We start from the raw sequence: 288,358 nt of genomic DNA on the forward strand, positions 1-288,358 counted from the left end.
AATATTTTTTTTCTCGTACCGTTTTTTGTACCTAACATTGCAAGTAATGCATTACAGACGCGCCATACACAGCACTGCTTACGACATTAGGAACAATGTAAAAATGATTTTCGTTAGTCGTTAGCGAAAGATCGTTAGCAAAAGATTCTCTCAGTGAAAAAGTGGCGGGAGCTCATACAGTCCTCTTATTGAACGAAAGATTTTGTCTCATTTTTGATTCATTAGTTGAACAGATGTGATTTCGGTCAAGTGTCAGGTTGAAAATTTTATTTGACAGCGGCTCGAGTTCTAGCCAAATTTAAATTTGTTTTTGCTGACAAATTTGTGTTAAAATTCATATAATATATATAATTATTATATAGGACATTTGAAGCTGTGACAGAAAAATGAAAGTTTTCGTGATAAATAAGACAACGACATCGGAACTATACCAAAGAGAGTGTTTCCAAAAACAAATTTTGCCGTTCATTCGATCCCACGGCCATCCCGTGATGTTATCATTACAGCAAAGTCGTTAAAGGACGGTTTGATGTGAAAGACTTCAACCCGAGCAATTGTCCCCAGTTCCGTTTTATCATTGAGAAATATAGGGTAATCATGAAGAGGGGACTCAAGGCAAAGTAAAAAGTTGTCAGAGACATCAATCCGCGATGAAGACCTGGTGGAATACGAGACCTGGCCTACCACCAAAGATCAAAATAATGGTCGCAGTGGTCTGAATCTTAAAAAAAGAGACCTAGCTAAAACGATGGACGAAGAAGGTGTACGCTGTCTAATGAGGCGTATTACAGGAAAAATTCGTGATTTATTATTTTTTTATTAATCATTTATTTCACATGACGTAAGACAATGTCTTTTTCAGTGCCATTATAGATTTTTACAATGCAGGTACATAAATTCTAGCAAACAATGCTCATTCTAAACGTTAATATCCTATTCTCTATTGAAGTAATCTAGTGCAGCCTTTTTGTACAATGTTTCCGACTGTATTACAGGAAAAGTTTTTGATTTCCTTTTAAACCGTGACGAATGATTTTATCCGTATTTTTTTCTTAAAAGAATAAAGAAAATGCTACATTTGTGTAAGAAAAGATCTTGAATTCAATAATAAATAACTGAAATATATCCAATTGTTTTTGTTCCAATACTATCAATACTAAGCTTTATCTGGGGAGCTCCGTAGCCGCAAGGTTTCAGAGTTCGCTTAAAGGAAGGGTATGTGGCGGAGAGTGCACTTCTCCGCCACATACCCTTCCTTTAAGCTGAATTCTGTAGTACCCACGTTGACTTTCACCCTAACAAAAATAACTCCCTCTTATAATAAAATTGGTCTGAGTAACGTATAATAGTGCTCTACAGGGAATTTTAATTGTGGCGCGATCTTGGCTGGAGGAACGAGGTTTCAATGAGATTTCTTACTCGTGACAAAATATAAGTCCTACTTATAATAAAACTGACCAGATGTGAAGCATTGTGACGCGGTGTTGGTAAGAGGAAGAGGTTCCGATAAGACTTCTTCCTCTTGGCATAATAAGTCCTTCTTAGAATAAACCTGGCCAAAAAGGAACGATAGGTGAGGTCTCTTTCCAGGGGATTGTAATTTGTATATTGGTAGGATTGAAAGAGGTTTGGCATAGTATAGTGGTAAGCTTGAAGCGGTAGGGTGAAAACTCCCTCACAAGCACGAATATAAATGCGCGATTTCTTGCCATAATGCGCCTATGAATTTCTCTGCTGGTCAAGTTGTCGGTAGTTACTAGCGAGCCCAGGTCACGACCTTGTCGACCACTTCGATTGAAAATTAATTTTCGCTTGCAGCTCGAATCACTCCTCGTCCGCCCCTGGATGTACGTATCCGCTATTTTCACGAAGGTCCGAGACACAAGGTTGATATCATCGGCGAAACCAAACACTGAGCCGTCATTTTAAATATCTGTTTATTCCCGCTTTTCTTATGACACCTTCAAGGGCAAAATTGAACAGTAGGTACTAGAAACCATCATCATTCCTTAAACTTACTTACTTCAGCAGCCTTGAGCCGTAGCGGTTCGTGCCGTAACAAGAATTTTTCTTCATTCTACTCGGTCCTGGGCTACTCGTCGCCAATTTCCTAGACGTCTCGATACTCACAGATCCGCTTCAACCTGGTCAATTCATCTAGCACGTTGGGCCCCTCTATTCCTGGTGCCGGTAGGGTTCTTGAAGAGACCGATTTTAACGAACTGTCGTCCGGCATCCTCGCGACATTCCCAGCCAATCGCAGCCTTCCGACATTCGTCAGGTGCACAATAGGAATCTCCCTAAGTAGTGCCTGCAGCTACGCCGTTCTCCGCTTTCGGTTTGTTCTCCACCAAATATTGTCGGCAACACTTTCCGTTCAAATACGGCTAGTGCGCGTATATTCTCCGTGAGCAGCGTCATGGTTTCGAGTCCATAGCGAACTACGGGTCCAAGGGTTAGGGTTTTTTACATCGTCAGTTTCGTGCGGCGGCGTATGCTCCTGCATCTCAGCGTCCTGCGAAGGGCAAATTAGATTCGATTTCCAACTTGAATACTTCGTTAGACATCCTTACTAATGTTAATGTCGGCGGTTACCAGTGATCCCAAGTATACGAACTCCTCTACCACTCCGAGTTCGTCGCCGTTCATGTTCACCGTCCGTGGAAGGCGAATGTTGGTTTCTTTCGAGCCTCTTCTTTTCATATACTTGGTTTTCGACGTATTCATTTGTCTTTCAACTCTTCTAGCTTCCACTTTTAGTCTGGCGTAGATTGCTTCCGTTGTCGCTGAGTTTTTCGTAATAATGTCTAGGTCTTCTGCGAAGCCTATGAGTTGACTCCCTTTACTGAAAATCGTGCCTCTGGTTTCGATGACCGCTCGTCGGATTACACCCACAAGGGCAATGTTGAACAACGAGTGTCCCTGACACGCACACGTAAAACATCACTCGGTCTAAGGTAGCTTTGATAAGTCGTGTCAGTTTATCCGGAAAACCGTAGTTATTTGTCATAGCTGGTTTTGATCGACTGTATCCTACGCTACCTTGAAGTCTACGAAAACAGGATGTGTGGGCACGTTGTACTCCCGGCATTTCTGAAGAATCTGCCGGAGAGTGAAAATTTGATCCGTAGTAGCACGTGCTTGTGTGAAGCCCGCTCGGTACTGCCTTTACGGGATTGGTTCACCTACTCAAAAAATTTGCTCGTATCGTTAGCCCGAAACAGATGCTCCAGCTCTTCACGATCTCTGTCCTCCTGCTGGCGCTTCTTCCTCCTCAGAAACATGGTTAACTCATTTCGAGCTCGTCGGTATTCCCGTCAAACCATGCCTTAAACCACGCCTCAAACCTGGAGTTTCGAAGAGGCTCGAGATTGCCCCCGTTACTCGAACCACACAATTCACTCGATTCATCGTCGCGGCTTTTTTGCATAACCTACCAAAATGTGAATATCTGATCCGTATTGGCGCGGGCACCCATGCATCCCGCCTGGTGAAACTCCACGAATTGCGCCGCAATTGGTGATAGTCTATGGTAGAGTAATTCCTCCCAGCTGGTCTCGAGTACGATACTGGACTAACAAGCCAGTCGTCGAAGGTTTGAGTCTCGACTCGGGAGAGACTGTTAGTGTCAGTAGGATCATAGCGCTAGCCCCGCAATTGTCCGGTACACTTAACAGTTGGCTGCGAAGTCTGTGTATAATAAACAGAAGGTCGAGTTCTGAATCGGAGCGTAGTACCAAGGCTTTGCCGTGGTAGAGTATTTGGGAATGCCGCTCTGCTGCCTGGTTCTAGTGGCGTGTTTATTGCAGATACCCTGCAAGTTACGAGGGCGTTGTGAATGCTATCAGTAATTTGAATTAGCAATTTAAAACTGCCATGAAGCTTTAAAATAATTGACATCTATTCTTAAAAGTTCCCCAGCAGCTGGAAAGAATGCCACATGTTCCCGATTTTCAAGAAGGACGATAAACACAACGTGGAGGATCATCCTGGAATTTCATCCTTGTGCGCTTGCTCGAAAGTTATGGAGGCTGTATCTACCATCTACCTTGGAAGATCCGTAACGACTGACCTCCTGGCATTCACATTATTTTGCTTACAAGGTAGGGATTTTCAAGTTTATGCGGTCTTGAAAGCCGCGTTCGATCGTGTCGATCACGGCATATCATGGGCTAAATGCGATGAACCAGGTGCGTAGCATGGATTCAATCATATCTTCGTGATTGAAAAACTGCCGTTAAGTTAGGTATGTCCTAATCTAGCTGGTTCCGTAGCAACTCCGATGTACCCCAGGGCAGTACTTTGGGACATCTACTATTTTCTTTGCAAGGAATTAGAATTTGCAAGGAATTTGAGGATGGTACCTTAAGAACCTTTTATTGTTCACTGGTACGTACCATACTGGAGTCTGCCTGTGCCGTGTGAGACCCATATTACAAGTTTCAGACCCAATGTATCGAACGTATGTAAAAGCTTTTTGTCCGAAACACTGAACTGTGTTGCCCGGGTGCGATTTTTGCATACAAAAGCGACACGACGTGTTTTGCAACTACCACTCAGTGTTATTGTTAGACAAACAGCACAAAGGGCCACGCTTGAAACACCGCACAGTGGAGCACTTAGAACATCAAACCTGATCAAAATTGTTTTGAAGGATTTTTGGACTGACAACGGATCATGGATCGAAAATATAGTATAATAAATAGTTGTGACTGGAAATTTGGAAAACCCACCTTTGAGTGATTTGTTACTTTTCTGATGATGTAGTTCGGATTCAAAAGTAGTTTCTATCTACAATAAATAGCTGAGCCTTTATGAATGAAACATAACTATTTTTTACATCAGTAAGGTTCGGGGTCAACACTGTTTCGTTTATTAATCAATCTGAGCACTCAATAGAATCTGAAGAGTCACTTGTATTATCATCATTGTCCGTGTACAAAAATTTCACTCGCAGCATTTGCATTGCTTCGGACGAAAAAGTTTGACCTTTTTTTTTGGATTTCTACCTAGAGCTCATAATCAAAGCATCCGAATTCAATAGCAACCTGTTGAGAATGTCTCAGAATACTCATCCATTACATGACAGAGGTAATGTAATCTAAGGAACTAAGGAAACGGCATTGCCGGAAGCTGAAAAGTTGAAATTTTTCGATGATTTTCACAATGATGTAACTCATGAGTTCGGATTGGTTCGGATGATCTAATACCACCTGTTTGACCAAAAATATATAAGCTTTCATTTGCAATGGACTGTTTACATTGAAACTCATTGATACTTATCTTACTTCATATAATACGACGCATAAAAAATCTCATTTGTAACATTTTTGTGTTTTTTAAAAATGTTCTCTAGCAATATCCAGACCAATTATAGGTCTTCCAAGTTTACAGATTGATTAAGCTAACCTTCTTTGACAATTTCCATAGTTGGTTTGATGATAAATCACTAGTTGCACTTTATTGTTTTGAAAAACAGTGAACAGTATGGGAGTATCGAATGCAACAACAAAAAGCTAAAATTTTATCGATTTCAACCAGCTGTAACAAAAGTAAACAATATTTCTGGATGCTCATGAGCTGTCAAAAGATTCAGTAGATATCACGCTTCGGAATAAGATTTTGTAGAATATGGTTAATAAACTTTTGCTTTTTTCACATTTGATCAGGTTTCTACCTAATTTACTCCTATGTGCACCGGACCAATTGTTGTATTTTCGGCCGCGGCTTTAGCTTCGAGGATACACTGGTTTCACATAAGAAATAATATCAACAATTGCCACTCCCCTTCTTTCTCGTTGAATTCTACAAAACCTCGATAAATACCTCTTTGGAAAAATTAGTCCCTCTTACAATAAAACTATACTTTAGGCTTCAAATGATGGGTGTCAATTTGGAAGGAGCATCAAACGTTCCTATCTCACGCCTCCACGAGTTATATGATACAATAGACTACCAGTGTAAACAAGGACACAACTGGTTGGCGTTATCTGGGCCTTGTTGTCTGTTCACCAAGATAGTGCGGATCACAACAGCGTCTAATCTCCATGTTAGGAGCGGCTGAACAACGTACTGGTGTCAGCGTGGAACTCTAAACAGGGGGTTGGGGAAGACCAGTCGCCCCGCAAAACACCAAACGTCGCAAATATCGAAAAAGTAAATACGGATCTAATAAAACCGGACATACCTAGGAGATGAAAAAGGACTACGATTGGAAACTCCGTAAATGGAAATTGGTGTACGCGCAGATGACGACAGACTTCCAGCCTCTGACCTCCACGAGGTTAGAAAGGAGATCGGCCGGTTGAAAAACAACAAAGCCGCTGAAGCTGATCAACTCCCCAGCGGGCTGTTGAATCACGGTGGTGAATCACTGGCTAAGGCGCTACACTGGGTTATTGCCTCGGAGGAGATAGTACCGGAGGAGTGGATGGAGGGTGCAGTGTGCCTCATCTACAAAAAAGGCGACAATTTGGATTGCTGCAACTACCGTGCAATCACGCTGCTAAACACCGCTTACAAGGTACTCTCTCGAATTCTGTGCCGCCGACTATGACTGTTTTCGAGGAATGTCTTGGAGCAATAACAAGCGGGACTTAGGGTGCCCACGCCACCACAGGTCGATATCAGATGCACGATTACGGTTTCCCGGATAAACTGACACGGTTGATCGAGTCGGCGATGGATCGGGTGATGTACGTAGTTCGAGTTTCAGGGACACTCTCGAGCCCCTTCGAATCTCGAAGAGGGTTACGGCAAGGTGATAGATTGCCGTGCTTGCTGTTCAATATCACTTTGGAAGGTGTGATACGTAGGGTTGGTATCGACACGAGTGGCTCGGTATTTAGGAGATCTGTTCAGCTCTTTGGCTTCGTCGATGATATTGATATTGTAGCACGAACCCTTGAGAAGCCGGACGAATTGGACTGGCCATAAATAGACAGTATCAACCTTTCACCATGCATTTATATTAGCGGTTATGAATCGGAGTGGTAGACGAGTGTGTGTAACCTGGGCTCATTGGTGGCTGCTGACAACGACACCAGCAGAGAAATTCGTCGAAGCCTTATGGCAGGAAATCGTTCCTGTTTTTGACTCCAGAAGACACTACGCTCGAATTAAATCCGCCGCCACACGAAGTTGACCATCTACAAAACACTTATCATACCACTGTCCTCTACGAATCAATTAACGGGAATGCGGAGTGAAGACAACCTCCGCGTCTTGCTATAAAATTAAAAGCACCCGTATCGAAATGGAGTTATATATCACCATCAAAATTCGTTTCAGTCACGTCATATAAATTAAGGAATGGTCGCAAACCTGACGATAATCATCTCTAAGCTTTTGGCGCCAACACCTAGGTATACACTACCCGTCATAAGTTTGGAATCGCTGTACTGAGTATTACAACACCCAGTTTGAATATTGCAACACCCCGAAAAGTTTAGCATCACTTAAAATGGGCAGATTTATGTAACTCTATCTTTCGATTCTGGAAACCTAGCTAGCTGTGGTCTTCAGCAAAGTTGCTCAGGAGGTCAAGGGCTTGTAACTGGCCCCAGTATAGTGCGGAATTAAGCCGCAACGCCGCGCTAATGTGCATGTAGTTTCGAGTGTTTTGAACGTTATTTAGCTCAATAATCCCGTTATTTAGAGAGTTGCGATATTCAGCAAAGTTACTCAGGAGGGCAAGAGTTTCTGGTTGGCTAAAAGATTAGTTCGGAATTTTTCTTCAATGTGCTGCTAGTGTGCATGAAGTTTTTAGTGTTTTCAACTAACTCTATCTTAAACTCTTTTTAGATAGTTGCAATATTCAGTAAGACAGTAACACTTTTTATTCACGCGATTCTATAAGCACTGAGATTGTTTACACATGACGAAGTTCAACCAATTTGAGTGTTGACAGTTTGATCACTTCGCACAATACGTAAGCTTGTGTGTGTTTATTATAAAGAAATGCTTTCATTTGAGGAGGTTACAACATGTAGCATGCGACTGTGTTGGTATGTTGACAGTTTGATCACCAACATTCACAACCCGTTTTACATTTGGGAAAATTGACGATATCGCGACTAAATTGATTTGGTAATCAAATTAGGGGTAAATTTGGTAATCGGCTGCAAACAGTTGCAGTAGACATGCCTTTTATCCGATGTTGAAGGATTTGAACACCACAGAGGGCATCTCGTACTACACCGAATTGTAATGAAAATAGAATGGATGGAATAGTTGGGAATAGGGATGTAACGGATATCCGCATCCGCATCCGCAAATGCGGAACATCCGCATCCGCAAATGCGGAACATCCGCATGAAAATTGATATCCGCATCAACATCTGCACCCGTAATCACATATCCGCATCCGCATCCGCATCTGCAGATGTCTAAAAAGTCACATCCGTAACATCCCTGGTTTGGAACACACATGCGGCGTTATACTGTATTTCGACATGCTTGACCAGAACTGGTGGCACAAGCCGAACACCACAACTTTGTGGGTAGTAATGATCACGCGATAAGTTGAAGTCTAAATACGAAAAACTGCATGCACCCTAGCGCTGCATAGCGGGATAATTCAGTATTAAATTGTCTACCATGTAGAAGCCTTAAGGGGGGACCCTACTCTAGAAGGTCGAAAAATCGTGAATTTTCATTTTTTTTTGGCTGTCTAGAGTAAAGTGAAGTGTTTGGCTATTTTGGCTATTGATTAAGGTATATTTGAAGATGTATTTTCCATGTCGTGAATGTAAATATAGTGTGTATTACACTGTTGGCAGCTGGGAACGTGGATGCTCTCTCTAAATCAGTACCTAACTGGTAGTAAGTTTTTCTCAGCTTCTAGTAGACTGATCGGGCTGAAATTTTTTTTCAGTCTATAGAAACATATTATCTATCTTGTTACGTAGCCGTTTTTGAAAATTCAAAAAATTGCCAAAATGGTGGCCATTTTAGTAAAAAAATGTTTTTTTTTCATGAAAAATCACTATTTAAAAAATCATAAAACATTGAAAAACTCAGATATCAAAAAACGGCTACGTAACAAGTTAGATAATCCATTTTTACATGTTAAAAAAAATTCAGCAAAATCGGTTCAGTATATGCTGAGAAAAATTTACCACCAGTTGAAAAAACATGGTTTCTAGAAAAACGCGTTTAAAGTTTTAAACAACGATGATACTGTAATCAATGAAGTAAATTGTTTAGAAATGTGTTACTTACTATTTCCTTGGACGCAGAAGATGTATCCGGTACAATATTAAAAAAAAAAAAAATGGCGGATGAAATATGGTGGAACAAAAATTTAAAAAAGGTATTTGAGTAAAAAAATAATGTATTTGTATATTTGGCTCAATCAAGTATGTAGACAAATCAATATAACGTATGGGTCGTACCCCAAATTTCACCATCATTGAAGTTTTGATTATAAGCTATATTTAGTATAAAAATCTTATGTTAACGTAAACTAAATCGATAGGGGTGAAATGGTCACCTTTAGGTGGGGAGAAATGAGCACACCTTGTCACTTAAACTTACCTGAAATTCATCTCAGTAGACTTGTGAGTTTGTCTGTTTCCATAGTCAGTGTTTGTTTACAGTGATGGTGCGAACATATATTAGAAAATCCTTGAGACCGAATCGGTCAGAAAAAGGGACTGCAGGCAGAATTTGGCGCCATAAGGCGAGACGGGACATTCACGAAACAAGCCGCCAAATATCACGGCATCCCGCGACAAACGGTGGCCCATTAGTTGTACTTCTACACAGTTTCAAGATATGTTCTACAGGAGTGCTCAGCTCATTGTGCCCCACACATCGACTGATTGCTTGTTTTGATGCATGAATCTAATTTGTGTTTTTCACCATTATACGATAAACTTTTCAATTTGTGAATAGTGTACCTTTAATTATAGATAGTTAATGCAAGTTTTGCACTGTAGACATTTTAAAAGTTTTGTCGTTTTCCATGCTTAAATCAGCAACCAAGTTAGGGTGCTCATTATGCCCCTATTCCCCCTATGCACAGGAGGAACAATGGGTTAGTGTCTTTCACCATTCGATAAAACTACTGATTAATCCTCTTCAATTTATCACACTTTGTGTGTGTGTGTGTGTGTGTGTGTGTGTGTGTGTGTGTGTGTGTGTGTGTGTGTGTGTGTGTGGCCAATCAACAGACTACAAGAAAATTCGTACAATTACGCACTTTATGTGTATGTATGTGTGTGTGTGTGTGTGTGTGTGTATGTGTGTGTGTGTGTGTGTGTACATGTATGTATGTGTGAGTTCCAATATGTCGGTGTAAATATATTTGTGAGTTTAGGTCCGACTAAACGTTACTTGTTGTATATATTTGGTCAGAAAATGCGCGTGCATTGTTCGAACAGAGCAACATAAAACGTCTCCGCTAATTCTCTCTAGGTGATCCCATACTTTTAGCTGTAACTTTTAAACGCGATTAGATATCAAAAAAATTCTTTTGGCACAACATTTCTGAATGTGTAAGTATTCCAAAAAAGCAAAAAAAAAAATTCGATTTCTTCGACTTTCTAGAGTAGGGTCCCCCCTAAAGCCTCAAGTTTGCTGAACACCGCATCTTTCTAGCAGGTCGGAATCGTGAAATTAGTTAAGTTCAAAATACGACACATTGTGTGCCCACTAGTGCCACATAGCGGTAAAATTTCACACTGAATTGGCTACCATACAGTAGCCTTTGACCTCCTGAACAAGTTTACTGAAAACCGCAACTTTCTAGGTTGTCAAAAACACGAGATATCCGCCTATTCCAGGTGATGCTAAGCTTTTCGGGAGGTGTTGCAATATTCAAACTGGGTGTTGCAATACTCAGTAAAGCGATTCCAAACTTATGGCGGGTAGTGTATATCCCGAAGTAACAGCGGAAGAAACTCAGCTCTACATCTCAGAAGCTGGCTTTCGTGGGATATTCCCAGGACCACTGGGCGTTTCATTTCTTGAACAAAACCACTCGAAAAATCTACATCAGCAGAGATACCACGTTGAATTCCATTACAACCTGAGGCCAACAATAGTAGAGACACTCGATGATGATAACGACGATGAAGGAGAGGAAAGTTACAATAATGGCGATGGAAGCGATAATACCTTTGTTGGAGGCGATTCGGTGCCAAGAAAACGAATCACAAACCATTGTGAACATCGAACCACCAAATGGGCCACGACGTTTGAATAGTTCCGCCAAGGGAATCCAGCCACAACGTTGCGGAAAGAGCACCGGTGTCACTAGCAACAACACCGAAGAGCCAAAAAATTGTTCCGATGCAAACCGGTCATTGAACATTGGTAAGTTTTGCCTGAGCTGCCGTTTCATTTACCTTATATCACCATACGAGCGCTGTGCAAGTTATACGTGGCCGAGCAATGGTAATGTAAGACCAGAGCACTATCTGTGGTTTCAGCCCCAGGTCTTGCCGTACAGTGTTCTACAAGCCCAGACCGCTAAAGTCTAGATAGCGTAGTCTAGTTGAGCAGACCATTTCAGATTCTAATCCAGAATATTCCAAGATGTTTCAGTTATACCCCATTCAATAGCGAAGGAGTGATTGAATGCATTCTTGGCTGGAGGTTTAGTGGGGTTAATACTGGGGAGGTACTAGTTGTTTGCAAACGTTTAAAACGTTTAAAACGTTCAAACGTTGCATCCCATTTTCCCCGAAGGACTACGTCATCGGTATAACCAATGACATCATAGCCTAGCTGCGTTAGCTTTGTTGGGAGAATGTCTACCACCAGTTAACACGACAGTGGAGAAAGACCTTCCCCCTGAGGATACCCTTTCACTGCTTCTACTGTGACAGTTAAATCCCCCAATACAGCTGTCATCTTTCTGCTCGAAAGCATTGCTTGGATCCAGCTCATTGTAGTATTTTCGACTCCTTCATTTTGTAGAGCCGTGTGAATTGATGCAAAGGACATGTTATCAAAAGCTCCTTCAATATCAAGAAAATCGAAAACCGCTGTCTCTTTACATTTTAGTGACTTCTCGATCTTCGTCACTAGGCAATGTGAAGCAGTTTTAGTTGGTTTACCCTGTTAATAAGCATATTGATTTTTGTGCAAGGGTAAGCCCCTTAGTAAACTCACTGCGGTTGTGGTTATCCGTAGTTTTTTTCATCAACCTGGGAAGAGTTGACGCTAGACTTATAGATCTAAAAGATTTGAGCAATGTTTTGTTATTTTTGTCCAACTTTGGTTAAAACATTATTTCGACGTTTCGCCAGCTGATTTAGAGTAAAGCTGGCATGGTGAAATGCCATCCGGTCCTGGTGACTTCATAGGCTCTGTAGCTCTTCAATGTTCGATCCGGAGGTCACTGTTGAGCCAGGAAAGTGAATTTTTATACGCTTTTCTTTGATAGTGACAGTCATACTTCCATCTCCCGTTTACCATTGCCTATGACCATTCGTATGATCTTTGATCATCGCTTTTTGCAGTTGCGTTACCTTAGACAGAGTCTGAACGTCTTCACAGAATCGAGCTCCTTTTGGCTTTGCGTAGCTCATCGTTCTTTCTAGTGAGGGGTGCTCTATATGTATCCCAGTTAGACATGATTTTAGGCCTGTTGAACTAGCTTCCCGACGAAGTTTGCTAAGAGTTTCGTTCCACCCCGACACATAACGGTAGACTGTTTTTTTTAACAGACAGTTTGAAGTGAAAGCTTCCGTGATCCTGTGCTGTAGGTCACTTGTTGCGATGACCAGTTCAACTAAAGTTCGAATATTTATATAGTAGCATGTCCTTGAGTGAACCGAATGTTTCTGAAAAGAGTTCCATTTGTTTGTTTTAGAATTCCTGAATAGTTCTTCTCTAAGTGGAGTTGTCTCAATGTCAAATCTGATATGTTTATGGGCGGATAAATTGGGTTTATCAGAGACATGCCAGTTTTTAACCCTCTCCGCTATCATGGTTGCAATGCGCTACATTGAGTGAGATCAAAGACTTCTTGTCTAATAAAGTTAGTTGGTTCGTTTTGTACATTGCATGCATTACAGTTGTCAGAAGTATGGTATTCAAGCAGGTACTCACCTCGTATCAGACTATGTAGTGCGCGTCGGCTTCGCAGCCGACGATGAGTTGCTTTGTTGATGCTTTGGCAGTACCGCACTCGGTCGGATTATTGTTACAGACATCCAGTGTTTATGCTGAGTTGAAGGCATCAGCTTTTTCCAAAGGCTCTATTGTCTATTGAAGCTTTAATGCCTTGATAAATATTTGATCGATTTGAGTATTTCAGTTTAGTGTCTGGACAAGGATGATTTCCAAATATTTGGCTACAGTGGCTTTATTTCATTTCCTTCCAACCGCAGTGCAGGAATAATATTTTTCCTTTTTCAAGTGAAAAAAGCAATTATAATTGTTTGTGAGAGATTCACACTAAAACACACTGGCCTGCACAATCGAGATGTAAAATTCAGGGCAGTTTACATTCTGTTTTTCCTCAATCAAACCCACTACGGCGTTTAAAATACCAATAACTTTGAAGCATCTTTCACTCAGGCTTTGAAGAAGATCATCTACAACTAATGATCACAACAAGGATGATAAAATCCAGCCTTGAGAGCATCCTTTAGTGGGTTCCTCTTGTTAGAGATGTGTCATAGAGTTGAGCAGTTGTTTCCCGATCTACCAGCATGGATCAACTTTAATGTTTTCCTGTGGCTATCCATGGATTTTTACATTGTGTTGTAAGATGCATTATCCAATGCTCCCTCAATATCAAGAAAAGCTATCAGGGGGATTTTTTGGGTTAAAGAGATTTTTCGTTTTATCCTACTAACATGTGTAAAACGCCTGTGGTTGATTTCTTATTTTATGAGTATTTTGAAATTTACCTGATGAATTGGCTCTCATATAATTTTATTTTATATAATGTTCAATTAGTTTTCCAAAAAAATTAGAACGATGGACATGAACTAATTGACCTGAAGGTTTCTGGAAATGTCTCATCCCGATCTCTGGCTTTTGGTATAAAGATAACTTTAGTTTGTCTTTAAATAGTAGGTATATACTTTAGTATTTGACTCACCTTACAAATCCCCGTAATGATTACGGAGCATAACGGGTTGTGTTCCACCCACTCGTGAGATTTGTACGGTTGAATGTTTTTTGAAGTAGAATACTTCTCTCAGGAAGTTCGGCTACATAGGGATGTGAAATGAAAATCTAAACCCGAAAAAAGTGAAAAATATGTCCAATTTCAAATGCTTATAAATCGGTTAGTATTCGATGGATTTCCTTCGTTCTTGCAGCAATAGATTGGAAAATCTTCTAAGATTCTTCCCAAAATAAGATAATTGTAATTTTATTATTCACACTATTGAACTATTGAAAATAGTCAAGCCTTGTCAAAACGAAAAATTCGACCTCTGATTGGTCGTTATATGCTTGCTTCCCAAGCACGGTCGACAGGATCATATACCTTGCAATTGAAAACATGCTATTTGGCCTATATAAGAGCCTGTTTCAGCCGGAGCCGCTCATAATAGTTCTAGACAGCGACAACAGCAGTCGTCCTTCCTTAGCAGCAGCACTAGCCCTGTGGTTGGTCACCACGTCTCAGGAGCAGCGCGGTTTTTCTCAGCGTGTGTCGCCAGACTGCCATTATTCCCCCCGTGTTGGGGCAGCATGAAGATTGCCATCAGGAAATCCAATTTTGAACATCAAAATGCTTTTTTGAAGGCAAATAAACAAGTCATTGAAAGTTAATAATTTTTGTCAACGCAAGGAAGCATTCTGTGTTGCATCCTAGCAATTTAAATTTGTCGCACCCGTCTAATTTACTGAATGTGAAATAGCTTCCACAGTGCATGTTGTCCGTGTATCTTAATTCCCCCAATGTTAGGGCATCTCAAAGGCTGTTATTAGCAACCGATTTTGAACCGCAAAATGCTTTTTTCAAGGCAAATAAAAATATAATTGAAAGTTAATAATTTTCTGGCATCAACCCAAGCAGACATTCTGTGCGGGATGCAATCAAATTCTGTTGTAGTTGTCTAATTTTCACTTTATTTAGTGAACCCCCCACTGTAGGGGTAGCGCAAAGGCTGCGATCAGCATAACCGACTTTGAATAATAAACTGCCCTGTTAGAACGCATTCACAAAAACAGTTAGTTCGACTATGCAGAGCTAATCTGAAGTCGATTCAAACAATCAGCAGTAACAGAATTTCGTCGTCTCCCAGCTGCCAAGTTGCAACATGATTCAACACGCAACAACGAGCAAACGAAATCGCTTGATGTTACAAACCGCAATAAGATACGGGTTAAAACCGTTGCGTGTGTGAGAGCACCATCGGTGTTTATTCGCTGGATACAAAAATCAAATGCGAATTGTGGAATAATTCGTCTAAAGAACATAAGGAAATGGTAAACCTGAACTGAAAGGCGTGGCTTATTACGTAGCACCCTTCGGCTATAAAAGAGTGTTTTTGGTAAAATCAGCTACCTTAATTAGTCGGAAGGTAAGCTGGCTGGACCGTCCACAACGTTGATAGCAGTAGCAGCAGATATCAGCACTCAGCAGTAACAGACAATAGCAGCGGGTTGCGCCTGTGGCTGCCTTCAAATTAAACAAATCACTTGCCCTGTGGTTGGTCACCACGTCTCAGGCCTCTGCCAGGCTGAACGCCAACGCGAGCATTCGGGCGAGATTTTTGCCGTACATCAACCGGCACTTCCTCTAATGGAAAAGTTGGATCATTTTGTTCAGAAGAATATTACTGTCGGTAATGTTACAGGGATGCGATTGCATTACATCCGATATGGAATTGAACAATTGTTCTTTTGAGGACAAATAAAACACTTAATTTGAAGAGGTATTAGCTTTGGGTACCAGTAGCAGTATGGTAACAGCCTCAGCGGTAGGTGCAGCCGGTACTTCCCTAAGGTTGATGTTATAAGGAAGTAAATGGAAGCGGCACGGCGAAACAGTTCAGGTGTGCTTAGACGCGCGTCATTTTTCGTTGTTGATATTCCCCACATGAAACGACGTGCTTTCGGTAGATGTATTTGCCAACACTCACTCCAGTAAAGCTGTGTCTAATTTTCAATGTGAAAACACCATTCTATTGTGTTGGCCGTGCGCATTAGATCTCTGCCAGGCTAAACGCGAAAAGCGGCGCGAATCGATTCGCCCGACCGTAGGTTAATGTACAGCCGTAAGTAGAGCTGTGTAAAAGTATTCTACCTCAACCTTGCGGTCGTGCCTTTGCACACAACCCTCCTGTGATTTTTTCGCTCATTCCACCGTCTGAATCACTTTCGAATCTGGACAATGTATCCACCAATAATTTCTCTTCTTCTTCTTTCAGTTTTCGTACTGAAGCCTTTGCTGTCAGTTCGATTGTAGCAGGGCCAGTTGCAGCGACTATATGCCCTATGCACTAATAATTTCTCAAAAAGTGACATTGCTTAAAGAAAAAAAAAATCACAGGAGGGTTGTGTGCAAAGGCACGACCGCAAGGTTGAGGTAGAATACTTTTACACAGCTCTACTTACGGCTGTACATTAACCTACGGTCGGGCGAATCGATTCGCGCCGCTTTTCACGTTTAGCCTGGCAGAGATCTAATGCGCACGGCCAACACAATAGAATGGTGTTTTCACATTGAAAATTAGACACAGCTTTACTGGAGTGAGTGTTGGCAAATACATCTACCGAAAGCACGTCGTTTCATGTGGGGAATATCAACAACGAAAAATGACGCGCGTCTAAGCACACCTGAACTGTTTCGCCGTGCCGCTTCCATTTACTTCCTTATAACATCAACCTTAGGGAAGTACCGGCTGCACCTACCGCTGAGGCTGTTACCATACTGCTACTGGTACCCAAAGCTAATACCTCTTCAAATTAAGTGTTTTATTTGTCCTCAAAAGAACAATTGTTCAATTCCATATCGGATGTAATGCAATCGCATCCCTGTAACATTACCGACAGTAATATTCTTCTGAACAAAATGATCCAACTTTTCCATTAGAGGAAGTGCCGGTTGATGTACGGCAAAAATCTCGCCCGAATGCTCGCGTTGGCGTTCAGCCTGGCAGAGGCCTGAGACGTGGTGACCAACCACAGGGCAAGTGATTTGTTTAATTTGAAGGCAGCCACAGGCGCAACCCGCTGCTATTGTCTGTTACTGCTGAGTGCTGATATCTGCTGCTACTGCTATCAACGTTGTGGACGGTCCAGCCAGCTTACCTTCCGACTAATTAAGGTAGCTGATTTTACCAAAAACACTCTTTTATAGCCGAAGGGTGCTACGTAATAAGCCACGCCTTTCAGTTCAGGTTTACCATTTCCTTATGTTCTTTAGACGAATTATTCCACAATTCGCATTTGATTTTTGTATCCAGCGAATAAACACCGATGGTGCTCTCACACACGCAACGGTTTTAACCCGTATCTTATTGCGGTTTGTAACATCAAGCGATTTCGTTTGCTCGTTGTTGCGTGTTGCATCATGTTGCAACTTGGCAGCTGGGAGACGACGAAATTCTGTTACTGCTGATTGTTTGAATCGACTTCAGATTAGCTCTGCATAGTCGAACTAACTGTTTTTGTGAATGCGTTCTAACAGGGCAGTTTATTATTCAAAGTCGGTTATGCTGATCGCAGCCTTTGCGCTACCCCTACAGTGGGGGGTTCACTAAATAAAGTGAAAATTAGACAACTACAACAGAATTTGATTGCATCCCGCACAGAATGTCTGCTTGGGTTGATGCCAGAAAATTATTAACTTTCAATTATATTTTTATTTGCCTTGAAAAAAGCATTTTGCGGTTCAAAATCGGTTGCTAATAACAGCCTTTGAGATGCCCTAACATTGGGGGAATTAAGATACACGGACAACATGCACTGTGGAAGCTATTTCACATTCAGTAAATTAGACGGGTGCGACAAATTTAAATTGCTAGGATGCAACACAGAATGCTTCCTTGCGTTGACAAAAATTATTAACTTTCAATGACTTGTTTATTTGCCTTCAAAAAAGCATTTTGATGTTCAAAATTGGATTTCCTGATGGCAATCTTCATGCTGCCCCAACACGGGGGGAATAATGGCAGTCTGGCGACACACGCTGAGAAAAACCGCGCTGCTCCTGAGACGTGGTGACCAACCACAGGGCTAGTGCTGCTGCTAAGGAAGGACGACTGCTGTTGTCGCTGTCTAGAACTATTATGAGCGGCTCCGGCTGAAACAGGCTCTTATATAGGCCAAATAGCATGTTTTCAATTGCAAGGTATATGATCCTGTCGACCGTGCTTGGGAAGCAAGCATATAACGACCAATCAGAGGTCGAATTTTTCGTTTTGACAAGGCTTGACTATTTTCAATAGTTCAATAGTGTGAATAATAAAATTACAATTATCTTATTTTGGGAAGAATCTTAGAAGATTTTCCAATCTATTGCTGCAAGAACGAAGGAAATCCATCGAATACTAACCGATTTATAAGCATTTGAAATTGGACATATTTTTCACTTTTTTCGGGTTTAGATTTTCATTTCACATCCCTATGTAGCCGAACTTCCTGAGAGAAGTATTCTACTTCAAAAATGGCAAAAGGCACGAAACATTCGAACAATGCCACAATAATCAAAATTAGTGGTCGCAGTGGGGTCCATACAAAGAAGAGTGAAGGAATTGATTGTGGTACCGGTTATAGGCTTCATCTGGAGCTTTATTTTAACAATTAATAGTTTTCCTTTAGTTTTTTGTGTCAGTCGTTTGTTAATAGTTTTCTCTTTTTTATCATTACATTAATATAAAACATTTCTAACTGTTGGACCTGCTAAAGTTTCCATATATATATTTCTCTCACTTGCTTCATTTTTTTTAAACAGCTTTCCACAGCCATTATGACTTAAACTGCTTAGTAATTATCCAAAATATGATTTTTTTCTCTTGAAGCGTTTTAGACAGCCAGGCTTCATTTGCACGGCTATGCGTCGTGTCAAATGCTTCATCAATCACAAATAAAAATTTTGTTTGAACCGTAATGCAATATCCCCTGGTTTGCATCAATAAAAGATCCGTCGTTCCAACATTTTCTCCACTCCCTGTACTGCTGTATACAAAACATCTGCTATCACTTTTAATACAATTCGCATCTGCATTTCATTCATGAAAAACACACCAACGGAGTGAGACGCCCACAACAACAGACACCGTTCCTCTCTTTCACTCACCCACATCGCCAATGGGTGGAAGTGCACCCACTGCGAAGCGAACATGAGGAAACTTTACATACAGGTGAGCAATGCTGACGATCTCACTTCGAGCGGGCATCTCACCATTTCTCTTTCCGCTCTCACAACCACAGGTTTTGTCAGAGAATGAGTTCCCGCGGTGAGCACTTATGCTATGCTGGCCGTGCTACAGCCGGCGCTGCTGCAGACTCCGCGTTTCGACCGATTCGTCGTCGAGGACCTATGCTGAGATTGTTTCCTTTCTCGCGGCTCAGTTCCGACGGTGCATCGATAGTGGGAAGTGCTCTCTCCCCGGGAAAAAAGTTTCGTCAAGCGTTTCGGTTTCGAGTACGGGTTTTTTTTTGTCTTTCTGCTATACGGTTGTTGTGTACGGACCAGAGTGGCCAGGCCAGGGGTGCATTGTGTGTTGCTCCTAGCTCTGAGCAGGTTTTGCACTCAGGACCTTATTGATGGGTCGCAATGAAGTTGTCGAATCGAAACGAAACAAGCGGAAAACAGAAGGATAACTTGGCTGACGTTTAGCGTGCTATTTTTTTATTACGACGAATAAGTTCAAAGTACCGGAGACTTGCTTGTCATACTCTGCAGAAGAGTTTTGTAAAATTGTTTTTCCTTCATAAAGTAAAATTGCTTGCCACTGGAGGGAGGTAACGAAGTGATTACCGAGTGCCAAGTGATTTTATGCTTTCAGGTTTTTTTCTTCGATTGCCAAATGAACCTAATTTGATTTGCAGTGTATAAGGATACCTTCCCCCTCCCAGCAGTTCACGACTCTCACTTTCGGTCGTCTGTGGCGTAACAACGATAAAGATCTGGGCGAAGGGAGATTTGTATCGGAGTAATCGCAGTGCAGTAGCAGAGCGAAGCAAAAAGTTGTGTGAAGTGAAACGACGATATATATTTATAGCGTAATTCTCGTTTGTTTTGCTTTCCTGTGACCGATCTGGCCAAATTGCTGTTTAGATTTGTTCTTTTTTTTTCTCTTGCCAACGAGAAGGAGCGGCGTGCCCCTGGTGTATGATTTCATTAAGTGTTGTTTTTCTCATTCGTCTCGTTCTGGTTTTATAATTAGAAGTCGCTGAGGACTTCTTTCCTCGCATTTTTATTTATTTTTAATTACCCTCAGTTTTATTGTGTAAACAAAGTTGTATTTTCGGGTGTTTGACAAACCTCCAGAGAAAAGCCAGCATATTTTGTTGGTTGTAGGGGAAAAGGCGGAAGACGCGGTGTGATAGAGTGCAGTGCTATAAAATCCAGAGGAAAAAAGTGAAGAAAGTTACCTCGGCCGGGGAAGTAAGAGTTCAACAAACAACGGAACACGCGCGCGATAAAAAAAAAGTTTGACGAGAATGTGAAGAGTTCGAGTTCCAAGAAGAAACCGTTAAGTAGAAGAACAATGATGCAGCTTAAAATTCGCTCCTTCTTCCTCTTTTTCTGTCTGTACCTGGTTGGTACTGCCACCAGCCATCGATCGTATCTGCGAAGTTTTCAAACGCAAAACGTTATCGATCCATGCTACGATGAGGATCGCCCAAGACGCTGCATGCCGGACTTTGTGAATGCCGCCTTCGGTGTTCCGATCGATGCGTCTTCCATTTGTGGCAAAGAAAAACCTACTCGGTACTGTGACTATAAAGATCAACAGGCACGAAACGAGTCGGTGTGCGATATTTGCGATGAAACAGATCCTACCAAACGGTTTTCGCCGCTTTCTCTGACCGATGTACACAATTCTAACAATGTAACATGCTGGCGTTCTGAGCCCCGCGTAGGTTCGGTGGATCCTGGCTCACAACCGGACAATGTTACGCTAACTCTCTCGCTGGGTAAAAAGTTCGAACTTACCTATGTCAGTCTAATGTTCTGCCCTTACGCCATTCGACCCGATTCGATGGCCATCTTCAAAAGTGCGGACTATGGCAAAACATGGCAACCGTTTCAGTTCTACAGCTCTCAATGCCGCAAACTCTATGGACGTCCCATTCGGGCTACAATTTCTAAGACCAACGAGCAAGAAGCTCGCTGCGTTGACCACAACCGATATAACGCCGACGGCATACAAGGATCGCGGATTGCGTTTAGCACCTTGGAAGGCCGTCCGTCAGCGCAAGACTTCGACTCCTCACCAGTGCTTCAGGATTGGGTTACCGCAACCGACATTCGTGTGGTATTCCACAGACTTCAGCCGCCAACCACCACGACAATCCTAAAAACTCAATCATCCGAGCAGATCAAGTACAAGAAGAGCGAATACATTTCGAAGGAGATTTTCACGCCACCATCGGCCGGCGTTTCCACCTACGCCCTGTCGGACTTCGCCGTCGGTGGACGTTGCAAGTGCAACGGGCACGCCTCCAAGTGTATCAAGGGAGTGGACGGCAAGCTGGAATGCGACTGCAAGCATAACACGGCCGGACGTGACTGCGAGCGCTGCAAGCCGTTCTACTTTGATCGGCCATGGGGACGCGGAACGGTGCGGGATGCGAACGAGTGCAAAGGTGAGTACGGGAATGTCGAAATCCGTCATCGGGTCGCGGTTAACGCTTTGCGTGGATCCGCCGCCGGTTCTGGAGTATGGAATTATGCTAATATTTACCTCGAAACTGACGATTATGTTCTTGCGGATGATATTTGTGCTCTTGAAGGGGGGGGATTATGGACATATATAAATTAGTACCATTGCCAACATTTCAACACAAGCGGACACGAAAGTGTTCATTCGATATTTTCATATTTAAAAATTGATAAGGGTCTCAGCAGTACTCATGAACGACCAAACAATTCGTCTTCTGGTGGATTTTACGTCAGATATTCATCCAAAGTCCATTATTTCATCTAAAAGTTTCAGAAAAACGTGGTCCTTCTTTGGAAGTAGTTGGCAACACTGAATGCAAAGTAGATACTGTGAGTTTTTCTGTCACTGAAGAGCCTAAGTGTGTTGACCATATCAGCCATATCATGATGGGGGAAATGACGTCCATCGTAGATTACGTAGTGCATATAATAGGAAGTGATCAGTAAATGTGATTTTTGAGTCAAGTATCACTAGGCCTTACTCGTTTGAATTTCTCTACTATCTGATCTTCTTAAGAAATAATAATGTTATGTTTCTTTTTCTGCTAAGATGCCTTTTTTACACCCAATATCAAAACTTTTTATCTCGTTACGGAAAATGTTTACATCTTTATCATTTTTAATTTCAATGAAAAGTTTAATATCATCGGTATAGAAAGGAGTTTTTACATGTTTAAGAATAGAGGAAATGCCATTTACAAAGAATATAAACAGTAGAAAGCTCAAGTGAGAGCTTTGAGGAACTCCGGAGGTTACCTGAATAGGTTCCGAAAGTCTAACTTTGAATTCGACTATTTGTTGCCGATCTGTCGAATACAATTCAATCCATTTCATTAATTGTGGATGAATTCCAATTTTTCGTTAGAAGCAGGGGTATATCATCATATTTTCCTTCATCCATTGCATTTAAAATGAAGCTAATAAATTTGAGTAAGTTAGTTATTATTGAGCACCCTTTGAAAAACAGTGTTGCGTGAAAGTTATTCTATTTTTCATCTGCTGGAAAACTTTTTTTTAATTAGTGCGTCAAAAAGGTATTCAAGAAAGAATGGCTATGCTTGGATAGATGCCGACCTGAATGTCGGAACTTTTACCTGAGTTGAACACAGGCACTAAAAGTGACTTTTAGAGAATTTCGGACTCCAGTGACATAATAATAAATCAAGAACAGTGGGAAAATAAGCTCTTTGGCTATATGTTTAATAAATGCTGTCGGAACTCCACCTGGTCCCGGCCTTTCAGACGCATCCAAAGCTTCTAGAGTATCTTCAATTTCAACTGAACTGACATGTTCAATCTTGAAAAAGTTGGAAAACTCAGGAAAGTTGGTGAAGAATGTATAGTCATGATCTGATTCCAAGAAGTTGTATAATTTTGTTCAGAATAATCTGCAAATAGAGAGTGTCTGTTGGGTTCTCCATTACTTTTTCATGCAGTTGCATTTTTGAAGGAAAATTTTCAGATTTCAACTTTGATTTAACATATTTGAAAAAAAAAAAAATTAACAAGATTTAAACTCTTCGAACATGTAACTTATGACATCGTTCATTTCGCCGTGTTCAGATAAGTTGATGAAGTATCACATTTTCTTGAGTTTAGTATTTTTATGAACTTTTTGTTTGCGATTTTTTAAGAGTGTCGACAACCGTCTGACGATAACGACGCTGTTAGCCTTTTTTTTCAATTAAAAATCATTTGTTTTCTTTTCTGGCACTTCAATTGTCAAGTTTAATGTAATATCATTCGAGTAGCGACTGACATAAAAACTGCTCGAATGCTTTTGCATCGATTTTGACAGCTGAGATGCTCGAAAGGAAACGAGCGTCACTATTGTCTGTCAATCTCCAATTGAAAATGATTTTGTCGAACTCTGTTTGAGATGTATTTACTATTTATGAAAGCTTACGAGCTTCAATTGAGTTTCGGTGGGTTTTCTGTACTATATAAACCAAATTTGTTGACATTTCGGTCTACTTGTTGCGAGTAAGAAAACCCGCCAAAGAAATTACAGTAGGAAAATTATTTTCTGAAGATGATCTATACAAGGGATAATAGATCGAAACATCAACAAATTTGGTTTAATTAATAAAATAAACCCACTGAAATCCAATTAAAACTTGACAAACTAAACCATACGGTGATCAGATCCAAAAAATTCATAATTGGTGAAAATTGTAATACGAGAGATCAAAGCAGACTAACTGCTGAAGAAATTTAAAAATTGATATACTTCAATTGGTTCAAAACTTATTGCAAGAGGGCTGCCATAGTTTTTCGCCCGACAAATTAAACATATAGAAGTTAGTTTCACAATAACCACCATAAGTTTGCATCACCCAGTTAAAAAACGATTAACATCACCTGAAATAGGTCGATATCGCGTATTTCCGACGATCTAGAAAGTATCCGGTCTTCCGCAAACTTATTCAGAATGTAAAAGGCTTCTGGATGGTGGATAGTTCAGTCCTTAAATTCACCGCTACGTGGCGGTAGTAAGCATGATTGATCTTAACTTATTTCATGATTCAAACTGCTAGAAAATCGCTAGAATGCTGAGTTCTTCATTAAAGTTGCGCAGAAAGTCAAGGGCTTCTAGCTGGTTGATAGCTCAGTGCAGAATTCCACCCTGAACTATTTGGATTCTTGAAATAAATTTAGTTCACAACACTCAAATTTAAACTCACGTTAGCGCCACGTAGTGGTCCAATTTCCAACCTGAAACCAAAGATTACCAAAAGTTTATGACCTTCTGAACGAGTTTCTCAAACATCGCAGTGTTTTAAGTGGTTGCATTCACGAAATAAATTTAGTTCAAAATACTCAAAACACTAGCGCCACGTAGCTAGTAACTGCATGGAGACTATTTCACCTAAAGTTAAATAAATAAAATTAAATTATTAAGTTTATAAATTTGAACCATGCCATCCGCCGACCACAAGTCCTCGACCACAAACAAATATGCTAAAGACCACAACTCTCCACGTCGTCGGAATCACGAGATAGAGTCACATAAATCCGCAGTAAATATTACGTGATGCTAAACTTTACGTGGGGCTGCAATATTCAAACCGGATGTTACAATACTCAGTGAAGCGATTCCAATAAGTATATATTAATTCCTCAACATCGGCTCCTTTAAGCTCGATACACCTTTTTTCAAACTGTTATAGTAAAATGCGCCGATTTTTTGATTCATGACAAACATTTAATTATCGAGCCCTTTCATAAATTTAGTTCGAGTAATTTATTGGTTCCAACTGACACGCGCTTTTGCATTAAATATGGTCGTTTTTTCGTTACGCACAAGTCAATTTACACTACACTGAGCCGCATGGAAGTGGTTCAGAAAAAAACTTGGAATATTTCCCAAAAGTGTGCTCTTTTATTGTAGCTCCGACTTTCGGATGCGTTATTCGCTGACCATCTGGAATCATTTTTTAGTTTTGAAAAAAAAAAACATTTACCTAAGGTTGACCACCCGGAAACGGTTTAGAAATAAAAAAAAGGTATCTTTTGAGTTGGTCCAGTATACGAATCGATCTTTAAATAGATAATATCTCTCTTGTTACAAAATACTCACATATTGTTACGAGAAAATTCCTCGACAAGCAGATCATCATCAACAACTTGAACAACTTTGTTGAAGATATGAACATTCTATGTCCTAAGATAATCGCCTTGCTCAGACTGGACATGTAGGTACAATTTTTGCTCTCAACGGAATGGCTCATGTACCACCACTTTTGCTCTCAACGGCTTAAATTTTGTTGGAAGATTTTCTTTTTGCTACAGTCATATCATACATTATGCTTGCTTGATATGGATTCTTCAGAGGAAGGTCAATTGACACTATTCCTTCATCGCTTTTCATCAAAGGAATAGAGGAAGATGTAAATTTAATATACAACAATCTACACTGATCTTGAGGCCGCCTTCAATCGTTGCTAGCTAAAACTGGTCGTTTACGTGCATCTCTACAATTTTTTGGACGACTGAGTTTCTATTTAGTCAGCTGTAAACGGAATATTAATTTCCGGAGAGCCGCAGGGAAGCAACTTGGGATCTTTACTGCACTCGCTTTTCCCTAGCGATATCTGTTTACTTAAGAGAGTGGTCCCACAAATACTGATCTCACAGAAGAAAAACCTAGTTTTTGCAAAAGTGGCAATTCATTTCTCTACATCGTCTCCTTTTAACTCGTTACACTTGCGATGTTCCAACTTCTTTAGGCCATCTAAGAAATACGTTTTCTGGAGGTCTGCAAATTGGCGATGATAAGCCTGTCATTCGAGTGATTTTTTAAAGTTATGAAACAAAATAAAGTCACACGGGGTTTGATACGGAGAATACAGTGGATTGGCCAGTAGCTCCTAGTACAATTCGACAAATTTGGCTATGGCGACGGCTAAACTGGTGCGTTATCATGGTGAAAAATCACTTTTCTTCTGCAAATGGGGTTGCTTTTTTCGGAAGTTCAGCATTGAATTGACCTAATAATTCGGTATATTAGAGCCTTGTAATCGTTTCGGCCTTCTTCAGGTAGATCACACCGTGTGAAAACGGTGATGGGCACTTCTCCGTCCGATGGGACAGTCTTGTTTTTTTTTTTTTTTTTTCGGAACAAGTTCGTAAAGTTCACTGTTTCCTTGGTCTCTTGTGTGTACCAAAGAATCCATGTATCGGATTGCGTTTGAACAGCTGTTCTGTAGTGGTCTAACGGTTGCGCTTGTTATCCAAAATGGGCAAACGCGTCTTTCTCATGTCCAAAATTTCATGCAGGAAATGACCCAAGCGGAAGTACCTAATGTTTCCAGTGCATCTTTAATCGACGGTCCACCAATACAAGATCGTAGATTTTTGTCACGTTATTCTCTGTGGTATCCGTGCCTCTTGAAATACCGACTGCGTTGAAACTCGTTAAATTATCCTTTGAAGGTCGCCATCGAAGGATAAGATTCACATTATCCAAGTGTTTTTTGTTTATTCCACTGCGTAATTTCTCTTCCTGAAAAGAGAATCGAATCACCGATCGATATTGTTCTTTTCCAATTTTTAAAAAATCCACGGATATGCTCGCTTTGATATAAGCTTAAAATTTGACTGCAGCCGTCTACGAAAATGTGATACACTGGATTCTCTTTTTACACGATTGATGTTTTCGCGCAAAAAAAGGATTGCGTAAAAAAAACGCGTAATTTTGAATAAATCGTGTAAAAAAAGATCACGTCGTTTTGATAAAATATCCATCACGTGTAAAAAATCGTTTATAATAAAATCACGTAAGACACAATCGCGTAAAAAAAGAATCCAGTGTACACGATAGTAAATCTCTCTCGCGATAGTGGCGCCTTTGGGCTATGAGGCTAAGTACTTACCGGAACGCCCTCGTATGCCTCGTGGAAACTTGCGTATGCTAATGATCTTGAAAACTTCGTCTTAAGAACAGTAGAAGACTGTGTTAAATTACAAGATTGCACAAAATGTTCGAGCAATAATGTGCATATAATCAACCAATCATTAACATGCAGAAATACTGTGTCATATTCGTTACAAGAAAGAAATTTTACATTGAGTGGATTTACGATATCAGTGCATACTTGCACAGTGGTCATCAAGGCAAAAAGATGAACTTTATTCCATAGCACCTTTCACACTCATCCTGGCTTAACCCATTCCCCGCGGGTGACATATAAACTTGAATAACAGTTTAACAACTATACTTGAAATTTCTAACGATGAAAATATTTTAAGCAGTTAGAGAGCAGATTGATCTTCAGCATGCAATATAGTTTGTGCCAATTTTGCATGCAGTTGCTGATTAATAGGAGTTTGAATGTCATTTTTCGAAGCAAAAACTGATTTCTCTCCACGGGGATAGGGTTAAGAGTGGCTTCAGAACAATTGTTTGTATGAATGGCCCGCATAATCGCACATTATCAGAAATTATGAAAGTTTACTATATACTATAAAATTTGAAACTATGAAACTTTGTTGAACAAATGAAAATCCTATCTTTATTACGTACAAAGTTTTAAAGTATAAAGTATGGAACTTACTTTAAATTTAGTTTTTTGTACTTAACTTTTGTTAGTTGCGTTTGACATAAAAGTGTTGTTTGGAGAACTTTTTAGGGCACACAAAATAAACAATTTCGCCAAAAACCATACATCTCCAGTAATTTTCGTTTGAAAGTTATATAATATTTTGGCTTATATTCTCGATAACTTTAAGAACGTATAGGTTGAAAAGGGGCAACTGGAACCATGATGTCAGTAAGCTTAAGCTAAAATAATATAAACTGTTGTAAGTTCCATTTGTTCCAATTCACCCCCCTTTGGTTCACACTGCACAGTGGATTCACAACTCTCATTTATAGCTCACTACTCATATGGCATTACCAAAGTCAACAGAAAACTAAGATGGATTGAGACGAGATCCTCGAATAGCACTAGAGCGTCTAATATTATAAAATTGAACTTCTGAATTTACCGTAAAACATTCAAAATTTTATCAAACTGCTATCTTTTACACCACTATTTCGTTCCCAAAAATTAAATGCAGAAAGTTTTGCAGCGGCAACTGTCGAAATCTTTTTATCTGTGGCATTCGGCAATCTTCTGAAGCCTCTTCTAACACATAATTGTAATCTCAACATGTGCCGTTTAGTATTGAAAATTACAAGATACTTGTTTTAAAACTGGTAACTGCAGTGATTTATTTATTTATTTATTTTTGGCAAATTCGTGAATATTTTCTATGTTTTTCACAGACATGGACTGTATGGAGTTGTATAAGCAACTTTTATCCTTGTACTAGAAGGCAAATTCAGCGAGGCAGAAATTAATTTTATAGAGCGCAGACATCGTACGAAATGCTGTCACAAACGTATGATTGGTAAATAAATTTAATTTGACACGGCGATTTTTTTTCAAATTTTTATTTTTTATAAATAGGGGAATCGCTCCATTATTCATTTAAAAAAACCGATATTCACGAAGAATGCACGGATTTAACAACAAATTTTCACGAAATATAATAAACAAAATACGCTTACATGCTCTTTGGGAATCGTCCAGCATTGGAACTTTAGTAAACTTAGCTTGATTTTTCACAACGCTTCCATACTCATCTCAAAATTTAAATCACTGCTCAATTATTCATGTCACGACGCCCCCATATTCATCACACTGTTAATCATGAATGAATAATACTTTCATGAATGAGCGTAGCCGCAATTCATCACACTGTTAATCATGAATGAATAATACTTTCATGAATGAGCGTAGCCGCAAACCTAGGTATCCTAGGTTACCTAGGTATCCGCTGTAGTTGTTTACGTGCAAAATTGGTAACCTAGGTAACCACTGCAGTGCTTTAGATTTATGTCAATTATGTCGGAATAATTCAATATTTTCAGTATATTTTTTCGTATTTGCGGAAACTGATTTGGTAACTTTTGATTATCTTCAACGAAGTGAAAACAAATGGAATTACATACAGTTGTTATTAAAGATTTGTAAAAATTGATCTTGTATATTTCTGCTTATTAAAGCTTGTTTTTGGAAATTTGAGGTGATCAGGTGAATAAATGAGTTTTCGAGTGCAGATGCCTGACTTTAATATCAAATTTAGAGCTTTCAAGTGAGTTTTTGAGGATTCTTATGAACAATCTGAAGTGGACTAAAAAAAATCCATTCCATGGATTAATAGATTGGTTAAGTTAAAAAACTTACGTTTTTTTCTAGTTCTCAATTGTGTTCTCATGTTGAGATGAATATATGGGCTGAGATGAATAATGGAGCGGTACTTCTATTACAGCTTGTTTTTTGCACGTTTTTCTTTGAAGGGGGGAGGGAGAGACTATCTAATTCTACGTTTTTTTTCAGGGGATGTTGAGATTTTGTGACTAAATGGTACGAGGGGGAGGGGTGTAAAAATCATTTAAAAAAATTTACGTCAAACACCACGTTAGTGATGGGGTAAAACTTGCCAAAAAAGTGTAACGCGTCTCGAAATAACGGTTTTTGTTTTTTTTTTTTCAATTTCTCCCCCAACTACGTGTATCAAATTTACGCCAGTTTTGTCAGCATGCGCTAGTATTCAAAGAGGCTGGTTTGAAATTAGATATCACATTAGATGCCAAGTAGATGAGTTTCAATTGAGAAGTGATATCGATTGATACTAGTTAAACTGTAAAGATTTAGTTTTGTCAACGATTCCGCTGAATATGAAGGCCAAACGTTTTCATGATCCCTATTGCAAGCGTTGGAAACCGCTTTGATTATTCGGAGCCTCTACTTGAACCTTTAGATCCCTAAGATTGGGGCTAATGGAGCAAAATGGTTGAAGTGTAGTTTATACTCAGATTTCATAGATAGAGATAAATTGATAGTTTTTTCGACCCACCAGCTAGATTGAACTGTAATTAAAGTACCTACTAAACATAGTTATAGCTTCAGTTTTCTTCATAGAATAAATGTCTTGGAAACAATCGTATAAACACAAACCATGATATAATTAATCACCTGCTAATTTCTACGGACCCTAATATTAAATTAATGTTTTATGATAGGAAATAGCAATTCCTTCTGAGGAAATTGTTTCTTTATTGTAACCGAACACGAAGTAAACTGATAATAATTCTGATGAAAAAGGCTATCAAGATAAAGAAGAATGAGAAATGTTAGTTTGAAGAAAACAAGTCATCAGTTTGTAACACAACCGTTGTTAGAATTGAACTTTTTTTTAAGTTGAATAACACTGATAAACACAGCTTTCACAGAGCTCAAAATGAATATAAAATTAAGAATTGTAACTTTTTAACCATTCCTGTGAAATTTTCAGAGACTTAAATGAGTTTCCTCGTGAGCAAACGTAGTACAGGTCGGACTCGATTATCCGGAGACTCGATTATCCGGAATTTTAGACCCGATTATCCGTTTTTTTTGTGTTCGTTTTTAATGTTTACTCCAAAAGTTTACCCTTACCATCCCTTCTTGCATATTTGGTACCATTTATGTCACTTCATGCCCGTTTGAAACATGTTCAAATTAAGTGAAAATAATCAATGTCCATTTTTTTTGCTTTTTTTTTCCTTCATTTCAAGACATTTTCACGCTTAGCCAGCATTTGAGTGTAGCCGCCCCACAGTTATGCATCGCCTTATTATAAATATTATTAAAATAATAATTATTATAGTTGCATTCTATTGGGCTGCTTAAAGCATTGTCCATTATTAGCTTCCAGTTTTCCTTAAATATGATTATACCTGAACAAATGTCTAACAATACGTGAATCACACAAATTTGTCGTAAAAATTGATTACTGCTGCGTCAGGTAGGTCGTCAGTAATCGACTGCAATACGAGATAACGAACCGCTACTAGCGGTGAAGAGCAATGTCTAGTGAATTCAGCGTGGGGTTTTGAACGGATAAATCCCTGAGAACTTGTTATTTAAAATGTCAGGATCGCTTGGCCAAACAATGTGTAATTTGAATTACAGTTTCACCACGTTACAGTTCACCCCTCGGTATTGTCAAAAATTCAACAACGCTCGTTAAATAACATTTCATGATAACCAAGCTCAAGTAAAAAACTAAAAAGCTAATAGTTTCTTGTGTACTTTCTGAAAGGTTACCAACCTGTATCATTTGAATATGAATAAGCTAGCGCTCACACATAGACACACAGGTTTGTTACAAGCAATAACAACAACTCTTTCTAACTGGTATCTAATTGCTCCTGACCTCCCGAGATATCGTATTACGTTTCCCGTCGAGTCTGAGTGTGCCCTTCGAATGCAGAACAATGCCGGATCCGATTTCAAAAAGCCCCCTCCGCCAAATGTGCTGACAAAACAGAATCAACACTCACTAACACCAGCCGCCGCGACTGGCAATCAAAAATTGTTCCCATTTTACTCTGTACGTAGAGCTCGGAGGGAATCAATTACTGACCAACTCCCGCGTGTGTATTTCTATGCGTGGTCCCACGAACGCACCTCTTTACCTCCGACTCGTCGGTCTGTTCAATTCTAGTACGGGAAGGAAGCGATTCGTGAGCAAATTATTTACCATCGACGGCAAAGCTAATTAAATCGATTGTCTATTTAACGGACCAGTATGGCTGAACTTCCAGCGATTTTCATGTCGCGTCACCGAATTTAGACCAAATGCATTACGCATCGAACCATGACTAACAACATTCGTCCGTCCCCCGCACCCGCCCGTCCGCTGGATGTTTGCTCAGTTTTGGTGTTTAATGTTTCAGGGTATATATTCATCATGTTTCGCTTATCGATGTTAGCATATCGCGCGCTGCCAGCAAACGGTGCAATCACTCTTCATCGACTATCGAACGCCGCGGGATACGAGCCAGCGACGCGACGGACGGCTTGACGGTCATTAATCTTGGTATTATTGACACGAATGAACATACACACAGCCGCTCAACACAGGTGGTGGTGGCGTTCGATTTGATTTGGTTTCATTCATTCATTCAATCAGCTAAGCTCAAATAGAATGTGAAATGCCTGAGTGATAGCTATCGGATTTAGGCCGGTTGATAACATTTCGTCGATGGTGGCGCTCTATTTTTATACGCCCGTGCGGGTGCGTGTGCTGCTGTTAGTCAATGCGGTTGCGAGAATCTATGTTGTTGCGCTGATTTGAGCAATTTTCTTCCAATCGTTTGGTTTATCAATCATAATAGTCGTGTTTTGTGAAACGTTTGTTTAACGTTCGGTTGGTAATTGTACTGGAAAACCAGATAAAATAATTGTATACTGTCTTTCTTTAATCGCTAAAGTGTTTTATTTTACTTTACAGAATAAGTGACCCTTGTTAACACTCTCCAGAAAAGTCCGGTTGTGCCAGTAATAGTTTATGTTGCCAACTGATTAAGTGGATACATCCGAAATCATTAACATGACGAAACTCTAAACTTGATTTTCTCGAGTCTCTTAGAAAAATACTTGTGTGGTTTGCACGATTATTCAAAAACCATTTTAACGAAAGATCTGAAAATTTGTGGTATAGCATTTTGTTTGTTCCATCACACTCGACTGTTGATTTTCGTTTCACTAAATATGGGGTGCATCTAGAAATGCCTGACGTTTTGAAGACTGTCTGCAACTGCTCGAATCTGCTCGAAAAGTTGCACTCGCACTGGAAAAAGTTGCAAAAATCTGCAAACACATTTTCAGAAATCTGTGCACGTATCTCAGAAACTCGGAAAAACTGCAAATATCTGAAAAAAAAAATTGTTTTGATGACAAATCTGCACATCTGGTATCCCTGCTGTCAATAAAAACACCGCTCGAATCACGCGCAGGTGACAGACGAATCATCCAGTCATTTCTATTTTCGGTTCGGATTTCCCCACTTTTCTCTGCAAGAAAAAAAAAAAAAACTACAGTAACAATTGTGCTGCGATAATTATTTTCGCACAATCTGCAGTTACGTAACCTCCTTTATCTAACCATTCAATACGAAGTTTATGGGCGGTCCTAGTCGAGGGCTCCCTTTTGTACTGAGCCATTTAATCTGTGCCAAGACAATAGAGACATGAACTCGACGTTCGGCCCAACCCATCGCCGGCTCCGTTTACCCCATAATTTACCCGGGTGTAGAAAAAGCTATTCACCCCGACACCGGCCCGACGACGTTGGTGGAGGTGTTACAGTCATTCCGACAAAAATACTACTTATCACTTTCGAGCTAGACGATGAATATAAATTTGATATGATCTTCTTGTGGCGGGGGATTGGAACAAAAGGTGTTCCGCTGAATGAGTTTGTTCATTTCTTCCGCCGAGCACCGTCTACTAGACCGGCCGTTCCGATCTGACCCGATCAATCTGCATCTAATAAACCCGCGGATGGACCGTTTTCCTGTCACATTTGGACGTCATAAATTGCGGAACATGGAACTTGAAAACATCAACCTTGTGCTTATAAACGCAGCAGGTTTTTTCGAATGTGACTGCCTGCATCATCGGTCCCCGTTCGGACCTGGGAACCGGTCGAAATGGGCGCAAGAAGGGACTATTTAGATTGTAATCTTAGTTGCCGCTCGGCTGTCGGTTTCAGTTCAAAATTGTTCATTTGGAAAGAAAAAAAAAATGTTGAACGTCTCACTGTGCACTGTGCTATCGCATTAACTAATAAGAGGAAAAAAAAAAACAAAAATTGATCTTGATAAAGTCACTCGCTTTATTTTTGCATCACTTGTCTTGCTCTGACTGTCAAATTAGAAGGGACAGATTGGATCTTGTTTATGTGATGCGAATGTGTGTCGAAGCAACGGCGAAATGTGGAGCTTCCCGCATATCAATCAAGCCGTGCCGGTTTCGACCGGCCACAGATTTCGACCGAGCCCAAAAGGCACCAGACAAAAACGAGCCGAATTTCAATTAAGATGCGCTTGCGTCTGCTGCTGCACTGCTGCTGTCTGTCGCCTCGGGGGAATTCTCGCCCCGTTTGGGTTTGGTGGGGCCGATAAACCTATTATTTGCGATTCGTTGTAGGTATTTCTGTGTACCAGAAGTTGTGCTTCGCCAAGGCAGTGTTCACAATCTTAATTAATAAGCTAACTTTATTGAAAAATAATTTCCTATTTTATCGTATTGAAACCATTCCATTGCTTTGGTCTTGATCACCTTAGTCTAACCTATGTGCACTCGAGCGCATGACAGTGGTGTCTGATCGAGCAAGACACAACCTGTGAGAGAAGTCCGAATTCATTCGGCATGAGGCAATAAACTGAGCATCATCCGACACAGGGTTGCCTTGCAACCTACATGCACACATTAAATTCGATCCGAATTCCACTCCTCGAAGCTGCACGTTTTTCGGTACGGCGGATGCACCTTTAATGCAGCCGCTGCCGCCGGTGTGTTGGGTGCAATATTCTTTTATCTTTATTTTTACACCTTGCTGGCCGCTACAGAAAGAACAGTTTTACGGTTCGCTGATTTCGCTGAATTCGGCTTTCCGCTTTTGCACATCTCGCTTTTTGTCTCCGCCACACTGTCATTCAATCGCGCGCAACCGTACGTAAGCAGTGCAACGGCAGTGCAGTGCAGTCCGTAGTTGCGATTTCTGTTCTGTTCTGCTCCCATCGGAGCCGGCTCGGGAAGGTTCGAGACGACCGAAGAGTGGATGGACGAAACGAGACGGTGACGATAATGCCCAAGTTTACCTGTGCCGTAAGGTGGCCGATCCGAAGAGGAAACATGATGCATGTGACTTTAAGCGAATTTGAATTTCAGCAAATACTGCTGTAGCTAGCAGGCATATCAATACTTTTCACCATTTTTTTTTTTCTTCAGTCGTTTTCATGTTATGAAACTTGTCGTAACAGGTTTTAAAGCGTATTGCAAGTACAAAATAAGTTTTAAGAGAGTCTCCAAGAGCATAATGAAACATAAATTGTTACTTGGGTAACTTTTTTACAGAAGCTCAGTTGGACCAGCTCAGATAAGTGTCAAGTGCAGTCTGAAAGTGGTTTGACATTGTTGTGTCACATTTTCCGCGAAATCAATTAGGACTATATCATCGGCATAGCCAATGATCTTAAAACCGAGTTGCGTTAGCATGTTAAAACCACCAGTGATCAAAGAAAAAGAAAGAGAACCCCTCCGTCACCTGTGGACAGTTTTTTGTCACTGAGACCGTGATCGTAGCATCTAGCATTGAAGCTAATATACGGTTGCTCTGCTTGAGAGCATGCTCTCTATCCTGCTCATTATGGTGTTGTGAAAAATTCGATTTGAAAGTCCTGGTTCTGATAGTATAAGTATAGGATGTTTTATCTAAAGTGCCTTCCATATCTTTAAATGCGCCTAGCGTCGTTTCTTGATATATCAGCAACTTTTTGATGAGAGTCACTATACCATGAAGAGCAGTTTCAGTCTATTTTATAAGGTTAGTAAGTGTGCTGATCTGTATGTAGTGGTGAGTTCTTGTGGAACTCATTGCGGATATAGCTATCTGAAATTTTTTCCGTTAAATTCAATAGTGTAGATGTAAGGCATGTAGGTCTACAGGTCTTTTTTACTACCTTTGGTATGCAAATTACCTTAACTTTTCACCAATTATATTGGATATTGGATGATAAAGATGTATCAGTTCGGATACTTTAGCACCATTTTTGTAAAAAGATGAGTAGAATGCTATTTGTTTCTGAAGACTTCATAGGTTTCAAGGAACTCAATGTCAAATTGATTAATGAGTGAATAATCTTCTATAGTGCAGAATCGAGCCATTGAGCGACGCGGCCTCGGTATGAAAGTAAGACTGCCGTCTTCGCTTTGCAACTGCCCTAGACCGTCGGTGAGATCTATGTGCCCATAGCTTTCTGGACTCGTGTGGCTTCGGGTATCATTTAAATGTCCTCGCAGAACTTGATTCTACGAATTCTTTGAGCCTTGCGTAGCTCAGCGTTGTAACTAGTGAGCGATGCTCTGTATTCAAGCCAGTTGGATGAGCTTTTTGCCCTGTTGAAAAGCGCCTGGCTTGACGGTAATCAGACAAGCTACATTCGTCAGGGACATGCATTTTTTAGACTTTCTCGGCAATGTGTGCACTGCAGAATGTGAGGTCGAGAACGTCGTCTTTTGTGGCACTAATAAAGGTAGTGCTGTTATCTAAGTATAGTATTTTGACCTAATTTTTAATTTCAAAGATATTCAAGCAGGTACCCACTTGCATCGCATCCGATTATTAAAAGCTTATTCACTTTGCAGTTCCGCATGATAACGCAGTCACTGGGAGGCGGAATATTTTCATAGTCACCGGAGTAAGCGGATACCTTGACCATGATCTGTTTTCCGTTTGACGCTGGGACTTCTGGTATTATGACAAAGACGTCACTTTGAATAAACTCAGTAAATGGAGTGTCCCAAATTCAGGCACTTCAATAGATTAACCTACCTTTGAGTTCGCGAACTTTTGTGTTGTTGAGCCTTGGTACCTGGACCAGAGCAACAGATAGTTGATCTTTGATGAATCTTTTTCTAAGAACGCTGGAGGCTCCTCTAGCATGATGAAGATTTACCTGGATGTAGCAAAAGCTAGGCAGTGAGGCAGTGAACTTCTTTGATTTGTCTACGGGATCTTCTTCTCACTTAAGGCATCAGGTTATTGCTAGCCGTTTGCTAAACCTTATCTTGCATTGCATTGCACAGTGGGGAATCGCTGGCCATCAGCCAAAAATTTTTTCGTTAGCTGTTTCATAATATTTTTCCTTTATTGCTATAACATTCAAGTGTCTAAATCCAAAATTTGGGCGCAATATCATGAAATCTGAATTTTTTATGACTTTTCAAAGCTTGGCGAACTGACGTTTTTTATCATTTTTTTGAAGAAAAGTACATTACTGTGAAACGTTCTGTAGCTTCAATGATAGCTTGGATTTTTTTTTGACGTCAAAGAAAAAGTTGTTGTTAATATTGTGCAAAACAAACCATCTTCATTAGATATTGTAAAATTTGGTCATAATAGGCCTGACACTAGAAAAATTTTTTAAAAAAACGTGATTTTTTGTGGAAAAGTAGCTTGAAAGTTTAGTTGCCGCAGTTTGCCACGGTTGTGACTACATTTAAAATTTAGGTAAAAACGTAAGCTTATAAATGCATACTGTCCGCTACTGTGCAAAACTGCGCAAATTGTCCTTTTAGTAAAAAAAAACGATAGAAGTTTTTTTTTCATTTTTTTTGAGGGTGAAATTTCATCCAGGATTAATGATATCGAACTCAATTCGTAAGAATAAAATAAATATTTGGGCAAAATCACAAAATTTATCAATTAAAAGTTACAAAATAAGTTTTAAATAAGAAAATAGTAAACAAATCTTTAGGAAACTTTCAATTATGTCAAACTTTATCACTTTCTGCAAATTTAAAACAATATTAAAAACATTCAGCCCTTTTCAATTTATGATCAAGAAATCCGCTAAACTGATTGAAGTGTTAAATACTAGCAACAAATTCATACCATCAAACTCTGGCTAACAATAGCCCGTTTGAAGATTGCTTTTGCTTCGCACTCGTTGGCATACAAAAGTAGAGCACACATTTTGCTTTATGAGAAAAAAACAAAAAACAGTCGTTGCCCTCCGCATCTTTTCGTATTCATTTAGAACGTTGTGTCATTCCAGTGTCTTGGTTTTCAAATTCATGAATTCGTTGAATTTTATTATGGAGCCTTCAACTTCAGCGGCACCACCTAATTCAATGTCTAGTAAGTTGTCAATTCATGGTGTTATACATGTATTTAAATGTCCTCTTGCAACCATAGAAACCGGATTAGGAAGATAACATATATATGAAACAATGAAACATCGAAAATTACTAGAAGAAATTAAAATTGCAGCGAAAGACATTTTTCCTGCTGCTAAGTATAATGAACTTCAAATTTTCTGGAAACAATTCAACACGAGATTTAAGCGATCACAGCGGAAGATGATGATGCTGATGATGATTTTTTCAATTTGTAGTTAGTTTTTTCAATGGGGAGGCCGCCTGGTGGCACTACTTGTGGTCAAAGATCATATAATTCTATAAAAAAGGAAAAAAAAGTGCCAAAAAATATTAAAAATTGGATTTCGTGCTTTATGGACGGCCCCAAACAAAAAATGGATGCCAAATTCGTGTTCAGCGCCCCAAAAATTATGTAAATACCAAGTTTTTGTCGCATTTATCGACACTTTTTTTGCTTGGCCAGCCTTTGTATGGAGTCGCCCCACTGTGCATTGAGCAGGTGGTGATGATGGAGCTGGACGCTCGGTACTGGTATTTTGTGACGAAACGTCATCCGATTGTTGCCGATAAACAGCATCTCAACCTTGTAGGTCTCGTGTGAAAAATTTATTTTCTACAGGTAATCATTTCTGCTAAATACGCGAGAATCACGCAAGCAAAGTTATTTCCACCTGCTAATCGAGAGGAATATTTAAAAAAAAAAAACAAACAATTTCTGCCAATCTGAAAAGCGATTAGGTAGAATCAATAACTAACTCTTCGACCCATGACAACACGATCGTTTCGCCTAATTATTCTTTCATTTGAACTTACGAATGTGAACTTACGATGTGTGGTATACTGGGTCGGCCGGCTGACGCTGGATCTGGTTGTTCTGGGATACTCCGTCGTAATTTCGCTGGGTGAGTTTTCCCTGTGTCTCGGTGAGCTTCGTTCGTTTCGGATTTACGTCGTAGTACTGCAGGGAGTGAATGGGCAAATTACCCCGGAGCTTCGCAGTGCAAATTCCGAATAATGGGTCCTTATTCGTAAATATCAGCCTTCTTCGAACTTATAATTTTTATTACTCGTATGTGGTATATGGGGTAAAATGCATAAACAGTAATTGTTTCCGCAAGTCTTACGTCGATAACGGCAGATTGCAGCTCGATGCCCGGAATTGATAGGTATTTTAGAGATGAGACATTTGTTCAGGAGTTAAGAAGGGCGCATCCAGCAATTCTGCGTCTATGAAACATGTGCGCTCGTCTTGTAACTAGTTGTAGGTCCAGAACCTTTCAGTGGCGTCGCATTAAGGGCTTTAAGAACGGAGCTTGATGAGTGGGGATGATCATAAGAGAAAATTGGAATGCTGTAGTTGGCTTACGGCAATTAAAAAACAATCAAAAAAAGAACTGTCTGATCATGTACAATCTTAAAAGGTTAGGCAAACTCGATAATGAGAGGTGCCGCTTCTGTAGACTTGAGAACGAAACCTTGGAACATCTACTTTGCGATTATCGAGTATTAATACAACACAGACTGCGTATCCTCTGTAAAGGATTCCTAAGTCCTCTCGGTGTATGGAACGAAAGACCTTCTCAGATACAGTACTGGTCATAAAAAAGTACGCACCTGTGATATGTTCAAACTTTCTTGATGTAGGTAGAATCTAAGGCAGATGGATAATCTAAACATAAAAAGAGCTTATATTTGAAAATTGTCATTTTTCTTGTGGACAAAATAAAGTACGCATTATAGTGATTCATCGTTCAAACTGATTTTTCTTTATTTTAGTATATAGTTTGGCCACCTTTAGCTTAAATCACGGCTTGCAGGCGTCGAGGCATACTTTCAACGAGGTTTTTAATATGTTGGGAGTCGATATTTGTCCAAGCTTTTTCCAAAGCTTCAAACAGTTTGTCGCGGTTGGTGACATCTCCCTTGTCGACATTTTGATCCAAAATCGACCACAAATTTTCTATCGGATTTAAGTCCGGGCTTTGTGATGGCCATTCCAATAACTTGATACGTGAGGCACGGAAATACGCAGGATCATTGTCTTGTTGAAAATTGAACTTCTTCTCTAAGCCAACCTTTCGCGCCCACTCTGTAAGATTTCTCTTTAAAATGCTGATGTAATAGTCTGCCGTCATTATGCCATCAATTTTCTCAATATTACCAACACCCGACCAAGCAAAGCACCCCCACCCCGCCACCTCCGTGCTTGACCGTCTTCTGAATATTTTTATCGGCAAGTTTCTCACCAGGTTTCGTCCAAACTCGTGCTCGTTGTTTGTGGCCAAAGAGTTCAAATTTACCTTAATCGCTCCAGATAACCTGTTTCCAGTACTCTATCGGCTTGTCGATGTATTTTTGAGCGAATTTGAGGCGTTTGATCCTGCAGAAATAAACCTCAGCCAAAAATGTATGCTGAATACGAAGTAAACAAACCTGTTAACCTTTCGAATCAAAAGTCGTCGTTGGGCAAATCTACTCTTATAACCCATTTCCTGTAGTCTTCTGCGCACAGTTCGTTCAGAGATATTAAAATCAGCATTTTCACGAATCACTCGGCTGGTAGCGAAAGGATTTTTTGCCACTTCTCGAGAAATTCGGCGATCATCGTTAGTTGTAGTTTTCCGCTTCCTTCCTGTACCGGTCCGATCGGCTACGCTTCCCAGTTCTCCATTTTTTTGCATATTTTTCGTGCTCCTGCTTTACTTAAATCGTATTTTCGAGCAATTTCTCTATAAGAAAGACCTTCCTGACGGTTGTTAACTATAAGTTTACGAATATCTACGGAAATTTGCTTTTTCCCCATCTTATCCGATTGTACCGCGCACTAATAATGATAAACAAATAATCAAACACATTGTTTCGACGTTTCTCTGCAGCAAGAGGAATCTTGTTGGACTTACGAGGAGTAGGACACAATAAAAAATAAATTATCTGAGCTGAGAAATAGTAAACTGATGATGATATAAAGAATGCTTACTTTATTTTGACCAAGCGAAAATAGAGCTTAATTAAAATTATGCTGAAGTGTGAATTTAATATGCAGTTCTTTGAAAAAATTATTATACCAATCGTTAGTATATTAGAAATACTACAACTTATCCGAATTCATCGAGTTCATATACCTAAATTAAAAAAGATACAGGGAGTTCAACATTAGGATAGTGGGTGCGTACTTCTTTTTGTCCAGTACTATATTATACTTCATTCGAAGTGTGGTGCCTGACTAGAATATATGTTCAAATCAAGTTGGACATAAACTTAATAAAAGTTATGTGTCAAATTGAATACTCCGAGAGTAAGACGGAGCATACCACAATTGATCTTCTATCAATGATCACAGTAGTTTAGTCTCCTACAGAAAAAAAACTGTAGTAGTTTCACATGTTTTTGACGCCAATGATGTATAGTGACTAGTTAGAAGATACTTTCAACGATTTGGTGCAGATCGCGATCTTTATGCTGGCATACTCTGATGGAATGATTCTTAACAGAGTGTTTATTTCTATTTTCGGGTATCCAACCATTTCATTCGGGTGTTTGTGAGTTTGTCCTCTTGGCTCTCCTGTACGTTTCCGATATTGATGTTATCCACGCCTTCCAGAAAACGTGGGACATTCTTGTACGGTGCAATGGGAATTTACTGGTTTGCACAGCGGAGTATGTGCGGGTAATTGGACGCTAGTAGCGATGCAGGTTACGTCGAAGCTGGTTCTCGATGTTCTGAGGACTCCAAATCTGCCGTGTGGACCATCATAGGGAGCCAGCTTTAAGTCTCAGCTGGTTACAGGTGTCTATTCCTCGCGAGTTGTGATGTGTCCAATCGATTTCTACCACGCAACGTGAGATGAATTCGACGCAATACCAAATGCTTTGCTCAATCTAATACAATTTTAGGAATAAAATCCCGGGTCCTATCCAGGCAAACACGTGGGAAACATGTAAGATTGAGAGCTACTGGGACTTTTTGTGTTTATTCTAGGTGCGTTGTCGTACCTGATTCGATGTTCGAAGCAATTTAGAATTGATATTAACTTCTACTGTAAGCAAAGCGAAGCCTTGGTGCTACATTCCGATTCGGAACTCGACCTTCTGATAATTATACACAGACTTCGCAGCCATCTGTAAGTGTACAGGACAATTGCGGGGCTAGTGCTACGATCCTACTGACACTAACAGACCCCCCCGAGTCGAGACTCGAACCTACGACGACTGGTTTGTTAGGCCACCATTGTACCTCGAGACCAGCTGGGAGCTTCTACTGTAGATGTCCTAATTTAACCGGCAACGGTAACTTTAAACTTTTATTCGTAGACCATAAGTTGTTTGGCATTTTTGATTTTTTCTAGATGCTAGCATAAATGTGAAAGACCTCTTTTATCGGGTTAACCCAATAGCTTGCCTAAGTATCCCTTTTCCATAAGCTAAATTTTGTGTTGTAATCTAAACGGTTCTACGATAGTGAATCTTTAATATTGTTGACTAATTTCTGTAAAAAAGGAGAAAGTTCCACCTATTGTGGTAACTATTGCTTCTGAATTTAATATTTTTAAAAGAGAACTTTCTACGTTTTTCTCCGACGTCAAAGTTACTTATCAAATTGGCCGAAGAGGCGAATGCCGTTTACTGGCCCAAACATTCAAAGATTGGAATCGTCTTATTCAGTATTTAACTGAAAAGATGTATAAATTTTTTACAAATGATACGAAGAGCGCCAAGCCGTTCAAGGTCGTATTGAAAGGTCTTACCAACGATCAAACCGATGATGAGATCAAAATTACTTTGACAGAATTACTTGGTATAGCCCCTACCCAAGTAATTCTGATGAAACAAAAATCACGAGGCGAAAACAGTCAGCGAACTGGAATTTCCCTTGTATATTATTTAATTCATTTTAACCGCAGTGAGGTTAATAACTTAAAATTTTTCGAAAAAGCACATGCTTTATATAACGTGCGTGTAAAATGGGAATCATATCGAAAGTTTGGCGGAGGTGAGAAGCATATCACCCAATGCCGTGTTTGCCAACGTTATGGCCATGGTTCAAAGTTTTGTAACATGGACCAAAAATGCCTCATTTGTGGAGACTCTTCTCACAAAAAGGACACATGTCCTGTGAAAGAGAGTTTTTTCGCTGTGCGAATTGTAACGGCAACCATATGTCGAATTTTTATCAATGCCCAGCCCGTTTAGCAATTGTTAAGGCAAGGCAAGGTAAACAAAATTCAAAACAAACTTCAAAACAAAATTCTCCAAGCGTACCAGTGACGCATAGTTTACCTACTCCTTTGCATACCCGTTTAACTTATGCACAGGTTACAGGTAGTTCGAACATTATACCGCCTAGTGTTGGTAGTTCGGAAATGAATAATATGGGTAAGCAAAACAAGCTAGAAAATAATTGTACACCTATTACTCCAGCTAATATTGCTGCCGAAAATATTTTTTCTAATGTTAACTGCCTGTGGCCTATTACGGCAGGTAAACTTTCTTTTTTTCAACAGGCAATGTTCGATCTTATGAACGCCATGTTGCAGGCAAAATCAATGTTTGAAGCCATTCAAATAGGCACAAATTTTACTATTAAAATTGTTTCTAATTTAAAATTTAGCAATGATTTTAAATAAAACAATTAAAATATTAAATTGGAATGCTTGCTCATTGAAGGCCAATGAGAATGAGCTTTTTATTTTTTAACAGTAAATAATGTGCATATTGCAATTATTACTGAAACATTTTTGAAACCTAACATAAAATTAAAATATGATCCCAATTACGTGGTCATAAATATGATAGGATTCAGGGTTCCGGCGGTGGAGTTACAATTGTTATTCATCGCCGTATAAAACATCGTGCTCTTCCCCATCTTGAGACGAAAGTTATTGAAACTTTGGGAACTGAAGTTCAAACTGAACTTGGGATTTTATTTATTGCCGCAGCATATTTACCATTTCAATGCACAAGCGAGCACAAAAATTATTTTAAAGGTGATTTACAAAAACTCATCATAAATCGTTCGAAATTTTTTATAATCGGCGATTTTAACGCTAAACATCGTTCATGGAATAATTCTCAAAGTAATTCCAATGACAAAATTTTATTCAATGGTTGTTCTTCAGGATACTATTCTATTTTGTCTCCGAATAGTCCTACATGCTTTTCTTCTGTAAGAAACTCATCAACTATTGATTTGGTGCTTACAGATCAAAGTCATGTATGTAGTGATTTGATCACACATGCTGACTTTGATTCTGACCATCTTCCAATAAACTTTTCTTTATCACATGGATCAGTTTTAAACCCTATGAGCTCTGTTTTTAATTATAACAAGGCTAATTGGGAAGGTTCAAAACTCATATTGAGAGAAATTTCAATAATGAGCTTGATTTGCAAAACGAAGTGAATATTGATTCCGCTTTGGAAGCATTAAAATGTGCAATTGTTGATGCCAGGAATTATTCTGTTCCAAAGGCTCAAATGAAATTTGATTCACCAATAATTGACGAAAATCTTCAACTTCTAATTCGTTTGAAAAATGTCCGCAGACGTCAATGTCAACGTTCTCGTGACCCTGTTTTTAAAACTATTTATAAAGATTTACAGAAAGAGATTAAACATAGATTTACTCTTCTGAGAAATCAAAATTTTGAGACTAAAGTTGAAAAATTGAAACCATATTCAAAACCTTTTTGGAAGCTGTCGAAGATTCTTAAGAAACCTTCAAAGCCTATTCCAGTTTTAAAAGATGGTGAACGTTTTCTTGTATCCAATGAACAAAAGGCTCGAAGACTTGCTCAGCAGTTTGAGAGTGTTCATAACTCGAATTTGAATTTTGTGAGTCCAATTGAAAATGGAGTCACACGTCAATTTGATTTAATTTCTTCCCAGAATTCATTACCTGCAGAAATAATTGAAACTAACTTGAATGAGATAAAATCAATTATTAAAAATTTCAAAAATATGAAAGCACCTGGTGACGATGGAATCTTTAATATACTAATCAAACATCTCCCTGAGAGCACAATGGAATTTTTAGTGAAAATTTTCAATTGCTGCTTCAATTGCATATTTTCCCAAATTATGGAAAAATGCAAAAATTACTCCAATTTTAAAACCGGATAAGAACCCAGCTGAAGTTTCAAGTTATCGACCAATCAGTTTGCTTTCTTCAATAAGTAAACTGTTTGAGAGAATTATTCTTAACAGAATGATGTCACACATCAACGAAAATTCAATTATTGCAAATGAACAGTTTGGATTTCGCCATGGGCATTCCACAACTCAGAGTTACTAATATGATACGAGCTAACAAATCTGAAGGTTATTCCACTGGAGCTGCTTTTTTAGATATAGAAAGCATTCGATAGTGTTTGGCATAAAGGTTTGATTGCGAAATTGCAAACTTTTAATTTTCCAATTTTCCTAATCTAAATTTTAAAAAATTATCTTACTGATCGAACACTACAGGTTGTCTATCAGAATTCAAAATCTGATAGATTTCCTGTCAGAGCAGGTGTACCTCAAGGTTCAGTCTTGGGTCCAGTCCTGTACAACATATTCACTTCAGATCTTCCTGATTTGCCTCCAGGATGCACAAAGTCATTGTGCTCCGATGACACAAGCATTTCCGTAAAAGGAAAAAGTCTTCTTGTCATATGCAGTCAATTGCAGAAAAGTTTAGATATTTTTTCTTCCTACTTGCAAAAGTGGAAAATCTCTCCCAATGCTTCTAAAACTCAAATGATAATTTTTCCGCATAAGCCTAGGGCTTCTTTCCTCAAGCCAAACAATAATCACGTTGTCAAGATGAATGGGGTTATTTTAAGTTGGTCCGACAAGGTTAAGTACTTGGGACTAATTTATGATAAAAAACTTATTTTCAAAGAGCACATTGAGAGTATACAAGCCAAGTGCATCAAATATATGAGATGTTTATATCCTCTCATTAACAGGAATTCTAAACTTTGTTTAAATAACAAACTTTTGATTTTCAAACAAATTTTTAAACCAGCAATGCTTCATGCTGTACCGATCTGGTCAAGTTGCTGTTCAACAAGGAAGAAAACGCTCCAAAGGATTCAGAATAAAATTCTGAAAATGATTTTGAAGGAGGTTTGGTACACTCGAATTACATACTGGTGTTGAACCATTAGAAGCTATGTCAAATAAAATTATTAACAATTTTCAACAAAAATCGTTGCAATCCTCAATTGCTACGATAAGCTCTCTTTATAGCCAATAAGTTAGGAATTAAGTTAGTTATAAATTTACTTCCCCTTTTCTGACAAGTAGGTTTAAATCCCTACGAATGATAAGTCCTAATTGCGACAGCAAACAAATCCTAACAATTAAAATTACAAATTTCTAACAGTGTTGAGAAGTCACCATTTGTGATTGGACACACATACTCATTATTTACTAATATTTATCATAAATACTTAAGCTACTAACATATCCCCATTTAAAAAAAAAATTAAAAAAAAATAATATTGTTGACTGATTCTGCTCTTAGTTTGCACTTTGTGACGCTGGCACTTGTCCTTTCCTTACATATCGGACAATGCTTCCCGGACTCACTGTGAGCGGTTAGCTTCGTTTGTTGCGCTCGTGTTTTCTGCTGTTGAACACAACCATAAGCTGAAGTCGAGGAAGTTTGGGTTTGGGTTTATCACTGTAATGCTTAGTCCAACTAGTTTTAACGCCGAACGCAGCCGTTCTATCTGTTTGTATCGGTGCGAAGTATTGCAAACGAAATCATGCATTTCACATACTGGAATTGTTGTGACCAGACTTTTCTCAGTGGGGGCATAGTTCACCTCAGTTTCTAGCCTATTATGGTTTGGAAATGATGGAGCCCAAACCTTTGTTACGATTGCCTGCACGTCAATTATACAACATTTCGAATATGCATATAACACCCGGTGTAGCCTTTGTCCAGCTTCCAACGGTCTTCTTTCAAGAGTTTCTGCATTCCAAATAAAGTTGTTAAACACCGAGAAGTAGAATGGCCGGCTTTCGGAATTTCCACTGAAGTCCGAAAAATCCTTGTAATCTGCTGGGCGTGCGGTAAGCTGATTTCTGTTCAGTATACGGGAATCTTTATCTCATTTGTATAGAATTCTTAAGTTAAACGTTTCGAGAAATTGCATCTTCGAAAAGCTCGAAATTGTATTATAGTTTAGGTGTTTTATTTATTCATTTAAGGTCGTTATGATGAGTACAACTTAGTCATTACCTACATAAAACACTAATCCTGTTATTGAGCAATATGGCCATAATATAGCCAATTATTGCCAATTATAATCCTCCAGCTGATCACGAGGTATGATGCTGGCCTACAAAGTCAGTAGTCACGTGTCCAAGTCCCGGTTCGGGAAAGACTGTTAGTGTCAGTAGGATCGTAGCGCTGTGTATAGTAAAACAGAAGGTCGAGTTCCGATACGGAATTTAGCACCAAGGCTTTGATTTGCTTTCGAAGGAATTTGTGCGGCGTTTTGCCGAACCCAACCATCTCCTTTACTGGAGCGAAAGCTCGAACAGATGCAGTGGTCGATTCATTATATCGTAGCAGATCGAAGTTCGAACCATGAAAGTTCAGTGTAAAGAGTAATCGACTTCATTATTCAATACCTTAGTCACAAACACTTTACTTACTTACTTACTTACTTACTTACTTACTTACTTACTTACTTACTTACTTACTTACTTACTTACTTACTTACTTACTTACTTAGGCCGTAGGTCCTAAGACATGGCCTGCACAACATAATTCCGCCAACTTGATCGGCTCATGGGTGCCCGTCTCCAATCTCGCGGGCACTCCGTACTTGCCAGATCATGCTCCACCTGGTCTAACCATCTTGCTCTTTGTGCTCCTCTTCGTTTCGGACACGCAAAAGTTCAAGCTTTAATCATCCAATGTGTCCTTTCAATTCGCACAGAATTTGCTCTGGCTTCACACAACCAATGCGTGATACGCATAACGCAAAAGTTGTACAAGGAATACATTGACAGAGATCAAAATCAGAATATGTATCATATACACAAAAATCGTAATGTCTCGGTAAACTTCGGCTTCGGGCGAACGATCATTTTCGAGGTGCTCAAAAAACCGTTCTTTACTTTCGCGAGCCGGTGCGTATCAACGGCTCGTGCATCCCTAAAAATCGTCAGCAACCGAAACAGCCAATAGTGAGCCTTGTTGCCGCGGAAGTTATTGACGCTGGTGCCAGTAACGCAGAAACAAATGCATGTGAATAAAACCAGAGTCATAATTAAATGCAAAATGTTTTGGACTAATCTTATGTTTTTGTTTATTGTTAATGATTGAATGATGTTTTCAATTGACCTGATTCATGAAAGTGAATCGATTAGACAATAATTTCTTCAATTTAGTCAGTGCCCAACTTATCAGTATTGATTGCTGGTTGCACTGTTTTAACGATGCCAACCTTCTGAACATTGGTTGATGCTTTATAAGTGTAGTGGTTTGGAGCTGCGCAATACATTCAAAACACGCTAGAGCATCAAATGCGTTATGTCCAACGCACATGCGTTGTACTGGTTCCAATTTATCTAGTTTTTAATTACGGTACGTAATTAATGGATGTTTCCTTCATTCCAATATGACGTAACGCAACATTTTTGACCCAAAACGTTGATTTCTGAGCCATAATGTTTCAAGTAAAGTAAAGCTGATTTAAAACAGAAACATCGCGAGGGAACGTTTACAAATTATGCAACGCTCAAGAAACGGGAAAGAGTGTTGAGTTGGCAAAGTGTTGCAACCCATACAGAAAATTTAAACAAAAAGCATGGCAAAAGGGTGATTTTACGAAGCTAAATCCCTCAGCTTGTGTGTAGGCCGAAGCTTCATGCAAGGGGTAGGGAATTAGCATTGCACACGCGCACCAGTGAATTTGCTTACACATCACGCAGTGCAAGTTGCAACACACGCCGTGTAGTGTTTCTATGCAAAAGTGGCACCCGTGCAGCACGGTGTAGTGTTCTTGCCATGACTGACTGCAATAACATAAAGAATAACTACGAAATCTATACATACATATATTTTTGTAAGAAAAGTTTTTTGCGACTTTTGGGGTTAGTCAAAAAAATTCTACTTAATTTTTTAAAAACAACAAAAGATGATGCAAAATAAACATAATTTTTTTTTTCTGATTCGATTATATATAGGATTTGATTATATATAGTGAAAATTTTTCGGAGACTGTATATAATCGAGTCCGACCTGTATCACTTTGTAGGCGGCGTTCAGGATAGTGATCGCTGAAAAATAGATTTTTAGATTTACCAGAGTTGTCGCCATGCAAAAGTTCTTTAGTTACACCACAACCAATCATTTCGGATTGTGACTCAGACTATCTAACAAAACGTTATTTTGGGACACCCTAATGAATATCGTTTACCATATTGCGATGTGTGGTTTGGTAAATCATTTTATTGTTTATTAGGCATTTTGAAATAGATTTTTTATTAGAGATGTCCATTTTCGAGGGTCAAAACATCAAAACTTTCAACACTTTGAGGCACCCCTAAATTATGTCCGATTAAGCTGAAATTTCACACCTAGAATTCTTTTAGGTCAATAAACGGTCGGTGACATGACCATTTTTGCTGCCACCCTAATATTCGATGACCGAATAGTGGAATGATCAAAGGGCTCTTAATGATATGCAGAGAGGCTTCGGTGAATATTAGTCTAAGTAGTTAAAGTCTGTTCAGACGCTGTACACAAACATTATTTCTGACAACATTGATATTCGTTCGAGGGGTTTGTGGATGCATTTTTAACGTAGAAAGAGGAATTTATTTAAATATTAATTGCAGCTGAGTATAAATCTATACAAACATTATTTTATATCAATTGTTTGAAAAATAATATAAATTTTCTCGCGTAATAATGCAACGTAGAGTTATACCTATTTTTTAAAGTATTTGTGAGCACGTTATTGTTGAGCACTTTTTTGGTTTGAGATGTGTGCTATGTGGCTCAAGACAAGCAAATTTTGAATTTGGCCCTATGCTGCACTTTCCGCATACCTTTGTAGATTTTGACCTCTTGTATGGCATCAAACGAATTTATGTTAAGATGGAAAACAATGTAGAAAATCCAGAAAAAGTAGGAGAGAAATTAGTACAAGCAGTATCATTCTTAAAGAATGAGTTTGAACTTTTGCGGTTTGTCAATCAACTAAAACGATTTTATAATACTTTTCTGCGTTTCTAGTAGTAACCCTAACATCAAGAAACAATCGGTGTGCTCCTTGATCGTTTTGCAACTTTGACGGCTCAGTCCAACGACTGAAAATTTTTCACTAGACTGGCTACGGGTTTAGTGCAACGAGCGAAATTCGGCTCTATATGGGTCCTACTTTGAGGAACATTACCCCGGAATGATATTTTTAACCAGATATTTGTTATATCTTCAATATTCGATATTCACCTCCATTGACAAGTAATGGAAGATACACAGTTCATGGTTGTGTGTTTACTTTAGAACTTTAGAAGGAAGTCTCTTCCTTCAAGTCAGTAGAATTTAAAAAAATGGTTGACATTCGTCATTTCTCCTCCCAATACCCATATGCAAAACGATTAAATATAGCGACAGACAGACGCGAATGCATATTTATAATTATACACAGTGACTTTGGCAACTGCGCCGATGAATTCCGAAGAGGTTTCCTCTGTCTGGTGATATTTTTTTCTCGCTTGCTAAGCGCTACCTAGCGGTAACTGTAAATCAGCAGTCAATGATATTCCGTTCGTGCTTTCGGCAACCGAAGGCGATCGAATTCCGATGGCTTGTTAAACAACGACATCAAACGAACTTTGACACTATTCAATGGCAGGCGAAGTTTCTCCTCAAGTGAATGAGTTATTAAATTTAAAACTGTTATCTAATCATGTTGAACCGTCTGTCGACTATGGCAGACCAGTTTGTTAAGTTAATGACATGCAGTCTAAATCCTAGCTTTCATTCGACAAACAAGCGTACCATTTGTATTACATGTCGACTTAGCGCCCCGGTTTAGGCGAAGAAGAAACATGTTTCTGTTTTCTGCGTTATAATAGCCTTAACAGCAACCAATAACAAAATTTCGCTACGGATGACAATGCGACGCGGCTTATTAGAGACAAAACGGTTTGTTCGATATGGAAATAAAATCCTCCAACGCTTGTTGGACTTTTTTTGTTTTCAAAAATAAAAATCACAGGAAGGTTGTATGCAAAGCCACGACCGCAAGGTTGAAGTAGAATACTTTTACAAGAAAGATAACCCGGCTGCTTGCGTGTCAGTCATTTTTTCTAGTAAATAAACGTTGACCGTTCATTGGCAGTATTGTAATATCTTTTTGTTTAATATTTTGAATGAAGTTCATTGAATATTTTTAAATTTTGTGCAAATGAGAAGTTGAAGTGCTGCCGAATTGTATTATGCACATTTAATACGACATCGTTAAACGGGAACGGAACAAAGGCTACGGTTATGCAGAACGCAAATGCCGGCGCGATGCGATTCGCCTTACCGTGGTGAAATGTACAGCTCTTTTTAAGGCGAAGTAGAGCTATACATTTCAACACATTTTGTCTCGCCGAATCGCATCGCGCCGTTATTTGCGTTCTGCATGACCGTAGCCAAACACTAAGCGACGCAAACACATAATAATAGTCAGAGTATGCATGTAGATGAAGATAACTAACGTTGGATTATAGCGTAAAACGAGAGAATATTAACTCTTCAAATATTCATTTGTGTTCTTCAAATTTCAGTTGTTCAATTTAATATCCGATGAAATGTCTATTTATTATCTGATGAAGCTCTTATATAGGCCAAATGATGCATTCCCAATTTACTAGGTCTGTAACTCTGCCGACCGTGCTTGGGAAAGCGCGGTATAACGACCAATCAGAGGTCGAATTTTGTGTTTTGACAAGGCTTAAGAATTTTCAATAGTACAATAGTTCGAATGATAAAATTGCAATTTCATGCATTTGGTAGGAATCTTAGAAGATTTTCCAATCGATTGCTGCAAAAACGAAGGAAATCCAGCGAAAACTAACCGATTTATTAGCATTTGAAATTGGACATATTTCTCACTTTTTTCAGTTTTAGATTTTCATTTCACATCCCTATGTAGCCGAACTTCCTGAGAGAAGTATTCTACTTCAAAAAAACTAACCAACATTTTGAAAGGCCAAAGCGGAGGGGTCGTCTAGGTGCCGTGATTTAAATTAGATGCTGTCAGTTTTAATTTGTTCCGTTCAGTCGTTTCCACCAGTGAGCGGGTGGGAGGTGGAGCGGCAGGCGCAATGAAGTATCGAATTGCTACCAGGCCTTGCCTAGGGTCGGTGGAGTGCCTGCTTGATGTGATCTGCAATAGGCCAGAACAAATGACGGTTGTTCTTTCCAACCAACGGCTGGCAAGGTTAACCGGAGCGCAAGTTCAAATAGCTGGACTTCGATTGGTAGTTTTAGTCTGCGGAAAGCATAATATCGCTTCTGACAGCACAATTGGAATGCGAAATATTTGTATATAGTTCAAGTATGTGTATGGGGAAACCTAGATTTCTCAGTAATTGAATACATGCAACTCAATTCATTGTAGCATTGTTTATTCTTGAACTTACTCAATTGAAATCGTACGCAGTATGTGGCACGATGAATTGCTACGTACCGATCTTCATTCTTGTTATTAATTATTTTTGTCATGAGCGAACAATCGAACGGCTTAGTCGATGATGATGATGATGATAATGATGGGCATGTAGCTTTGTAATCGGGATGCACGGCATGAAAAGTGCTTCGATAAGTGCCAGTATTATTTATAGTGCAGCGCTATTGTATGCTACGAGTAGTCTGCACACAATGTGCGTTAGGGTAGAAGCTGCGTTTCTTCGCTCACTTAAACGAAAGCGGTATGAGAAAACAGAAGAAAAAAGTTTCCAACACCCTCCATTGCCGCTGAAACAACTTTGACAGCCGACCTCCAGCAATCGTCAAGCGTAAACATTTTATTGAATAGATTGATTTCATCTAGCTGTATCAATTGTCAATCAGTCTCAATCAGCAGCGACAGACGTATGCTGGCCGGTTCATCTACGCAGGTTATTTTGGGTGTTAAATAATCCGGCTAATTTGAATGCTATGATAGGAAAATATATTGCCCTAAGGGCTACAAATATGAGGTTAAATGTTTCGCGGAATCAGCTATACTGCAATTATTAAATAAGTGTAATTTTACCGCAATTTAATTCTCCCTGTAAAAAAATAAGCCTGGAAGTCATAAAAATGGAACACTGAAACAACAAAACTCAAAACGCTCGGAAAGCATTTTCATCACCACATGCGATGGTGATCATCGACGCTGTCCCATCCAATCGGATGTGGAATTTCGCTTCGAGATCGACCGCGTCCTGCCGTATACAACAGCGTCGATCACGGTGTGAAATACTTTCGGAGGTAATTTTGTGAGCTCAAGCATTTTTCACGCCTCGCGGATTGCGTGGAATGAATACGCGTTGTTTCGCTTGGTGACGGCTGTCGCCATTCGATTTTCCCCAGACTTTGACCGAAAGCAGTGTGGACGGGCGGCAGGCGGATTCGGGAAGTGATAGCGAGCATGAATTTTCCTGAATGTGTGAATCGACGGGTCGTGTTCGACGGTTTGTCCCGTTTGTGACGACATTCACCTGACGGAAAGACGGAAGGGTGCGCAACGAAGCTTTGTTCCGATTGAACGAGTTCGCTGATTGATGAGGAGGTTTCTTCTACTGTGGCATTAACGTGTGTCGCTGTTTTCACTTAATAAAAGGTGCTTGTAATCGCATTTGTGTTGCACAAATCACGACGTTTTTTTTTTATCTTCGTGTACAGTTTGTATCCCAAGTAACAAAACTGGTTTTATCAAAGTTTTATAGCGCTGCTTTGGCAGTATTGCGCGCAATAATGCTGTGATAAAACCAATATTGTTACTAGGGTATGTCTGTAACCCTAATTGAATTCTTTTATGTGCGGATGTGAAGAATCTGTGTTATTTAACTTCTTATTCTTACTTAACCAAATGTGTACCCTTAAAGTACAACAACAGTCAATAGAAAGTTTTGACGCAGCGTAACTCTTTTGATTGAAAAACCTCCACCGAGAGTTTTGTCGAAGGTGTAGAAAACTTATTCATCAATTGCAATTAGTTATATGATATCAACCACTTTATTATTTTAATCGAATGTTATCTTCTCTTGTTCCAACAGGTAAACTATTCCGGAAAAAATTATCGTGGATTGAGTATATACACAGGATGTGATATGTAGGTAGAACATTGATGTTTATTTTATTCGCTATTTATATAATGCAGTGAAACTAACTACCAAACTTGTGCACAACCTCAAAAACACGTGATACATGTAAGGCAGATTCTATTTTGTTTCTTCGCCAAACGACAAATCAATCGGCGGCGAAAGTTTGACGTGGTGCGAACCCCTCTCTCTCTCTGCTTTCTTTCAACCATATTTTACCGTCATGCCTCAGATGGAGTTGCAACAGAGCATAACTAGAACGTCGCACAGATGTCACGCGTCACCGATGAACCAATTCCATTTGCTGAAAATACCAGCGAAGCGACCGGTTCGAACCTTTCCTGCACGGGTCGTGAAATTTTTGCAGCGTGCAGTGTTTTGAATCAATAAATATTCAATTTATTGCCGGGATTGAAATAATTTATCTTGACAGTAACAACCTAATCGAGTCTGTGACATTCGTACGAATGGTTGCAAAAACATCGTTTCTGCCCGAGCGTCAATCAAAGCGAAGCTATGTCACATGATTTATGATGTATTGGTTCATCATTGTATTTATGATAGCGATTGAATCGATAGTAATTAGTCAAATGAAAAAATAGAGGAACCTGTAAATCTTAATGAACTTTCAAGACTCCTGGGTCGTGTCTGCTGAGATGGTCTAACGTCAAAATTTACGACTAGAAAGTATCGTTTCATTTGTTGTAGCGCCCACTATTGGAAAACGCTGCTGCGCGGTGCTACCTGCAGGGGTTTTCATGACAACAGACGGTGCATCGATCGGCCGCCACCAGCATGGCAAAGAAACGTGAAATGTCTCAGCAAAATGTGTACACAACTCGGCTTACAAATATCCGATAGATACGTGAACGGCCGACTAGCTGGTGGTCTATTTTATGTTGATTATCCGAGGAAATAAACTCGTGTGATGTGTTCATCGCAGGTTGAGTATTCATTAAAAAACGGACAATTCATTCCGGGTTATAACATGTATCGCAACGCACTTTTTGCTTAGAACGACAAACGCACTCCACCATAGGCGTGCGCTTGGGAGTGGTTTTCGGGGTTCAAACGAATGAGATAATGCATATGGTCACAGCTCCATAACCATTCCTGCGAATTTTGGTGCCCCTAGTTAACCCTCTCCCGCTCACAAGGTTTATCATTAAAATTTATAGCTTCACGAGAAAATTCAAGCTGAACACTTTGTAGACTAAATAAAATTACTGTCCACTGTAGTATTTTGAAGAAAATGCCCAGTGAAGCTCTTAGGCAGCATATAAGAGTTTATAGAACAATCGTAAGCACAACAAACTATTTTATGTCAAGATATGATGATTATAATTCTTGGTGCTTTAGAGTCACCATGAGCGGCAAAGGGTTAAGAAAACTTTTTTAGAGACCGCAATGAGTTTTCCTATAAACCAACCTAGAAGCGACGAACCCGGTGAGCAATTACTCTGCGGTCTTGAGACGCACCTCTGCATAACTAGGGGCATCAAAATTACAGGAATGGTTATAAAGAAATACATTCATAGCAGGGCCGGCGCTTGATGTGGGTAGTATGGATAGTAGTACCCATTCGGAAAATATCCCTGTGGGTACATGCCCACACGGAATTATCGGACAAAACCAAAACAATGTAATGGATTCTATGTTCGAAACTTAAAATTGCCGCGCACATGTGCGAGCGACTGCTTTGTAATGGATATCATTGAGCGAGAGTTTATAAAGCTACAGATTTAATGCATTTCTAAGCCACTTGCTATCAAATTTCTATTCATTTCGATTTCGAAAACTTCAAGAGCTACTCTTGTGCCTATAGACTTTCACTACTGTAAAAGATGCCTTACCAAAAGTCCGCTTAAGTTCAAATTTTGGATAGAGACTCTTTTCGAAGAGAGAAAACTGTTGAGCCTTGAGTTCGCATTAAAAATGCACAAAAATTGTCTAATTTTCCTGGGTTTACACGCACTAACGAAACAACCCATGCAGCATCAATCATAGTAACCCATGAGTCAGCAGAAAAAAAATAATTCGAACTCTAACCGTGATGGCGAAAACAGTGAAACTACTTCATTCAGAAGTGTGCGCGTTCAAAAACGAATATCGTACGCCACTTTGTGGACGCCGGATACACCCGTTTCAGCATCTAAAATATCTTGGCACTATTGGACAAGAATCAAAGCTTCGAAAAAAATTCGGTTTTAAACGGCCGATGAAGCTTTAAATGCTGTAGAGGTAAACTGAGGGAAAAGCGGCTACATCGCTGCGTGCGCTTGGTCGGGAGGTTGGTGTCACAGGCAAAACTGTAAAATTACCTGGCGAACATGGATGGCAACGACTGGCAGGGCACTTCATATTTTATTTCCTCCACACACCAAGTTCCCCAAGAAGGTGCTGCTGTAGCTAACAATCAGTGAGAAGGGGATGACAAAGCCACTCTTCTTTCGCTCCGAACTGGCCGTGAACGGGGAAATCTATAGTGGGAAGTGCCTACTGAAAGTTGCGTCGTTTATCAAGAAATACCATAAGGGCGAAAACGCGGTGTACTGGCTGGATCTGCCGTTGACCCACTACTCGAAGCAATCGTTGGAGGAGATGGAGCGTCCCCTAACTGACTCCATCGAGAGTTTCTGAGCAAAACTGAAGCGTAAGATCTACTCCAATAATTTTCGCCCGCCATGGTGATTGTTCCAGTTAGGTAACTGCTGGCACTGAGCCACTTTTGAACCTTCCCTATTCCTTACTACCCACTCGGGACCTGATTCATAGTAATACACGTAAGGCTTCGAGGAGTATCAATAGGATTTGCATTTTCTTTTCCAATTTTTTTTTTGAAGTAGAATACTTCTCTCAGCAAGTTCGGCTACATAGGGATGTGAAATGAAAATCTAAAACCGAAAAAAGTGAAAAATATGTCCAATTTCAAATGCTAATAAATCGGTTAGTATTCGATGGATTTCCTTCGTTCTTGCAGCAATAGATTGGAAAATCTTCTAAAATTCTTCCCAAATGCAGAAAATTGTAATTTCATTTTTCAAACTATTGTACTATTGAAAATGATCAAGCCTTGTCAAAACGAAAACTTCGGCCTCTGATTGGTCGTTATATGATTGCTTCCCAAGCACGGTCGACAGAATCATAGACCTTGCCATTTGAAATGTGCTATTTGGTCTATATAAGAGCCTGTTTCACCCAAAGCCGCTGATTATAATTCTAGTCTGCAACAACAGCAGTCCTCCCTTAGCAGCAGCAGTGGATACAGCAGCAGTAGCAGTGCAGCGGACAACGGCCACAGCTGTGGTATGGCAAAGGATAGCAGAGCGCGTCTCAGCATCGGTAGCAGGACCAGGTGATGCAGGGCAGCGGATACCAATGGCAACGGAAGCGTCCACTACTGTGGCAACGGGGATAGCGCAGCGGTTGACGTTGGTCTCAGCATCAATATAAGCAGGGCCAGCTGCAAATGCATCCAATGAAAAGAACGATCTGGAAAGCTTTTCAGTGTTTATTTTCCTCCAAGGAATACTTTATTTGCACTGCCAGTAATAACGCAAAGATGTGATCGGCATCTTATCAAACATTGAATTAAACAACAAATTGTCCTTTTCAGGATGAAATAAAAACCTAATTGAAGAGTTAATATTTTCTCTTAAATCAATTTACACTTTCAAGAAATTTAGAACAGATATATATTTGGTTTCATCTCCGTGTCTCATAACGAACTGAACTATCTTTTCCTTCAGTCATGAGCACAACATCCGAAAAGCTTTCATTATCAGCATAAAAAATTTTTTTTTTCGCATAATTAAAATTCAAAATTTATCAAGTCCAAATCATCACAAGCAACTATATTATTGAGAATGGTCAATCCTTGTTGAAGCGCGAAATTTGACTGATCTGATTAGTCGTTAATATGATTGCTTCCCAAGCACGGTCGACAGAATCATTCTAGCCACAAAAGACAAACATTCCTGCCGCAGTGGCGCTTTCTACCCAATGCCCTTCAGGCATAAAAAAAAAAATCATAGACCTTGCCATTTTAAATTTGTTATTTGTCTGTAGAAGAGTAAGGAATTATCGACTGAAATGGCTATCGATAGTTATCGATGATTTCTTACTACTATCGATTGGTTTTTCATCCCTATATAAGAGCCTGTTTCAGTCGAAGCCGCTTATAATAGTTCTAGACAGCGACAACAGCACGAGTTGCAGCAGATCTCAGCATCGATAGCAGCTGGGCCAACTGAAGCAGGGACAGCGGATACCAATAGCAGCGTATAGCGGCCAAAATATTAGCATGGCTACAGATAGCGTAGCAGTTGTAGCGGGTTTAGCATCGATAGCAGCTGATGCTATGCTCTGTGCGATAGCGGGCACTAGTAAATGCATTCAATGAAAAGTTGACTCATTTGGTAACACATGAGCCGTCTAGTTTTGAGTGTTAAATCAGCATTTCACTGTTTATTTTATCACAAGGAATACTTTATTCGCACTGTCAGTGATAAAGCCAAGATGTGATCGGTATCTTATCCGGTATTGAATTGAACAACAAATTAAAAAATGACCTACACGCAAGCAGCCGGGTTTTCTTGTAAAAGTATTCTACTTCATCCTTGCGGTTGTGGCTTTGCACACAACCCTCCTGTGATTTTTTTCGAACATTTCATTCTTTACAACAAACATAAAAAATGTATGACAATTACGCAGCTCAACAAAAATTTACTTTTTCTTTAGCCTTGGTTTCTACGCATGATTTTTTGAAGTATTTCGATCCAAAAAAACATTTACCCGAGTTTGGGCACATTTAAACTTAAAAGGCAACAAGGGCGCCATTTTGAAGTTTTGAGAAATCAGAAATATATGATATTTTTTCGACGCCATTTTGTTTAAAGGTTAAATATAAAAATTCTAAGAGTTCGTTCATATAATAACTTTTTTTTTACCCATTTTTAGACAATGCTCTGCCCGTAGCGGTTGAGGTAGCAGCTGCAGTTTGGCGCCAACGGAGTGTCATGCTCTGCCAGCTTTGGTTAGGCTTTTTCAGCACTGCTGTCAACTGAGAGGGGTAGCTCTCAGGTAGAATATTACAATGTAAATTAGTTTAGCGTGCATCTCACAGCCACAGCATATAAAAGCTCTCATAGCGTAAAACCATGAAAATGATATAAAGGAATCATGGAAGAAAGCTTGGATTCGATCGCGTGAAAGTATAGTTAATACACTGATTGTTGCAAAGTTACATAAAACGCTCACCCAAAACCATGCGAAATATCAAAATAGAGTTTTCGGTAAATTTAATTATGAAAATTTATTTTCCATACTCAACTGTATTTGATGGATCAGAAAATGTTCGTGTTGAAACCAACTCCAGAGCGATTCGATTATTGTGTCATAGAGTAGATGTCTCATCACCAGACATATCTGATAAAACCATCACAACAGCAAGGGTGGGAAATGTTCTAGGATCTTTTCAGTTCATTAAGTCGGCAAGTGTCAAAAAATAGAGACCATTCATCTCTATTCTTCCTTAAAATTTCCGGAGCCCTTGCCAGCATGGGCTGGAGTATCTTGATGCTACTTTCTACGGACTTTTAGTTGTTGTGCTGTAGTGGCTTCACAACCATTTTCGTATACCGATTGGTACAGTATGGCCCAACATAATTCGATTGGGGTACGTTTAGAGGATTGTGAAGAACACGCATTGTTTTACATATTGTCTTTTTTGGATGGTGCAGTTTTCAGCACTTCACCGAGATCTCCTGCAGTTGTTTTTCGTGTACTTCGATTTGAATGCTCGCCTGTAACGTTTATGGTCCTCTGCTTCTGGAATTCTTACCACCGTGCTCTGCGACGTGTCGAACTTCTTGGGTAGCTTCCTGATGCTGGCGCCAATCTTGTTCCTGGTGGCAGCTTTCAATTTATGCGTTAGGGGGCGCCTATTCCGCTCCGTCGTATCAGTTTTTTGTGTTGGTAATTGGTTTTCAGCATAGAATCGAGCAATCATGCTATAAATCCTGCATTTCTTGTTCTCCGTTGAAAAGTGCCTCGCCACTCCCGATTTCGGAAGCTGCCCAAGCAACCAAAAGACGCGCTCTCGGAGATAACTCTGTTTCGTGACCTTCACCGTAAACAACCGAAAACACATAAGGCACGAACAACACTCACACATAGAAAAACAAAACTACACTCAGCTGTACATTCATTTAGTCACGCTCCCTATGACTCATCCTTTATGACGGCAAATCGTTAAAGACCCTCTGTGGAATTCAAAATTCATCTCCACATCACTCGATCCTGGGTTAGTCTTTTACAATCGCCCCTAACACCCGCCGATCGGGAACAGTCTACCGTATTTTATCAACTTAATGATATCCGCGTGTCCATGCACCTGCGTCACAAATCATTCTTCAGTTTTTTGGCCACAGGATCCTAAACTCGAAGACTCCAAGCGCCCGTCCGTCGGTCTCTTTCATTGACCAACACTCACAACCGTACTCGGGAGCTTCAGCGTCATTTGGCTATGCTTGCTGCGGGAACTTAGCTGGCTATGTAAATCGTAGAGGTCTCTTAATTTCACGGCCAATGTCGTTGTCACCAGTTCTTTTTAGAGTGATCACAAAATTTCGTTCTTTCAATGAACTAACACTTCTGATCAGCTCGCGAGCGGATTACCTATATAAATTCAGAAGATCAGTAGACTAGATCAATCAAAGAAATAGTTATCGGTTTCCGTTATACTCTACTAAATTTTTTGGAAATAAATATTGAAATTCAGTCCGCAAATATATATTTCGACTGTGACATACAGTCTTCCTCAGTGCTTATGGAGACCAGTCCACATAAGCACTGAGGAAGACTGTATGTCACAGTCAAAATATATATTTGCGGACTGAATTCTAATATTTATTTCCAAAAAATTTAGTAGAGTATAACGGAAACCGATAACTATTTCTTTGATTGATCTCAATCACTCTGCTAAGACGCTCGTTATAGATTTTCTAAATCAGTAGACTAGTTTTTTCGATCTTTTCGTTCCATTTTTGCTGTTCATTCGTCTACCTTTGTGTTTGTGGGTGAGCTGTGGCAAGTTAATTTTCAACTGCTTTCGCGGCAGGCGAATGGTTATTCATAGCAAACAGCCGGTGGCAGCTGGTTGCTGGGAGTTCTCTGACAATTGGGCGCAGATTTCGACAATCTCAGCTGTCAGCTTTTTTCCTTAAGTAGGAGGTGAGTAACCGTTTTTTTTTTCTAAAAGAGCGATAATTTACTCACTCAAACAGTTCTTTAAATCAGTTCGCGAGCGGATTGCCCATTTCTATTCTAGACAGTTTAAAACCAAACAGAACAAATACTCTATTGAATAGTCTTTGGAGGCCTACTATAGTGCTAAATAATGCTGTAAGTTTTTCGTTAAGCAGGCGGTTGTTTGCATCTAATTGTTTTGCAAGACTCAAGGTTGCACGTTTTAATTCACTTGCTTCAAGGAAACGGGGCAGTCTATGCGGCCTTGCAAATGTCTGTGGTAAACAATGTCCTGGCCGTGTTTCTACGGACGGACAGTGGCTCCAAGCGTATTAATGAACAGCGACTTTCATAGCTTAGTAGACGGAAGCGGTCCGTCCATGGCAGTTAGCGAAGAATAAATGTCAAAAAGCACCGTTGAACTGACTTTATTCTTCCAACACCATTGTTGCAATGAGGGGTCCAAACAACCGAGCAGTACTCTCATATAGAGTGAGTTATTGCGCAATACAACGATTTGAGGCAGTAAATATAAATTCTTTAGCAGCTCTGAAGATGAATCCCAGAACTCTAGCGGCTTTATCGACGACAAACGAAATGTGAGGCTTGAAAGTTAGCTGGGAATCCAAAAATACTCCCAAGTCTAACTTACTTGGTTTACTTGCTCTTTTCGGTTCCTAACAAAGCGTATTTGAAATGTATAGTCTGCCTTTTAAACAACAATAAAATAATTGTGTATTCATATGGATTCATATCGATACAGTTCCGATGACAGCAATCGGCAGGAATCTTCAGTTGTATAAATTTAGAGATAAAGTTTGAAGTCATCCGCAGACCTGAGTATCCTCTGTAAATCATATTCATATCGGAGAAAGCATCGTTTTGCTACAATTTTGTATTATCGCATAGTGACGTTCTATGGTTAGTGATTTTTTCTTAATCAGCTCTCTTTTATTTTATTTTATTTATTTTATTCATTTATTTATTTATTAATTTCGTCATCCGACTATACGTCTAAATGATAATTGGTGTTTGGACTGGGAAAAGCCGCCTTGAGTGAACTTTAGTCTTCATTCAAAGCGGCATAAAACCCAGTATCTTTTGTACAAAACAATCACAAAATGAAACTATAACATTATAACAGTACATAACACTTCACAAGCAAACAAATACAGTTAAAAAGTTAAACTATTATCACGTCGGTTATACTCTAGCGCTATCTGTCGAATTGGCTCATGCAGTCCGTAGTTGGTGCGATGTGACCTAACCCGCAGCAGATGATTGTTCCGTTGTGGTCGAAGTGGACAGTGTAATTGAAGGAGCGACAATACAGCAGGGCAGTCATAAACACCCAATAATATTTTATGGGCGGTGTTCGCTGAGATATCCTTGCGACGTTGTTCGAGTGGCGCTAAACCTATCAGTAGACACAGTTCTTCATAGGGCGGTCGAGCATCAGGATTCCTCCATGGTAGCATACGGCAAATTTTGCGAACAAAACATTTCTGTATTCGCTCCAAACGGTTAATCCAGAACTCATAGTGTGGATTCCAAACTACACAGCTGGTTTCAAGAATGGAACGTACTAAAGAGCAGTAAAGAGTACGCAGAGTACCAGGATCAACGAATTCTCGTCCAATTCTGAAAATTAATCCCAGCTGTCGATTCGCCTTGTTGATAATCGTTAAATAATGTTGTCTGAACGTCAAATGGGTATCCAACACCACGCCAAGATCAGTTACATTGTCGCTGCGTCTTAAATACGTATCTTCAATGCAGTAATCATAATCTAGAGGCTGTTTTTTGCGACTGAAGCTGATAACATTGCATTTTGAAATGCTGATTGACATACGATTAGAGTCACACCATTGAGGAAACAAACCAACATAGCCTTGAAGTCTCGCGCAGTCGTCGATTGATTCTATTAGCAAGTAGATTTTTACATCATCAGCGCAACATAATCTGGATCCACGAGACAGCAACCGAGTGACATCATTAATGAATAATGAGAAAAGTAGCGGGCCTAAAATGCTACCTCGTGGTACACCAGAGCGAATATGACACCAACAAGATTGAGATGAACCCAACTTGACGTTGAATTTGCGAGAGCGTAGATAGGAGCTTAGCCACAAAAGCAAGCAAGATGACACACCTAGCTTGTTAAGTTTAGCGAGCAATAATTCATGGTCTACCCGATCGAAAGCCGCTTTGAGATCAGTGTAGATGGCATCAATTTGATTGCCCTGCTCCATGGTTCGCAAACACAACGAAGTAAACTCCAGTAAGTTTGTTGTAACTGATCGACCTGGATAAAATCCATGTTGTGAAGTGGATATATAATTTTTTACACGGAACATAAAATGTTTATAGACGATATTCTCAAATATTTTGGAACATGTGCACAATAAGGTGATTCCACGATAATGCTCCACATTCTGCTTATCACCTTTTTTAAATATGGGAAACATGTACGATGACTTCCAACTTTTAGGAAACGTATAGCTTCGTAAAGAGAGATTCAGCAAAACAGCGATTGGAAATATCAACGCCTCACAACACGCCTTCAAAAGAGCTGAAGGAATACCGTCAGGTCCAGGACAATACGACTGTTTTAGCTTGTGAATGGCTAATTTCACGTCATCGGTAGCAACGGTGAATGATCCGGCTTTGAATACATCGCTGGGGACAGGCGACAAAGCGTCTGCTACAATATCGGGTGAAGCAGATTCAGTACTGAACACACTCAAAAAATGTTTAGCAAATAAATCGCATTTACTACTATTGTTTAAAGCAACTTCGTCCTTCAGGAACATAGTAGAAGGCAGACCGTCCTCTTTGCGCTTAGAGTTAACAAATCTCCAAAAGCTTTTTGGATTGGATTGCAAGTTTCGTTCAGTGTTGCGAGCATAGTTCAAATAGAGCCTCTTGTTGAGATTTTTATATTTACAGCTAGCTAATTAAAACCGATACCGATTAGATGCATTTCTCGTCTTATGATAGGCACGGAGGCAGGCATTCTTCTGCCGTTTAAGTCGGCATAATTCCCTGTTACCCCACACTGGTCTTCGGCGTGAGCGCACTCGGGGAACATGCAGTGAAATTAAATCCAGAATCCTAGTGGTAAAACACGTAACAGCTTCATCGGGGTCAGTACAGAAAGTTAGGAAGGTCCAGTCAATATTTCCAAGTGCTGTATAAATAGCGTCAAAATTACCACGTCGAAAATCATATGCATTCGCATCAAATTCCTCAACAAACATAGCACTAACTGGTCTGTCGGATCTAACCATCACGGGGGGATGATGAAAATCAATATTACTAATTACCTCGATAGCAGTGGTAACAGAGCAAGCTGGCAAAGCGCGTTGATTAGCGAAAATTAAATCCAGGAGCCTTCCATTCGGGTTGAGCACCGAATTAATCTAGGTCTGGATTTTGGCAGACCTCATGGGATCAAAGAGAATCCCCAAAATATCTACCAAACCTTGGTTTCGGGGGTTGAATGTAGGAAGAGACTTCTTTCGCGTTATGTCTCGGATTATGTCCAACCACTACGGGTTAGACGCACATCTTCTGCGTATTGGGCTCACGGACAGTAATCATTGCGTTTGTGGATTGGGGTATCATTACAGTGAACACTTAGTTTGGGTATGTGGTGAATTCCGTGACTTTTTGGGGCTGAGGAATACGTCCCAGTTCGTGACATCCTGGCTCAGCGAAACATAATACTTATACTGATACTGATTTGTGGCTACTTGAAAAGCATCAGAGTGCAACAAACCGAGCTATTGATTAAAAAAAACTATGCTTGTTTTAGTTTAAGCTCGTAGTCGGCAGCGAGGGTAGAAAATTTGCCTTTAGCTTTTAAGTTATCCTAGAAATAAGAGTTATCTGGCTCCGTTAAACATTTAAGCTGTGTCAAATAAGCGTTACGTAGAGAAGGCAGTTCTCTCCTCGGATTTAAACTGCCAAAGTTCTTTCGTTCACCACGGCTGCCGGGGCGCAAGACGTTGACTCCTTTTTGGAACGTATCGGTCGATAGCATAAGCTAATACGTTGGAAGGTGTTTGAGTGGTGTCTTCGGTGTTCATGGAGTCTTAAAAAAGTTCCAATTGACCTCAGAGAAAAACTCGGCGATACTGTTGTGGTCGACATTGAGAGAATCGTATGATAAGTTAGCGGGTGCAACGTCGAGATTACGTAATAATTCTGCGTTTTCGGTAACTAATAAAGAAGCAGGGCCCTCGCACAAAACCAGGGCCGTGTCCTGGGTGCTCACATAACATATAGAACTGCGATATAGTAGTGCCGCTTCTTTGCACGCTAGCTCTCTGTATTGCACCCTCCAAAGCAATGTTAACAGGTTCGAGGGTCCGTTACCTTGCTTTGAATCATCCAACGTCACGAACGGGTTTGAAATCTTCCATAATTCGTTGCGCTAAACTGAATCATATGCCGCATTGAAATCTGTGAACTTCTCCGACCTTGTCAAGGATTTGACGAAGGTGATCATTTGGTCCGTTGTAGATCACCCTGTATGGAAACCGCGCTAGTAGTTTTTTTGTTTTTCACACAACCTTTTTGACACGGCACAATACAAATTAATGTTTTACGGAGCCGATTATATATCCGTATTAAAGCTTTCCTACCAAAGTTTCCTGTAACGGTCTAAGTTTATAAAACGGGATGTGGAACGGAATGTGTTGATGACTCTTTGATAGACTGGGCAAACAATTTCGTCCAAGCAGTCCGCTGGTAGTTTGTCTTCAGCCCTTACTTCTAAGATGAGCCCATGAATTGTATACAACAGCTAGTAGCAGAAAAAAGCCTTAATGTCCTAAAAGTAATGAACCCTGAGGATAACTATGATATTTCCTACACGATTTGTGAAACATCGCGTTCCGATTGGGAGTTTTTATGACTCGTCATACAGGTTCAATAACATTCTGCACAGATGATTCAAAAATTGGTTCGAAAACTGATACGGGATTTTTTCGTACTGGAATACATCGAATGTATAATCATTTGCCTCAAGAGGATATGAAGACACGTGAATAAGGAGTAGAAGACGTTATTTTTCGGCCTCCTCTACTCTACGTTGGGATCCTCCTTATATAACCGTTGGAAGATTCTGAAACCTTGTTCCGATTAGGTTTTCTCTAGCACAGGTCACAAGGACCTTTCGTCCTCTGTTTCTCTGGCTCTAGACTTGTCAGAAAGTATTGTTTTATCATTGTATATTGTATTTTGTATATGATTCATCCGACATTGTGTTTTTCTTGATGAATAAAACTTCGACTAGTTTACATAAAATACATTCTGAATCATTTATATTATCCTTAATCGATTTTTAAATTGGTTTGACGACTCTTCAAACTCGAACATAGACTCCACCGCAGAGAATTCACGAATCATCGCTGTCATCGGTTTTTTGTACCCATACAGGCTTCGATGTAAGTCAGGCTATAACAGGGATGACTATCACAACGTCCTGCGTGGAATACGGAAGTTAATTTGACTGAGGAACAGTCCCACTTCACCGCTTAGAAGCTTCGCTACGAATACCTGCCGATGTAGTCTCCTTCTGTCTTTCAACGTGTTCAATGTCAATAGCTGTGATTTCAGTTCACGCCACGGTAGGCTACGCATAGCTATTCTGGCAAATCTCTTTCGGACACACTCGTTCCGATGTTTCCAAATAAGATTATATGGCGACCAGACGATAGAAGCATGTTGTAGGATAGGTCAAGGTAATACAACGCTTTTAGACATTGCAGGTCGTAGAAATCTCGAGATATTTTGGAAATAAATCCCAATTGTCGGTTTGCTTAGTATCTATCGAAGAGTAGTGAAGATTGAAGTCCTGTTTTGAGTCAAGTAAATAAAACACCAAGATCAGTCGGACGATCTATTCTGTGATGCGTAATATTTTCAACCTAGAGCAATTGTACAGAGTTGGTTTTATAGAGCGGTGGAAAGAAATCACCGCATACTTTGGAACACCAAAAATGAGTTTATTACGAAGACAATAGTTAACGAAAGTATTCATCAAAGCCTGAAGACGATGGCTATCCTTGATCGAGTAAACTATAACATACAGTTTTAGCTGCCACAACGTTGTAGTATAACGTGAACAGAAGTGAGTCCAGGTTGCTTCCTTGTGGTACCCCGGAAGTTTTTTGTTCCCGACTGCTTATAATATGACTTTTTGCTTGCTTGTATCGCCACAAAATATATATTTCCTACGTCTTCTGGTGAAATAGAACGATGAGAAGTGAAGATTTTATTTTTAATTTGGGCCTAAGTTACTTCCTTGAGGGACATCAGGTTTAGAAGGAAATATATCAGATTTTCGATATTTGACTTGAAGAGTGCGATCAATCAAGCAACTTTGTATCGTTTTTGTGATGTCTCTAAGTAACATTATATTAGAAAGCATTCATCCAAATACATTTTCAATCGATAAAGTAAAATAATTTGTCGATAATTTGATGCTTTGGCTAGACTCTATTCGTGTTTTAAAGTTTGAAAGGGCATGTTTTCTCCTTGTTTGAAAAATCCATAAAAACTTTCATCAAGAAATTGAAAGAGTTTCTAGAAAATTTTTCGATAAGAATAAAGAAAATCCTATCGTATCCTGGTGTTTAAATATTTTAATAATTTTATCGCGTTCTGAAGAAGCAGCAATACTAACGGGCAGCATCGTTGCAGTCGACATCTGAAAATACTCAACTTAGTCTGTTCGTTCAAAATTATTCCGACATGGCCGTATCTTGAATCTTACCTCGGGCTCCGAACTAAATGTGCCTGCATGGGAAAAATTAGCAAACAAGGAGCTGTTGGCAGAAAAGAGCAGTTCTCATAGTCGAGCAGGACTCATCCGATGCAGGCTGTCTGGCATTTGGATGATGCAAAATTGCACATTGCAAGATGCGCAGTGTTTGACTCACGGCTTGGTGCTCCGACGAGACGATTCCTCGACCGTAAGCACCGAGAAGCATGTCAAAACAAATACAGGAATTCACGAAATAATAATTATGCGTCAGCTCCACTCGTACACGCTGTCAGATTCACACCAGCTGACAGAGACTGCCACCAGTGCGCAGTGCTGGCTCGTGAAAATAAGATATTTCGTTCCATCGTAGTTCTTCACCGAGCGCTTGAGCTGCGGAACGATACGACACAGGAAGTAAACGAGAAGCTTATTTTACTGTGTCAGCAGAATTTCCATGCTGCTTCATTGCTGGTTGAAGTGCTGAAAATTTCACAGATGCACAAAATGAGCATCGCAACGAGGAAGACAAAAACATCTAGACAGATCCTTTGGGATTCATGCTATTTGGATGACAGAACAGTGTTGTGAAGTCTTTGCACATGAAGAGAGCATTATTAGTGTTATCACTATTAATGAAAATTTTGCATTCAAATGTGAAGCGAAATTGACTTTACCTCCCGTTTCGCCTTCCGAGGCGACCCAAATAGAATTGTTAATAACTAGAATAGCTTTCACATGCTTTAAGAGTGACTGTATTTCAACTTTTTTTTTTCAAGACGGCCGTCTTTGGGGAGAAGAGTGAAAGGTCGAGAAGCCTTTGAAGCTACGCGACCCTATTCTTCTTCCGGTAAATGTCGCAGGCAGCCGCCAGTCACTCAAAGTTAAATCAAAGCCAACGGGCAAAGCACTTTCACGTCATGCATAGAGCGAAAGGTAAAGTGCTCTCGTCAACTCCCGGTGGCTGATCCTTCCCCCTTCCGTTTCCTGCCAAAAGTTGTACAACGTGACCAAAAAAAAAAAAAAGAGTAGAAGAAGAGGCACGAAATAAAAATCCTGCCACGATGGGCTCAAAAGATTTTCACTCAAGCGGCAAATACTATGCGCTTCCGTTATCCGGAAGAGCGGAGCCATAATTTAAAGAGTGGGGCAAAATTCTTGGGAAAATTTAATTAAAAAGTCTAATTAGTCTCGCAGCGTTGGCTGTTGCAATTCGCTAGAAGTTGAGCGTCACTGGCAGAGGGCCCCGCCGACCGACGACGACTTGTTGAAGCGGGAAAACTTTTCTTTCCACTCGAGAAGAAACGGATTGGGCCGAAACCCGGTTCCAATATATCGGTGGAATTCTAGAGTGGGTTTCGTTCTTTATTCATAATTTGCTTCAATTTTTTTTTTATCGGAGCGAGCAGAAGCAATCATGTTTTAGACTTGTTTAAATATTTGAACTTTAAGGTATTTAAACTCTTCTACTACGATTTGCTAACAATTCTCACATGTCCCACTTATACGCCTGATTTTGTTTGCCTAAAGGTAAAGTTTGAGTGCGGTATTTACTGTCAGTTTCGTAAATTTCAGGAGCTTTGTGATTTTTTCGTTTGACTTCGTCTGATTCTCAACGTGAATCACTTGCACTCGAAACTTTAAGTTGAATAGTTTGGATTGAATGGATGCGTTTAAAAGTTATAAAAAATCAATACGATAGCACGTCAAGTTTAATGCTTTCACACGGGACTGAAAAAATGACGAGCTCTAATCGTTTCGTAAACGATGAAGCTGTAAAGTCCGAATAGATGTCGTGATTCAAAACTAAGCCGTGGTTGTGGCAGCACGTTTAACTACACCTCTGATTTAACATTCCATTCAGTTTTCGTTTGTCACATTCAATCCCAAAATCAGAGAAATCAACTTTAACAATCACTCCGTGGGCCCCATCATCGCGCACGGCAGCCTCCGATACAGCAGGCCCCCAAACATAACTAAGCAAATTTGTAAATTCCACAAGCACAACGCAGCAGCGGCAGCCAAGATTACCTCACGAAAATTGTCGATCGTGTTTTCTGGGATCCGTGACTGTCGGTCGCGGAGGAGAACACCAGCAGACGCCTGCTCTCAAAACAAGCTGTAACAATTTGCTCCCTTCTAATCCCCGACAACGGCCTGTCATCTACTTGGCTTTCATCAACATCATCCACTAGCAGCTAGTAGAATTTCGATTGACAAGAAAAAATAATCTCTTTGCAGTAGCGCCTTTTTAAAAATAACTAGTAAATATCAATTTTTGAAATGGTAAGCAATCCGAAAACCATTGGTCTAATCTTCAGAAGCTAAAATAATCATCTGGTCAGCAGTTGATTAGCATGGCAGCTTGCCGTCTCCGCTTCATGATGTCATTTCACGTAAAATAATCACCATTAAAGTCTTAGCAAAAATGTGAGGAAGGCAGGCGGCGATACCAAAATCATCGTTTGCCACCAATGCCATTAGCACTAGCTAGCACCACTCTGCAGGGCTGGTTGAGTAACAACCGACGACGATCGGTCGGTCAGGCCGCTCCTCGTAGCGCTAGGGCGGTGCAGAAAAACCTCTAGCCACATCACAACCATTTGAACGATTTCACGCAGATTCGTGTATGGAGTTGGTAGCGCATTCGACGATTTCTATACGATACTTTCACGTAAGTTGACGCGTTTTGGTAATGGCTATGGGCACCAGAATCCTTCATTTTTTCCGGTTTGAGATTTTGGAATAAACTTTTTTCTTCATTTTGTCGACCAATGTTATCATTGTAATTTGGGCTTGCATTGATTTTTGTCGGAATTCGTTGATAATTTTGTTCGACATATTTTCTAATACTCTCCCATTAGTAAGCGAGGAAAAGTGCTTCTAAAATTAGTTTCCGAAATTTATTCTAAACTCTTGAAAGCATTTTCTTTCTGGTTGCACAACAAATTGCCCAGATGGGGACTCCAGATAACATTTCTGAGCTAAATATTTGTTTGTAAATCAAAAGATTATTCTTGCGAAATTATCTAGCTACTCACTTACTTACTTATATATCCTGTCAATCCCTCGTGGTGCAATGGGCTAGTACTGCTCTTGGATTGGGCCCAGGTCAGATTTCTGTCATCTTCTTAAAATTCTTTGTTGAAGCCGCATTGCGACGAGACTCTGGGTTTGCCTCAGCTGGAATGTTCCACGGGTTCCCTAGCCGCTCTTTGTGCCCGACCCACCTCCACTTGCGTGCCCTTATTTCAAATGATGTCGGCTTTTGACGATACCGACGAAAGAGCTTGGTGTTCGAGATATAGTTGTGAAGACACGAATTATATACCGCACATATAGGTTGACGAAGACCTGTAGCATCCTGGTGTTATGCAGAACTCTGCATGATGAGGTTGACGATTTATTCTGGAACTCCTTTGTGTCTCAAGGCATCCCACAAATTTCCGAACTCAAGTCGATCCTAGTTAATGCATACAAAACAGAGGAACTCTTGCAATTCATTAACCTGCTCCAGAATGATGCAGTGCGTGACAATATGGTCAACACAAGAAATTTCGGTACGGAATCTTGTTTTTCTCACTTAAACCCCCAGTCTCTAGCCCTAGTAATGTATGCTCCCTGGAACTGCCGTGAAATATTGCTTCAGGGAGCCGGCTTTTGTGTTTTATGCACCTTTTTTTAGATTTGGCTAACTAACAGGAGACAAGAGGTCGCGTCGATTAATATCTTGTGCTTGGACGGGAAGCAGTCGCGTTGATCGCTCTCCAGATGCCCTCGTCCGCGCACATTCTGCCAATCACATTTTCCAGGGTGGAGTCTGATCTGCGTGCCACTATGGCCCTCGAAGCCCTCTTGCAGGCGTAATCGACGTGACTCCCAAAGATGAGTTTGTCGTCAACCATCATTCCTAAAGCGAACATTACACGAAGCAAATATTTGCTATTTTTCTTACGAATTTTATTTGCACAATATAAAATCCGTACCAAAAAATAGCAAATATTTGCTTCGTCTAATACCCGCTTAAGAGTTTCAACGATCACTTTAAGCTATAGTGCATCCACCGGCACTATTTTTTGCCGCCTGCTTCGATTTGCGGTTGTTTTCCACCATGACCTCCGTCTTGTGGTGCGCTAGCTCCAACCTCATGGAGCCCATGCAATCTTCTACGATTCTAGCTTTCAACCTGACCTTTTTTATGGCCTCGCCATAGACTTCTAGAGTTATGTCGTCCACAATCACAATCACCAATCCGGGAGGATGATTTAGTTTCAGCACATCGTCACGTTATCTGTGTTGTAAACGAGTATACGACTTTGGAAGTATTTTTCCAGGATCTTATACAGCAACAGCGGCATACTAATACTCCGTAGCGCAAGAGCTATAGAGCGCTACTAGCTGCGTTCACTCATTTTACCATAGTCAAAGTGACAGGGAGAATAGGGAGAATAGTACTCACAATAAACCCACCCTTGCGAAAACTCAACTGGTTGCTTGATAGACCAGTTTCACTTTCCGTGCATCTCTGAAGTCCACTGTCTCCAGCAGACAGTTTGGTCTATACGCCGATGGGTCACCTGGTGGTTTCCGGGCCTTCAGCAGTAGGACCAGTCTCTGTCGCTTCCACTTGTCCGGGAAGAAGCAGTCATCTATGCTCTTCTGCATGACTGCCCTGAACAATCCGGGCTACCTTTATAAGCGTTTTAATGGCCAGGTTCGGGTTTCCGTTTAGTCCTCCAAAGAGTACTCCCCATCTCCGTATTCTCTTTGTGGTCTACACTATAGTATCTACAGTAGAATACTCTGTCCACTTTGACAACTACGTTCCTTTCGTTCGAGGTAGATTGTGTCTGCACCGGGAACCTGCCGTACCAAACTTGTGTGTTACCCAGTTACCGGTTCCGGGGGAAATGCGGTACAAGTCCTATACAATGACAATGTCAGCAACTGCTTAGGTTTAGGTTTAATTGAATCGCCCTTACGCTTGAAATTAATAACCGGATTGCTTTCCGGGCACCTAGGGCCTATCGTGGTGTGTTTACCATACAACAGCATTTGTATTGTACATACCAAACATTTGGGAACTTGCAACTTGCAACTTTTCGCTACATGGCCTGCACCTCCACATCTTCTGCAAAGCTTAGACCAGTCGAGCCCTTTGCATGACCAGGATCCATACTCGCTCTCAAAGCACCTAAAGCAGCTTCAAACTACTGGAGGATACCCAGGGGGTATACCAACCAGCCGGCCTTTTGTCCGGTCATCTTCAGAGCTTCATTGCCCTCCTCTAACAGGAGCTGCATGGTGGCTACCTGAGTCTCTGCTGGGCTCTTGCGGAGGCGGATGGCCTCAGTGGTAACCACCACTCCACACTGTTTGTCGAATGCTTGGGCAATATCGCACCCTTCGGTAATCTTGTCCAGGTTCCTAAGCTGGAGAGGCACCCCCTTTTGTGCTATCAGTTTTATAGGTAAACCCTTGCCCTTTGCCACTTTGCGGAACTCCAGGATCATCTCATCGAGACCGACGAATGGTCCTAACATCCGCACCAAGGTCTTTGAGCTGGGCATCGTCCTCATGACCTTCAAAACTTTAGCCTACTTAGACCCATCATTCTTGAGAATGAGCGTGTCGCACCCACTTTTTCGTCTTACCTTTACTCGGTTCATTGGGGTGTTTTTTACGCTAAATCCGTATTTGTCGCTATGTGCTTACAACGGTTGTCAATAAACATCCTAGCGGGAGCCGTTTACCCCGGTGACTGCATTGTTTACGTACGGAGCAAACCTCACCGTAGGTTAACACGTCCGTTTGCACGCATTTGGGAGCGGTAGTATCATTTCGCTTATAAGTGAGATCGCGCTGTTCAATGGCTTTCTCTGCTGCTTGGATACGCTTTTCCGCATCTTCGGCTTTCCTCAAGGCTTCGGCAAACTACACTCTTGCATCATTGATTCAGATACGTAGCAACAGAAGACTCTGTATTAAGTTTTTTGATATGTTTCTACGTCCGTCCGTGAACTTGAATATCTCTTCAAGATAGACAGCTAGGGCTTCCACACTTGGGAGCGTATTCATCTGGTTTTCTATCGTTGCTACCAGCAAGGCGCCAGAGATGCGCTCTTTATCTTTTCTCCTTGCCACCGTTTTTCACCACCGTCGTTGGTGTTATTTTTTTGGCATGCTGCCTTACTAGGGCTGCGGATGTCTAGTCTCGCGACGGGGCTGCCGTCTTGGGTGTAGCTGGCGAGACACCGCTCTTTATAATTAAACCGTCCGCTCCTGATCAGACGATGTTTGAGCCGCTCCTAACATGGAGAACAAACGCTCAGGTAAGCTGCCCTCCTAGGTGAACCATGGCGGAAGTGATGTGCTACGTGCGTGTATCGGGGATACTCTGGAGTCCCTTTGAATCGCGCAGAGGCTTAAGACCCGCCCTTGAGGGTGTGATTCAATAACACGATTTTCGCAAGGCCCATGTAGCTTCTGGGCTTCGTGGATGACTTTGACATCATAACACGTAATTTAAGACGGCGGAGGAAACTTACCCCCGCTTGAAAGCCGAAGCTGGACATATCGGACTGCGAATAAATGCGTCGAAAACGAAATACATCTGCGCGAGAGGCTCCGAGGAGAACAACATCAGCCCCTCAACTCAAGTCTCTGGTAGACGGTGATGAGCTTGAGGTGGTCGACGGGTCATTGTATTTGAGGTCACTGGTGAGCAGCAGCAGAAAGATTCAGAGACGCATCCCGGCTGTAAATCGTGCCTACTTTTCACTTCGGAAGATACTTCGAGTGTCGAGTGCGACGACGCACGAAGTTGACGCTGTACAAAACCCTGCTAAGACTGGTACTCCTCGACGGAGTCGACACAACAACACTTCTCGCGAAGGACCTTAACGCTCTTGGACTTTTCGAATGGAAGGTGCCACGGAATATCTACGGTGGATTACAGACGGACGACGGAGAAAGGCGACGGCGTATGAACCATGAGCTGCTTGGAGAGGACCTCACACCTGGTACACCTGGAGAAGGTCAATTCGTTGCAGTGGGCCGGACACGTCGTATGACAACCCTGTGAAATCACTTTTCCTAGGCAACCCTGCCGGCACCAGAAATAGAGGGGCGACCAGTTCAAAGAAGACTTGCGAGTGATGAGACGCGGAAGAGTTACCAACCCTGGTATCAGTGCCAATGGGCGAGTTAGTACATTTGGGTGATGGAAGCGGCCCTACTCGCTCCGTCGAGCTGCTTACGGGTACCGTGGCTATTACTGAGAAATTACGGTCCAGTGTCCGACTCCCCACAACACGCGAAGCAAGCTTCCGCTGCTGGTCCGAGACTGTTCGTTTGCTATCAGTGGACACACCCTTCGTGCGTGCCCTCGGTGGTCGCCAAGCGCTGACTCGTGGAATTATGTAGCTCTTCCAAATGGAATCCTGCTTGTTGCTGCCGAAGAGTCATGTAGATCTTCTCTTGTATTTGGTCTAGGACATTGGAAAACGTCTCATATAGTCCTGTATTCAGTCAGTCGGAAATGTTCTGTTGATATGCGATCCACCCCGGAGCCTAGTTGAAATTCATACATCGGACGACTGTATCAATGCCGTGCAGCCATGGGGCCTTGAAGCTGACACGAGTGATGCACCCTACTGAATGATTGGTGGCGTTGGTTCCAACACTTCAAAAAGTAAGTGTTCTAATCAGCGTTTCAGTGAGGTCGGTAAGTGCCTGTCCAGTCGCGTGTCCACAGGCTTCCTGGGTTTTCTTGCTCCGCCCAGGCGTCGCTTTGTTTCGTCTGCAAGGGCATTTGTTTCTCTAGAACCGCATAGCGTTAACGGAATTCACAGTCAACTGCTCTGGTTAATGCCGGCGACTTTTGCTTGCCTACGCCTCTCGATCTTCCGCCAGATTTCAACGGTGATCTATTCCTTTTTAGGTGTACAACTGACCCATGTTGCTTTCAATAAAGATGTTCTTGATGGCCGCCCTCTACTTAACTAGGTTTCCACCTCCCGGAAGTAGTTCTACTCGGAACTCGAGTTCTTCACAGCTGGATCTTCTAGTCGGTGTGTGATGAGTCAGTTTATTTCGTATACCAAGAAGGCTCCATCTCCATTTCCGTCCAAAATCTGTCCACGTGGTATGTGAATGGCCCCTAAGGCCTTTGACACAATCCCTCACCAAATGCTTCGTCGGAAGCTGGAAACACAATTCAACTTTTCCGGGCCTGCTGCAAACCCACTAGAATCCTACTTAGAAGAGCTTGTCTTTTGTGATGAAGCGTAGTATAAAATGAATATTGTACTTATAGTGACATCCAAAAGTAGCAGTCTAAAAAGGATTACCTTACGCTACCATAATAACAAACAAACAAACCCTTTCCACGCCATGAGCCAAGTCTCTGCCCACCGACTATCGAGTCTAACGTCCGACATTCCAGTATCGCAGTCTGCCAAACCCGCCAGTCATGTCGAGACTGAGAAGGTAGCCAGGGCTGTGAATGAAGAACTTATCGTGATCGCCAACTCCTTAAATCAAGGCTCAGCCAACCACGCTCGACGCCTGGGTCGATGGTTGTGAGGTGGCGTGATCCACTCATAACCAACCCAACTGGTCTAGATTCAATCCTAGCCGACATCGGGAGATTTTCTGAGGCGAAAAATCCCTGGGATCACGCCTTCCATCGCATGAGGAAGTAAAGCCGTTGGCGCCGGTCCGTTAATAAACGGGTCGTGAGTTAGGGTCCTGGGTGTGGAGTCGCCTCCCTGGGCGTCGGTGATTGGCCACAACAGTGGCGGAACTAGACCGACGGAAAATAAGCGAGAATAAAAAAAAACTCCTTAAATCATCTGCATGAAATCCCGAACCAGGTCATCAAGACGGGCATAAAAGTGGCGTTAGAGTTGTTCCGGGTAGTCATACAGAAGTGCTAGGATGCCTGCTTCTTCGCAAGAGGTGGATGCGACAGAAACTGGTCCTATTGCCGAAGACTCGAAAACCGCCAGGGGACCCATCGGCATTTAGATTCATCTGTCTGTTGGACACTGCCCGCAATGTGCTTGACAGGATTATCATCAACAGACTGATGGTGTAAACAGAGTGTGTAAACGGTCTCATAAGTAAGCAGTTCGGCTTCCGGAAATGTGGGTTAACGCTGGATACTATTCTCTCCGTCACTAAGACGGCAGAGGTGGTAGTTCAGCGCAAAAGAAGGAGCATTTGCTATTGTTCAATCATCACGCTTGACGTGAAGATTCCGCCCAGGAGCATCCATGTATGGGTGTCGCTATACAAGATTCTGTAAAACTTTTTCCAGAATCGAGTGCCAAATTAAAACACGGAGGAGGATCAGAAGTGCATTCCAATCACCGCAGGGTACAACAAGGTTCAATCCTGGGTCCGGTGTTGCCAGTAAAGGTTGTGATCGTCGGCTTTGCGGACGACATGACACTGGAGGTCTACGGAGACTCGTTCGAAGAAGTCGAGTAATAGCCGCGTACTGCATACTCGAGGACTGGATACACTACAGAAAACTGGACTGGACGGTGCAACACCCGTTAGACGGAGGTCACGATTTTGTATAACCGTTAATTAGAGCAACAGGCGATGGTCAGAGAGCACCATCACCTACCTAAAAGTTATCTTTGTAATATTGGGGGTTATGGTTGACGACATGCGTTCAAGAGCTACGTCAACTATGTCTGTGAGAGTGCCTCGAATGATGTCGAATAGCTCAGCTGCATGCGGTAACTGCAAGCAGAAACTTCTCACCAACGTGTTTTCGACGATACTTAGATATGGTGGGCCAGTGTGGTCTAAAGCGCTAGGTACTAACAGTTATCGTGGTAAACTGGAAAATACGGATCGGCTGATGTGTCTGAGGATAGCCTGTGCGTATTGTATTGTTTCATACAACGCAAACTACGTCTTCTCCGTCATGATGCCTATCAGCATCACCATTAAGGAGGATGAACGAGACTAAAGTGTCATACGAGGTACCAGAAGATCATTCTTGATGATCGATGATCAGAGGCAGCAGGAATGGTCCAATTCCGCGAAGGATAGATGGACACCGACTAATTCCGGTGGTATCCGGAGAAGTGAGCTTCCACTCGACACATTTCCTGTTGTACCACTGCTTTAAGTTTAGGCACATGGGGTCCCCTATGTGTCCCTAGTGCGCGGATGTGGAGGAGACTACTAAGCCTGTTTTCTTCGTATGCCCTCGTTTTATGTGTGCAAGGAGTGGTATGATGATAGTGTGCTTAGTTCGAATGATGTGCGAAGACTCGGGCATTTGGAGTTCGGTTTGTGTAGCCGCCTCTCAAATAGTACTGGCAGGTTAACAACTAACACGCCAAAAATGATGGTCAACTGCCAGTCTCCAGGTGGTTAGCTATGGTATAGCTGTAGGTCAGGTATGGGGTTCAGGGAGTACAAAAAGTCGCTTCCCGACGTGAAACTAAACCGTCGTTCCGGGAAGATAAGCAGACTGGAGGGGTTTTAGGAGGTTTGGTTCAATTCAACCCCACTCCCTGAGCTCTTTTCTCAGATGTCTGTGAGCCCCACCACCTTGCAAAAAAGGACGTTTCATGTCGCATTTATAGCTCATGCTATTGGAGCCTATCCACTCATTGAAGTCGTCGGTTCCTCTTCTAGACTAAACGCCTCCACCTTGGACTTATTACACAGTTTCATCTTTCTTCAAATCTTGCTCGTTCGTGAAAACTATGAACTATGAGTTCTGACAAGTTTAGCGTATTTGCCCCCTTTGGCGCAAAAACTTTGGCTTCGTACCACTCTATCAGATTTTGGCCATAGATGGTCTCGGTTATTATGTACGGCATGCTGAATTTGCCGCACACTCTGATCGTCTGCCACAGCAAGTACTTCTTGGAAAATTTGTCGATCTTTTCCTGCCGGCAGCTCTCCGGAACGTCCAAGCAGGACTTACCGTCGGAAAACTTTCTTTTACAAATTTACGCAAAAATTACGAGAACACAACGTTGTAGAACAATCTTCAATACTGTCTACAAAGATATGAAGGTTAGATATCTGATTTGATATGAAACTTTAATCACTCTAATTTGTGATAACATAAAAATAACCGCCTCGTTATATGTAACAACTTTATAGAAGAAATTTTTTCTCTTGAAAATTACTATCGAGCTCTGTTTCTTAGTACGATGTACATGGCGTCTCCATCCATTTTACAGTTAAAGGAGGCGCATGATTAACGTTCGCGTTGAAGTGGGTGGAAGCTTTTGTCGCTCAACTGCAATGGCTAGGGGCACCAAAATTCACAGGAATGAGTAAATAGCTATGATCTTTCGTTTTTTTTTTCAGTTTGAGCTTTATGGACGCACCCGTAGTTTGCTCGGTGTGATTTAGTAAATTAGCTCTATATCGGTTATTTTGAAAGATAGAAAAATACTTTCTTCTACAATGTTACGTAAACTTGACGGAGATACAACATCGTAGAACATTGTTTAACGCTATCAGCAAATATAGGAATGTTTGATGCTGGATTTCATTAAAAATTTGAATCATCCAAATTTGTGGTTACATAAAAGTGTGCGCACTGTGATATGTAACAACTTTTTAGAAGAAAGTTTTTTTCTAGAATATTACTATCGAGCTCTAGATCCAAATTTCCTCCTAAGCTCGTTTCCTAGAAGGCTGTCGAATAATTAACTTAGCGCCCCCACCGATTCAACAGTTAAAGGAGGCGCATGGTTAACGTTCGCGTTGGAGTGGGTTGGAGCTTTTGTCGCGTAACTGAAATGGCTAGGGGCATCAAAATTCACAGGAATAGTTAAATAGCTATAATCTTAGATCAGTGTCATTTAAATGATGTAATAGTTGAATGGTCAACTCTATCTCATGGTGGCCTTATGATTAAAGATTTTGCTGCATTACTTTCATTATACTTTTGCATATTGCCATTTGCTAAATTGAGCTTTTATTTGATTCGTGAATGGTTAAGTTAAACTTTACACGAGTTTATACGAGTTGTTCCGCGCGATATTGATAATTTTAGTCAACCACAATTAATTATCTATGGCACTTTCTTGGTTTTAGATCTATGACCGTATACCCATCTAGCGAATTGGAGCTTTTTAAAATTCAAGTATTTTTTTTTTGGTGTGATAATTTCAAAAACAACTATTTTTTTCTAAATTTGACACCAAAACTTTGCAGGTCCTCTGACTTGGTTAAAAAAACATTATCTAGAATAGAGACAAGAAATTACGTTGACCTTTGAAAACGTTGTTTACATTTAATTTGAGAATTCAAGCAAGCAAAGTTGCTTGAATCTCACCATATTCACGCGAAAATCACTCAAACCGGAATTCAACCCAACTGCTGGATGAATTGGTGTGAAATCCCCCATTTCGCTTCGATTCTGTAGCCCGGCAATGCGATGCGATGAAACCGTCAATGGTATGGGGCCGAAAAAAACACTTTAGGCATATGTTTGTCATCAGTCATGATTTCAATTAACAGCAAATTTCACTTTCACTCGGTGTTTGAAAGACGTGTCCAAAGGAGATTACCAAATTGCTTTACTGGTAGCCAGCTGCTTGGCTAACTATTCCGAATCGGGGAGTATTTGGAGTATCTTCATTTCTCAATTCTGCTGACGTTTCAGTTACAAGGAAAAACACACACAAATAGAGACAGAATCAACGAAGCGAAACATATTCTACGCTAACTGGGTACCGTACCCCACAGTCCATGCAGCGTAATCATTAGTGTCGCTGTAATATTATACGAAAAGTGCAGAGAGTAATGAAGAAAAAATCACAGCAGCCTGCAGCACTGACCGAGCACTAAACGAGCGGCCTCTACTACGCGATGCAAATGAAGTTGTTTTCCGTCAGTTTCTCCTTCTTGATTCTGTCTTGCAGCAGAGCGATGAAGCGGAGGAAAAATGATTATCGCATCACCAACTCATTTGGGTTGAGCAAAAATTTTCCCGTTTTCCGCCTTTGCGCCTGAAGACATAGAAAAAGGAATCACCAAGAAATGCCGCGACAACGAATCAACATTCCTCGCGCGGAATTAGGCCAGTCGGTAGCCGCTGCTGGGGTCTTCGGAAGATGTTTACTAAAGATTACCCCCGCCTTTTCCCTGTTGCCATTGTCCGAGAATGGCGGAAAATCCTACGAACATTGGTTTGCTCGGGAAGAGTAAATAATAGCAATTTACAACTTTCTTTGCCGGCCATAATTTGCTCGATTTGTTTTTCTTTTGTTCTTTTTCAATAAGCGTTTGTTTTTCACGCCATTCAGGGAGTTCAAATGGAATTGGATACAGCGTTGGCGGCAGCGGCGGCAACGGTTTATGGTTCTGAGATTGCAAAATTTATGTACTCTCAAGTACGTTAGTGGGCAAGTAGTATCGTTTTGAAAAGCGCACGTTCCATTTCCATTTACTAGAATGAATTTTTGCCTGACATGGGAGGAGTTTTGTCGTGTACGAAAAAACTGTTTGCCTGAAATACATAGTAGCGAATCCACTTCGGCCGTGTTTGGTAAAAAACGCTTCATTTAATCAGCAGCGTCTTACTGACCTCCACAGAGGCGACCGCATGACGGCGGCGCGGCTCCCGTGGTTCACGGAGTGGAGTGAAGACACAACACGAACCGTATTTAGTAGCAATCCACAGGAGTCGCGAATATCAATTATGGAAAGCCGTCGCTCTGGCTTGTGTAGAAGGTCTGGCAGGCACTGGCGCGTTCGAAAGTGGTTGTTTACCAGTTGTCGGCACTTTGTCTGATTTCGCGCTCTTGGCGGCGTTCGACATATCGGAGAGCGCGCAGCACTTGAGGTTCTGCCTGTTGAACTATCATTGAATGATGATACATTACGACAGCGAGATGATTTATCGTCCATAATCGGGAAGTACGCGCGCGGTTTGTGTATACTTGGTGTATCGTGAAATTGTTGCTATAACTGCTTACACTATCGGGCTCGATTTGGTAGCATCCTAATTGTTAAAATTACAGAGTGCAGAGAAATACGGAGTTACATACTCACAATTCTTTATTATTTCGAAAATGTTCAAGATATAGTGGATTTCACCATAAGAACTTATGCAAAGACGTAGAAAAAGCAAACTTCAGAAATTTAAATCCACAAAGTTTATTATTTAAAGAAATAAATCCAGGGACAAATTGAAAACCCAAAGCAGAGTTATTATAATTGATGCCCTTATTTTTAACCCTTTTTAGGTAAAATTATTGGGCGTGTTAAAGGTCTGCATAGTTTTTTGGAAACCTTGTCTAAAGTCGCACACAACGAACACGAAAAACGAACCATACATTGTTTCCACAGTTACAAAAAAGTGATTAAACTTATTTTGACTAGAAAAATTGAGTTTGGAGGCGCAGTATTTTCCTCAAAATTGTTCCACCAATAATTCTTTATCCGATAGGAGTGGCAATTTTGTGATAAATTAACTTAAAAATAAGAAAAGAATTTTACGAATTTTTTTCCGAATTGCATACAAAAATCCACTTTATTCAAAAAAGTTGTGACACACACCGTTGTGCCGATTCAAATGGGCTATTTTGGAGTTTTCCGAAGAATGCTCCTCAAATTTTTTTTTCTCATTACAGATTTTTATAGTGACTATCTACAGTTTTTAGGCTTCTACAATGTTATTTGCTATAACAAAACACACAATTTTACCAAAAATAGTTTATTTTTAGTTCTTATATTTCTTGAGTTATTGACGATTTTAATTACAATAATGCACTTATTAAATGACAGGTGTCAGGGTTTATGTAATCATCGCACCCACTCAAGCGCTGCAATCTGCTAGTTCCAGGCACTTCCGAGACGTCCTGAATGCTGTTGTAGGCAGGCTCTTGATGAGGATGTTTGCCTGTTGCATCGACGTTGGAGCATAAACGACCTGAATCTGGTTAGCCTCCCACAACTACCAAACGAAGAAGTGTTTAACATCCAGATGCTTCAGACGTCCGGAGTCTTTCGGGTTTGGTGCGATCTTGATTGTTGACCGGTTGTCCTCATAATAGGTGATTGGACCCACTGACTTGAGTCCGAGATCTTGAAGCATTGTGATCATCCACTGGCCGTGACGAGTAGCTTATTTATTCATACTCCAGCTGAACGTTGCTTCGAATACCTTAAACACAGCACGATATCATTGACCCAGTTGGCATTCGTAAACTTCTTCAACAGCGGATCAGCTTTGCTGACCTGGTGGAATATTCCTAGGTCTAGAGACCCAAGTTTTACCCAATGTTTCTCATTGAAACTGGTACGCCACAAACGCTGAATCCGGCCGAGTCTTTTCGATTCTATTCCATTCGGGAGCTTCAGCCGGTGTTCCATTGGCGTTGCTATTGGCCGACAGTTCAACATTTGAAACCGTTCTTTTTTGGAGTTTCTCTATGTAGCGTCGTTGACTGATACGTGTCATCTTCTGTTACCGATCCCGATCGATCCACATACCAAGGAAATTCTTGACTTCGCCAACGTCTGTCGTGTTGAACTCGGGCGAATAGCAACCTTTCGTTGCACAAGGATCCATGTTTCTTCGGTAGATTCTGAACGTATGACGCTGCGTTTAATATCTAGCGTTCATAATATTTATGCTACGACGGAGTACTAGGATTTCGGATCAGCCGTACATCGGGTTCTCCATCCAAATCACTATCCAGAAAATTTTCTGATTCCTCATGATAGCTCGAAAACTGTTCATTTTAACCTTTTTGTTCGCCCGATTCTCTCACCGATTCGCTCGAGTACATTTTGATCTTCGGAATATTTGCTGTTCCTGGAAATCAATATCGCGGGCCATCACGATCAATTTTTCTTAGGCATTTCAAACCAGATACCAGTTGACCGCGAACCCAACTAAAAGACCCTTCCATACCTTCACGACTAACTTCTTACGGCGTTTCATGGCGAGTCATGCACGTTAACAGCACTTCTGAGTCTCCGAAGTCGGGTCTTTCGTGTTGCGCCTTCATTGCAACTTTTACGCTATTTCTATACCCACGCACTCGAGGAACTCGTACTCCTTCAAAAATACCTGCATGAGGATCCTCTATGTCGTTAAGTTTATCCCGACGAAAATCGGGAGCATTTTGCAGGAAATTAGTTGACCTTGACAGAATCTTACAGAAAAAAATATTCTTCTGAGTTTCGGATGAATTCACGCACTTTTTTTCATACTATCCATCATTTTCTGCAGTGAAACTGTCAACTTGATCCGCCATTTTTTCCACCATCTATGTAAACCAATTGGTTCTGACGTAGGACTACGTCTTTGTTTTCTATACTAGATTTCATTTTGTGAAATTGAAAATGAAACTGCCAAATGTTGCGTCAGATTTCAAACGATTATAGCAAGCGAACGACTTAATGCATTTTAGTCATTTATATGTCGGTGGATAGATAAAATGTGTGACAATTGTTTGATAATATGTTTAACATTGTTGCTTTACTGCTTAATGGCAAAAAAAGGTGAAAAGTTCCAAGGTCAAGCTTTCCCATACATTTTCCTCGCGATTCCCTTGCTTCCTGAGCACGGACAACAATAACATGGACGGAATAAATTCCTGCCTTCATATTCTCAACAAAGTGTTTTGTTCCGTTTCTCTTTCTCTAAGCTGCATGGCCACGCCCTCATGGCAGAAATTTACGCTGAACTCGATACAAAAGACTGCGTGTAGAAAATTCAGCAGCAGTGGAGTAAAGCTGCTAGAGGTAAGCGACATTGAGAAACGAGAGCTGCATACGAGTCAACTACCAGGCACTGCGGAACACCTTAACTTTATTTGCATACAGCAGCACCAGTTACCATCGTACGCTGGAGAAGTGTTGGGTACATCTGCGTTAGCCACGTCCAATGAGTGGTTTGACGCTGAGTGCCAGCGAGCGACGGATGAAAAGAACCGCGCACATTAGTTAGCCACGGCTGTGACTCGTCAGAGCGTAGGAAGATACCGGGAAGCTAGAGCTGCTGAAAAAAGACTCCATCGCCGGAAGAAACGACAGCATTGGAAGCCGATTCTTGGGGAGGCAGAAGGTTGCTTCTCTAGGCACGATGCGAGAAGCTTTTACAAGAAGATAAATGGAATCAGGAACCGGAATGCACATGTGCAACGATAGAGAGGGGAACCTGATTACCGATAGAACGAAAGTGGCCAGGCGTTGAAAGGAACCCTTTAGTGTGCTGTTGAATGATGAAGGAAACAGCGTAGTTGAAAGGAGCAGGATGGTGATTGAGAATGATGGCAAGGCTGTGGACCCGCCATCCATGGACGAGGTTAGAAAGCAGTGAAAGTGCTGTGGAATTGCAAGGCAGCTGGTAAGGACGGCATTCCAGCCGAACATTTTAAAGTAAGGAGCGAACAGCTGTATCGTGATTTATACCGGATCATGCTGAGAGTGTGGTCCGATGAAGAATTGCCTTCGGACTGGTTGGAGGGTCTCATATGTCCAATCTACAAGAAAGGCCACCGCCTGGACTGTAGTAATTATCGGGGCATAACTCTTCCCAACACCGTTTACAAAATTCTCTTCCGAATTCTGTTTCATAGACTAGTTGTCGGAGACCTTTGTTGGCAATTACCAATGTAGTTTTCGAGGGGACGCTCCACCACGGACCAATTGTTTACCCTGCGTCAGATCCTCGTTAAATTTCGGGAATTAAACCATCTTTTCATTAACTTCAAGGTAGCGTGCGATCCAGTAAAGAGAAATGAGTTATGACGAATTATGGTCGAACATGGTTTCCCAACAAAACTAATTAGGCTGATACGTGCCACCCTTGAAGGCTCTACATCATGCGTCAGGATAGCCGGTGAGATATCGGACTGCTTCGCTTCAGCGCTGCGACCTTAATCTCCACAAATTGACCATAAGCCTTTTGTTATTGTGAATTGGAACGCTTGTTTTCTCAGCAACAAACATGTTGAGCTCCACGGTTTTTTTTGTAGTGCAGGATGTTGATGTTGTCATAACGGAGACTTATCTGAAGCCGGAAGGTAAAGTCCTTCTTCCGGGCTTTCAGCTAACATGATTAAATAGGATCGGTGTACGAAGGAGTTGTCATCGGGTTTGCACCTCCCCAACATATAATTTTGTTAAATTATAGCTTCTTAAGCTGCTATTCAGTGATTTCGGCTGAACTAAAGTTTTATAAGCTGTTATACAACAAAATTGTTCCCTGGGACGTCAAGGGAGGCCTGCTGCCATGTTTCCAGCTTAAGACTATGGGAGCCATCGGGACCGAAGTCGAAACCCCAATCATCATCATCGCAGCGTACTGTCTCAAGCAAACCAACTCCTGAGATAGCACCGCTGCTCATTTGCGAAACGATCTGACCAAATCAAAGCTAAACTCATTACGGCAGAACTGTTTCAAAGTGACTGTGTCACTTCGTCCTGCACATATTCCTGACCAACATGAACATATTCGTGGTTACAGTCGTTTTCGAGGAGCTAGAGTTGGACCACTCCCCGGGGGTGCTCACTCAGGTTCCATTGCTGAGACGGTGTCTAGTCATCCTCGGCGAAACTATCAGTGACCTGACTGGGTCCGGTTTCACAGGATCGTCGATGAAATCATCAACGTCGACCTCCGAAATTCTATCAGCCGTTGGACACCCTCCAGCGTCACCCGTCACCCGTGATATGGCGGTTCCCGTACAGTAAACTCTGGTAAGTTTCGCCCACCATATTGGCAGCGTCACTGAGAACATCGTAAGGTTCCGTGACATCTATCGGTACCAACTGGTGACCGATCCATAAAGACCATGAGCAACCGATTTTACAAGGTTCCAGGAGCGAATTCAAGGTCTGAGGAACCATGAGTTTGGCAAAAATCTTCGCCAGATCCCCTCAAACTCAAGAATTACTGATAACATCTGTTAACATTATTTGAGGTGAAACATAGTCAGTCCTTTCGATAGCTGTTTCTGAGGGAATACCCATTGTCGACCATTCAAACAGCTTGGCTCCGGGTGAAGAAAGAGTGACGGCGAATGAACTTAACAGTCTAGCGAGGAGATCAAGAAATACGAAGGCCTCTGGGTTTGATAGCACATTCAATCTAGAGCCCAAGCCTTTGAGCCACGGCTCACTCGCTTCTGTAGCATATGTATTCAACTGAAACCGAAAAAGCTTGGGATCCGCACTAAATCGAGTTACTAACATCCAATGGAACAAGTCGGTGTCCAAGAGAACAGCAATGGCGCTGTTGGATATTGAAAATGCTTTCGACAATGTGTGGCACGATGGTGTACAAGTTTCATCGACACAATTATTCGATGTATTTGAAAATTTAATCATCAGAAACTCTCGAACAGATCTTTTTGAGTTCCCTTGCACAATACGTGCTCAACTCAGACGCGCCCCAAGGTAGCATCTTAGGTTCACTCTTGTACAACAATTACTCCTTGGACATTCCATCTCCTCCTAGGGGTGGTTTGTCCAAATTCTTGAATGATACCACGATATCTCAGAGCCGCGTCATTTGGATTCGGTTTGGATGCTCTGAATGAGTACTATACCAGCTAAAAAAATGCGATCAATGCGGCTAAGACCAAGGTCATTCTGTTCCCACATTCGAGATCGCCTAGACTTGTTCCTGGTGATGTTTGGAAGATACATCTCGGCGGCTCTCTTGTTGAGTGGTTTAACGTGGTGGGTTATCTTGGACTTGCCTTAGATAGTCATCTGATCTTCCGATCACAGGTCGATAAAACAATTACCAAATCCCTGATAAGATCAAAAACTTCAAGCTGTGCCTGATGAATTGGATGGCTTTCTACAAACAAATTATCTACCCCATGTTGGAGTACGCAGTTCCGGTAAGAAAAGGCTGTGCCCGGACGCATAGACTGAGACTCCAGCGTGTGCAAAATAAAATTCCTAAAATGACCTAAAAAAACTCGGACGAGAACAAGTATGGGTCGTAAATCACCAATCAAATTCGACCGGGTCCTGCATTAATTATGAAGTGGGGTGCTTCATTTCCGAGCACGCGATCATTCGCAGCTTTAGATTTAGGTTGCAAATTACTTAAGTATGAAGAATAGTTTAATAATTCTGACAATCTAAAAACAAAATGAATATTGTGAGTATCTGAAAATAATCAAAATGTTTTTGATAGCAAAACACTTGTATTGTCAAACTGTTGCTAAGTCAGTACTTCAGCTTGGGAAGTTATATTTGTCCCTTTGCGCCTTCACGTTTTTAAAAGTTTTGTCGCTCTGAGCAGTTTTTAGAATTAGAAACTAAACTCTAGATACCTACCTTAATCACCAGTTTAACACTTTTATTCTGTTAGTGTGTGTTAATTACAGCTAAGTCTTGTTTTTTCTGTACTGTAAAAAATCATGCACAACCAAAATGTAGGTTCGTCGCACTGGACCACTTCGTGCACCCATTTATACCCAGGCAGTCGACCATTTGCACATTTTTTTTCGTTCTCTTCGCGCCTCGGACGAAACCAGCGCTGAAAATGCGATGTATCGTTAATATATCATCGCCTGTCAGCGCGCTTCCCAGAGTGTGCGGCGCAGGCCACTCGAAACACTTTGCAAGCGATTAAGAATACGAAATTCGTTTCGCACTGTGTAATCGATCAACGGATTTTTTTTTCTTGCTCTTCAAAGCTCCACTCGACGCAACTTGTTCTCACTTTCATTTGCCTGTGAACGGAGGAGAGCACCGACGACGACGACGACGACGCGATGTTTGCGAGAGTTGTCTGGCTATCGATCGTGGGTCCCGTCGCCGCCTCGGCTGCAAAGTGCTTGACAACTCCGTTTGCTCACGCCTCAACACACACACACGCGGTACCGTCTTGAAGCGAGAGGGCAACCGGTGGCATATCGACGGATAGCACTAATTACCTTAAATCCCAAAAGGCCTCCAATTCATTCACCAGACAGCAGCCGTTCAGTATTTATAAGCAGATAAAAACCTTGACGCAATCACGGTAGTCTAAACGGGTGGCGGAACGTTTGTAACCGTACCGTCTCGGAGCGAGCATAAATCTTTGATGGGGAAACGACAAGCCATGCATCGGTGCTGGGGGTTCTTTCGGCTTATTTACATACTCATCAATTTCTGACTATAGCCGACCTCGTCTGATGCGAACGATAATTTCGTTTAGTTAAAAATAAAGCACATGTGCAGTCGAAGATAAAAAGTTTCTGCACAAATCAGTGGAATATCGGAATTTCGCCAGTGGATTAAGATTAATGTGATAATATTAGCTGAAATTCTGTTGGAGATTCCAACGGTTTGTATTTCTGAAATATTCCTCTGTGTTTTATAACCGCATCAATCAAAACTCACGGAACAATAACAACGAAGGGAACGCTTGTCTGCACCTTGAGATGCGCACCGATTGGATCGTTTACGATCCCCGCTATACGATGACTTGTGATGACATTTGCGCCGCGCGACAGCAGCTGTCAAAACTGATTCGGTTGGTTCCGCTTGCCAAAGCCACCGGCTCGGATCGGGATTAAGTAAACATTAGCACGGTAGAGGAAGGTAACTAAAAGTGCACTTATGTGCACAATAATTCACTCATTCGAACGATTGTAATCTTCTATTTCGAGCACGTTGCTGCTGGCTGGCGAATAAGACACATACCGCTCTTCACAATTAATTTATTATGTTGTTAACCCCGGCCAGGCCGAACCGCTTACCAGCTCGTAACAGGACCGACTAGGGATTAGTACCGTGGGGTAAACATACTATCGAAAGGCGACTCTTTCGTGCGCTCCCTTTTCAGCTGGGACGACACTCTGGTTAGAACGATACGAGACTCAATGTTCATGACGCTGACAAACTGCATGTGCGTGTGTGTGTGTGCGCGCAGCCGAAAATAAATCGGCGCAAATTTTTCCGCGATGACAGCCACGGATTGTCTCGGCAAATTACCCGCTGACAGGACCGGGTGCCGGGTTTTTTGGAGTGCGGAGAAAAATGTGATCCGCTGAAATGAGTTTTATGGACCGGGACGCTTCTGTTGGCACCACAGTGCACGCTTAATTAACGTTGAGCGTAGTTTGGAGAAAAAACTCTGGCTTATTAGGGTACTTGTACTTGATCTGGGAAAAGTGACTGACTTCGTCAGTTTGTTAGTCCTGTGGGTTCTGACGTCGATGATGTCTGAGAAGTGCCGACAATCAATCGGAACGTGTCTGATTCAGCTTCAGGTGTATTTGTTTAGGAGCTTGTGCTGGAAGCAGGTATTACGTGTTCTTGTGTGTGTGCTGAGCCTTCCAATCATCGGTTTGTATTCCTTCTCTTGGCCAACATGAGCGTTGAAATCCCCGATGACGATCATGATAATATGTTTTTGTGATGTGGTCGTACTCACGCCAACTGCGCGTGGAGATCATTCCTGTCAACTTCGGTAATAAGATGAGGGCTGTGCACGTTTATGATCCAATTCACACAAATTTTGCTCGAAATCCAACACCAAACTTTGTGTGAAAAGCATAATGCAATGATTTTCCAGCGAATAAGCAGCTTGGCATGTAGAAGATGTTAGTGAAAGATTTTGTAACAATTTAAAACTGGTTTGAATCCAGTGCACATGCACAGTAATGTGTAGTTGATCATATTTTGCAAAAAACAGTTGTATATACGAAACTTCAATCGAGCTTTAATCAAGGGTGGCGAATTTTGCTGAGAATTCGTTTGAGAAAAATAATCACTCTTCATTCTATTACGCAACTTTATTGCGCCTAAGGTTTTTCCTCAGCTAATGTTAGCTTAGAGTCTAAGCTTTCGAATAAAGGTTGTTTGAAAATATTCTATCAGAGAAGACTCGAATTAAATGAGTTTGTTTTTTTTTATCATTATTGACGTAGGACAACGTCTATCTGGAAGTTACACGCAAAAGTTGGATGGTGCGAAACCAGTACAAAATTGTGCGTTTTTAGCGCAATTGTTGATGTAATTCGGAACCAGTACAATGATTGCGTTTTGGGCATAACGCAATTAATACTCTAGCGTTTCTCCAATGTATTTGGCAGCTCCAAACTACTACACCCAAACAGTTTCAACTGGTATCAAGCAGCATTGCAAAGCGAGCGAGAAGCAAAACCTTTCTCCTCCTTTCTGCTTGAGGACGAGACATATGCTACGCTTTTCAAGTCTTTTGCACACACGCTTTCGAGATACTTTTTCTTCTTCATGCATTCCTCTGAATAGCAGCAAGCACGCATCGACAGTATGAGTGAGACTAACAACACTGGCATCTATGTAGTATGTACAGCACGGGTGTCTCGCTCATTTCGTAAAGCGACGAGACATCGTTTTGCGCGTCGCAACCCGAACCGAAAAAGAAGCGAAAGAGCAACCTGCAAATAATATGTGACGTATCTAGTCTCGTCGCACGTACATGGAAAATCTACGAGCAAGAGAGAAAGAGTAGTCACCAATACACTCGATGTGAGAAATAAAGTGTCGGTATATGATACATATTCTGATTTCAATCAATGTCAATGTATTCGCAGTACAACTGTTGCGTTATGCGTTTCACACATTTATTGTGCGATTTCTGTGCAACATTTGTGCGAATCGGGAAGACACAATGATTGTACAAGACTTCAACTTTTGCGTGTAGGTACCTGAATTTGAAAATCTAGTAATTCAACCAGGGAAAACCAGGGAAAGTGATCAGGTTTTGAGCGCTTATATTTCCGGTTATCGAGGCAAAACCTCAAACACATCAATCTATCAGAAATTCTTTTGCGGTTAAATTTATGTAACAAAAAAACCTATTGTTTGAGATACACTATTGAAAAATTGGTAAATAACATCGATTGTATTAATCATACCGAGCAGCCAATCACTACCTCTCTTCCCAAGCACAGCCGACACTAACGGATACAACCGATCTGACTTTGTAGGCGATTTGTTGTTGTTGTTGTTGTTTTACTAGTGGTTCTCTCTGTTTCCGATGCTTTTTTACTTTCCTTACCATCCCATATTCTTCGTAACTCCTCCCTCTTTCCAACTAACTTACGAAACCTTGATATAAAAGGTACCATTCGAACATTTCACCCCATCCTTTCCATTCTAAAACCGTACCAGTGACATACGGACGCTAGGTGCTAGTCATTGAAGAGCAAAAACAAAATAGTACCAGTCATCTCGTGCCAGGATTCAGCCGTAATGCTGGCGGCTGTTAGTAGTACATGGCTAATGCAAAAGTGACCTTAATAACCAGAGAACAAGAATCAACAGCAACTGCCACCTTTTGATGCCTCAAAGTGTTGTAATTGAAGTGGTTAGTCGAACTTTCTCTTTTACAAAACGTTGCTGATAGCAGGGAATGTGTTCATTTTTGACAGTGGCCGGTGCACTAAATCGTTCTGGTCCCAAATACCGAATAGATTAGTATTTGCTTGTCACTGAGAAAGGGTGAGTCTACCGAATTCGCTAGTTCAAATGTTTGTCTTGACTTTACAAGTTACGAACACATGCTTTCTAATTCGAATATCTGCGAAGTGGAGATGCCAATGTTAATAAGATTTCATTCATATACTCTATTTTTATTAATTACTGCTCAAAGCGCTCTAATGTCTCAGCAATTAAAAATTCTCTGTTAGATAAAAAATATGGAAAATACCATAGTCCTGGGTTATGCGGTTGTGTTTTTGATACCACCCTCCTACTATTTATCATTAAACATTAAACACACAGATTAAACACAGATTTCGCCAAACAAACTGATTTTTGTAAACAATCAACATGAAATCCAAAAGAACGGAAAATAAAATTTTACTTGGCAACAGGATCGGGGACAGTTTCAGCCAAATTAAAATTGGTTTTTGAGAACAAAATTGTACGAAATTTTATGATATATCAGGGTATTTGCGGAAGAAGGTGTGCGCCGCCTAATTTGCCATATTACAATTCGAAACCGTCACGAATATGACGACCGTACTTTTCAAAAAAATGCTACATTTTTGTATGAAAAGATCTTGATTTCAATTAGTAAAAACTGGAATACACGCAACTGCTTTTTTTTTTTCAATTCTATCTGAATCAAGCTTGAAAATTTCAAATAACCTGATAAAAAAATATATTAAAGTTCACATGAAAACTAAAAACATGCTAGCTACGTCAAAAGCAATGATAATGCTTAAACGAGTACACCCATCACAATAGACAATGAAATGTTGCATCAAGTGTTTGTATAGTCTGTGGGAAAAATACTGTTTGAAATGGAATGTAAGGTTTATAATCTAACTCTGGGAAGAAGGCCGGTTCATCTCCTCCCACTCACGAAGTAAGCCATCCAGAAAAGATGACTTACGCCGATCAGCTGCTGGCTTAGATCAGCTGCTGGCGTGTTGTACTATATGTTACTTTTCGTGTTTGGCTTCCAAAGGTTCTTCTTAGTTGGTTTGAATTTGAATAACCGTCTTGTTGCTCCTTCAGTCGTCACCGTGTATCCGATCCGATCCGATCCTCACGTGTGTCCTTTTTCTCTCGTCTGTTAGACAGCTATGCCCGTTTCCATTTTTTTTTCTGGGTCTTCTTCAACCTCATTTCTCGCCGTAGGATCATCGTGTCCAGGGTTGCCAATGTTCCAGTTTGAACTGAATTCCTCCAGTTTTTTTCAAGTGGTTTAGTCAAACAGTTTATTCCCAAAATCTTCCAGTTTTTTCAGATATTTGCCAGTTTTATCCAGTTTTTTATTCACTCAAGCTCCGATTGGTTTTTGGAAATATTTTTAAAACTGAAATTTTGTAGATTGATGAATTATTATGACAATTCTTAACACAGGGTGGCGAAAAAAATTTCAAAATAAAATTCCCTGATTTTCCCTGAAATTTAACATTAATTTCCCTGATATTTTTCAGCTATCGGCACAAAAAAGTACAACGCAAATCCGAAATCACAGTGAGAAAGTATTCAATCGGATATGAAACCCAACAGTAGATGTCCTAAATTAACCTTTTACGCTGAAAAAATCAGTGTTTGCACTAAAGAGCCGCCTAAAAAATCGCTTCTTGGTTAGAAAAATTTTCCCTTAATATTTGTCAGTTCCCTGATCGAAAAATGAATTCCCTGACATTCCTTGATTTTTAGGGTTTTGCAGGCTTTCGACACCCTGTAAACGCATTTTCAGTATACCATCTTCTCGCACGAAACACGGTCAAATAAAAGACGGCATGACATGGTTGAGAAAAAACCAAACAAATAGATTTAACCAGACAATAAAAAAAATCTTCTATTTATTTTCTGTTGCGTAGCAGTTAAAAAAATGTTAGAGGACCTAAATACCAAAAGATAGCGAAGTCAGAAATAATTGAAATTTGAACTTCACTAATGTAATGGAAGGAAATGTTGCGTTAATACTTTTGTTACATATAAAAGTAAATGGAAAAGCTGTATATCTTAATTTTGAGATAGATTGATTGCGTAATTTTAAATTTTGCTGCTGTTAGAAGAAATTTTTCAGTCCATAATTTTTATAAAATGTAAGCCCCAAACAAAACAGTTCTGATTAAAATGAGTAATTTTTTTGCGAAGAGTTATCGCTTTAGTTGCTGTATCCAAAACTGACACTGGATTCAATCCCCGTAACAGAAAAGGTCTTTCACATTTTTTTCCTTTTTTTAAATTTAGTTGGGATCCAGGTTTTTTTTCCAGTTTTTTCTTCAGCCTTTTTCCAGTTGAATCAAAAATTTTATTGGCAACTCTGATCGTGTCAGTTCTTTTTCGAGTCCCAAGCATCCACCACGACGTCAATGAACCATAACATGGAGAACAAACACTGTTTAGAGCCTCAGACGAGTTGGCGTTGAAGAACTTAAATTCATCGACGAGTTCATGACGAAGGATGTTTATTTGGATCTATTGAGGGCTGCTTGAATCTTATGCTGGTCCTAAAGAGATTATGCGAGTTTCATCGTTGTTTTCACACTAACTTTTATAACTTCTTTGCAACTGGGTTGTAATATGGTTTATATCAACAGAAAGCCACTACTTTTGGCGGTTGATTCGGACGTCGGCCACTTAGCAGCTATAGTTGCTGGCCCTCGACGATGTTAATTCGCCTAATTTGATAATTTTGTTCAATGATAATTTAAAAAATCTTCAAATGGATGCTTTTGAAATGTCCAGTTTTCTACAAGGTGCCACCGTGAAAGTGATACACTTTATGTATGTCATAAAATTCAAGCAGATGAATATTTTTTCTCCGGTTGTTTTTTTATCATGTAGATTGTGTTTCACTTCACCCAGCTTTCCTAGTATCCCCAACTTCTGAAGTTCACTAGATCGAAATTGGGAGAGGACACGATAAATTTTCGTTGCACTACTTCTGAACAACCAATATCTTATCCGCTGGCGCTAAAGCCCGGTAAAAAACAGAAAATTTCTGTTTAGAATAATTCCTTGGCACAAGGCAGCTAATGGTTTTCAATGACGTGTTGAAGATAGTAATCTCTATTGATTTTCACACCCTTGTCAATGGATTGCAGTGGCAAATTTACTCTGTTAGATCTAGCTCCCCAAACCATCACAGCTGAAGCATTCTGGAGTCGCTCCACTTCTCTTTTATCGGCCGGAATATCAAGAAGACATGCTCCATATACACGATCATTCTGCTTGTTCAACACAGCCTCCAACGTGAACAAGCTTTCATCTGGAAAAATTCGATTGTAAGCAACATGCGTCTTTAGTAGCAATTGAGATCTGGCAACTCTGTCGGCAATATTTTTGCGAGATAATCCGTGAATCTTTTGTTTCTTGAAAGCTCCGTATCCAAAGTAATGTTTGGTTATTTCTTTTACGAGCCATTTTTTTATTCTCGCTTATTTTCCGTCGGTCTAGTTCCGCCACTGTTGTTGTGCGAATCACCAACGCCCAGGGAGGCGACTCCACCCAGGACCCTAACTCACGACCCGTTAATTAACGGACCGACACCAACGGCTTTACTTTCTCACGCGATGGAAGGCGTGATCCCAGAGATTTTTCGCCTCAGAAAATCTCCCGGTGTCGGCTAGGATTGAATCTAGACCAGTTGGGTTGGTTGTGAGTGGATCACGCCACCCCAAAACCATCGACACCTATGTCGTCGTTGGGATTCGAACCTAGGCGTCGAACGTGGTTGGCGGAGACGTTACCAACCACGCTAGGCCCCCGCCCGTCGGGCAGCATTTCGTCGGATACGTTCTTTAACCGCTTTGAACACCATTGCAGTCCATACACTCCGGTTTTTTATTTGGTTTCTGCTCGAGGACAACCGTGCGAGTTTTTTTCAAATCGTTTAATGGTAACCTGCTCAAATTCAGATGTGACAACTTCTTCCTGATTTGATTGCTGCTAATTCCAGCAAAATACAATATTTTGATTCGCTCTTTACTTGAAAACATTACAATTTTCCTTTGGAAGAAGTAAAACACTGCCTTTATCTCTTACAAGTCAACTATAAACATATTTATAGTTGACTTGTAAGAGATAAAGGCAGCCTCCCGAAGCGAAAAGAGGCACTCAAATGTATCACTTTCACGGTGACACCCTGTAAACTTTTTGTTTCACCATTTGAAAAACATTAGTCAAACCCGATCAGAAAGACAAAACAGAAATGTAACAGAGGCTGTTAGTTTGTTATGTGAAAATCCTTTCAGGTTGTGTTTTAAATTTGATCCCGTTAGGTGTTAAAATAACAGAAATTATAACAAAAAAATTTCTACTAATTCCAAACCCATATCAAACTTTGTTACCAACGTATCAGATTTCTAACAAAATTAGGTAGCGTATAGAACAGTATATTAACAACTATTGTTATAAACAATAGGTTTTTTCTTCTTCATCTATTAAAGAATAGGTTTTGATAGAAACGAAAAAAGTGAGATTTGTCTCAGAACAACATCATTTCAGGATTTGTTTTTATAACTCTTTCCGATTAAATTTTGTTATCAAAAACATATGGGAAAATACAAAATCGTATCAAATTATGTTATTTGTATCTCGTGTTGATAGAATTTTGTAATGTTTTAATTATGCTCTTATGATCGGGAAGCTTCGGAAAATAGAAAAAAAAATCCGAACGGTTGGTTATCTTGTATGTAAATTTTTTGTATTATTATTTAGTTTTATTTTTGTCTGACCATCAGTTACCAACCATAAATTTTAAGATAAATTTTTTATATGCAACTAAAATTCATTGATATGTTATTCAACGAGGCATTGCTGCCACTACAATTAAGAGTGTACATCCTGCCATGTTATTGCAGGCGCGCGACTCTGTTCCCGAGATGACGCGACTCAAATACGCTCTAGCACTGTTGGCGCCTGTACGGTTTAGTGACTGAGACGAAACAATGTACCGCGCACGGTTGCGGTGGGCCAGTGTGGGGAAGAGGCCAAATTTCCTGACGTTTATTGCAACATACCATCGTCGTTGATGGCAAGACAAGTACACCCATGAGCAGCGCTGCAAACGCTGTACCATGTATCGTAAGCTGCTACAAACACGTATCGCTAAATTGCTTCGAATATCATTATCGTTTAAAACCGCAGTTTGTTTGTGAAGAAACAAAAAAAAAACATCCGAACCAAACTGGACAGCCCAGAGTGGTTGATCGTGATGTTAAGTATCCGAAATTAAGCACTGCTGTCCGTTTCTGTGGCCGTATAAATGTCAGAAGCGCGTCGAAAGATCGATTTAAATAAAATATAATCCAATTCGGGCGCTTTTTGCTTGTCCGGTCGCGCTTTGTGCGCGAATGCGAGAATCGGCTGAAACCGGTTGGGAGGATTTTTAATGTGCCATCCGTTTGATCTTTCAGCTAAGCCATTCATAGCCATATTTTTCCTAAGAAATTAGATGCTATGTGATAGCAAATAAATTAAAGTAGTAATATAGCAGGTTCATCACCATTATTGACCTGTGAATTAAGTTCTTCTAATTCTTAGAAGTAGTTCTAATTTCGTACAAAAGTGAAATATAGCACAATAATTATCCAGAAAACACACTGAGGCTTGGAGTAAAATTCAATTTTTTTCGTGTGGCAGTTATGATATGTAAGCAATCAAAAAAATGAGATCGCAAGGATGCTGCTTGCCAACAGATAAACTATCTTTTTCAAAACGATTAAACTTTTTATTTGTATCTCATTGTAGTAACGATATCTGTGAAATCTAATTATTTAAACGTGTCATGTAAATTTGTGTGAGCCTTTGAATTTTGTATGAAAAATTTTATGTTTACTAAGTAACACACAGAACCAAATCTTTTCTTTTCAACGGTTGTAATTCTTTGAAATCTATGATTCAATTATTTATTTGGCGACAGTCGCCGTAGTGTCCACGAAGGAGGAAAGCTGGTTTGGAAGCCAGCATATCAAAACGTGAATTTCCAGTTTTATGCTTGGGAATATACAAATATGACTAAGCAAAGTGAAACTATTTTGTCGCCAAGCCGTCACAAGTGTTGAATATTCAGATTTTTGAGAGTCTACATTTCCTAGTATAAATATTTTGGCTAAGCTCTATTGTAAATAATATATGCCAATTTATGTTATGTGTTGCGCAGAATTATTTCCTGGTATAATTTTTTTGTTGACACATATTTTTCTTCTAATAATTTTAAACTTTTTATTAGGATCCAGTTTTTTGATTTGCCATAACTTCAAAACGGTTGTATATAATAAATAATTATGCGTATAATGTATAGGTTAAAAATAATGTTGAAGATTTTTTTCAAACTAGCGTCCCCGAAAACAGGTTTTATTATTTTTTAAAACGTGTATTGATGCACTGTATTCGAGTAAATATGTATTTTTCTTCGTCTGATAGAATAATATAAACGCTTAGAAGGTTAGAAGGCGAACATGTTTTTCATTTGAATTGAAATATTCTCTAAGCAGTAGTTCACATCACGAAAGTTTATTTGACGTGTTTTACTTTATGACATGAAACTGAAACAGTATTTCAAGTCCTTGAGGCTGAGGACACAAAATTAATTTGTTTTATGTTCGAGTATAGTTTAGAAATTAATGTAACTAGTCTACATATATGATTGACGAAATAAATAAATAAATAAAAAAAAAAATGTTTTCATAGAAAAATTAAACAGCTGTGATTTAGGTTTTCACTACTATTATTGTTAGTAGCTAATATTTCATCTTCTATGATTCTGAAATCATAGAAACTCTGCTTACAAATCGGATCTCAGTATCATGACCGCACCCGTTGAACCGTTCTTACCCACAATAATATATCATTGAAGTGAACTGTTTACCTCCGATATTTTCACTTGCTGCACGTTATTTACCGCAATAAATTAACACATCGTTTATCAGTTTCCGAGCGTTTCCCGCCCACTCATGTTAGCTATTAGTCAGCACCTTGTTCCGCAGCCAAGGACGGGAGGCAGAGTGGATCGTACTACACCGCACCACATCGCACCGTTTACCAATTAGAATGTTCCCAGAAAGGAAGTCGTAAATAGACACGACGGACGCGACGGGGTCGGTCGTGTTGACGTTCCGGGAATGGAGGATATGCATTCACGGTTCACTGCCATTGATTAGGAAACCGCTCACCCAGCAGAGATGCGAAAAATAACCTGTTCAGTCTTTCCCTAATTGCCTGCAATGATTTGTGCTATTCTGGTCTTTCCAACTGATTCCATTCTCATGAAAATCTATTCACTCTGCGTGCGTCTCCGGTGAATTTTTTATAATGTTGCTAGAGTAGCATTTTGGTGCTAATGATGACGTCTGGATACGCTGGCTGTCAACCTGCTTGATCTAATAGGGGCATTAGAGCGGAGAAGTATTGTGTCATAAATTCTAACAACTTTTCGTCCGCTGGCAAGCGCGTTTTTCACTAATGGTTGTATTTTTCTTTTATTGTCATCTTCACAAGCATGGCTTGAATGTCATCGCGAGCGAGACCATCATCGATTTTAGACAGATTCAACGGTAATTTTAATTTACGTTTTCCTCGCTGCTACTCGAACCGATAGAAGAAAAATGTTCAAAACAAAGCACTAGAGCGGCTTTTGTCATTCTAAAAAACCAACGGGTTTGTTTGTTGTTATTGTTGTTAATGTTTGCACCAGTTAGTTGGAGCTTATATCTTTCCCCGGACCGAACGCCAGTTTATAAATCTTCATTGCTGCGCACAGTATGATTATTTATGCAAACATTGACTTACGAAACAGAAACAGGTGGAAAAAAGCTAACAATGGATTCACTGCGATAGGGAGTCTTTGAGTTGCGTTTTGTGTTGCCAACATAGAACTTGACTAAACTTTTCTGAACATCGAAATATTCATTGGTTTGGTTTTTTTTATATTGATATTTTTATGTACTCTGAACATTAGAGAAATGGTTTAAGTTGTGTCCGTGATTCCTATTCATGAGCTCCAATATACAGAAAGCACTAATAGGTTAACTCATTCCCCGCGGGTGATGCATCACCTGACATATAAACTTTGATAGCAGTTTAACAACTATACTTGTAATTTCTAACGTTGAAAACACTCTAAGCAGTTAGAGAACAGATTGATCTTCAAAATGCAATATAGTTTGTGCCAATTATGCAGAGTTTAGATGTCATTATTCGATGTGTAAATGCAATATAGTTTGTGCCAATTATGCATGAGTAATAAGAGTTTAAATGTCATTATTCGATGTAAAAACTGATTTCCCTCCTCGGGGATAGGGTTAAAGCGTATCTGTTTAACATGTAGATAAATTTGATCCATATTTTTATAAATCTCTTTAAAACAATTCTGATTCCAAGTTTTGATTTTAACACCAAGATATAGTTTTTGTTAAACCTCTCAAGATCAGTTATTTAGTATTAAAAAACAGTGTTAATATATATGCCACAAATTTCGAGGCACTTCAATGCTACTTAACTATCGTATTGGTTACATTAGCTAATTAAATACAAATCGCAAAATCTTCAAGGGCTTCACAATATTTGCTAATTATCCTCTCTAAAATTGTGTGGAAAAGTCTGATCTTCTGCCAAACATTCTTCATTTTGGAATTGCAGACATTACTCTATGAGAATCCATGCCAAACGCAGAAACAGCTTACTACGATATTAGGAAATACTCGTCGAGACATTTCTTAGCGATTGCATGCTTTCCAATATTAGGTTTCATTTTTATTAAAAATAATGAGATAGTAGTTTCGCATCTAATATGGCAATAATAAAATAAAAAAGGAAGAAAAGTGGAATAGATCACATGGTTTCAAAACGTTGTTATAACTTAATGAAAGATTAAGACGGATTGCCCGATTTAGAATATTTTTGTGGTTCTATTACTCCTCATCAAACACGCTCACAAAAAATGAGACTTTTTATACGCTGGTGGAAATATTTATAACGCCACCATAATTTTTTTTGTTAGTTTTCTGCTCAGTGTAATTACCAATTTCAATGGTTGAATATCTTACTCAAACTAGTATACCCGATTAAAGAATGGAAACATTTTGAGCTATTACTGTGTTTGTGAGTATAGAATACTTGTTTTGTATATTAGGATATGGAAATAATCATAATGCCATCATGTTAGTTTCTTAGTGTAGTTCGCCAGCATATTCAACATTATTCAAAATAACTGTTAGCCATAGGTTACCTGACGTTTGTAAAATATTACTTAAGGCAAACGTACTTTAGAGCAATACAATTTTCCATATTTTCAAGGAGTATGCCGGTTTCAACGGAAAACGTGGAGTAAAATCGTTGTTTGTATTGAAGAAGGGTTTTCTTTTCCCGAGATTGCACGTGGACTTGACAGGAGTAAGAATGTCGTATAAAATTACGTCTGGCTTGGTGCTCAATACGCTACAAGGAACCTTCTAGCGGACGTCCATGCTTAACAAGTAGAGACAAACGAAAGTCTAGCGCCTAGCTGTTGAATCCAAACCTTCATCAGCTGAAATAAATGCAGAAATGAACATTCTAGTCGTCGGTCGACATCCAGCAAGTTTCAAAGTCCGACTCAAATTTTTCGTACAGGAAATCAGTCGCCCCCGATGTTTTTCACGGCATACAAAAAACACGATTGAATTCCGTCGAGAAATACTGAGATCTGAGATGCAGAATGGTCCAGAGAGATTGATTTCTTTCACGGAAAAATATATGGCCGAAAATGTTATTTTTCAGCAATATATTGCTCTATTCCAGACTGGCGGTAACGTCGAAAAATTTCTAGAGGCCCACAATTTTTCTTTAACGAGCTGGTTATCGTGAAGTCCGGACTTGAAACTTTTTAAGAATGAATGAAGAATTATATCAGTAAATATATTGGCACATAAACTGATAAACAGCTGCAAAAACTATCATCCACGAGAAGACTAAAATTACTCCCAGTATGCCAAAATCTCTTATTCATTCTATGCCAAGGCGGCTTCAAGGGGTTATACAGAATAACAAAGGCGAAACAACACATTACTAGTCATATTTGCCTTTGGGTTTTATCAAAAATTATTTGTTTATAAATGTTTTTTGTTTTTTCAAAATGGTGTTATATTTATTTCCACCCTAAAGAAATGAAAAATAATCGTACATATATAATGAAAATACAATAACTAAATATTCTCGTTTGAGAACTTTATGAAAAAGCACAATATTAGAGGTAACGTTCACCAGTGTATGTAAGCTCTCTCTTTCTTCTTCATGCAAATATACTTTGTTTTGTTTATGATTACCCACCTCTGTTCAAAATGGCGTCAAATCAAGACGCATTGTACAATTCTAAATGCACAAAAATCTCGGCAAAAGTTCCCGATAAATCACTTCAAAAGCGAAAATCTTCCGATTTTTCTTATGTAATATCTTGAAAACCTCAACAACAACTCACATAGAAGGTACAGAACGATTCCCGGGAAATAGGAATGAAATATCTCATTTCCCGGGAATCCCCGGAAACCGGGAATGGAAAAAAAAATTCATAGCAGAAATCAAATTTCAAATAAAGTTTATTAATAAAAGGTATCCAAAAATCGTTTACAACTTCATTATCAATTATCATGAAAAACGAATTAAAAAATTAAACTTATTCAAATTCGCATCGGTTTTTGTTGCAAATATTTGCAGAAGAATTGGTTTCAGGGTTTTCAAGTTGCAAACAGTCGCTTCAGATCCGCTGAAAATTTCCTTTAACCCCAAATAATGTATTTTCCTTCTGTAAAACTTTGCTTAAGTCCGCTGAATCACCGCTAGTGTTTGATAGAGAGCAGGATTCCGTGTAAGAATTTTGATTGTTTAACTAGTATATTATTTGGCCACTTGGCGTTTTTTTTTTGTAAAAAATCGAGACAAACCGAAAGGAAATGATAGAATACTAAATAATCACTTCAATACGACTCTAAATAAGTCAGTTCTAGAGCATTGGAATATCTACGTAATCAATCGGCTAAGATGATTTTTGATGTGAAATTGCGGCCACGACCCAAGTTACACTGACTGAGTTTTATTGAACTATTTATTTCTGGTCGCATTGATTTACGGATTTAAAATTTTTCTATCAATCTACCGGTTTCGGAAATTTGTATCAATGAAAAAAAAATCAAGCAACTATTCGCTCACTAGTGAACTTACTGGCAAAGAACGATATTGGACGTTTTTCGTTTACTGAACTTGACAATTTTTCGTTTAATGAACAAGACAGCAAATATTTTTGACGAATAATTGGAGCAAATAATTTGATATTACACGGCCAGCAAATATTGACCGTCATTTCAAGCAAATAATACTATATTATATTATTTACTTCGTATAATGCCCATTTGAAAGCTGCTATACTCTTTGACAACGCAAGTTTCGCTTTTCGATAGGATATTTGGTTTTATTGCACTGTTGTATGGGAAACTATATTAAATCTTGCGAAATTTTTCGTGGGACTCGGGAATCCCGGGATCTCTGGAATCAATATTTCTATTCCCGGTATTCCGGAATCTCGGGAAAAGGTAATTCCCGGGAAATCGTTTCCGGGATTGCAAACCCTAAGAAGGACTGGTCAAAGTAAAAAGTACAGAAGACGTCGTAAGTTCAAGTCCAGTGGTTTGAATATCAACCAAGATGTGTACCAGAACGATTGTTCAAAAAAAAAAAAAATTGATTCCACATCTTCAAAAACACTTTGCCGATCAAATCAAGTCAACAAGTTAAAAACCCCTTAACTTTAAAATAAATAATCTCGTCAAAACACACAAACTTTCTTGAGCAACCAACCACTTGTCCCCATTTGTTCCCAAAATACGCAACTCAGCGAATCTACCTTAGTGTCATCCAAGCGCCGATTTCTTTGAGATTTTGAGTTCCTTGGTGTTGTTGACTGCTGCAGGAAGAAACCCAGTTTTAGTTTTCATATGTTATTATACGGATCACTGTTGTGCGCTAATTGTTAGTGGCTGTTTTGTACAAAACACACTCAAAGAAGTCCAGTATCAAATGTAAATCGGTCACAGCTCTGATTCACAAAAAACTCACCACTCAATCCATATGATGTTTTCTTCACTAACTTTCCTACGACTGCTTTTTCCTTTATAACTGCTTCAATTAGTTTCTCCATGAAGAACGGCTACACACTCAAGAACCGTAAAGCTGTAAGTTTGAATAAACTGAGTGAAAATTACTTAGTTACCATATTCTTCTGCACACAAGTAACACCTAAGTGGCGACAATTTATGTTATTTTCATGGGCGCAACTACGGGGGCTAGGGAGGCTTCAGCCCCATCTAGAAAGTGTCCTAGAATTTTCCAGAGAATGATTGTATTCAATATAAATACATTCCATACTACTTATCAGAGAATCAAAATCAACACAAATTGAGATGTCGTCATTCATTGGCTATGAACTAGTTCTGCACCCAGGATCGTTTCTCAAGCCTAGCTCTCTTACTCATCTTACCAGTCAGACAAGAGCTGTAGTAACTCGTGCTGTATCAAGAAGTTGTCGCCATTTTACTCGGTTTTGGGTTGTGTTTCACCAGTTCCTGCGCCCCTTACTTTCTGGTGCCGGTGGGGTTTGCTGAAGAGAAGTGATTTCACAGGGTTGTCGTCCGGCATCCTTACGACGTGACCGGCCTACCGCAACATATTGTCTTTCGCCAGGTGCGCAATGGGGTTCTCTCCAAGCAGCGCCTGTAGCTAATGGTTCATGCGCTGTCGCCGTTATCCGTCATCCGTTTGTACTCCACCGTAAATAGTCCACAGCACCTTCCGTTCGAAAACACCCAGAGGACTTCCGCAGAGGACTACAGGTTATATCAGGGTTTTGTAGTTTTTTGTATTGAAGTAGTCATGTCCGATCAGCACTGTGATTGATGCGTACGTATGTAATGTCTGTGAAGAACGTGGTCAATTGTTTTGCTGTACGTTGGTCGAGGAAACAAGGGACTTTGGACTGCCAGACCGTGGGAAGCTGCGAAGTTGGTGCATAGCTAGCCGTTGTCGTTCGTCACGGTGTACAGGCTGTGCGGGCCGATCACCGGCTTATATAAATCTTTCCTTCCGTTCATGTCCCCAATGACGATCTTGATGTCTCTACGCGAGCAGCTATCGTAAAGTTTCTCCAGCTGTGCGTAGAACGCTTCTTTTTCTGCATCAGGTCTTCCTTCGTGAGGGCAGTGCACATTGGGAATAGTGTAGTTGTAGAACCAGCCTTTTATTCTCAACAAACACAACCTGTCGCTGATTGACTGCCACTTCATCACACGACTCTGCATCCTGCACAGCACTATAAAACCGCTACCAATCTCATTGGTTGTGCCACCGCTTTGGTGGTACTGTGCCTTACGGTCACAAATCCATCGTACCTTCTCTCTTTTCAGGCTAAGCTCCTGGAGCGCAACGATGTCGAAATGGCGGGATTCTAGCTGATCCAGCGGAATCCAGTCGACATCCGGGGCGTTGAGCAATCTACTGTTACACCGAGCTTTTAATCGTCGTCCTTATTTCGTCGGCTGGGTCATTGCCTATTGTTCCGGTTAGTTTTGAATTCTTGATTCTTCGTAGTATGTTTATTTTAGTATGCTGCCTTATTAGGGCTGCGATGCCTAGTCTCGCGACGGGGCTGCCGACATAGGTGTAGCTGGTGAGACACCGCATTTCATAGTTCAGCCGTTCGGTCCAGATCAGTCGCTGTTTGAGCCGCCCCTAGCCTGTGGGGTTCAGACAAGCTGCTCTCTAAGGAGAACAACTACCCCTTTCCTGTCAGCATACGACCAAGTTTCCACCGGTTCACCGGTTTTCCCTTGATTGTTCGTATCACAGTCACAGTAACACGTGGAGGTAGGAATAGGGCATTATGCCTTGAACCACACTGGGGTTTATTTTATTCCAGGTAGTATGGGTGTGCTGTTAAAAAGCACTGCCCAGCCATTTACCAAACCTGGCTCTCCTCAATATCAAGTCAGTGTTGCTGAAAGAGGTTGGCGTTGACGCTGTGTTCAAGATATTCAGTACATCTTCGGAGATTCTATCCCGAAGTGATTTTTTTCTGCTGTTACGACACTATTATAAGCGTTATTAAATAAGCATATTAAAACTCCTTTTTCCGTTTTTTTCAAATTACATACATGAAAACTAGCCCCCCCTAGAAATTTTCCTTAGTTGCGCCCATGGTTGTTTTTTGATTGATGTATATTGATAGATTTATCTGTAATGAACGGTATTTCATGTATTTTGTAAGACAGTTAAAGAAGCAGAATTTTCGTTTTCGTCTTTGAAATTTTCGGTATGGTCAAAATTCAAGAGTTTGAGGTACGTTTTCTTCGACTGATTAAAAAGGTGCACCCTAAGGAATAACAGAAATAGAATGAAGTAGACAGAAATAAAACGTAGCAACAGAAAGTAACAAAAATAAAACAGGATAATATCGGCAGACGTGCATCAACTGCGAGAGCTGCAGGTTGTTCTGCATTTTGTTTGTTTATTTGATTATTTGTGTAAAAAATCATCTGACTGACAGTATAGCTGTCGCGCGGTGACGATCAGTTAGGATCGAGAGTCACGCCAAGATCCTTCACGTATTCAACTCTATTCAGTGCTTGATCATCTACTTGGCAGTTGAATATTACAGGCGATTTTAAGCGATGAAAAGTCATAACGACGCATTAGGAAATGCTGATTGTCAAACATTTTAGTTTTAACCAGTACACGAATGAATGATCCGCGATGCTACGAATCTTAAAAAAACATTTTGAAATCGTGAGCATAAACAGCCTACAGCCAACTCCAAGTGCAGCAGTAGCGTCACTGAGAAATGAAACAAATAACAGCGGTCTCAGATTGCAGCCTTGAAGTACACCCGATTTAATTTAATAGTGAATGGAGGCGATAATTGTGACCCCAATTTTACTCGCATAAATCTATCGCAAAAAAAATGAGAATAGCCATTTCACGAACAAGTTTTTGTTGGAAACTTTATAATCATTAAGGTGTTAACTTCGATACATAACAAATACCAGAATTCAGTTTTTTCGAAAAATGAGGACATCAAATTGACTCCGACTATCTCTCTAGGATTAATGCAAGGCAAATCAAATTAAAGTGTTGACCTGAGCCTATGTTACTCATTCTGACACTTAATCGTTCAGTTTTCACAATCTCCAAGACAATACAGAATTGAGTTAGTGGTACTTATTTCAAACTTTAAAAGGAACGTGAAGAAACTGTAAAATGATTAAGATCAAAAAGTGCAAACGGATTTTCAAGTAGAGGTGGAAAAACTGGCTCACTACAGTGAGCAGATCAGGATGGTTCTGCTTACTAAGGTGAATCAGTTGTTTTCAACTGCTCATTCGCTCTTCTTGTTCCACATATTTTTTGTATCAGACACTGAAAGCGAAAACCACGTGAAAATTTCACACCCCTCTTGCCGAGCGTAAAGCCGCGCACGAGACTGTAATAACCATGTGAAAGCTTCACACCCCTCTTACTCCCAGCAGCCAGCTGCCACCGGCTGTCCGCTCTGTTATGCATAACCCATTCACCAGCTGCGAGAGCAAGCATAAATTAACTTGCCACAGCTCACCCACAGGCACAGGGGCTAGCTAACGCTGAGTACGCACACAAATGTATAGCAAAATTTGAACGAAAAGAGCGAAAGAACTGATTCACTGATCTTCGTTGATCGTTCTTTGAAAGAACGAACTCTTTTGATCGCTCTCAGAAGAACTGGCTCTTTTGATCAGCTCGCAAAGAGCCAGTTCGCACGCGGATTTGCGCTCGGTAAGAGAAGTGTACAATTTTCACATGGCTTTTGCTTTCGGTGTCTAATCAACAAAATCAGCTGTCAACTCTTAGCCTGAAAGAAAAGGTGAGTTACCGCTCTTCAAAACAGAACGGTGGATCACTTACTCACTTTGAAGAACCAGCTTTTTGGATTAGTTCGTAAACGGATTGCCCACTTCTATTTTCAATTATTTTATAGTTCGGTGAGTGATTTTAGGTAGATATTCAAAAATTTCAACACAATAAATAAAAATAAAAAAAAACCCGGCTGGACTCGAAGTACGATGCTGGCCTAATAAGCCAGTCTTCGTAGGTTTGAGTTCGGCTCGGTAGTGACTGTTATTGTCAGTAGGATCGTAGCGCTAGCCCTGCAATTTTCCTTTACACCTCATTGTTGGATGTGAAATCTGTGTATAATAAGCAGAAGGCCGAGTTCCGATTTTGAATGATCCATATAGACTTGGAAATAACTGAACCAATCGGTGTGAAAATTTAATTCAGGGGTTTCGGTGGCTGGGAATGGCTTCTATGATGGTTCAACACTCCCCCCTTCTCTGGGAAGGGAGAGCTATCATAAAAATAAAACTCAAATTTCTGCATAACTCAAGAAATAATCATCAAGGAAATTGAACCAAATCGGGCACTTGAAGGTTTTTGAAGGCAAGAAATGTTTCTGTTATGTTTTGAAACCACTCCATTCTTTGGAAGGGAGGACTTCCATAAAAATGAAAACAAAGACTAAATAACTTGAGAACTTATCAAGCAAATGGTACCAAATTTGGAAAATGAGGATTTCAGGCTACAGAAAATGTTTCTATGATTAACCCTTTTCAAGTTTGGAAGTAGATTCTCAACCAAATAAAACACGTTTTTGACCATTTTTTTTGGAAAACAGCACAAAATGATCAGGATTATGCACAGAAACCAAAAACCGACCCCAGATACCAAATTGAATTCTAAGATGGCGACTTCCGGTTTCTGGAGAACTGCTCAAAATTGTCGATTACCACCCAATATGGATATTTCCGGAATCAGAGTGATAATCAGAGGCTACAAATCGGCTCCCCATGCCATTTTGAAATCTAGGATAACGGCTTCCAGCAAAACAGCTGGGAATGTTTGCATACCGCCCCATATGAGTATTTCCAGAATCGAGTTGTTGCTAAGAGGCCTAAAACGACCCCAGACACTGTTGTGGATTTTAGGATGACGATTTCCTGTGTCTGCAAAACTGCTGAAAATACCGAATACGACCTGATATGAGTATTTCCGGCGCTAGAGGCAGGTGCCAGAAACCCGTTTCACATACCAAGTAACAAAACTGGTCTTGTCGAAGTTATATAAGTTAAATACAGTGAAAAAAGCAAACTTTGCCATTTTGAAATCGAAGATGACGAGTTCCGGTTTTTGGAGAACAGCCTAAAATAACTGAATACCTCCCAACATGGATATTTTCGTAATTGCCAAAATGAGTTTGAGCAAACTCAATATTAAGCAAAACACTTTTTTTTAAATACGAATTACAATTCTCGTCTTGCGAATGCCTTTCGACTACGTTTGTTGGGTAATGAACGAAAGTCTCAGAGCACCTAGAGGGAAATCAGATATGTTATAGAAATTTTATGTTGAGTAGGACAGGAATGGGCGATTACGAACAAGTAATGATCCAAGCTATTGTTTGTATTTTGTGGATTGGGCTTGCACGGCTACAGCGTATTTTTCAGAGCAATAGACGAATACACCAAATTTAAAATTTGGGATTGAGAAATTCCGTGTTATGTTCCGATAAAAATTGAAATTGCAAGGTCTCGAACATTGGCAGAAAAGTGTTGTGAAAATAGCACGCGATACGCTCTTAGCTACAAATGGGTAAAAGTTTGTAGATGAAATTTTTTTTTATAGAATTCAAGGTCTATTTACTAATGAATGAAAATGTTATGTTTATCATCTAAACCATGCCTGTTTTATTACCATCAGCGATTTGTGCCATTTTTGCTTATTTTTGAATAGGTTAGTTCTGTACTCTATCGTATTTGATGAATTTTCAAACTTGTTTTACTCATTCTTAATGAAATGAGTAGAGCATGTTCAAAGAATGTAGTCTCCAAATCTTTTACAAAGCTTATATTTTTCTGAAAGTGCATTAGCTCTCTAAAGTGCTAGATTCACGATGACGTGACGATAATTCATTTCCAATAATTTTAAACATTGTAATAACGCTTCTAATGCTGTTGTCGCAAACGCACCAGGTTTAGGACCATCCTAGCAGAGCACAACTCATGCTACCGATTTGACTACACAGTACGAGCGAGTAGGGTATCGCATACGGTTCATAAATTCTATTTATCCTATTTGACAGTACCGCAAACAGCTGGAGTGCAAATAACAGTACCTTACGTAGTTTGAGGTTAGGTACGTCGAAGGCAGAAAACGGAGCGCCTCGCGATACTTGCTGTCAACGGGCCCGTGTCGAAGTAATAAAAATTAGCAACTATAGTAAAAAATGGTCTCGATTGCGATCTAAAGCATGAATGGGTGGCGATCGCTTGCGCGTGTGTGTAAGCGGGAGGAGACGGAGAATGGGACCGTTAGAAAAGGTTTATTGCGATATTTCCCTTTTTCCCAATGAATGAAACGGCTGAGTTTCCTTACGCTATTTCGTACGTGATGCTTGCTGCGGGTCGTGTGGGACGTTTTCATGGACACGTGACACTTCTCTCATGAATGTTAGCATACATAGAAATTATATAACTAATTACCTACCAACAATAATATATGTACGACTCACGATCATGTGAAACTTTGCATTGGAAACTGAACTGTGAATATTCTACATAATTAATGATTATTCAATTGAGTTATGACAAGAAGCAGGGTGATTATCGAATTAAATTTATCGTTGTAATTAATCAAAAACGCGGTCTGTTATATATATTGGTTGAATCACCTTGTTAGTCAAAGCATCCGACAGAAAATTGCGGCATCTTTTGGGCAGTTTTTTTTTTCATAAAGGTGTCAAATAGAATCCATATTGTCATGAATCATACAGATTACACGGCGTCGACTGCGGCTAATCAATTTCGATTAAAACTGCATTAATGTTGCACGTCGTTGTTTGCATCATTAATTCGCTATCGCAAGGTTTCGCAATTCGAGCTGTCCACAACCGGCGAGACGACGCGTGTCACGACTTATTCGCGAAGATGACGTGCTGTCCTTGGAGCGCTTCGCGTTGTTATATTTAATAAACGAAGGATCAACTCGCTAATACGTTATGGTGAAAGGGAAGATACGGAGTGATAATTGCAAGATTCTATCGATTCCATTAGTGTCGTGATTCAGCCAGAGTCGTAGATGAATATTTGACGATTAGTTCTAATGAGATGTGAAATGGTAGAGAAGTGATTCAGATAATTGTTTCCTCATGAATGAAATCAAAGTTCTGTTGTTTTTCTTCTTAGTTAACTAAAGTTACATTGTTACAACAAAATAATAGATTGATAATAGTGAACCCGTTGAGCAATTAGCCATCAATAGCACCACTGAATTCAATCGCACCGTAAGCGTGAATCAATTTCTCCGCAATCAATCAACCCAGAAGCCAGCCGAGAACCGAACAAGAAATCTGCCTAAACATGGCATTCAATTCACGGTGGTAGGACAAATTTCCCACCGCAACCGCCTGTTCGACGGCCTGTCATAAATCAATCGCGCCGCCTTTGTCCACGCGAATCGATAATGAATAGAGGATCATTTAAATGATACAAAACATTCACCACCACCGTTGTGGCTGGTGATGCTGTTATTGTTGTTATTGTTGTTGTTGCCGAACCGCCCCTAATATTACCGGGGTGTGTTTATGGGAGTGTAAATGCCACAGCACAGCGAGTTGATTAATTTAGTTCATGGCATCGGGGTCTACTTCTATGCAACGATGCCCACGCCACGCTCTGGTAGTTCACACGCAAAATCGCACCATAAAGCCTGACCGGTGTTGTCAACGGTGAACCCCCTTGGCAACGGACCCCTCTTCCAATCAGCCAGAGGGTGACACCTTAATTGATTAATGGCCGTGCCAAGCTTCTGCTGCGGTCTTCTCGGCTGGAGTGGTGGGCTAAATGGGAGCTGTAGAGTTGTCTGCTGCTACTCGGTCGCGATAAACCGACGGAGGAATGTTGTAATGCATTCCTGTTCGCAGGGATGCAACCGATTGACGGATGAGCACTTTTGGCACAATCGATTGGAAGCGGTAGCAAGGCATTTACTACCGAGGAGAGAAAGGTCATTAGAGATGGGTTTTTTGAGCCAAAATTTTCATCTTATTTTTCTTGATTCCATCATCATTTTATTTTGTTTTTATATCGATTCAAGCAAACTGTAGTCTTTGAGAAATTGGATGGCTGAGGATTCTGTTATTGGGTTTCTGCTAAGTGCTTCTTTAACAGTGCTGGAAAGTTGACGTGTTCGTTTTGGTCCCTCGAACTCTGGGTAGAAGCAACTAACGTATTTCACTCTTTTGATGACATTGCATATGAGCCAGCCCTAGTAACAATATTGGTTTTATCGAAGTTTTATAGCGCTTAATACAGCCAAAATAGCGCTATAAAACTTTGATAAAACCAATTTTGTTACTTGGGAGGTCTCCCCAAAATTGCCAATGTTTCTCATATTGTGTGTAGTGTCAGTGTTCGCAGCCTAGAGAGTATTTTTCGTTCTTATCAACTTTTCCGGTCGTTCCAAGCGATAAGAACTCTTTTCACTTTTCGTAGAACCAAGTTTATGCAACCGTTCCATTTTCCTTCCAATTTCGGCGTTTTTGTCCAACCATATTTTGAGGTCCGTTTGCTCATGGTAGATGTTCATAGCTTCTCCACGCGGGAAGGGACCACCGGTACAATGCACCTGCGACACTGGAGGAAGCCCTTGGCCAGCTGTCTCGGTCAGGGATCTTTACTCCTTGGCGAGTAGGTTACGCTGACTTTTCCGCATAGCCCGTATCTCTTTTAGTTATGACGAGATTCATCACCATTCCGATCGGAAGCGTATCCAGCTCCGCGTGCACGGTATACATTGAAGTAGACGGTCACTGCAGAGCCTCTGACTGCTGCTTGAATCTAACGATAAAGGTTCGGCATTATTTTACCAGTTCAGATTATGTAGTTAAATATCATGAAAAACTCCCGAATTCTTAGTACAAATTGTAACTTGGAATGACTTCTCTGGTAAAAAGTGTTTCTGGTTTGCTGGAGTATCTGTTCCAGGACTGCAAAGTAGTTCTTCGTTTTATGTATTAATTGAAAAGCCTGTTGATGGGGGTTAAGGAGACCATTAGTTTCTAGGAAGTGGCTCAGCCGCCTGTTGAATAACTTCTTCATTGTCTTCGATTACTGCTTGTTCATGAATTCGGTCTTTAAACAGCAGGGTCAGTGTTTTACAGTTTTAATCGGGGATTGCGACAACCAAGGTATGATTTTAGCTTGAAATTAACGTTCGTTCGTGGTAAATGGACTGTTGATGGTATCGTTTGGGCCAGTGTTGGCAGAAAGCGAGCCGAAATGTCTGGGTAGAGAGGTCATTTTTCCGAATGAGTTCGATTGGGTAATTTCCGATTGCTGATAGATCTGCGAAGTGGTCGGCAAGTACATTGCTCACGGTGTTTTGATTGCCATGTACTTTAAGGATAACAAAGTGCAACAAAAATTGACTTTTTTTCTGCCTTGGCTTCTATATATAATTTTTTGTGTATTTTTATGCAAAACTAAATTTCCCCGAGGTTGAACATAATTCAACTTAAGGGGCAACAATGGCGCCATTTTTCCGCTCCGCAGCAAACACACATTTGATCAAACTGGAGCGAATACAATATCGTTGTTTGCGTATCGCCTTAGGTTGCATGCAGTCGACCCATACGATGAGTTTGGAGGTCTTAGCTGGAGTACTACCATTGAAAAACCGCTTCTGGAGCCTGTCTTCTCGCATTCTTATCAAATGTGAGGTCTTGAACCGTCCTGTGATTGAAAATTTTAAAAGGTTAATCGAACTTAATTCTCAAACCCGTTTTATGACATTGTATTTCAATCACATGTCCCATAATATTAACCCTTCTTCGAATATTCCAAATCGTGTCGACTTATCAAATACTTCTGATTCTACTGTGTTTTTCGATACATCCATGATAGAAGAAACTCGTGGAATCCCGGATCATTTACGCGTGCAGCAGATCCCCAAAAATTTTTCCAATAAATATCGAAACATCAACTGCGACAATATGTACTACACTGACGGATCACTTCTTGATGGGTCCACTGGCTTCGGTATCTTCAATAACAATTTAACCGTCTCCCATAAGCTCGATAATCCTGCTTCAGTTTACGTCGCAGAATTAGCTGCAATTCAGCACACCCTAGGGATTATCGAAAAAATGCCCACGGACCATTATTTCATCTTTACGGACAGTCTCAGTTCCATTGAGGCTCTCCGATCGATGAAAGATGTTAAGCACTCTCCGTATTTCCTGGGGAAAATACGGGAACATATGAGTGCTTTATCCGAAAAATCTACTCAGATTACCTTAGCGTGGGTCCCTTCTCACTGCTCGATACCGGGTAATGAGAAAGCGGACTTTTTGGCTAAGGTGGGCGCAACAAACGGTGATATTTATGAAAGACCAATTGCTTTTAATGAATTTTTCGCATTTGTACGTCAGAATACGATCATCAGTTGGCAAAATTCTTGGACCAAGGGGGAACTGGGAAGGTGGTTACATTCCATAATCCCCAAGGTATCGACGAACCCGTGGTTCAAGGGGTTGGATGTAGGTCGGGATTTCATTTGCGTGATGTCCCGGCTTATGTCCAATCACTATAGATTTGACGCGCATCTCCGTCGTGTTGGGCTCGGGGAGAGTGGTATCTGTGCCTGTGGTGAAGGTTATCACGACATAGAGCACGTTGTTTGGTCATGCCCTGTACACCGTGACGCCAGGTCTAGATTAGTAGCTTCCCTGCTGGCCGAAGGTAGGCAGCCGGCTGTTTCTGTTTGTGATGTCTTGGCGAGCCGTGACCTATCCTACATGTCTCTTATATACGTTTTCCTGAAATCCATCCACGCCCCAGTTTAGTCCTATCCCCTTCCGCCTACATCCAACCAAACGACAAGAACACGTTAAGACCTCGGATCCGGAAACAGCAACTAGACCCGCACGATACTCTCAGGCCCCGAGGGAGACAACCCAATATGCCAGTCCGTAATATCTTGGCCCAGCAGCGGAACATATTCAACATGCTGCTTACCTATGGCGATGGAAAACCATCAAACAACAAACCAGTGCTTTTCATGCAAAACATTCTAGCTTAAGTTTGATTTAGTTTCAGCTCGTAGTCGGCAGCGAGGATAAAAAAATTGCTTTTAGTTATTAAGATACTTTAGAAAGTAAGCTACCAGATATAATTGGCGCCGTTTAACATTGACTTGTATTTGTGCCGTGTCAAATAAACTATAGATGAGGAAAAAAAAATGGCGCCATTTTGAATTTTTGAGAAACCGGTAATTTTTGTGGTTTTTTCGACGCCATATCGTTTTGAAGCCAAATATCAAAATTCTATGAGTTTGTCCACATATAAGCATCCCTTTACCCATCTTTTGAAAAAAAAAAAAACCGATCTGAAATCGGACACAAACTGAGCTCAAAATGGTGGTTCTACGAAACCGGGTTTGGCATAGTTTTAGTATATTTCACAAAGCAAAATAATATCGATTATTTCTGAGCATTGATGGTAGTTCGCTAATATATTAAAGTGATAGTCAAACTATATCTTATTTTGAGTAAAAAAGTCTCAGAAATCGAATGGTAGGTGTCTGATCTACGTAAAATGTCAGTAGATAAACTTATTTTAGTGTTGTAGGGGAATTGGGGCAAAATCGACATTTTGCTAGTTAACGTTTTGCGAGTTAACGAAGATTGTCAAGGCATCGGTCAGTGTCAGTGAAAAAGTGTTTCGGTGAGGTTCGTTTTTATTTAGTGGACTGTTTGTTTCTCTTTTTCGCTTTAAGGTGAAGATCATTTGGTTGGATTTGTCGTCAAATTTTATTTCGTAACGTGAACGATGCGCGTGATCTATTTCATCTGAGTATAACAGCATGTTACTAGGACGAAAATCTAGTGTATCTGAAAGAGTGCTGCGATCATTGGACGTGAAAATTGAAAATGATTGGCTGTAATTTTCGAAGAACTTTGCTGGGGAAAATGACTTTTATCAGCACTGCCTGCAGGAGAGGGAATATGCACTGAAAATATATTTTAGTTTATTCCACGAAAACGTATGTTTTATATACAAAACCTTTTGTTATTTTCTGCAACGAAACCAATGCGTAATAAATATGAAGGTACTTTCGTCAGAACTGTCAAAACTGTTACAGATTTATATTCGTATACGTAACGAAAGGTTTTAAAAATAAACGCAATCAATCGTACAAACAAAGGCTGCATAATGTAAATAGTACGAAAAATTAGTAAGCCCACGCAAGTAATTCGTACTAAGAACGCCGCATTATGTAAATAGTACGAAAAATTAATAAGTTTACGCAAATAATTCGTACAAAGAACGCTGCATAATGTAAATAGTACGAAAAATTAGTAAGCTCACGCAAATAATTCGTATACAAAACGCTGCATAATGTAAATAGTACGAAAAATTAGTATTATACGAAATCAAAAATAAAAGAGAGAAAGATTGATCATCACCGGGTTTTGCCACAACGCGATTCTAGTTCTATCGATATATTATATATATATATATCGATATATTCGATATATCGATATATTCTAGTTCTATCGATTCTATCGAGCGAGAGAGCGACGACGCGCGCCTTCCCAACTTAACCCCAGAGACGTACAAATGTTCACGAAAGTTATTTCAATACGAAACCTGAGCTGAGCGGAGGTTATATGTATCGCGGCGGTTCTACCGATGCGAAAGTGAAGTTGTTTCAGAAACGTATAAATGTTCTCTACCTCATTGTGGAAAAGCAACGGATTCGGACCAAGTGTGAGAGAGAAGGAGTGGAACTCACGACCATCTGCTTATCAAAGCGGACTCTGTAACCATGTGGCTACCAGCTCTGTTTATACGAAATCAAAAATCACAGAACACCTTCAAGTAATTACTCGTTGTTATCCACGTTCATACGAAAGTACATTCGTGAACTGGACAAATTATGCGTAAGTTGCAATTCTATTCGATAACTTGCAATTCGAATGTTCTATAAAATCAACAAAAGTGCTGTACACTCTACAAAATCCATGTTTACGGATTGTGCGTGAGTGGAATAACGAAAAAATATTTGCAATGTGGTATATCTTTAATGAGTATTAAATATGAAGGTACATACTTTCGTCAGAACTGTCAAAATGGTTGCAGATCTCTATTCGTATACGTAACGAAAGGTTCAAGAAATGAACGCAATCAATCGTACAAACAAACGCTGCATAATGTAAATAGTACGAAAAATTAGTAAGCTTACGCAATAACATGTACATTATACGAAATCAAAAATAACAGAACACGAAAATTTCGTTCAAGTAAAAACTCGTGCTCCCGTTTTTTTTTTTGTTCGTTGTTATCCACGTTCGTATGAAAGTACATTCGTGAATTGTACAAATTATGCGTAAAGTTGCAATTCTATTCGATAACTTGCAGTACGAATGTTCTATACATCCAGCAAAAGTGCTGTACAATATACGAATTTCATGTTTACGAAATGTGCGTGCAGAGAATAACGAAAAAATATTTTCAGTGTGCGCAGCTGGAACAGCTGCATCATTCTCAAGAAACGCGAAAGTTCTACCAGAAACTCAACGCATCCCGCTGAGGCTTTTTGCCGGAGCTGAAATGTGCCGGGATAAAGATGGTAGTGTTTTGACGGATGACCGTGAGGTGACCGAGAGGTCGAAGCAGTATTGCGACGAACACCTGAATGGCGACCAGGAAGAGGACCATGGCGGCGGAGAAAGCGATCCTGTCTGTGCGACAAACGTAGAAGACGCGCCAGATAGGCGAAGTTAAGGATGCCATCAAGCAGTTGAAAACAACAAATCAGCTGGGAGGGATGGCCTCGGAGCAGAGCTTATAAAGACGGACCCGGAAAAGCTGGCTACCTGTTTGCACCGGCTGATTGTAAGATTATGGGATACAGAACAGCTACCGAAGGAGCGGAAGGATGGATTTATCTGCTCTATCTATAACGAAGGTGACAAATTGGACTGTGGGAATTATCGTTCGATTACAGTCCTGAATGCCGCCTATAAAGTGCTTTCCCAAATTACCCGGTTACCCGGTAAATAATCCTAATCTGTTTCCTGGATTCATTACAGCTGCGTGAGAGTTCAAGTTTTATCTGCAGTGTGGCTGACTGACATCTTCTACTGCTGTCTTTCGATATCCCGAAAAGGTGTGCTGATTTTTAAAAATCCGCGGGTCATGCACCACGGACGGTGCGAGAGTACCAACCCGCCAAGTTTCGAGGGTAAGATCCCCGGTTAGGTGACCTCTTTCGCTATTATTGCGACACTTGTGACGTGTTGGAGTGTACGGGCTTTATTAGATTGTTGTGCGATTACGATGTGTTTTATTAACTGATAACCTCTAGTTGCTGCAAATTTGGTCAAAAATGTTGACTGAATATTATGGTCCAACGGTACAGCTTCATCCTTTTGTAGTGGACCACAATATCAGCGGGATTGGCATGAATTAGGCCATCCGTTATGCTCTCGCGATCCCAGTACAGCTTAATGCAACTATTCTACAGGACCGGGTCTGACAGGTACTTATAGTACCGAACTTATAAGTTTTGCTTAAGCGCGAGCTGTTGATGCACCACATACTCGATTGTTTCACCCACTGCTTTGCACTATCTACAACGGTCTTCTATTTCTTTGTGAAATATGTACCTGCGATAGTCCTTCGTCGCAATGACCCGGTCCTGTATAGTTACCATGAAACCTTTTATCTCCGAGAAGAGATCACCTCGCACCAACCACGCATTTTACGCCACTTTGTACGCGTGTTTAATACTCAGCTGATGGAGGTGCGTCCCACGAAGCACCTTCTGCTTTTAAGCTACAACTTTATCTCGGGCGGTTTGTACGTTGCAGTTCAACTGATACTCCGCCTGCGGCAGACTTAGGGCACTGAGCCCGTAGTCTGCTTCACAAACAGCACGGTAGATTTCGTGATGGGCTAGACCTTTCACGAAGTATCTTTGTAACTTTTGAATCTAGACTAACCACAGCGGATGGATGTCGGTGACGCTTCTTCCTTCATCATTGCGTGGTAGGGTGATTCGTTCGGTAGCCGATCTGGGATGGTGCATCCGCTGCTTAGTGAACGCCACTCGTGCTGCTCATTCTAGCGTCTCTAAGTCAGTCTTGGTCCAGTTTACCACCTCAAATCTGCCGGCCGACAGAAACGACTTAAGGTGTTAGTGTGAAGAAGTAAACAGTAAACTATGAAACCACTGTTTTATGTTGTCATTAACATAACAAACATGAGAATATGTTTTCACAAGTAACGCATGAACTATTACCGAGTGGTATGCCTTTGAAAATTCGGTGTCGACCACATGGTGAGTTGAAGTTGGCCATTTGTGGCTTCAACACACTTTCACCTTAAGGATATGGTTTACACGACACAAGAACTCATCCTGTAGCGCCTTCTCAATCATGGTATGGTGAATCCCTCGTAATTCCAAGAATCCCAGATACTTGTAAAATTCACCTTCAACCATATTCTCTTCCTGCTCGTTAACGCGCAGTCATCAAATGGTAGCCATAGCTGCATCTGTTGAGTACTCTGCTTAGACATGATCTTTGCAACTCTGTGTGTTCTTTTGGCAACCCTTTTGTTCTTCGGTCTATACGTGGTGTTCAAGGTTGGGCTTACACTTTTCGTGCGATGGTGCATAAGCACAATGTAGGGTAAAAAGGTATAAAACGCCCCCCCCCCCCTAAGCAAGAACGTCGATATTGTAGTTGTGCTTGTCACAAACAACGAATCTTTTATACAGTTAAATACACCATTTAGTTGGTAATGCACTGCAAATGTAACTTGGTAATGCACTGCAAAAAACTTTGTAGAAAATATTATACGGAATCGCTACATTAAAAACAAAAATTACATTCAAATCGCAGACTTTTGAATCTGCCGGGGCAAAACGCCCCTGATTCAGTATAATATGCCCCGATGCAGAAGTACAATATGCCCCCATATAATAAACAGAACATTTTTATGCCGCTGCCTTAAAAATAGCTGTAGCTCCAAGTGTTTGAATTAACTAAAATATATAAAATTGATTTTTACCAATTGTGGCTGTAAGCGTCAACCAATTGAACAATTAACAACTAACCAAATTAATGACAAATCTTGTTTTTAAGTCAACATTTTTTATTTTCTAATCAATTCATTTAGAACACAACCATTTTGTTTCTGCTGCAGCATGATTCTGCTTTGTATTCTTTTTTTATTGTAAAAAAAAAAACAATTTTACTGAGAAAAAACAAAGAAATTCAATTCTTGTAAAAACAAGTTAATCGAGCGCGTTGTCAGAGCGCTGGCATTCAATGTGAAACCATTCACTACATGTGATGCATTTCTGCCAGTCATCTCCGTGTTCTGAAACGCTAAACAGATATCCACTTGTATGACAAATAGTATCTTCCTTCCTGTCTAGTTTAGCCTTTGGCTTTCGCGTAGGTCTTTTTCGAATGTTTTTTATATCCTTTGCTACCTGCACCTGCTTCAGCTTCTTCTAATGGCGACGACGTGAGTTCCTCGCAATGATTTTTTTTTTCTGTTAACCTGCCGCTTACTCATTTTTTGCACTTCAGCTTCCAACTCAGAACCTTTTCGAGCACCAACGGAAGATCATGTTTAGCGGACCGAACCGCGGCATTCGGCCAATTATGATCTCACCTACGTCGTTTTGCCAATGTTCTGTGTTCAGAAACTGATGGTGTCTGATTTGACTCCATTTTGACGGTACGGAAAGATGGCGAATTTCTATTCTCATGTGTCAATGGCGGTCGGTCCTGATACTCCGGTATCAACAACTCCGGTTCTTGATCCATCACAACGGTTGAGCTGGCATCGGTGTCTTGCACGACAAGCGATGTAAGATTTCCGTTTTCATCAACGAAATAAAAGGTGTTGATGTCCAATATCAGATTATTATCTGGTTCAACGTCGCCAACTTCAACAGTGAGTTGCTGTTAATTCTGTACAACTTTCGGTGAGGAATCAGTGGTTTTAAAGGATCGTCGTCCGAGTGAATCAGAAGCCGCAAAATCAGCGTCAGACAATACATTTCGGTCAAATGGCATTATATCGGTTGTTTTATAACCATTATGAGCCACGGTCTTCTTGGCAGTTTGTTTGAATGCCTCGTTAACCAAAGCAGCAACGTTGTATATTGTTACTGCTTTTCCACCATTCCGTTTAAGAAGCCTATCTAATGCATCAGAATAGGCTCCTTTAAAAGGACCCATAAATGCTACATTAAGTGGCTGTAGCTTATGAGATGTATGAGGCGGAATTTATAAAATTCGGGTGTGGTTGACCCTTGCCTTCTCCAGAACCTCCAGGTTTCTAGTATGGCTTGAATGGCCATCTAGAATTAGTAAAACCGGATCGTCTTTCGTAGGACGATAGCACCTCAAAAAGCTGTCGAACCATTGAGAAAACGTCTCCAGGGTACTCCACCCACTGGAGTTGCAAGTGAAATTGGACTCCGGTGGAGCTCCAACCATCAGTGCGTCATGCATCCGTTGTCGCGGTAAGATGAAGAACGGATCCATGAACGTACCAGAAGCTGACATGGCCATCGTTACAGTCGTATTTTCACCTTTTTTTGCCGACACTAGTCTGCCAACTTGATGTTGCCCTTTGTTTCCCAGTACCTTCGTCTTTCGTCCCTGGACCTGAAACGAACAATTTAAAAAAGTGAAAACAACATCCAAAAGCAGAACATCACTCTATATACAGTGCCGACACTCGTTTCGTCAACGTTGATAACCCTACTGGGTGGGTAAGGATGCTCATCAAAGACCCGTTCCAGCAGATCAAAAAATTGCGCAACACTTTTCCGATTGAAGCCTCTTGCCCGTGCGATAGAAGTGTTTTCCGGTGTTCGAAGGGAAATGTTTGGATGACGCTGAAGAAAACTTTTTAGCCAATCTGGCCCAGCTAGCTTGAGTTCCTTGTCAAAGGGATGCGGAATCCCTTTTTTCCAGCCATCTGATACGCTTCGCATGTTCCGAGTTGTTAATCCGTAGAAGCATTGGCACATTTCGATCGCGCACGCGACCAGCTGCTCCTCCTGCTGGGGTGAGAATACTGTGGCAAAACTTCCCAGTCGAGCTAACTTTACATTCTCTGGATGTAAAAAAAGCAAAGCCTTGGGGCTACATTCCGATTAGGAACTTGACCTTCTGTTTACTATACACAGACTTCGCATCCAACTGTTAAGTGTACAGGACAATTGCGGGGCTAGCGCTACGATCCTACTGACACTAACAGTCTCTCCCGAGGCAAGACTCGAACCTACGACGACTGGCTTGTTAGGCCAGCATCGTACCTCGAGACCAGCTGGGGAATGGATGTACCGTTGAATTTAAATACCGCCTCAAAGTACATTTGGGAATGCCATATTGGATTGCTGCTTGAGTTTTAGACAAACCGAGGTGTACGGCTTTCGTGGCTCGGGACAGATTCTCAATGTTCCACGACCGTCTTTTTGTCGGTTTACGAATAGGTGTACGTGCCATCTACGAAACTAGAATGCACGGTTATGTTGCACCAGCAATAGGGCATATTACCCCGACTGGAAGCAGGGCATATTACCCGTAGTAGTAGCGTTGCCGAAATTATTAAATATTTTAGCAATTTAGGCAAATGTTACCGTTTCTCCGCTTGATACAGGTGCTTATTGGTTCACTTAACAGGATTAAGGGCAAATAACGCTAGCTAAACTATTAAATAATAAAAGCTATTAAATAATAAAAGAACCTTACGTAAATGATGCTGAAAATTAGAGCCGAGGCACTTCAAATTAAAGTTGTTTTTTCTTTCTGTTTGGTTGCTAGTGACAACAGGTAAACTTACATAGTATACTAGTTACATGAAACACTAGGGATTCTCAATATTTTCGTATTTTAGTATTTGCTTATTTTTCAATTTTTCTGTTTTGGGTGCCGGGACACTGCGGAGTCGAGGGTAATGAACACGCTGACTACCTAGCAAGACAGGGATCTGCTCAGCGGTTTATTGACCCCGAGCCGTTTCTGGGTACGTCCATTTCCGCTTTAAAAAGCGAACTACTAACTTGGGAAAGGCTAGAAATAGTATCCCAATGGCAACAGGCACAGGGTTGTAGACAAGCTAAACAGTTTATCTATCCGAACCCTGGAACCTCCAGAAAGCTACTTAAGCAGGTATTAGACGAAGCAAATATTTGCTATTTTTGGTACGATTTTTATTTGCACAAAATAAAATCTGTATTGAAAAATAGCAAATATTTGCTTCGTCTAATACCTGCTTTAGTCTAAATCGTGGTGACCTACGGATAATCACGGGACTCCTTACCGGACACTGTCCCGCTTTTTATCATTTAATGAAAACCGGTGTAGTGTTGAACGACACCTGCCGATTCTGCAAATCTGAACCAGAGAGTTCAGAGCATTTGTTTTGCTCTTGCGGAGCTCTTGCTTCCTCTAGGTACAACTTCTTAGAAAGTTTTATACCTCTTTACCCTACAAGTTTAAAAAGCATGTACTTTGATGGATTTGCCGTGTTGGGGTCCTTGGGTAGAAGGTAGGTCACACCTTTTGTAATGAACTCATGTAGCTGCTGAGGGTTGCCTAGCACCCTATTGAAACATTCCGCCATGCGCGCATGGATTGAGGTCAGTTTATTATACCATAAATTGTGCACGAAATCAGGACCAGGTAAAGACCAATTGCTGGTATACGGTGTTCTTTTGGGAATATCTTGAGCAGCTGCCACAATGGCGGCCATGTCTCCTAGTTCACTACAATCCTTTTCTTCTTCTACCAATCACATCGCTTCGCTGTTGTGTTGAGCGTTATTTTCCTCTGGTCTAACAACCTGAAATATAGCATTTCTTATGTAAAATTCGTCAACAGATCGATTCGTCATCGTTTCTATATGCCCAAAAACACGCAAATGCAGGGTTTTCACCCAGTAATGGCGAAATAGACCTGTTCGCATGCCCTGCACAGGATGACGCTGTTGTCAATAGACATACTGACCAATTTTACTTTATAAGGGGTTGTTTCATTTAGAATTTAGCCGCAAACAATTTCCGATTTCTCCATGAGGAAATAACGTAAAAAAATTGGTAAAAATATGTCTTTGCAGGGTTTTTATTAAACTTCAAGGAAACAACATAAGCAAAATTATTTGTCTGCTGTTCTGATGAATTCTCGAACTTTTCGTCGAATACCTTCCATCAGTTTCTGCATAGTAGCAACAATAATCGTGTCGGCCATTTTGTTTTCCACCACTTCACCATATCAGATGATGTTTTGATTGATTTGCCACACTTTTTCAATTTACGCTTGACTATAGCCTACTATCTTTCGATGGGATGACACTTTTTAACGCAGGTACCAATCCTGACGAAATTGGCACCACTAAGTAAACAAACCTTCCAGATCAAATCGCTGTCTTTAGTTTCTCGGTACGATAAATAGAGGCGCTGCAGTGAATAAAAGGAAACGGCCCAATACTAAGTGGAACAAATCTTAAATGCTATATTCCAGGTTACCAGCTAAGCGGTGATTAATTAGGGGATGGGTTCAGTTTTTTTCCCAGTGTGCGCTGGATTGCGCTGTGCGATTGCCAAGCAATTGATGCATGCCACGGGAAGGGAAAATATCTAAAAGCACCTACAGATACGCTTATGAGGTTTGGACAGGTACTTTACCTTAGATCTGTTAGTGAAGTATGCAATGGCGCTCCAGTCTGGGAGCACAAAGGCGTCGAACAAACGATGCTGTCGTAAAGAGCAATGGCGTTTTAAAATCTCACTGCCGTGGAATTATACCACGAAAAGGATCTTCATTTTTTACCTACACTTTTTATATTTTGAGCAATTGAATAAATTTTCAGGGAGCTGTGGCAGAGTCAATTCTTTCTTATCTGATGTCAGCTATCAATTAAATTGGTGGTCACGATCAGTTTCCAGCATCGGTACCACGATCGAGCAAATTATAATTAAGAGAGTAAAAGTATTTAATCAATTAGTCCAAGTTATTCAAAATCAAACAGTGGCTATTTTTTACGTTCATGCAAAAGCACTGAAATATAACAGCCCTGCTTTCCACAATAAATTCTATGTTCCATATTTCTCTATAAATTTAAGATTCTTTCTCTTTTATTTCCGATCAGGTTTCTACCATCAAATAGCTTAATAGCTTATTATTCACTCATATTTGTAGTTTAGGGTTAGGATTTAAACCTTGTGATTTTTCTGATTTACAATAAATTTCGTATAAATAATTTTATTTATTTTTATCATAAACCATTATCGATTTTTAACGGGCGTTTTGCAACAATTTATCTTGTAGTTTTATATAAACATTATCAAGGGACGTTACCCTCCCGTTTTTTTTTTTCTAAAGTTCACTGGTTCGTATATTTATATTGAAATCATCATGCGAATTCCTTCTCCGCTAACGTAACACGTGCGGAGTCCGCCAACTTATTTTCACTTTTGTTATCGAACATAAATCACTCCCCCGTCATCGGAAACCGAAACCGCAGCCGACTTGTGTGCGCTGTCAACTGTCTCGTAAAAGTCTCGTCCTATCTGTCCCGTCTGCAATCGGTCGAGCACAGGATGAGTAACTCGGCTAACAAATTTAATTTCTGCCAAACTGCGCCGAGACCTTTCGCGAGCGAATTGCTGCGCTATGTAAATAAACCATTAATAAACTAGAGATAGAAAGGCATACAAACATTCACACGAAGTGGGTGGCAATACGGGGGCGGGACGACACACAGGATGGAATTGAGGCGTTAAAGTGCACGCGACAATTAGCCGTGATGGCAGCATAAAATATAAAGTTTCTTGCCTGCTGTCGGGGGCCTTTCGGGCAGGCACAACCCCAGCTAGGCTCAACCGGTCTGGTAAGAAATAAGTGTATGTATGGGGAATTTTATTAATAGAAATCGTGCGAATCGCGTCATCGTCATCATATTCGAGCTGCAGCGCCGAGGCCTAGCGGCACTGCCGAACGCAACCCACTTCTTCCTCCTGTCTGGCGCACAGTGGAAAGGCCCGAAAGATCGGGCAGAATCAAAAGCTGCAAGGTTTCTAACTAACGAAATAGATTCTTTTTATTATAAAGAAACACTCTTCTCAATTTTGTCCAAATCTGTAACTAAAAATGCCGTTTGTGTTGAAGGAAACTAGAATAATTGGGACCAGCTTTGGAGCAACAATTCCTTCCAGCTGCAACATCATCGGTTGTTGAAATTCTGCCCGATGACAGCGTAGTTTACGCCTATCGTTTCGTCTGGGGGGAAAACTTTCAATGAAGATGTTGTTAACTGTTTTGCGCGAATGATAGTTCTAAGTGGAAATTGCAGCGATGAAAAGGAAGAAACAATTATTCATCGCCGCGATGAGCGCGTTTCCGAGCTTCTATCACCACGAACGGATGTAAAACATGATCCCGGGCAAATGGATTCTGCTAATATAGAACAATTAATTTGCAAATGTTTTCACGCATCGACGACCACAAGAGCAAAGGCGGGAAATTATTCATGGGATTTGAAACTTTCACCGGGTACAACGGCGTTGCCGTGCTGTGCCTGTGGGGTGATTCAAGCGGAACTTTACGAGAAAACTTTTCCGGTGTTTTATAGTACATGCTTTTCGGTGTAGTGTCGACGACTTGTTATGTGTTTGAATAACAGTACATTAATCATTTTGATCTTTTGCTCGTTTTTAATGCTGCAAAACGATAACTAATGAATTTTTATTTCATTTTTATTTGCAGGTGAGCAACCGCGAACTGTTACAGTGGGATAGCATTGAGATTATTTTTCGACCGCCATCAATTACAGTAAGCGAATCCTACCGTTGCATTGTTATGAATTGTGCAGACTAGGGTGTCCCAAAATTGCACAAGTCTGGGGCTCACCCTTCAGATGATAGAAAATGGTGATACGAACAAACTTTTGTTCGGCGGCAGCTCTAGAAAATGATGTTTCCAACTGGCCCCGATGACTTTTTTGAAAAAATCGGTTTTTCTTATGTTAAATCCAAAAAACATGTCCAGTTATGCAATTTTCCATGAAACCCAATCCTTTTATATTTTTTACAGGTTCTTTAGGGTCCAAACTGTAAGGGAAAAATTCGTTTCGGATTGATTAACGTCAGTTTATTTTCCTAAAAAAATTGCTATCCTTTGGAAAAGAGATTTTTCAAGTATACTTTGACATTCAATCAATAAAAGTGGGTATTAAACCTAATGCTCTCACCAACTGAATACCATTATAAGTTGGGAAATTTTATGGGAAAGAACATTGCCAAAGACTACATGGCTCTAAAAAACTTGATTTTAAGTTATTCGTGTTTTACTGTAAAATAAAAAGTTGAATTTTAATGTTTTCCTACAATAATCAAGGTCGAGTAAAAAAAATGAATAAATATTATCAAGTTTACTAGAGGAGAGGAAATGTATTTATTTAACGAGGATGCGAAAAATGAACAAGGACAAGAAGTGCGACCTTAAATTTGAAAAAAAAATCTTATTCAGATGGGACTTAAACCCGCAATCTCCGGTGACTTCGGTACGGTGCCGGGTCTGCAGACTGCACTTGTGGTATTTCCGGAGGTCAATGTTAGCCTGGTATTTTTCGATAAAAATGTTAATGATGACTCGAAGAGGAGGGTGGTACAAAACTTGAAAATGATGAGCAGTGAAAACGAAAATTCATGTGTGAAAAAATTTTCGTCTGTAAAAAACTTAGTGGACTCACAAAGAAGTCACTAATATTTTTTTGGATAGACTGCGGCTTGATATCAAGTTTTTTATTCAGGAAGATTCTAAGGCCTGAATAGAAAGAAATTATTATCTTGATGCCAAATCGAAATGTTGAGGCTTAACAGTTACCCTGCAAAACGAGCCCTTTGAGTAACAGGAGATTTAGTTGAAATTATAATACTTTATGATACGGCAAATGATCATTTCGGTATTGGAAAACATCAAAATGTAACTTATTATTCCACAATAAATCACGAATAACTCAAAATCAAGCTATTTTAGAGCCATATAGTCTTCGGCAATGTTCTTCCCCATAAAATTTCCCAACTTTTAATGGTATTCAGTTGGTGAGAGCATTAGGTTTAATACCCACTTTTATTGATTAGATGTCAAAGTATACTTAAAAAATCGCTTTTTCAAACGATAGATTTTTTTTAGGGTAATAAATTTACGATAATCAATCCAAAACAAATTTTTCCCTTACAGTTTGGACCCTAAGGAACCTGTAAAAAATATAAAAGGATTAGGTTTCATGGAAAATTCAATAACTGGACATGTTTTTTGGATTTACCATAAGAAAAACCGATTTTTTCAAAAAAGTCATCTGGGCCAGTTGAAAACATCATTTTCTAGAGCTGCCGCCGAACAAAAGTTTGTTCGTAACACCATTTTCTATCATCTGGAGGGTGAGCCCCAGACTTGTGAAATTTTGGGACATCCTAGTGCAGACTCATTTACTATCGTTTACTCCAATGGGGGCGTACTGAGAAAATAGATCGTCCGTAATGCCTGATGACCGCGCAGTCAACAAATGAAGATTTATGATGTATTCTACAATGCAAATCCACTTCTCTTCGCAGGGTATAATTTGTTTGTGTCGCACTCAGTGCAGCTCAATCTGCTGAGTTAATTTTGTTTTTTTTTTGCTTCGGCGAAGAAACATAACAATCAAGTGACTAAAAAACTGATTTTAGCGCTTTTTCAGTGGTCAAGTGTTGAACCCGTAACCTTCAAACTGTAACTTGAAACCAACGCCGTTATCAGGTACAACTGCGATGCCAATCGGGTGGCGCGATTATGAAAATGAAGAAATTATTCAGCCCCGTTTGATTTATGTCTCAATTTGCATTCTCATTGGCCTGTGAGAGTGTGCAGCATGTGACCAGCGTGGTCAAACCCTGAAAAGCCTGCTGATACGGGTAACTTAAAACCGTCCCATGCATCCAAAGCGGTGATAAATTGTCCACTAGAGTTCCCATGAAATACTCATAGTTTTAAGGGCCGTTTTCTAATGAATGGATTGGCTAGACATGACTCGAATTAACGTATTCGCGGTACGGGACTTTTGTTCTGTTCTGGTTCTTTATTGAAAGTAAACAAAATAGCAGTTGTCTTGAATGCTCACAATCACGAATAAAAAAAGGAGTAAATGTGTCTTATTGGCGAAACAAAAGATAATAGGTCATAAAATATAAATAAATATTCAAGAGCTGTTACAAGAATCATTGATGTTTGATTGATCGTCAGAAGGAAACCTATATAAATTTTAGAATTACAGGAGATGTAAAGCTTCCCAAGAAGCATTTTGTTGTTGGAAAAGCGTTCTTTTATTAGACCAATGCCAGTTGTTAGAATGTTGAATGAGGGAATGTTCACTGGAAATGATTTTTCAAGCGGCTCCATGCAAGGTCATGTATGCGGTTGAGGTAATATCATTTCGATATTAAATGTTTTTTTTTTACTGACTGGATTTTCACTGCAAATTCACACAGGCGATCAGTTTCAACTAGAGAATTTGAAAATTCCGGTTTTTTCATTTTCGTTTGCGATTTCGAAAATTTGCAGTTCTGAATTGCTATATTTTTCGAAACCGTATTTAAAGGGAATTGATTTACGAAACGTGAATGGTTTTTTGTCACGTTTTATTAATGATGTTCGTTTAAAATTTTCTGGAATTGCTGGGAAATGAGATTCTAACGACTATTGTTAATATAATTGATAAACATTGCGAGGTTTGAATGATTATCTCGTCATTATCACAACAAGCAGTTTCGAGAAGATCAGACGTTAAATGAATTTAATAAATTCTGCAACTCCTCACAACCCTGTCTTTAGGACTGAAAATATTTTTCAGTTGCCAACCAAAGCATTTTTCCTCATGAATGTAGTAACAGTATTGCATCATAAAAAACATGGAAAATACCTGTTGGCCAAGATTACTACCTTGTGGTACTCCTGATCAAATCGAAAGAAATAGAAGAATGAAATTCCCCATTGTTATGATATGGTTTTATCAATTTACGAAAACACGCACCCGTATATCTCACAATCATATCCTTCGTTTGACATGTTCGCATGCTTTTGCTACTTACTTTGTTTTTATGGCGATATGCCGTCAGTAAACCCTGCTGAATCCAGAATGCGTCTCCACATCACTCGATCTTGATTTAGCCTTTTCCAGTAGTTCCCAACGCACGGCAATCGAGCGCCCTTATCCACAGCACACACGCAACATATACGAGGTCTACCTCCAAGTCGCCGACCTTTGTCGGGTTTACTGCTGAATATTATCTTCAGTAGCACCTTCGACATTCATGTCACGTGGCCAGCCCACTGTAGCCTGCCGTATTTCTCAGATTGATGATTTCCGCGTGGTGGTGTGCTTGACTGCGTGGTTCAAGTACCTGCGCCAGACTCCATTCTCCAGTTTCCGCCAAATAATGAACGCAAGATCCTACGCTCAAAGCCTCCAGGTGCTCGCTCGTCGAGCGCCTTCATCAACCAACGCCCATGACCCATGAGTACCACCGGAAGAATCAGCATTCTGAAGAGCGCAAATTTCGCGTGAACTTGCATGCTGCGGGGTCTCAACTGGCAAAGAAACCGCAAAAGTTTCAGTTTGTAACTACTAAACGTCTTGCGTCTTAACTTGTGACACGTCATGAGAGTACTTACTTATTTTATTCTGTTGGCCAACGGACCGTTTACCGGTCTAACGTCCATCGAATTAGGAAGTCTGGCTTCTTCTGTCTTGGGCAGCCATCCCTCAGTCATTTCATAAACCAACATATTGTGCATTTTCTTCCACCGCGACTATCGCTTGACTGCTACGGAGTCTACGGCCTCTTCGAGGTTCTCTGTTGAAGTTTACTTTAGTGGACAATGTATGTAATTTTTCGAGGATGCGGAAAATGAACAAGGACAGACGGTGTGACTCAGACTTTGAAAAAATTTTCCACATTCTAACGAGACTCGAACCCGCAATCTCTAATGTCAAAGTCTAAATCACACTTACTGTCCATTTTTCGCATCCCCGTAAAATTACAGTAAAGTAATCTCTGTTGACGATTGTTCTGGTGGCTCTCTCGTCAAGTATTCTGGCTATATGTCCAGCCCACTGAAGCCTGCCACACTGTATCACCTTCACTATATCAGTATCAAGATAAACGAGTTCATCGACCTCTTCAAATCGTTTCCCATCAATCTTCATTACAGCACCAACACCACCGCTACTTCCAAGCTTCCTGCCAGCAACCGATACCGATGATATCAAGGTCGTCCTCGAAACCATAGAGCATCTGAGATCGTACAGTTTCTTTGCATGTTTGCTCTTCGTATTACACCTTCAAGGGGGATGTTGAACACTAAGTTGGAGAGCATCCCCCAGCTATAGTCCATCTACGACTGATGTCTTGCGACTGATATCTTGTCAGTCAGCTTAACTGGTTTCGTCAGGAAACCGTGTTTCAGAAAAATCTGCCAAGCTCGTTACTTTTCACCGAGTTCTAGAGAAACATTCAAAAAGGTCCTATCTGCTTTCATCAATTTTTTGATCGATCATTCTAGATGAACATTTCAATGGTTCAGCTTCAGTGACTCTCCCGAACGTGGCTTTCGTTCAAAAGGCAAGAGTGGTCCCTCCGCTATTAACTTGTATAAATAACGTGTCATAAAAGGTGTTTAATGAGTTGTGGTGATTAAATGAAAGTGATCGATCAAAAATCGATCAAAGCAGATACGACCTTTTGAAATGATTCTCTAGCATTGTCATTCAATCACCACAACGTATAAAACATATTTTTTGACACGTTATTTGCAGAAGTTGATAGCGGAGGAATCTCTCTAGCCATCTAAACGAAAACCACGCTTGGGAGTGTTACTAAAGCTGAACCATTACCAAAATGAAAAAACGCTCCGGAAAAACGATGAGAGCAGATAGGACCTTTTTAAATGTTTATCTAGAGTTGTATATGGCCTCAAAATCCGGTGAATACTTTTTTTATCATGTATAAACTCATCACTACGACCAGACATATTGATCTTTTGGGATACCGCTCGGGTGTCTGCTGTATTCCGCACTTCTATAATTAACAATATCACTATTGAGAGTAAGTGAGATGATAATTATAATTCGTGTTTGTGCCTATGCCCTTCCTTTTCATGCTCACTATTCCATGCCTCACCATCTCCGGCCAATATTATCGTTAAACACAATTCCCTGGAGAGGTTTCAACTGAGTGGCCTCCTGAGAGGGATTTATTTTTGCCAGAAGTATTTGTCGAGGTTTAGTAGAATTCAACGTGAAAGAATGGAGTCATTCCATGCTACTTCGAACATCGTTCCTGGTCGACCATTTCCGATTTCGCTGAAACTTTTCACAGTTGTTCCTTTTTGATAAAGAAGTCATTTTATCATAGCAGTTCTTCATGCAGACTCGCGACTGCTGCTTCAATAGTACCTATTCGAAATGTCGAATGAAAGATAAAAATTTCTATATCAGAAAAACGACTTGTTTGATTGAAATGATGTATTCAGCAAAGTTGTAGGTTATAAAATTGCAGTTCTTAAAAAAATATATCCACTGTAAAATTTTTTTTTTATTTACCAGATTTCCCAAAATGGTCATAAAATATTAAATATCTCAAAAAGTGTCTAAGCGGTTTTTTAAGGGATTATATACCTTCTTGGTCGAGAAAAATGAGGGAAGTTTGAATTTATTTTTAAGTGCATAGCACCATTTTCATTGTATCAAAGTGGTATTTTTCTGAAAGTACAGTTTATCAACAACAAAAAAATAGGTTTGATTTTGAGATTTACCAATTATTACTGGAGTAATGGCCGTTTCCCCGAAACACTATTCTTTTGCAGAGGCTTGCGGTGATCCTGATAAAGACTCAGCGGGTCAACCGAAATTAAAAAACTTATATTATTTCATTAGTTTAGAAGTGTGCCGGGTCCTTGAACGATCGCTTTTATGAGTATTTTGTTTTCAGTGCAAACGGGAACGTTTTTCCCTAAAAATGCACCTTTTGAGCGCATTAAAAAAATTTTTGCGGCAAAATGTAACTGTATGTTTCAAGAAGCGATCGTTCAAGGACCGGCGAATTTAATAACGAAAATTAAAAAAAAAGATAAATAAAATCGGTTCAGTAGTTTTCCAAATGTAAAGTTGCAAGTTTAGGTTATGCGGCCGTGGCGAGGCACGCTGCAAATCGCTCTAACTTTCTTCCTATTGCTCAGATCTTTATGAAAATTTGTGAAAATGTTCCCAAGATGTTGTATTTGAAGATAATGCAATAAAATTTCTTTCGGCATTTTGAAAACCAAAAAGGTATATAACCCCTTAAATCGGCTTAGTGTCTTCGGAAAAGTTTTAGAAAATAATTTTATAAATTCGAGAAAAAATTCGGTTTATTTTTCCAAAAAAAAAATGACCGTTCACTCAGCATCAATTTTAGAAGTAGCGTGGACTGCTTCAGGCGCAACTTTAATAGTGGAACCTGTCTCTGCTCAATATCCCAGCTCCTGGTTCTCTAAATCCGGATTTACTTGATATAAACACGTACTGTATAAATTGGTTACCTTGTGTGTTTGTCTTATATTTTACAACCTTCTGATAACAGCGTTGGCCGGTGAGTTAAGCATATTCATATGGTATAAAAAGTGCGCGTTGGATTAGTATCATGCTCTTGGTGATGAATTTTCAACATTGTTATGTGTAGCTAGAAAAAAACACTCAAAAAAAAGTTCAGAGTGAAAATGTCAGAATACTCAAGCGTTCAGAACTTTTTTGTTTTTCATTTTACCATCTGCATATTGTCATTTTCAATGTGTAAAAAAATAGATTTTTGAGAAAGGTATTTTTTTACTTAATATTTTTTACAATTTGGAAAATTCGTCACAGAAAAAAAATGTACAGTGTATATATTTTTTCTTGAACCGCAATTTTACTACCAACAACTTTGCTGAAGACATCATTTCAATCAAACAAGTCGTTTTCTGATATAGAAATTTTTATCTATCAGTCACCAGTTTGAATAGGCATTTTTGAAGCAGCAGTCTCGATTCTACATGAAGAACTGATATTATATAATGGCCTCTTCATAAAACAGGAACAACTGTTTAAGGTTTGAGCGAAATCGGAAATGACATGCCACAAAAAAAAATTTTTTTTTCACTTATTTTCCATGGAATGCCTCAATGGTTAATGGGGAGCCTGAAAATAAACCCATGCTTAAATCCGTTGACATTAAATGGCCCTAATTCCACAAAGATTCGAGCCCAGGATTACCCGTTTGACAAAGGAAACTTTGTAACCATGCAGCTATAAAGTTTTTTATGGTAAGTCTGCAGGTTATACTTCCGGAACTTATCGAGGATCTGTCGCAGGGTGAAAAATTCATCCGTCGTGCAACGCTCCTGTTGAAAACCAGCCTGGTATTCGCCGACGAAGGATTCCGTTTACGGACTCAATCTGAAAAGCAGAATACGGGAGAGCGCATTATAGTTTGATAGTTGCAACAATCTAGTCGATGGTCCTTCATATTCATTCATATTTGTGATAATATAAAAATTACCGCCTCATCATATGTAACAACTCTGTGGAAGAAATATACTAGATTCAAATTTCTCATTAAGTTTGTTCTCTAGAACGATGTACTTGGTGTTTCCATAGATCCAACAGTGGAAAAAGGCGCACGATTAATGTTCGCGTTGGAGTGAGTGGGAGATTTTGTCACGTAACTGAAATGGCTAGGGTCACCAAAATTCACAGGAATGGATAAATAGCTATTATCGTTTATTTTTTTCCAGCTTGGGCTTCAGGGTCGCACCCGTAGTTTTCTCGTTGTGATTTAGTGAAATAGCTCTATATCGGTTATTTTGCAAGATAGAAAAAAGCTTTCAGTTAAAAGTTACGCAAAATAGACGGGCCTATAACATTGTAGCACATTACTTACCTCTATCTGCAAAGATGAAAGTTAGATGCTGGATTTATCGAAAAATCGGGTCACCAGAATTTGTGATTACAGGAAAATGTGCGCTCCATCCGATGTAACAACTTTTGTGAGAGAAAGTTTTTCTCTAACATATTACTATCGAGCTTTAGATCCAAATTTTCCCCTGAGTTCGTTCCCTAGAAGTCTGACGAATAATTACCATAGCGTCTCCACCGATTCAACAGTGTAAGGAGGCGCTCGGTTAACATTCGCGCTGGATTGAGTGGGAGCTTTTGTCACGTAACTGAAACTGGTAGGGGCACCAAAATTCACAAGAAATGATTGGATACCAATAATTTTCCATTTTTTTCCTGTTTGAGCTTTGTGGCCTCTTTTTTCGACCAGTGTTATTATTGATCAAATAGTGCTAATTAATAATTAGGTAAACAGAAAAACATTTTCGTGTCAAGCCAGTCGTCGTGGGCTTTGCTTTTTATATTTCTGTATTGAAATTTCGACAACTGAAAAAAGGGTTCCCACAAGGTATTAAGCTCCCAGGCCACCACAATCCTCAATCGGGCACTGCTTCAATCAATCACTATCATGTAGGAAAAGGTGATTAGAAAAACAGTGGTTTGGCCCAATCACAACACTCAGTTTCAATACGGGTTACGTTTTAGTAGAAATATGATTGCTGGAGAATATTGAAGAAAGAGAACAAAGAATAGATGGATGTTTTCTTACTACCTTTAGCGATACCGCTTCCCGTGCAACGCGCTTTCTGTGAAAATGAACCGTTGCGTAGTTCAGTCAATGATCAATTTATTAATAAAATTCGAATGGTTATTTTCTGCATGACAGAGCACCTACAGCTCCTACAGCACCTACGAGTACTTATGTATTAAAAGTCTCTGGCAAAAGTCTTGAAAATAACATAGATTTGTAATCAGACTTCCAGAAGTCGTGTCTCAAAGGTTTTGACGGGTTCAAAAGCTCGAAAAACAGTCCTCATGCAAATTTCAGCCTCATCGGACTGTGGGCTGTGGAGCCTTAAAAAGGAGCAGTTCCACAAAAAAATGTCCCAGTTTTAATATTTTTTTAAAATTGTCATTTTTGCTGTGGCTGAAACTTTCAATAGACCTTTTTATGAACAAAAGATGCCATTTTGTGTCATTGGTTTAATTTTTTGGAATAAGACTCATTTTTGCGAAGCTGTTGAAAAATGCTATTTTGGAAAGGTATTGTTGATTACAACTATTTTCAAAGCCAATACGTGTTGTTTGATCAGTGTGACGTCTTCGGCAGAGTTGTGGATAATAATTTTGTCTCTCCGAAAAAAACATACACTGTAAAACAATTATTCAATTTTTGAAAAAAGAAGGTAAAAGAGGTATTAAAAACTAATTATATAAAAAAACTAATTCAATTAGGAATCTGTTTTTTGAAATCTACAAAAATTACCTTAACAATGAGATCGGTCCGATCATGAATAAATCAGAAAATCAAAAGTTAGAATTTTTTACAAAAATATTTAGTTCTTTCCACAGGGTACATTTTTTATGGAAAGACTTAAGTGTCTTCGAAAAAGTTGTAGATAACAGTTTTGACCTCAAAAAAAAAAATCCTCTATAATCAGTCCGGTTTTAATGTAAAGGTAATCACTTGTAGTTTTTGTCAAAAAAAATCAGATTTTGAAAAGATAAGCTTTTTAAAATAATAAACCCTCTAGTGCCCAAGTTAGTTTTCAGACGGACTTCGAAAAAATCACTATGAAACTTTATAAACATTTTTTAAGTATTGATTGAAACTTTTTAGAGGTTTAGAGGTTAATTATTTCAGAGTTTATATTTTTTTTGGAAAGACGAAAATAGTATCTACAACTTTGCCGAAGACGTCACACCAATCAAACACCCCGCTTTGACTCTTATTTGTAATCATCTTACCTTCCCAAAATACCATTTAGCTTCTCAAAAACGAGCCGTGTCCAAAAAAATTAAACCAATACCACAAAATGGCATCTTTTGCCTGTAGAAACGTCTATGCAAAGTTTCAGCCAAATCAACCATGGTAGATTAAATGGGTGCCCGTTTTTTTTGTGGAATTGCTCGGAGGTCAAAATTTCATTGTTTTGACCAATGATAATAAAGCATGGAATTTTCAAATATCTTGGATCGTCAAGATCTGGTGCTATCTCTAAAAAAATTCTCTATAGAATCGACTTCTTGAGAGTCAGAAGTTATCGAGCTGGAATGCTTTCTCATAAAGTAGTAATTTTATTTTAAAAAGAAAATGGATTCCGACAATGTTATATCGATAATCATCATCGATCAAAAAAGTGAAACTTTGACCTCTTTCAGGCTCCACAGCCCGTTATTCGATAAAGCGGAAATTTTGCATGAACCCTTTTGTTAGTGGAAATTCGAAGGTAAATTTTTTTTTGCATGCATTTTATTGGCACTCTAACAAACAGGAATATAGAACCCAACCATTTAAAAAAATTAAAGATCGCAGGCTCTGACGAAAAGAGAAGTGGGTGTTAAGTTGAATCCTAAACCCTGCCTCGGTTTCGCCATTGTGCAGGATGATGTGCCAAGAACGAAAACAACTCCAGACTAGAGATGCACCGAATATTCGGCCGGCCGAATATTCGGGCTGAATATCAGCAAAAAATGGATTTTGCCGTATATTCGGCTCGCCGAATAGTAGTAAGCCGAATAGGCCGAATAAGCCGAATAGTTGCCAATGATTATCAGAAAATAATATAAAAGTATAGTGCAAAGTTGCATGAACGGGGGCAAATGAAAACTGAAGATGTAACTTAGGGTTAGAAAGGAATATATCTCATTAAAACGGAACATGAACCGCAATCTCCACACAATAGTTCATGTCTTGTCTGGATGAGGTATATTTTTTCTGAGCCAAAGCCACATCCTCAGTTTTCGTTCATTTCTCGCATTTTATATATTTGCATGCACTGCTTGCTTTGCAAAAACACTTGAAATGTAGTTGTAACACAAACTTTTTAATTGTGTTAACCATAATCCTTAAAAACATTATTTTTTAACGACAACTCAAATAAGAACAAAAGTAGGTGCGCCACGAATTAGCGTGCCTCATTCCATAGGCGCTTCGGATAACTTTCAATCATTTTCGTACATGAACAGTTGAAAAGCGAAAGAAACAATTTAAACTTCAAACAATGACCATTTGGTTATTTTGTTATCATACGATCAACGTTGTGTTCAGCCAAATATACGGCCGAATATTCGGCCGAATATTCGTCTCACCGAATAATGGAAAAAAAGTTATTCAATATTCGGCCGAAGGCCGAATAGTGCTATTCGGTGCATCTCTACTCCAGACTCCATTTTAAAATTCAAGATCACTTCCGGTTTCTGTAAAACAGTCAATAGTGACCAAATAAATGATGATCAGAAGCTGGAAATTAATTAAAACCATCATTTTAAAATTCAAAATGGCTAAAAAGTGGGAATTTCCCGAAACAGGATGATGCTCTAGCCCAGACCCCTCAATCAGACCCTATTATCATCCTAAAATCAAGCATGGCGACTTCTGGTTTGTGGCAAACAGCCTAGAAGGGTAATCATCATCCAATCGGGAATCAGGATGATATGCAAAGGCCGAAAATAAGCTCCGAAAGCTATTTTGAAATCCCAAATGACGATCTCTGGTTTGTATGAAACAACCTAAAAAATTTCGAATAGAACTGAACTACTTTTTCAGTCGTCAGTAGTTTTCAGGGGCCGGAAGTAACCCTCTTGAAATTCAAAATGGCGTTTGAAATTGATTTTCGGCCTTTGGACAACATCCTGGTTCCACAGATACCTACTCATATTACGTGTCAATTGATCATTCTTCAGCCAAATACACCTCAGCAACTAAAGGAACAATATCAATAGGATCAACTGCGAATTTCATTTTTGTGCATTTATAAGATTTATGACGTGCGTCTAACACGGTTTTTTTGAAGGAATATATTTCAGTTTTTTAAAGGAAGGAAAGTTTTTTAAAGGAAAGGAAGTACGAGCTTTCAGTCTAAGCGGTGGATCAAAATGCTACTATGTTTTGTGTCCAACGTTTCGACTTTTGGACTTGGCCTTGCTCAGGGGATATGAATTAATGTCAAATCCACAGGCCGAAACGTTAGACACAAGTTATAGTAGCGTAGTAGATGTACCGTTAAAATTGAATAGCCGTATTTTGCAAAAACAAAAAATCGCGTTACAGTCGTCTTTTTGATTTCAACATTTAAAGTAGTGCAACTGTGACATGACAAGTTCTGAAGATATCAGCATTCTCCTGACTAATCAAAAAATGTTCAAAGTTCCCCTTTAAAAATAACTTGGACATGAAAAGTTTGCTTTGCTTTTAAGTTTTGAGGAAAGATACGAGCACAAAAATCTGACAACACTGTAAGAGTTCAACATTATAGCGTCAGCTAATCACACATGTGAACACGGAGTATTTTGAAAAGTAATTCACAAATACAGAAACTCGGAAATAACAGAACTTTCAAACTTTAGATTTTAATGATGGTTCGCCTGACAATAACTCAGCTTGTTTCAAATGCCAGCAGTCGAAACAAATTGTGTGCTTATTTTCTTTTAAATCATCCTGTTTTTCGTACAACAATTACCTACCAAAGGAAAAAAGTGTTTCCTCAGAGTTAAAAATAAAGGTTGACAAACAAAGAACAGATATTTAGTGAGGTAAACTCTCGCAGTGCCTTTAAAATTCGACAGTTGACAACCATTCAACAGCACCTATTAAGTGTGTAGAATACAGTAAGAAATAATATTCCATTCAAATCTACAACTTGGATTCAGAATACATGTGACTCCGTTAAGGATAGGATCCAAAATCGTATGTGCGGTGAGGAAATTTATCTGTTGCATCTTCCAATATTTCGTATTTGAGGATATATTTTCAAAAAGCTAAAATTCTCATAATAGAAACAAAATCCCTAAAGTTCTGGTAAAACTCTTTGAAGACAAGGGGTTGGTAACAATATCGGATTTTATATTTTCTTCTTTTAATAGTCATGTTGTTAAAACAACTGAATGCGAACAGCCTTTTGCAACCAGATTAGGCACGAATTTTCGCGACACGTTACGTGCTCAACAAAAATCCATGAACTTTAGCAGCCGTCGCTGTACAGCCGGTTACTTTTATTATGATATAAATGTCTACCGATTATTCTGATAACAACTCTCAGTCGGTTGTGGCAAAATTTATTGGTCCGCTTATGGCCATTACAGTTCGAACCAATAAAACGAGCACGAAAAAATAAGAGATGCTAAATCGATCATTCTGCTGCATCATGAAGATATTTACAACCACCAACGCCTCTGTTTAACAGAAGCTAGGCCCTGGAGGGCAATCAACAATCGTTTTCCCTCCTAACGAGGGAACCGCAACCTGGAGGTTCAAGGTTAAATCGGAATGAATCTTAAACCCCTTCACTGGCGAGGGCCGTGTACATTCTTAGCACGGTTTTTTTATTATTATTATTTGCACACTTTTAATAGCTTCGAAAGCAAATCATATTACAACATAATAACATGCAGCAGCAGTTTGGTGCAGTGTATGCCGTGATCGCAGCATGGTTCGAAGACCTGAGTTGAACACCATCTTCAGATGCGAAAAAAGGGAATATCAAGATGTACGCGGCAAGGTTTTGCAGCGTTGAGCACGAAACTTTTACCGAACCTGGCAGGGCTCACTAGCATCCGCAGCTTTTTTTTTTTTTCATGAAACCGAATTCGTTGCTAATGCTGCCGCGCCGCCGCGCACACAGGATGCGATCCTCGCGTTGTGATTAGTGTTTGCTCTTTGCAGTAATAAATTACGCGAATCGGCGCGAAAAAGAACGCCGCGCAGAAGCCACCGGCTCCGGTGGAATGCTACCACCGAGCAAACATTTATGCGATTTTAATGCAGTTGTTGAATTACAAAATTATAAAATAATATTTCTTCTGCACTTGCCCCATTGTAGGCCCCGCAGAGGAAAGTGGTTATTTGCAAATAAGTGTTACGCCACGACACATTTGCTTGCGCATACCATACACAGATTAAAAATGTACAATCTTTAAGGCTGGGTTGAGGAGGGCCCTCGAAAAGTGCATCAGCACTGAGCAGTGCTTATGAGTATAAGCTTGACCGCTGCGCGTCTGGTCGGTGGGCCGTATAATGATCGTGTCGAGTCTTCCGAGTTTCGCTCTTTTCGGCGACTTGTGGCCACAGACATGCACACAAAGCCTACAGCACTCGGTGGGACTTGTTGTCGGTAGCGGCGGTAGTGACCCTCGAAATCGGCTTAAGAGCTTAGACGGTCTCCGCCGGAGTCCGATAGGGATCAGACGCCTCTGTTGACAGTAAAACGGCGGTTCGGCGAAAAATGAAGCTGTTAGACGCTGTTAGAAGGCACGTTGACGGGACGTCCCATATTCCCACGTGGACGGTGAACCGTATAATTGACAGCTATTGAAGAAGTACGGTAGTAAGTACTGGTCAGCAGTTTGCGTCATCCTAGACCATTTATCGTGCAGCCACGACACTGTAATCGTTTAAAATGGGAATAAGTGTTTGGGTTGCATCAACAAGCAATCTAGAGCAGTGGGCGACTTGAAGGCATGAAGTTGAGTTCAACCGAAAGACCTGTTTCTCGTTTCCCATCTGTTTATGACAACCCCTCTCGTAACTAGTCTAGTGCGCCGAGCGACCCGAAGCTCTCGAGAGGACCCACAATCGCCATAATAAGTGACTGTGCTTTGGAGGTAATGACGATCATTACCAAGCAGTAATTTATTACCATTTCTCCATTCGTTAAGCGCTGCTGCTAAAGGTGGCAGCATAGCGTTTAGATAGGACCGGGTCTGTTGATGATCACCAGAGGGGCCAGCAGTCATCGAGGTAAACAAATGTGCATGAATTGAAAATAGGTGATTTAAATGATCTTCGAATTTCCCCTCGGCATGCGAAGCGATCGATGGATCGAAGGAGAGGTGGGAAAATAGGGAGTGGGAATAAAACAAGAAATAAAATATGAATCGCACCGCGACTATACACAGTGCTGGTGGAGGGGTCTCATATATTTGTCGATTGGATCAAAAGTTTCCTCTAAGAATTCTATATGCTGCTAGAAGCCTTATATTTATTATAGGGGCTTGATGAAAAAAAAACAACTTACAGTAAAACAAAAGTTTTGGTGCACTGTTGAGAGACACCCCACGCACAGCTAGACAGACCTGGTGGTAAAATGTTTATTCATACCCAGAGCTAACATAGCGTTCCGATGCGAATGATGCGGTCACGGATATAATCGTAAACAGATCACAAATCAATAGGTTCACGGACGAGGGACAACTCTTTAGTCGTCCGGACAGCTACGAAAAACGACATGTTTGGGTATTTAGGTGAAACGAAAGGTGCTGCCGCTGCTGTTGCCGCAATATTTTAAGCCTTCGCTAGTGCGTCCCACACGTAGGTTGATTACCGCTGCAAATGGCTGAAGGCTGAAGGTGCAGGTTAAAAAAGATGAAAGCATCATCGCGAGCCAGGTAGATTTACGAAGTGGAATTTAACTGCAATTTCTTCCAACAAGTTTAATAACAGCAGTGATAACCGATAGAAAATTAGAGTTTTGCATTTTTCCACAAAAACTAGTCGGTATAGAAATTCACATATATACTAGATTTTTATCTCGCAACCACTAATGACATCTAAACGAAAATTTCTATAGTTCCAAGTAAATGTCTCTTTTCTACGTTTAACATTTGAAATTGATTATTTTTCTATGGTTGAGTATAATTTTCTCAAACTTGATTTGAATTCGTGCTTTTCAACATTGAGAAAATTTTGGTATTGGATGCAACGTCATCGTTACAAAAGTAACTCGCAACCAAAGTTTTACACGAATATACACAGTCAACAGCTTTAGAGTAGTGACGTCTGTCGATCTGTCGTATACCTATCCACAAGGATGGTTAAGGTATCAGAGAATTATCATGAGAGAATCCTATTGGATTCTGTTCACGTATAATACGCGATGTTTAGTATCGTCTGACGAGAAGAAAACCTATATGACAAATAAATTGCCGAAAGAACACTCCGTGAACTTTCTAGCCTTTTAACTGTATGCGAGATTATCGTCGCTCGTTAATACGATGTTCCGATTGTCAGATTTGCTCCAATCGGTAATTCATTATCGTTTCCCGATCCGATCGTGCCGTGGAACGAAAATTACAGAATTGTCTGTGATATGCAGTTTTTCAGAGTCCGTGGCCAATTTTGTTTTTTGTAATGGCAACTATTTGTTGTTACTTTTTGCATAGCTTGCAATCTTTTTTCAAATCTATTTTTATTTGCGGATTTTTTTTTCCAAAATATGTGCGGGTTTTTGCTTGTTTAAAATAAAACTTCGATATCGGCCAACATACATTAGTGAACAAACCTTCGATGCAAATAAAACCGATGAACAAAGGTACATTGAGTCGACAATGACAACAGCAATTAACATTTTGTTAAACGATGAAAAACCTATTTAACTGTCAACACATGCGACTCAGAAAGAAAGGGGGATAATTGTGCAAGCGATCACATAATCACTTCTCTTTTCCGATAATTATCGTCTCGCGATTCTTCTCTTTTGTTCTGACATTGGATTCTATCAGCGAAGAGTGAATCGTCGGTTTGTAGAGCAATTGGAAATTCCATCTCTGAGAGAGAATGAATTATCTCAGCGAATCTCCGAATTGGTTCACTCGGACTGGCATATCGTACAATGAATTTTAGAACCGACTGAGAGACGAAGTTGACTCACACGCTGAAAAAGATCGAATGTTTATCGTCGATTTTATCGCCGATCACCATCATTGCCTATCCATACTAGGGATACCATCCGTCCTGATTTAGCAGGACATGTCCTGATTTTGAGATCCTAATTAAGAGTTCTGATTTATTTTTCATATTCTAGCATTTGTCCTGATTTTCTTGATTTCAATTGCGTAGCGTAACTTTTACGATTTCGGGAAACAAAGCTCACTGCGACCGATTTTTTATTCTGTTCAATCTCAGTCAAGTGACGAAAGAAATCTTCTAGGTGTTTAAATCGTTAAACATCTAGTAATTGTGAACTAACGAGGCAGTCCCGCGTTTCAACAAAATGTCCTATTTAGAAATACGTCCTGCGGACGCCTTTAAAATGCCCCGCATTTTCAACAAAATAGAACCATCCGATGTCATATTTCATAAAAGACGTAGCATTCGAAGGGGGAGGAGGGGGTTTGCAGTTTTGTGACTCAAGGTGACGAGGGGGAGGGCGGGGGGTCCAGCCAAGCTACGTAGCAAATATTAAACTGAGAAAAAAAAATGGATTTTTTTTTATTGTTCCTTTTTATCACTGTTTTGTATGTTTAGGGTTATTTTTATTACATCCTTGTTTTTGTTGTTCATTTATGACACAAGGTATGTTTTTGATAATAAAATTTGCAAAAAAAATATTATGTGTGGGTTGTTACAAAGCTACGGAATTATCTAGAGGGGGGTCCTGATTTTGTGACGAAATGCTGCGAAGGGGAAGGGGGGTGTCAATAAAAGCCTTAAAAAGTTAGTTCATTTATGGATGTTCCCCAATGAAATAGACATCAATCATAACTTCTTCATTAAGGAATTGCCTCTTTCGTGAAAAATTGCAATGAAAAATAAGGACTAGACTGATATGCGATTATTCAGGCCATCGAGTAGCAAAATAATCGCATACCAGTCTCACTTTCAACCGCGCAGTGTAGGAGTAGTCATATTTTTTTGAAGTATTTTGAATATGGCCAGACGTTTATGGTCGCAGACAGCTTCTGAACATGCTGCATGGAGAATGGCGGAGACGTCCACCTATTATTTAACCAGTCGTTGTTGAAAAAGCAAAATATAAGGTTGAAGTCTTGGATATGGTACTGAATTAGTTCCTTTTATACGTCTTCAGTGTTTCGCAATACGTGCTGAATAGAATTATTTCGCATTGCATTTAGCATATTGAAAAAGTGGTATTAAGAAAGGGAAGTTTCCAATTTCATTACAACAGTGACTTGACGGAAGACCACGGCGACGAAAAGAGGCTATTAAGCAAAAAATAGCTAAGCTATTTTCAGCTAAGCAACTAAAAACGATTTCTTACTGAGTTCTGACAATTTCAACTTGAATGATCATTTAAAGTGAGCAAAACAGCCACAGGAAATTAATACCTCACGGAAAGAAACATTGCTCAAGGCGATTTTCCCTCTGATTGACAAAACCAAGAAACCTTTCTGGAACGAACTTTCAGAAAAAGTTGTAGTTTCAGTGTCCAACCTTGCAATGAGTGAACCAACCTTGCATTTATTAATTATTTGATGATTTTTAACAGTAAAAAGCTCGAAAAACAGCACCAAGTATTTGTTATATGGATTGAAGAAAAAAATATGGCCGTACTCAGGAAAAACATTTGGTGGGACTGATATGCGATTATATGCGGATAGTTTGACCTCACTTTTTTTGTTGACTTTTTCAGAAAAAACATACTTTTTTGCAAGAAATGGATGGAATCTGATATTTCACTCAAAAATGATGAAAATCGATATGGGAGTGGTATGCGATTATAGGCAGTATACACAATCAACAGCTTTAGAGTAGTGACGTCTGCCGATCTGTCGTATACTTATCCATACACAGAGCGAAAAATTGTTTCTGAAAAATATTAGCTAGCCCTGCCAGCTGCGTCCTAATCCTACTGCAGGATCCATCTCCTAACAGTCTCGACTAACTCAAAACTCATCGACCCTAATTTGCAAAGCAGGAATGTTTTCCAGGTTCAATGTACATAAGTTTTCAAATTAAATTATTCAGTTTCCTGAACCACTAAAAGTTTTTCTTTGTTACAGATTTTTATGAAAAGTTGTTATATTCGCGACGGTAAAAATTTCAAAGTAGAATTTATTCTAAGTTGTTTTTCTATTGATCAACGACATTCACTTTACAATCGTCCCTACACCTTTCCTACCCAAGAGTACTGTTCCTTTATGTGACGTCACTGTACACCCAACGCAAACGGGGAATATTTTATTACTTTTGGGCATTTTTTTATTCCTTTTTGTGTCTTATGACTGCGCATTATACACAAAAAGTAACAAACAAAAAGTAATAAAAATTATGACGGCCACACGCTTGTATGTGTTTCTGCAGGAGAACATACAGCCAAGCACCGTAATGCATGTGTTGGCAAGACTTCACTCGCTGCATTTGTATTGATGCAACGATCTGGTTCATTTTTGTCTCCCTTCATCCACACATAATCTGAATCTCAACCGTCAACCTCAAATGTCCAATTAGAAACACTTTCGTTTCGTCCCCCAGTGTTTACTTGAAATGGAAATATGTAATACTGTCTGACCAGAGTTGCCGAAGTTGCGAATATTGTTCTGGATGGGCACGAGTTTTGTATATTCAAACAGGTCCAAATGAGTTTCCATGAACCAATGATTATGTGCTGTAAATAGCTTACAAGAAAGCGAATGTTTTTATTTTTCTCTGACGCAGTTTACAGATCGTGATGTCATTTTAAGGCGCATTTCAAGTCTTTGAAATCATCAACGTTTGCATACTCTATGACGGGGAAAATGTTGCTTGGCAGCTCTTGTCATATTTTTTCGCTACTCCGTATGCATACAACGAGCGAACTAATACACGCCCACCGGATGAATTGGAGATTGAAAAAACTGGAACATGTGCAACTTATGCGACGGTGTGTGATTTGTTTTGACTTGAGGTGGAAAAGGAGCATTTTTCGACAGAAAAAACGTTGCATGTGGTTGAAACGACCATTATTAGATAGTCGTACTCTCATAACACGTGCTAAATATATGACAGTATGTGTTGTTACTTGACTGGGGAAGAATTTCATTGCTTTTTTAGTAATGGATTTGTTACCTAAAAGGTAATTTTGCGCTATTGCTTCTAAAGTAATAAGGAAAAGTTTTGCGTGTAGAGGCCTCAACGGGTGGATTACTCGGTTTCGATGGGAAACCGAAGAGCTGCTGATTAGGATTGATTATTGTTCTTTCCCGGGACGTAGTCTTTCCCCTGACAGACCACTCGCGACTCTTGCGTGGTGCTTCGCGAGGCCGGACTCCACCACGCACTCTACCCTTAGTGGCACGCAACCACGAGAGGAAGGATAACGTTTGCGGTAAAAAAATGGATTTTTTCAGATGGTGATGAAAAAAAAACTATGACAGATAATTGAGTTGGATAAATTTCCCATTAATGGAAGTTATATTATCTTATTTGCAAAAAAATTCTACGCCCTTGCGAGCGGTCTTCCGGCAGTTAACCCGAACATTCGCCATGGCGAACGAAAACATTCGTGTAACCATGTTTTTCATCTCTTTCTTCGTTTTTCTTTATTAATTCCTCCTCCGTTTTCGCGACAAAATTGTTGGAATAGATCTTGCGCTTCAAGTTTGCCCAGAAATTCTCGATGGGACGCAGCTAGGGGACGTTGGGCTGATTTGCCGACTTCGCTACCACATCGATATTCAGCTGCTCCATCTCCTCAAACGATCGCTTCAAGTAGTGGGCCGAAGCCAAATCTGGCCAGTACACCGTGTCTTCGCCCTTATGGTATTTCTTGATGAACGACGCAACTTCTGGTAGGCACTTCCTCATATAAATATCCCCGTTCACGGCCAGCCCGGAGAGAAAGAAGAGCGGCTTAGACATCCCCTTTTCGCTGATTGTCAGCCACAGCAGCACCTTCTTGGGGAACTTGGTGTGTGAAATAAATTTCACCTCGGTTCTCACTTCCTTCGTGGGAGAAGTGAAATACGAAGTACCCTGCCAGTCGTTGCCATTCAGGGTGAGATAGGTCTCGTCATCCATCACCACTGCCACGTCGCGATTTGCCGGGAAAGTCGATTTGACCATCTCATTCAACCACTGTCGCTGCGTCATCGCCTGCAGCTCCGAGACCAGTGGACGGGACTGCCGCTTCCTGACATGTATGTCCATGTTCTCCAGATACTTTTTCACTGTTTTACCGCATGCACCAACCTCCCGGCCGAGAACATGCAACGATTCAGCCACTTTTCCCCCGGTCTTCCTCTTCAGCTCAGGGTCGTTGGCCGTCCCGAACCGGGCTTTCTTTTGATGCTCTGATCGTTGTCCAATAGTGTCAAGATGTTTTAGATGCCGGAACGGGCATACCCGGCGTCTACAAAGTGCCGCACGATGTCCGTTGTTGACGCGGCGGGGTACCGTTTTTTGAACATGCACACTTCTGAACGAAGTAGCTCCACTTTTTTCACCATCACAGTTACAGTGTGACTGATAGAGCTGTCAATTTTTTTTAGCTAACTCATGGGTTACTACGATTGATGATGCATGAGTAGTTTCGTCAGTGCGATTTAAAGTAAACCCATGAAAAATCGGCAATTTATGTCCATTTTTTTATCGTAAACGTTATTAAGTTCAATACCTCAGTAGTTTATGTTAGTAAGCGAAGACTTCTTGTCAGCGTGGTTTCGTCCATACTAAGGTTTGGTAAGCCAGTGTGGTCCAGAGGGCTAAGTACTAACAGCTACGGAGGAAATCTGGAAAGTACTTACAGGCTCATGTGCCTGAGAGATGCGAGAGTGAGTATCGTACGATGTCGTACGATGCAATCTGTGTTTAACCCTCTAGTACCCAGTGCCGCCTTTAGACGGCCTTAAGTCAAACCTCTAAAAAGCCTCAATAAGGACTTAAAAATGTTTATAAGGCTTTATAGTGATTTTTTCGAAGTCCGTCTAAAAATTAATTTGGGCACTAGAGGGTTAATGCCTATCACCATCGCCAGCAAGGAGGACAGAGAATGCTTCGATCAACGTGACACAAGAAGCACCAGAAGGTCATCCTCGATGTCCTGATGGCAGAAAGGGGCGTAGCCAGCACAGCCGCCTCATAGATTGTCCTGGAGCTGGAGCACAGATTGTCCTGGAGCAACACGCCAGTTTGATGCGGTTCTACTTATTCGCTCTATTTTCAGAAATCGCAGGACCTAGATTTATGAATCAGATCGAGTTTTTTTAACGAATTGAAGCAAACTACTACAAACCTGCTCTCGAAATATAGTTTAGAATTATACAGGAAAAAAAATATAGCTATTGATGAAAGTTGTCAATTTAATTCTATCTCAAATGCATTATCTGAAAATGAAGGTTCTCCACGATCTTTGAGAATTTTAGATTTTCAGAGTGTAGGCGAGAACATTATTCTCTTCGAAGGCCTAGGCTGAATGAAAAAATCCGAAATAAAGACTTTTTAAATCTTGCTGCGATAACGGGAAGTGGAATAACATGGAAACTCTGTTTGCACTTAGTCTTAAATTAGAAAGCAATATTTATATATTGTACATGAGCATATTGTATCATTCATAGAGATAAGTGACTTTTCACCTGCGCACACTAGTAAACGTGTATAGCCATGCAGAGTTGCTTCAACACTGTTTCCAAATTTTGCCGATTACGTTCACCAGCTACTTCAGATTCCTGGTCACAAATTTAATACATAAAATAAGTATTCAACTGAAAAATTTTCCAGCTGTTCAAAACGTAGCATTGCAAACAAAACAGCGATTAGTTTGTGTTTTTCTCAACGGGTGGCACTAACACATTCGTACGTAAATAGGTCTATAAATCTTTGGTAAAGCTTTTCAAAATATCTGCATCGCTAATTGTGTTACATGTGCAAACTGTGGGATCAGATTTTGCTACAATGCTTGGCTCCCGAAAGCTGTAAATGTTTCTTACTCTTCGCAAATCTAGGTTCAACGTACAATTTAGTATATATTTTATAAGAAGTGAGGACGGGAGCTTCGGAAGAGAAGGAGCTAAGTAAGCATTGCAGTTTCTTCTAAAATCTGGTTCAAATTTCCAAGAAAAAGCTTAAGGGTAATTTATTTACACCAGTTAAGACGCACTACGAAGAGTGTAAAGATCATGAAAAGTTGTCAATAATTGTTGATTTCCTTTGAGAAATAAATAACGATACGAAAAAAGAGGGATAGAGAAGAGGAAAGAGCAGTGAGAGAGAAAAATTATCCAGAACGTAATATATCCCATGTCTGAAATATACTTTGGTCAAAACTCTACAGTTCAAGCAACCAATAAAAGATCGCACTCAGTATGATTTTCAAAGATCTCTGGGGCTTTCATTTGAGCATGCGAACATCAAAATCGGAATAAGCGTTCTGTAAAGAGAGTTTTTTTTTGTTATTTTTCTCTTTTAGGTCGATTTTAATATACTACACATATAAACAACATATTTACACATACATACCCAAGTAACACACGTTGTTATAGAGCAGTTGAGATAACTCCTCTAATACAACCTACAGTTATAGATTTCAGTTGACATTACCTTTTCCATGACATCTCTATCACCAGAAAAGCGCAAAAATTAAAGGCTACTAGAACAAGTACTGGTACTTTATAAGGTATTATAAAACTTCATGAAAGCAAGCCAACATGTTAGACCGAAGCTGTGAAATACATCTCGAGTACCAATATGGTTGAAATACGTTGAAAATAGGTTATTTTTAAGTTGTAATTGCTAACTAATCAAAACATCGTTGACGCAAGCATAAAACTTCACAATAAAAATATCGCAGAACGACACTGATTTATATCAGGAACAATAATGGAAAAAAATAGTGATTATGGCGTTTCGAATAATTAAATAAGAAACAAAAATAAATCAACCATTTGATGCTTTTATTACGAAGTTTTACGTGCGCGTCAAATTTCATGGTGAAACATTACGTTTTACTTCTGAAAAAATTATGCGCCATTCATTGGATATGGTTTTCTATTTGTCAATCAGTGGAAAATATATTAAACATTACAGAATGTTCACTGATTTATTTCATTGCGAAGAGTCAGTTTACCCCACCTGGGCTTAGTTCGTAAACAACTATCTGGCATCTCTTTCTTACATGCGTAGTAAACCGCAATGTTCTTTTTTTTCCTTGGGTAGATCTGCACTGATCCAGTGTAATGAAGAAATTCGCGCATTCGTGGGTCAGAATTCGCTATAACAAAGCGCATGCGCAAATGCGTTGCTATGACAACATTTACCCAGCGCATGCGCAAATGTATTGTTACGCGCAGTGCAACCAGTTCGATGATCGTTTTTGTCAGTGGCACTTTTAATCAATTGTAAATTGATAATGAAAAGCAATGTTCAACCTGTCAAAATTATTTGTTTCTGTCGCTTGAATATTAAAATTGTTTTCGCATAGTTTCAACGTTATCTAGACATAAAATAATTCAAAACTAGAAAACGTTGTTAGATAAACGGTAACAAAAATTAAAGTTTTATTGGTTACACTGTAAGCGTTTTGTTTACCTTTCCATGGCGCATTTTGACCCACCTCGAATAGGTTTATTAAAATCGTTTAAATAATTTCATTAACAATTTGGTCAAGTAGTTTCACATTGATTTTCGAATACCAATAATAGGAAAAGTACTTTACAGGTACGTAGTATTGTTATTAGGCGTATAATATTGAACGCGCGCGGCTGCCCCTCCTGGGCATTTCATACACAGTTTTTCTAATACATAGTGAAAACATCTGGAGGACAACTTTAAGACAAGTGTCATTTGTGTCATAGTTGTTGTTTGGTCAACTCATGTTATTGAAAAACATCTCCAAAACCAGGAAAAAATGAGTTTGTGTTCGAAAAGTGATTGAATTACTGATGAAAAACATCTCGCAAATGTTGAGCATGAGCATGAGCATGAGCATGATTGACCGCCCGCGGTTGCTATTCCGTTATTGCCAGATCAGCTGTAATTACACAGAGAACCAATAGATGATGCTTGGGATTAGTATTCATCCTCAATGTGTAAAAACTGGTGACCTTAATCTTTATATCAGGCAATACCAGCTTTATATCAGGCAATTTATATCAGGCAATATATTTAGACAATACCAGCACCGGCCGCATCCGAATGCAGGTCAAAGAAGGAGTGTGTATGGGAATATGTTGACGTGATACTCGCTTCATTGGAAGCCGGGAACACCTCTGCACTTCCACGAGAAATCACTGGGATGTTGGAGAAAAGGGTAAGGTTTGCAGCAGGTTTCGTTTTGGTAAACGATGCGCTGAGTTCTAATACCGGGTTCATAATAACAAATATCGCGCGTACGAGTTCATTATATCTTCTACGGAAATCATAACGCGATCCGAACTCATTCCGGTTGATGATGTAACACCGCAAAAATAAAGCGCACGCGAGGATACCAGACCTATAACCTAATCAAGACAGACTCCAATATTCGAAAATATGTTTATGAAGTCATTATGCAACTACCGAAACGTATCTCTCATTGATTTATCTCAGCTGACTACACAATGTTACGAAGCAACCAGATATGCATTAACCAAAAACAAGAAAAAAGTAAATAAGTCGGACTCGATTATATACAGACTCGATTATATATTGACTCGATTATATATGATTCGATTATATACAAAATTGTATATAATCGAATCATAATTTTTTGTTTTTCAATTTTAAATATAACTTACCTAAAGCAGCAATGTCGTATAGGGATCGTCCGAAAATAGGTAACGCTTGGGGGAGGTAGAGATCTGACGAAACGTCGCAATCAATACTAAAAATTTTGAAGATCTATACAAAGAGCGTTACCTAGAGGAAAGAGGGTGTCGAAAATAGTTTTTATTTACGGTACGTAAATAATGGACGTTCCCTTCAGTCCAATATGACGTAACGCAACATTTTTTGACCCAAAACGTTGGTTTTTGAGCCAGAATGTTTCAAGTAAAATAAAGCTGATCTAAAACAGAAATATCGCGAGGGAACGTTTACAAATTATGTAACGCTCAGGAAACGGGAGAGAGTGTTGGGTTGGCAAAGTGTTGCAACCCATACGGAAAATTTAAACAAAAATCATGGCAAAGGGGGAAAGGAGATCAACAATAATTATTCTTGCGTTACGTTATAAATAAACGCTTCCTATGTTACATAACGCAAGCAAGGCTGGGGAAATTTTTTATGCCTGGTGTGCTGAGTATTGGAAACATGCTAGACAAAGTGGTGAGGGTTTTCCGGAAGTCCAATATTTATGTCACGTTGAATTTGAATGGACCCTAATATTATTATTCCAATTTTAAGGTTGAGGTGATAGACAATGACTCTTTTCAAATACTTAGTTTTATGAAGTTAAAATCAATACTGATGAGCAAAAATTTAAATAAAATAAAGGCAATGTTTTCAGCTAATCTACTATCTACCCAATACGCAAGTCAAGTCTATGAATAATATTGGATGAAGAGGGGATTGAAATAAAATGACGAAAATATAGAGTTTCAAGTACTGTTTCGATAAAATACTGTTATGATAATTTTAATGGTGGCTTTCGTTTAAAACACGCACTGCTACGCAGAAAATTTTTAAAACACTACACGGCGTGTATTGCAACTTGCACTGCGTGATGTGTAAGAACGACCGTAAACGCCGTGTAGTGTTTCTATGCAAAAGTGGCACCCGTGCAGCACGGTGTAGTGTTCTTGCAATGGCTGACTGCAATAACATAAAGAGTAACTACGAAATCTATACATACATCAATTTTTGTAAGAAAGGTTTTTTGCGACTTTAAGGGGGTTAGTCAAAAAAATTCTACTTATTTATTTAAAAACAACAAAAGATGTATGCAATATAAACAAAAATTTTCTGATTCGATTATATATACATATATTTTTGTAGGAAAGGTTTTTTGCGACTTTAAGGGGGTTAGTCAAAAAAATTCTACTAATTTATTTTAAAAAAAAACAACAAAAGATGTATGCAATATAAACAAAAATTTTTTTTTTCTGATTCGATTATATATACATATATTTTTGTAAGAAAGGTTTTTTTGCGACTTTAAGGGGGTTAGTCAAAAAAAATTCTACTTATTTACCTAAAAAAACAAAAGATGTATGCAAAATAAACAAAAAGAATTTTTTTTCTGATTCGATTATATATACATATAGAAGAAGAAAGGTTTTTTGCGACTTTAAGGGGGTTAGTCACAAAAATCCTACTTATTTATTCAAAAGCAACAAAATATTAATGCAAAATAAACAAAAAAAAAATTTTTTTTTTTTTGATTCGATTATATACAGGATTCGATTATATACAGTGAAAATTTTTCGGTGACTGTATATAATCGAGTCCGACCTGTATATAGACCCTCAACACATACTACAAGCGGTCAGCAAGAGAGCCAAGAGAGAAAATTTTAAAAAATGCAAATATGCATATCTAACAAGACCGAGTACTAATTAGATTTAACAAAATTCCAAAACAATCGCAATCAAATTTATTTGCCATGCTGACCGACAAGATTGCTACTTAATTAAATTTAAAATTGTCTATGTGTTTCAGTATTTACTCAAAAGCTAGAAAAATCATAATACAAGGGCATAAAATTGCTCAAAATGTTCGTAACAGCATCTCCGTTCACCTGCGGAAATAATATCAACAATGAAAACTGACGCGCAACTGTTTCGACGCAGTTAGCGCCGAATCGGCCCAATCGGTAGATTAAAAAAATTCAAAACCGGCTTCCACGAAACCGCGGTCACAAGCAGGGATGCCACAAACACAGACCAATCTGTTCAAAACAAAATTCCCACACAAGTATATGTACATACAGAACTGCAAACGCGCCCTTCAAAATACAGGCTGATGTTAGGCCGACGCCACACTGCAAAGGACGCGGCGCGAAATGCGTCCTTTCTCACGCGAGGAGAAAAAACAACAATGAAAACTGACGCGCGTTAAAACACATCCCGAACTGTTTCGACGCAGTCACCCAAACAGCATCGGCCTTAGTACGCATTGTACCTACTGTAAACGATTGAGTGAGAAAATTCCAAAACCGGCATCTAAGAAACCGCGATAATAATCAGAGATGCCACATATGTAAATTTAAATTTATCTGTGAATTATAAATTTCTCATCCATACAGATTACAGTTTACAGATTTGTAAAGCCATATAGATTCCTACGATTTTCTACGAAATTAACAAATTTTTATACAGACTTTTATACTGGAAATCTGTAAAACATTCTCGATGTTCAGTATACAGAAATGTAGCATCCCCACAAAAGGAATTGTGAAAAGCAGAAAAAAAAACATTGGTTCCCTTTTGCCATGCAAATCAAACAAAAAAAAAAAAAACATAGGCAAAATGTCGCCAACACTAACACTTATCCTTTAACTCTCGCGTCCTCCCTGAACCATCATGCTGGTGCGAGAACGTGCCGCACGCAAGACCAACCTTGCACTTACTCACACACACTTATGGCAAGACAAGGGCTAGCGGGAAACGTTCTCCGCCACCGAAAAAGAAATGCAGCTCTTACAAATTAGCCACAAAATTGCACGAATCTTTCACGGATTTCAACATTGACGTCACTCTCACCGATAATACGAAAACGCCAAATTTCGTATTACATTTTACTCCACCCTTTGCACTAAAAACATAACGATTACGCGACGGGATACAGTGATGGAAACGAAACGAATATGATGCAATCGTCGTTTATTCATCATATGTGCACTTCACGAAGTGTACAGGCCGGGACTAAACTCGATTCCTCTCAACCCATAATGAAATGATGATAGGGTGCCTAGGTTTCTGGGAGAGAGTTTAAGAGTTTAGCGGTTGAGTTTAAGCGAGAGTAGGAGAGCATACACTGTCATTTTCTTTCTTTTTCTAGCAAAAAATCATATTCATGAGTCAAAAGAATAAGGATATAACAAGTTCTGATCGCTCTCTGTAACAGAGACGAATAACTTCATATACCGAGTTGTGCACATTGAGAACCACGTATTGTGGTGTACACTAATGAATAGAAATATATCGTAAAGAGGAAAGCAAAAAAAATGCACCAGCACCGATACTTTGTTTTTCGCATACTGACGACGATGTCAACGCATCCTAGGCCTGTTTTATATGTATTCATTAATCGCTAAAGGTGATTTTTTTCTTTCGCTGGACGGGAAGGCTAAATAAAATACGTCGACATTATTGCACTATCCTTAACCGTACACGACAACCCTCGGAACACTTCATCGCGATTCAAATCAAACACTTGGAATTCACACCGAAACAACAGCGGCCTTCATTCAATAAACGTAGACACATCCCTTTTTTGGATAGAAAATAAATCTTATAAAAACTTGAAAAAACGATGAAAAATTCCGACAAGAAACATTTTCATGTCCGTTCTTGATCACAGCTTGCTTCGATCTCTGATGAAAAACATCTCGCAAATGTTGTATTTTGAGTTGCTTTCTGTACTGTTTTGTTAACATCATAAACACAAGTTACAGATAAGCAGCAGCAGTTTATATTCGATGAAATATATATAATACACTTATGCTATGAAATAACATCTCGAGAACAAGAATATAACAGCGCAAGTTTTAAATTGCGCTTATAGTATTCTTATATGACTACTGTCATTGTGAATTATTTTCTAACATGTTTTGTGTGTTACTTGGGTACGTACAGGCACACATACACAAACATACATGAATTGTTCAATTCGTCGATCTGAGTAAATTGGTATACAACACATGGCTCTCCGTGCCATTAATTTTGCCTTAAAAGTTAAATTTCTTATATAAAAATACCTTTTGATCAATATTTTAAAATCTAAGCCACTAATCAAAAATCCACTCGGTAGCATTCTGGGGGAGCACAGTAGCCTTCGGTTGCGTATAAGATCATTAAAATCGGATATTGCGTTCTGTAATAAAGGTGCGTTAGTATTTTGCGGCATACATACACACACATACACACACACATACACACGAACAGACATTGCTCAGTTCGTCGAGCTGAGTCGAGTGGTATATACGATGCGGCCTTCCGGATCATGGATCTATTTTGCGTTTTTCGACCGATTTTATAACCTTTGTTTAGTATAACAAAGGTAATAGTATAACAAAGGTAAAATAGAATCATTTGAACAGTTCATGATGATATTATAATAATAATTTCCTGCAGTAGCTTGCAGAGAACAAACTGGGTGGTAAAACTTTGAACCCCGATTACTCGAAGTAATGTTTTTGGCGCTTGGTTCGATCTGGTCGCACGCCGACCATTTGTAGCTTGCATGCAAATGAAAAACAACAAATTATTATTATAACTAATTGATGACACTTAGACTTTCATTGAGCTTGTTTTTTGCTAAATCGAGATTAAACGCTGTCAAAAAACCAATAATTATAACTAAACGGCGTGAATTTAATACTCTTTAAAGCGATAGTGTTTGGGTGGCATACAATGAAAATAGAATTTGTAGCTGTGAGATACCATGAAGTAGTGTTCCCAGTCTTACCAAACATCTAGTTTGTAGAATGAATTCATTGATGAAATTCATCCGGAACAAAAACTGTTATTAAAACTATTTATACTTGTTATCATCTACACTTAACTAACAGAACACACTTACGTAGTTTGAAATTTTATTCACATTAAACATGTTGTGTTGTTAGAACTGATATTGTGGAGATAAATCACATAAAACCATTTGTTTCGTTCATGTGTGGTAGTGAATTAATTCTATTTTACTTAAATTTTTTGAAGTAGATCAGTTGGAACGCTGAAAGTTTTTTCTGATAGATATGGAAGCACTGTTTGTTTAAAAATGTTTTTTTTTCTTTCTCATATAGCAAGTACGAAAGGATAGCGATTATAATAGTGACAATGGGTATAATAGAACAAGACACGACGTATTCTTCCTGGCTGAAGAACAAAGTTATTAGGAAAATCTTGTACAACTGATAGCTCCAAAATTCAACATCATGCCCGTTTCCTCAAATAAATACATCGAAAGTAGATCGGTATTGGATAAAACAATTACAATATCAGATGCTCTATTTCTGTCAGTTTTGTAGGAATAAACCATTTTTTGGCGAATGTTATTCTTATTTTTTTTTCATGCCAACAGTAGAACTATGATTTAAATTTTTTTTCCATTAGTTTTCAACATGTTTTTGGCCCCGTTAAATTTTCTTGGCACTTGCAGTTATTTCTTACTTCTCTGTATGAATGATTTTCTCATTTTTTATCGAAAGGTTGAATTGAATGTTTTCGACTTTAGTCACTTTTTCACTTAACAGTTTCGACGATTCTCCTCTAAGAGGAAGAGAGTTTTTTTTCAGTTTGAATTCACGATTTTTAATAGTATTTACAGCAGAGCATGGCAACACTGTTAAAAATACCTCATAACAACATTCAGAATAACTGTTCACACATTGTTTCGGCAATATTTGTCAGTTTTTAATGGCAACGTTCATCAAAAAGATAGAATAACGCATATTAAAAAACATTTGTTGATTTCAATCTGATTTATGGCCAATATCCGCTCGCTTCCTACTATCGCAAAAGGCTGTTCATTCATGTGAGATGATTTTCTGCCTTGAGGCATACCTATAACAAAAAAATAAACCCGCCTAAAGCCTTTCGTGTCATAAGTTGTCTTTATAGAGTTGTCCCCGATCGCAGTTAATAAATCTGATACCGTTCGCAATGATTAACATGCAGAAGAGAGAGCTGCTCTCAGTTTGCCACCGGCATTCAGCGCGCCTGATGGCACTCAATCGGTCTGCACTGCCAAATACATCAAAAATCTCCGAACGTTCGGACCTCGTGCGGGAAACCGCTAAAACACGTACACATTAGACACCTAAAGGCGAGCTATTCACTTCCCCAGAAGCCGATCAGTAGGAAAGCGATTAATTAAAATCAAACGGCACTAAGTTGTGAAGTTGAGTGTTACACACGTTGCAGCGTTACGTTTGGTGTTAGTTATCTTAACTGTTACTGGTTTCTGCGTCCTCGTCTGAGAGGTGCTTCAAATTGGGTTGTCGGTTGGGACCTGGGAACTACGTTCAAGTCTGCTGAGGAAACTGTCAAAATTTCCGCCAACTAATCGCCGGTCGCATTCAGCTTCTGTTTGTTCGGTTGAACCATTTCAAAAGTGGCACCGGCAGCAGTGGCTCGAAATGGTGCTACCTGACAGCCTGATGATAACACACGTATGCATAGTAATAACTTCTCCTTTGGTGAGTGCCTGGTCCGCCCGGACGGCCGGTTGCGTAACACCGCGCATTCAACGGAGCAGGTTGAAAGCAATATGTCAATAAATAATTTATCGCTAAATAAATTTCACCAGAACCAGGTGGAGTAGCGGTGGCAGCGCTGCTCAATTGGTCACATCTTGCCCATTATCGTCATTCATCGGCATGATCTTGGAGTGCTGTCCATCATCGTATCGGGTGGATTGATTGCCGTTGAATCGCGGTTGATGGCCCCTAGGAGAAGAACCGGCTCGCCACTGGACTCTAGACTCTAAGCCGCCGGACGCAGGGAAGAGGGAAGTGAACTGGTTCGAGTTGATGGATTTGTTGCTATCGTGTACATTAATGTCGGCACTTTTGGCGAAATGCTGCTCGTACTGAGTCGTGAGAAACTCCCGATCGGAAGCACGCGGCTAATGAATAATGCTTGTAAACACTACAGTTCACATGAAGGTGTTAAGCCATTAGTGCAACTGTAACAGGTTTTTCAATCGAATTGATGAATTTATATGATTGTGTGAAATTAAACATACGGTTGGATTTGTAATATAGGAAAAAGTAATTCGGTACGTACCAAAAACAACTTATCAACTCAGAGTAGCATTGCTTTTGGTTGCAACTTCAGCTTCTAGTGCGGGTATGCAAACTGCGTTCGTGAAAATTTATAGACCTGGCAAGTCGAGATCAAAACATTCTTTTTATTTACTTCGATCAACTTGTTTAGCTTCTCGTAATCCGTGGTACCTTGAACTAGATCCAGTTTGATGGTGCGATCGTGACCAGCTTATTAGTGGCAACTCACGGCTAGAGATCCCAGTATCCGATGGTCAGATATTAATGAAATATTGCCAACAGTATCGAACAAATTGAACGACCTTCCCTCGCACGGACCGTCTTGGGCTACCCGAGTGCTTTAGGATCACAGCTTTAGAACTTGTATAGGTTATCATCACGAGAGTGTTTCACTTCACACGGCGTAGCGAACGGTCTGAATTATGACTCTTCCGGTTGTGGTTTGTCATCCGAGTAATGGACGGAAATCTATGAGATTGTATCTGCACAAGTTGACCATCGTAAATCCGATGTGCGGTTACAAATTGAGCTTCAAAGCTAAAAGTTATTTAATTACCGGTAAAAAAATAAAAAATGCGTTGAAAAATCGAAAACTGCATGATTATTAAAAGTTAAAATGTAAATTTAGCATCCAAACGACTTTTCAATGGGTGAACAAGGTGGAAATAATCAAGCTTAAAAACGTTTTAATACGCTAATGGCTCACTATATAAATCCACTTTCTTTTTCGAAACATCCATAACATAATCGTTCACCCAAGTGCAATAAACCACTCCCGAATGGGGCGACAGTTTCAACCGGATCGACGTGCGCTTGACGCTTGACTCGACTGGCCATAAATCTTCGTACGTTCGCAAGGTTTCGATTGGACTCCCACTCTCGAAGATGACGACGATTTGGACGGGGGGATTGCAGCACGGTCACAATCAGTGGACACACATAACGGACGTAAATTTGATGAATGACCTGCTGGTACCATTAATAGTCATGCAGTAAACCAATTTTAAGGGGACCATAATAAACATTTCATCAGCGCACCAAATCTTACTGAGGTAACTTGCTGAGAAACTTGATACACTTTGATGGGGGCTATCGTTTGAAAATAGTTCCCCGGGAATCGCCTTCGTTACGAGACGGAAATGTCCATATCTGTGAAGAATCATGCATGAGAGCGTTGCGAACATTTTCGCAGGTTATAATATTGAATGGCCTGGGTTGACATCCAACAACACATTAATAGGTACTTTACTCTATCAAAAAAAAGTTGCTCTTTTTTATGTCTCACCGGTTACTGACGGGTTTCATTCAGTAACCAATTTATTTTTTTGTGTGTTTATCAGTCGAGCATTCACAACATCAATTTTCCAACCCATTATACTGAGGTTCATAGCATCAACATCAACGCACACAAATTGAGGTTGAGCTTGACGAGTGCACATTTTGTAGTTGCTCCTCCGTGATGGATCTGAGCTAGTAAAGTTGCACAAAAAACTACGTGGACGGCTACTTGGGATTTGTTTAGCATCATCAATGTACAACATTTCAGTAGCTTACGATTTATATGGATCGTTCACAAATCAGAATATTGGTACGTTTTTGTATAGATTATCTCGGACACATTTAAGCATAAAACTTTATTCTACTCAGTCATTTATGAATTGGCCCTTATCAAAGTTTCACTACCTTAAAGTACAAGGTTTAAGCTTTAAAAAAAGTGTTTGTACTACTAAGTGTCGCTTTATCAAAGCAAAGCAAAGCCTTGGTGCCACATTCCGATTCGGTACTCGACCTTCTGTTTATTATACACAGACTTCGCAGCCAACTGTTAAGCGTACAGGACAATTGCGGGGCCAGCGCTACGATCCTACTAACACTAACAGTCTCTCCCGAGCCGAGACTCGAACCTACGACAACTGGCTTGTGTGGCCAGCATCGTACCTCGAGACCAGCTGGGAGGGTCAAATGTCGCTTTAGCAGTTATCAAATAAGGGAAAATCTAGCTAGGAAAGTATATTGCTTCGTTTGCTTGCATCTCGAAACTGGAAAAAAAAAAATAAATCCAGCCGGCCGTCGCGCATGTTGCTTTTTAATGCTATCGAATTCATCTCAATAGTGCACACCGCGGTGTACTTCTGTGTGTTCACACTATAGTGATTCACCACTCTTGTTTCGCTCAGCTGTGGGGTGAGCAGCAAGTGTGTTAGTTTTCCTGCGAGCAGCAGAAACACAGCACAAAACAGGAAAAAATGAAACGCACCAAATTGCTACACGCAGCGCTCATGCTGTACAAGAAGTAAACGGTCAATCTGCTCTTCTTAAATATTGAGGAGAATACCAAACATGATCTTCTGTAAAGCTTCATGACTTGAGACGTTCTATAACTTTGATCAAGAAACTATGCATGTATCTCCGTTATATTAAAAATTACTGTGTAATTCTGCTATCTAGCTAGCTTTTCTACCAGCAAAGTTGAATAAAAATTTTTGAAAGGTAAACAGATATTAGTAACGATGGTTTTGACGTAAAATTACGTCTTAAGGAAACATGGGGGTGTAAATTAAAGAAGCGGAAACATCCAGAGCGTAACAACATTTTCTTTCTTCAAATGCCTCAACTCAGTTAGTTTTCAACATATGTCCTTCGTTCTTACAGCCACTAGAAACTTAGCTATGCGTCAGTTGTACTTTGGAAAAATGCCTTGTAAACGCGAATTTCGAGCAATTAGAGCTAAAAACAAGGCCAAATATCAGGCAAAACTCTCCCTATCAGTCTAAATCGTACCAAACTACCAATCACCACTATTCTTTTCCAGCACAGCCGACCTAAAAGTATATAAATGATTTGTTGTTGTTATTATTTCGCTTGCTCGAGTGCAGAACGACACGCCCACCGGAAGTATAACTCCAAGTAGTCACGTATATAAACCTAGCAGGCAGAAATTTGGTCTTCATTGTAAAACCAATTGCTGCAGCATGAGGATGCTTTACTGGACACTGGCTCCACTGGTTCGAGCAGAGCAACGGCAGAACTGAGCGGTTGACAAATGCGAATACATCGCATCGCACTGCACAGCATTGCTGAACAATGATTTTATCCGGATCTGTCGCCTTTGCATTCAACCAGTGGCGTAGTGTGACTGGGTGACACCTGGGGAGGGCTTTTGGGTATCACCCCCTAGGTTGAATTAAAAAGCCTGGCTGAGAGTGAAAAATACCGTAGTTCTACATCATGCGGTCGTGTCTTGAATATCACATTCCTGCTCTTGTTATCTCGGTACAATGTTGTACCATTTTTAGAATTTTATCAGCTGCCAAGGTGTCCATAACAGCTAGCAGATAGACAACAAAATATAACAACATGCGTGAGCGGTAGAGAAATCTCAGCTGCAATGATTTTGTGGCGCTTAGAGACGCCATTGGTAATGACCTTAATTTCTGTTCGCTGTTGGAGAACCACGAATCACTCACAAAAAAGGGCATTGTCATAACAACTTAACAATTTATACGGCTGCGAAGTCTGTGTACAGTCATACCTCGATATAAGGCAACTTTATTTTTATTTACGTTACGTTATATCGAGTTTCGTTATATCGAAGCAAAAAAAAATTTTTTTTATTTATGCAAGAATGTTAATGGTTACTCAAAAATGCACGAAAACACATTTTCCATCACCTATCAGTATTTTTAAGCCTTTCTTATATCCATTTAGAAATATTTTCAGAAACAAAAAAAAAATTGACGTAGAACTACGTTTTTCTTTAGCCTACCACATAGGGATGTAAATAGGAAAACTATTAACGAAAAGGGGACGAAATATGTTCCTTTTTAAATGCTTATAAATCGGTTTGTTTTCAACCGATTTCCTTCATTTTTGCAGTAATTGTTTGGAAAATTATACACGCATCCACCCAAATGTAAAAAAAATTGTTGATTGATTATGCAAACTATTGTATTATTGATAATTGTCAAGCCTTGTTTAAACGAAAATTACGTCCTCTGATTGGTCGTTATATGATTGCTTCCCCAGCAAGGTCGACAGAATCATATACCTTGCAATTGAAAACATGCTATTTGGCCTATATAAGAGCCTGTTTCAGCCGAAGCCGCTCATAATAGTTCTGGACAGCGACAAGTTGTCAACAGCAGTCGTCCTCCCTTAGCAGCAGCACTAGCCCTGTGGTTGGTCACCACGTCTCAGGAGCAGCGCGGTTCTTCTCAGCGTGTGTCGCCAGACTGCCATTATTCCTCCGTGTTAGGGCAGCATGAAGATCGTCATCACCAAATCCAATTTTGAACAGCAAAATGCCTTTTTTCAAGACAAAAAAACTAGTCATTGAAAGTTAATAATTTTTGACAACGTAAGCAAGCATTCTGTGCGGATTCTAGCAGTTACATCTGTCGCGGCCGTATAATTTACAGAAGGTGCATGTTGTCCGTGTATCTTAACTCCCCCACTGTTGGGGCAGCACAATGCGATCAACTACCAATTTTGAACAGCAAAATGCCTTTTTTCAAGGCAAATAAACAAGTAATTGAAGGGTGAAGATTTCCTAGCATCAACACTAGCAAACATTCTTCGAGGGATCCTAGCAATCGAATTCTGTTGTAGTTTATTTAGTTAATACCACCACTGTTGGGACAGCACAAAGGCTGCGATCAACATAAACGATTTTGAATAACAAACTGCCCTGTTAGAACGCATTCACAAAGGCAGTTAATTCGAATATGCAGAGCTAATATGAAGTCGATCCAATCAATCAGCATTAACAGAATTTCGTCGTCTCCCAGCTGCCAAGTTGCAACATGATGCAACACGCAACAACGAGCAAACGAAATCGCTTGATGTTACAAACCGCAATAAAATACGAGTTAAAACCGTTGCGTGTGTGAGAGCACCATCGGTGTTTATTCGCTGGAAACAAATATCGAATGCGAATTGTGGAATAATTCGTCTAAAGAATATTAGAGAATGAGACAACTGAACTGAAGGGCGTGGACTATTACGTAGCACCCTTCGGCTATAAAAGAGTGTTTCTGGGAAAACTAGCTACATTCATTAGTCGGAAGGTGAACTGGATGGACCGTCCACAACGTTGACTGCAGTAGCCGCAGATATCGGCACTCAGCAGTTGCAGTAACAGACCATAGCAGCGGGTCGCGCCTGTGGCTGCCTTCAAATTAAGAATTAAGAAAACCAAATTAAGCACCTGCCCTGTGGTTGGTCACCATATCTCAGGAGCAGCGCGGTTCTTCTCGTGTGTCGTCAGACTGCCGTTATTGCCCCACTACTGAGGCAGCATAAAGGTTGCCATCAGAAAATCCAATTTTGAGCAGCAAAATGCTTTTCTCGAGGCAAATAAACAAATATTTGAAGGTTAATAATTTTTTGACAACTCAAGCGAGCAATCTGTGCTGGATAGTAGCAATTTAAATCTGTAGCAGGCGTCTAATTTACGGAATGTGAAACAGCTTTTACAGCACGTGTTTTCAGTGTCTTTATTACCCCACTGTCGAGGCAGCACAAAACAAGCATTAGTAGACTTTGACTCATTAATGAAACACCTACAACAATGCCTTTGTTAATAGTGTGCGTAGTTCTACGTCAGTTATGCGGTCGTGTCTTGGATACAACCTCCTACTTTTTTCAATTGATACACAGGTTAATCAGAGATGCGTGAAAGCCTATTTCCCATCACCTATCAGTAATTTTAAAACATTCTTATGCCCATTTAGGACAGTTTTCAACAAGCAAACAAATTTTTTTAATTAATGCAAGACTGTTGACGGTTACTCAAAGATGCGCGAAAACCTATTTCCCATCACTTATCAGTATTTTTTAACTTTTCCTATGCCCGTTTAGAGAAAATTTATACAAGCAAAAAAAATATTTTTTTTTTCTAATTGATGCAAGACTGTGAATTGTTACTGAGGGATGCGATAAAACCTATTTTCCATCACCTGTTAGTATTTTTAAACCTTTCTTATGCCCATTTAGGACAATTTTCGCATCAGTTTTATGAATTTTATAACTTGCTACAAACATTTTTGAAGCAATTTATACCCCAAAAACAGTTGCTGTATGATTTATTTTCAATTTCAATACATTTTCAAAGTTACGTTATATCGAGGTAAAAGTTACGTTATATCGAGTTACGTTATATCGAGGTTGCCTTATATCGAGGTTGCCTTATATCGAGGTTGCCTTATATCGAGGTATGACTGTATAATAAACTGATGGTCGAGTTTCAATACGGAATGTAGCACCTAGGCCTTGCTTAAAAAAGTGTGTAAAATTTAACTTTTAAGTGAAAATTTGTTTTCGATTTCTCCATCGAATTTTTCTCAAAAATTTTGGAATAATTTCAAGTTTCAAGAAAAAATAATTTGAAGAGAAAATTCTACCCTTTCTGGATTTAATGGATATTTAAATGTTGTTCGGCTTTCTCAACTTAAAACCATAATAACTTTGAAACTAATGAATTTACGAAGTAAATTATCATGAGCTTTTTGGTTTAAAATATTTTTTTAAATTATTTAACACTAAAGAATATAGTTATTTTCAAAAATGACGAAATTGATTATATTTTTTTAAACTTAAACTGTATCAAAAATTTATTTTCCATTTTTGAATCCTGAACTTTTTACCAAGAGTTTAGTTATAACTTCTTAAAAAATGGAGAAAAAATTCAACTCTTTTTTCTTTTCGAAAATCAACATTTTGTGATCATTTTGAAATGTTCGCACTGGAATTTTTTTTCCCAGTGTGTATATTTTTTCACAAGTTTGAATTTGTTCCCAACAATTCTCCCACAGACAGTTTTTCTGTACAATCAAAGGTTTCTGAGCTACAATGCTTCGAATGCTTTGAAAATGATAGCGAACACCCTTTTAGAAAATTACTTTTGAGTCCAAAAAATCCTAGTTTGCTAATCTAAATCCGTGTGCAAAGTTTCATTCAAATAAAATATGGTCGATTGAATTTTTGCGAACTTCCAAAACTTTAGGCGCTCTTTGAGCGTCTTTGTTATCATCGGGCTTCAGCCATTGGTTCTCATACCGGTTGTTCTGGTTCGAATTTCTTTGTTCTTCGTTCGATGCTAGGTTGTTTTTTCCTGGTGCAGGCTCGCAGTACCCTCAACCCACCCCAGGATCAACGTGGGGGCGCTGTTTTCAGTCCCGAGCACCACCAGGTAGTTCAGCCACTCCTAACATGAAGGATAGACACCGTTTCTAGCCGCTTCTAGTATGGAGGGCAATCTTTCTGCAAAAAATCGGACGGAGTTATCATGTCTGAACCATCAGCCTTTTTCGAGTCAGCTTTACTCTGGGGCACATCCCGGTCAGCTGACGGAACGTAAAGGTGGTGTTTATATTAAAGCCGGGCAATGAAGACAAAACTTTGCCAAAGGCTTTCAGACCTATAAGCCTGACGTCAACGCTTCTCAAGTTGATGGAGAAAATTACCATCCGCAGCGAGTTTCTGAAGGATTTGCCTTTGCATAAGCATACGTCTGTCATAGTTGAGGCCGTAAATGGGTGTCCTCAGGGAGGAGTTCTCTGTCCACTGCTATGGTCACTGCTGGTAGACGTTCTTCTCACTAAGCTATCGCATTTTGGCTACGAAGTTATTGTTTATGCCGATGACGTCGTCCTTATTGTTAGGAGAATATGTGATGCAACTCTTTCTAGTCGAATACAAATGGCTCTTAACACCACCATGGCTCTTAACACCGTGCTTAGAACAAGGGCTGATCATTAACCTCACTTAAACAGTCATTATACCCTTCACCAAGCGGAGGGTACATTCAATCACTCCTCCACTACTGAGTGGGCTAAGACTGAGTTTTAGCAATTAGATCAGATATCTTTGAATCATTCTGAATGAAGTGCTGAATTGGACTGCACAACTAGATTACGCTATCAAGAAGGCAACTTCAGCGATCTGGGATTGCAGTGACACAGATCGTTCGGTGTGGAACAATGGAGGGCCGAGTCTTTCAAAAAAATCTCAAGGCGCCCCACAGATTTTCGGGGTTAAGTCAGTCAAAAGTTTTTTCGTAGTCAATGAATACCAAATATAAAGACTCTTGGAATTTATCGACCTGTTCCATGATAATGCGATATGACACACACAAAATCAAAACGGAATCCTGCTTGCTGCCGTTGCGTCGATCTTCTCCTGTATCCTATCTTGGATTATTTTGCACAGGACTTTGAGAAAATCATGCTCCTCACCAATTTCCACAAACAGTCAAATTCCCTTTCTGGGGTACCTTCACTAAGATACCTTGCATCCAGTCGGCCGGAAATGTCACGGATATTGCAGAATAGTTGATGCAGTATTCTTACGGATAGCATAGAGTCAGGTTTGAGCATCTCTGCTGATATGCGATCGACTCCGGGAGCTTAGTCGGATAGCTGCTTCGATTTGCAAAGAAGTGTCCTCGCAGTTGACGGGGGTGATACGTCGCACCATTAGCGGATCCTGCCGAGATGTTGATTACTGGTCGGCTGTCGAAACTTGATGAGTTGTTTGAAGTGCTCAAACCAACGTTTCAACTGGTCAGTGGGGTTGGTAAGTAGCTGTTCGGTCGCGATTTTCACAAAAATCCTTGGATTCATTCTAGCTCCACTCAGGCGTGATGAGATATCTTAGAGGACATCATCTTCATCAGCCTGAGTGTCTGCCCATGCTCGCTTGTCCCGTCTACGAGAGTGTTTGACTTTCCTCTCTAGAGCCGAATACCGTTGACGGACTTCTTTCTTGGTTTTTTGGGTTTTCGCCCGCTCTATCGCGGCTTTCGCTTTTCACCGCTTCTTTAGCTTCCACTAAGTTCCATCTGTGATCCACTCTAGCCTCTGGATGCGCAGCTAATCCATATTATTCTAGCTAAGCTCAACGAAGGCGTTCTTGATGGCCGTCTATTGTTGCTCTACGTTGCCACCGTCCAGAATATCGTTTGCTCTGATCTCAAGCTCGCCGACAAACGGTCTTTTCACAGCTAGTCGGCGTGTGTAATACAGACTTGGCAATGTACGCACCGCACCTCCTAGTGCGGAAAAAATAGCACTTGTTTCCTTGATAAGACGCTCTTGAACTGGGGGCTACGGTCGACGATTTGGTACGCAACAAATGAAAAACAGGACCACACAGCAAAAAACTTCTTTGGTGTCTTTTCTAAAGTTACATGAAGCGCACGGGACGTTCATTTTTTGCTGTTGTGTCTCCGTCTCCTCCACAATCCACATCAATCCACACGTAGCACAGCAAACATCAAATGCGATAAAGCTTATTCAAAGAGTGCGAGATGGGAAGTGCGCAGACAAGTCAAAACAAAAATATCAACATCGGTGCTTGCCGGTGACAAACCGGTTACCGCACTGCATACGTAGTATCTTTAGCTCTTGTATCGAGCTGGTGCTCGCTATGAATGTCACATGGAACGACAATACGCTCGTTGAGCTGGGTTCCTATAATTTGATGATGTCACCGAGCGGCTCGGAGCGGTGCTTTCACCAAGTCTGGTTTATTATCGCCGTTCGAGCCTCTCCTCCTGGCGTTGCAGCCGCGCGAGGCGCAAGTGGGCTTTGCCAATCAGAAGATGATGATCAGATGCGATGTCCGCGCCACGTTTGTTCTGGACATCGTTGGTTGATCTGATTCTCGGTATGTCCATAACAGGATACCTACGTTGCTGGGAAAGAGCTATGACCGTATCACTGTTGCCACAGAACTCTGCAAATAGCTCGCCGTTCTCGCTCATTTTGGAACCCTATCCACGATGGCTCACATCAATTATTCTCTAGTTGACTATGAAAGTTCTCGCAGCACAGGCTCTTCGGTAGCATGAGTTGGCGCATATTATGGTTATTGGTGTTGGGTATTGGTTTTCTGCATTTGGTCACGATTATCCTCTCATTGATAAATCCACATGGGACCAATGCAGGCAATTAACTCCACGGTGATGGCGGGAAGCATTTTCACCTCATATGCCAGAACAAACCATCAAATTGGAGTGACCGTTCGTGCCCCGCAACGGTCACGTCAATCTCTGGTTTACTTCAACCTAATGTACATCGCACTTTGTTCGGATATAACGTTATTCGTCTGCCCGCTCCGAGTCAGACGCTGTTGTACGCCGCTTCTAACATGGGGATACAGCCGCCTTTTCCAGTTGGCATACGACCATTGGTTCTACCAGGGGTTGTTTACCCGATCTCCGCTATGGTTACTCGTATCGCGGTAGTACCCCTCGTGGAAGCTAGGATAGGAGTTGCTAAGCAAAGGTGAATAACCACAATAGGGTCTCAAGTGACACGTGTCCAGTCATTTAGGCTATCAACTGGATAAGTGGCTATAGAATACCTGCAGAAGGTTGATGAGCGGATCGAAAATCATGTTGGAGGTAGCCTGAATGAACAGTGGAGACATATCCACAGTACAATTAGCATCACAGCGGCAGATGTGTTGGGTACATCTACGGCAGCCACGTTCAATGAGTGGTTTGACGCTGAGTGCAAGCGAGCGACGGCTGAAAAAAACCGCGCCAGAGTTCACATGTTAGTCACGGCTCTGACTCGTCAGAGCGTACGAAGATTCCGGGAAGCTTGAGTTGCTGAAAAAAGTTTCCATCGCCGGAAGAAACTTCTCAAGGCGCGATGCGAGATGCTTCTACAAGAAGATTAATGGAACCAGGAACCGAAACGTGTCAGCCTCTGTCATGTGCAATGATAAGGAGGGGAATCTTATTACCGATAGAACGGAGGTGGCCAGGCGTTGTCAGGAACGCTTTAGTGTGCTGTTGAATAGTGGAGAAAACAGTGTAGTCGAAAGGAGCAGGATGGTGATTGAGGATGATGACAAAGCTGTGGACTAACCATCCATGGACGAGGTTAAGAAAGCAGTAAACGAGCTAAAGAACTGCAAGGCAGCTCCGATGAAGAATTACTCTCGGACTGGTTGGCGGCTCTCGTATGTCCGATCTACAAGAAAGGCCACCTCCTGGACTGTAGTAATTATCGGGTCGCGCCTGTGGCTGCCTTCAAATTAAGAATTAAGAAAACCAAATTAAGCACCTGCCCTGTGGTTGGTCACCATATCTCAGGAGCAGCGCGGTTCTTCTCGTGTGTCGTCAGACTGCCGTTATTGCCCCACTACTGAGGCAGCATAAAGGTTGCCATCAGCAAATCCAATTTTGAGCAGCAAAATGCTTTTCTCGAGGCAAATAAACAAATATTTGAAGGTTAATAATTTTTTGACAACTCAAGCGAGCAATCTGTGCTGGATAGTAGCAATTTAAATCTGTAGCAGGCGTCTAATTTACGGAATGTGAAACAGCTTTTACAGCACGTGTTTTCAGTGTCTTTATTACCCCACTGTCGAGGCAGCACAAAACAAGCATTAGTAGACTTTGACTCATTAATGAAACACCTACAACAATGCCTTTGTTAATAGTGTGCGTAGTTCTACGTCAGTTATGCGGTCGTGTCTTGGATACAACCTCCTACTTTTTTCAATTGATACACAGGTTAATCAGAGATGCGTGAAAGCCTATTTCCCATCACCTATCAGTAATTTTAAAACATTCTTATGCCCATTTAGGACAGTTTTCAACAAGCAAACAAATTTTTTTAATTAATGCAAGACTGTTGACGGTTACTCAAAGATGCGCGAAAACCTATTTCCCATCACTTATCAGTATTTTTTAACTTTTCCTATGCCCGTTTAGAGAAAATTTATACAAGCAAAAAAAATATTTTTTTTTCTAATTGATGCAAGACTGTGAATTGTTACTGAGGGATGCGATAAAACCTATTTTCCATCACCTGTTAGTATTTTTAAACCTTTCTTATGCCCATTTAGGACAATTTTCGCATCAGTTTTATGAATTTTATAACTTGCTACAAACATTTTTGAAGCAATTTATACCCCAAAAACAGTTGCTGTATGATTTATTTTCAATTTCAATACATTTTCAAAGTTACGTTATATCGAGGTAAAAGTTACGTTATATCGAGTTACGTTATATCGAGGTTGCCTTATATCGAGGTTGCCTTATATCGAGGTTGCCTTATATCGAGGTATGACTGTATAATAAACTGATGGTCGAGTTTCAATACGGAATGTAGCACCTAGGCCTTGCTTAAAAAAGTGTGTAAAATTTAACTTTTAAGTGAAAATTTGTTTTCGATTTCTCCATCGAATTTTTCTCAAAAATTTTGGAATAATTTCAAGTTTCAAGAAAAAATAATTTGAAGAGAAAATTCTACCCTTTCTGGATTTAATGGATATTTAAATGTTGTTCGGCTTTCTCAACTTAAAACCATAATAACTTTGAAACTAATGAATTTACGAAGTAAATTATCATGAGCTTTTTGGTTTAAAATATTTTTTTAAATTATTTAACACTAAAGAATATAGTTATTTTCAAAAATGACGAAATTGATTATATTTTTTTAAACTTAAACTGTATCAAAAATTTATTTTCCATTTTTGAATCCTGAACTTTTTACCAAGAGTTTAGTTATAACTTCTTAAAAAATGGAGAAAAAATTCAACTCTTTTTTCTTTTCGAAAATCAACATTTTGTGATCATTTTGAAATGTTCGCACTGGAATTTTTTTTCCCAGTGTGTATATTTTTTCACAAGTTTGAATTTGTTCCCAACAATTCTCCCACAGACAGTTTTTCTGTACAATCAAAGGTTTCTGAGCTACAATGCTTCGAATGCTTTGAAAATGATAGCGAACACCCTTTTAGAAAATTACTTTTGAGTCCAAAAAATCCTAGTTTGCTAATCTAAATCCGTGTGCAAAGTTTCATTCAAATAAAATATGGTCGATTGAATTTTTGCGAACTTCCAAAACTTTAGGCGCTCTTTGAGCGTCTTTGTTATCATCGGGCTTCAGCCATTGGTTCTCATACCGGTTGTTCTGGTTCGAATTTCTTTGTTCTTCGTTCGATGCTAGGTTGTTTTTTCCTGGTGCAGGCTCGCAGTACCCTCAACCCACCCCAGGATCAACGTGGGGGCGCTGTTTTCAGTCCCGAGCACCACCAGGTAGTTCAGCCACTCCTAACATGAAGGATAGACACCGTTTCTAGCCGCTTCTAGTATGGAGGGCAATCTTTCTGCAAAAAATCGGACGGAGTTATCATGTCTGAACCATCAGCCTTTTTCGAGTCAGCTTTACTCTGGGGCACATCCCGGTCAGCTGACGGAACGTAAAGGTGGTGTTTATATTAAAGCCGGGCAATGAAGACAAAACTTTGCCAAAGGCTTTCAGACCTATAAGCCTGACGTCAACGCTTCTCAAGTTGATGGAGAAAATTACCATCCGCAGCGAGTTTCTGAAGGATTTGCCTTTGCATAAGCATACGTCTGTCATAGTTGAGGCCGTAAATGGGTGTCCTCAGGGAGGAGTTCTCTGTCCACTGCTATGGTCACTGCTGGTAGACGTTCTTCTCACTAAGCTATCGCATTTTGGCTACGAAGTTATTGTTTATGCCGATGACGTCGTCCTTATTGTTAGGAGAATATGTGATGCAACTCTTTCTAGTCGAATACAAATGGCTCTTAACACCACCATGGCTCTTAACACCGTGCTTAGAACAAGGGCTGATCATTAACCTCACTTAAACAGTCATTATACCCTTCACCAAGCGGAGGGTACATTCAATCACTCCTCCACTACTGAGTGGGCTAAGACTGAGTTTTAGCAATTAGATCAGATATCTTTGAATCATTCTGAATGAAGTGCTGAATTGGACTGCACAACTAGATTACGCTATCAAGAAGGCAACTTCAGCGATCTGGGATTGCAGTGACACAGATCGTTCGGTGTGGAACAATGGAGGGCCGAGTCTTTCAAAAAAATCTCAAGGCGCCCCACAGATTTTCGGGGTTAAGTCAGTCAAAAGTTTTTTCGTAGTCAATGAATACCAAATATAAAGACTCTTGGAATTTATCGACCTGTTCCATGATAATGCGATATGACACACACAAAATCAAAACGGAATCCTGCTTGCTGCCGTTGCGTCGATCTTCTCCTGTATCCTATCTTGGATTATTTTGCACAGGACTTTGAGAAAATCATGCTCCTCACCAATTTCCACAAACAGTCAAATTCCCTTTCTGGGGTACCTTCACTAAGATACCTTGCATCCAGTCGGCCGGAAATGTCACGGATATTGCAGAATAGTTGATGCAGTATTCTTACGGATAGCATAGAGTCAGGTTTGAGCATCTCTGCTGATATGCGATCGACTCCGGGAGCTTAGTCGGATAGCTGCTTCGATTTGCAAAGAAGTGTCCTCGCAGTTGACGGGGGTGATACGTCGCACCATTAGCGGATCCTGCCGAGATGTTGATTACTGGTCGGCTGTCGAAACTTGATGAGTTGTTTGAAGTGCTCAAACCAACGTTTCAACTGGTCAGTGGGGTTGGTAAGTAGCTGTTCGGTCGCGATTTTCACAAAAATCCTTGGATTCATTCTAGCTCCACTCAGGCGTGATGAGATATCTTAGAGGACATCATCTTCATCAGCCTGAGTGTCTGCCCATGCTCGCTTGTCCCGTCTACGAGAGTGTTTGACTTTCCTCTCTAGAGCCGAATACCGTTGACGGACTTCTTTCTTGGTTTTTTGGGTTTTCGCCCGCTCTATCGCGGCTTTCGCTTTTCACCGCTTCTTTAGCTTCCACTAAGTTCCATCTGTGATCCACTCTAGCCTCTGGATGCGCAGCTAATCCATATTATTCTAGCTAAGCTCAACGAAGGCGTTCTTGATGGCCGTCTATTGTTGCTCTACGTTGCCACCGTCCAGAATATCGTTTGCTCTGATCTCAAGCTCGCCGACAAACGGTCTTTTCACAGCTAGTCGGCGTGTGTAATACAGACTTGGCAATGTACGCACCGCACCTCCTAGTGCGGAAAAAATAGCACTTGTTTCCTTGATAAGACGCTCTTGAACTGGGGGCTACGGTCGACGATTTGGTACGCAACAAATGAAAAACAGGACCACACAGCAAAAAACTTCTTTGGTGTCTTTTCTAAAGTTACATGAAGCGCACGGGACGTTCATTTTTTGCTGTTGTGTCTCCGTCTCCTCCACAATCCACATCAATCCACACGTAGCACAGCAAACATCAAATGCGATAAAGCTTATTCAAAGAGTGCGAGATGGGAAGTGCGCAGACAAGTCAAAACAAAAATATCAACATCGGTGCTTGCCGGTGACAAACCGGTTACCGCACTGCATACGTAGTATCTTTAGCTCTTGTATCGAGCTGGTGCTCGCTATGAATGTCACATGGAACGACAATACGCTCGTTGAGCTGGGTTCCTATAATTTGATGATGTCACCGAGCGGCTCGGAGCGGTGCTTTCACCAAGTCTGGTTTATTATCGCCGTTCGAGCCTCTCCTCCTGGCGTTGCAGCCGCGCGAGGCGCAAGTGGGCTTTGCCAATCAGAAGATGATGATCAGATGCGATGTCCGCGCCACGTTTGTTCTGGACATCGTTGGTTGATCTGATTCTCGGTATGTCCATAACAGGATACCTACGTTGCTGGGAAAGAGCTATGACCGTATCACTGTTGCCACAGAACTCTGCAAATAGCTCGCCGTTCTCGCTCATTTTGGAACCCTATCCACGATGGCTCACATCAATTATTCTCTAGTTGACTATGAAAGTTCTCGCAGCACAGGCTCTTCGGTAGCATGAGTTGGCGCATATTATGGTTATTGGTGTTGGGTATTGGTTTTCTGCATTTGGTCACGATTATCCTCTCATTGATAAATCCACATGGGACCAATGCAGGCAATTAACTCCACGGTGATGGCGGGAAGCATTTTCACCTCATATGCCAGAACAAACCATCAAATTGGAGTGACCGTTCGTGCCCCGCAACGGTCACGTCAATCTCTGGTTTACTTCAACCTAATGTACATCGCACTTTGTTCGGATATAACGTTATTCGTCTGCCCGCTCCGAGTCAGACGCTGTTGTACGCCGCTTCTAACATGGGGATACAGCCGCCTTTTCCAGTTGGCATACGACCATTGGTTCTACCAGGGGTTGTTTACCCGATCTCCGCTATGGTTACTCGTATCGCGGTAGTACCCCTCGTGGAAGCTAGGATAGGAGTTGCTAAGCAAAGGTGAATAACCACAATAGGGTCTCAAGTGACACGTGTCCAGTCATTTAGGCTATCAACTGGATAAGTGGCTATAGAATACCTGCAGAAGGTTGATGAGCGGATCGAAAATCATGTTGGAGGTAGCCTGAATGAACAGTGGAGACATATCCACAGTACAATTAGCATCACAGCGGCAGATGTGTTGGGTACATCTACGGCAGCCACGTTCAATGAGTGGTTTGACGCTGAGTGCAAGCGAGCGACGGCTGAAAAAAACCGCGCCAGAGTTCACATGTTAGTCACGGCTCTGACTCGTCAGAGCGTACGAAGATTCCGGGAAGCTTGAGTTGCTGAAAAAAGTTTCCATCGCCGGAAGAAACTTCTCAAGGCGCGATGCGAGATGCTTCTACAAGAAGATTAATGGAACCAGGAACCGAAACGTGTCAGCCTCTGTCATGTGCAATGATAAGGAGGGGAATCTTATTACCGATAGAACGGAGGTGGCCAGGCGTTGTCAGGAACGCTTTAGTGTGCTGTTGAATAGTGGAGAAAACAGTGTAGTCGAAAGGAGCAGGATGGTGATTGAGGATGATGACAAAGCTGTGGACTAACCATCCATGGACGAGGTTAAGAAAGCAGTAAACGAGCTAAAGAACTGCAAGGCAGCTCCGATGAAGAATTACTCTCGGACTGGTTGGCGGCTCTCGTATGTCCGATCTACAAGAAAGGCCACCTCCTGGACTGTAGTAATTATCGGTGCATAAACGTTCACCAAACCGTTTACAAAAATCTCTTCCGTATTATGTTCCATAGACTGAGGCCAGGAGACCATTGTTGGCAAATATCAATGTGGGTGTCGAGGGGGACGCTCTTCTACGGACCAAATGTTCACCCTGCGACAGATCCTCGATATATTTCGAGAATTCAATTTGCAGACGCACCATTTGTTCATAGACTTTAGAGCAGCGTTCGATACAGTTGAGAGACATGACTTATGGTGAATTACGCTCGAATATGGTTTCCCAACAAAAATAATTAGGCTGATACGTGCCACCCTTGTAGGCTCTGCATCATGCGTCAGGATAAACGGTGAGATATCAGACTTTTTCGTGACGTTAGATAGTTAGATATTATTGTTCAACATCGGATTGGAGGGTGCTATATGGAGGGCTGACGTACAAAGAAGCGCCACCATCATTACGAAGTCTCACATGCTTCCAAGTTTTGCGGACGATATCGATACCATTGGTATCAACCGTAGAGCAGTGGAAGAGGCCTTCGGACGTTTCAGGAGAGGAGCTGCGAGAATAAACTCTGCGAAACCGAAATACATAGTTGCTGGTAGAGAGCGTGGTAGTTCGACGGATGTTGGTGCTGAGGTGATTTTAGATGAGGGAACTTTTGAAGTAGTCGACGAATTTATTTACCTGGGTACACTAGTGACATGTGACAACGAGGTTAGCCGTGAGATAAAAAGGCGGATAGCAGCTGCAAACATTGCGTAACCAGTTGAGGTCCCGTAGTCCGCAAACCCGTACTAAACTTGCTCTCTACAAAACAATAATTCTTTCCGTGGCCCTCTCTCTTCCTCGTGGTATGAACGTTGAAAGAGGCCGATCGGTGAACTCTTGGTGTTTTTGAGCGTAGGATTTTGCGTTCAATCCTGGGCGGCAAACTAGAAAATGGTGTTTGGCGCAGACGCATAAACCATGAAGTGTACCAGGTGTAAGAATCGGCGGATCTAATTAAGCGGATAAAACACGGCAACTTGTAGTTGGCTGGGCATGTAGCTAGAATACCAGAAGAACGCCCAGCGAGGACTATATTCAGCAGCAATACCGATGGAGGCGGCCGTCAACTTCGAGGTAGGCCCCGGACTCGTTGGATGTGTGCTGTCGACGGGGATGCCCGCGAAATAGGTGTTAGGGAGATTGGAGGATAGCAACCCAAAACCGAATGACATGCCGACGTATACTGGATCGACAATCGGTCTGTCACCGTAAAAGTAAGTAAGTAATTATAAAAAACGCAGTATAAACGTGAAAGTGTCTAAAAATATGATTATCAGCGAATCCGGTCGTCATTTTGATACTGTACGCAGGGCCGGATTTAGACGGTGAGGGGGCCGGGGCAAATTTGTTTGTGAGGCCCTCTTCTCTTAAAACATTTAGAGGTAACGTTCTGGGAGGTGACGAGCAAAAAAAAAAAGGTCGGCCAAGGACTAGGGGGGGGGGGTTTGAATCAGGAGGCCCGGGGCATTTGCCCCCCCTTAAATCCGGGCCTGACTGTACGTCATGTAGAATTCATACGATACAGACGGGTTGCTAGCTGTGGTATCATGGCCCACGCAGCATTTATCTCGTCTTAAAGTATTAAACACTCTCCGTTGAACCATTCTAGCATTAAGATCTAGAAGATCATAACATTGTACCCGGTGTTGAATAAAGCCACACATTGGGCAAAGCTGGGCCGCTTATAACGCTGAGAACAGGCACCGATTTGAGCCGCAAACAGAACTCGGACTACATCCCTTGGTTTGTTTCTCCTTGGTCGGATTGGCAGGAATATTCTTATGGTTGCTCGTATACCGCAGTACTTCGAGGGGTTAGGGACAGGAAACTTTGGACAAGAGGCTAAATACCACTTCCAACCCTCCGATTTTTGAAAATCTACTGTATAACTGAGTTCGATTAGATTGGACCAAAATAACAGAATCTGGTCGCTAATTAACATCTACTTGCAGAGCTAAAATAAACCACAGCTATCTGCGATGCCACCCATGAAACAGACACCGCCTTGGTTCCCACAGCATCCCAATATCGGGGACCGATTCCACTCCGGCTTATTCCAAGGAATTAATCTTCATCCCACTTCCACACATTAACAATTCTAATTACACCATAAACGTCAACACCGGCGGCACATTTCACGACACCTAAACAACGGAGCTCTGATAGACCGCGGCAGGTGGGTAGGTGGCCTGCACTCTAGCAACGAAAATCGCGTAGTAATCGCATTACGTTTTGCGATGTGATTGATGTTAAGACCCTCACTTAGCTGGCCCGGTCTCACTCACTCGGGGGCTGTGAAGGGATTAACAAAGCTGCTCCGGAGCGACCTGTCGAATTGCCCGCTGGACCTGCTGCTGCAGGCACACATTATTGTAATACTACCGGCATCACCTGCGCCGTAGGACGCGTACACGGTGAACGCATGCAAAAAAATTGAAGAAAAAAATATGGTGCGAGAATTATTTTAATTGCCATGTCATTAATGCTAATGAGTACGGCACGTCTCGTTTGTAACCATACAGACATGTACAGTGTAATGGCTGGGCATTGGAACTACCTACTTGATTGTAATAATGACACCTTGCACAACGGTGTCCCGCCATAGAAATAATTGAGATTCAGGTGTCTAATAAGGTGAAAGGTGTAACAATGTTTGTACATACAGATGTCGATAGAAAAATAAGTTCAGCTAAGCTGTTTCATCTATTCAGTAAGCGTGTCTACCTTCTATCAACGGTATAATATCTCAAACAGCCAAGTTTTCCTTTGGTAGTTTGAAAAAAATCCTCCACAGTCTGTGCGGCATGTTTGCAAATTTTAGTAAACCGCAACGAGGCAGTCTACGACGTGACGTTGTGCTCGGGATTGGAAAGTGGAACGCTACTGAAACATGAGACCCTGACTTCACGGCTCCTCGCCACAACCCTCCGCAGGCACGCTCCCTATCGACGCAAGGGAGAGTCATAAAGTTCAATATAATTGAATTTACAAATCATTAGAGTGTGAGGATATCCAGCTGTGGCTTCCACGACCAAATGCTCAATTGATTGGTTGGGGACTGGCCATCGTCGTCGTTGTCGTTGCTGTTGCTGCCGTTGGTTGTCGGGTAGACGATGTCATGATCCTCGTCCGCTCCGATGTGCCGCAATGTCTACGCTAACTGGGTCTGCACTGAAGAGGGCACTCGGGTAGTAGCATAGTTGCCACATGAGTCTGATCGGTTTGCTCTTCCGAACATAGACAGGTGGTTTTTACCGTTATTGTTGCTGCGGAATCAATTGAAGTCGGCATATTGAAATGTTTAAAATATTGTACTAGACCATTAGAGTGAAGGTACAAGTTTCAAATCTTTCAACATTGGCAGCACTGCGTGCTGTCATGCATAGCCGTGCGCGGGATTGTTGTTTGAGGGGAGTTTCGCGCAAATCATTTTTTTCAGATTTTCGGAATGAGTTGGTAAATGCAAATAAATGGAATGAAAGCCGTCTTGAATCCTTAAACCCCCCCAGGCCAACGTGCCCGCGACTATGCTACCATGTACTTCTTGGAAGCAAAGCTAGCACAGATATTTTGCATTCAAAACAAGACTGGGCTGGCTGCCGACTAGTTTACAGTCTGCTGCACGACACCACACTGACTAGCTGGTCTCCTAAACGTGAGCTATGTCAACGCGATCCGGGCTGGAAATTTGAAGCAAATTGAGCATAAACCGCGCTTCCTCGTTTCTAGCACACCGCCGCCTTCAACTGTGCTGCTGCTGCTGGATGGCTGACCGTATTGATTAACACCATCTTCTGGTGGTGAACGAGCTTCGCATGAAATATAAATCTATTTAACTGCATCGATGAATTTGTCATAATTGAATTCGACAGTATGCATTGCGGGCAATAAAGTACGCGGTCGGTGTCTGTTCGGCTACCGGAATGGAATGACAGTAGCGCTACGGTTTAATGGTGATAAATTAGTTTAGTATTATCAGTGATGAACGTTATGATGGTTCTCTTTCTGTGGGGACACTATTTTAAAAAGCATTTTTTTAAGAAGTTTTAAATCTTAACGTGTTTCTTAACAATCTCACTTCTTATCGAACGAATGTTACGCACGATTGCCACCGCTCGCTAGACTGCTGGGATTCAATGTCAAAGTGAGTCGTTAAGTTTTAACCTCGAGCAGGCCAGCAGCAGCCTTGCTGCTAGATGTGATGATCGTGTTCCTAATTAATAACGATAGGGGTATTGGATCCCTGCTTGTTGTTAAGCCACAGTTACTACCATACTGCCTAGTTGTAGCGAGGCTCGGTTGCCATCAAGGACCGAGACCTGCTTTGTGAGTGATGAATAGACTAACAGGATTGGAACGTTAAATTGATTTCGTTTTCGTTCGAGGCAAGGTAAAACGAGGAAAATGTGCCGTCCATGAAACTCAGTACTTATGACAGGTCTGAACCCTGCCTGTTGGGTTCATTTCAAATGGCACTCGTCGCACAGTGGAGCACTTAGAACACCAAACCTGATCAAAATTATTTTGAAGGTTTTTTTGACTGGAAACGTATCATGGATCGAAAATATAGTATAATAAAAAGTTGAGACTAAAAACTTCATGGAATAACCCACCTTTGAGTGATTTGTTACTTTTCTGATGATGTAGTTCGTATTGAAAGGTAGTTTGTTCTCTACTGAACCTTTATGAATGAAGACATAACTGTATTTCAGATCAGTGAGGTTCGGGGTTAACACTATTTTGATTATCAATCAATCTGAGCCTTTCAGAAGAATCTGAAGAGTCACTAGTATTATCATCATTGTCCGTGTACGAACATTTCACTCGCAACATTTGCATTGCTTCGGACGAAAAAGTTTGACCGTTTTTCTTGGACTTTGGCCTAGAACTCGTAATCGAAGGATCCGAATTCAATAGCAACCTGTTGAGAATGTCTCAGAACACTCATTCATAACATAACAGAGGTGTGTTCTTGTAACTAAGTCAAAAACACTGCCGGAAGCTGAAAAGTTGAAATTTTTCGATGATTTTCACAATGATTTAATTCATGAGTTCGGATTGGTTCGGATGATCTGATAGCACCAGTTTGACCATAAACATACAGGCTTTCATTTGCAATTGACTGTTTACATTGAAACTCATTGATACTTAACTTACCTCATATAATATGACATATAAAAAATCTCATTTACAGCATTTTTGTGATTATTAAAATGTTCCCTGGCAATATCGAGACTACTTATAAGCCTTTGAAGTTCACAGATTGATTAAACTAACTAGTTGGTTTGATGATAAATCACTATGTTGCACTTGATTGTTTTGAAAAAATAGTGAACGGTACGGGAGCATCGAATGCAACAACAGAAAGCTAAAATTCTATCGATTTCAACCAGCTGTAACAAAGGCTAACAATACTTCTGGATGCCCATAAGCTGTCAAAAGATTCAGTAGGTATTACACTTCAAAATAAGACTATGCAGAACGTGGTTGATAAACTTTTGCTTTTTTGACATTCTTACAAGCAGCGAGTTACACAAAGCGTATGCAGTGTCGTAGTGATAATAATAATTTCCTCTCACATAAAAATTGCATGTCAGAAAGTTATATCTTGTTCCCACAAGAGCATCAGTACGAATTAAATATGTTTCCATAATTGGTCGTGAACTAAAGCGATTATGCAGCATCGAATTATTCCTGTCATTAATGTGGTTTAAAATTTATCGATTCGCACATGGTCATTTGCGAAGACGCCTGAATTTATTGGTGAGGGAATCACTTCATTTTTGAGAAAAACAAAAAAAAAACGTTTCGAAAGTGCCATTTTCCAGCGTATCATAATATCGCTCCGGTGGGACATCGCAGTTCTCTTTCATCGTCGCAAGCCGGGATTTTCCGCAGGTTGCGACAAACAAAATATTCGTCTTTTTCTTTTTTGTCCGGCCTACGATCGAAGAATGGTACCGCAACATTTTTGTATTTGGTCTCGGATTCACTTGATAGGTGAACTATTTCACTATTCATCTAAGCCCATATATTCATCTTATACAACATGAAAACTCAACTAAAAACAGGAAAAAACGCATATTTTCTAATTAAATCAATTTTCTAATCCATGGAATGGATTCTTCTTAGTCCACTTTAGATTTCTCATAAAGTAGAATCCTCAAAAACTAACTTAAAAGCTCTAAATTTCATATAGGTAACAGTCGGACATCTAGCTCAGAAAACAAAATTCGCGCATTGCTATATACGGTTACAACGGGACTCGTTCAGCAGCCAACCAATGTTTTTTTTTCATGACTAGCGAACCACTTTTTATTTTAATCCCTAAACAAAATCACTCACTACACAAAAAATTCTTTGATCTTTCAATTTTTCACCTCAAATTTCCAAATAACTGGCTTTAATTAGCAGAATATATGAGATGAATGTTTACAAATCCTGAATTTCAACTGTATGTATTTTCATCTATTTTCACTGCGTTGAAGAAAATCATAAGTTGCCAAATCAGTTTTTGTTATTACGAAAAAAATAATACTAAAAATGTTGAATTATTCCGACATAATTGACATAAATCGACAGCACTGTAGTGGTTTCCTAGGTTAGCAGTTTTGCACGTAAACAACTACAGCGGATATCTAGACAACTTAATACGACGATCTGCGGCTACGTTCATTCATGATAATGTATTTCATTCATGATTAACAGTGTGATGAATATGGGGGCGGCTTGAGATGAATAATTGAGCAGTGGTTTAAGTTTTGAGATGGATATGGAAGCGTTGTGAAAAATGGTTTGTATTACAAAATTCAGGATAAATCTAGCTAAGTTCACTGAATATACGATGCTAGGCGATTCCATAAGAGCACATAAGCGTATTTTGTTCATTCGTTCAATGATTTCGTGAAAATTTGGTGTTTAACCCGTGCATTCTTCGTGAATATCGGCTTAATGAGATGAATAATGGAACAACTACCCTAGATAGCTTTATAATTTTCACATCCATTAGTGTTAATATCTCCATTTTTGAAAAACTAAATCTCATCTTTGACGGCCTTCTCGTCGAGCTCCAAGAAACGTAGTACGTCACGAGTGATAACGTACGGCCCAGTGGACTTATTCAGCAACCGATAGCTCTTGCTGTCTGATGTGTGTTCGACATATGTCATCTTGGTGGACTTACCTAGAAACTTCTTCCTCTTCTGCGACGGAATTTACACGTATGCACCCTAACCGAAGATCTTCAGGTATTGCAAATCTGGTTTCTGGCCGAACCAGATCTCGTACGGTGTAGAACCAATCGATGATGACGGCTATCGGTTCTGAGGTAAGCCAAGCCATGCGCAGTCCCATCTCATTCAACGCCCTGTTCCTTCTTACAGCTACGCCATTGTGTTGAGGTGTTATTAATGTGGAATTTTCACGTAGCTGGTGTAATGTGGTCCCCGTGGTTCTGTGGTTAGCGATGTCGGTCGGCTAGCTCTCCCACACGGTTGTGATATCGGGTTCGATTCCCGATCAGGTTGAGGATCTTTTCGAGCTGGAAATTTTCTCGACTCAGCACTGGGGCACGGTGTATCGATGTACTTATCCTACAACATGCAGAATTTGCCGAAAACAATATCGATAACGAATTCTCTCAACTAACCTTAGTTGATCGAGACCGCATTAGCCCCCAAGGCTAGCGTGCGATATTGTTATTGTTTTGGTGTAATCGTCACCCTATTCTGAATGCATAACTTTCGGTTTTCGACCGAACGTGTTCTAAATTACCCTCACATACTCACAGATCTTGTCAGCTACCTCGTTATCGACACTTTTTCGTAACATTCGCAGTCCTTTACCATCAGCAGTCGAAGTTACCAGGCGAACACTCTCATCGATACTTACAAAGGAAACGTGATTTTTCAACAAATGTGGCGTGGCACCCGAATCGATTACCCACGCACTATCGTCCTTACGTTTAGCGGACCGAACCATAAAGTAAAAGACTTTGAACCGCATTTGCGCACTGTTTTTTTCTTGCCGTTTACTTCTTCTTATCTTCCTGACCGCAATTTTCAGCCAGGAAAACTGCAATTCGACGCCCATGCGCGACACTTGTTTGCGCTAGGTTGGCGAATGACTGGACCAATGGCGCAATATAGTTCCCACATGCGAACCATTAGCCTTCCAGCTACCGAACCCCTACCTCCTCATTGGTGCCAACCGGGATACGAGTAACTAGTAAGAAGATCGGGTAACCAACCCCGGTGAGACTATACTTTCCGTATACTTTCCGAAGAAGCAAGTTTAACATCGTAGCGCTGCAGGAGGTATGCTGGAAAGGGACGACGGTGCGTATGTATACTGCCGTAATCTCGCAGACTGACGTAAGCGCCACTTTTTCAAATATGGGGTTCTTATGCCAATTTGTTCGTTATTCGAAGACCCATATTTTGGTATCTTTCTTTTAGTTGTTACTTATACGTACATTGCATAAAATCAAGAAAACAAAATGGCGTATGCACCATTTCAATACAAAAGTGACAAGTAACCCGTTCGTTTTTGGGCCGTGTTGAAAAACTGATAAAATGGATGTACGTCATAATGTTGTATCACGGCAGTATAGGGATGGACACACCATCTACCAGAGTTGTGGTGACACACATGAGCTGAGCACAGTGATGAGTATGCAGAAGAGGGTAATTGGGTGGTGGCCGGTTAACCCTAGAATGTGCAGGTTAAGAATCAAGGGTCGATTCTTAAACATTAGCATTATAAACGTGCTCACCTCGGAAGTACTGCTGACGACAAAGAAGCATTCTACGCGCAGTTGGAACGTGAATACGAGCACTGGCCAAAACATTTGTAAAGATTGTCATCGGGGATTACAACGCTCAGGTCGGTCAGGAGAAGAAATTAAGACCGGTAATTCGACGATTCAGCGCACACCGGCTGGCACATTAAAATGGCCTAAGACTAATTGACTTCGCCGCCTCCAAGAGCATGGCCTCCAACATCGCCATGGTCTCCAACATCCAACATCGGTACACCTGGAGATCACCTAACCAAACAGAAACTCAAATCGACCACGTTTTGATAGATGGTGGGCACTTTTCAGACATTATTGACGTCAGAACACATCGGGGCGCTAACATCGACTCGGACCACTACCTAGTAATGGTGAAGATACGCCAAAAGCTATCCGTTGTGAACAACATACGGTATCGTTGCCCGCCAAGGTATAACCTCGCGCGGCTGAAGCAACCCGAAGTCGCCAAAAATTACGCGCGGGCAATAATCCTGCCAAAATGGAGGCAGCGCGGGCAATAATGCTGCGAAGAGCCACCCGTCAGAACGTGGAGCGGTACAAACAGAAACGGAGACAGCAAACCCAACTCTTCCAGGAAAAAAGCACCGACAGGAGGAGGAGGATGAGTGCGAAGAACTACAACAGCTGTACCGCTTTCATGAAACACGAAAGTTCTATCAGAGATTCAACGCATCCCGCAAAGGCTTTGTTCCGCGAGTCGAAATGTGCAGGGATATGGAGGGGAATATCTTGACTGATGATTGTTAGGTGATCGAAAGGTGGAGACAGCACTTCGAAGAACATCTGAATGGCGTACAGGCAGGAGACCAGAACAGCGACGTAGTAGACTCTGTCGGTGCAGCAAGCAACGGAGATGTGCCACCCCCGTCGATAAGCGAAGTTAATAATGCTATCCAAAGGCTTAAGAACAACAAGGCAGCTGGAAAGGACGGTATCGGAGCGGAGCTTCTCGAGATGGACCCGCGTAAGTTGACCAGTTGTTTGCATCGGCTGATGACTAAGATTTGGGAAACGGAATGCCTACCGGAGGAGTGGAAGGATGGGGTTATTTGCCCCATCTACAAGAAAGGCGACAAGCTAGATTGTGAAAACTACTGAGCGATCACTATCCTGAATGCCGCCTACAAAGTGATATCCCAAATAATTTTCCACCGGCTGTCACCACTAACCAACAGATTCGTGGAAAGTTACCAGGCCGGCTTCATGGAGGGTCGGTCCACAACGGACCAGATCTTTACTCTGCGGCAGATCCTCCAAAAATGCCGCGAATGTAGAGTCCCTACGCATCACCTCTTCATCGACTCCAAAGCCGCTTATGCCACGATTATTCGTGAAGAGTTATGGAGAATTCTTGACGAAAACGGCTTCCCCGGGAAGCTTACCAGACTGATGAAGGCTGCGATGGAGAATGTGCAGTGTTGTGTGAGGATTTCGGGTGGTCTATTCGACCCATTCGGATCCCGCAGGGGACTTCGACAAGGTGATGGTCTTTCCTGCCTGTTGTTCAATATTGCGCTAGAGGGTGTTGTGAGACGAGCGGGAATGGACACGCGGGGCACGATTTTCGTTAAATCCGGTCAATTAATCTGCTTTGCGGATGACGTAGACACTGTCGGCAGAACATTTGAGGTGGTGGCGGATCAGTACACCAGACTAAAATGTGAAGCAGAGAAGATTGGACTGAAGAAAAATTCGTCTAAAACGAAGTACCTACATGCTAGCGGGTGGTGCTGAGCGCGACAGGGCACGCCTAGATAGTGTTGTGATAATCGACGGTGATGAGTTTGAGGTAGCAGACGAGTTTGTGTACCTTGGCTCAATGGTAACTGAGAACAACGGTACTAGCCGTGAGATTAGGAGGCGAATAATCAGCGGGAGTCGTGCCTGCTATGGGCTCCACAAAAAATTACGGTCAAAACGTCTAAGTTCCCGCGTAAAGTGCCCCTTGCACAAAACGCTTATTAGACCAGTTGTTTTCTACGGGCATGAGACGTGGACAATGCTTGAAGAGGACCTGCGCTCGGAGTTTTCGAACGACGGGTGCTAAGAACCATCTTTGGCGGTGTACAGGAAAGTGGAGTGTGGAGACGGAGAATGAATCATGAGCTCGCGCAACTCTACGGTGAACCCAGCATTCAGAAAGTGGCCAAATCTGATGGATACGTTGGGCAGGGCATGTGGCGAGAACAACGTACAATTACCCTGCAAAATTGGTTCTCACCTCGAATCCGGTTGGTACGAGACGAAGAGGAGCACAAAGAGCAAGATTGTTAGACCAGATGGAGCATGATCTAGCAAGTACGGAGTGCCCGCGGGATTGGAGACGGGCAGCCATGAACCAATCAAATTGGCGGAATTATGCTGTGCAGGCCATGTCTTAGGACGTACGGCCATTTAAGTAAGTAAGCGCGACGTTTGCTCGTTGGGTAGTTCCTGGTTCTACGTAAGTACAGAGCTGCTACCTCCACAGCAACAACTTCACAAAGAACGACCTAATTGGTAGTTCGAATTGCTCAGCTTGACTCCATCGATTTAAAGCAGCAATTTTCAGATCAGGAGCTTACGGCTGGGCTCCATAACCTGTTTAATGCAGGCAGGAAGTCTTCGGATTGAACTAGTAATGAAAAAATATTTTATTCTTCGTTTGGATGCTATACAAACTACCCAACCCATTCATAAAGAATTGAATATTGCTGCGTTCCATCAAGGCACTGGTTGCCTAGGTTCGTCAACCTTAGAGTCCTTCATACTTACTTTCCTAGTGAAACATTCCTTAGGATTTCACCTGTGTCACAAAAAAAACTCGTCTTTAGTTTCTTGAGCGTCCTACACTTCCAAGATCCTGGTCTACTTCGAGTCAGTGGCTTTACTTGTACACTGGGCAAATAAAATGCTGATCGGAGTTGGCCAAATAACACGGAAGATCTGGTCCGATTCAACCTGTCAACTGATTATGATCTCTATTAATTGTTTTGAGTATTTTCCGTATGTTTTATCGAGGAACTCATTGAATTCTGTCCTTAGCGTCATCGGGTTTCGGCTTGATTCTCAATAAGCGGTTAGTGAAGGGGCTTACACCTAATCAAACACTCGATCTGTTTCCCTTGTATGACAAAACCAACAACTCGTTCACCTTCGTCGCCATCTCTAAAAATGAATGAGCACAAATTATCCATGTTTTCGGAAAGTAGGTTTATGTAATCTGCTTTCCTAGGCTACATACCCGCACTTTGGACCTAACGCTACCCATGAAATCCTTTGCAACATTTGCATAATCTTTCTTGAACTTTGTCACCCACTCTTTCTTCAAAACCTAGTCATTTTAGAAGGCCCACTATTTTTTATTCACATAACATTTACATAACATTTATTTGACACGGCACAAATACAATTTAATGTTTAACGGCGCCAATTATATCTGATGACTTAAAAACTAAAGCAAATTTTTTATCCTCGCTGCCGACTACGAGCTGAAATTAAGTCTAACTTAAAACTCGCATGGAATTTTCAATCGTTTCCAAGTCGTCTGATAATCGTCGAATGGCATGTATGGATTCGTACTGCTGAGCCACGATGTCGTGAGTTGGGACAGAGGCTCGTAGTCCTTGGGTCCTGGTTCTATTGTGCGGGGTCTGGTTGCTGGTTTTGTGCTTTAGGTTCAAACGTGTTCTTGTCGTTTTGTTGGGTGTAGACGGAGGGGAACGGGACTAGACTGGGGCATGGATGGATTTAAGGAAAACGTATATAAGGGTCATGTAGGGTAGGTCACGGCTCGCCAAGACATCACGAACAGGAACAGCTGGCCGTCTACCTCCGGCCTGAAGGGAAGCTACAAGTTTAGACCTGGCGTCACGGTGAACAGGGCATGACCAAACAACGTGCTCTATGTCGTGATAACCTTCACCACAGGCACAGATACCGCTTTCTTCGAGCCCAATACGACGGAGATGCGCGTCAAATCTATAGTGGTTGGACATAAGCCGAGACATCACGCAAATGAAATCTCGACCTACATCCAACCGCCTGAACCACGGGTTCGTCGATACCTTGGGAATTATGGAATGTAACCACCTTCCCAGTTCCCCTTTAGTCCATGAATTTTGCCAACTGATGATCGTATTCTGACGTACAAATGCGACAAATTCATTGTAAGCAATTGGTCTTTCATAAATATCGCCGTTTATTGCACCCACCTTAGCCAAAGAGTCCGCTTTCTCATTGCCCGGTATCGAGCAGTGAGAAGGGACCCACGCTAAGGTAATCTGAAACGATTTTTCGGATAAAGCACTCAAATGTTCCCGTATTTTCCCCAGGAAATACGGAGAGTGCTTAACATCTTTCATCGATCGGAGAGCCTCAATGGAACTGAGACTGTCCGTAAAGATGAAATAATGGTCCGTGGGCATTTTTTCGATAATCTCTAGGGTGTACTGAATTGCAGCTAATTCTGCGACGTAAACAGAAGCAGGATTATCGAGCTTATAGGAGACGGCTAAATGATTATTGAAGATACCGAAGCCAGTGGACCCATCCAGAAGTGATCCGTCAGTGTAGAACATATTGTCGCAGTTGATGTTTCGATATTTATTGGAAAAAATTTTAGGGATCTGCTGCACGCGTAAATGATCCGGGATTCCACGAATTTCTTCTATCATGGATGTATCGAAGAACACAGTAGAATCAGAAGTATTTAATAAGTTGACACGATTTGGAATATTCGGAGAAGGGTTAATATTCTGAGACATGTGATTGAAATACAATGTCATAAAACGGGTTTGTGAATTAAGTTCGATTAACCTTTCAAAATTTTCAATCACGGGACGGTTCAAGACCTCACATTTGATAAGAATACGAGAAGACATACTCCAGAAGCGGGTTTTCAATGGTAGTACTCCAGCTAAGATCTCCAAACTCATCGTATGGGTCGATTGCATGCAACCCAAGGCGATACGCAAACAACGATATTGTATTCGCTTCAGTTTGATCAGATGTGTGTTTGCTGCGGAGCGGAAGCAGAAACACCCGTATTCAATTACAGACAATATCGTTGTTTGGTAAAGCCTTATAAGGTCTCCTGGGTGGGCTCCCCACCATTGTCCGGTTATTGTACGAAGAAAATTCACCCTTTGTTGACATTTTTTCATCAGATACCTCACGTGACAACCCCAGGTGCCTTTAGAGTCGAACCAGACACCAAGATATTTGTGTACCAAAACCTGAGAAATCGTTTTACCCATTAATTGTGTTTGAAGCTGAGCAGGTTCATGCTTCCTAGAAAAAACTACTATCTCAGTCTTCTCCGGAGAGAGTTCGATACCTAGCTGTAAAGCCCAAGCAGACAAATTGTCCAAGGTATCTTGCAATGGTCCTTGCAAATCGGCAGCTTTGGCTCCTGTAACAGAGATTACACTGTCGTCTGCAAGTTGTCTTATCGTGCATGAATTTGCCAGACATTCGTCGATGTCATTTACATAAAAGTTGTAAAGAAGGGGGCTTAAACATGAGCCCTGGGGAAGACCCATGTAGCTAATGCGAAAAGTTGCCAAATCGCCATGCGTAAAATGCATGTGCTTTTCGGACAACAAATTGTGCAAAAAATTGTTCAAAATTGGAGAAAATCCTTGTCGGTGAAGTTTACCCGAAAGAATGTCAATAGAAACGGAATCAAAAGCCCCCTTAATGTCCAAGAATGCAGACGCCATTTGTTCTTTGCGAGCATACGCCAACTGAATATCTGTTGAAAGCAACGCAAGACAATCATTCGTCCCTTTGGCACGGCGGAAGCCAAATTGAGTATCTGATAGTAGACCATTTCATTCGACCCAGTGGTCTAAACGACGGAGTATCATTTTTTTCATCAACTTCCGGATACAGGATAGCATTGCAATCGGCCTATAAGAGTTGTGATCAGAAGCTGGTTTCCCTGGTTTTTGGATGGCGATCACCTTCACTTGCCTCCAATCCTGCGGTACAATGTTTTGCTCCAGGAACTTATTGAACAAGTTCAACAAGCGCCTCTTGGCATTGCCGGGTAGATTCTTCAACAAGTTGAATTTGATTCTATCTAACCCAGGCGCGTTATTGTTACAGGACAGGAGGGCAACTGAAAATTCTGCCATCGTAAAACGTGATTCTATCGCGTCGTGGCCCGGAGACGCATCGCGAACAATATTTTGCTCAGGAACAGAGTCCGGACATACATTCCTGGCAAAATCAAATATCCACCTACTTGAAGACTCCTCGCTTTCGTTGACCGTTACGCGATTCCGCATTCTTCGGGCTGTGTTCCAAAGAGTGCTCATCGATGTCTCCCTCGACGTCTGGTTTACGAACCGACGCCAATATCCGCGTTTCTTTGCTTTAGCCAAGCTTTTAAGCTTGGTATCAAGCTCCGAATACCGTAAATAGTCGCCAGGTATACCTCCCTTCTGGTAGGCAACGCGGCGTCGAGAATCAAGCCCGCGAGGAGGTTGTATTCTTCAAGTGGTGGATGATGTTGAATCGAATCGACCGCTCTTGAAATCATTTCCTCGTATAACTTCCAATCGACATTCCGTGTGAGGTCATACGGAATGTCAATTGGTCGCATGCGGGTTGACCCGTTTGTAATTGAAATAAGAATGGGCAGATGGTCGCTACCGTGAGGATCGAGGATTACCTTCCATGTGCAATCCAACCGTAGCGACGTCGAACATAAGGATAGATCCAAAGCGCTTGGGCGCGCTGGAGGTTTCGGGATACGTGTCATTTCACCGTTGTTTAAAATAGTCATGTCGAAGTCATCGCAAAGGTTATAGATTAAAGAGGAGCGGTTATCATTGTAAGGGGAACCCCAAGCCACGCCATGAGAGTTGAAGTCTCCCAAAATCAAACGTGGTGAGGGAAGAAGTTCTATTAAATCAAAGAGCAGCCGTTGCCCAACCTGTGCTCTGGGAGGAATATATATTGAGGCAATACAAAGCTCTTTACCTTGTATTGTCATTTGACATGCGACAACTTCGATGCCTGGAATCGAGGGGAGGTTAATACGATAGAAAGAATAGCACTTTTTAATCCCTAAAAGTACTCCTCCATATGGGGTGTCTCGATCAAGGCGAATAATATTAAAATCATGGAAGTTGAGATCAATATTTGAAGTAAGCCAAGTTTCACAAAGGGAAAATGCATCGAATTTGTTTTTATTTATCAAAACTTTAAACGAATCAATTTTTGGTAGAATACTTCTACAATTCCACTGTAAGACAGAGATAGAATCCTTCATATACGCAGTTGAATTAGGCATCGAAGGATACAATCGCTGCAAGGAGGGGCCATTGGGCAGTCAACTGCTTCAAAAATGATCTAACTGTTGGGAGGAGCGCTGTAAGAAAGTTTTTAATTGGATCAGGTATATTGAAATTTTCGAAAATCCAGTCCACAATATTAGAAAAATTCACCAATCCAGCATTTGTTTTGTCAACTGGATGTGCAAAAGGAGCAACTGGGGTTTTAGATGTTCCAGGAAGTGCTGGGAACTCCTTCTGAGACTTTAAATTGCCAAGCCCAGGAGGGGTTTGCTTCGGTTTTTCCGTAGCACCTTTAGTTTTGGTTGTACTGTTCTTTCCACTTTGGGAAATCTTAGGACCTTTTCTGGGAAGCTTAGGGGAGGAAAGATTCTTCCTTTTTCTAGACTCCCCAAGATTGGCAAAAGAAGTTCCCTCTAGTGGTTCGTCAGAGTCGGTTTCATCTGAAGACAACAGATCAAAGGGGTTCGCTGTTATGGTAGAAGTGGTCGTGGTCTTCTTGAGCATATCAGCGTAAGAACGCTTTGAACGCTCTTTGAGAGACCGTTTCAATTTATCCTTGCGCTGCATGTACACCGCGCATGTGGAGAGCTCATGCTGATTCTCCCCGCAGTGGATACATTTTTCAGCATTCGCACTACAGGAATCGTCGGCATGGTTCTCTCCACACTTACCGCACCGTGCCTTATTGCAACAGTAGGCGGCTGTGTGACCTAACTGCTTGCAATTGGTGCAGTTCATTAAACGGGGCACAAATAAGCGCACAGGAAGACGAACCCGGTGGATCAAGACGTGGCTCGGCAATGCAGAGCCGGCGAACGTGACACGAAACGAGTCTGACGGAAAGTATACTTTTTTGTCGCCGACGAGCGACACAGATCGCAGTTGTTTAACCTCTAATACCTTAACCTCAGGAAGGCTGCTGTTTTTAAAACAGCCTACAGCATTCTTCAAGAGGCACTTGACGGACAAACTCGGATCGGTCACGACGCCGTCGATCTCCACGTCTCGGGCCGGTATGTATACGCGATACTCCCGAGTAAAGAGCTCGAAACAAGCTATATCGTTGGCCTGTTTCAGGTCATTGACCACACACGGAGCTTGTTTGGTCTGACCTTGATTATTTCAGTCACGGCCTTGAAGCGTGACGTCACGTCTTTCGAAATTTGTAATATGTTCAGGGATTTCGACTTAGGTCCTGCTTTTGGCCGGAAATATACAACGAAACGTGAACCTGCTGTTTCGTCAAGGTAGAGCCTGGCACGAGGGGGAACTGAAGAGTGAACAGCGGGGGAAGGAGCAGGAGGGACAGGGTCAGGAGGGTTCGGTGTCGGAGGATCGACTTCCATTGTGCTAAGGCTAGCGCCCTAACACCGACAAGAAACACGTACCTTTTCTTGATTTCGAGCGATGCTCAAGTTGTCTTCGACAATGTGGTCACGTAATCGTTGGGTGCAGCAGCCGGCAGCCGGCAGCTGTGCGGATTTACACTTTCTTCTTTGTTTGTAGCTCTGGTTGTCTTCATCACAGCTAAACACCGAAACGATCGGTTCAGCAGCGGCGGTTCAGCTACGCAGCAACAAAGCAAACAATAGCGGATGACCTTCAAAGCGGAATTATTTGGCACTGCAGAGCACTCGTTAGACCGGGACCGGGCAAGCGATGCCTTTTGTTCGATTACTTTTTGCGAATATATCGAGACGACCGATAAACACAACCGATGCGCTTGGTTGTTCGACTCGGAATGAAAAAGAAGGCCCACTATGTTGTTCGGAGCTTGCTCTTTATATTCATCCCGATTTTTTTCTACTGAGCGAAGCTCTGTCGAGTTTGGCATATTTGCTATCTTCGGTTCAAAAAATAGGTGATTCTTGTCGTGTCTGGCGTCCATATTTTGTTCGCTTTCTAAATTTTATCTCCCGTCGTTTAGCAATCAACTGTTCGCTAACACGTTCCTCCAAAAACTGACTCTCAGCACGCTCTCAGACAAGAATCCCGGCCATGCACGCAAGGTACATAATTCTTACCATACGCATATACATGCATATACACTAGGGTGGGACAAAAACTAAATGTTAGCTCCCATGCACTTTTCGTGTTCCTTATGGGTCCCATAACAACTGTGTAACTTTTCAGATCGATCGATGAAACGCCCGATGTGCGCCCGATTTTTAAAGTTTCCATACGATTTTATATGGGAAAATTCACTTTTTCAAAACTTATTCTCTAGAAATTCCCAGTTGGGTCCTAAAAATATATCGATACATGATATTTGTAGGAAATTTTCCTGGGTTCATCGTAGCGCCTTACAGTCTTCAGAAGAGTTTTTCTCAGGAAAATTTCCTATAAATATCATGTATCGATATATTCTTAGGACCCAACTGGGAATTTATAGAGAATAAGTGCATGGGAGCGAAAAAATAACACCATCGCTTTTTTCCCATATAACCGTGTCCCAGTCTAATATACATCCTGACTCAAGCTCACTCAGCTAAATTCAAGCTATCTCACCCTCTCTCGATCAATGCTGGAAAGAACCTCTATTGCAAACTCACACACATTCTCTTGAATGTCAACTTACAGTGATATATTCATAATGTTAACAAAGCTATACCGTCATGATACACTGAAGAAGTAAGTGGTTCAGAAATCATGGTATTTATGACATGTTTTTTTTTTATTTTATTATTTTTTTTACTATCTTCACTACACTCCTGAGGGTTTTTTTACATATTTGGCTGTTAATGGTGCCGATTGTTACGCTAAATTTGCTGCACTCATAGATCGCTTCCTACCCTAAGTACTTCTTGGCAAATTTGTCGACCTGTTTCTTCTGGAAAGCAGCACGGCCCGCTTCATTGTCGGCTGGACAAATCAGACGGTAGAATTAATCTTCTTTACCACGCATCGAATCAAAAGAATCGGTATGCCTTATTCCCTTTATTGACTTCATGACTTTTCTTCTACTGTTAGGTCACCTGGGTCACCTTAAACAATTTATCTCGCGAAACACGATGAAATGGTCGTATCCCAACTGTTTCGTGGTTCACCTATGAGGCTGGCCAGGAGTTTCGATGGTCGGTTGTTTTTCGTCAAAACACTTCATGCTTGGAAGCCATCTCGATAACCGCTTGACAAATTGTTACGAAATTCTGCACATGTAAATATTACACTCTAAACAAGTTTTAAGCGCAGTCTTTTTAATTATTACTCACGCAATAAAACTTTTTGCACAAAAGAAATTGTTTCATTTTTTTCGAGTACGATCTTTAATAGAGACTGGACAAAATTTCAATTGAGGTCTTTTGGTTAGAACAAAAGTTTGCACACCTATCTAGCTTATAATCTTCAGTAGGTACTTTGAATTGGTTGGGAATTTTGTTAGCCTCAAGAGCAATTTTTTAGAACGACGTATGTATTTTGGCACACATTTTATTCAAATACTGTAGCTTTGTTTTTTATCAAAAGAGAAAACCAAACATTAAAAAGAATATAATTTTAACACGATTGTTTATTTTATGTAGATTTTGTTGGGTTTTTTCAATTATTTATTTTTGATATATTTTTCTATATTAGTTTTTTTCAGCTCGTTAAGTAATTGTTCTATACAACCAATTATTCCTGACAATAATGATTCGAATGAAGTAACTTGCTCAACCGCATATACTATTTCAAAAATTCATTCAAATAGTTTTCTAACCGTGAAAAAAGTCAGTTTGTAAAGTTGTCATTTTTTTTCAACTGATCTCTAATTTTGTACTAGTTCTCTATTTTTATGATAAGACAGAACTTTTTCAAAACTATTACCAAACACTGTTCATTTCTTTCCTTCTGTTCTGGAATATTTCGAAGAAATTGTTTCGATTTCAAACGTTTCCACAATATCTACCGATCTTCTTACTTACCCTACCAAACCCTCCACCTCGCCCAAGCACCCCGCCACATCGGGCAACCTTGCCGGGTTCGAAGCCGTGTAAACCTGCACTCGCCATAAAAAGGCCTGATGCGACATCACAATCGGCACATCGTTCGCCATCTCGCCGTGTGGGGAAGCTGCAAGCGAAATCGTTGAAAGCCCTTTTTTGGCCGTCAGCGCAGCGGCAGCACCGTCAGCATCAGTATGTATTTTCCCTAGATGTCAACTCGTATAATATCACCATCGCCGTCGTCGGTCGGTCGGTCGGTCGGTTCGGCACGATTAAAGTTGCAGGGTAGGTACCTTTGCGGAGTTATACGAATTGTATGGGAATCGAAACTCGCAACAGACAAAACGTGAAATTCTCTGACTAGGTACGACAGTTCTGCAAAATAAGTACACACAGAGCGAGACAGAGTAAAAAAAACCGTCATTCAACAATATTGCAATAAATCGTGATCGGCTGGCCAAAAGTGGAAGTCGAATTAATATCAATAAATTTTTGCCTTATTTGCGAGAATGGCTAACATTGCCAGTCAATCTCGGATGACGTGTGAGTGTGTGGACGGTTTAGGGATCCCGACGAAACCTTGACTGTTTGATGATGCATTTTTTGAATTCTATGGAGACCAATTTCAGCAGGTCAAATATTACGATTCGTACATAAAAACCAACAATCAAGTTATTGTTTACGAAATCCTCTTTGTGCCGAATAGGATTTTTATGCTGCATGAGAAGATTTCACCTCAGGAAAAATTCTTTCAATTTAAACCAGTTTCCATTTTCGGATGCATTTCTGTTATCCACCGGCTCTCTTCCACGCAGCGCTTCAATCTTGATAAGTGACTTTTTCTGGGAAACCATAAACAGTCATGCAATCTCCGCTTGTTTCTCATCTTTTTTCCCGTATGATAGCATTCCAATAGAGGAAAAGCGATTCATATCTCACCTGAGAAAGGACCAAACTGACTAGTCGGTAGTTTGCTCCGATCAATCGGCCCCATTGCCATTAGTTGCTGTTGTGCATTGTATGCGATCGTGACAAATTGCTGATATCTTTCTCGGGGCGACCTTCACCAGAAAGGCAAGAGCCAGAGTTGAGTTTGCCCCTTCGATGGCAGAGCATCATCCACCGGGGAATTATAATTTTATCACGTGCAATTACCACGAAATCAACCACCTTAAAAGGTTTTCCGTCTCATTTGGTTCAACTGTTTTTGGTACTGTCGAGAGCTGTTAAAGCAATAAATAAGCAATTAGTTCCATGCATTTCTCCTGTTTTTTTTTTGTTCATGTCGTTGTTATTTTGTCTGTTTTCTTTTTATTTACAGCCTGCAACTGTAATGGCCATGCGCGAAAATGTCGCTTCAATCTGGAACTGTACAAGCTGTCCGGGCGGGTTTCCGGAGGAGTTTGCATCGACTGCCGGCACGATACCACCGGCCGGCACTGCCACTACTGCCGGGAGGGCTTCTACAAGGATCCGTCGAAGGCGATCACGCACAAGAAGGCATGCAAGCGTAAGTGTGATTTTGAGAGTATATTAAATCATAACTGATAGGTTAAATATACATTCAACTTATATTTTTTATTTGAGTTTACAGTGAATATTACCTTTTAATGTTGATGGCAACGCTGGATAAAATCAATTCTTAAGTAGTCATGCGATAATTATGCCTGGAACCAGCTCACTACTGACGCTCTGGAACCAAGAAGAGCGCTATGGTTGCTCAGAATTATTAGCAAATTTCATTCTACTTTTCACGTTGGCGAACATCGTTTGTTGAAACTAACTGAAATTACTCACACGTCACGAAGAGTAACCGTCTGCATGGTGTTGATTTATTCGTCATTTGTTTGTTTTGTCTCGCTCGGTGCCAATTCACTGCCTGCTAAACGCAAATCAGTGCGACATCAGTTCGTCAAAATGATCATTTATATCAATAACAGTGAGCCCGAACGGCTGTTGATTCTTCTGCACCCTGACAGACAGACAGTGATGACAGTTTGATGACTTTGGCGAGTTCAAACTCGAGCGTTCAGTAAACTGCAGTACACAGCTTCGCTAACTGTTTAGAATAATTCAACTACGACACTAGTTGAAAAAAAGGTTAGAGTGTGTGAACTACACTTCTCTAGTGACAGTTACATATGAGCGTGGAAGTACATTCGATTGCTTGTCAGTGATCTAGAAACATGTTCTTTCTCTGTGCTCTGTTTGACAGTATCGAATAAATTAGCTTCGAATTTGTTTTCGCTTGTGAAACATGGGAGATGAATTGAAGCTGATTTAATGTTCACACCCACAGAAAACTTGTACTGGTGGTACAACATTAAAGAGATAATGAATTGTCATACAAAACCGAGAACTTGATTCGAAGACTGGGTAAAATTCCACCCAAACACATTCCAGACGGTTTACGGTTGTGTGTTACCTGTACCTGCCAAGTTGTTGCGGTTTTAGCACTACACTTCGCTCCCCGGTGTTGTTGCTCCAGAGCGTTCGGTGTCGGAGCAGGTTTGCCACACCAGCGCCGTTTTGTCTACGGCTGCCTGCCTGCTGGGTTGCTGTGGATACACGCATCATCAACTTCCAAAGTGGGTGAGCACCGAGAGCAGGGCGAGCATCATCAGTCAGTTGCAGGTGCAGGTGGCTGCTGACGGTTTTATTCATCAGTCAGGAATCGACTTTCTTCTCTACCAGGGCAATTGGAGTAACCCCAGAGTATAGTGTGTGCTACTAACAAGACGCATATGACCGTGCCCCGCACCAAGGTTCAGCGGTATGAGTAGGGTTCAAAGTCAAGATCAGACACGCTTTTTGAACGTGTCGCAGTTGCACAGGTCGGTACGGAACTGCTACTGCTGCTACTTAACGAAGTGCACCACTCGAGACCTTTTTCCAGATGGAAACCAACCACGCAACGGTGCCTTTTTGATGTGTAGCTAGGTTGCACTTGTGACAGTACTTGTGCGAAATGAAAATATACGGAATCAGTCGGGAGAGTAGAAGTTTTTTTCATATCCTCTTAATGGAATACTATCATGGAGACGCCTCGTTGCTGTTAGAATTATTTTTTACACCAATCTTTAAGAGTCTATTATATTGCCTTCTTCTGATGGTACCATCATTTTCTGAAAAATATATTAGAGCTGAGTCGACATGACACTAAAAAAAACATTGCAAAAAATGACATTTCTTGAGTTTTGTTTCGCTACCTATTCACTATATTCTATATTCATTTATATACTGTTGCTTCTTATTTTGCGTATGTTAGAAAACGGCGAAGAAAACAAAAACACTTCTCTGGTGCATTCTGATGAATAGGTTAGGTATAAATGGCGTGTCTATTTGTTACCTCTAAAAACATTCACATACCGAATTTGGTTGTATTTTCTTGATTGGTTCTTGAGCTGTGCGAAATTTGTGTTTCATTTGTATGGGACCCCTCTCTTATAGAAGAGGGAGGGGCGTCGAACTATTATGGACATATTTGTTACCTTTATCGGCACCATAAACCCCTACATACAAATTTTCACGTTGATCTGTTCGGTAGTGTTCGAGCCTATATGGATCAGCGGACCGGGCTGGATTTTTATATATATATATAGATTACAACATCAAAATTTAGAAACTCAAGAGTGAATATACTTTTATTGGATTGCAGCGTTCATGTAAATCAGCGGTTCTCAACCTGGGGTACGCGTACCCCGGGGGTACTCGAAAACCTTCAGGGGGTACGCGAAAGAAAAATCAGTAATGGCGGACAAAGCAATTATTCTCTATAACACTTCATTTGTTAGTCAATCTAGCCCCTAAAACATGACTGTAGCAATCAAACAAGCTATAGTTTAAATTGGAACCTTAACTAGACTACCACAACATGAATAACCATTACTCTCTCCTACTCTGCAAGAACATTCCAACCCGGGGGTACAATTGATATGAAAAATATCGCCCAGGGGTACGCGGCAAAAAAAGGTTGAGAACCGCTGATGTAAATCTATTTTAACAAATGAAAGTTTGGATGAGAAAGGCTGGGTCTGACCGCTAGGTGGATTAATTTAGGTTTTTTTTACACAGAGTACTTTTTTGAAACATTTTGTAAATTTGTTTTGTATTTTTTTTTTATTTTTTACAGCCATACCTCGATATAAGGCAAACTCGATATAACGTAACTCGATATTACGTAGCTTTTACCTTGATATAACGTAGCTTTTTAAAATGTATTGAAATTGAAAATAAATGATACAGTAACTGTTTTTGGGCTAGAAATTGCTACAAAAAAAATTTTGGAGTAAGTTTTGAAACCAATGAAACCGATACGAAGATTAGGTAATAGGTGATAGGAAATAGGTTTTCACGCATCCTCCAGTAACAATTCACAGTCTTGCATCAATTAAAAAAAAATTGTTTTGCTTGTTGAAATTTCCTCTAAATGGGCGTAAGAAAGGTGTAAAAATACTAATAGTTGATGGGAAATAGGTTTTCGCGCATCTGTGAGTAATTACCAAGAGTCTTGCATCAATTGAAATTTTTTGTTTGTTTGATGAAAATTGTCCTAAATAAAAACTAATATTAATAGGTGATGGGAAATAGGTTTTCAGGCATCCTTCTTGCATCAATTAAAAAAAAAATTGTTTTGCTTGTTGAAATTTTCTCTAAATGGGCATAAGAATGGTTAAAAAATACTGATAGGTGATGGGAAATAGGTTTTCGCGTATCTTTGAGTAACCCTTAACATTCTTGCATAAATTAAAAAAAATTTTTTTTGCTTTGATATAACGTAACTCGATATAACGTAACGAAAATAAAAGTAGAGCTGCCTTATATCGCGGTATGATGTATCTTGCCATTTTACATGGTATATTTTCCAATTCAACATTGCCACCCTAACGACAATGATATAACAAATATTACATTTTCAGGAATTTTTCTATTGGTATTCAGTGAAAAGTGATTTTTTTTTCATATTATACTTATTTTTACACAATATTATGAACACCCTATGTCGAATAAATGAACCACCCTACTGAAACTTAATGTATTCGATGCAAGTTATAGTGTATAACATTATATAGGCTATCTCGAGAGCCCAGCAATCAATTTCATTAAATAAATTCTAAATATTTTAAACTCCGAAAAAACGTCCCAGAGAGTCGATTTTTGCAAAAAAAATTTTCCAGATGACACCAACTTTTGACGTTTCATGCCTTTTTAAGTGGGGGTGATTTTTCGGTTTTCAAAAAGGCCAATTTTCAATCGCTTTGCGCCACCCCATTTTAAGTCCGATTTATCTAAAACTTTGCACAGGGTGTTTTTTCGAGCAGGTGAGCATTTTGTAAAGGATTTCTTTTTGAAATTTTCTGGTCACTTTCTTCCATACGATGATTGGCACCCTAATCGACATCTAGCGGTGCAGAGGACGGCGGTGCATTTTACACTCAAAATTTTATTACACTCATACCATTCATACCTGCTCTTAGTGATGAATTATTTCGGCCTCTTTTATCATCATACAAAATCGAAAAGCAAAAAACTGTCCGACCTCTCACCGCTGTTTCGTCGAGAGAATTTTTTGTTCTTTCCGGTGCTGCGTACAGCGTACAGGTACAGCGAGAGTGCGTTTCCATGATGATCGTACAGCATCACCCGCATACGTGGAACGTTTTTTATGTACCGTGAGGCACTCTTATTCTGTGCGGCTCAAATATTCAAATTCAAAAAAATTCAAATATAAGAAGATTTTACCTTATAACGCTTTTTCTCGGAATTTATACATATTTTTTTGTTTATTTTGGTGTGTCTCTGGATAGCTTGCAAAAAAGCAAATGTTTATGTTTTTCTCAATCGCAGTTTAGAGTTCGTGATGTGATTTTAAAAAGCATATGAGGGCTTCGAAATCATTAACGTTTGCATACTATATTGTAAGCGTTGGTAGCCTCCGCTTAGAAGGTTATTGAGATTTTTTTTGTATATATATTCGTTTTATTTTGATTGGCTTAAATGGGAAGTGTTTGCTTATGTGGATGTTACCCTCTCGACGTCCATGCCACCCAACGATTGACGTATGAATGCAGCCACCCACCCATGAGGTTAGTGTATCCTGCCACCAGGAGATGTGCGAAATGGAGCCGCGATGGAGAGAGGACTAAGTAGGATCTGGCGGGAGAGAGCTGCCTATTCACTTGGCGAGGGCAATGACCGTTGGCGTAGGGCAATAACCTGTTGATCCTATCGAGAATCGAGTCTTGATCACTGCTAAAAGTCGATAGATCGAAGCAGACCGTGAAAACAAGGAAGCTAGTTAGAAAAGTAATTAAAACAGTGAACAGCAGAGCAGAGAGTGAAGTTTGTAGACAACAAGTAAGCCAAGCCGCCCTACGCCGTTTAGCGCAAGAGTGCCCTCGCCAGAAAGCTGATGAAATTTTAAATTTTCACTTCCCCAGAACCCCGAAGTTTGAATTTGACGTAGATTCGGTTCGGAAAAACCACAGTGCTTTGGGAAAAACGTCGGAAAGCTCATCAGCCAGGATCGGGCCGGATTCCAACACACCGCAAGTTCAACGCTTCAGTGTTCACCAGCAAGGGCGGCAAAGGTCGCGGAAATGTCACGGTTGTTGGCGGCAAAGGTGGTGGAAGTCGTGGCAGGAAAGGGGCCACGAGAGCGAAGAGTGAAGGTTAGATAGAACGTAAGAAAGTGCGAGGCCAGGATTGTGAGAATAAAAATTGTTAATAGTCAAATACGTGTTTACATCGGCTTTCCAAGCATTTCGCAGACAACCCGCGGAAAATAAGGATAAGCGTGCCGACCCTTAGGCATTATGTTCAGGGAGTCTCACCAACGCTCACGGTTGGGACTACTGGCAACCTACAACATGACGGAGAAAAAAAAATTACCTGTCAGCTCTTTTCATATTTTTCTCTACTCCGTATATGCAGGACGAACAAACAAATACATGCACACCCGTTGAATTGAAGATGGAAGAAACTAATTACATGTGCGACATATAATATGTGACAATCTGTGTTGTTTTTTGTTGACTGGAGACCGGAGCAGCGACTGCAGGGAACTCATGGGTTCTCGTAGTAGGGGAAGGGCGCAAAAGCGGTAAACAAGCCCAAAACGGGGCGGCTACAAATGTCCCTCAAATGTCAAAAAGGCGAGGAGCTGGGGGGACTCCCTCATACTCAACACTGACGGGTATAAGTATTCTGAAGTCCCGTTTAAGAATTTAGGGGCGGATGTGCGGATCATCCGTCGATCTCGCACTGGCGAGTTGATCATTGAGCTCCGAAAGGATGCGAAGAACAAGGGCCCTTACCACAAGGCGGTAGCCGAGCAGGTGAGCAGGTGGGCAAAGAGGTGCAGGTTCGGGCACACACCTCTATGGTGACTCTCCAGCTTAATCACCTCTCGGTGATGGTGCGATGTCATGAATAGAGAGCCACTGGCCTAAAACAATACACAAAATCATTACAAGCCATCCGCTTCATACATACGCAACAATAACAGAATTTTATTGCAAACAGATATTGCACTGTCGCTAGCGTTCAATTCTTTCACTTCATACCTACCACGCATACACCACCCGCTAGCGCAACCCAACGAAGCAAAGGGATTTAAGGTTATGCAAACTCTGTACATCTACTATATAAAAATGGAATTCCGTAACACTTAATTTTATTGATGTTATTGCCTCCGTCTCAGTGGTGCTCAGTCACCACCATAATTTTAAATCGTTCTAAATCAAAAAAAAAATAAGCGGTGACATGTGGTTTCTTTACATGAAAATGTTTGTTATCGTTCAGAAAAGACATATGAGGAAAAATTACAAGTATCTGATTACTGAAACTTGAGATTTAATTCACAAAATTACGTAAAAAATGCAAAAATATGTGATTTTATGCTGAATTTGCCTCTAAATCTAATTTCTAAGCGATGACATGTGATTCTTTTTTCATTAAAATGTTCGTTAACGGTCAGGAAAGTTATGTGAGGAAAAATAATTAGTATCTGATTACTAAAATTGGAGATATTATTCACAAAACTACGTGAAACATGCAAATTTATGACTTTTTATGCTGAATTTTCCCCTAAACCTGATTTCAAAGCGATGTGATTTTTTTCATTAAAATGTTTGTTAACGTTCAAGAAAGAAATTTGAGGAAAAATAAAATGTATGTTTGAAGATGATTTTCTGTATACAGCACAAAAATATTGCACGCTAGCCTTCTAATAGCGTTCTCGATCAACCAGATTAGTTGAGAAAATTCGTTATCGACATTGTTTTTAGCGCATTTTGCATGTTGTAGGATAAGTACAACGATACACCGTGCCCCAGAGTTGAGTCGAAAAAAAATCCAGTTCGAAGAGATTCTCGACCTGATCGGGGATCGAACCCGATATCACAACCGTGTGGGAGCCAATCGACATCGTTAACCATAGAGCCACGAGGACCACATACAGTATACAGAAATACAGAAAATCACTGATTTTAAGGAGGGGTGTTCCACAAAAAACTCTATTTTGTCGTGTCCAACGTACAGATAGGACATCGCAGTATTCAGCAATTGTTTTTCTTTTAAAATTTTCCATAAATTTGCTGAAGGAAGCAATCTGGTATGTTGAAAATTAGAAAAAAATATTTTTTTTATCTAACTGTAGGTGGATTGATCGAAAAACTAAAAACGCCAAAAGTAAGGCCTTGTTTTATGAAACAATTTTGCTGAAGACATTGAGTACATAAAATCGATTTTTCACAGTCAAATCTAGGACGATCATGAATTTTCAAATGAATCTTTCCACCAATTGTTAATGTCTCGAAATATAACCCTTGGAATGTGTAGAAACTATTTTGGATGTTATTTCGTAAAATGGTGGTTGAAAAACGTGCTTTAAAATAAATATTTCGTCGTTTTTATATCATTTTTTTTGTACTTTACAACCTTCAAAAGAGCATTACTCAAAAATGTACCTTACGATGATTTTGAAATTTTGACCAGACATTCTGGACGTCATAACGAATCGAATGGTATACCCAGATTCTATGGTGCATTTTTTTTATAATAACAGTCTGTGGGAGCACCGCGGTGGGGAATCGTTGTATGGAAAAAACGAAACTTGATAGCAGAAAGCCAGAACCAAGTTTTTTTGTTCTATTTGGGGCTCCAAACAATCCTAAATTTATCGGAAGACGATTGGTTTTGTCTCCGCTTTGCGCATTGCATTTCAAATTTATATGGAGATTTGTATGGAAAAAACAACTTTTTTGCATTTTCCATTCTAAAGAGCTCAAAATGGCTCAAACCATAGGTTTCATAACTTCAAATGGTAGCTTTTTTGATGCCTAACAACTTGGCCGAAGACACTAAAGAGCTAGGGTGACCCAAAAAAATACTAGAGCTGTTCGAAGTTGAGTATGTCGAAATTTATGTTGCAAATCATTTTTTCTGCCAACACTGCGTCAGTCAGATTCCCATCAGAAGTAACCTTTGAAACACGTTGTAGATTTTTTCTACGCCTAGAATATTGACCTAAATTTGTTTGCTTGATCCAGTTGAGTGTATATACTCGTTACGACAGGTTACTTCCGATAGGAATGTTGGAAGAAAACAAGATTTTTTGCATTTAAATCGACATATTCAACTTTGAACAGCTATAGCTCTTCCTAGAGACATTCTAGCCCTTCAGTGTCTTCTGCAAAGTTGTTCGGCATCTAGAATACTGTACTTTAACATAATGTAGTGCATTATTAGAGCAATATTGAGCTTTCTAGAAAGGTAAATGGAAAAAAGTGCAGGTGGGCAAAGAGGTGCAGGTTCGGGCACACACCTCTATGGTGACTCTCCAGCTTAATCACCTCTCGGTGATGGTGTACTTTAACATAATGTAGTGCATTATTAGAGCAATATTGAGCTTTCTAGAAAGGTAAATGGAAAAAAGTGGGTTTTCCAATATAAATTTTCATACAAATTTGAAATGCAATGCGCCAAGCGGAGACAAAACCAATCGACTCCCGTTAAGTTTAGGGTTGTGTGGGGCCCCAAAAGGACCAAAAAAACTTGGTTCTGGAAAATCGATCACTTTTTTCCACCCTAATGTGCATGAGAAGAAAAAAGGCGACCCCAGCTTTTGTAAAACTGTATTTAACGTTTGAAAACCTCCTAAATGTTTGTACGTTTCTGAAAACCTGAGTAACATTGAAGAAATTGTTGTAATACTCCACGAAATCGATATTCCTGGAATCTGGATTCCGTGTAGAAACCATAAGTTACGATTTTCAGTTTCAGAGAATCGACGATTGACGTCATCTCAACTCTTTTTTTTTCTAATACTAGTATTTTAAAAACCAAGATGATGCTAAAAAACATGCGTCGGGAGGTAGTCTGTTGATTACTATACCGGAGTATTTTTTCGTTTGTTGTTTCAAAAACAACATCTGGAAAATCTTCCAGTTGTCCTCCAATCGGAAATTATAAGGCTGCCGGTTGATCTTCGAAAGGTAGCCTGACGAGCTTGGTAATGTAGCGTGGCACAAAGTGGACACGAAGAATTATGGATTTGAAGCACGTCGACATCAAAACAGTGTACCTGGATGAAGAAACCATCGAGGAGATCTTCATACGGCAACCCCCCGGATATAAAACCGGAAATCGTAATAGGGCTGCGCAGATTAAGGAGGAAGACTTAAGACTCAAGAATTTCTGCCTCGGCGATGTGACTAACTATATTTAGATTCAGGTGGAAAGGAGCACTCAAATAATTGTTCTTCTTCCCTATCTTGTTAAAAGATCTTGAATCGACGCAACTGCTTTTGCGATCATTTTCTCGTAAAATATCCAATCCATGTTCCTTGTGATATCAATAAGTCGGGTGTGAGTTGATTCATGAGCAATTGATAACAGAATAAGCAAATAATTGCTACCGTGAGGATCTAGGGTTATTTTTTATGTGTTATCCAATCGGACCTCGGACATGTTAAATTGGAGTCGTCACAAAGTATTTCGATCAAAACAAAGCGGTTAAGATTAGAAAAGGAACGCTTATCTACTTCATGAGATCTAAAATACCGCCAAACCAAACGTAAGTTCTATCAAATCAAAAAGTAGTCGTTACCGAACCTGTGCTTTAGGACTAATATATATTGAAGCAATACAGTTCCCTTTTATTATCATTTGAGATTCATACGAAAGAAAGGATCGATGGCCTATTTCAGGTAATAAACCAAATCATGGAGCTTGTTTGGTGTAGTTTTCGAATTTTTATCACAGTAATATAAGGTAATGTCAAGTCCTTCGAAATACAAACAATGTTCAGAGATTTCAATTTCAAACTTCCTTTGTGCCGGAAATAAACAACCAATGGACCTGACGTTCCATTTGGGTAGAGTCTGACAGGGGATAACAGAGGAAATCGGTGAAATGAAAACCGGTGGAATAGGGTCAGGAGAGGTACCTTCTCTTCTTCGTATTGCTTTATTATATTACACGGCAACGTTGAACTTGCAGCGGTATAATATTATCAGCAATCTTTGAGGAAACATACTCGATCTTGCGATCTTGCCCCGTGCCCACCACTTGATACAACCCTAAACGGGATTAGTGGCGTTCCCGTATGCCTATATGTAAATGCACCTCAATTAAATTTAAGGCGCATTAATTTTAATGCGTTAAGGGGATTTTCTAGCTGCGTTCAACTGGAATAGTGTGTTTAGTAGAACTGACGTCGACGATGCTGTACCGAGGACTGTGTAGGTGCTGATATAATGACTAAAACCAAATGTTCCTTCACAGCGTGAACCAAAAAAGCCTCTGTACAGATTTAGGCAAGCAAGTCAATCGTACCGCAGATTGAACACTCTGTTTTATAAACATTAGTTTAGTAACAGGCAAATCAATCGGCGAAACCCAATGATGTTCAATTTACTTCTAATTTCTCTAGAAAAAACTCTTCTGAAGACCGTAAGGCGCTACGATATTTTTAGAAAAAGTGAATATCAGACAAATTACGAAACATTTTTCCAGCAACACTACACTGCAGCATGCTGTTGTTGCAAACTTACTTACATGTTTCAAAGCTAAGGTCGAGGTTAAAAAGTAGTCATATCGAGCCCAGCTGAATTGAATGTGAATTTTAAATTATTTTCACAAGTTTTGTACTTCGAAATAAATAATGTTTTTTCCAAAATCTAATTTATAGTCTTTTGAATAGGATACCTTGCGAATGCCGTAACAAGAAGATCGCCAAACACAACCGATGCTGTCTAGTGTTCGTCCTGAAACGGTTCTAGTTAAAGCGATGTTCAAGTCAAAGTTTACAACAAATAATGATTAGAGGTAACAGAAATCGAAAGAAATATTCGTAGCTCTTCAATTTCTGTTAGCAATGATATTCCAGAATTGATATCCAAACAAGGAATACGAATTCTAGAGTCTCGTTAGTAAGCCCAATCAATGGGAGACCAGGTAGTATTCTTGCACAATAATACTACCTTTATATGTACATGAGAAGAATGTTGAAGATCACACTTCCCTCCTTCATTGCAATAGAATGAAAAAAAAAAGCGAGTGAATTTTGTGATATCTGTGCAGGCGAATGAACGTCTATTACAATCGATATATAACAAAGAGCGAAATGTATCGCATAAAATATAAATCCATGAACAAAAATAGAACAAAATTCATAAGCACCCTTACCGTTGGCTATACACACTTCACTCTGCACTAATGAGAGCTTTCCAACGTATCGTCCCGTCAACAGCATCGTTACACCACTCGTGGTGCTTTTATGCCGTTTTATGTTTCACAGTCATTTTACTTGCTCACTCGATAAGTTGACTAGCTCGTCGTCACTGTCTGTGCCGTATCAGTGTTCCAACTTCCAGCCACTGCTCGTGAAAGCAGGATGATGAAAACGTCTGTAATTAAAGGAAATTTGAGCACTTTCTCGCCAGGCAGCGGAAGTGCTCTTACTACTAGAGAGACTGTAACTTCACTGCGGAAGTACACAAGCACCCACAGTTTCTACTGTGTGTGAAAATTGCGTCATGAAATTCAATCTAATAGTCTACCTGTACCGTTTTTCTTTCCTCTTTCAGCGTGCGACTGTCATCCGATCGGTTCATCAGGCAAAAATTGCAACCACACATCCGGTCAGTGCACTTGCAAGGAAGGCGTAACGGGACTAACCTGTAATCGCTGTGCCCGCGGCTATCAACAGAGTCGATCCCATATCGCACCGTGTATCAGTAAGTACCGCTCTATAAAATAGCCTCAGTGTTAGTGGACCAGATTGCAAGTGATCCACATCGGCAGTGTTGACATCAACACCGTGCAAAGTCGTTAAAAAAGAAGGTCTATAACCTTTTCGCGCTAATGGAAGAGTTGCAAACTTTATCCTAGATTCATGATTAATTTTAAATTAGACTAGCTAAAGTGATTTTTTTTTCTCAACTTGCAGAGATTCCACGTGTTACGATGGTCAACCACCAGGCACAGAACACTGCCCCGGACTCCTATCAGTACGATCCAGATGCAAGTGAAAGTACCAAAGAGAGTGAGTAATTAGCTTCCTTTTTTCACTTTTCTCAACCAAATCATTATTATTATCATCATCTTGACTGTAACTCCGACAATGGTACTCGCCGTTCGCTTCAGTGGAAGTTGAAAATTAATGGATTATGACTGGTGCAGCAGGCTGCTTCTGTTCTATATCGACAGACTGCCACCATCATCGTCATCAGGAAGGGCAGCACCATACAAGATGCGATTTTGTTCTTGGACAAAGAGAAAAAAAATGATTTCATTCCCCTCCGTCCACCAGAATCGTGATAGCTCACGTTCGCGGTTGGCAAAGATGAACCGTTACTCGTTTTTCTTCAGTCAATTTTTTTTTTGTAAAAACATTCTGGAACAAAAACTCATTAATCAATTCTTGTTTGGGATTCAGCAGCACCGGGCGTGAGAAAGTGTGATAAATTATGCGAGTTTTCCCTGAATGTAAATATTCCACAATATTATCAAACGATTTTTAAATGTGACGTGGACTCACGTCTGGAACGATACGATGCTAGATTATATGTGATTAATTTAGTTTTGGTTATTGAAGTATTATTACAACTTTCAATCAATCTAAAAGAAACCTATAGACCCGGGTTTTTTTATTTATCAATTATTTTCTTGAGCTGTTCGAGTTTAAAGCTTCACCACGATTGATAATATTCAAACTATAGCAAAAGAAAAGAAATATTTGACTTCTGCAGGACGTCTTCAGCAATTGTAGATTTTACCGAATAAATCCCTACAAATTAAGTGAAGGCATCCACAACCGTGAAGATGTAGTGATACTGTTTTTTCGACGCTGTCGACATGATTCGTTGACAGCGGTAGATCTTCTTTGAGTATAGAGTGAAGAAAGCTTCCTATTTTTCCAGGCCTTTCTTGTTGCTAAGATGCTTGTAACACTACGTTTGACAATCCTTGGCTTCCAGGTTATCGATCCAATACTCCCGCTATTCGATTTTTTACATTTTTCTTGACCCGAAGTGCCCCTGTTCGTGAATTTGGTGAATGATAGAGTTTTGCATTGCTCCGGGAATCACCAGGAGCTTACCACCTTCATGAAAATTGTACAGGATATCGTGATCCAGGAAGTGGTCACCATAACTGCCGGTCTCCAACATTTATGCAATAACTGCTAGCTTCTCGTCGCTTGCTCAATGAGATTGTTGCGCAACAGGTGGATCGGCGGTGCCCGACTAAGCGCATCAACATACTTCATCCGGACTTCAGAACGATGTTCGGTGACGTAATCATATTCCTCCAGAAGAAATGCCCAGCCAGCGATTCCGGTACACCCAGCAGATACATTCTTAATTTCTTCAGAGCAGCAACGATTGCGAGACCTTCAAGTTCAAAACTTGGATAATTTTCCTTCGCTGTTGAAGTTTTTCTACTAAAAAGTAGATTGTATGGAATGTATTGTCACTCGGTTTCTCCTGTAGCAGAATCGCCCCGTAGCTCGCTCTGCCTGCATCAACGTGAAGCTCAACTGCAATTTTCTGCTTCTGCCCGAATTCGAAGACTGCGTCCTTCTTGAGCTGGTCTCGAACTTACGGAAGAATTTAGTGGACCCTGGTACTCTTGAAGTTTTTCGGGTACGGACAGTTCTTTACCGTATGTTCCCGCAAACGAGTAACTCTCTCTCACGTTACATAAAAATCAGTTAGCCCTCAGGCAATCTGTCCAACTACGCAGGGAGAAATTCCGTGCCATGATACAATAGTAGATTTCGGTAAGGGGAGTAGGCGGAATTAATGAACTCAACTGTATTAAAACGATAAGACTCACAAAACAATGAGTGCGGCCTAACATAAGGAAAATCCAGTTACATTGCTAACTTAACTCTATTGGCATACGTACACTTTACCACCCCTTACAAACTTCACACCTTTAATTTATTCATATCGGTGGGGTCCCCTTGATGTTGACTTTACTGTACTTCACACGCTGCCATCGGTGCCTTTCTGTCTTGCCTAATCAGCAAGCATTGCGAGGATCGTTTCGTCTGCTCCTTCGTGTCCTTGCGGTCTCGCCACCGCACCTGCAATGCCGTAGTATTGCACACTTTGCGTGCAGCGTTGCCGTCGCTCTATTTGACAAACTTAACGTATGGTTGGCGGAAACGAAATGCAGTGAACTCGGCTCAATCGGTCTTGCCTTCACCGTTCCTAGATGTTACCGCTACGCTCAAAGAGTCTCTTTGCTGTGGCACGATCGAAGCACCTAAGCCTGTAAATTAAAGGCCCTCTAGGAGACCATGTGACGTCGCTACAGAAACGCTGCAATTTATATGATGTACCTTTCAGGGGCCTCTGGGTGTCCTGTGTTCACTCTTTCGATACTTAAATCCAACGCAGCCGAATCTCGTTGTGGCTTAATCTGTCGTCGGAGAACACTAGCCTATGCCGTATGACTCTACACGAAAGAATTAAGGTTATGTATTATGAGAGTTACTTATGTTTCTTGGAATTCGCAACTCTCATAGCAAACTATACGGATGTTACGTGCAAGTTTTGTAATAGCTCATAGGGAACTTGGTGGCAAGATTGGAATAAAGTCGAACGTGCTCGCGTTGCATGCGGTTATTCGAGAACAGATCGTGCGGTCCTTTTACGATTAAAAGGCACCAAATTGGCTTCAATTGCATGGGTATTTGAGTTTTTTACTTTTTGTTTGCTTGCACTGGGCCAAATCGTAATATCCGATGCGACAAGCCTTCTATTTGAAGCACTTAAAATCGGCCTTTTAAGGACAGGCCATAAATCACCTTCTCTCTATGACAATTGTGCAATTTTCTGAGCCAAGCTTTTTTCCGAGAATTGTCGTTGCAGAGTGAGAGCGGGCAAGCGGGATTAATGTTGTGTTAAGAGAATTCTAGCGAGAGACTGGTCATTTTACACACAAGCGATGTAAGTGCATGCAATTCGTATAGCTTACACTTGTAGAAAATTTACGGTATTTTGTCGGCAAAATCTCGAAGTTGTAACAACGACAACAATTAGGTACCGCAGACTAGTTTCCGTAAACTTGAACAGTTCTTTATTTCACATTATAAAAATTATTAGGCCGTTTAATTTTTCCTGTGGGTATTCTGGGGCATACATCAGATAATCTGTATTACTGGTTTACACTGATACTGATACTGGTTTACAGATTTATAACCTCCAAAATCATCCGATCATACTGGTTTTTAATTCCAGTATTGGAAATATCCGTACTAGTAACCAATTGGGTTGGTTCACTTATTTTATTTTATGACTTTACTATTTTTATCGTAGGATTCAAAGTAAAATAAAGCGAGCAACATAAACGTACATCTATTGATTATAAAGTGAAATTACAGTGGCTCATCTGCTATACAAAGATCTCGACGGGCCAATACAAAGGAATTCTCACAGTTGTTTTCTGATTTCTCGTTCTACGCGTCTCCTAATATTTGGTGGCGAACCAGCCTGTGGCTGAAAGCCACCTTAATAAAGTCATTAAAAAAAGTCTCCTAATCTGTTGACCAGTTATGCCGATCCCTGATAACACCCCCAATAACGCAGGATCTAGGTTCCTGCGCCTTGGGCCACGAATTCCGAGGTAGATCTGGATCAACGATCACCACCACATCATCAATTGTGATTGGCTTGGCAGGGTAATGGCACTTGGTCCGGCGATTTATTGCTGGAAGGTATTCGCGTAACCACCTTTGCCGAAAAATGTTAGCGTAGACTTGCGATGTTTTCCAGGTATTGGTTAACGTAGCGGGACTATCGGTGTACGGCACCAGAGGTTTTGATCCGCTCGAAGAATCCAGAAGAATATGATTTGGAATCAGAACTTCGCTCTCACTGTCCTCGATAAGTACATATGTGAGGGGTCGCAAATAATTGATATTTTCAACCTCCAGAAGTTTGTTCCTAAGAACTTCGTCTGTCGGCAATCTGGCTTATTGTTGTTCAGTGTCTTCTTCACGAATTGCATCAATCTCTCCCAGCTTCCCTCTATGTGAGAGCAACTAGGTGACAAAAAGCTTCATTTGGTGTCATGATCAACCATCCTCCAACAGCTTGTTTTGATCCACAGCAAGTAGAGCTTGGCGCAGTTTGCGTTCTGTTCTCAAGAAATTCGTTCTTTGATCGCTATAGATTTCCACAGGAGTTTTACGGCGGGCCTAAAAATTGCGTAAGCGTGAACGATTCCTAAGTTTACATAACGAACTACCAAGCATGTAATAAGCACGCCCCACCTCTTCTTAGTTCGTCTTCCCACCACAACCTGCATTGGACCGAAAAAATCAACTCCGACATAGGAGAATGGCCGCAAATATGCAGTAAGCCGTCTGACATGAGTATTGGTTGCGAAATTGCATATTTTTTATAAGATTTGGGTCACTGCGACCATTGTTTTGATTTTTTGTGGTATGCGGAATTGCATTGGCGTTCTCACACCACTGAAATTCTCGGCGAACATTGTAGCATACTCTTCGCAATTATAGTATTCGATAGGTTTGACGCAGTTCGTTAACCACGGTTTTGTGATTGATATAAAGCGGTACCTTCGTTGACAAACCTAACGACAGCTGTAATGCCGCTATTCGCATAATAGTCCTATGTAAAAGTTGCGAGTCCTGTGTAAATTTTGTGAAAATGGGTTCATTTTGGCATGTTTTTCAAGAATAGCCATTAAAAAAATGAGGTTTGATTCCCACAACCTCGATTTTAATGGCTACTCTTGTAGAGCATGCCAAAATGGACCCATTTCCGCAAAAAAATAAGAAAACATAGGACTTTTACATAGGACTCTTATGCGAATAGCGGCAGTGTAGTAACTGGATGCTTCTTCGGGAATATGATGGGGTAGGCAGTCGATGAACTGGCATCCAGCTATTTTTACACACATACGCAGTACTCTAACATCGTCAATGAATGGTTTCAGCCTATGAATAGAAGTGCTTTTCGAAATCGGTGCTCTCTTCACTCCAGAGTGGTCGCTTATGCGCACGTCAGCAATAAATCTCTTCACCGAGTGCTTGCCGATAGGTACAATTTTCCGCGGTTGCAAGTTTCTGCTGAGTAAGGACTCCGGTAGACCTATTAGGGCGCTGCCTCATTGCGCAAATATTCTCGTAAAATCGCAGGCCGTATGCAACAACTCGTACGAGCTTACCTCTGTTGGACTGATGATTCTCCAGCTGACTTGGCCATGCGTTCTGACGTTGCCACAGGAAGTCAAGTTGATTAGCGCTGTTTTGGCTGTATTGAGCGCTTTAAAACTTCGGTAGAACCAATATTGTTACTAGGGCGTGGCGCTTCCGATCTTTGCTACTTCAAGCTCAAACCGGGGAATAGACGCGTACTTCTTGCGTTACGTACATTCTATTACACCTTATTCTTCATATCAAAAGTTGCATAACCGTTTTCGCTGGCATCGATAAAATCGTGCAGATGGAATACGAATTGTTCATTGGTTATCTGCTCGTCCCATCCTATGTTCGATCGCCTAATATCTTGAAGAAGGACTTTGAGATACATCAGTATACTAGCCAGCAGCCATATCGGACCGAAAACTAACACCAGAGCTCCCAGAACTTCTCGCTTGGTGGGCACCTGCAGAAAATAGATAGCAAATATTGTTTACATCGCTTTGAGATTTTGAACGTTAAGGTGTCGCTGACTGTATCCCACCACCATCCGAGTACATTTACGGTCCTCAAACCTTTGATTTGTCTCAGCTTCTTTGAGCTCATTCCCCTTAAGATCCTTGCAACTTTTGGGATTTCGGCAACCATCCACGAATCTCGACCCACCTTCAGCATAGATGGAGCGAACATCTTGCGCAAGTTTCGTTGCTTCTTCCTCAGACTCAACACTGTACATCATGTCGTCTACATAAGTGCCCTGGCAAATTGCCTCCACAGCATCTGGAAACTCGTCCCTGAAACGTTCTGCGTTTATGCTTTGACGTATTGTACACTGCTGGGCGAGCAGCTCACACCAAACGTCGTCGTGTGCATCACGTATACCTTGGGAATGCTTCCCGGAGCTCCGTCATTACAGAAAAACTTTGGACAATACCAATCTACGCTGTTAATCAGAACTTGTATGAACAGCTGCCAAAACAGCTCGCTACTCGCGAAAGAGATTGACAACGTGAGGTAGTGGTGTTACTAGTTCTATCCCCTTGAGCACGAACAAGCTCAAGGAAAACCCCCCTGTGTTCGCATCAGCGTGCAATACAATACGAAGTTTCCCAGGTTTATTCGGATTGAATGCTGGAAATATTGGCAGATGCCACGATAGTCCTCGTATTGGACTGTAGTAGCAGCATTGGCCGCTCATCGTCTTCCAACATCAACGTCTTTCCAGGAAGCGGAATGCCCAGACTGTTCAACGGAAAATAATCTTCGACCGTAACATCTGCTTTACTTTTCGCCTTCTTACTAGCGAGCAAGGTCCGTAGATCAGCCACCCTAGTCGCGTTTGTACTGCTGTCGGTTGATTTTTACTTCCTTCCCTAGAGTGCAGAGGAAAGTCTAGTATAGAGGATTCGTGGTCTCACCCAAGCATACGATTCGACTGGAATCTCAGAAGGATACTGGAGAAGTGCTTCAAGAGATCAAACGTTGACATTGACTGGGGAGGTAGGTCCAGGCTGGTCCACGTGATACACATCGGAGTTTTCTCACACTCAAGCCGCAATTTCGCACATAGATTATGCTCCATCAAAGTAGCAGTTGATCGCGCATCGGAAAAGGCGTGTGTTTTGATCTAATGGTCTCTTTCATATATGGTCACTGGGGTTACTTCAACAGCACGCCTTCGAGTGCGCAATGATGTGCGTTATACAAAGCTGTCAGCGTTGTGTTATTTGGCTGGTAAGCTGTCTACGGGCTCCTGCAGCAACGTGACCTTTCATCCATTTGGCATCAATTCTGCTTTTATTGATGGAATCATCTTGACTCTTCTTACCATCGCTCCACAATCGTTTGCGGTTTCCCGAATAAAGTTTTCAACCAGTTCATTATCATAGGCAAACTATTTGGATGCAAAAAAAGACTTTTGACAGTATTTAAAGCTTTGTCGTACAGACTTCGCTCCAATCCATCGAGAAGCTCGTCATTCCAGAACGCACACATCCTGTTTGTTCGGTCATACGTTGCAATGGAGCGAGGCCAATCCTCCTGGATCCCTGCCGAATTTAAGAAGATCATTCACCGTTTGTCTGGTCGCCAAATGATCACTGTTCAGAGGAATTAATCGGAAGCTGCTATCCAGTGGTACCCGAGACACACTCTTAAAAGGAAGTGAGGTTACTGGGGGTAATAATCTAGACGGGAGGGACCCAAATGAATATCGCTGATGAGGAGTTGTTGATGGTGGATTGAAGCTCCAACTAGTAATCCTGTTCGTAAACGTCATCGCACAATTCTCGTTGTTGTGCTGGATCTGATTTCGCAGCAGGTTCCTTGCTCTCAGGAAGCTCCTCCAGTTGTCGCTGTAGAAAACCTCCGGTGAACCCCGGCGTGCTAAATATTGCCTGATATCCATCAAGCAGGACTGCGTGGACGGGCTAGCTACCTTCGAATTGACGGCACTTATTGTGAGGCAGGTGAATAGTGCCACCCACCTTTCACCGAGCTGCGGCCTTGCTTCACCTGTACTGAACACAGGTAGTCCATTTCAGTGTGTTTGAATGGTCGAACCATCCCTGGGGCGCGAAACGCTGACATCAGCGCTGCAAACTTTTACTGTCATGGGAGGATTTTTAGTTGAAATTGAAATATTTGAATTCCAATTTTTAACGAACACGCTGGGAAGTCTTTCAGCTTCAATCAGTTGACAGTGGTTGTTGGCTAGCAGCATTTCTGTGACCTTGCACACGCTGTGTTGCTTTAGCGGTGTTTATGCTTTATGCGGTTGAGAATGTAGATGCTTATATACTTCATCGACTCCATGCAATGAATTGGCTCCAATCAAATAATTTCGATATCAAATCAGAAGTCTCAGCTCTTTCAATGACCAGACTCTAAGTGAAAATTGACACCGGTGACACTGAAGGTCATTTCAACATGAGACAGTGAAAATGCGGTTTTCGTCATTTTCGTTTGCAGTGTCGAAAATTCGCAGCCCTGGCTGACATCATAGCCATGCACCGATGAAAGTTGACGAATCAAAACTTGTAGTTCAGGTATGCAGAACCGCTTATGCATCTTATCGCCGATAATCTCGCCGTTTACCTGAAGAAATCTCCGATGGCATCTTTCAGTTCGAAGATAGACTCCATGGTGCATCGTTGGTGTCATGATCAGATACGATCATTCTTAAGAGACAGTGCAGTAGAAATCTTACAAACGCTTAAAGTCCATACCGTGGATTCGAATTCGGGATAAGAACGTGAATTAAAGGACTCGCTAGATTGCGCTGCAGGATCGTATACTGGTCCATATACGTTTCAGTTTGAATCTACGTCCATATAGCGGTTTCCGCGTCAGCTAACTTCTCCTGCTCTCCTCTGGATCTACGCACAGCTTGTAGAGCATAGGATCAGAGACTGATTCCACTTGAAAAATCAGTGAACTTCACTACAACTTGCGGTATTATACTGTGCAACAAACCTCTGGCGGCCACTTTTCTTTGGTCTGGTACAGGAATTCCGGAGCACTATACAATTAATCGATTGGGTCGTCTGTTATATGGCTACATCGGCGATGTCCATCTTGGATGAAACGTAAATCCACTCATCACTAGATAGTAAGGATTTCTCCTGTTCGGAAGACTACAGACTGGTGGTAGCTTCAACGATCGGAGCTTAATTAGCGAACCGTTGAAGAATCGGTCCACAAGAAATGCTTGCTTATTTCGAAGTCTTATGAGCTCGAAGTGGAATCCATCAAGCTTGCCCGATCATCGCCGCTTGAAGCTCCAGAAAAGCTTGCCCGATCATCGCCGCTTGAAGCTCCAGAAGTGACATGGATACCGGTTTCAGCGGAACGAGCTTTGTTTTTGCGGCAACCAAAGCACATATGGGTCTTCCTTTGTCTACGTATCGGATATACAAGCTCGTAATACAGGTCAACTCACTTTATAGATTAATCCCTGTTGATTCCGGTTTCACAAGTCTGTTGCCTCAGAATCTTTCCATGCACGACGAAGCGGGCAATTAATCCCAACGAATCGGACAACGACTTAACAGTTCGCAGGACTTGCCTCTGGATAAGTAACTGGAATGAAGATATTCTCCGTTGGCTTACATATCAGTCCAAACACCTTCGCAGACTCCGGCTCACTTTCCACGTTCATGGACACTATCTACTGGGCCACTGGTTCTCCAATACTCGCTGAGACTTTTGATGAATTCGAGGGTTTTCGTTTTTGTCTTCGTTGTAATGGGAAAGCTTTCTACAAACTCTTCAGCGTCTTTATTAATTACAAACTGTGCAGGATTCCATTCCAATCCATGACGTATATTAGAGGATATTTCCCAGTGTGTAATCGATATAAGAAGCGCTTTTCCTGCCAGTCTGCAGACCACATCCAGATCTGATGGAACATTCCTTGAAAGTCACCTACCAAAGCGATGCTTCCCTATCTGATTCGCGTTAAGACTTCCGTCAGAACTACTATGAGATCTGGACCATTGAATGGCGTGTCGTTGAACGGCGTTCCTCCAGATCGGACTTGACTGTCCCAGATTCACCGCAACATATCCGTTTTTTTTGTTGGACTGCGTAGGTACACTGTCTTCATTAACTACTCACACAGTGATTTTATTCAATGGATGGTACCATTATTCTAGTAGCTCATTTTGTACCGACTTTTTTGGAAGATATGATGCAGTTAACATTCCTACATACAAGTTTTTTCATTAGTATGATTCTTAGATGTCAGCACCTCTTAATTTTTTTTTGTTTCTCAAAAATCATGTCACTGATTATACGATTTGTTTAGAAACTAATAGTTAATGAGTACTTTTTACTAAGGTAATTAATGTTTTCTATCGGAGCGGCGTGATTTCTTCATGTGATCAATTATATAGAGAGAACATAAAACACCGCAACGATCATATTTTTAGAATCGAAGAGTATGTCCAAATCTTTTTCAACAAATAAAGTTCGCATAATAAAAACCACATCAAACGAAGTTCCGAGTTGGTGGAAAAACTCTCAATAGATAATTTGACTTACGCAAACAAATGAATAAATCAAAATTCAAGATAAATCGCCGGCAGAGCAGCTTACCAGCAGATTCGCCGTTCAGTGAGGCCAGCTATTTATAGTTTGCGGCTGGCGCAAATATGATGGATGCATTGATCCGGTTTCGGCATCCAAAGTCGATTAGAATTTTAGATTGCTGCCTTTGGGTGAAGTCATTCATATTGACTTGCCCTATCGATCGATCCCCCGTGGTGTTATTATCATTATTTATCGAAGCCAGCCGGAATTTTCGCTCATCGTTTTTTTTTCGAATGTATGCCATATTTTTTCCATTCTACGTCAGCTTTAGCGGTTCACTCCGAGAGGACTCGGATAATCTTTCATGTTTTCAGATACGTGTTAATGGTATTCGAGTTCAACACAATTGGTGATGACATACAATTTCAAGAACGCACATAAATTCATTTATAGAATCAAATAAAACACACTATCAGACGCACCCCGGTTAAATAAAATTTCTCTCATTTTTATCTCTTTGCAGACTGCGGCAAATGTAGATTTGACACGAAACGATTAAATCTGAATAAATTCTGCAAGCGTGATTATGGTAATTTGGCACATCTCATGTGCGGTTGTCTCAACCCGCTCCCTCCGCATTCCAACCCAACCTGAATGCTTGAACGCGGCGGGAGAAGTAGAATAATTGCGGTTGAGCAGCCGAGCTTAGTAGGGCCTTTCGAAAATAATCGATTTTCTGTTGCGCTTCTTTCCACCGTCAACAGCGATCATGGCAAAGGTTATCGGTCGGACGACATCGCCCAGCGGCAAGCAGCCGTACATGTCCCGTGACGAGGTTCGATTCAACCTGCAGGTGCAGACGGTATTCAAATCGACCAGCCCCCTGCTAGGGGCGACGACCCAGCGAAAGGCCAGCGTCGGGCTGCTGGTGCCCAACAAAAACCTGGACTGCCGGTGTCCGAGTATCAAGATCAACAAGTGAGTTTGATTGGTGTCGTATTTTTCAGTATGAACTGATTTGCGTTTTTTATGTGGGATTATGCTTTCTATTTTGAATTCACACGTGACCATGCGAAGTTTTTTTTATTTGGGAGGGGTTTTAGGGTAAAATACAGTTCATATATTCAGATACGGGCTTCTAAGTTGAGCCCTTACCCACTTACCTATATACACTAACTAAATTGAGTACGGTTGATATCGACGTTCTGTCATAAATTTGCAAGATGACTACGAATAAAAACACGTGCAGCGTGCAAAAAACTGGATTTGCTCAGAAATAATTAACTTTGGGTGTTTTTTTTTTAAGAAGGCGATTTGTTAGTAGCTTAAGTATTTATGATAAATATTAGTAAATAATGAGTATGTGTGTCCAATCACAAATGGTGCCTTCTCAACACTGTTAGTGATTTGTAATTTTTATTGTTAGGATTTGTTTGCTTTCGCAATTTGGACTTATCATCCGTAAAGATTTAAACCTACATGTCAAGAAATGAAAGTAAACTTACAACTAACTTAAATGCTAACTTATTGGCTATAAAGAGAGCTTATCGTAGCAATTGAGGATTACAACGATTTTTATCGAAAATTGTTAATAATTTTATTTGACATAGTTTCTAATGGTTCAACACCAGTAAGTCTATGTAATTCGAGTGTACCAAACCAAGGAGGACGCTTCAAAATCATTTTCAGAATTTTATTCTGAATCCTTTGGAGCGTTTTCTTCCTTGTTGAACAGCAACTTGACCAGCTGGTCTAAAAATTTGTTTGTAAATCAAAAGTTTGTTCTTTAATCAAAGTGTAGAATTCCTGTTAATGAGAGGATATAAACATCTCGTATATTTGATGCACTTGGCTTGTATACTCTCAATGTGCTCTTTGAACTTTTGGGTGTTCTTTTTATTCAGAAGCAGACCTTATGATTTTAGTGTATTCATCTTTTAATCTTCTTCACTGCACTTATTGCTTCTAACAAAAGTGTCTCGGCGTCGATGTCGATGTTGTTAGCCCTATTCTTATTATCTGTTTTCATTTTACTTGAAAAGAATTTTATGATTTTTTCCGTTCTAAACATTACTTATAACATTTCTTGTAAATTTCTCTACCTCCAGTACTTACCTTTTTTAACTTTTATGATGATAAATTATAGAGATCTTCTGCCGAATCCAAAACTTGGTATTAAGTTTCTTCTCTCCACTCTCGCCTCTGACACCCACTGCTCAGGTATCCTCGTCGACAGCGCACGTCCAACGTGTACAGATTTCGTCCCGAAAATCTCAGTCTCTATCCAGGTTTCTGCTGAATATCATCTTTGCCTGTCATTTCTCCGATATTCCTGACACGTGGTTAGCCCACAAACTTCATAGAAATCTGCAGGTTGCTTCCAAAATCAACAAACTCATCTCTCTAACACCCATGTCGTCCGCGAAGCTTCGAAGCACGTTAGATTTCGTGATGATGGTGCCGTTCCTCTGCTGTTCATCGTTCTTCGCCAGTTCCATTGCTTCAGACCATCCAACGCAATATCTCAAACGCGTCCAAAAATTCACACGCTCTGCTGACGCATGACTTGAAACCGTCAAGAGTTGCATGCACCAGCCTAATTAGATTTGATGGGAAACCATGCATCGTACACGGGGAGCTTCGTAGCCGCAAGGTTACAGAGTCCGCTTTGATAAGCGGGTGGTCGTGGGTTCGAATCTTAGTAATATCAGGCGATTTGGTTGTCAAAGGACTTTATCATGGGTTTATTCTCAGGCTCCCCACTACATACCCTTCCCTCAAGCTGAATTCTGTAGTATCCCTGCTGCCTTTCATCCTAACAAAAATAAGTCCCTCTTATAATAAAACTGGTCTGAGTAACGTATAATAGTTCTCTTCAGGGAATTGTGATTATGGCACGATCTTAGCTGGAGGAACGAAGTTCGATAAGACTCCTTCCTCTTGACAAAAAAAAAAATAGTTCTACTCATAATAAAATTGACCAGAGGTAAAGCACTAAATGCCTCTTCAGGGAATTGTAATTGTGACGCGGTGTTGGTGGGAGGAGCGAGGTTTCGATACGACTCCTTCCTCTTGACATAATAAGTCCCTCTTAGAATAAACCTGGCCAGGGAGGAACGTTAGGTGTAGTCTCACTCCAGGGAATTATAATTTGGCGATATTGGTAGGATAGAAAACGGCTCGGTATTGTAGAGCAGTAAGCTTGAAACGGAAGGGTAAAATCTCTCACACAAGCACGGATAAAAATGAAAAAAAAAGCGTATCATTCATTTCAATAGTGATACTGGTCAATAATATGAAGTGTGAAATACAGAAAACACTTGGGCAATATCACAATAGATCAAATGTCCCTGGTCACAGTGATGAGTCCAAACAGAGAATAAAATGCATCGTACACCGCTTCGAAGTACATAAACAGGTGATGTGTCTTCAAGTTCCCGCTGAAGAACCGCACCAGTATTCACCATCAAAGGATTTCTGCACCGACCTTAGTCTATGGAACAGGATACAGGAGAGCATTTTATATTTGGAATTGAGGAGTGTGATAACCTTATAAACTCTGGATGTTTAGACGCATCTTTCTCGCCTCAGATGAAAATCTTGCCCACCACAAGATTATGATCCAAATCGATGTTTGGCTCTCGAAATTACTGTAATTCGAAGACGTCTGAAAAGCGACGGCCACCAATCTGGGAGCAAGCTTTTTCATTGTGGTGTCCTCCAGATGAGCTTCTGAATATTTAGACGTACAGAATGGGTACTATAGATGGCAATTACCCTAGCCGTAGCAAAGTTCACTGGCCACAATCTATTGTCGTTGGTGGTACAGTAAAGGCTTTCCCTACAAGACATAAGAGTTCCGTTCGTTTATATCTTCGATGACGACCTTTATGTCGTTATAATATGAGCACACATTCTAAAACATTCACTCTTGCCCAAATCGGTTTCTGAATCGGTTTGACGCTTCCCCAAACTCAAACAAAGACCTCTGATAATTCAACAGCATGCATTGCCAAATCAATGGCTTACACGCGAAAAACTTCAAAACTCTCACTAGTTTTTCCGGACACACGCGTTCCGATGTTTCCAAATTAAACCATATGGAGACCAGACGATGCACGCACTTTTGTATTTGTTGTATTTTGATATTCTGGTTGATTCATCTGACAACCTAAAATGAAATCTATTGCAACATTCTTGACCAGGATATTTTTCTACCGAAACCGTGTGAGTAAACGTAAAATACTAAAATAAATAGTACACACTTAGATGTTATTGCCGAGAACTCAACAGCTGATAAATTCAACGAGCTGTTTTACAAGTTTTCGGTAGCATTTTCATGAACTTCGGCAGGCGAGATGTCATAACTTGCTGGTCCACGGTAAATCGATATATTTGCTGAATGTTCGTCGAAATATATTGCTGATATTTGTTGAAAAGTTCGCCGAGCTCGATTGGGAAGTTTGCCGAGATGAATTAGGTGTGCAGTAAAATAAATCTTCGACCAGTGTGAGGCTACGGATGCATGATGTCAGCGGTTCATGAAAACTGTACAAGGTCCGATGAAAACTAGTTATCAGTAAATTTGAGGAACCGGGTAATCTACTCAAAGCTCGAAAATCAATTCGAAGTATCAAGTTCATTACAAGAGAGGTTCGTTGAATACGTTCTATACTGTTTTTTCAGCACAGGTCATAAGGATTCCAGATGCTGCAGGCATTTTCATTGGTCGTACTTATTCGAAGTATAATGCCTTAAACAGTGTGTATCTGTAAAATTTCGGGTCATTTTAGTGATGAACCCAAGCTTTTTCAAAGCTTTGGAGATAATAAAGATACAATGTTGGTTGAACGTTAGCTTGTGATCCAACAAAATTCAAAGGTCGTTGATCAACGCGTTCAAGGACAGATTCAATAATCTAGTAACCGAAAGACATAGGCACATAACAACGACGAAATGTTATAACCACACATTTAGCTTGTCTCTGTTACGTCAGTCAGTTAAGGTATCCAACAGTGTTTGTACACGGGGGCAGTCCTCAACAGGTTTCACAACAAGGTAGATTTTCTGATCGTTTGCATATACCATTGCACAGTTGGTACCTAACAGAATGGCGAAGTCGTTGAAGTACTAGACAAACAGCATAGGACTTAGAATACTGCCTCGAGGGACTTCGGAAGTATTGCATGCATGCATGAAGTGAATTTAGCACGTGACACTGTGGAATCTAGTTTGACACACAAAATGTAGCCTAAAAGATATGAGTTTAGCCATGAAGTCAGGCTATCAGACACACCGAGTTTAGTGAGCTTATGCAACAGTATTCGATGAACTACTGTGTCAAAAAACGGCCTCAATAGTTGAATACATGGAGTCAATTTGCGATCCAGCTTTCATTTGTAAGATGCAGGGTCTTGTAAATGTTAGTCTACAAAGAACTACCCTGCATAAAATAATGCTGATCAACTGAATTATAATTTCGAACAACTTAGATCCGACAGAAAAGCTGGTAATATCTTAGTAGTTCCTCATGTCTGGTTTTCCTTCTTTTTTAATTCAGGAAGCATCACAGATTGTTTCCACAGCGCGGAAACGATTCGGTAAAAATTCGACTGAGGGGTACAGCAAGAGCAGTAGCACAGTGACATAAAATTATGGCAGGAGCACCATCGTAACCAGGAGAGCTTTCTAATTTCTTGGTACCAGTAATGACCATAGTAGAACTAATGTCAAAAATATCCAGATCAACAGCACCAAACGGAAAACTTGACGCAGCTAGTTCACCATCAGACTGTGTGATACAACCACTGGTGAACACAGTCGAGGACTCTGTGCCGCTCAAGGTCACAAAAAAGCTTTTTCTTTTCGAGTTCACAAATGTCGGAAAGTTTTTAAGTTTATTTCGTAAACTTGGCATAAGCACATGGAATTTGTGAAGAGAACTATTTAGCCTATGGTACGCATCACTTGCAAATGTAAAAGCAAGTTTATTGAAGGGTATTCGTTGTCTACGGAACAGTCTCTGTCTTGCGTTTCGATCACAAAACCAAACTGTCATATAATCCACGTCACGTTCCAATTCCGATAAGAAAGATGGTCAACAAGTGCATCAAAGATGATTCGACGATAGTTTAGGGGTGTCATACCAATAGCAGCAGTTGGAACTTTAACTGGACAAACCAGTACTTGCAAGAATAAATCCAGTGGAGGATAGAGAAGATCAACGGGATCCAGCGGAGAAATGGCCAAATGCACAAAGGTTTCTCGTTCACGGAGGCAACAAACAAGTTCGAGTGTTCGGCCAAACTAATTACGCAGTGTATTAGCTTGTTTTAGGTTCAGGTATTCAAATCTGTCGATCGCAACAACGCTAGCAGCGTAAAGCAGACGATAACTGTCATATTATACTCCATTTTCGAGATTCGCTCTCACTAGTGAACAATACTTGCATTTTCAGACATTATGAGTCCTTAAGATTCCAACTGCCAGTTTGCTCTAAAAATCGCTGAGGAGTAGTGAAGATTGAAGTCCATTCTACGAAGCGTAAACATTGTCAATAGAGTGGTTGTATTGAGTTGGACTCATTACCACATCGTCATCATCGGATACATCAAATTACTAATAATTAATCAGTTTATTACAATGGCATCAGCCAACGAAAGTACCGAAACTGAAAACGGTGGTAATCCTCGATCGAGTTAACTAGAACATACAGTTGAAATAAGCTTGCATCTAACTTCTCTTCAAAGCTGCCACATCGTTGAAGAATAACGTGAACAGAAGTGGGCCCTGTCTACTTCCTTGTGGTACCCCCGAAGTTCTGATGAACGCTGAGGAGAGCCTAGTCACTCACGAAAAGTTATTCAGTTAAAACACGTGTTACAGAAGCAAATGAGCCCTGGCTCAAGTGGTTTAGATCAGCCCCTCCAGGAAGTGCTGACGATGTTTCTCCCAAATCTGTGTGACGCCACAAACTGCACATTTGCCTTTTCAACAGTTTCCTTCCTCCGGACAAGACAAGCGGGGGAAGGGTTTTGGCCTCTTTGTCATTACTTTAGCAAGAGATCAAAAAGGTTGAGAAATTGGAGTGATCTGGCGAAGCGTTTGGCTGAACTCGTGATTTTGCAGATCTTGAATTCTTAAAGTCCTGGATAAACTTGGAGAGTCGGTTGTTCATGGTCTTTTTAGATCTGTCACCAGTTCGCCGACAGATGTTTCGCATCATAATAATGTGTTTATTGGTGCTGTTAATATGGAGGGCGGTACTCACCTGAAGTTGCGCTGGAACCGGCGAAGAATCGCGTGCTGAAGTTTATTCAACTTCTGGCTGATCATCATTTAAAGAGTGGTCGATGATGGTGTCATCATTGACAGTTCAGTGGAGTCGGACCCAGCTGGTTTTAAGGTAGTTTCACCGAGAGCGGTGGCACTTAGATCAGCATTACCGATTAGTGTTCCGAAGATAGCTAATCAAAGACGAGTGGAACCCTGGAGAAGGCCATGTTGGTTAGGAAGATGTCCATGATAGAATGTACCCTAGAATGAACCTGGGAGATTCTGGAATGCCACTCTGGCGCCAAGATGTCAGGTCCTCCGCCAGAACGATGTTTTCCCGCATTTGTCTCCAGTTGCCACCGAGCTGGTGCCGAGCATTCTGGACCTTTTCGACAATGTATTTATTTTCAGCTATAACCGAAACAATACTGGTCGTTTGTGAATATCAAACGTAAAGAACAAATTCTGATTGAACCCGCTACTCTTCTTTTTCTGGTTGGAACTGACAGTTGTCAGTTCCATTTATCCAGTTGTCAGCTCCATTTGTTTTGGCCTAGTATCTTTGACTATATGGCCACCCGCTACTCTTCATAAACGACGCTTCTCTATTCTGCCACCCGATTATTAATTATTTCATGGGAATGATACAAAAAGCGAACTACCCTTTTTCTGTCCCGGACAGTCCGCGAAAGAAAAAGAGTGCAGTTTTGAAGACACCAACACATTCACACGTATGTGTCAAAATAAAAAAAAATGTGTCAAAATCGGTTTGCTTCGATTATCGTTCTTCGCGTGTCAAACATCAGGTAGGATTTTATTTTGTCAAAATATTTGCGAAATGGAGAAACTTTTTAAATGTTTGGAATCATCATCGTCCGAATCCCTACAGTAGCACAAACGCAACAAAAAGACAAGGCGTTAATGACCAAAACAAAACAAAGCGACAGCTACCTCTGGTATTACGCACACCATTGCAACTGCTTGGAAAGTGTTTTTTTAGCTGCAAAGTGTAGTCCGGGACGGTATAATCCTGCCGTAAAAACGAATTCGATATTAGTCGTACCAGCCTAGAAGGAAGGTGGCTTCAGATGAGCCTTCGTTATAACGGCAATATCGACTTACTTTTCGCCAATGAAATCTAGAAGCTCAACATGTTTGTTCCTGAGAGAACAAACGTTCCAAGTTGCAATACGAAGGGCTTATGGTCCATTTGTGGAGTTTAGGGCGACGATTGCAGCAAGCTGTTTGCTTGGGCCTTTGTACTTACACTGGATTTCGAATGCAGCGGACATAATCAACGACTAGTTCCTTCGTAGATAGAGAAGGGTCGTCTTCGGCAGAACCAGCAAAGTTCCTAGTGCTAACAACAGCGTAAGACAACCCGGGAGTGTTAAGAATCCTTGGCTAGGTTCATCAGCGGTGATGGGGCAAGATTCACAGAAAACTTTGCAGCAGAGATACTACGATTCTGATGGTTGTTGCTCGGGAGCCAGAAGCGGGTACAGCGGATCGGTGGGAACTGATCTGGTGGGTTATCCGGGGGTGGCCTTCATTGACGATTGTTCTGGTTGGCTGTTGACGCTGCCTTGCGAATGCGAATGAACTCCGCACGCTTCGGGTAACTTCGACTGGTGGCGAGATGGTTTCGGTCACAGTCCCCGCATTGAGACTCGGTGTAATCAGGCAGAAGGAAGCGATGTTCCACAGCACAATTGTTGCAGCACGGCACCATTTTGCAGTGTTGTGTACAGCGGCTGAACCACAGATGGTACACTAGGTTACGTCACGGTGTTGATAGTCGTGCTACTTTTGATAAAATGTACCAAGATCAGCTCGTCTCGATAGGGGCAGTGTTGTCAGTCTCACGCATAAACAGCATGCAACACCTGTAGTTCTTTTAGCTGCCGATATCACACACTGGAGCATTCTCCATTCAAGCTTGTTCTCGTTTTTTCTTGCTGTCCTCCTTGCTCGCATTAGCTACCGAGATCAGCGTGTAGTCTCCTTCTCGCGAGCACAACCAACCGAGTAAAATTGTTTCAAGATTCATTACGATAGTTGCAGAGGAACAAAAAAAATATTTCAAATAGGGTAACGGACTACGCCGGTGCGGCTTGGTTCGGTTAGTTTTGCATTAGCCTGCTATAAAAAAAAACTATCAAAGCAGTCCCATACCCTACACGTTCCAGTAAGCGATACTTTACAGATTCTTTCCCCACGTTCGGCTGTCGGTGCATGAAGCAAAACAGGGTAGATGAAAAAGCATTTTCGTTTTCGATCACATTTTTTTTAAGCTCCTAGTCGAGCAATTCCAATCGAGTACTGCTACTCGCTAACAGGAACTCCCGTACTCTTTTGCAGTCTTGCTGAGTAGTAATACAAAAGAGTTTTGGCGTGTCGGTGCGTGGTTGCTGCTACTCAGGGAAATGCATGAAGAAGAAAGAGTATCTCGAAAGCGTGTGTGGAAAATACTCAAGAAGCGTAGCATATGTCTCGTTCTCAAGCAGAAAGAAGGAGAAAGGTTTTGCTTCTCGCTAGCTTTGCAACGCTGAAAAAAACTACTTTTCTCAACCTACCTTACCTACTAGAATTTTACATCCAACATTTAATTTACAACACCCACACCAAAACGTCTCACATTCGTTACCGTTCCATTTTTAAAAATGTCGGGTAACAATGTGTCCTTGCATTGTTGCAAGGCACAAGTGAAAATTATGTTTAAAAAACGCTTTCTACAACGTGTAAGTACATTATTATTAATTTAGTTTTTTTTTTCGAAAAAGCATGATAAAAACGAAAAAAAGCGTACGAAAAGAAAGTGATAAAAACGACTGTTGATTAAATCGAAAAAGCACTGTACATATATTCTTAGAAACTCTCTGAACATTTTTTCCATCGCTCAGGTACACGAAGACAGCGCAATTTCTTTATAGTAGATCTGAACACCAACTTTGTACGCAAAAAACTGTTTTCTGACCGTTATATTTTTTAACCAACTTTATCACTTCACTCATTATAACAAAATTTTAGAACGCAGTCATCTATATTTCGTTGCACAGATAAACTACTAAGTAACAAAAATGAATAGAAAGTTCAAAATCGAACTCTCTCGGACATTTTTTACACGTTTCCCTTTTTTGCACCGTTTAAATTTAAAAAATCCAGAATCACCAGCACGATATTTTCTGTTTATTCTCTTTAAAAAAATTTTCTGTTTAACTTAAACGCTATAATGACAGTTCTAATTTTCTGACAATTTCCACAGGTAAAGAATTTCATGTTAACGACGCCTTTATGAATTGTATAACTATACTTCTAGTTACTAACTAGTAGTTAGTGCTCAAGTTAATTGCCCGTTTTAAACCCCTATAATCCCCTTCCATAAGCACGACCTTGAATTCATGGTAGTACCAATCAAGAAGAAAAAAAACATTGACGTAAAAATAAACAATCGACATTTTTATACTCTTCTTGTTACAGATCATACCTAATATTGGGCATGGACTCGAAGCAGAGCCCAGACTCGCTGGTACTGGGACCGAAGACAATTATCATCGAATGGAAGGACGACTGGAATCGGCGGTTGAGGCGGTTTCAGCAGCAGTCCGGATCCTGTTACTAAACACGGGAAACACGGTGTATGTCAAGTCAATTTGAGGCATGAATGGGACTCGAGTGAATGAGCGAGGGGAAAATATGCTTTATTCGTACGTTTAAGCAAACAAATTCTGAACGCAAATATACGCAAATTTGAAGCGGCCAAAACCGGAAAAGAAAAAAAAACAAATACAAACGCATCCTTACTCAAATGTATTATTAACGTAGCCAGTAAGAGTTGATTGTGCTTGAAGAAGACTACGAGATTTGAAGTATCTATTTGCAATGTGTAGAAATGATTCCTGGATCGCGTACCAATAGAAAAGCCGGAAATAGTCTTTCCAACAATAGTATTTTTGTCTCTGTCAGTGCCATGGATATTTAATTAGCAAGTGACGAAATGCGATTGAAGAAGTCAAAACATCACCAGCGAGTGCAGAACGGTCGTTCGCGCTTGAAAATAGATGCAATAACATGTACAATAAACAAGTCTATACAGTGTACAATTTCGATTTAAGATTGAGTCTTATTCAGAATAAAAAGCGAACTTGTGTTTCAAGAGATTCAACTTTTCGCAGTCAGCCATCGTTGTTGAAGTAAGTCTTACCTTTTCTCTCCATTATCATTAGACAGTTATTGAATCTACCTGCAAGTTAGGGAAACTGTATTCGAGTTTATGTAAATAGATCTTGCAATTATTATTCTCTAACCATTCTAATCTAGCCCATATTTAGAGAGTCTAGAAGCAACATTTGTTGTACAAACTTCCAGCAGGTTTGTACGACAAATGCTGCGTAATAGTCTGAATATGAAACGTAACAAATATTTTTAAGATTTTGAGAACCTGTCAAGAAATAACGAATTGAACCACAATCGTATGATTAAATGCCAATCAAAATAAAAAAATATTTAATTCATAACTTTATACATATTGTGATCATACTCCTGTATATAGAATCCAAAACCAATCGGTAACCCACGTTCGTAGGTATAAACAACCAACAGACAAACGAACAAACAGAAAATTTAACCTATATATCCACTGTTAGGGAACTAATTTAAAACTCATTCAACAGATAGCACAAAATATTGCAGCCCATTGGTCAATGATTTCTGTTTATTAGATTTTTAATAAGTGTTTTCCTACTGTTCCATATCATTGTATATCCGCAGTTGCAAGAGAAAAAACAAACCAATGCACTAAACTGTTCGCCAAATTGCGCACTAACACATTGTAGTCCAGTGCATCTGCATCTTCCCGATAAAGTCCCACCTCCCCCATGAATCACTGTCGATGGGAAACAAAAGAATAGCTGATCAATGTATTAACCAACGTAATTCTCTTAGTGTTTTGAATGCTTTATTTTTTGCGCGAAACAATTGAAAGAAGGAAAAATTCGAAAATTGTTCACCACACGACATTCGCTTAAGATTGCACACAATCGAAAGGAGTGAAGAAGAAACAGAAAACAGAAACAGTATACTTTGTATTGTAAGTTAGCGACCAGAAGCGCAAGGCGGAGAGCGAAAAAAAGGTAATAAAATCATTAAATTATTTTATATTAAACAGAATTGGGTATTGTGTTGTCCGTTGTTTAGCATATCCGAAGGCATAATGATTTTCTTTTTTTCTCTCTCATGTGAATCGTATTCCTAACGAAAGCTCGATTTGAACGGTGAGCCTTACTAATGATGATAAGGGTAAAATAAATTTGTAATGGAGTAAAACCTGAACGAAAGATTGTTATGTAACGAAAACTTCAATTGAAGGTTTCCATGCCTATATAACAAAATTAGGATACACAGTGTGAGTGTTTTACGACTGGAAGCAGGGGTTTATAAACAGTCAATACTTTTCGTTTGATTTGAGTAGTCAGCATGCGTGACAGTTGGCTTTCGTTCGTGAATATAGAACGGCCGGTAGGGTTTCGCACGGGAATCGAACGGTAGACCTAAGATTCGTGCACATCAAAAAGAAGGCAAATGACATTCGTCTGGCAATATTATTTTATTTGAATTCTGTCCCCTTGATTCCATATAACCTTTGATGTTGAGAAATTATTTCAGAATCGATGTTGGAAATAACATATCCAAAAACTCGGTGAGTATTTTTTAATTCTAGAAGAGACTTGCGCACGTCAGAAGCTAAACTAAACTAGAACAATAAAATACCTACGAACCATTCACAGTCATTCTTATTGAATCTGTAAAGAGAAAAGTAACAAAATATTTGTAATCGCTGCATAAAAACATAAATAATAATAATAATATTCGACCTTGTTCTTAAAGTTGGTTTCTACTGCGAACATACATCATTTCTAAGACAAAGACAGAAATAAACATTGTCACGGGGCTGTAACAATTCAACCCGTTCTGCACTTATTTACTTCTCTCGGGCCACGGCTGAAGCGTGGCCGAAGCTTCCCCACTGGAACTCACAGAACGGCAAACTTTCCGGCACAACAATGGAAATAAATGTCATGTAATTGAAGCCAGACGCAACAATTTCACAATTCAGCATTCTAGGGACCCAACATAGGCAAGGTTGGCTCAGGCCTTGGCCATACTTAGAGAAGACCTGTTCACCGTAGGTACACTGCTATAGTGACTGGGCGGACAAACTTCACCCTTTTCTGTAGGTGAACGGCAACCGTCCACAGGGGGGAAGGGCTGTGAAATTTTAATGGCTAAAGTTAGTGAAAAAGTTTGAGATATTTATGGATACAAGAGGGGAATTGAAAAGTTCCTGGGAGAGGGCGTTTCACCAGGGTGCTCGGGCGACCGGAGGAAAAGTGTATACAACCGATTGGATGTCCGCAATTGTTCCGAATCGATGAATTGGACTTTACAACATTATATCCGGTCATCAAGCAAAGATCGATTTTGTGGAAAATCTCTCTTTTCAGACTTGGGTGCTGTTTTTAGATTATATATACACTGTTGGTAGCAATATGCAGAAGTATGTTAAGGTATCGTTATTCCTAAGAGTACGTTTTACGCAACCGAGGAATTGGGTTTATTTTATTTTGAGTTTATTCCTGATCAGTACCATTAATAAATGATCATTCGTTTCATTCAATATTCAACTGAAAAAATATATATAATTATATTTACGATCTGCGATCTCCTTAAAGTTGTTTAGTAAGGTCTTACAAAAGTTCACAAAAGTTCACATGAATGGACAACGTAAATTCTAATTCCCTGACAAAAATAAAGCTCTCACCTACAATCAAACCGTTGATGACATCAGAATGGCATTGAAAAAAATTAGTATTTTTTTATTAAACACAAGTGCCGGAGCGAAAACAGTTATACAACTGGGTTTCCCTCAGTGAATTATTTATCTCATTTCAATAGTATGGTTGACTATTTTAAGCCAGCGCGTCCCACTGTGCACAGCCACTGACAAGCGATGGCTCAAAGCAGAGGGAGTAAGACCCCCACACGGTCAGTCAAGTCATCTGAAGTCAGCAAGCTGTCAGATAGGAGTTGTGGCAAGTCATGTGAAGAGATCAAAAGTGATTGCGCGTTAATTTTCTCTAATTTAATTCTCAAAAAGCTACTGAATTTAAAAGTTAAAACTAGAATATTAATATACTTAAGTCTAAATTAAAAAGAATTATGTTAGATACGCACACTTGTGAATAGAAGCGAGATCAATATTTTTTTGCTATAAAGAACATGCGCTAAGTAAAATCCAATTCTATTTCAAACAATCATAATTATTTAAATTAACTTAACTCTAAGGTGTAGTACGGACTGAAAGAACGTTGAGCACAGATCACTAATTATTCACGGAAAGAATCTATTACGGGAAAATACTAAACGTAAGTCTATCTTAACTAATAATTGTTAATCTCAATTAGTGTTGAATTTGTAACTTAGACCTTACAGGAAAATAATAATCCCCCTCATCAGTAAATCCTTAGTCATGGTCGTATTATTTGGGGATTATTACTACGGAATTTATCCCAACGGTTGGCAATCTCCAACAAGTAATTAGGTTAACAACTTGAAACTCAATAAAACCACGTGTTTCACTAAACGAAAATTTCTCACCGGCGTCACTATCCGTTTCACACGGCCACAAGTTCCGGGGTAAGGGTTTTTCACGCGCTTTTTTACAGGTACGCTCGTTGAGGAGGATCACAGGTGAGTATTACAACACTTGTCGGTAAGTTAAACTTTATTAATACACTTTTAGCTCTTCGCGCTTGCACGTAATAACAACACTCACTGATTTTGCGGTACTGACAGTTCTCGTATATTTGCGCTTGCCTTTTTATAGCTAAATAGTCGTGCATGGTAACAGCGTTGGTAGCATGCAGACGGTATTCGCGCAACTGGTCGAAAAAGCAAATTTCACATATTACGTAACATCGCCGCCTCCTTGAAATTACAATTTCAATAATAACAAATCTACAGCTACAGTTAACATTTTTACATTACAATTGAACATTGGACTATTACTAACAATCTAACACGTAACAATAAGATTTTGCATAACACTAAGAACAGTTACTCAGCTTCATCTCCTTCAGCAACAGCAGCAGTGTGATCCGGAAGCAAACAGATTTTTGTGATGGGGCGTGTGATGATTCCACGAGCGGTGCGAAGCGAAACAACCCTCGTCAAACCGTCTGGGCCGGGGGAAGTGGTGACGATGCGTGCCAATGGCCAACGAATGGGTGGCTGAAGCTCATCGACGACTACAACTAATCTGCCAGGCAGCAACGTGTGATTCCGGGGATTCATCGTGGTGTCCCTTTGCAGTTCTTGCAGATATTCGGTGCGCCAGTGACTCCAAAATTTCTGGACGTGCAACTGCAATTTTTGAAAGTGGTCCAGCCGATTTACGGGAATATGTTGATGATCTGGGTCGGGCAGGGCCAGCATACTGGAACCGATCAGGAAATGAGCGGGCGTGAGCGCAGCCAAATCGTTCGGGTCGTCTGACATTGGAAGCAGGGGTCGAGAATTCATCAGCGCTTCAATTTGGGCCAGAATAGTGGACAAATCTTCAAACGACACACGAGATGAACCGAGTTGACGGTACAAATGCTTCTTGGCCACTTTTACGGCCGCCTCCCAGAGACCGCCGAAGTGCGGTGCTTTTGGTGGTGTTAGATGCCATGTGATACCTTCTGCAGCGCACGTTGAAGCAATTTTTTCATTCTCCTCACTTTTTCGCAGCATGGCAAAAAGCTCGTTCAAGTCGTTCTTGGCTCCTTCAAAATTTTTGCCGTTGTCTGAGTGAATGTGGGCAGGGCGACCGCGTCGAGCAATAAATCGCCTTAATGCTAGCAGGAAACCTGGCGTTGATAAATCACTGACTAGCTCTAAGTGAACCGCTTTTGTTGCGAAGCAAATGAAGAGGCACAGATACGCTTTTGCAGGTGCAGCCCGTTTGTGTATCGGCTTCAAGTAGAACGGTCCAGCATAATCGACACCCGTAACACTAAATGGACGGCTCGGGATTAATCTGTGCGCAGGTAATTGGCCGATTTGTTGTTGCGCAGGTACCGGATCGAGGCGAGTGCAGCGGAAGCATCGACGAACTGTGTTGTGAGCGAGCTTGCGGCCTTGCAGCGGCCAAAATTCTTCGCGAATGGCACTTAGTAGAAGCCGTCCTCCGGCGTGAAACATTTGGTGATGATAATGTTGGGCAATTAGCAGGGAGAAAGGATGAAAGCTGGGAAGTAAGGCAGGATGTTTCGCTTGATAGGGCAGTTGAGATAAGTTGAGTCGCCCTCCAACCCTCAATACCCCCTCTGGGTCTATCTACTGACTTTCCTTCTCTTAAGTCCTTCAGCTCAGCGGGGAAGCCGTCGCTTTGGGCTAGCTGAATCAACACGTTTCTGGTTTGGGCAAGCTGTTCCACTGAAAGGTAGCGCTGCACTGGATTCGGGCTTGGGAGAGGCTGTGTTCTAGTCTTGGCACGGTTATTCAAAATGAAGCGAAGGCAATATCCAACAACATGCAGCAAGCGAGTATACGACGAGCATCGAAGAAAGAGCGGGTTGACCGTTGAGGTCGAATTAACTGCTGCGACGACCTGTCGGATTTCGAGAATATCCTCGGAAACATTATCTGGGTTCGAGATAGGCCAGCTTTTACACGGTAATGTTAGCCAGCTGGGACCCTGACTCCACAGCGCACTGTTCAGGAACTCTTCTACGGACATTCCGCGCGAGACCAGATCGGCCGGGTTTTCGGTGCCTGCTATATGGTTCCAGCAATAGCCATGCGTGCAATGCTGAACCTCTGAAACGCGATTCCCAACAAACGTTTGCCAGCGATTCGGTGGTGATCGAAGCCATTCGAGAGTGACGGATGAATCGGACCAAAAATATGACGAACAAATACCGATGTCAATCGCACGCTTTATCCTGTGATGCAGATGCGCAGCCAGAATCGCAGCGCACAGCTCAAGACGGGCGATAGTTAACCGCTTCAGCGGAGCGACTCGGGACTTAGAGGCAAGAAGCTGTATCCGTACGATCCCCTGTGGATCTTCGCAGCGGGCGTATGTGCACGCACCGTAAGCAGATTCGGAGGCATCAGCGAAGGTGTGTAGCTGCACTGTAGAATTAGGTAGAAGGGCATAACGGGCGATGCGATAGGCAGAAATTTTGGGCAGCTCCTGTTGGTATTTTTCCCATCTTTTCTGTAGATTATCGGGAACCGGATCATCCCAACCACATGACAGCAGCCATAGTTCCTGCATAACAATTTTTGCCCTCACTACAACGGGAGCAATAAGACCCAATGGATCGAAAAGCTTAGTAATCGTAGACAAAATGGACCGTTTCGTTAAAACGTGATCGCTGGGCGGTACCTGGGAATCAAAACGCAGAAAACCCTCGTTCGGCTCCCAATTGATGCCTAACGCTTTGATGGTTTCGTGGGGAGCGAATTCTATCGTAGACTGCGTGCCTATTTGATCCTCTCGCAATCCTTTCAGCACTTCGAGCCGGTTCGACGTCCATTTTCGCAGATTGAATCCACCCTTTGCCAACAACTCGCTTAGCTCTGTACGAAGCTTGCTGGCTTCTTCGACCGTCTGCGCACCACCGATGAAGTCGTCTACATAAAAATTCTTACGCAACGCTTTACTGCCGAATGGGTACGGCTCTCCTTCGTCATCCGCTAACTGCTGAAGCGTACGAGTGGCGAGGAACGAGGAAGGAGTGAGCCCGTAGGTGACCGTCAGAAGCTCGTAGATCTGAATGGGATCATCAGCAGAGAAACGCCACAGAATGCGCTGCAAAGAAGTATCATCGGGATGTACCAATACTTGCCGATACATTTTAGCGATGTCACCGACAAGGGCTATCGGGTAGGTTCGAAACCGTAGAATTGTGCCAATCAGCTCATCCTGAACCACAGGGCCAACGCAGAGGGATTCGTTCAAAGAGAAGCCAGTAGAGGTTTTCGCCGATCCGTCAAACACGACCCGAACCTTAGTCGTCGTGCTTGAATCCTTGAAAACGGGATGGTGGGGAAGGTAGTAGCAATCCGTGTCGTCACTGCTTCTCGGTTTGACCGGCTTCATGTGTCCGAGATCGAGGTATTCCCTCATAAACTTGTGGTACTCTGCCTTCAGATCAGGGTCTCGTTGCAAACGGCGCTCCAAAAGCTCGAAACGACGTCGAGCGGTTGCCTCAGACTCTCCTAGCATGATGGCGAAATCTGGCTTGCGAGGTAGACGAACCATGTATCGTCCTTCATGGGTTCTCGCGACCGTCGACGTAAAGAAAGATTCGCATCGCCGCTCCTCGACTGAATAGTTGTCGGTGGTGGCCAGATCCTCTGTCTTCCAAAAGCGCTCGACACTTTCCTCTAGCGTTATCATCGACACGGCCACTACGCTGCACGAAGGTTGCTGGGATGTCGACGATGCTAAGCCAGCCGACCCAGCAACAACCCAGCCGAAGACGCTATCCACCAGCAGAGGTAAATTTTCACGCAGCTGCATGCGAGCTGAAGACGGGAAGAAACTGTAAAAATGTTTAACACCGATTACCATGTCTATCGGCTGACTTTTGTTAAAAGCAGGATCAGCGAGAAAGCTATCGGTAGGTAGATTCCACTCAGCTGTTGATACGAATTGCGCAGGAAGGTCTGCAGTTACCTTGTCCATGATCAAGAACTCTACGCCGCAGGAAATGTTCCGCTTCCGGGAAGTTATAGTGGCAAATAACGATTCCTGGATCATTTTCGACATCTGTCCAGCCCCTTGAACGGTGATGTTAACGGACTTCCGCTTCAAACGAAGAATGCGGGCCAATCGGTTGGAAATCAAGTTTGGCTGAGACGCGCTGTCCAACAAAGCGCGCGCGGGATGCGCATGCCCATACGCATCAATGACGTTGACGACGACCGTTAGAAGAAAAACGTTTTCAGCAGGCTGCTGAACTGGCGCGCTGGTTTCAACGACTGGTACTATCTCCGTAGCAGGAACAGATGTTTGCTCTTTGGAATTGCCTAGAGAGGTCGAGGCGGATTGTGTAGTCGAGCTAGCGGGATTGGCTGAGCGAGAGGCAGAATCATTACCGGAACGTTGAATGTTGCCAGATTGCTCTAAATGCAGAAGAGTGTGATGACGCTGGTTACACTTCCTGCAGTTGAGCTCACACGGACAACTAGCGACCAAATGGTTCCCCTTCAAGAAGTTGTGGCACAGCCGCTTTCTGCTCACCAACTGCTTACGCTCGCTGACGGATTGCTGCATGAATTTTGCGCACCTTGCGATATAATGATTGCCGTTGCACGCTGGACACTTGTAGGATGCAATAGCGGTGGACGCATTTGACGAGAGCCGAAATTGGGATTGCCTTCGGTTGAAATTAGCAGCCTGGTTGGTGCTCGGAGTGGTCTGACTTCCAGGGGCATGATCGTTGACAGATATCGATTCAAGAACCCGAATACGCCGCTGCAAAAAGTCAACTAAACATTGAAAATTTGGATTTTCTACAGTAGAAGCATGCTCCTCCCATGCTCTCAAAGAATCGTTGTGCAATCGCGTGCACAACAAATGCTCCAATATGGTACTCCACTCGTCCGTTGGTTCCCCAAGCTGGTGTAGAATCTTCGTATGTCGCTCAAACTCGTCGACCAAACCGTGCAATGCAGCAGCGGACTCCTTTTGAACACGCGGAATATCGAACAAAGCCTGCAAATGTCGCTTCTTCAGAAGATAATCATTTGAATACCTGCCCTCTTATGTGCGCCAAGCCAACTCGTAATTAGCGGAACTAATAGCGATAGACTCAATCAACTGAGCAGCCTCCCCCTTGACGGCTGCCCTTAAATAGTGAAATTTTTGTATGGGTGGAACATCAGCGTTGTTGTGTATCAATGCCAAGAAAGTGTCGTGAAAAGTCAACCATTGCTGATAATCCCCATCGAACTCCGGAAGCGAAATAGTCGGCAGTTTTATACCAGAGAGTGCAGTAGAAACATGCGGGGGTTGAGGGTATGCGGGGTTAACAGGAAGAGGAGCGGGTTGCAAAAAGTCGCGACTCAAAGTCAGCGCGTGCTATTTCATGCACTGCCATACCTTCATCAGTATCTGCGTATGCCTCCAGCTCCGCTTGCACTTCATTTAGGGTAGCCCAGATGTTGTTTATGTACTCGAGCCTCAACGGTACCTGCGGAGCGTCTCGTTGGTCACTGTAGCCCACCAGGAATGCCTCAGCCCGACCCAGTGCTGCAATCATCGTCGCTCGCTTTGTCGTCGGCAGATTGATTCGCTGGCCGTCCGCCATTTTCCGCCCCAGTTGATGAAATCAGCAACAAAGATGATGAACAAAACTGCGAAAATAATCGAAAAAAACAACCACGGTAGACCCGGACACAGGACAGTAGCAACTTGGAAAGGTACTCACCTTTTCCAAGGCAAGTAGTGCCTTGAAAATATCAAGAAAAGCAGGAACAAAAAGCGCACTCAGTGCAACGAAGATTAAACCGAAACGCCAATCTGATGCTCCAAGGAAACCGCACACAAAGCAGGTCCGCAACAATGGCAAGAGGCAAGCGGTCGCAACAATGCCTCCGTGTGGCAAGCAAAATGGCGCTGTAGGCCGGGCGACGATAGATGGACCTTGCGTCCAGTCGATGACGGGCGGGAACAATTTTCCAAAGGAAATCTCTGAGAAAAATGGCACTGCAGGCCGAAGAGCTGCAAATGGACCTTGCGTCCAATCTAACTGGAAGAACTTTTCCAAAAAACTTCGTAATGAATCACAGGAACGTTGATCCAAATCTCGCAGGTTGATCGATGGCGTAGTATTGTCGTTTGCCGGCCGTGTGCCACCGCAAAAAATTCCAAAAAACTCGAACCGAAGAAAAAGCAGAAAAAAAACACGCAAATCTAAAGCGTACCCGGGGATGCGCAGAAAAATTTTGGACAGAAACTCACCTTCTGCCCAAATTAAATGAGCCTTGTATAAAAATGACTTCAAATCCTTTGTGACGGCACGAAACGATGGCGGATTTGCCCCAGCGGCAATGTATTCCTCGATGGCGAACCAGAAACAATTGAACACCAGCGGCGATGGCACCCGACAATGAAACGGCAGGAAAAAATGACGCGCCGGAAAGCGATGGCGATCGTGATCGTGCAAAGCAACCAGAAATCAGAAATCCTGGTCACGGCACCAGCTATGTTTCACTAAACGAAAATTTCTCACCGGCGTCACTATCCGTTTCACACGGCCACAAGTTCCGGGGTAAGGGTTTTTCACGCGCTTTTTTACAGGTACGCTCGTTGAGGAGGATCACAGGTGAGTATTACAACACTTGTCGGTAAGTTAAACTTTATTAATACACTTTTAGCTCTTCGCGCTTGCACGTAATAACAACACTCACTGATTTTGCGGTACTGACAGTTCTCGTATATTTGCGCTTGCCTTTTTATAGCTAAATAGTCGTGCATGGTAACAGCGTTGGTAGCATGCAGACGGTATTCGCGCAACTGGTCGAAAAAGCAAATTTCACATATTACGTAACACCACGTAATATGTATTATGTGTGAGTTAAAGGTAAAATTACAAATTGAACTGTAAGAATAATAAATTGCACATCATCACCTCATGAAAGATTAATATGTTTCTGTTTTCTCCTGTTTCCTTACGTGTTGACGTTCCGACGGGTCTGGACAGCCTGTCTGCGGTCGGCAATGTAAACGGTATCTTCTCGATCCTTCCCCGAGTCCACTGGTTCCGTGCTGCTCCGTCAACCACTAAAACTAATTCACCTATCCCCAGATCTTTGAAGTCCTTTAACCACTCGCATCTCTGTGTGACCATGGGAAGGTACTCCTGTGCCAAACCTCACTGGTGATGTACCTGACAGACTTCCAATAGCTTCGGGGTATCGAACGACTGTCCAGCTTTTCGGTAGGTAGGAACTCCACGCCAGAAAAAATGACCCAGTTAAAATCGGTTGGAGGTCAAAGCCTCCTGGTCCGCAGATTTCAGAGGGATGCAAGTAAGAGGCTTGGTTACCGATTTCAGGAGAATCGTCTCCAGTGTATCGCATTTGGATTTTCGTGGGCCACCCATGACCGCTCCAATCGCTACATTCACCAACCAGACTTCTCTCTTTCACACAGCTCCCGTGTGTGGTGTCGCTGGGGAATAAACTTCCAAGTAGTTTGGGTGGTCGTGAGCTTCGAGGAAACAGGTTGCGTTGTTGATCCAGAGCTCGCTTGGTACTCTGGTAGCCTTGGCTCCCTTTTTTCTCGGCCAATGTAACGTTGAGCTTGGTAGAGACCTAGCGCCACTTGGATTGTTGCGTAGAGGACAAGATCTCACCGACCCTATCGGTTACATAACGGTAACGCCGATGATCGATTTAGTGCAGCCACGCGAGCACAGTATTTGCATCACTTTCGTTTTGGCCACAGCAAGCGCCACTTCTATGCCGCGACCCATTTTCAAAGAAAGTACACCGCTCAGGTGACAGCGGTTTCGCTAGCATAAAAAACATGGAAGTCTTCTGTCGGTGAAAAGTAACTTCGATAGATGAGTTGCTGATCCAGCTTTCGACGTAACGCCCAGTTATTCCGTCTGGAATTGCTTGGTACTAGCTGACTTCTTTGACCCAGAACTTTTAAATAATAACTTTGTCGTTAACCAGTTAGAAGGCGATGAGACCGAGAGGACCAAAGACTCATGACCAGTGTGTCGAACAGTGTCAACATGACATTGCATGACACCGTATCGAAAAGTACTGTTACCTCTCTTGCAGACTGCGACAGTAGCGTTCAACTGTACGCTTTTTAATTTGAGAGAATCGTGTGACAACACGGATGGTTAACGATTCTCTTTTGTGCCGATCTCCGGCCGTTTCGACGTCTCGACTGTCGCATTGTGCGAATGACAATAATTAGCAATAACGCGATTGTTTGGCACAGTAATAAGATGGAAATTAAATAACTGCCGAAAAATATAGTCAATATTGTACACCAGAAGATTTGAATCCCAATAACTGTGTCACTAGTTTGACATCACCGACGGGAAATGGAATAACTTCTAAACTTTTTCCTTCGAAAAGAGTACGCTGTAGCGAAAGGTTCATTCAAATTTATCATATTTAAGCAAAAGCAGGACAATAAAAGCATGAATATCACAAATCCAATGGTAATCACAAAAATCTTGCTACCTCTTGCTTTTTAGGATTAAAGTTTGGATACAGGATGGCCTGTAGATCATCGCATGTTTCCGACATCTTCTTTCGGGATCCATTTTATACCAAGTACCGCTTCGGATTTGGGTTCCTCTTAAGATTCTTTTCCTTTCCCTCGCAGTTCTCTGAATTGCGAAAATAACAGCTTTTCCTCCATGGTTTCTGTGGCCCTTGGCATTGAGGTTTTCAACGAACTGCACGACCTTAATGTAGCGACGTCCTTGACGTAGACCAGGCATTTCCAAACCTTTTGCTCGGCGAAGCACTTTTTGATGCCAAAATGTTTGGCGCCATCAAAACATGGATGAATTCGAAAATGTAGGTTGGTTAGCAAATTTTGATAAGTGTAAATCGAGGCCTCACTGTGACCTGTCACAAACGGCAAAACCCGATGAAGAGAATGAAGACTCCTATAAGCTTCTCGATAAATCTATCTAAACATATAAAAATGCAGCTCTGTCTGTCTGTCTGTCTGATTCATATAGGCTTGGAAACCACTTAACCGATTGACGTGAAATTTTGTACGTAGGGGTTTTAGGGGCCGAGAAAGGTGACTAAGATAGTTCGAGACCCCTCCCTCATCTGGAAGGAAGGGGTCCCATACAAATGAAACACAAATTCATGCACATCTCGAAAACTAACCAAGGAAATGGAACCAAATTTGGCCTGTGCATGTTTTAAGGAGTGACAAATATGTCCATATTGATTCGACACCCTTCCCTTTTCTAAAAGGGAGGGGTTCCATACGAATGAAACACAAATTTCGCACAGCTCGAGAGCCAATCAACCAACTAGAACCAAATTTAGCATGTAAATGTTTTCAGAGGTAAAAAATTTGTCCAGAATGGTTCAAACCCCCTCCCTCTTCTGAAAGGGAGGGGTTCCATACAAATGAAATACAAATTTCTTCACATCTATAGAACTAACCATGTAAATAGAACCAAATTTGGTAGGTGGATGTTTTTAAGGGTAACAAATATATCCATAATGGTTTGATATCCCTCGCTCTTCTATAAGGGAGGGGTCCCATACAAATGAAACACAAATTTCGCACTCGAGAACCAATCAAGCAAATACAACAAAATTTGGCAGGTGAATGGTTCGACATCCTTTCTTCTTCTGACATGTTTCCAAATACAACATCATTTTGAATTGTAAGATGGCAACTTCCGGTGTCTGGAAAACAGCCGAAAATGACCAAATACCACCCAATATGAGTGTTTCTTTAACCAGAATAATACTCAGAGATCAGAAATTGTCTTCTAATGCCATTTTGAAATTCAAGATGGCGACTTCCGGTTTCTGAAAAACAGCGGCAAATGACCAAATACCACCCAATATGGGTATTTTCAGAATTTTTTAGGGGCCATCCACATTCCACGTGGACAGCTTTGGGGGGGGGGGGGGGGGGTATGTGTAATGTCCACGGTCCATATAAATTTTTAAAATTTATATGAGCAGTTGTCCACGGAGGGGGGGGGGCTGGTTAAAATCGTTCAAAATCTGTCCACGTGGTATGTGGATGGCCCCATATGATGCACTGAAGCCACAAATCTACCTCAGACAACATTTTGAATTGTAAGATGGCGACTTCCGGTGTCCGAAAAACAGCCAAAAATGACCAAATACCACCCAACATGAGTGTTTCTTTAACCAGAATGACGCTCAGAGACAAAAATTGTCTCCTAATGCCATTGTTAAATCGGGCCATTGTTGAATTCAAGATGGCGACTTCCGGTTTCTGAAAAACAGCGGCAAAAAACCAAATACCACCCAATATGAGTGTTTCTGGAATTGTTATGATGCACTGAAACCACAAATCGACCTCAGACAACATTTTAAATTGTAAGATGGCGACTTCCGGTGTCTGGAAAACAACCGAAAATGACCAAATACCATCCAATATGAGTATTTCTTTAACCAGAATGACGCTCAGAGGGCAGAAATTGTCTCCAAATGCAATTTAAAATCCAATATGGCGACTTCCGGTTTCTGAAAAACAGTGGCAAATGACCAAATACCACCCTATATGAGTGTTTCTTTAACCAGAACGACGCTCAGAGGCCAGAAGTTGTCTCCAGATGCCATTTTAAAATCCAATATGGCGACTTCCGTTTTCTGAAAAAAGGCGGCAAATGACCAATTACCACCCACTATAGGTATTTCCGGAATTGTTATGATGCACTGAAACCACTAATCGACCTCAGACAATATTTTGAATTGTAAGATGGTGACTTCCGGTGAATGGAAAACAGCCGAAAATCACCAAATACCACCCAATATGAGTAGAATGACGCTCAGAGGCCAGAAATTGTCTCCTAATGCCATTGTTAAATTCAAGATAGCGACTTCCGGTTTCTGAAAAACAGCGGCAAAAGACCAAATTCCACCCAATATGAGTGTTTCTGGAATTGTTATGATGCACTGAAACCACAAATCAACCTCAGACAACATTTTAAATTGTAAGATGGTGACTTCCGGTTTCTGGAAAACAGCCGAAAATGACCAAATACCACCCAACATGAGTGCTTCTTTAACCAGAATGACGCTCAGAGACAAAAATTGTCTCCTAATGCCATTGTTAAATCGGGCCATTGTTGAATTCAAGATGGCGACTTCCGGTTTCTGGAAAACAGCGGCAAAAGACCAAATACCACCCAATATGAGTGTTTCTGGAATTGTTATGATGCACTGAAACCACAAATCGACCTCAGACAATATTTTGAATTGTAAGATGGTGACTTCAGGTGAATGGAAAACAGCCGAAAATCACCAAATACCACCCAATATGAGTAGAATGACGCTCAGAGGCCAGAAATTGACTCCTAATGCCATTGTTAAATTCAAGATAGCGACTTCCGGTTTCTTAAAAACAGCCAAAAAAGGCCGATTTCCATCCAATATGAGATTATTCGGAACCGGAATGATACACAGGAGCTAGAATCGATCACATACACCATTTTGAATTCTAAGATGGTGACTTCCAGTTTCTGGAAAACAGCCGAAAAAAAAAATATATAACACCTATTATGGAAGTTTCTTAAACCAGAATGACGCTCAGGGGCCAGGATGGCGACTTCTGGTTTCTGAAAAATAGCCTGAAGTGACCAAATACCACCCAATATGAGTGTTTCTTCAACCGGAAAGATGCAGAGAGCAAAAAATTGACCTCAGACACCATTTTGAATTGTAAGATAGCATCTTCTGGGAAACAGCCGAATACTACTACATATGGATATTTCCGTAATCCAAATAATGTATAGAAGCCAAGCATTGACCATGGACATCATTTTGAATTCGAAGATGACCCCTTCAGTTTCTGGAAAACAGCGAAAATAACTGAATACCACCCAATATGAGTATTACCTGAATAGAGGTGATGTACTAAAGGAAAAAGTCGAGGATGGTGTCATTCCGATAAAACCAATCATTTCAAACGATATAAACAAATTGCAAGTAATCAATGGATTTGGAATGTTGAAAATTATTAAATTAAACACGAAAATTGGCGGGACGAAGTTTGCCGGGTCAGCTAGTCATATATGAAAATCTTCACCGAGATTTCGAAGGTTGTGCAGAAATAGTTTTTCTGCCCAATTATTGGTATACATAACCTCCATGATACCAGAGTAATGAGATTCGATTTTACAATTTTACAATTCAAAATGTTGGCTGAGCTCGATTTGTGGCTTCAGTGCATCATCACGATTTCGAAAATACCCATATTGGGTACTATTTGGTCATTTTCCGCTGTTTTTCAGAAACCGGAAGTTGTCATCTTGGATTTCAAAATGGTGTCTGTGATCGATTTTTAGCTTCTGTGCATCATTCTGGTACCAGAGATACTCATAGAGTAGTGAGGGGCAAAAGTACGCACGGGGTAAAAGTACGCATTGGCCTTTTCGAAGCATACCAGCAAAATAAACTGGTAACATTGTATGAATTTGCAGTATTTTAACGTCAGTTAATTACACATGTAAACACATTAGGTTCCGTTTAAATGGGGCGAAGCTATGAGGAAAGTTGTGTTTTGAGCTGTTTTGATCTAATTTTCTTAATTTTGGAAACTATGATTGACCTATTCGGAAACTAGAGAAACTCGAAAACAACAGAGCCCAAAAAAACCTTGTATAATTGTGGTTTGTAGGGTGAATTTGTTTTGCCGGAAATATTTTGATGTTTGTCATAAAACTCATACCAGTTGGAAAACTCATTGTTGGGCAAAAGTACGCATAAACCAGAGGCCATTTTGAATCTAGAGGCCAAGATGGCGACTTCTGGTCTCTACAATGCAACCTAAGATGGTCGAATACCCACCAGTATGTGTGTTTCTATAATCGAGATGATGTCCAGAGACTGGATAACGACCCCAGACACCATTTTTGATTTCAAAAGGCGACTTCCGGTTTCTGGAAAACATCAAAATGTGATCGAACACTAGGTAATATGAGTATTTTCGGAATCGGTATGATGCTCTGAGCCCATTGAATGACCGCAGACGCTATTTTGGATCCCAATATGTCGACTTCCGGTCTCTAGGAAACAACCCAGAATGGTCGAGTACCCCCCAATTTGTGTATATCTTAAAATCAAATGACGCCATGAGACCGGAAATCGACTACAGACCCCATTTGAAAATTCTAGATGGTGACTTCTGGTTCGTCTGGTGTCGTATTCAAGTATCTTGGCATCATACTCATATGCGATGATATTTGGTCAATTTTGGTTGTTTTCCAGTAACCGGAAGTCACCATATTAAATTTTAAAAATCGCGTTTGGAGTTTTTTTTTTTTTTTTTTTTTTTTAAGGGGGGATTTGTTAGTAGCTTAAGTATTTATGATAAATATTAGTAACTAATGAGTATGTGTGTCCAATCACAAATGGTGACTTCTCAACACTGTTAGAAATTTGTAATTTTAATTGTTAGGATTTGTTTGCTTTCGCAATTAGGACTTATCATTCGTAGGGATTTAAACCTACTTGTCAGAAAAGGGGAAGTAAACTTACAACTAACTTAATTGCTAACTTATTGGCTATAAAGGGAGCTTATCATAGCAATTGAGGATTGCAACGATTTTTGTCGAAAATTATAAATAATTTTATTTGACATAGCTTCTAATGGTTCAACACCAGTAAGTCTATGTAATTCGAGTGTACCAAACCAAGGAGGACGCTTCAAAATCATTTTCAGAATTTTATTCTGAATCCTTTGGAGCGTTTTCTTCCTTGTTGAACAGCAACTTGACCAGATCGGTACAGCATAAAGCATTGCTGGTCTAAAAATTTGTTTGTAAATCAAAAGTTTGTTCTTCAAACAAAGTTTAGAATTCCTGTTAATGAGAGGATATAAACATCTCGTATATTTGATGCACTTGGCTTGTATACTCTCAATGTGCTCTTTGAAAATAAGTTTTTTATCATAAATTAGTCCCAAGTACTTAACCTTGTCGGACCAACTTAAAATAACCCCATTCATCTTGACAACGTGATTATTGTTTGGCTTGAGGAAAGAAGCCCTAGGTTTATGCGGAAAAATTATCATTTGAGTTTTAGAAGCATTGGGAGAGATTTTCCACTTTTGCAAGTAGGAAGAAAAAATATCTAAACTTTTCTGCAATCGACTGCATATGACACGAAGACTTTTTCCTTTTACGGAAATGCTTGTGTCATCGCAGAACAATGACTTTGTGCATCCTGGAGGCAAATCAGGAAGATCTGAAGTGAATATGTTGTACAGGACTGGACCCAAGACTGAACCTTGAGGCACACCTGCTCTGACAGGAAATCTATCTGATTTTGAATTCTGATAGACAACCTGCAGAGTTCGATCAGTAAGATAATTTTTTAAAATTTTGATAAGGAAAATTGGAAAATTAAAAGTTTGCAATTTCGCAATCAAACCTTTATGCCAAACACTGTCGAATGCTTTTTCTATGTCTAAAAGAGCAGCTCCAGTGGAATAACCTTCAGATTTGTTAGCTCGTATCATATTAGTAACTCTGAGCAATTGATGAGTAGTGGAATGCCCATGGCGAAATCCAAACTGTTCATTTGCAAAAATTGAATTTTCGTTGATGTGTGACATCATTCTGTTAAGAATAATTCTCTCAAACAGTTTACTTATTGAAGAAAGCAAACTGATTGGTCGGTAACTTGAAACTTCCGCTGGATTCTTATCCGGCTTTAAAATTGGAGTAATTTTTGCATTTTTCCATAATTTGGGAAAATATGCAATTTTGAAGCAGCAATTGAAAATTTTCACTAAAAAATCCATTGTGCTCTCAGGGAGATGTTTGATTAGTATATTAAAGATTCCATCGTCACCAGGTGCTTTCATATTTTTGAAATTTTTAATAATTGATTTAATCTCATTCAAGTTAGTTTCAATTATTTCTGCAGGTAAAAAATTCTGGGAAGAAATTAAATCAAATTGACGTGTGACTTCATTTTCAATTGGACTCACAAAATTCAAATTTGAGTTATGAACACTCTCAAACTGCTGAGCAAGTCTTTGAGCCTTTTGTTCATTGGATACAAGAAAACGTTCACCATCTTTTAAAACTGGAATAGGCTTTGAAGGTTTCTTAAGAATCTTCGACAGCTTCCAAAATGGTTTTGAATATGGTTTCAATTTTTCAACTTTAGCCTCAAAATTTTGATTTCTCAGAAGAGTAAATCTATGTTTAATCTCTTTCTGTAAATCTTTATAAATAGTTTTAAAAACAGGGTCACGAGAACGTTGATATTGACGTCTGCGGACATTTTTCAAACGAATTAGAAGTTGAAGATTTTCGTCAATTATTGGTGAATCAAATTTCACTTGAGCCTTTGGAACAGAATAATTCCTGGCATCAACAATTGCACATTTTAATGCTTCCAAAGCGGAATCAATATTCACTTCGTTTTGCAAATCAAGCTCATTATTGAAATTTCTCTCAATATAATTTTTGTATCTTTCCCAATTAGCTTTGTTATAATTAAAAACAGAGCTCATAGGGTTTGAAACTGATTCATGTGATAAAGAAAAAGTTATTGGAAGATGGTCAGAATCAAAGTCAGCATGTGTGATCAAATCACTACATACATGACTTTGATCTGTCAGCACCAAATCAATTGTTGAAGGGTTTCTTACAGAAGAAAAGCATGTAGGACTATTCGGAGACAAAATAGAATAGTATCCTGAAGAACAATCATTGAATAAAATTTTGCCATTGGAATTACTTTGAGAATTATTCCATGAACGATGTTTAGCGTTAAAATCGCCGATTATGAAAAATTTCGAACGATTTCTGGTGAGTTTTTGTAAATCACCTTTAAAATAATTTTTGAGCTCGCGTGTGCATTGAAATGGTAAATATGCTGCGGCAATATATAAAATCCCAAGTTCAGTTTGAAGTTCAATTCCCAAAGTTTCAATAACTTTCGTCTCAAGATGGGGAAGAGCACGATGTTTGATTCGGCGATGAATAACAATTGCAACTCCACCGCCGGAACCCTGAATCCTATCATATCTATGAACCACGTAATTGGGATCATATTTTAATTTTATGTTAGGTTTCAAAAATGTTTCAGTAATAATTGCAATATGCACATTATTTACTGTTAAAAAATTAAAAAGCTCATTCTCATTGGCCTTCAATGAGCGAGCATTCCAATTTAATATTTTAATTGTTTTATTTAAAATCATTGCTAAATTTTAAATTAGAAACAATTTTAATAGTAAAATTTGTGCCTATTTGAATGGCTTCAAACATTGATTTTGCCTGCAACATGGCGTTCATAAGATCGAACATTGCCTGTTGCAAAAAAGAAAGTTTACCTGCCGTAATAGGCCCCAGGCAGTTGACATTAGAAAAAATATTTTCGGCAGCAATATTAGCTGGAGTAATAGGTGTACAATTATTTTCTAGCGTGTTTTGCTTACCCATATTAACGGTCATTTTCGAACTACCAGCACTAGGCGGTATAATGTTCGAACTACCTGTAACCTGTGCATAAGTTAAACGGGTATGCAAAGGAGTAGGTAAACTATGCGTCACTGGTACGCTTGGAGAATTTTGTTTTGAAGTTTGTTTTAATTGAGAAATTGAATTTTGTTTACCTTGCCTTGCCTTAACAATTGCTAAACGGACTGGGCATTGATAAAAATTTGACATATGGTTGCCGTTACAATTCGCACAGCGAAAATTTTTACTCTCTTTCACAGGACATGTGTCCTTTTTGTGAGAAGAGTCTCCACAATTAAGACATTTTTGGTCCATGTTACAGAATTTGGAACCATGGCCATAACGTTGGCAAGTACGGCATTGGGTGATATGCTTTTCACCTCCGCCATACTTCCTATAAGTTTCCCACTTTACACGCACATTATACAAAGCATGTGCTTTTTCAAAAAATTTTAAGTTGTTAACCTCATTGCGGTTAAAATGAATTAAATAATTAACAAGGGAAATTCCAGTTCTCTGACTGTTTTCGCCTCGTGATTTTTGTTTCATTAGAATTACTTGGGTAGGGGCTATGCCAAGTAATTCTGTTAAAGTAAGTTTGATCTCATCAACGGTTTGATCGTTGGTGAGACCTTTCAAGACAACCTTGAACGGCTTGGCGTTCTTGGTGTCATATGTAAAAAATTTGTACATCTTGTCAGTTAAATACTGAACAAGACGATCACGACCCTTTACTGAGTCGGCTTATAAGCGGCATTCACCTCTACGGCCAATTTGATAGGTAACTTTAACGTCAGAAACAAACGTTGAAAGTTCCTTTTTGAATATATTAAATTCAGAAGAAATAGTTACCACAATAGGTGGAACTTTCTCCTTTTTTAAAGATTTTATATTTTGTATAGTTTCATTATTGGTAACTTCCATTTCACCAGCTTCTTGCTCAGGCAAAATATCAAAAGGATTGTCACTACAGACACTCGATGTGTCAGAAAGAGATGCCTCTCTTTTCCTCCCCGCAGCGATGCGAGGTTTCTTTTTTCGTCCAGCCATTTCAAGTGATACGAAAAAAGTTAAAACAAATGTTAAATTCAAAAGTAGGTAGTCTTGAGAAAGACTGATGGGAAATAACTTTCAGGTAGTCTTTAAAAGACACACTGACAAAACACAAACTTTGAAGCTATAGGCAGTCAAAGACCAGTCCACAAGCAACCGAAAAAACGTCTGATCTGTAGGACAGTTCAAGACGCACTCATCGCGTTTGGAGTTTATTTCTGGTGTCTGCCCATCATTCCGATCCCTGAAATACTCATATTGTTATTCGGCCGTTTTAGGTTGTGTTCCGGAAACCAGATCGTAGAATTTAAGATAGCATCTGGGATCGTTCTCAGGTCTCTTGGCATTATTTCGATTCCGGAATAACTCATATGGGGGTCAATTTTTGCTGTTTACCGCAACCCGGAAGTCACCATCTTTAATCCAAAATAACGTCTGAAGTTGATTTTCGATCTCAGAGCATCAATTCGATTCCGAAAATACCAATATTGGGTGGTATTCAACCATTTGTAGTTGTTTTTCGGAAACCGGAGGTCACTTTTTTAGAATCTAATATGGCATTTAGAGTCGTTTTCGGGTCTTTATGTATCACCCCAGTTCCGAAAATAATTTTTTTCAATTTGTTTCTATGGCCTCTAGAAGCTCCAGTGGAATCTCTTCTAGAAGGTCAATTTTTGGGATATATTACCAAAAGTCCGGAAGTTAGAAAATTATTTCTGGGCGCCGCTCTAACGCAGCTAAAATAAATCAGTGCAAAACCAGCGAGAATCGATTAACTTTTTTAAGCATAGTGAAATAAATACACTGTACATACAGTGCGAACTTTTGCCCCGTAAATGCGTACTTTTTCCCCGCGTGCTGTGTAAAAGTTCGCATCTGAGTATTTTTTCTCAAAAGTGAAATTCTCATGCTACAAAAAAAGTTCGAAAAACTCTGGTAATACATTTTGATAGCGAAAGGTTCGTGTACCGCTTGGAAACAATACCAAATTTTATGATAATTGTTTGCAATAGTGCTGTCGCAAAAACAATTAAGTGCTTATTTTTGCCCCTCACTTCTCTGTTTTCCAGAAACAGGAAGTTGCCATCTTACAATTTAAAATGTTGTTTGAGGTCGATTTGTGGTTTCAGTGCATCATTACGATTCCAGACATACCCATATTGGGTAGTATTTGGTCATTTTCCACTGTTCTTCAGAAACCGGAAGACGCCATCTTGGATTTCAAAATGGCTCCTGTACATCGACCCGATCATTTTAGGCTGCTTTTTGGTAAACCTGGTTGAAATATCTGTTAAGTTTGTACGGGAGACCTCCCTCCCCTTCCGGGGAGTGTCAAACCAACACAGAAATTTGTGTTTGATATGTATAATAGCCCTCCCATCCAGAAGTGGGAGGGGTGTCGAACCACCATGAAAATATTTTTTGCTTCCAAAAACCTCCACATGCCAAATTTGGTTCCATTTATCTGATTAGTTTTTGAGTTGTGAAGAAATTTGAGTTTCATTTGCATGAGCCCCCTCTTACAGAAAAGGTAGGGGTGCCGAACCGCTATGAAAATTTTTCTTGCTCTAGAAAACCTCAACATTTCAAATTTGGTTCCATTTACTTGATTATTTCTCGAGATGTGCAGAAATTTGTGTTTCATTTGTGGATATCCCCTCCCTTCCAGAAGAAGGAGGGGTGTAAAAACATCATGGACATGTTTGTTACCCCAAAAAACATTCACCTGCCAAATTTGGATTCATTTATTTGGTTGGTTCTCGAGCTGTGCGAAATTTGTATTTCATTTGTAAGGGACTCCTTCCATATAGAAAAGGAAGGGGTGTCAAACCATTATGGATATATTTGTTGGATATATTTGTTATGGATTTGTTAAAACATCCACCTGCCAAATATGATTCCATTGACTTATTTAGTTCTCAAGATGTGCAGAAATTTGTGTTTCATTTGTATGGGACCCCTCCCTTCCAGAAGAGGAAAGGGTGTCGAACCAATATGGACATATTTGTTACTCCTCAAAAACATCCACATGCCAAATTTGGTTCCATATGCTTGGTTAGTTTTCGAGATGTGCAGAAATTTGTGTTTCATTTGTATGGGACCCCTCCCTTCCAGAAAAGGGTCACCTTTCCCGGCCCCTAAAACCCCTATATACAAAATTTCACGCCGATCGGTTCGGTAGTTTCCAAGCCTATATGAATCAGACAGACAAACAGACAGAGCTGCATTTGTATATGTTTAGATTTGACGATTATAGCATAGCCCTGGTGTATGTGTGGATAGACAAAAATGTAGCATACCTTCTAGAACTGTCATATATACTTGGCTCCAAGACGGTTCAACAATCGAAACAATGAACTGACCAGCGACAAACGTCTCTGAAAATAGCTAATATAGATCCATTCATTGGCACGGTGATAGCTTCTTTTTTCTGAGATGCACTTTGAACAGATTATCTTAAAAAAATAGTATTACACACATTTACACTTTAATTAGATTTGACTTCTCGAAAAACGAGTAGAGGATTCTTCAAAAATGAATGAAGATATGTAATCTGCATTTGATTATTTGTTTCTAACGAATTATTCTTCATCTACCAACTCAAAAATTACAAAAAAATTAAAAGAATCAACATCAACAAGCAATCCCGTATATCATCAACAAGTTTTTTAACTTAGAGTATGCCTATTCTTCTAATTGGCAACCACAAGAACTAATTGCCTATCACAAGCAAGTTTCGCAAATTGAGTGCTAAATAAATCATCAACATTCCTGTAAAGTCCGCCATGTGCATACTTTCACACTTTCCGTAGTGCTCGGTGTTCTAAAAGGAAAAGATACCGTCCATTCTAGCTAAGCCCGGTCCTGGTTGAACGATAAATAAGTTATGATCAATATTTTTCGTATCACAGTACCTACTAGTGCGCCATCGTTGTTAGACTTCATGTGCTCGGAGGCCTTATGCAGGAAAGCGGTATGTGCTCACGATGGTATTCCATTCGAAGTTTACACTCGATAGTAAATATTTGAGGCTTTATTCATGCATACTAAATCAAGTATTAATTCGTGCATAGTGTATGTAGTTGCAAAGCTGTCAACAATACCCATCCGCATTTGAATGGGCGGTATTTGGTTATTAATTATTGACTTTAGGGAGACTTCTGAACCAGGACGACGTTACAGCGGCAAAGTAAAATACTTACGCTAGAAACAGTAAATTCGTTTGCTTTGAAGCATCGATAGAGGTTCAAGCTGAATTTATGACAATAGGTGGCATTTTGTGGTTGTTTCTGTGAATATCATATCGCGTTATCTGTACAGCATCGCAGGCAACAAACGACCCAACGACCAATGCGACAATTAGCATATGAATATGCCACTACATTTTTGCCCATCAGGTTTCACTAATTTATTACCCATATTTCTGTCATATTCAATCGGCTTCGAATTGGGAATGAAATTGATTTTCTGCAAATGACATTCTACTGCAGTTCGCCGATTTGCAAAGCGACAAACGGCCGCCGCATGGTGGGGCGATTCCGAACAAAAAATGGACATCTTCGGTTGAAAATCATATTTTTATTTAATTTGTTTAAAAAAATTGTACTTGTACGCTTCGATTGTATACAATTATAGAACAGCTTCAAATAATGGGAAATTCGAATTTTCCCACTGTGGCTCCGGACCACAGCGGAGCCAATGTGAGGCTGCAGGGGAAGCCAGCCGAACAAATCGATTTGCGATTATCCGCTTAGCCTGCGGCAATGGTGTGCGGCTATTTGACCAGGTCGCCGATTCTGTCTGTTGGTCTCCCCCTCGACCACACACTTGCACACAGCGCCGCCTCAGCCGATTCGAAAGCGCGTGAAGTTGGGCGGATTAAAAATTTGAATTATAATAGTGTCGATAATTTTGCGCGGTGTTATTTTTCTTTCTCGCGCCCTTTGGCTGCGCCCGAGCCGATCGCTGGGAGCGAATTTATGGCGCAGCTGCTCACCTAGTAGCCGACAGTAACACAAATATGGTATCAATGATGGTGAAACATGTGTTTTGATTTATCGAGTGGATTAACGACGGCTGAATTGCGGGAAAACCGCTGCCGCCCGCCGAAACGATGGTGCTTCAATCACTCCTCTCGGTTGCCAGTACGTATCTGTTCCGTTGATTAAGACCACCTTTTGCATTCCACATCATGGCGGTCATGTTATAAATTACCGAACATGAGTCTGATTTTGTTTTACAACACACTCTGTAGGTACAACGGATTTTATCAATAGCAGAACCGAAATGCAAGGTTTCAATTTCCGATTTGTAATGCATGACTTGAGTCAAATTTGGCAGATTATTCAGTTGATTGCAACTCGCAATATGCCGGCTTGTGTAGATAGAGGACAGACAAAGTCGAACGGCCATAATCGGGCCCTAATTCGAGCGGTTGTTAAGCTGGAAAACACGCCACGCACAGTTTTCTATTCTCGTGCCTGATGACGTTCCGCAGCGGGGCATTACTGGTCCGTACCTGGCCTTACTCTTTGCGCTCTCATCCGTTCCACGTTCTGAAATAGTAATCCCGTGATCCTGTCATACTAATTTTGTTTTGCTCTTATGTTTCGCCGGTTTTTAACAGTTCGCGCAAGCAAGGGTATTTATTTGCAAAAATAAAATTTAGGGTAAGCAGATTTGCTTCGAAAGTGATGCGAGATTTCCGTCAATCTGAGCGTACAAAACTGAATCCTAAAAGCCAGTCCATTTTAATAAAACAAGCGTTATGTATTTTAATGTGTTTATTTTAGCGTAGTTATATTATTTTTAGATTTATTACATAAATTAAATAATTAATAGTTGAAAAAGGTTTAGATTTGTGCATGTTTGTAAAAAGAAAATAAATTGTCCAATATTCATGCAATTCCACTTCTGTATGACTTCAAGCTTCAATTGAAGAAATGTCGAATCAGTCACATACACCATTTCAATGCGATAATCACCTTATTTCAATGCGAAAATCACCTTATAATAATCACATGTCAAACGAGTACTCGCCACCACGACGTTTTTTCCCTCAAACGAATTTTGACATCTGTTCTAGAAATGAGAATTGGGTTGTTTAGCTATATCAGTTTTTTATATCATCTGAAAGAGCTACATTTTCCAAGCAAAACGTTATTTTCAAAAATTTTCTATCGCTGTCCTTTAATATTCAAATCACGAATTAAAACTGCTCGATATCTGCTCGAAATTGCTACAATGACAGTTCGCCCATATACCAACAGTCATTGTAGCGAATTTGAAGCGATTTTTATTCTTCATTTGAAAATCGAAGGACAATGATATAAAATTTTGAAAAATCACGTTATGCTCAGAAAATTACACTCTTCTAGCTGATATATAAAAATCCGAAACCCGTGAATAGCTAAACAATCCAACTACGCACGTAGTGTGCGAAGATTTTGGAAATTACCTAGGGTGTTTGTTCCATTATTTATCTCATTAAGCCGATATTCACGAGAAACGCATGGATTAAACACCAAATTTTAACGAAATCATAGAACAAATCAACAAAATAGGCCTACGTGCTCTTAAGGAATCGCCCAACATTGTATATTTAGTAAACTTAGCTAGATTTATCCTGAATTTTGTAAAACAAACTATTTTTCACAATGCTTCCATATCCATCTCAAAACTTGAATCACTGCTCAATTATTTATCTCACGACGCCCCCATCTTCATAACGCTGTTAATCATAAATGACATTATCATGAAAACCGTCGTAGCAGGTTACCTAGGTATCTTCTGTAGTTGTTTAGGAGCAAAATTGGTAACCTAGGTAACCACTGCAGTGTTGTCGATTTATGTCAGTTATGTCGGAATAATTCAACATTTTCTGTATGATTTTTTCGTATTAACAGAAACTGATTTGGCAACTTTTGATTTTCTGCAATAAACGAATGTCTTATATCGTTTTCATTTTAGAATCAAAGTTGAGAAAATGCTGAGAAAAAATTTATGACAAATATAAAAAAAAACAATAATGACATTGAAAACATAGAGACATCAAAAAATTACAAGAACTGACATAGGCTATCTGTAGAGTGCAATGATTAAAACAAGCACTAGCACACGGATAGCATAATTTTCTTAAACATTTAATAATCTAGGGAATATTCCAGAAGCAGCTGCTGTTCCTTACACGTGATGTTCCAAGGGATCAAAGGTGATAGCTTTGTTGGAAATAATAGTTTCTTTTATCTACTGGTTGAGTGTGCGAACTACCAGCCAGTATCCTTCTAACCATCAAAATGACCGGACAAAATTCATCGCAGGAACTAGAGCGGATTATTCACTGGCAGCAGAGAATATTGCGGCTGACGGGTGTCAACTTCTTCGATGATGATTTTAAAATCAATTTTCGCACCCTCATTACGACAGTGATGGCGATTTGTTTCACTACAGTACATATCACAGATATGTACATTTTTCGAGATGACATATTTAACTTCACCTTCGTACTAATTACCTTGTGCTACACATGTATCGGATGGATTCGACTGATAAATGGTTTAAAGGATTCTAAACCTATTTCATCGTTGGTTGTAACAGCCGTAGAAACTCATAGAAATGCTTCTACGGGTCAGCGTGTACAAAATATTCTGAACAGTTTTGTCAAACTCTTGAAACAAGCGGTTGTCACTTACAGCGTGATGTTTCTTGGAGGATGTATTATGAGTGCAATGTTGCCTATTATCGTTTATTTATGGAGTGGTGAGGCAATACTTCCATTTGGAATTATTCTCCCATTTGTGGATTCAGCCTCGCAAACTGGTTATATTTATAATTATATCTATCAGGTACTATGCATTATGTATTTTCCACCACAAATAGCCACCAGTCAAAATATGTATTTCATGCTGGTTTTCAATATTTGCATCGAGTATGAGTTGCTGATGTTGAAACTGGCCGAACTAGATCAAATGATTTCCAATAATAGTGAGAGCAATCTAAACGAATTGATTCATGACAAGCTGGTGGAAATTGTCCGTTGTCATCAACGGATTAATGAGTTTGTTTCGAGATTTGAAGAGTTATACTCTCATCAGATTTTCATGGAAATTAGTTGTGACGCTCTGCAAATTATCGTCACATTGTTCGTTCTGCACATCGTAAGATTGCATTCTTAATTTTGTGAGGAATTTTGATAAATTTATTTTTCTATTTCAGGAGCCCTGGGTTCCCGGTTACTTTGTCATTGTGGTAGCCACTTTCCAGCTGTTTCTGTATTGCTTATTGGGAACATTAATCGATATCAAAACTGACGTACTTTCGGAATGTATCTACAATGTCAGCTGGCATAAACTACCAAAAAAGGAGCAAAACATTGTACAAATTATGCTACAGGTTTCTCAATCTCCACGTCAGTTGACCTACGGAGGATTGGTACCGTTGAACATGAACCTATTTCAATCGGTAACTTTATGGAAATAACATATGAAAACTAACTAATGATTTTTTTTAAACAGATTTATCGCAAAATCTATTCGGTTTTCATGATGCTACAAACTTCGAGTGAGTGAGTCACCCGCAGTTCTACACGACTTATATATTTTACTGCAATATGAAGAAAGTAGAATGTTGTGTTATGTCTAACTTGTCAACTAAACTAGAGGCCCTGAAAAGAACCGTTTTAATTTATGATGTGGACAAAAACAGTAATGTTATATATACAGTTAAAGTATATGCCCTTCTCGAAAAAGATTGCCATTTACGTTGAAATACGTACACAGAACAGACATGCTACTTCGAGCAAAACGCTTTAGTAAATGAGTGCTCACGCTTTCACATTTTTTTTCGTTGTTCTATTCTAAAATTATTTTACAGTACATTGTTCGAACAGGTCGCTTCCAGCCGTTTGAAGATGCAGCAAAACTTTTGTTTCGTACTCTTATGACTGCAGTGTTAGAAACCATATCCAGTCAATATTCGCGGTCTCTAACACTGCAGTCAAAAGAGTACGAACATTTTTTTTTCGTTTCTCTAAATTGTACTTTTGGAGTGAGCTATCGGCACGCGGTATAAAAGCACCCTGAAAATGAATATGCAAGCTTGGGTATGAGTGTAATGAAATTTTGAGGCTTTATTGTCCTCACCAACATCCAGTATTCTTTTATGCACCGCTCAAAAAAACAACCCAAACTTCTAGTTCAGTTTGCACAGCGCCATTTTTGGCTCTTAATTTCTCCAATGCTTTCGAAATACGTCTCAAGCACGGTACGAGAGATTTTCGTACGAGTTTATCCATCTTTGTGGATATCGCGGCCTCAATGTCCAAAAAGGTAATTTCTATGTAATTTGTTAACACTATTGTGCCACACTTCTAAGACGCCAATCGACAGAAGAACTTGGAGTTTCTAGGGCGGTGATAAAGTCAATTTATGGGCACTAGCGAACACAGAACAGGTTGGTAAACGGCTGGGCAGTGCGTACCAATAGTACCCGTACTAGTTGGCATAAAATAAACCCCAGTATGGTCCAAAGCTGAATGCCCAGCAACTCCTCTCCCTACCTCCACATGGTACCGACTGGGATACGAGCAACCAAGGGAAGATCGGTAAACTGGTCTTATGCTGACAGGGTAGGGGGAGATGTTCTGCAAGCAGGGCAGCTTGCCCGAGCGTCTGTTTTCTATTTTAGAGGCGGCTCAAACAGCGTCTGATCCGGAGCGGACCGCTGAATTACGAAATGCGGTGTCTCGCCAGATACACCCAAGTCGGCAGCCCCGTCACGGGACTAGGCATCCGAAGCCCTAGTACGGTAGATGCCGGACTTAAAATACTACGAAAAGTCAAGAATTGAATAGGGACCGGAGCAATCGACAACGACCTAGGCGACGAAATAAGGAAGACGATTGGAAGCTCGGTACATGAAACTGTAGATCGCTGAATACCACGGATGGTGACCGGATTCTGCTGAATCAGCTTGAACCCCTCCGCTTCGACATCATTGCGCTCCAGATTGCTGCCGAAAAGGAAAAAGGGTACGGTGAATTTGTAACCGCAGCGCACTGTTCAACTATAGCGGCGGCACAACCAATGAGCTGGGTACCGGCTTTATAGTGCTAGGCAGGGTGCAGAGTCGTGTGATCAAGTGGTACGCGATCAGCGACAGATTGTGGTTGTTGAGAACAAAAGGCCGGTTTTACAACTACACTATCCCCAGTGCCCTCTCGAAGGAAGACCCGATGTTTAGAAGCAAGTGTTCCACGCACAGCTGGAGAAACTCTACGATAGCTGCTCGCGTAGAGACATCAAGATCGTCATCGGAGACATGAACGCTTTGATCGGTAGGGAAGACATATACAAGCCGGTGATCGGGCGTGCAGCTTGCATACCATGACGAACGACAACGGTCAGCAACGCGTACACTTCACAGCATCCCGTACTTTCTTTCTTTCTCTGAAAGGACGACCGCATACCACGTGTGACATCGCTGAATCTCAAGGCTTGACATCAAGCAGCACCGGGACTCCCAGACTGCGGAAGTGTGCGCGCAACAACCCGGAGCGGTACTACCCACGGTGGAGGTGCTCGGTGCATCGTCTCTCGAAGACGGCTGGTGCAGCCGTAGACCGCAACGACGACAGTATGAGTGGATGCACCGAGTAGCAGAAACGGCTGGTAAGATGGGGAATGCGAAGCAGCGGTGGAAGAGAAGAACCGGACCTGGGAGATATACCTGGGCGAGAACGAACAAGGCCAATTATAAACGGGCACGGAACGACATGATCACGATTCTGAGACGAATGAAGCGCCAGCAAGAGGAGCGTGAACATGGGGAGCTGGAGTAGCTGTACCGTGCCAGTGACAAGCCGAACTTCTAAGAGAAGGTGAACCAGTCTCGCAGAGGCTATGTGCCGCAAGCCGACATGTGCAACGAACCTTCTCACGGCTGCCAATGATGGCAACAGATGGAAAGAGTACTTCGATGGACACCTGAATGGCGATACAGTAAACAGAAGCGAAGCAGCAGCCCCCGGGTAACGACCGATTGCCGGGCGAGCTCTTTGAATATGGGAGACAGGCACTGCAGTGGGTTATTTTCAGAATTTGGAAGGAGAAAAAACTGCCAGAGGGGCGACAAACTGGAGTGCTATAACTACCGCGGTATCTTGCTTATCAATGCCGTCTACAAAATACTATATTCTTCTATATATATACTATATATATTCCCGCCCGTTCCATTAAGAACCAGACATTCTGAATCCGACAGATTTTACAGGAATTTTGCGAGTACGTACCCACACATCACATCTTTATCGACTTTACGACGTCCTACGACACAGTCGATCGAGAACACCTATGGCAGATCATGCACGGAAACGGATTTCTGGATAAACTGACTCGACTGTTCAAGGCCATGATGGCACAAGTGATGTGCTACGTGTATGTTTCGGGGATACTCTCAAGCCCCTTTTAATCGCGCAGAAGGTTGAAACAAGGTGATGGCCTCTACTGTTTGCTGTTTAACATCGCCCTGGAGGGTGTGATCCGAAGGGCACAATTTTCACAGGGTCTGTTCAGTTTCTGGGCTTCGCGGATGACTTTGACATCATAACACTTACACCCGACTGAAAACCGAAGCTGGACGAATCGGACTACGAATAATACGTGGAAAACGAAATACATGCGAGCGAGAGGATCCAAGGAGGATTACATCAACCTTCAAACTGAAGTCTCGGTAGACGGCTGAGATGGTCGACTAGTTCCTGTATTTGGGGTCACTGGTGACCACCGACAATAACATCAGCAAAAAGATCCAGAGACGCCTACAGGCTGGTTATCGTGCCTACTTTTCACTTAGGAAGACCGAGTCGAGAGTCGAAACCCCTGATAAGACCGGTAGTCCTCTACGGAATCGTGACAACAATGCTTTTCGCTGAAGATCTTAACACTCTTGGAGTTTTCGAACGGAAGATGCAGTGAACTATCTACGTTGGAGTATAGACGGACGACGGAGAATGGCGACGGAGCATGAGCCACGAGCTGTACGCACACCTGGCGAATCTCGATAAGTTGCGGTGGGCCGCTCACTTCGTAAGGATGCCGGACGACAACCCTGTGAAATCACTTTTTCAGCAATCATGGCGGCACCAGAAATAGAGGGGCGTTGCGTTCCTGATGGCTCGACCAGATCGAAGAAGACTTGCGGGTGCTCAGACGCCTGGGGAACTGGCGAAACCCAGCCCCCGAAACCAGCACGACTCTCGTCTGCCTTGTTAGTGAGTTAAGCGACCACAGAACACTTGGTTTGCGGCGAAATGTTCGCGATCCAGCTCGAAAACCACAAGCAATGTAGGAAAAACAGTTGTTTCGCCTCATTAGAAAGATGAAAAATGTTGCTACTCGTGATTGTTACAAACAGGGTTCCGCTCCTCACTATGGCTCTAATAGTAATTATGCTTTATATCGCCAATAAGCAGCATTGCAACGTCAGTTAATCGCACATGTGAACACATAAGATTCCGTTTAAATGGTGCAAAGTTATGAGGAAAGGTGTGTTTTAAGCTGTTTTGATCTTATTTTCTTAGTTTTGGGGATACACCTGCAAACTACATAAGCTCTAAACCAACAGAAACAAAAAACTCTTGTATATTTGTGGTTTATAGAGTGGATTTGTTCTGCCGCAAATATTTTTGTGTTCGTTTTAAAAATCAAACCAGTTGAAAACTCATTGTGGGACAAAAGTACACATAAACGCACTATGTTTTTGTAACCGTAGCGAAAAAATGTGTTTAAGGTCAAATACCATCAAATATAAATATTTTTGCAACCGGAATGATACACAGAGATAGAAAAATGGCCCAGACGCCATTTTCATATTCAATAAGGTGACTTTCTGTTCGTCTGGAGAGTCTTTCGCAGCTCTATTGGCATTATTGAAATTGAAGTAAAATGAATTATTCTGATTATAAAAGTACTCATGCGAGGTGGTATTTGGTCAATTTTAAATGTTTTTGATATAGAATTACGTCCTTCGGCAACACATACAGGAGTCCAATGTTAATACAGGGATTCAATTTCAAAAACCGAAAACATCGAAAGCGTCACGAGAATTGTCCACATTCAAACGTTTCAAACTCAGTCAGTTTTCAACCGTCATTTTTGCAGCAATCGATTGGAAAATCATCTAAGCATTTCCAAATGCAGAAAATTGTAATCTGATTGTTCGAACTATTGTACTATTGAAAATTGTCAAGCCTCGTCGAAACGCAAATGTCGACCTCTGATTGGTCTCTTAATGCTTCTTAATGTATAATTTATTCCATGACTGTACCAATACCACACGGACGTTGAATGCTAATCGTGGCGAAGAAAGAAAAGCCGGGTTTGAATTACTGGGCGCATTGATATTTAGGCACCTGTTTATCTGGCGGCTGTTATGGAGTTTTTGGTAGCTGCAGAATTATTGGAAATGGCAGGCAATTCTACTAGAGAAAACGAGCGAACTAGAATCATCGGCAGATGGTTATCCGAAATGATGATCGCTTCCGTCCGAGACTTTTTTGCGAGCAGTGCAGTCGATTGCACGTTGATGGTATGCGGCGACTACAATCAACCGCGTATAGCATGGGATAACTGTAATGGTGTAAATAAACATGATGAGTCTACGCAGCTACCGAATGCAAGTGCTACTCTCATTGACGGCATGGATTTTCTGAATCTAAACCAGGAAAATTTGACTCGAAATCACCTTGGACGCGTGCTTGATTTAGTGTTTTGCACCTCGGATTGCAAAATTTCCGTAGAGGAGTGTGTTGCCCCGATGCTGCCCGTTGATTTACACCATCCTCCATTGACAATCTCAACTCCCACCACAAAAAATGCGATTGCTGGTTCTAGTCTTTCTTCCGCGATGCGAGTATTAAACTATAGGAGAATTAATTTTGAAGCTTTAAATGCTTTTATATCGAACATTGATTGGCCAACACTGTGGCCAGACAGTAACGATGCGGACTCGATGGCAGCAAATTTTTGCGTACTTGTTGGATCATGGCTTGCAGATAATTTGCCATTTGTTAGACAACCATCTTCCCCTGTTTGGAGTAATCATAGTTTGAGAGTTTTGAATCGTAAACAAAACGCATGCTTGCGCAAACTCCGTCGCTTACGGTCAGATGTATCGAAGCATGATTTCAAACGTTTAAGTGAAGAATATCGACGGCTGAACTCAAGTCTCTACAAGTCATACGTGTCGGGACTCCCAACTTGGGAGTTCAAACAGACCTGCGCAGAAACCCGAAAAAGTTTTGAAATTTCGTTAATTCAAAACGGAAATGCTTCTCGACACCAACGGATGTGTATTTGGAGGAAATGGTATCCTACTCGGATTTTGATTCTTGCGAAGTTTTTCTCTTCTGTATTCGCCTCCGATTGTGCCTCGAATGACGATGCTGCGCGAGCCGCTGCGAAAGTGCCAGCAGATCTTGTTGATCTTTGAAGTTACACATGATATGGTTACTGCCACCGCAAAGAAACTCAAATGTTCGTACACTGTTGGTCTCGATGGAATACCGGCCGTGCTTTTGTGCCGTTGCATTGATATTCTGGCCGCTCCACTTTGCACCATATTCAACAAGTCTTTGGTACAAAGGAAGTTCCCCGAGGTCTGAAAGCACTCCTATATGTTCTCGGTCTTCAAAAAAAAAAAGTGGTGATCGTCGTAATGTCAAAAATTACCGTGGAATAACCAATTTGTCTGCCGTGTCTAAACTTTTCGAGATTATCGTAAGCTCTGTTGTATTAAGTACCGCACGCAACTACATTTCTTCGGACCAACATGGTTTTCTCCCCGGACGATCTGTGACAACGAATCTAATGCATTTCACGTCGCATTGCATTTCAGAACTCGAACGTAAAGTACAAGTCGATGTCATTTACACAGATCTCAAGCTGCTTTTGACCGAATCGACCATGAAATATTGTTAAACGAAATCTCCCGTCTTGGTGCTTCATCTCGGTTCGTTAAGTGGCTTGAATCGTTCCTGCGCGATAGAATTTTGCACGTCAAGCTGGGATCCGGTGTATCGTCTGCGTTCACGAATAAGTCTGGTGTACCTTGGGCCGCTTCTCTTCATTATTTTCTTCAACGATGTCGCTGATGCTCTTGGGATCGGTTGCAGATTAGTTTACGTCGATGATTTAAAAATATACTTGACGATTCGCAACATCGAGAATTGTTATCGTTTACAATCACTTTTAAATACATTTATGACGTGGTGTAAACTAAACTCTCTGAGTATAAATACTACAAAATATGAAGTGATAACATTTCATCGCACTCAAACCCCAATCATTTTCAACTATACTTTCGATGGAGAAGTGCTGCGTAGAGTCGATTGCGTAAGGCGACATCCATAAATTACGTAACGCAAAATGCCAATTTTTAGACCCCCGCCCCCCCATACGTAACGAAACGTAACGCCAACACCTACCGGCCCATAAAAATTACGTAACGCTATAAAAGGATTTGCTTGATGAAAATGCTCGTTTTTGGAGAGTCTCTCCAGAGAATTTTTGTTACGTAACGCTGAACTTGCCTCCCCCCTCCCCTGTGTAACAAATCGTAACGCTCTAGGATACCCCCCTCCCCCCTATGTGCATTACGTAATTTATGGATGCCGCCTAACTGATCTTGGAGTTATTCTTGACCGGAAGCTTACTTTTGATAAACATCGCGCTGCAGTTATTTCGAAAGCAAATCAGCAATTGGGATTCATCGCTAAAGTTGCGCGTGACTTCAAGGACCCGAATCGTACAAACTTTGGTTATTATGAACCAATAAGGTATATACGAAGGAGCGGCAGATGAGCGTGGTTGCAAGTGTTAGATAGCAACATTTTTTGCGTGCTGAGATCGTGACGTCACAACAACTAATTATACACAGTTTGGCGCAGGAACATGTATGAATTTTGTTTGAAATATGGATCGTAAATCGTATGGAACGCATTATATTTTTGTACTATGATAATATCAGAAACAACATGTGTCTCCCAGATATTGCCATAGATTACGAAATCTTTTTAAATTGACTGACGAAAACGATAAACGTATTCTCTTGTAAATTACTTTAAATGCTTATGCCTGAATATTTCGTATTTTCAACCTCTTGCGATCAACGATTGTTCGTAGGTCTTTGAGTTTTTTAGTTTCTTTTTAACAATTGATCTGTGGATGAATATCGTCGTAAGTAGAGCGCTCAGTCATTGGTTGACTCGCTTCATCCAACAAGCCACCGCCGGCCCCAGTCGAAAAAACGTTCTCGCCGGTGCCCTGACCTGCTCGACCGAAGGAGCGCATACTTCAGCTGGTGCATTTGCCTCGTGTTGCCCCGTGTCTCCCTCGTGCCTCTGCCTCGTGTGATAGCTCTGCTTCCAGCGCAGATCTGGCTCGCACCTTCCGTGATGATAGATCCACCGATGGAAGAGTAAAAATTGTTGGAACGGCTGAAACATAAGCAATTACTTTTGAACAGGTTGATACTCTACCTTCCGATACTAAAATGCACCGGGAATCGGCCTGGAACCTATGTTCAAAATCCTCCGCGCGAAAATGTTGTGAGCAAACATAAAAGTTTGCGGGAAGATCCGGTACCCGACAGAACAAACGCCAGCGTTTCTCATCATCGGGATTTTTGGGAGAAGCATGTATGCTTATGCCTTACTTTTTGGCTCCCGAAACCGAAACACCACCAAGTTTAACTGAACACGATGGCAATCGTGTTTTTTGGTAACCGTAGAACGTTAAAAACTCGAAATAAGAACAATTTGTCGAATATCCGCACTGAATGCCGAACGTAACGATTGTTGTGACGTCACAACTTTTTACTCGCCACCTCTGATCGCATATTGAAATCGTATCTACCACTCCTTTGTAATATACCTTATTGATTATGAACCTGCTGCGTTTAGTGTAAGAACTTTCACGAGTGTAGAGCATTTATTTGAGTATGGTGAGCCAAGTCGTATTTTTAAGCATAGAATAACTAATAGTAGAAACTTTTAATGGCTCTTTAAACATTCACTAAGACTTCACGTCAGATGAAATAAATAAATAAATAAATAAATAAATAAATGATAATTGAACAAAGCTACCAGTATTGCTACTGTTGTGAAATGTAATAGCACCTCTTGGTGTTCTACAATTATGTAACAAACGTAAAACTGCAAATTTCACTATTTGTAAGGCAAGAAAATTTCAACATTAACTCAAGAACGTGTTGGTGGCCCTGAGAAGACCCAGTTGTAATTTATTCCTGTTTTCGTGCTGGATGGCAGCAGATAACAGAAATGCAGCACTTACGCTATTGCGTCTTAAAACAAAACGGTCATAGTTTTATTCATACTCACGTCTACCCTCGGCAATATCAAATTCGCAACAACCAGCTTCGATTCGACACGGGAACGGGAACATTGTCTCCTTGCCGCAACACTTCACGATGAAATGTTATTTTGTTGCCTCCATGAGAGCTCTATCTGTCCGGCTCGACAAAATGTCCACAAGAAATCATTTTTTGTACATCCGTATTACGAAACTGGAACAAACTGTGGGACCTTAAAATTAAGGCGGGGCTATTCAGAAGATAGCTCTAAACCAGAACAAAATGAGATTTATTTTTTCGTACATTAGTATTGCGACATACGAAAAAAAATTTTTTGAACGTTGGAGAATGGTATAACTGGAAATAAAGGTGTGACTTATTTAGTGTGTCAGTGCGGATAATGTCCGCGATCTGACCACGGAGCAGTTTTTTGAACGTTGCAGAATGATATGCCTAGAAATAGGCCATGTCTCTATTTCCAATTAAATCATTCTCCAACCTTCGAAAAATTTATTATGTCAGAGCGGTTAATGCACGCGTTCTGACCATGAAACATTTATGCGATAATTAAATGAAAATTGCAATTGCAGTATAACCGGCCTTTTCTAGGCAACTACATGTATTTGGAAGAGCATAATGAATGGTTATTACTAAGCTGCAACTGTGGTTTGATGCTGCTGCAAATGCACAGCAGTGTGATGTTAATTACGATTCGTTGATACTATCCATAACCAGCGGTGTATAAGAAAAAAATACGATTTCAAACAGAAAAGTTCGGCACGTTCTGCTCACGATGCTAAGTCCGTTTTAGAAAATTCACAGCACATTATTAGCAAGGATGTAACGTCTTGAAAAAGACGGTTATATTTTGACATCACAAAATTGTGCATTGTGGGGTAAAAGTTCGAATTTGATTATTTTTTCCAAAAAGTGAAATTCTCATGCTACAAACAAAATACGAAAACCTCTGGTAATACCGTGGTGAACCGAATATTGTGACAGTTTTCTGCAATAGGTAGTTCTGTTGCATTAATTGCATTAATTAGGTGCCTACTTTTGCCAGAGTAGAATCAGGATATTTGGTTGTCAAAGGACTTTAACATGGGTTCATTCTCAAGCTTCCTTCAAGCTGAATTCTATAGTACAGGTCGGACTCGATTATCCGGAACACCAAAAAATTTTCATTCCGGATAATCAAGTTTACCGGATAATCGAATCACTCAAAAAATACTGAAATTTTGCGATTCCCGAACATAAAATAAATATTTCTTTTCTTCATCTTACTTGTATGATGCAGTGGCGTAACCAGAAGTTATTTCTGAGGCGAAAAGGGGTAAAAAAGGCAAAAAAAATAAATTGGACATTGATTATTTTCATTTAATTCGAACATGTCCCAAACACGCCGGAAGTGATTTAAATGGTAACAAATATGCCAGGAGGGATGGTAAAGACAAAATTTCGGAATATAAATTAGAAACGGAAACCAAAAAAATAAAATTCCGGATAATCGAGTTTCCGGATAATCGAGTCTCCGGATAATCGAGTCGGACCTGTACCCTTGCTGATTTTTATCCTAACAAAAAAAGCCCCTCTTATAATAAAACTGTTCTGAGTAACGTATAATAGTTCTCTTCAGGGAATTGTAATTATGACGCGGTCTTGGCTGGAGGAACGAGGTTTCGATAACACCTCTTCCTCTTGACAAAAATATAAGTCCTACTAATAATAAACCTGACCAGAGGTGAAACATTGAATGCCTCTTCAGGAAGTTGTGATTGTGACACGGTGTTGGTAGGAGGAACGAGGTTCGATAAGACTCCTTCCTCTTGACAAAATAAGTCCTTCTTATAATAAAACTGATTTCAGAAATATTTACCCTCTACAGGGAGTTGTAATTGGCGATATTGGCACGAGGAACGAGGTTTCGATAAGACGAAGGAGTCTTGACATAATAAGTCCCTCTTAGAATAAACCTGGCCAAAGAGGAACGTTAGGTATGGCCTCAGTTCAGAGAATTGTAATTTGGCGATATTGGTAGGATAGAAAGAGGCTCGGTATGGTAGAGCAGTAAGCTTGAAATGAAAGGGTAAACTCTCACACACAAGCTCGGATATAAATGAAAAGCGTATCATTCACTCCAATAGTGATACTGCCAATAATATGAAGTGCGGAGTACAGAAAACATCTGGGCAATATCACAATAGACCATAATGTCTCTGGTCGCAGTGATGAGTCCACACAGAGGAAAAAAATGTATATATTATATGCTGCGATAAACTGTTCATAGGCAACACTACCGTTTATATTTGATGGTCGTTATTGTAAAACTAATGATGCATGAATACATGAAAATTTCACCCTAGTAGTAGTTGTAAAAATTCTCATACCTCTTATCTTCAAGCATCTATAGTTCTGAAAAGAACCGATTCCATAATCATCAGTATGAAATCCGTGCTACAGAACGCTGATGATGCACCACCACCGGTAGTTTTGAATATTTTGTTGGCCGCGCATAAAATTTGCTCCCCTCAAAATATCATGCAGTGTTCGAAGGTGCCTGTTGCTGCCGTATGCAAAATAAAACCGAACCGATTCCATAATCTTCACGTGTGCTACAGAACGCTGATGATCGCACCAACGGTAGCTTTGAATATTTTTCTTTGTCGCGCAAAATAAAATTTGCTCTCCGCTGTGCCCTCCAGTAGCTGTGCCAGGAAAATATCCTACAGCGTACGATGGTAACTGTTGCTGCCGTATGTAAAATAAAGGTAACATGCTCCACAGTGTCTGGAAGTTGACTCGTACTTATAACTCTCTACTCTCGTTTCTCAATGTCGCCTACCTCTAACAGCTATACTCCACTCGCTATTGTGTGACAAACTAGACTAAAGCTGAATTTTCTACACGCAGTCTTTTGTATCGAGTTCAGAGTAGATTTTGCCATTAGGGCGCGGCCACGCAGCTTAGAGAAAGACAAACAAACCAAAATACTTAGTTCAGTTAAAATGTGTAGGCAGTGGAATTTATTCCGTCCATGTTATTGTTATCCGTGTTTGGGAAGCAAGCCAATAGCGAGGGAAATGCATGGGAAAGCTTGACCTTGGAACTTATCACCTTTTTTCACCATTAAGCAGTAAAGCAACAATGTTAAACATTATATCAAACAATTGTTACACATTTTATCTATCCACCGACATATAAATGACTAAGATGCATTAAGTCGTTTGCTTGCTATAATCGTTTGAAATCTGACGCAACATTTGCCAGTTTAATTTTGAATTTCACAAAATGAAATCTAGTATAGAAAACAAAGACGTAGTCCTACGTCAAAAAAAAAAAAAACAAAACACAACGAAATATATTTAAGTTATTTTCAAGCAAATATTTTTGCTGAAGCGAATAATTTTATATTGCATGGCGAACAAATCACTTCAAGCAAATATTTTTTTCGTGGAATGCCCACTTTAGTGCTTCTGCACAGTTTGACGACGTCAGTTACGCTTTTTGATAAGGTAATCATTTTTTTGCACTACTGCATGGAAAACTATAGTAAATCTTACGAAATTTTTCGCGGAACTGGGGAATCCCGGGATCTCGCGAAACAATATTTCTGTTCCCGGGACTCGGGAATCCCGGGAATAGATACTTCCTAAGAAATTGTTCCCGGGATTTCAAACTATATTTCCACTGTTTTACCAACTGGAGACAGCGAATGTGATAAAAAAAATCGAAGTTATATAGTTGTTGAGAACTTATTGAATATTTATTTCATGATTATTATTTTTAATATTGCACAAATATGTTAAGGTAAAATTGTAGATAACTTACTCATTAACGGTCTGTAGCATCATAAATACCGAATAGATCTTGCGATAAATCTGTAACAAGAGCGGTTTTAGGTAGTTATTTTCATAAAAAAATCTTTATGGAATTACCGATTGAAATAGGTTCATGTTTAAAGGTACCAATCCCCCGTAGGTCAATTGACGAGGAGATTGAGAAATCTGTAGCATAAATTGTACAATCTTTTGCTCCTGCTTCGGTAGTTTATGCCAGCTGACATCGTAGATACATTCTGAAAGCACGTCAGTTTTGATGTCGATTAGTGTTCCCAACAAGCAATACAAAAACAACTGAAATGTCGCAATCAAAATTACAAGGTAACCGGGAACCCAGGGCTCCTGAAAGAGTAGAGATTTTTAGCGAAAATCACTTGTCAAATGATAGTGAGAAAACTCACGATATGCAGAACAAATAACGTGATGATGATCTGAAAAGCATCACAGCTAATTTCCATGAAGATCTGATGGGAATATAACTCTTCAAATCTCGTAACAAATTCATTAACCCTTTGATGATAACGAACAATTTCCACCAGTTTATCATGAATGAATTCGTTGACATTTTCTTCACTGTTATCGTTTATGATTTGATTTAGCTCGGTTAGTTTCAACATCAGTAGCTCATACTCGATGCAAATATTGAATACTAGCACAAAATATATATTTTGGGTGGCAGCGATTGCCGGCGGAAAATACATAATACACAGTATCTGAGAGGCGTAATTGTATTGGTAGCCTGATCGCGTTGCAGAATCTACAAACGGGAGAATGATCCCAAATGGAAGCAACACTTCACTGTTCCACGAATAAACGACAGCAGGTATTAATCCAGCCAAAACACATCCTCCAACAAACAACACGCTGTAAATGACAACCGCTTGTCTCAAAAGATTGACAAAACTGTTCAGAATGTTTTGTACGCGCTGATCGGTGGAAGCTTTTCTATGCGTTTCTACAGCAGTCGCCACTAAAGATGAAATTGCTTCAGAATCCTTCAAACCATTTCCAAGTCGAATCCATCCGACAATGCAATAGCACAGCGTTATCAACACAAAGGTGAAGTTGAATATGTCATCTCGAAAAATGTACAGATCTATAATGTGTACAACAGTGAAAAAGGACGCCATCGCTATTGTCACGAGAGTCAGAAAATTGATTTTGAAATCAGCGCTGAAATAATTGATACCAGTTAGCCGTAATATTCGCTCCTGCCAGCGAATTATCCATTCTAGTTTCTGCGATGAACTTTGCCCGGTCATTTTGACGGTTAGAAGGATACTGGTTGGAAATTTGCACCCTTCAAGTAAATTAAAGCAAGTATTATTTTAATTACGGCTGGCCCTTTGATCCCGTGAAATATCACGTGAAACCAACAGCAGCTGCTTCGTGAGTGTTCTGTTTAAAAAAAAAAACTAAGGAAGCTAACTGAGTGGAAAATTCCAGTGTTGTTTCTATTATAGACCGTTCCGATAATTATAAACACACTTACAATCAACCGTCATTTCAAATAACGTGAAGTATTCAACCAAACGTTGGCTACGTCCTGTTGTTTACATCCAAAAGAAACAGATGCTGTCATTTTTTCTAACATTTTGTGCGAAATTTTGAAAATGCGTGGCCTTTCTCCCGAGCAAAGAAAGCGAATTGTGCACAAATGGCGCACCGTGAGTGGTCTTTCTATAAGAAAATTAGCCAGAGGAGAAGGTATAAGTGTCGGAACAGTTCAAACCGCATTGCGGAAGTATTGTGAAGAGTGCACATTTATTGATGCCCCATAACGTGGTAGAAAACCCGGGCCTGTTGATCCCACAATGGACAAAAAGGTTAAGGAATACTACAAGCGGCATCCTTCAGTATCAGTACGAGATGTGGCGAGAAAGCTTGGAACCTCGGCGAGTAACGTTATGCGTGCCAAGGGAAGAATGGGTCTGCAGAACCGTCGGAAGCAGAAGCAGCCAAAACGAAATCCAAAACAAGCTGAATCTGTGAAACCGAGAGCTCGGAAGCTTTATGACAAACTTCTGACCAAAAAATAGGGGTGTGTTATCATGGATGACGAAACCTACATAAAACTGGACTATTAGACTCTGCCAGGATCGCAATTTTATACATCACCGAAGGGAAAGGATGTCCCTGGACCAGTGAAAGCCATTTACACCGAAAAATTCGGCAAGAAGGTAATGGTTTGGCAGGCCATTTGTGAATGTGGGAAAATATCTCGTCCATTCATTACGAATGAAACAATGAATGGTAAAATTTACGTGAAAGAGTGTTTGCAGAAAAGGTTGTTACCCATGGTTAAGCAGCATAACAATCCTCCAATCTTTTGGCCCGATCTTGCTTCCTGCATTACTCTAAGGGTGCACTAGGGTGGTATAAAACGAATAATGTCACATGTGTCCCAAAGGAGATGAATCCTCCAAACTGCCCTGAAATTCGCCCTATTGAAACTTTTTGGGCATTGACTAAGGCAAAGCTGAGGAAATATGTCAAACCAGCGGATAATGTTGAAAAAATCAAAAAAGATTGGCTTAAAGTGGTAAAAATGGTCGGAGAACATACTGTGCAAAAGCTTATGAGTAGTGTTAAGAGAAAAGTTAGAGAACTCGCGTATCCTACGAAAAATAATCCCAACTTGAATTGCAACTGGAAAGAAAACACTTATTATCTATATTTCAGAATAAAATGACCCGAAAAATCCTGTATTTTTTGTTTTATTCAAGAAAGAAGATGTATTTATAATTTTCGGAACAGTCTATATGTTAGATTTTTTGTTACTTGTTCTTCCGAATCAAACTCATCTGCTGTGAACTATGAGCGCATGACTGACACAACCACCAATTAGTTTTTACAGCTGTTTCGCAGTTACCATGACAAACATGTGCATTGATCAGTGTTGGCAGAATAATAAACCTAAGATTCAAATTTCCGCAGATTTCAGCATTGAAAAGTTCCAACCTTAAATAATGTAGAAGGGAGAAATTTGTGTTCCTTGGGAATTTTATTTTAAAGCACACAGCAAAATGTGATATAAATTCTTTGTTACAATGTTCCACCGACTGCCAGTAACCGAGAAACGACACAAGCTAGGTCATCAAAAAATAGCCGATGTGAAAAAGCCAGCTTTTGCAATAGCCAATCCAAACTACACTGTCGAAGTAAACCGAAAGCTAACAATTTCGCGGTACCAGCAGTGTCCACGTCATCTTATTCGTTTTAAAGAATAAAAACGCTCTGTTTTATGAAATATATTTCACAGTAAAAGGCCACTGTTTATTGAAAGGACAGTCAACATAAGAATTTTTGACTGCATGACTAAATAAAAACGGCTCTTTTCAGTTTTTTTTATGTAACGAACAAGCTAGATTTTTAGCTATTTAAATAACAACGTTAGACACAACATTCTACTTTCTTCATATTACAAAAATGTTTACATTATCAAACATCTAAGTCTTGTAGAAATGCAGAATGACTCACTCATTCGCAGTTTGTAGCACCATGAAAACCGAATAGATCTTGCGATAAATCTGTTGTAAAAAAATTTCAATTTGTTAGATTTTCATATATTAATTCCATAAAATTACCGATTGGAATAGGTTCATGATCAACGGTACCAATCCTCCGTAGGTCAACTGACGGGGTGATTGCGAAATCATAAGCATAATTTGAACTATCTTATGCTCCTTTTTGGGCAATTTATGCCAGCCAACATTATAGATACATTCCGAAACCACGTCAGTTTTGATATCGATTAAGGTTCCCAATAAGCAATACAGAAACAGCTGAAAAGTAGCTACCGAAATGACAACGAGACCGGGAACCCAGGGGTCCTGAGTGAGAGTAAAGATTTTCAATCAAAATTATTCACCAAATTGAGTAAGCAAACTTACGATGTGCAGAACGAAACAACGAATGTGACGATAATTTGCAGAGCGTCACAAGTAATTTCCATGAAAATCTGATGAGAATATAACTCTTCAAATCTCGAAACAAACTCATTAATCCGTTGATGACAACGGACAATTTCCACCAGCTTGTCATGAATCAATTCGTTTAGATTGCTCTCACTATTATTGGAAATCATTTGATCTAGTTCGGTCAGTTTCAACATCAGCAACTCATACTCGATGCAAATATTGAAAACCAGCATAAAATACATATTTTGACTGGTGGCTATTTGTGGCGGAAAATACATAATGCACAGTACCTGATAGAAATTATTGTATAAATAACCGAATCGCGTGTCTGAATCCACAAATGGAAGAATAATTCCAATTGGAAGAATTTTTTCACCATTCCATAAATAAACGATAATAGGTAACAATACACACAGTACACATCCTCCTAGATACATCACGCTGTAAGTGACAACCGCTTGTTTCAGAAGTTTGACAAAACTGTTCAGAATTTTTTGAACACGCTGATCCGTAGAAGCATTTCTATGTGTTTCTACGGCTGTTACAACCAACGATGAAAAAGGTTTAGAATCCTTCAAACCATTTATCAGTCGGATCCATCCGATACACGTGTAGCACAAGGTAATTATTACGAAGGTGAAGTTAAATATGTCATCTCGAAAAATATACAAATCTGCGACATGTACTGCAGTGAAACAAATCGCCATCAATGAGGGTGCGAAAATTGATTTTAAAATCAGTTTCGTAAAAGTTGAGTCCCGTTAGCCGCAATATTCTCTGCTGCCAGTGAATAATCCGCTCTAGTTCCTGCGATGAATTTTGTCCGGTCATTTTGATGGTTAGAAGGATACTGGTTGGGAGCTCGCACACTCAACCAGTAGATAAAAGAAATTATTATTTTGAATGAAGCTATCACCTTTGATTCCTTGGAACACCACGTGTAACCAACAGCAGCTGCTTCTGAAATATTCCCTAGATTATAAACTGTGTGAAACAATGTTACTATCCAAGTGCTGCTTGTTTTAATAATTGCGCTCCGCAGATAACATTTGCCATTTTGTGTATTTTCTGGATGTCTTTATGTTTTCAAGGCCAATAATAGAGAATTTTTCGAGGGGTTGTCTTCTATATTTTCACAACATCTTCGACGTATGACCTCATCTTACCGCACAATTTAAGAGTTCATTCTGCGAAAACTGAAACCAAGATGTGACACCGAAATGAAATATTTCAACCGTTAATCCGTGCGAAATCACATGATGGATTACAATAATCAACATGTCGTTGGACGATTAAAATCATGGCCAATTATATTATCGCTTCGTTTTGCAGCAGTGAAAAAAAAAGTTTTAAGGTAGAAATTCCATGAAGTAGACACCTGCTACCAGGTGTAGTTAGGGTTGATAAAAATCATTTTCACTACCGGAATGCGGTGAAAATGACAGCCAATCTTCTAACGAACGCAGCGCCCTATCAAACACACTGGAATTCCACGCTTGAAACGAGCTGTCATACTCCGGTGATATAATTCATACGCATAATTCACGGTCACAAAGTAAAATCTTCTGAAAATCCCAAACCAAATGATACTCACCGTTCCTTTGGTAGAGCGAAAATGACGTTATCAACGTGACGCTTGCTGTCGTTATCATAATGAAACGCTAATTTTTTTTCGTGGCAGTATATTTCTCTTTTATCACTAGGCGTTATGCTAATGTACAGCACTCAAACCGAGTTTACAACATTACAGTTCACATTATGAAACTCAGAGAAATAGAGTTTCAGAAAATTTGGAACAGTGAATATCAAACGAACACGTTTTCACTGCGCCTGACGGATGAGTTGGCTTCCGTCATTCTACGAATGATGAAAAATTGGAGTAAGAGAGAATGAACATTGCATGGAAACGAAATATTTTCTCGTGATGGTAGAAAAAAGCACGGACGTTAATGTTAGCTGGTTTTTACTTTCATGCAAAAGCACACACTGTTATGAGTTCTATGTATTTGAATCGACCCATTTTACCCTATATGTTCTAAGGAAAGTCCTGGAGATGTGTGATCTTTGGTAAAAATCTGTGTTTTGTGTGTCCCAACATATCCCCCGAAAAACGTATAATTGTAGAATGAAACTTACCACATCTCATATTGTTTGTTTAGCAAATTTTCTTATGTTCAAATCTTCTACAACTTTTTCAAATAAATCATTCCTTTATCTCTTTACACAAAAAAGTTAGTTCATTTTATTTTTTTTTAAAGTAAACTTTTCATAACTTTCAGCAATAAGATATTTTACCGGTCATTTAAACAAAAAATTGTTCTGAAGACACCATTAAGCTAGGATGAAGATGAAAGGTGCTATGGAGTCAGGTTCCGCTTTTTGCTTTTTTTGACAACTGTTTGACGCTGTATGGCTGTGAAGCGGAATTCTGCAGTGAAGTGTTTCAAATGTAGTGTTGAGTGTCAGAAGCCGGAAGAGGTCAATGTCAAAATGGAGAAGACATTGGGCTAGCATGCTGTGTTCAATGCTCGTGAAGCGTCATTTGGCGCGAACCAGGAATGGATTTTCAACTCGGAGGCGACGTTTCATATCTGGCACACCGAGGTCATTTTGAATGGTTCCAGAGTAATGGTGCGATGCAATCCAGACCCAGCGTTCAATATAATTTCCGTGACAGAATTCGAATCAGTAGATATCATACAGGGCGATTGTGAAAATGATCGCAACCCAACAAACTGGTCGCTGTTGGCGGGGAAACAGAAACAGCTACAGGATATGGCCACTGGCACACGATTCCAGGATACAGCTGTTCCTATTTGTACTCTGTGTCTACCAGGGCTCTACATTTTCGAAACCTAACAATGAAATTGAACATTTAGCGCAGCCATTTTAATTCGAACAGTTTCATTTGATTCCTTTCGGTTTCTGTCATCGTTTCACGATGAACAGTTTAGCTGTCGAACATATTTTGTTGGGAGACCCCCCATCGACATCACCGCAGGGCTCATCGACTGAGCCTGACAGATGCCAACGCGAACGTCGGTGACTGGATGAGAGTCATCTTGTTTTATTCTTAATTGCGATAGCACACACGTTGTTCATGTTAATTTTAATAACGTTTATTTTATTCATGTAAATCGTGTGTCGTCCCTCACCTTCATATCGCAGCAGTGGCGACGATGTGGAGGAGTTTTCGTGTGGAAATTTTGCGCGTTCGTTTCGAGAAAAAAGCGTTTTTCGTGGAAATAAAGCCCGGGGATTATATGTGATGGCAGAACCACAGCCAGCACAGTCAGCTAACCTACAGAGGTTGTAGTGCAGATCCTGAGCAATCAACAGGTCCAAATGCGGCAAATTACCCAGCAATTGGCCGCTACGCAGCTTGCCGTGGCCAGTCTATCCCGTGACGAATCGGTGCTGGATTCCCTGTCCAGTAACATGGCGGAGTTTATCTACGACAAGGAAAACAGGCATACGTTCGATGCGTGGTTTTCCCGCTATGTTGATCTTTTCGACAAAGATACCGGCAAGCTGGATGACGCTGCAAAAGTGCGATTACTCCTGCGGAAATTAAGCCCACCCGACTTCGAGCGCTACAACAGATTCATACTTCCGAAGCTTGCTCGAGAATTCACCTTCTCTGAGACGGTGGAAAAGCTTAAATCGCTGTTCGGTGCTACAGTGTCAATATTCCGACGGCGATACAACTGCTTGCAGACCACTAAGGAGGATGGTGACGATTATTTGGCCTACTCTTGCAAGGTAAACAAAGCCTGTGTCTACTTCAAGCTATCGGAGTTAACAGAGGAACAATTTAAGTGCCTTATTCATGTATGTGGTCTTAAATCCAAGCAAGAGGCGGAGATTCGAATGCGCCTTATAAACAAATTCAACGAATCGGCAGACCTGACCCTGCAACAGATTGTAGAGCAATGTAATGGCTTGGTCAATTTGAAACAGGACACCGTGATGGTCGAAGGTAGTTCATCGTCAGTGAATGCTGTTGCGTTCCCGAAGCGAACATCGTCGAAGTGGCATTCATCTTCGGATAGCAGCAAGAACCGAGATCTTCAAAAGCACTTCAATAAGGATTGCCGGTTTAAAGACCATAGGTGCAACGAATGTGGGAAGCACGGACATCGCGAGGGATATTGCACCTGCTTCTCGTCGTCAAGCAACTTGGCCAGCCACTCTGACAAAAAAAAGAAGAAGAAGAACAAGCGACAGCCATTTTCGAAAATAGTATCCGTCCGGAGCATCGACCAGCGCAGGAAATTCGTCGAGCTGCAGCTTAACAACGTTCCTCTTCGTCTTCAGTTGGACACAGGCTCCGACATATCGATAATTTCACAACGGTCCTGGGCTAGGATCGGTCGGCCAAAAGCGAAATCAACCGAATGCAGTGCCAAAACTGCGTCAGGGGAACCGCTCGAGCTTGTTGTGGAATTGGAGTGCAGTATCACCCTCAACGGCATCACGCGAGAGGGTAAGTGCATTCGTCGCATCTCCTAATGTTCATCTTGACATTCTAGGCATAGACTGGATGGATTTGTTCGGATTGTGGAATCATCCGATTGTGTCGTTCTGTAACCAGGTCGCTGCGCAATCAGATCAACGTGTGGCGACCCTTCAAGGTCAGTTTCCCGAAGTCTTTACAAATGAGATGGGACTATGCAACAAAACTCTCGTCAAGCTGGTTCTCAAGGGCAGTCCCAAGCCGGTATTCAAACCAAAGCGGCCGGTAGCTTACGCTATGGAGCGTCTTGTGGAAGACGAGCTGTTTCGCCTGCAAACCCTTGGCATCCTGAGGAAGGTGGATTTAAGCGACTGGGCGTCACCGATCGTCGCAGTACGGAAGCCAAATGGTACCGTCCGTATATGTGCCGACTTCTCGACTGGTCTCAACAGCGTCCTTGAGCCGAACCAGTATCCATTACCACTGCCCGAGGATATTTTCGCGAAGATGGCCAACTGTCGGATTTTTAGTCACATTGACTTATCCGACGCGTACCTACAGGTAGAGGTGGATCCAGTCAGCCAACCGCTGCTCACCATAAACACACATAAAGGCCTCTTCCAATTCACGCGCCTGTCACCCGGCATCAAGTCAGCCCCGGGCGCGTTCCAACAATTGATGGATACAATGTTGGCTGTGCTGAACTGTACTGTTGGTTACCTCGACGACATTTTGGTTGGTGGTCGCAACGAAGAAGAGCATCGACGCAATCTGCAACTAACCCTCGCACGGCTCAAAGAGTACGGGTTCACTGTGCGGATTGAAAAATGTAGTTTTGGCATGCAGCAGGTCAAATATCTAGGACAACTCCTGGATGGTAAAGGAATCAGGCCAGATCCCGACAAGACCGCTGCGATCGTCAGTATGCCGCCACCACATGATGTTTCTACGCTTCGCTCCTACTTGGGGGCCGTGAATTGTCACGGCAAATACGTCAATGAAATGCGTACGCTACGACATCCGATGGATCAGTTGCTGAAAGCTGGGGCAAAATTTGAATGGACACCAGCTTGCCAAGCTTCATTTGATCGATTTCAAGAAATACTCCAGTCGCCGTTATTGCTTACCCACTACAACCCAAAGCTGGGTATCATCGTGTCTGCGGACGCGTCTGCATTTGGGCTGGGAGCTCGAATCGCACATAAACTTCCTGACGGGACGGTCAAAGCCATTTGTCACGTGTCTCGAAGTCTGACGTCAGCCGAAGGCCACTACAGTCAGATCGAAAAGGAAGGTTTGTCGCTAGTGTTCGCCGTTACCCGTTTTCATCGAATGTTGTTCGGTCGGAAGTTCATCCTCGAAACCGACCACAAACCGCTGCTTGCTATTTTTGGGTCAAAAAATGGGATTCCCACATATACGGCAAATCGTTTGCAAAGATGGGCATTGACACTGCTCCTCTACCAGTTCGATATTCGATACGTCTCAACGGAAAGTTTTGGTTATGCGGATATTTTATCCCGATTGATCAACTGACACGTCCGTCCAGAGAAAGATATTGTAATTGCCAACCTTGAAATGGAGGCTTCGATCAGAAGCGTAATCAACGAAAGTCTCGAAGTATTTCCGCTATCATTAAAAATGGTTCAAGCAGAAACCAGAGCCGATGACACACTACAACAAGTCATTCGGTTTGTCAAGGCACATTGGCCTTCAAGGAAAAAGGATCTGTGCAATTCTCAAGTAGAACAATTTTACCTGCTGCGCGATTCACTCAACGTCGTAGCCGATTGTCTAATGTATGGAGAGCGCTTAGTTATTCCACCTAAGCCTGATAAGATCGCATTGCAACCAAATGCGAACTCGCCATCAATCCGACGAGACTCAACAATCACCAGCAGATTTTCCAGTCACTCTAAGCATCCTGTTGGATAGTAGCGACCTCGCTCCTACATTGGCTGCAGACACAGGAGATCCTCCAAGTTTACCTGAACAATCTGATCGTGGAAACCAACGCCGTGCCAATAACAACCAACTGAAACCATCGATTCCTATACGCCAGTCTACGAGGGCTAGTAGACCACCCGTTAGGTATGAACCCTACCAGCTTTTCTAAAACGGGGGAGGTGTTGGGAGACTCCCCATCGACATCACCGCAGGACTCATCGACTGACAGCCGTCAGCCTGGCAGATGCCAACGCGAACGTCGGTGACCGGATGAGAGAGCCGACGTCATCTTGTTTTATTCTTAATTGCGATAGCACACACGTTGTTCATGTTAATTTTAAAAACGTTTATTTTATTCATGTAAATCGTGTGTCGTCCCTCACCTACATATCGCAACATATTTGATGACGAATTTCTTTCCCGCCCGGCATTCATCGGCTCATTTCAATTAAAACTGATGACTATTTCAATTAACGGAGAGAGACGCATATTTTGACACTTTTCTTTCCTTCAATATGGCATTCAAAATTCGCGCCGCGTCATGTTATTTGATAAAAGTTTTCATACATCGCAAAACTCAGTTGAAACGGCAGCGACATCCAGTATATACATCCCGCAAGTTCCTATCAACGTTGCGGAGATGTTTTTGCTGTTAAACTTGTATTGACGTCCTCCGTTTCATATCGCCATGATTTTCTTAATTCTCTAACCTCTAAATGCGTGAAGTATCGTATGAAAGCCTCTGTCTCCGTCAGCCTTCATTGCCACTTTCAATTGACAATTGTTAGGTGTTAGTGAAGTTGTTAATGTCCGTTCTCAATTGATAATCATTTCCTTTTTTCCTGTATGGACTTCCTCACCGCGACCAGAATCGTTGATCTATTGTGAGATATGCCCGGGTGTCTGCTGTATCCCGCACTTCTATTAGCAATACCGCTATTGAGGAGTGGCATGCTTATTATTATTGTTTATCGGTGCTTGTGTGTAATGTGATACTCTTCCTTTAACACGCTTACAGTTCTATCGGTATAGATGCTCGTTCCTCTTGCCAAATATCACCAATTATAATTCCCTGGAGAAGTTTCGTCGTGCGTCCTTCTGGCCAGTTTTATTAATAAGAGGGACTTATGTTTTTGTTAAGAGGAAACGTGTTATAGATTTCAGCGTAAAGGAAGAGTATGTGGTGAGGGAGCCTGAGAATGAACCCATGCTTAAGTCCAGTTTTGACATCGAATGACCTGATTCTACTAAGATTCGAACCCAAGATCATTCGCTTGACAAAGCGGAATCTGTAACCTTGCGGCTACGCAGCTCCCCAATCATTTCTTTCCTTTTTAAACTGTCAAAATCCAAGCAAGAGCATTCGAGTAGTTTTCATTTGACTCGACAAAGTGCACGAAAATGAAACAACAGATTTTTAGCCTCAGAAAATCTCCCGGTGTCGGCTAAGAGTAAATCTAGACCAGTTGGGTTGATTATGAGTGGATCACGCCACTGCACAGCCATCGACACCTATGTTGGCGTTGGGATTCGAACCCAAGCGACGAGCGTGGCTGGCGAAAACTTTACAAACTGCGCTAGGCCCCGCCTATGTTTGTCAGGCTCTGGTCTATACAATTAAAGTAGCATCGTTAGCTCTTCAAGAAAAAGTGCACTAGCTAGACATCTCAAATTGGTACATTTAGATTTATGTGGGCCGATGTAAAATGTCTTGATAAGCGGAGGTAGATATTTTCTAACGTTTTTTGGACGATATTAGTATAAAAGTGTTTGTCAGCAGCGAACCGTCTGGTTTACCAGGATTTTTGCCTATAGCAAAACGTATGAAGTCATATACACGTAGACGACTACGCAAAATCATTTCACTGCGTTTAAAAGTCTGCAAGGAACAATTTCCGCTTGCGACTCTGCAACCTGTATCCCTTTCTCTCAAGGCCATTTCCGGCCTTTCGCCTCCATCTCTTCAGTACTTAACTGTATAATTTCAGTTTGTTTCCCAGGTTAGGGGCGGCTCACAACAACGTCTAACCCGGAGTCTGACGCTACTGCCAAGATGGCAGCCCCATTATGAGACTCGGTAGCGTGTCTCTAGTAAAACAACCTACCTAAACAATTACACTACGAACAATCAAGAAAAAATAACTCGGATCATGATGACCACGAATTGAAACTCGGTACCTGGAACTGCAAGTTACAAAATTTTGTTGGCGGAGAAAGGGTGCTGCTTGAACAGTTAGAACCCCGCAAGTTCGGTGTCGTTTGGAGAGTCCGTGGCAAGGCCCAAGTTCTACAAGAGCGGTGGAACAGCCAACGAACTGAGAACGGGTTTTTGTATGCTTGGCAGAATGCAAGGAGAGAATGTGTTTGTTGAGGATTAACGGTCGTTTCTACAACTACCGGATCATCAGATGCCCGCTTGAGGGTAGACCTGACGCCCAGGTTGATAGGGATGTGATGTATACAGACCGGTGATAGGGCCTCACATCCTATACACTAACACGAACGACAACGGCCAACGATTCATGAATTTCGTAGCCTCCCGACATCCAAAAAGCCACCTGCACATCACCTGACCACGGAACCACAAATCAAAATGACCACGTTCTTATTGGTGGTCGGTTTTACTCGAACACAACAAACATGCGCTCTTTCAGGGGTGCGAATATAGACTAAGACCACCAGGAAAAGTAGTTGCACTCCCCGCAGCTATCTAAGAATCGTCACAAGTGAGAAACGGCCAAATATCTACGAACTTTAATCGAGTTGACCCTGATTTTGAGAAGAAAGAAAACAACTGTTTCGGGTTAATGAAACGCTAAGGTAAGCCAATCCCGTTGAGGCTACATACCGAGCCGAGACGAGGGGAACCTGATCACAAGCGAGCGCAAGGTGGTCGACAAGTGGAAGCAGTTATTCGATGCGCTTCGAGGTGCAACGTGGAGCAACGGAAGCAGGCGGAAGGGAAATCAACCTTGGAGTGCCCACAAACGATAACAGTGTCACAGTTCCCGATATTCTCAAGATCAAATATGAAAATGAGGGCAGAACGCCGGCAGAGGCCTATATACCCGGCAAAGACGCTCTAGAAACAGCAATCCGCCTTCCGGAATTTGTTAGAAAAAAAAAGTCTGGTGAAAAAATAGATGGAAGGAGACGTATGCCCTATCTATGAAAAGGGCGATCGACTACAATGCAACAACTACCGTGGCATAACGTTAATCAACGCTAGGGATGTAACTAAATCCGCATCCACAAATTCGAAACATCCGCATGGAAATTCCGCTTCTGCCGTCTGATCAACGCCTTCTATTCATTCCTCTCTCAAATTCCACTCCGTTGTCTTTCTCCTCTAGCAAAAGGATCCGTAGGGCATTACTAAGCAGGATTCATACAAGCACGCTCTTCTACGGATCAAATCTTCAAGAAGACCCGATGTTGAAAATGAAGCCTTCTACGTACAGTTGGAGGTTGTCCACGACAGCTGCTCGCAGCGTGACATCAAGATCGTCATCGCGGATATTAACGAAAGGGAAGACCTGCACACCGGAACGTACCACAACTGCCATAGATGCTTAAACTTTGCAGCTTACCGTGGATTGGTAGTCCGAAGTACAAATCCCCCGCGAGGATCACCTGACCAACGAATAAGAAACCAAATTAACCATGTGGTCATCGCAGGATGGTTTTTCTCGTCACCAACATACGCACTTACCGACTGGGACCACTACTCAGCGGCGGTTTTAATGCGCTTAAAGCTGTCGACTGTCTATCGGTCACGACAGAGCCGATTCCCACGGCTCAACATCAAACTGTAGCTGTATGTAACTTCCGAAGTCTACGCGTAACAGCTTGCAGCGGTACTATCCGCGGTAGAGGAGTTCGACGCAGTTTC

At 40.7% G+C, this 288,358-nt stretch overlaps 5 protein-coding genes across 19 annotated transcripts; 3 read left to right on the forward strand and 2 right to left on the reverse strand.

Annotated features, from left to right (window-relative positions):
- Nucleotides 1–19,443: 19,443 nt before the first annotated feature.
- LOC129720388 (netrin-B-like) lies at nt 19,444–233,816 on the forward strand. Of its 15 annotated transcripts, XM_055671879.1 has the most exons (9): nt 19,509–19,567; nt 19,863–19,887; nt 19,975–21,738; nt 198,981–199,169; nt 210,751–210,900; nt 211,113–211,208; nt 221,896–221,961; nt 222,137–222,350; nt 232,128–233,816. In XM_055671879.1, exons 3-9 carry the CDS (start codon nt 20,637–20,639, stop codon nt 232,267–232,269), a joined length of 1,959 nt encoding a protein of 652 aa, XP_055527854.1. In that variant the 5' UTR covers nt 19,509–19,567; nt 19,863–19,887; nt 19,975–20,636; the 3' UTR covers nt 232,270–233,816. The 15 variants fall into 15 exon arrangements, with proteins under 15 accessions (XP_055527870.1, XP_055527841.1, XP_055527833.1 ...); XM_055671895.1 differs by lacking the exon at nt 19,863–19,887 and having other exon boundaries at nt 19,444–19,567; nt 20,367–21,738; XM_055671866.1 differs by lacking the exon at nt 19,863–19,887 and having other exon boundaries at nt 19,452–19,567.
- Nucleotides 233,817–236,762: 2,946 nt separating this feature from the next.
- Nucleotides 236,763–242,014, reverse strand: LOC129716732 (uncharacterized). Its single transcript, XM_055666571.1, has 3 exons — nt 241,807–242,014; nt 238,034–241,193; nt 236,763–237,936 (listed from the first exon to the last, which is right to left on the reverse strand). Exons 1-3 carry the CDS (start codon nt 242,012–242,014, stop codon nt 236,763–236,765), a joined length of 4,542 nt encoding a protein of 1,513 aa, XP_055522546.1.
- An 18,218-nt stretch (nt 242,015–260,232) lies between these two features.
- Nucleotides 260,233–261,666, forward strand: LOC129716733 (odorant receptor 67d-like). The gene is made up of 3 exons (XM_055666572.1): nt 260,233–261,093; nt 261,152–261,397; nt 261,451–261,666. Exons 1-3 carry the CDS (start codon nt 260,233–260,235, stop codon nt 261,502–261,504), a joined length of 1,161 nt encoding a protein of 386 aa, XP_055522547.1. The 3' UTR covers nt 261,505–261,666.
- Nucleotides 261,667–274,128: 12,462 nt separating this feature from the next.
- LOC129716734 (odorant receptor 67d-like) lies at nt 274,129–275,405 on the reverse strand. The gene is made up of 3 exons (XM_055666573.1): nt 274,545–275,405; nt 274,240–274,485; nt 274,129–274,182 (listed from the first exon to the last, which is right to left on the reverse strand). Exons 1-3 carry the CDS (start codon nt 275,403–275,405, stop codon nt 274,129–274,131), a joined length of 1,161 nt encoding a protein of 386 aa, XP_055522548.1.
- Nucleotides 275,406–281,408: 6,003 nt separating this feature from the next.
- LOC129716735 (uncharacterized protein K02A2.6-like) lies at nt 281,409–284,055 on the forward strand. The gene is made up of 2 exons (XM_055666574.1): nt 281,409–282,549; nt 282,596–284,055. The coding sequence occupies exons 1-2, from the start codon at nt 281,409–281,411 to the stop codon at nt 284,053–284,055; spliced, it is 2,601 nt and encodes an 866-aa protein (XP_055522549.1).
- The last annotated feature ends 4,303 nt before the right edge of the window (nt 284,056–288,358 follow it).

Source organism: Wyeomyia smithii, chromosome 1 (assembly GCF_029784165.1).
Source record: "Wyeomyia smithii strain HCP4-BCI-WySm-NY-G18 chromosome 1, ASM2978416v1, whole genome shotgun sequence".
NCBI classification, from domain to species: domain Eukaryota; kingdom Metazoa; phylum Arthropoda; class Insecta; order Diptera; family Culicidae; genus Wyeomyia; species Wyeomyia smithii.

Coding starts and splice junctions, on each gene's coding strand:
- LOC129720388 (XM_055671895.1), top strand. CDS start 20,637: ATGATGCAGCTTAAAATTCGCTCCTTCTTCCTCTTTTTCTGTCTGTAC. Junction 21,739..198,980: donor GGATGCGAACGAGTGCAAAG/GTGAGTACGGGA, acceptor TTTTATTTACAG/CCTGCAACTGTAATGGCCAT. Junction 221,962..222,136: donor ATTCTGCAAGCGTGATTATG/GTAATTTGGCAC, acceptor CACCGTCAACAG/CGATCATGGCAAAGGTTATC.
- LOC129716732 (XM_055666571.1), bottom strand. CDS start 242,014: ATGGCGGACGGCCAGCGAATCAATCTGCCGACGACAAAGCGAGCGACG. Junction 241,194..241,806: donor ATACGCAGATACTGATGAAG/GTATGGCAGTGC, acceptor TTCAATGTTTAG/TTGACTTTTTGCAGCGGCGT. Junction 237,937..238,033: donor AAGGACTTAAGAGAAGGAAA/GTCAGTAGATAG, acceptor CTTACTTCCCAG/CTTTCATCCTTTCTCCCTGC.
- LOC129716733 (XM_055666572.1), top strand. CDS start 260,233: ATGACCGGACAAAATTCATCGCAGGAACTAGAGCGGATTATTCACTGG. Junction 261,094..261,151: donor CATTGTTCGTTCTGCACATC/GTAAGATTGCAT, acceptor TTTCTATTTCAG/GAGCCCTGGGTTCCCGGTTA. Junction 261,398..261,450: donor ACATGAACCTATTTCAATCG/GTAACTTTATGG, acceptor TTTTTTAAACAG/ATTTATCGCAAAATCTATTC.
- LOC129716734 (XM_055666573.1), bottom strand. CDS start 275,405: ATGACCGGGCAAAGTTCATCGCAGAAACTAGAATGGATAATTCGCTGG. Junction 274,486..274,544: donor CGTTATTTGTTCTGCATATC/GTGAGTTTTCTC, acceptor CTACTCTTTCAG/GAGCCCTGGGTTCCCGGTTA. Junction 274,183..274,239: donor ACATGAACCTATTTCAATCG/GTAATTCCATAA, acceptor CTCTTGTTACAG/ATTTATCGCAAGATCTATTC.
- LOC129716735 (XM_055666574.1), top strand. CDS start 281,409: ATGCGGCAAATTACCCAGCAATTGGCCGCTACGCAGCTTGCCGTGGCC. Junction 282,550..282,595: donor CAACGGCATCACGCGAGAGG/GTAAGTGCATTC, acceptor TTGACATTCTAG/GCATAGACTGGATGGATTTG.